At 44.9% G+C, this 288,358-nt stretch overlaps 1 protein-coding gene across 1 annotated transcript; it reads right to left on the bottom strand.

Annotated features, from left to right (window-relative positions):
* Positions 1-586: 586 nt before the first annotated feature.
* Positions 587-241,767, bottom strand: LOC138260378 (tetratricopeptide repeat protein 9A-like). The gene is made up of 3 exons (XM_069208801.1): positions 241,083-241,767; positions 72,159-72,341; positions 587-6,728 (listed from the first exon to the last, which is right to left on the bottom strand). The coding sequence occupies exons 1-3, from the start codon at positions 241,426-241,428 to the stop codon at positions 6,649-6,651; spliced, it is 609 nt and encodes a 202-aa protein (XP_069064902.1). The 5' UTR covers positions 241,429-241,767; the 3' UTR covers positions 587-6,648.
* Positions 241,768-288,358: the final 46,591 nt, after the last annotated feature.

Consider the following 288,358-nt stretch of genomic DNA (forward strand, 5'->3'; position numbering starts at 1 on the left):
TGAAAGATAATATTTTAAAAAGCACATTTTGTACCTGTTTTGTCACAGAAGAGTAATGAGCTATTTTTAGGGCACATGTGAAAAAATGTGCACGAACGTGCAATCTCTCAAAAGTGAATGAGTAAAGTGGGCCGACCCATTGCTTTGTGCAGCATGCCATGGTGACGGTAGCAAAATGTGAATTAAACTGAACAATGGATAAAGCCTGCCAACCAAAAGACCATGCATATAATATACTATGTACGAATTTTCACAAAACCAAAGACAGCTTAAGTACTCACAGACCAGACCTAAAAACAAAAAAAAACCTGGCCTATTGGATTTATCAATGCTTTGTAATTCACACTGTTCTCTTGGTCAGGGCAGTGTGTGTGCGCCCTGTGGTGGCCAAGTGCATTTTAAGGCTTGTCTAAATTATAGCTGTAAACTGTATTTTTACCTCAACAAATGTGTAGGAATATAAAAACAAAAAACAAAAAAAAACACACACACACACAGAAATAAGAGACACACCATTTGCCAAGTTTAAATTTGTGTCTTGCCGAGGAGTAGTCTTGTGAGATAAAAGTACACATCCGGAGTCAGCTCGTGGTGAGGTAACAAAATAATTTTATTCAGCTTGTAGCTGGTGCCATTTCACAATTCTGTTGAAAGCAAACCAGCCTAGCCCATCGCACTAAGCAGCATTTACAGAGGGTGCCTGCAGAAGCTTCTGCAAGGCAAGCGGGGGAACCCAGGAAAGCAGCCATCATGGGGAGCGGTACAGTCCAAAAACTTACAAAAAGTTTTAGTGAAACTCTAAAAGTGTCTTCGCACAGCACATAGGCCCCACACACAGCAAATGCCTGAGGGTGGAAAATGTCAACCCGAACATCGCATGACTTTAATGCACAACCAAAACTGAGCTGCAATAGTTTAACCCCTTGTGTGCCCTATGATCGTGCATACAGGCCAGGAAGCAAGAAGGGTCTATATCTTCACTGAACAGTGCCAAGCTGTAGATGTGTGCCGGCATGTAATTACCAAACATTGGCAAAGCTAAAAGGTCTCAGCGATACGAGTGCTATTGGCTTTGTTAATGTTGATGTCTTTTAGCCATGTAGCACAAGAGCACAGAATTTAAGCAGGTAAGCCGTGATTTATCCTCGTTTTATTGGTTTCAGTGGCGAGACTGTAAACGTTTCAAACTGAATCCTTTTCCTCGTGTGACGTTCTGAAATGAGAAGAGGGTCGAAGGAAACAGCGCCCGCAGATGATGCAAATGACTCAGTTATCCCCTTGGAAGTTTCAGTGCTTCGGCGTTGGGATGTGAGGGTGAAGACGGAGGATGGAGTGAGTGCGTAAAAACATGAGCACCTCGTGTGGAGTGTTGAAACACAAAGAAAAAAGAAGCACCAAAAACAGGAGCAGGGGATTGACACAAGTACCTGGTCCATGCTCTGGGGGAGAGCTAAACACCAGAGGCATGACGTATGCATGCCTTCGACAAACGGGGACAAAAGATATGAGAGTGTCAATGGAGCGAGCAAATGGTGAGCCAATGGGAAGGCTGAAGTCCACAGATTGAACACAACACGTCTCTTTGAGACAGCGCATGCATTGTCTAGCCTAGACGTGAAAATAACGCCCACCAGTAAAGGTTCAACAGCCACGCCAGCAACATAGAACGTAGACTAGACAGGCCATACAGCCCATGTTTGTAGAATGAGCTTACGACTTTCAATATGTGTGCTTCAGGCATGAATTCACAGGGCGCAATCTTTGAAATCCTAGTGCTTTGTGCTTAATTGATAGGCGTGCATTTTAATGTCTTGAGAAATGTAGAAGGAAAATGCATCTTCATGAGAAGCAGAAAAGTAGACTACTTTCAGGGCAGTGGCAGGGAGCAACTTGAGCTCAAACTGTGGGCAAAAAGACTGTGGGGGTTCTACCGAGGTATGATACCGTGGGGTCTGAGCCTGGCTATGAACACAGACAATAGCAAGCAGGTGGTGGGCATAGGATACCAGAAGGCACCTTACTTGATGGTTAAAAAATGAGTGTGTCTGTCTGTGGATGTGTGGTGCATGCGTGTGCATTGTCGGAGGTGTGCTGGAAGCGAGCACCTGACTGTGCTTGGTAGTGGATTCCTCACAGGTTGAGAAGAGAGTCTGATACTAATGTACTGGATTCAGGGCTACTTGCCCTTCAACATGCAGGTCGCTTTGTTGATCACTTCAGAACCTTGATGAAGTCTAGTGGTATTAAAGGTCTGAGGCAATTACCACACCTGGTGAAGGCTACTGAAAAACTGAGGGCTCCTTTTGAAATGCTAGAGACCTTTATGGGTCGACAAACCTCAGAGCTTTACAGTCAGTCTATTTCTTCTATCACAGGTTAATGGCAGTTTCAGAATTTCTTGTTCTCTGTAACAATATATGATTTGTTTTGTGCATCTGCTGCTACCGGTCAATCAGACTCTGGAAGTTTTGCTTCTTGCAGGTGATCGGCTCTAGGACACTGGCTAGTCAGTTTCTCATCTTTTCTGGGTCCCTGTCTGCTGGGGAAGGTGCACCATCCCCTTCTGTTTGTTCAAGACCCTGGTATCTACTAAGACAAGAAATTGGCATAAAACCCCCAAAGGTATTAGATGGATAAACTCCAAAATGTATACTTTAAACATACGCAGTAGTGTAGGTTACTACCTTTTGGATATTTACACTCATTCCTGTGTTACTCGGACATAAATTACGCATATTGTAATGTATAGCTCCATATGTATGTACTCATGTACATTACTGATGTGGAACTATTTTTCTAACTCTCTCTGCATACATAATTTGTACAATAGAACTGCTTGTGACAAATACTGTGTTGGTATCCTGCCTATGCTGCTGGCATCTTTGTACCCTGGACCAAAACTGTGTGCACTGTACAATGCAACGTTCTATGAACTTCCTAAGAACTTGCCTCTTTTATACACTGTCTGCAGGACATATGCCAGGGCCATTCTGTAGGTGCTCTGCTCAGATATGCATGACAAGCACATACTTGAATGCTTTGACACATAAATATAGTTACTGCTTTACTCATCTCAGGTCACACCATGGCGATTCCCATGGGGAGACCCACTTCGAATGTTAGCTACAATACGCATATCGTAGGCATGAGTTGTGTATGTGCTACACATAATTGTTACTTATGTTTGTACTTTACATCTTTGTGAATCGCATAAAGTACATGCTTAATGACTCTTTCTAGACACAAGTCTGCCTCAAGTCTTAATAAAGATTTCATGAATTACCTTCAGTATCTGAAATCTTTTTACACCTAGTGTTTCTTTGCATAAACAAACTACTTATTACCTACATTTAATTTCTACGCACCCACAGCAGGCTAATCTAATCAAAAGAGTTAATGACACTACGAAGCACTTCTTTGGGTCACCATCTTATGGTAGGACACGGTGTGCGTCTGAACTCTGCAGCAATGGTAAGAGTCGGGTCAGTATTTCATATTGTTCAACAATCCAAGTCAAGCCCACCGCAGTACGAAATAGCGCTCAAGAGTGGACAAATTCCAAATAGAGTGATAACTATGAGTGGAGTTTCGCCATCTGCAATTACCTAGAATTTTTACAAACTCTGGATCTGATAATTCTGGTCCCAGATGCACCGGATCTGCCTTCAGCGCTGCAGCGGGAGTGGCTGCTGGCAGCAAAAGAAACCCACTCCACCACGACACCCGCAGCAGCACAACGCTCCCCTGGGTAGGCTGAAGCCTATCCTAATACCCCATGCCTCAACCACACCCTCACCGACTGTACACACTTTTCGCCAGGTTTGAGCGAAGTCATTACCCATTCCTATGATTTCTTGGCTACGGCTAGACCAAATCCCACCACACCAAATTCAGTAATCTCGTTATGAATAGATTTGTAGCTCAGGCAAACCTTGTTAAGAGGTTCGGGCTTTTCTTTCAATCACCCCTACTCTTTTATTGACAATCAAAAAAGTTGTACACTCTACATCTGCAGTATTAATTGATGATATTATTGACTATGATGACATAGTATTTCATGAATAATAGGAACATGGGGGTCCGCAGAAATTTTTGCAGGGATGGGCACCTGCCGTGACCACCCACTACAGTCCGTGGCATTCCATACTGTTTTTGGTAGGGGCTGCAGCCATACGATTGTAGGCAGCGCAACACTACAGAGGCCGTAGTGTTACACTGCACTGTGAGCCTCAGCACTGTTAGGCTGTACCTAAATCCATGGGGGGGGGAGTGCTCCCCCATCCTCCTAACACCCAGCGGACACCCATGAATAAGAAAGACCGGATCTATTACAAAAAAGAAAATTACACTGCCTGAACTACCACCTAATACTGGAACTTTTCTACCATTATTTTACAACCTAATATGTTTTCCACGTGCAGAAATTCCACCAAACAATTTTGACAGCAGTTGGACCCTAAAATGTACATCTTGGTTAAGGCAGGTGTGATTTTAAAAGTCTACGCAATATAAGAAGCATATGCATTCCTTAAACCTTTATCTTAACGTCTCGCTACAAAATTACAAAAAACCTGCAAAGAAAAGTCATTAAAGTGACTGCAATCTTCCAAATTATTTTTCCCATTCACGGGGAAGAAGCTGTTCAGCAAATTAACATAAAAAGTGCTTTTAGATCGTCAGCAAAAGCTTTCATGGAACTGACATATGACCACTGCATATAAATGTTAGGATCCAATATCTAAAAATGTTTCTAACATTTTTAATATAAAAATCTAAATGGGGTTGTAGTCAAGCATATTTAGGATTGGTGTAGACAACTGACAATACAAAACAAATTCATTTTTTGTAGGCCTTTGGAGAACAACATTATTTGCCACTAGCTTTTCAGAATAGCTACCACTACTATAAATATCTCAAACTTTGTTATTTGGGCCATGCGTTCCTGTCTAAACCCAAAATGCACAAATATGACATAGTACAGAGATCTCTTCTTGAAATTGCAAGCCACCTTGTACTGAATAGAAGGTCCATAGGTGGAAAGGAGATGGAGGTCTCCTCTTCATGGAGTGCTAGAGAAAGTCTAGTCTCTCTTCTATTTCTTTCAACCTGAGGAGTGTCAGGAACAAAGCCACATTTCTTAACTAACAACAGGTTTGGCTATCTCATGCGCACAGGACTTTGAACTAAAGTGCACCTTGGTTTTCTAGTATTCACTTTTAAAAATGTTCCCTTGATATTTCCTTTGGGAATACCAGCTTTAAATTATTCTTAAACACATCATATATTGATACTTTCATTCAAGTAATGGTTTTAGGTAATGCGATCTAGGGAATAAGGGGGGTGCTAGAATAACAAGGTACTCTCTTCAATTCCTATTTAGAAAACAGTAATAATAAAAAAATATCTCTTTGAAAACAGACCTAGGACCTTGACTAATGTAGATATAATCCAAACATTGACAGTTCAACTTGTGTTCAAAATGGAAAAAGGCATCTTCTAACAAGTGATGTCAATAACATACAGAATCCACCACTTCTATACATTTGCAGTCCGTGCTGCTACTGTAAAGATCAAAAAATAACCTTAGGTGATTTAAATTGAAGATTTGCACTCTGTCAGTTACCATTTACCATTCGCAGTAGCTTTTTTGTCTGACTAAAAATTATAGGAAAAGAAGTGATCTTGTAACTATCTGAAACAAGCTTGCTATTTTAGGCAGAGGCCAGCAGTTCTCGTTTCACTTGGTTTAATCATTTGCGTTCTGCAGCACTCACAACTTCACATGCAATGCTTCTGTCTGACAGGCGTGTGATTAGATCTGGACTTTAGAGACAGCCCATTCTATTCTCAAGGATACACCTGTATTTGTTGCGTGAGGAAGGGTAATACGAATACGAGTGGCTGGTAGGGGGGGGGCATTGGATCAGATACTTTGTCAAACATCCAGAAAAAATCCAGAACAGGCACATGAATTGCACAAGACAAAAAAGCTTGGCAGTGTGCCAAACATTCCAGTAAAACTGAAGGTATAATTCAACAACTAAACATGTACAAAGAGTAAACTCCAAGACGCATACATATTCCCAGTTTATAGTTACTAACTTCCTTCTCCATCAATAAATAGCCAAACTTGCTCTTCCTAGACTTTTATTTTTATCTAAAAACTATAAACCCTCAGCTATAACGATTTCCAGTGAATACACTATATATATATATCTCACACAACATCTCAAATGAGCCTTTGAAGACATGGGGAAGTAGAATTCAAAATAAAAATTCTGCTAATAAGGCAGCTGTTACAGATGTGTCTGACACTTTGAGATCTCCTCTGTGTGCAGGGTACAAATGCACTTTGAAATCACTGGGAGCCTCTAAAGATCTCTTCTCCACACCACACTGGAGCAAGCAGTCAGCCAATTGCACCTTACGCCAGCATCACAGATACGCGGTCGCAACGCCTCCTTTCACGGGGTGGTGGAGTCCATCAGTGAGTTTGGTGCTCCTGTGCCAAAAATAAAAGGGCAGGGGTCTCTTTGTGCAGGCAAAGCAGCCAAACTGGATCTAAGATTGTCCTGAGACACCCTGGAAAGATCTACCCGATCCAAGCTTCCATACATGAAGATGCTGTCAGCGCAAATCTGTGATTCTTCAAGAAGCCTCCTTCTCCCTCTGGGCACACCTACTGAGCTTCATCTCCGCCAGCTGGATATATCGGATAACATTGGTATCTGCAGGACAACAAAAAGAGCAAATATTACTAACATTGGCACCGTGAGGAACTAATTCTCATTTAGAAATGTAAGTTTAACATAATTTTGGTTCAGTCAGCATAAGTAGGCCAATGTGAGACTAATCACAGTAGAATGCTTGTTTATTTGTTGTGCACAAGTTTTTCACGTGCATGTTTTTTTATTGTCTTTCAAATAAATCATTGACATTCAGTTGTAGCCATTGTGTCTGTCTTTGCATATTTTAATCCAACTTTTTCCTATTTCCCTTAGCTGGTTAGTTGTGTTTCGCAATATTAGAAGGTTACGTGTTAAATGTCCGTTGCTATGTCTACGTTTTAAACAACGCAGGAACAGCCCCTTGTTTAATCTTATTTTTGCATTAATAAAGGGTACGATTTCTTCTGTTGAACAAACCATTTAGTTGGCAGCCAATGAAAACAATGTGCAAGTAGGTTTTGTTTGGAAACTAGCAGAATGGTTCGTTTACAGGGCAAGTAACACATTAACGCTGCCGTTTATGTACTGTTGTGTCATGAAAGTTGTGTGCTGTCATTGTCCAGAACATATTTAAAAACTTGCTGTTTGTGGAGGAGTTAACCCTTTACTTCATTATGGGCTATATGTACGAAAGGATTTACCATTTCTTAACAGACCGAATTGCAATTTCTGTCTGTTAAGAAATGCTAAATTCTAAAAGGCCAAAAGGGAATTGCATGTGATTTCTGCCCAGTAGAAATCGCATTTTGCGATTCCCAAATAGGAAATCACAATTAGGGATTTCCTATTTGCGATTTCCTAAGCACATTTACAAAGCATTTCCTAAATGCTAAATGCCATTTAATAAATGTTATTAGGATCGACTCCAAGTGGTAACCATGTGCAAGTTTAAAAAATACATTCAAAATGCATTTTTTTTAAGTGCCGTCTAGGGTGCAAATGCCCCTAGGGCATTTCTGTCCTTTACATGTGCACCACTTATCTGGGGGCTGCATCAAGGGGTGTTGCAGGGCCCTAGGCACCCTTGAGTCTGCATTTCCTATTAGGAAATCGCAAAATTGCAAATTCAAAACCATTTGTACCTAGGGGCCTTTAGGTCCATAGGAACGAATGGTGTAGCATTTCTTAAATAGTGATTACTAGTATGTAGGAATCACTATTAGGGAATCTCATTTTTTGTACATTCCATTTTGAATTTCATAATTAACAATTTCCTAGGATTCGCTATATAGGAAATGCAAAATAGGAATTTCATAATCTGGCCTTTTGTGTGCTTTTAGATCATTTAGGCATTTTTCTGTATTGCTTATCAGATGCTGAGGGTTAGTTAGATATTTGTCCTTACACTTTATTTTTAAATTTTGCATTGCACATTTTAAAAGCGCTGCTTCCTATCTATGGAAAGCATTTTTGCTATGCCAGAGAGGGCTAAATGTGTGTGGTCTTGTCTTTTGGGACTTGATGTTATTAATATGAATATCTGACAAATACGCTGTGGTAACTTAATTTCTCAAAGGCACATTGGCATGGTTGCATTTATTAACACATTTGTTTTAGTTCCTAACTAAATTTTGGCTTTCTGTAATGATAAGATTGTTATTTGAATACATATATAAAACTGAGATTAGTTGTACTAGTTTTATCGAATGGTCTCAGTTGAATATTTGAGCTTTTCTAGAATTGAGTTAAAGTGTCAAAAACACTAAAGTTCTGACACTTGAAGAGACGCACCTCAGGATCATGTAGCAGTCTGAATTGTTTTTCAAGTGTCATTAATATAATTATTATAATAAATGTTTACATTAACATTGCAATTAGAATGTTAATACTATCATTATCAAACTGACGGTTAATAATTATGATAATAAGCTGTGATTAATACTGATACAAATATCAAACTGTATATCCAATGAAAGATGTCACAAATTAGGTTTACTTTGTATATCTGAGCTCAACGTTTATTAGAATAAAAAGATTGTTTTTCTATAATCACTATAACCGCAAAAGAAACTGCAGCTGTTTATTGCATTTTGTAGATTAATACAATGAAATAGATAACGCAAAAGACCCATGTATTTGCTGAAAATGGAAAACAACTAAATTACAGGTTTATAATGCAAAATATAATAGTATAAATATAGACACCATTTTCAAAGTCAAAGCACAGTGCAACCAAAAATGAAAAATACTGCCTTAAATAGATTTAATGAAATTAAGAGGAAAAAGAGAAAACGGAAAGAGAAAATAAGGGGGGTGGGGGGGACGGGGGGGTTTAAAAAGGAAAGGCCAGTGAAAAAATAAATAAAAAAGACAAAAAATGTCTAAATAAAATAAGACACAAGGAAACAAAACTAAAATAGAGAAATACAGCAGCAGCTTTTGCTTGATTTGATACACATAATTATTACAACACCATAATTAAATCAGGGAAGCACATTCAGAGGGATCCCCCTAACACTGTGGTTTAATTTCGTGATGCCAATTGCTATGTCTGTGTTACAACCCTTTTGGAACTTTTTATTCGATAACTGAACAAATTTATTTTGCCATTTTACATTGTATTTGCTATGCTCACTAGTTGATATAAGGCAATTAAAAAAATTATGAATTAAAACACTGAAAGAAATGTGCTGCTTGCCAAATTAAATCTGAAGATTACTTTTAAAATTAGGTATAACTTCATATTTTCTTACTTTACTTTTAATTCCTAGGTGCATGTATGTCCCTGTTTTGAATCATGCTTTTTAACAACTATAGCTTCAGATTACATTAAGACATGTTTAATAAAAATACAGAATTGAGCCTAGTTTCTTCCATAAACCTAGCCTAGCTGATCCTCGCCCACCTCCATGTTTTTGTCAGTTCAACACAGAGGTATCTTCTGTAGCATCACGCTATATCAAAAAGGAGACTATCATAAAGTAGTAACTCGCCATTGCTGAGCCCCTTATGTAGAGAAATCTATTTAACATTGCACCCACAATATTTAAAAACGCTTTTTACAAATACCAAATATTTGTAATGCCTACCAAGACCACTGTCACCAAAGCTAAATGTACCCCATAACACTAATCTTAAAACCAATATCCCATATAAACCTAAGCCAAACTTTAACCCTAATATTGAATGTTCCCAGAGCTTATGGGTATCCTCACCCACATCCTAATTTTCATCCTTGACACTATCAACAACAACGACTCATTACAGTAATAAATAACAATACACCCGCTTATCATGTTATCTACTGTGTGTCATTAACACCAAAAATAAAATAAATATTTTTTCCCCCAATATACAGTGCCCAGCTATTGGTTTCTTAACTATCACATGGTGTCCCATCTCTAGCAGTTGCCTAGGTAGCTGCTGTGTAATGATGGATACAACAGTACAAGAAGGTCCTAGGACTCCTCAACTGAGTGCCTGTGGAACAAGAGGGAGGAATGGCGAGGCCAAGAGGAAGACTAGGCAGCGGGTGGGATGATGGGGTATACATGTGGCTGACGCACAGACATGGGAAACTGTGGAGGGGAAAAACCTTGACTGGAAAGCAGCTTCAAGTAATTGCCAGTGGCTGAGGATGAATTCAAACAATGCAACCATCACTTTTTTTGCTTTCTCCTGGGAGCAATGGAAGATTGACAGTAAGGCCTAAGCATCACGAGGAAAAATAAAGGGTGTGAGAGAAACAGGGGGTTATGGTGGAGAAATTGAGATTTTGTTACGGAATATGACACAAGCAGCCCACATAGTGAGCCTCAACTAATAATAAAATCAGAACATGTTAAGCAGTGACATAACACTTTCAGGCTCCTCACAGGTAGCTGATGGGTGCTGGTCACCACAGCCTGCTCTGCTGAATTTTGCTCCTTGATCAAGTCACCAAAGAAATTCTCTATTGGTGTATGTATCTCTTCATCCTTCAAAGAGGAGGAGAGTCTGCAATTGTGACCCGACCATGTGTTGTGCCTCAAACCGTGCCTCTATCTTCAGGATGCTTACCACGTTGTTCTTGTCCTCATGGAGGACTTCAAAGGATTTGGTTTTAGCAAAGCTTTTCTCCATTTGTTTAGGCTTGTCACTCGTGGGGGCACTTCCTCCCCCTTGTTTCAAGGTCTCTCACTGGCAACATTTCTGCAGTTTTAACAATTAATCTCTTTCCCCTACCTTTTTTTATTTGATTGAAAACTGCTCAATATTGGTCAGTTTTCTAAATCTTTTCACTGATACATTTCTGGGTACTCGCGCTCCTCTGAGGGTTAGGGTTCTTAGTCTTTCTTACTACTTTGTCACTACCTGCTGACTGCCTGTAGTCCAGAAACCAGACTTTAGGGTCCCCCGGCTCATCTAGAGACTGAACTTTCATTCCCACATGAGGAGGGTTATACATAATTCTAAGAATAGGTAAAGGACAATATAAACAGAAATCAGTAACGAAAGCAGTTAGAGTAAAACCATGTCTGATACAAAAAGAAGAGAACGATATTAACAAAAAGGCACATTTGATACTTGAGTAGTTTATTCTGGTATATTTTAATTGATCGAATCTTAACCTTGTATGTCTAGTTATAGGTGGAAAAGAGGTGGAAATAGGCAGCATTTAAATTCTTTTTGCCTGGTATTATATTTGAACTTTTTTTGTTTCTTAAAAGCTGGTCTTTCTGTGGAAAGTCATGCCCACCCAGGATGGCCAGTTTGTGCGTGAGACAGTTTAGGTTGAGGTATGTACCCCTTTGTGTGCGATGCGCACCAGTTTGAAAAAGTTTCTTGCATCTTTTGGGAACCATATGAGTGTAATCAGAAGAGGAGAACTTTGATTATATTTCCTCTTCTCAGATGCAGCACGAAACTAAGCTTCGAGTAGGGCTAGATGCACTATATGTAATGTGGATGAGTGTGCACAAGCCTCTTGGAAGCCCTCCTGACCCTTATCTGGAACTGGAAGGTTGTGGTCTACAATAAACGGTTTAAGATGTTTCACCAGGTAGCTTTCTAGGAAGTGGATATTCAACACCGGACGAAAGTTATTCATTTCTTCCTTATCAGTGTCTTTTTTTTTAAGGTGCAGTGACATGGCCTATCTGAAAATAGTTAGAGACCTTTCCTTGAATGAGATGCACTGCCCCAGTTACACCAGTAAGGAGTCAAACAGATTGTGATGCATTCATTAGTGTTAATTTGCTCTAAGTAATAAGATGCAGCAGTTGTATTCAATATAAAACAACTTTATATTAAAGGCAAATTACAACCTTGCATTTCTTGCAGAATCCTATTCTCAGGCATCAGCTGCTTTACTCAAGGTACGTGGGTACCGGTCCTATTCCCTGTATGCCACGAGCAGCTTTAGAATAGGCAGGTTCTTAACACATGGACCCTCACACATTGAGGCCCTTATTACAACCCTTGCAATCTTAAAACCGCCTGGGTTACAGTGGTAGTGCCGCGGTTGGACCACCAGCACTGCCACTTTCCTCCACAGGACGGTGTGGCGGTTCTGGCGGTCCTAATCCGCCAAGGCAGTGCTACAGCTGTAGCACTGCCCTGGGGATTACGACTCCCTTCTCTGCCAGAGGTTTCATGGCAGTAGCTCCGCCATGAAGCGGCTGGCGAAGACTGGGTGCAGGGGACCCCAAGGGCACTTGGCATGGGCAGTGCAGAGGCCCCCCTGGCGAGCCCTGTTGCGATATTCACTATCTGCTTTGCAGACAGTGAACATCGCGACGGGTGCTTGTGCACCCTACGCACTGCAGCATTGCCGCCAGCTCGATTACGAGCCGAAGACAATGCTGCAGGCCATTTCATGCTGGACCAAACTCAGTTTCTGCCCACTGACCCACCGGGAAGCTCGTAATGTGGCCGTTGGGGAGGCGGCCGCACAGGTGGCAACCTACCCATCAGGACTTCGGCAGACAGGCTTTTCCATCCGAAGTCATAATCGACCCCTGTGTCTCAAAGCATTAAAAAACATGTCTGCACAATCAAGACTATAGCACTTGTTGCATGTGTTTCTCAAGGTTGCCCAGCCATGCTATAGATTTTTTTTTTTAAATAACTATGAATGTGCAAAATGTATTTTTACTTTTGGAATGGCTGCTGTTTAGGGAATGTGATTGTTAGCTAATTACTACTTTCCCACCGGCAGTACTAAGGGAAGGCAGACCTTCACCTCATGATCAATCTTCAGTAAAGGACTGCCTTAATGACTAGTTTAATCCAGTTGGGACCTAGCAGCACTGGAACCTCTCCTAGATATTGGTTTTTGTTCGCCTCACCAAGCGGTGGTGAAACCGGGATTCTTTTCTAGGAGTAGGTACCATGTCACAGATACATTCTCTCAATTCGCAGCCCAGGGGTGTGGTTCCTTTAGTACTTATAGGAATCATTCATCAAAGGAACACATATCTGCTAAAAGTTACTGCCAATTTTTCATTATCCTGATCATTTTTTTTAAAGATCCCAGAAATTGCCATGCGGTCTGCCACTATTCCTGAAATCTGTGTGGCAGCTACAGGAGTCTGTTGGTGCTGGCGGATTTGTGGTTATTACTGACCAAACAAATGTTTCAGCTTGTTTACCCAAAATTACATTATGTAGGAAATTACTGCCCGTGGTGGTTATACCAGGGTCCGATACTTTCGACATATTTTCTCGAAACCTTAACATGGAAGTCGTTTTCACATATTCCAGAAGCTTAATTAAGCAATGAAATCAAGATGGCCACCCGGGGGACTGCTTAAGGCATCTAAATATGTATGTTTTATAGGCCACCCGTAGAGCACAAGAATGCGCAAAGGAGGGTTGCACACTTTCATGTCATGTGGATTCTGTCATTTCAAGTATTTTTTGCAGAGAAGAACACAGATGGTCTGGCAAACCAGTGATAGTTTCAATGTATTACAGACCGCTACAGGACCAACGAAAGAACTCTCAGGTTATCATTCACTATATCATATGCCGCAATCAGACATATTGCCTTAAAGGGCCATCCTGCAAGTGATAACACAACACATCTTCAAAGCCCTGCACATGACATCAAACATGCTGGAATGCCTACTGATGCTGACTGTTAGAAATACAGGGCTAGGCTGAGCAAAGAGAACTGCTTTCCCTGTACAGTGGATGGTTCCTTTAAACCCACCTCAATGTTTCTTCGTAAGACAGGTGGATTGTGACCATCTGCACCAATTTGGCGTCCAACCTCGACAGTGCCATAATCTGGCTGACATATTGCAAACTGGCCTAGTAGGACAAAGTTATGTGAGCGGTCATTAAAGGTATCAAGTTCACCTGTTAAGATGATACAGTTTGATGCTTCAATATTTAGTTCCCTCAGAGGAATATCAGGAAAGGGTTTTGACACTGGTGCATGAATGTTAGAGCTGGAGGGGCATTCTGACATGATGTGTGAACCTTGTGTTTCTTGCAGAATCCATTTCTCAGACATCCACTGCTTTCTGCTGCTGCACTGCTCAACATACGTGGGTAAGAAACTATTGACCGTCCACCAACAAATCACCAGGTCGCACCTCCTCTCAATAAAATCTCTTCACATGGAATACCATATTCCAAGTAATAAACAGGGGCAACATATACAACACAAACCCCACATATCTTCCCCCTAAAATAAGAAAGGAAAAACAATACTAAAAACAAACGGAGACAAGAATAACGCCCTAATGCTATCAAGGTAGAACATGCTTTAACAATCAAAGAACATGAAGATTAATTTACAACATAATTTTCAAGATACTTTTAAACAGAAAGCTCCCTTTGGGGTTAATCATAACGTTCTTTCTCTGAAACACTACTTCCACTCCCACATACCATCCGTTGCTGCACAAAATCTGGTTGTTCAATTGGAACTGTCCCCAACCTCTTCTAGTTCTACACTCTCCCATCAGTTGTGCGCACATCATTAAATCATACTTTCACAGCTTGAATAGATGGAGTGAATTTTGACTCACCAAAGATCACACAACCAGGTTTCTTGACTCGCACCCAACATCTCTTACTAAATCTGGGTTACCCCCATTTTTGGCCTGTTTGTCAGTGTGTTTGACTGTGTCTACTGGGATCCTGCTAACCAGGACCCCAGTAGTTATGCTCTCTCCCTCTAAATTTGGTTGCTGGATACTATTAACACAGTATTCCACTCATAATTGGTATACTGGTCCCCCCTTATAAGTCCCTACTATATGGTACCTAGGTACCCAAGGGCAGTGGGGCTCCAGGGGATCCCTAGGGGCTGTAGCATTTCTTTTGCCACCCATAAGAAGCCCATGCAAAGGCTTCTACTGGACTGCCATTGCAGCCTGTGTGAAATGGTGCATGCCCCCTTTCACTGCCATGTACATTGCTCCAGGTCACTTATAACTCACCCTTATGCCAGGCCTTCTAGCCCTGAAGGCTGGGTGCAATGTACCTGTGTGTGAGGGCACCCCTGCACTAGCAGAGGTGCCCCCACGACCCTCAGGACCATTTTCCTGCACTTTGTGAATGCAGGGACGCCATTTTACGTGTGCACTGGACATAGGTCACCACCTATGTCCAGCTTCACAATGGTAACTCCGAATATGGCCATGTTTGGTATCAAACATGTTGGAATCATACCCCAAGGCTTTTGCAAGCATTGGTTGTATGAGTCAATGCACTCTGGGGCTCCTTAGAGGACCCCCGGTATTGCCATTACAGCCTTCTGAGGTTTTCCAGGCAGCCCCAGCTGTTGCCACCTCACAGACAGGTTTCTGCCCTCCTGTTGCTCAAGCAGCACGAGCCCAGGAAGGCAGAACAAAGCATTTCCTTTGGGAGAGGGGTGTTACACTCTCCCTCTGGAAATAGGTGTTACAGTCGTGGGAGGGGTAGCCTCCCAGAGCCTTTGGAAATGCTTTGAAGGGCACAGAAGGTGCCCTCCTTGAATAATCCAGTTTACACCAGTTTAGGGACCCTCAGTCCCCGCTCTGGCACGAAACTGGATAAAGGAAAGGGGAGTGACCACTCCCCTGACCATCACCACCCAAGGGGTGGTGCTCAGAGCTCCTCAAGAGTGTTCCTGGGTTTTGCCATCTTGGATTCCAAGTTGGCAGGGCACTCTGGAAGCATCTGAGTGGCCAGTGCCAGTAGGTGACGTCAGAGCCCTCACCTGATAGGTGCTCACCTGTGTAGCTGACCAATCCACCTTTCAGGGCTATTTAGGGTCTCCCTCTTGGGTGGTTCTTCGGTTTGCAAGACTCTAGCAGGAATCCTCTGCATCCTTTACTTCACCTTCTTACCAAAGAAACTGCATCTGGGCCCTCCAGGAACTCTACAAACTGCAGCAAAGAAGCAAAGACGACTTCTGCAACATTGTAACTTCAGCTCCTGCCAGCACCTGCAACTGTTTCCAGGTCGTGCATCCTCCGAGGACTGCCTGTCTTTAGCCTGCACAAGAAGAACAAAGGAATCTCTCTTGAAGTAAAGGAGTCACTACCCTGCATCAGCAGGCACCCCTCTGCAGCGATGACCAGTGGCTTGGGTCCCCTCTCCCGACAAAGTGTGTGGATGCAGCAGCACGGGTGGTGGAAATAAGGGGTTCCAATGGTCCTGACGTCCTACTGTCCAACTTTGGTGGAGGTAGGAGCTTGCCTCCACACGCAAGACAGTACTCCCGTGAACCGCGTGTTTTGAAGTTGCCAGGGCTTGTTGGCATCCTTCTACAGAGGTTTGTGCACCATGCAGCTCTGGCCCCCAGCACTCCTTCCTGCGACGCACAGCTTCCTGCATGGTTCTCCGGTGGCGTGGGACCCTTTGTTGGAGTGCTGCGTGGGCCTTCTTTTGCACCTTCCTTGTCCCCGTGCTGTGGGACTCCTGTGTGCGCTGCCTAGTCTTCTGAGGGCTCTTTGAGTGCTGAGAGCCCTCTCTGATTCCCCCTCCAGGGTAGAGTCCACCAGGTCCTACTCGTCCCGGGCAGCACCATTTTCCGCTAAGCACGACTTTGCATGTGCCAGGGCTGGTTAGCAGAATCCAGCAACGCAAACCAGACTGCAATCATCCATCCGGCGTGGGACATCATCTGCACCAACCAGGAACCCACATCTGTCTTCTTGGGTGCAGTACTGACTGTTGTTCTTCACAGTGGTTCTTCTTTGGCACCTTCATCCGAGTTAAGAGCGGTCCTGTTCTCCCTGGACTCTTCAGTGCTTCTTGGACTTGGTCCCCTTCTTCCACAGGTCTTCAGGTCCAGGAATCCATCATTGGTGTCTTGCAGTCTCTTCTGGTTCTTGCATAATCTTCTTTCTCGTGTTCTTGTGTGTTCTAGGAAAGTTATTGTGATTTAAATCCTGCTTTCCTGGGCTCTGGGGTGGGTTTGATTACTTACCTTTGGTGTTTTCTAATACTCCCAGCGCCCCACTACTCACTACACTTGCCTAGGTGGGAAACAGACTTTCGCATTCCACTTTCTTAGTATATGGTTTGTGTTCCCCCTAGGCCCATTTCTAACTATTGTGATTTTCACTATTTGCACTGTTTTCTAACTGTTCTTACAGCTATTTCTGCATACTAGTGTATATAATTTGTATATTACATACCTCCTAAGGGAGTGTAGGCTCTATGGTATTTTTGTCACCAAAATAAAGTACCTTTATTTTTGTAACACTGAGTATTTTCTTTCATGTGTGAGTACTGTGTGACTACAGTGGTATTGCATGAGCTTTGCATGTCTCCTAGTTAGGCCTTGGCTGCTCATCCACACTACCCCTAGAGAGCCTGGCTTCTAGACACTGACTACATTTAACTAATAAGGGATAACTTATAAGATGTAAGTACCTAAGGTACCCACTACAAACCAGGCCAGCCTCCTACAATCTGACTTCAACCTTACCACCATTCCTAGAAGTACCATCAACTTGTTTCGATTTAATACATCGCCTTAGATCCTCCACACCTTACAACAACTTGGGATCAATGATTGATAAAACAATCCAATCACCTTTCAACTTGATATTTGGCACACACCCCTCAACAAAACAAAAGGCCTACTGTATGTCATTAATCAGACTCTTTCAATCAAATCTGTGGATAAAAGGTAACTGTAAGCGCCCCGTAGGAGTCCGATTAAAACGCTCAACCAAACAATCACTCTTAGTATGATAAAGAGCATTTTTAATATGCATAATACATGCTTCCTGCAAACGTTTTCACATTTCTAATGACACCACTTATGTGCCATTGTCAGTTCCCAAATCACAAGGATAATCTTCTCTTCTAAACACTTCCTGCAGAAACTGTGCAGCAACTTTGGTACTCTCAGCATTCACAAATTTCATAGGTTTCACCCAATACCTTGAATGAGCCTGAAATATCTAATGCCAACTTGTACCATGGTACCACTGGCAGGCCAATAGGTTATTATAGGAGACTGACCTGTGCCTTATCAATGATCGTGGAGGCACTGCAATCTCTGATCCCATCCTCGTCGCCACTTTGAAAAGACGGCTCCAATAAATCCATGAGGGTGAAGCATCAGGCTCGTGTATTAAGATATTGTTGAACCCCATCAACACCTCACTGCCTCTGGCTCCTTCCCAACTGCCTCTCCATTGAAACTTCCCACACAGAATTCCACATTCCAAAATAAACACGGAAAACTTACCACATAAACCCAACACTTGATGTGAGGGAGGCAGGACTGCCTTTTATCTGCCTTGCACATTATTACACAGAATCTCTTTAAAGTTTGTCTAATACAGAATAGGAGATGAAAACAGTGCTAACCCTTTGTACGCAGGTGTCAACACGAGGTCCTCAACTTAAGACACATCGGTGCACGTGCCTCAGTCCAAATCTAATGAAAGACATTGTTGTTCCCGCGCGCCCTGCAAACATGCTATAAATGTAAAAATAGTTTTTTGCAGCAAGTTCTGGAACAGCACGGAGGGACAGAAGTAGAATAAGAGTGAACAAACCCTCTCATCAACAGTTTTTCTTTCATTGTGGAGAAGAATATTGGGTTTACACTCGTAAGGAAGCTAACCAGAGGAAGCACAGCTACACAAAGCAAACTGGAACTTTGAACATTCACCAGAACAAGAGCAAACATGCAGAAAAATATGTACATGGCTACAAGGCGTGCAAGGAGGAATGTGCTCAAGAAAACAAGGATATAAATAAATCAACTTGTCACACGTCTTTATTCTTCAATTTCTCAAAAGAAGCAAACCGAGTTAGTCAGTAGGGCACGTCCATGAAAAGTTGGCTCCAGATACATGCTGAAGGTGTTACTGCCTGATGTATAAGATTTCTTCATGTCAGAATGCAGCACGGAGATTTGATCAATATGCCCCAGGTTAACTGTTACTGTGCTGACCTTTAAAAGAATGGATATTTAAAACCCTCGCTGACGCTGGCTGAAAAGAATGGCGCTGGGGATAATCTAACAACAACTGATAAAGCCAATAGGTCACACCTATGGAGAGTTATTGGCTTTACCAATTTCTTTTTAGCCATGCTGTACAGCGGCGGGCTGCTGTGTAGCATGGCTGATAGATAGAAAAACATCGCTATGATGCGGCCAGCGATGACCTTGAGGGGCAACGATCCATTTTCTTAGAAAGGGAGTATTCTCTGCCTTCATAAAAAACATGTTTCATTATTTTATGTCCAAGTGAAGTTCACCGTTTCGGCCCCCGCATAAAGACAGCACCTAAAAGGCCATGCAGTGCATGGAGTGCAGTGGTGTTTGCATCTTCATAGCCTCTTAACACTAGGCATGGCTTAAGTGTTTTATTTCCTGGCATGACAGGTGGGAACAAGCAACGAAGAAGGAGGGGATGGGTGGTGAACAGGGCAAGCAACAACAGGGGAGGGACAGACCAGACAATCAACAACACAGGAGGTGGGTAGCGGAGGAGCCAAGCAAAAATGCGGGGGGAGGGAGGAAGGTGGTGCAAGTTAAAGGGGAAGAGGTACCTCTGAAAGTGGTGACCAGTGTAAGGACACTGAGCGAGGGAAGCAGTACTTGGGCCATGCTCCAGTGTAGGGACAAACACACAAAGGGGAAGTGCAGAGGCAAGGAAATGAGTGATGTTGAAGCCAAACCAATAGTTAGCAATAGGCAGGCTCTAAGCCCCCTACATAAATCAAATATCAAGTGACAGCACATGCGCTGTCTCAGAAGAGAACAAAAGTACAGGGTGTGTGGAGTGAGTGGGGGGCGGGATGGTATCAAGCTGTCAAAGAGGCAACAGTGCCTGCCAAACATACAGATGTGCATATAAAACCCACCTGTGCTCCCAAAACATTTGTGTCCTGTCTGCGGAGAAACAGCCTTTACCTTGCACCCTTTACCATGCAGGGCCTTTACCACGTATATACGTACCACACAGGTAGGTATTTATACTTTTACCACACAACTAAGTATGTTTTTAAATACCATACTTGGGTAGAGGTAAAGGAAGGTGATGGTGACTTGAGTGATCAGGGGTGGGGGTGACATGATTGGATAGTATGATATCCTTTCATTCTATTGTACGATATGGTATGGTATGTATGGTACCTTATGGGCTATCATTTTATAGTGGGGTACGGGCTGTTATTTGGTAAGTTATGGTATGGTATTTTATGGTATGACCTGTTATTGTATACTATGGCATAATATGGTATGGACTGTCATTGTTTTGTATTCTATGGTATGGCCTTTTGTGGTATACTATGGTATGGCCTTTTGCGGTATACTATGGTATGGCCTTGTATTGTATAGTATGGTATGGTATGTCAGGGCCTTTTATTGTGTAGTATATTATTGTTTGAGTATCATATGGAGTGTTATTGAGGCGAACAACCTATGAACTGCTAACAGCACACATAAACATGCATTTAGGAAAGCACCGATATCTCCAGTTGGTACAATTTTAAGACATGTAATTTATGTTGGCTTTCCCAAATTAGGAAGGAAGGAGGCATTATACGTAATGCAATCAAAACAAGGACAAGTCTTAAAAAATGCACTCTTAGTGAATGCTGCAAATGTAACATTATTAAACTGTAATAAATTATATTGTTGTGTTGTAATGCAGCTCAGAAAAGAGGAACAGAGGAAAGTTGCTTTCTGGAAAGTGAAGTTTTGAAAAATCTAAAAAGCAAACAACGTGCGAAGGAGCAGTGGGCTCAAGATGAAAAAGAAAAACACAAAGGGCATAAAAGCAGCTAAAAACAAGATACAGTGAAATGGGGGGTGTTATAAAAAGATGCAAACTAACAATACACACACACAAAAGTACAACAAACCAAGCACAAGTAGCAGGGAAGGGCACTAATCAAGAAATAAATCACTACTTGGTCTATGCTCCAGGGAAGAAAACATGGAATCAAAACTAAGCCGATATGTGCAAATATACGCTCACCAAGGAAAACACAGAAAATAACAGTGACAATGAAGCCAACCAATGGTAAATAATGGGCAGGCTAAAAGCCCCATTTTCGAGTTTTTTCCCCCAAAAACAAAAGATCGTCGCAAGCAGCAGCACATGTGCACGGTCTCAGTCGAGCCCTAAAAATTGAATCAACCTATAGCATCCATTTTAAAACATCCTTAGGATGAATATCCCATTGCGAACCTCGTCATCTTATCCCACTCCATCCTTTCCCATCCCATTTGACCCCACAATCCAAATCCAGATTATAGTCCAGTCCAGTGCTAACATCCGTCAAGACGGCGTTGAGATGCTGTTAAAGAAATGAAGAAAGTCTAGCTAATTACCTGCAACTGGATTACAAAAAGTCTTGGCTTGAAGGTTGAAAAAGTTAACGTTGCTATTTGTATGTAAGAGTTCAGGCATGCTATTACTCTGGACATTTTACAATGGGTACAAACAAAGAACCTGGTTTGTTGACTTTCTCCTTCAGCCAGGTGAACTGTTCAATGTGTACTATAATTCGCTTCAAGGTTTTTTGGGACTTGCCTAGCACAAAGTAGGAATTTGCCAGGGACTAGCATCAGATGCATTTTTGGGGATGCAGGTGAGTATCTCAGTAGCGTAGTTTTGTACCATCATGAAGATGTAATACATTTAGTGTTAATTCTTTACCATGCAATACAATAGTCGAGACCAGTGATACTCAAAGTGCAGCCCAAGCATGCGGCCCTCCTGACCTTTACATGCGACCCCCTGGTCAGCAGCAGCTCTGAGCTGCTGTTTACTGGACTCAGCGCTAACACTGAAAGGGTATTAAATGAGCAGGCGTGCCTTTATTTGAAGGTTAATTTAAGTTAAAAACAGGACGTATCTACGTTGACCTCCATCACCTAACTTTATGGGCACCTTCATTTGTGGGGACATCTTGCAGCAAAAGTGTAAAACTATAAAAAGGTGCCTTCAAAATTCAAAAAGTGTATTTTATTAACATGCAGAACCGTTTCACCTTAGTATATTAGATTATATCAGTGCATTGAGAAGTATTTTTTTTTATAAAGTGATAGTTTCCAAACATGCGTTCAGAAACATTGATTCTTCTACCCCACCCTGACAACAATGCCAATAGTGAACCAAGAGGCAAATCAGTTGTGTTGTGCAATCTTTGGGTTGCCCGTGTTGCTAATATACATGAACATTATAATTTATTAAATCAAAGCCAGGTGAAGGGTTGGTACAGTGCACATACCACATTTATGCATCCTGAGGTCTTCTTTTAACGTGCAAAAAAAAACTGCACAGTTTCCCAGGGATTCTTATATTATAGACTTGAATAATCAACTGTCCATGAACTTGTACGTATCAGCTCTTGTGTGCTTAATACCTTAATGACAGTCAATCCCAACAAAGTGTGTAGGAAGGCTGTCACGGACCATGGTGCAAGCAAGGAAGATGGGCTCCCATGTCTGCTGTTTAGATACTAATGTATAGCTATTATTAGGGGTGGAGTGGTTTTTTAAAGCTTCCGGGCCCTGGTGTCGCTGCACCTCCTGCACTAATGGTAACTACATCCTTGATGCCACAGAGGTACCGCGAAGGCAGCCCCCCAAGGTACAACACAAAGTAACTAAAGGTAGCTTCATAAGCAGGGATGCTGTCCACCTCTTTCAGTACCTATGACTATTTGAGCAGCAGCCCCCCCCCAGAGCAGCCCCCAGCTACTTCATGAAATAAAATACCAAGGCCAGAAGAGGGCAGCACACAACAGATTGAAGAGTGCAAAGTCCTCTGGGATTCTCTATTTTCATTCGTCTAACACATGGGTTCTGAATTGCCGTATGATGGCTAAAGTGAAGGGATCGTCTCTCCAGACATGTATTTGGTTGCTGGGCGATTGTTAATGGGTTGGATGGGATGTCTCGTACTGTGCGAAAACAGCAAGAAAGAAAATACTGCATTTTTATGGCGGAAGACTGACCAACTTTTTAATAAAATGTCTTTTTTATATTGATGTTTGTGGCAGGCTTTTGCGATAATACGTTACCTACAAATCAGGCCACCCTGTAAGACAAACATGAGATGCACTAACTCTTCAGAGTGTGTATGTGGAAAGCGTGGGGCCTAAAAACTGATATTACGGAACGATAAAGAAGCCTAACAAGGGGTGCCAGATCTCTAATATTGTAGCAAGTGGATTGACATTAGCACTAGTAACAAAAATAACAGAAATGCAACAGAAATGCAGCAGAGAAGACTCTTCCACTAAGTGCAGGTGATTTTATACTGCAAGTCTATCTAGCCACACACAGAACAGATTTGGAAAGGAAGCAAAGTTAGATCAATTTGCTAGGCTTTTGACTAACAAATTTGTTTGATCCCTTCTCATCAATTAAAGAAGGCTATAAGAAGATGGAAGGAGGTGGGAGGGGAAGAAAAGGAGACTGGTCGAGAGAAGGTGCAGCAGCCCCATTATTCAACTGCAGGTGCAGCAGCCTTCCGAGGTCTGGGGAAAAGCAGTGCTTAATTTGCACTTGTTTCCGGTGCAGAGCACCAGCACTTATTTTTTAGGGCCGGCACTTCGTTTTCTGCCACAAGCCTTTACTACGAGCAAAAGACACATATGGGAGAGACAGAGGAAGAGAAAAACGAAAAAGCGTCACAAAGGGAGAAAGCAGAAAGCTGCAAGAGTGAGTTGAAGGGGCAGGGAGTGGCTGAAAATGGATTAAAGAGGCCCAGGACGGCTTCAGGATTAATGCCTCAGTATTCAGTGTTCGCACATTTGATTGTAGCAGCCGCACGTTTAAGAGGAGGGCTTTGGGCACCGGCACGTTTTTATTTACAAACTAAGCACTGAACATGCATTGTTTTCCCGGTTAGGATAATGTTTCCCCTTAATTTCGATAGATTTTGTTTATGCTCCTATATTTCCTTAGATTCAGATAGTGTTTTTTTGGCATGCCCCCTTCATTTGCATACCAGCTTATATCTTCTAGTTTTGTGTGTAGGTTCCAAAACTGCAGTTGTCTCTCACTTTGGCATCCTATAGCTCACAAATGTATCTTCTCGCCTCTGTACTTTTTGATTTTTTTATTTTAAATAAAAAGGTCAGAAATACACAGTCAAGCTATAGGAGTACCAAGAGATCAAATGGCAAATCTTCATGGAGTTACTTGGCAGATACATTAAACAATGTAGCCCTGGGCTTTAGTCCTTGCTCTACCTTTCCCAAGGTTTCTGTTTGACCCACTCATCTCTCAGTGGTTGTCTTGTGGCCATCATAGACACCCAATGTATGGAATTGCAGCTAAGTAGGCATCACCGTTGGCATTATGTAGTGAGGGATTCCCCAGATAGCTGCAAGTATCAAGTTGTCTTTTGGGCTGCATGGAACCTTCTATGGTAGGAAACCCCCCTCCACGGAAAGCTATACATGCCCAAATTTATTTTGTGTATGATCAGTGCTGAACTTGAGCTGGTGGTTGCCGGTGGGGCCCGCTGGCACTTATTTCTGGCGACCCGCACTTATTTTTCCTCATTAGACAATGACCAAGGGTATAAGAATGAAAAATATAAGAGGGGGACGAAACAGTGAGAAAAAAGACGGCAAAAGAGTGACAAAGGGAGAAGGCAGGGACGAAAAAGAATGTGCAGGAGAGAGTTTGAGTGGCAGGGAGTGTCAGACGAGAGATTAAAGTTGCACGGGGGGGATCACCTTCCCCAACTACCCGAATGGGGAGGTTCACAACAAGATAATGTTACTATGCAAAGTGCTTTGAATAACACATTTGGTATACAGTTATTGTTACCATATGTAAATGGTACCAACGCAATCAAGCTCAAAGTGATTGCTTGTTTTCACCAGGAAACACATTCTTATTGCAGCGTTCCACAAATATGTATGTAACAAAACAGAAAAACAAGCATTTGCAATTCAATGGGTCTCGCGTTTGCTCGAGTGAGAGCTATTAGTGTTGTAAATTCCAAACTGGACTTTTCTTGCCACATAAATTGAAAATGGAAAGTAAAGCAGTTGCTATAAGGCAATTCAAAGCCCCACGACTGCAATGTGCACGAGCGCGAAGGAGAGACACAAAAGGAAAAAGAAGTTCAAAGGAAAATGAAGCTTGCTTGCAGTCAAATGTATCGGCAAACATGCAATTATCCATGTAACAGGATCGATGGCCAAGGCAGTAACAAAACTGCCCCTAGGAGGGACAAATATAAAGCATTTACCAATGATAACAAAGTATTTTTTTAAAGGCAAGCCCATAAACGTGTTATAGTGATGGGGGTGCGGGGGAGGGGATTAAAAGTCACAGAAATATTACAACACGTCAGAGCACTTGCGCGCTGACCATGCTGGAATTTAACTATTCCTAAAAAAAAACTAGTGAACCTAGAAGGAGAGACATTGCTTTGGCGTTGTGAGAGTTCGGACATAGTTCACATCAAGACTGATGCAGACATACTGGCTTACAAAAGATGTGACCGTCTCACACACACTCCTACAGACGGACACATATCACAATTGTGGAGAAAGGTGGGGTCCTACTGAATTACACATCTAAGGTAGGCGAATAAAAATGTTCAATGTGAGACTAAAGCAAGGGTAAGCTCAGAGTGCAATGGAGAACAAAGTGAGACATGGTGGTTCACTACCACCTCCAGATGTCATCTTACAACATGCTTCTGCCGGGTACCTCTGTGTAATTTGGTTCACTCTCAGATGTTGAACCCTTCTATAACTGGGCTGCGTGGTTTGTATGCAGCTTTGCTGAAATTATATCCTTCCTCTCTTAACAGCATATATCTCATCTCTCTGGCTGCACTGTCAAGCGGAATATGTCTGATGGCTTCTGGAGAAGTGTGATCTGCCCACAAAATCTCTTGATTTTGGCTATCTGGTCACTAACCGTAATCAATGGAAAGTCCTGCTGCTGCAGTGGAACTCACAGTGAGCAGTAGGGATGCCCGCATGCGTCCCAGATATTGCTGGACATGCGTTTGCATGTGGTTTACATGTTAGTTTTCCTTCATCTCTGGAATGCTGGAAGCAGACAATATAGTGAGATGCATCCTTGCAGCCACATCTCCAGACCATCTTTAAACTGAGTATCATCTGTTTGATTATTAGTTTGTGCTGTCCTAAACATGCACAGTACTCCAACTACTCTGTTTGCAAATCTGGCTGTTTACTTGTAGTAACTATTTGCCCAAGAAAGACACTACATCAACGGGAAGGTGCAAGGTATGTAGATGAAGCATGCAGTGCAGGCAACAAAAGGAACAAAAACAGTGTTCGGTGTCCATTGATACTATAAAGCCTTGGTAAATGGCTCATTCTGGAAGCATCTCAGTGCACCCACGGAAGCCACCGCTTGCTGTGCAAGTGTCCACGATGTTGCAGAACGGGTCCGATTTGGAAATCTCTAATTAATCTAAAAAGCAACAAGGTCCAAGCACAGCTCAACAAGCGGTACACACTGAAGTGAGTGATAGTAAAATAATATTGCCTACAGCACAATGAGTGAACTTGATGATTTAGTTGCAAAACATTGAAACAATTCACACCGATTCAGGATTTGGAAGGGACGACAGCAAACAAGTCCATTCCAAATACCGACTAGTTATGGAGTCACAATTTCATTTTTTGAGTTGGTAAAAGTTTACTGATTTGAGATTAACACATTATAACATGCATTTTTTCGGTCACAAACACGGATCTGAGTGTTCGTGACCCTAAAATTATTTGCACATCTGGCCCAAAATTCCATGTTTCTAACACAACAGGAATAGCAGTAACATACATAAAAGGGAATATTAGACATATTTAGAAAATGGTTAGGGCCAGCTCCACATCACTGTGATGTGTACTTTCTACTTGTTTCACAGGATTGGCTCCTATTTTATTAGCGGCTGCGATTGCACTAATCATAATGGTGATGCTGAAGAAATACATTTAACTTCAGTACATCGAAGAAGGTGCTCCAGGTGTGGATATGTTGACAGAAGAAATGGGTTCATGTCCAAGCCTCATAGACAAGCGTATTGAGGAAGGCGTTTAGAATAACGGGGCAGGGAGGTACAATGAAATATGTTTGGAACCTTCCTAGCAATCGCTCTGACTTTTGTAATGACTGCTGAGATTTTCATAAACATTATCATAGTTTGTAGATGAATAATGCAAAATAATTATCCACATAAAGTAAAGTGCCATCCACTGTATACGTCTACTGTTTCCAGGAATCAGAGTGAGGCTCTGTAGCCACTATACACCCTGCAAATAAGAGATCCTCCGACAGGGTTGTCTGACTCCTAACATTCCCTATCGAAAAGAACATAATTCAGACAATCAATCAATCAAGGAATTTGTAAAGCACGCTACTCACCTGTGAGGGTCTCAAGGTGCTGGGGGATGGGGGGATGCAATGTGGCGCTGCTACTGCTCGAACAGCCAAGTCTTGAGACGTCTCCTGAAGGTAAGGAGGCCCTTGGTCTGATCAAGGTGGGTGGGAAGAGTGTTCCACGTCTTGGCGACGAGATGCAAGAATGATCTCCCGCCGGTTGTAGTTCTGTGGATGCGTGGGACGGTGCGAGGTCGGTGGAGCGGAGCTGTCGAGTCGTGGTGTAGAAGGAGCGTCATCTGTTGAGGTATTCTGGCCCAGTGTTGTGCAGTGCCTTGGGAGCATGGGTGAGGAGTTTGAAGGTGATTCTCTTGTTGATGGGGAGCCAGTGCAGGTCTCTCCTTCTGCAAACAGAAGAGTGACAGGCACTTGCCAATCCCCCTTCTCTCCAAAGAGGGTGAGATATGTAACTTTCCTCTGGGGCTTTGGCGATCTATCGGGTGTGGTTCCCTACAACGTGGGGAACACAATAAATATTCAGTAAGCACCTCTGTACTGTGAGACTACTGTGAAGTGACAAGTGAGATAATGTACGAGTGTTTTGCATTTCCGTATCTAGACCTTAAAACTGGCCCTTGATGGCAATTTTAGCTTTTAGTAACTGGAATTGCTCTCTGGTTGAGTGTTGCTATTTACAAACATATTAATTTGGTTTCTATAATGTTTTACAAAGGTATTTTTTAGTTTTGCACGCATCCCACAATATGGTGGAATTTTCCTTGGTGATTGATAGACTGTTTGTTGTGCTGGATCTTAGGCAAACGCCTGACGCGGTGTAACATTATACACTGTTCATGTTTCAAAGCAAAGTCAGTAATTATGTAATTGCAGTCTTGAACCAGTCCACTGAATTTTTTAACACAACCTGCATTGGCAAATTTCAGTGACCAATTAGATCCACTGAAGTACAATTTCTTTCGGTGAGGAAAAATGAAGAGAATTGGCTATTGGGACCTGGCACTACGTAAACTCACCTTAACTTCTGCCATGCAGCCATGCAAATATAACCCCACGTACGGCGCAAGAAGTTGGAAGAGGTGTTCAGAACAATATGCGGAGATGTGTGGGTGGAAAAAGACCAGGAATTTCACATACTTATATTTTGTTATCTAGAAGGTGGAGGAAGAGGAGAAATAGTTTCATAAACTCAATGAGGAGGACTATTAAAGACAACTATCCCCATATTTATTGATTTACTTGATAAAGTGCCTCGAGGCCCTAGGCAGAGGGTGGTAGAGCAACAGTTCCACTAGAAAGTGAAGTGAGGTTTGTGGGCAGGGAGAAATAACAGATTAACAACATTTATGAAAGCCTCACAAAGAGCCAGAAGACTTATTTTCTGCCCTTCATGAAAGAGCCAATGGGAATTATTTGTTTCAGAGCGTCACCATAGTTTGGTTGCATTGTAATGTTGCATTTTTATAGCCCTCACTCCCTGTGTGGAGGGGCTGGAGTGCTTATGCAAATGGATCGTGGGCTACAGTGTGTGTGTGTGTGTGTGGTTTGAAGAGCGCTGTCTTTGTTGTAGAGCTTTCAACTGCGTTTTCTCACGTTTCCATGTAAATGACATATTGACATGCAGTGACGTAAAATAAAATGGCGGGCCTCCCTGCACAGTGTGAAGAGGGGCCCTTTAGGCTTCCATATCTCACAGATATTCATTGGCACTGGGCGGAATGGAGTCCGTCTGAAGGGTTTGAGGGCCCCTGAAGGGTTAGGCCTTCAGGACCCGTGTTATGCCCCCGTCAATATGCAGTTTCAAACCTCATCCCCCGCTGTGGGAAGCCCCGGTGAATCGCTCTTTATGTGCCAGTTAGAAAGCTCTTTCTGCTTGTGCACTCTTTTGGAAAGAAGTGCCAACAAACTGTGTTCACTCGTTTGCCAGTTTTTAAATCAGGAGAGGGAAGAAAAAAATACACTGTGGTGTACAACTTAGTATTTATTGTAGTGTTGTCCACTGCATACAAAGGTCCCTCATGCTAATGGGTTGTTACTGAGAGCTCCTCGTGACTCCGCTTCTTCTTGTGAGTTTGAAAGTTTTCACAGCTCAGCTTCTAAGAGACCATGTTATTGTGCACAGAGTAATGGTGTGCTCTCTGCAGAAACATTTTGAGTCTGTCTTGGCCAACAGCAGAGAAGGAGAGGAAATAATAAATGAATTGATTAATTAAGAAAAAATTATATATATTAGAAGCATCCTGGAACAATGACGGTGATGGAAGTAAAGACAGAATTTACAGTTCGCAAAACAAGGAGGACTTCAGCGGTAAGGTATTCCAGAGAACCAGGGAAAGAAGATAGAAAGATGTCCACCAGATCTAGCTTTACACACTTTAGGGAGGTACAGTAAATTATGGTTTGCGTGGACGGAGTGCCCTAGTAGGGAGATATGTTTTTCAGCAGGCCGTTCTGATAAAATGCTCTGTGCCTGACCAAAAATGCTTTGAATGTAATTCTAGAACTAACCAGCAACCAATGAAGTTGCTTTAGGCCTAGCCTGGTAGAGTGTCTCTCAGGAATGCTCATTACAAGCTCTTCCGCAGCATTCTGGACCCGCTGAAGCAGAGCGAGCAGGCCCTGGGAGACTCCAAGGTGGAGAACATTGACATAATCTAATCTGGAAGCAATCCGTGTGTGGACGATCCCCTTCCGGGTGGCCGGTGGAAGGCATTAAATTCTTTTTCAATGATTTTAGAAGCCCAAAGCAAGTGGCTGTCATGGCCTGAACTTGGGGTTTAAAAGATAAAGCCGTATCCATCTACACCCCCAGATTCCCAGCAACAGTTGGAGGGGTGAGTGCTTGCCCCAGCTCAGAAGGCCAAAGTCCTATATCATCGTTAGGCGAAAGGGGTGCCAAATATTAGAATTTCAGATTTATCAGAATTAAGTTGTCTTAAACCTAATAAAAGTGGGCGATGAAGGTGTAGGAGGAACAAAGGCAGGCAACTCGTCCAAGAAATAAAGTTTCAGGGGTGAGTTTTTTCTCATGCTCAATGGCAAATGTTGTACGGCTTAAAAAGAGGATTATAAAAAATATAAGGTGTGTAAGATGTAGGCATGAAAATGTCATGAACAATGGAAGGTTTATCTGCGATGACAGCGAATACTGTGTTTTTGTACAGGAAGGCTGCGGCGAGTATGAATATGTTTTATCCTATTATGAGACTGGATAAGCAGTCTGCTGATAAAGTTCATGGTGGACTTTGGATGGACCACTGCTGCCATACTCTGAGGTAGGTACAAAGAGCTTTGATGTGGCCAAGTTCTTATCTCACCTGATCCAGATTGTATAAAGTACAAAGGACAGTGGTGTTAAACACGTTGAGATTCTAAGTTATTTTCTAATGATTCTGTATTTCAAAGACCACTCCTCCCCTGCTAATGTTTAAGTCACCCGATATGGCTGGTAATGAAAGCTGGAGATGGCAACGTTCAAAGTAACAGATATTCTCTTCTGTAACAGATCGGGATGTATGTGAGATTTTGTGGATGTATGAAGAGTCTTCTCCCCCAAGTTGGCTCAAGAGATGTAACAATGAATACAGGTCCAGCAATGGGCTGGTTACAGTACACTCTGCTTGAGGAAAGATATTTTTTCAGAATTTGAAATGGAATGTTTGAAGAGGAGGACACCAAACCCACCGAATCCCTACTCTGGCCTTCTCCCATCATGTTTGTTGAAAAACACAATGATGAATTCCGTCTGTGCACAAACTAATAGCTACTTTGGTTGCTGTCTCAAATTTTTGCCACCAGTCTGCGCTCCTTGAGGAATCTCGAGCATTAGCAGCTTTATATTTGTTTATTGCAGTCTGCTTTATTGGAACAATGGTCCTTTTAAACAACATACAATATACACAGTTCATCACACAGAGTTCAGCTGCTAATCTTATGATAAAACTCTTACATAATTTCACACAGCTGACAGCACAACACACAAGATGAGTATGGGTGACGTCACAATCACCTCTAAACCCTTCTTATTTAGGGGTCAACCAAGACTGAGTGCAGCTGTACCTGGCTTGTTACCTCATGAAATGGGAAGGTTACAAGCGAGTGTGAAAGACTATCAGGTGGCTCTTAAGTGCATGAGCAGAAGTTAAAACCACTGATTATTTCTTTTCAGAAGGTTTGACAGCATTTAGTGGTCAAACCACGTCTCAATTTCAAACTGGAGCCTCTGAAGGGAAGGATCAGTGACACATTTTAGAAGACCTAACACACCCAGCGTTGTCTCTTCTGCACGGCAGAGACGGTAGACAAAATATGTTTTGGTCATTCCTCTTTTACATATTGTGCATCTTCTCAACTAGCAAACCACAGACAGTTTTTATAGTGGTCAGATCAATTTCAAGAAATATGCTCATACATTCGGTGTCGCTAGGTTATTAATTTAAGCATGTCATAAGCCGAGGACAAGGGACTGTTCAAGACCTTGCACCTACAAGGCACTGCCATTGACTCATCGGACCCTGTGGTGAAACTCATCCACCCTGAGCTCTCTAGGTTCTTTGCCTTTATGGTACTGGACTCACTACTGTATTTTGCTTCTGGCCACTGGGAGGCTGCTCAACCCTTCCCAAGGCTTGTGTTCTGCCCCTTATCCAGGATAATAAATAGTTAATCCAATTGGCATATCTGACTATCAGGACCAGCCCCTCTGCTAAGATGGAGGAGCATCGCCCCACTGGATTGTGGGGAAAATGAAAATAAAATGATAATAACGCTACATTATTATGATTTTATTTTTCCTGGGAGAAGAGGCGGGGCTGGGCTGGAGGAAGGGGGCCGGAAGAGGGGTGGAGGAGGGTTATGTGCACCACAAAGTGCGCATGTCTGTTAGATCAGCCATGCTGGGCCGGCCAAACAGACATACGCCCTTTGCATGTTTTCTACCTGGTTGTATTGCATAGTCGAGTGGAGAACATGTCCAGGCTCCCACTCCCAGTCTGAGCAGCGAAGCAGGCCGTTCAGATCAATCATGACACTGGTGATAGCAGCATCGTGACTGTCTGGGAGCCTGTGCGCACCCTGGAAGAGGACGCGACAGAGGGGAGATGAACGCGTCTCCCCAACAGTAAGCTTTTTTTTTTTTTTAAACCTCTCCTCCCCGTCCTGGCCCGCTACCCCCGCTGAGTGGCAGCCGCCACTGCTGACCATGATATGGTCACACTAACATGGTGCATAAACATGTGCTATTGGCATTAGAATCAAATTTCACACGTGGGTGGTAGTGTGCACTTACACCACCCACATGTGTGGTCCCAAAACAAGGAAGCAGGGCAGCTTCTGCAGTCCCAAAAGATAGAAACATAAGTTGCAGTCAGCACATGTCAAAGATAACTCTGTTTAATACATTGAAAAGCCCAACGTTTAACGTTATCTTGGCAACAGCTAAATAATGCGTTTGCGTCCACCAGACCTTGCTGCATAATGTGTAAATGTGAGACATGCTAAATATGAACTTGGCATACTGCTGCAGCCTTTGGGTTCAAAAGTGCCACTTCCTGCATAAGGGGGAAGCAGCCTTTCCATTTTACCAAGCCCTGCATAAGATTTGAGGTCACTTACTCATATGTTAGACAAAAACTTTGGCAAGGGCTACAGAAACCATAAATATCTAGCAACAATCCAATTTATTGTGAACATGGCCATTTGATAAACCTGTCTCAAAAGAGATTTGTATAAATATTGTTCATCTCCGTCTGAAGCCTGTACAGTCCCTGGACTACAACTACCATGCTCGCCCCCACAGCGACAGTAATTAGATTTCACCAGCTTTGCTGAAAGTAGTGAATTGGCACCCAGGAAAGAAGAAAGAATCCTTGGAAGCGGATGACCTGCTGGCAGAACTCCACCAGGATGGCGAGGGAGGTTAACTACAGGAACATCCATCCCTTTGTATCTTGGAGTGGGAGTGGAGGGGAGAGCCTTTATGAGTTACAAAGGAAAGGCAGCAAACATAATAGTATGTTTATCCTAAAAAGGATTCTGGTATGAGTTTGCCTTTGAAGATGGCCTTCCACACACCCAAGATGGCTCCAGTCAAAGTGGGAGCTTTTTTTAAATTTGACTGGGACAGCCCCTGGTATGATAGGGAGAGCACAACATAGTTGCCCTGGATCCTGCTAGCTTGGAAAATCCAAGAATATGGTTTTGTGGGATTTCTTGCACTAAAAGCTCCCCCAGACTTCAGACCACAACTGGACTAAAGAAGAAAAACATTAAGAACATGCTAGTTATGTCCACCTGAAACAGGGCTGAGGTTTGGACTTGCTCTTCCTTCTTGACTTCAGACTCGCTGGGCTCATGTCATCCTAGGGCAAGCAGGGCACATCTGCAGTGCCAAGACTGATGTGTATATGTTGCTGAGTCCAAACCGAGGTGGCACAATGTGCAAAATAACGAGGAATTGAAATACAGCCTGAGTTATTATCAGTGGTTGAGATGAATTCAAGCATTCTAGTCATCACTTTTTTTGCACATTTTCAAAAGAATCATCAGCCCGGTGACCACAGAGATTGTGCTGGAGGCATAGCTGGAGTGATTGATTTAACCTGGGAAACTGCTGGTTGAGCGCTAGCAGTTTGGAAGCTTTAGGAGGCAAGGGAGGTGTATAGCCAGCATTTGAAGACAACAGGGACTTAGAAATGTTTGACCTGTGGATGAATGGACATGGTACCTAGACTGCCCAAGAAGGAACATTTAGCAGGATCTCGACCAGAAGATAGAGCCTTTAAAAGCCTGTTTAACTATGACTCAGCCTCATACATCTGCAGGATTTGAGCTTCAAGGAAGTCTAAAGCTATAACTCAAAAGTGGGAAAAGGAGGCAAGGGAATTCCCATGAGGAAGCAACTTTATAGGCATGGATGTCAAGATAGTTTCACTAAGAGGTTTTGCTTCCGAAACGCACGACTTACGGTGGACAAAAAAGTGTCTGCCTGCCTGAAGCCCTTGTCTGCCACAGTGTTCTGCATTACCCGAATAGAGGATTTTATTCTGAATCCCATGTGAAACACTAAGTCAGAAGGTAAATCTCTTAACTAAGGTAGACCATTGTGTTGTATTCAACCAATATTCAAATGCAGTCAACCTAAAAAGGCACCTAGGACATGGTCTAATACGCAGAAATCCTATCATCTGTGCTCTGTATTTTTATGGTGATTTTTGACATTGAAACTTCATCAATTCATACCTCAGACTCATTGTATCTGTTTTTGTTCTATTGGTCTTGTTTTACTCATAATATATGTCATCTTTTTACTAAATTAGTTTGGGAATTTTACTGGTTGGTTTCTCGACTTTATTGTTGTTTGTACCCAGTGCTTAATTTGTAATTAAAAAAGTGCCGGTGCCCAAAGCCCTCCTCTGAAACATGCAGCTGCTGCAATTAAATGTGTGAGCGCGGAACACTGAGGCAGCGAAAACCTAAAGCCATTTCGGGCCTCTTCAATCCACGTACAGCCACTCCCTGTCCCTTCAGCTCACTATTGCAGCTTTCTGCTTTCTCCCATTGTGTGCTTTTTCGTTTTTATCTTCCTCCGTCTTTCCCATATGAGGCTTTTGCTCGCAGTAAATGCTTGAGGCAGAAAAATAAGTGCAAACACTCAAAAATAAGTGCTGGTGCCCCGCACCAGGAACCACAAGCCCAAATTAAGCACTGCTTGTACCACTTAAATACTTGACTCATATTTCTCTAATAGAAAGCATGTTGCCCATGTTACCATGGGTAATCTCGGTGTTTCTCACTGAAACTTGTTGTACCCAACAAAGGATTGGATGCCTAACTTTATGGGAGTTTATATCCTGCCCTTCATTCAACTAATAATCTAGGATCTCCAAGGACCTCGTATCAACCTTAAAAGAAACTTTACTGTCAAGGTCAAAAGAGAACGCTTCCTTCATAATGGCGGTTCAAATGCAACAACACTTGAAACTTTCGTTCTGCTTGGTGTGGCATGTCAGTTTTGCTGAATGCCTTCTGGGCTCGAGTCATCTTCAAGTGGGGATGTAGCATTTCAAGACGACATGCTTTTTTATAACAGATGTTCAAGGACACAGTTAGCCAGTGTTTTAGATTCTGAAAACTAAAGATATGATGCGGTATAAAATAAACCGTGGTTTCTTGAGACAGAAGGTGGAATATTATGTGCAATGTCTCGGTTTAGGTTCTGACTCTTTGGCTTGAGCAAAAACCCAATACAATAAAAAAGTGTGAATTACATTTTAAACTTATACGCAATGTTGCCACGAACAACGAAGTATGGAATCATTTTATTAGAAAGGTGCGGATTTTGTATTTTCTGGCAAAAAGATAAAGGTGCTTGGAAATTTCGACAGTGGACACTATTCATGTGTCTGCTTTGCTGTCACGTGTAGGTGATGCCCATGTTGTACTACAGTGGATTCCCATGCCAACTCGGTGGCCTTCTGACCACCACTTGCCCTCGAAAGGAAAATAGATGTTTGCTTGTAAAAAGATTTTTATGGAGCCGACTACATATTGTTCATACAGTCCTTGCGCTACAGGTTTAATGTTGACCTTTAAGGCCAGAACAGAACCTTACTGTTTGGATGTCAATGTAAGATAGAAAACATTCCTGGAGGGCAGACTGCTTCTCATGAATACCTCTGAGGGAGTGGAGTGAAGAGTGCTTTGTGTCCTGGTTCTGTTTGGCATGTTATGGAGCCTGCTAATGAAAAGCAATTGATGGGAGCGTTGGATGAGGTTTCTGTGTTAGGAACGTTGATGTAGTTCAATGTCAAAAGATGGCTGAAGAAGCATAGTTTGCAACTGGACTTGCTACCGTCTGCAAAGCTGGGGGTGGACAGGTCTGATGATAAGTATGCTCCATTCCACACGCCTGCTGTACTATGTGCTCCACTGCTGGATATTACCCACAAAGGCCATGCAGGCATGACACCCGTAAGGGCTGTTTAAGCATAAAGATTGGTGGCCATAGATTCAGGTCGAGATGTTACAAACTGAATTACTTCTTCTAAATATAATCACTTGCAGGCTAGGGAAGTTCATTTAAATCATGTGGACCTTCCTAGTCACCAAGCAATTAAGTTGTGGTGGGTTTCTAAGGGCTGCTGGTTTCATTTCCATACGTACATTCAAAGCATGCATACATTCTGCATTATGCAGAAGCGGGCATAAGGCGCCATCAGTGTTTGACATGTAAAAATAAAAAGTGCAGGTACTCTGTATCAGAGTACCAGCTTGTTACTGAGAAGTGCCGGTACTCTCCAATTAAAAGTACTACGCTTTTCTTGAGAAGTGCTGGTACTCTCCCTCTCCAAATAAAAAAGTGCCGGCACACCGTACACGACAGTACCGGCCCATTTAAAGCACCCGGGCGTCATAATAAGCAAAAACTTCACATTATAAAACACTCTTAACTGGATGTGCAGACTGCAGTCCTCAATATTCATCAAGGCAGCGCCGAGATGCGCTGCGGAAGGACACACGAGATAGTGCGCACGCCCCTCCCGTGTCGCGTTGGTACCGGACGGCTTCACGATTTCCCAATGCTCGCAGGAGAAGTCGTCTCAAACCTGCCGGCTTCCGTTCTCAGATGTCCTTTCCATTACACTTTGAAAAAGCCGAATCAATTCACTTCCTTTCCTTTGAGTGACTTCAAGTAGTTTTCCCAAACCCTTGTGGGAAATATCTCATAATCCGCTGAATCTACAGTGCACCTGGAAGTAACCCCACCTTTCACTGACGAGCCCACTGAACACCCCATAAACCTGCCACCATCCGCCAAAGAGCACCCAGTTTACCGGATACTTCAATCTACCTTGTGATAAACATTCGGATCTAGGGATAGCCATGCTGAAAGCTTCCACTGCCTGAAAACAAGCAATGGGAAAAGGTTCAAATGTCATCTTATTATAGAGCTCCTACAGTTCTCTAAGTGGAGGACCACTGATGGGTCTAACCACCAGGGGAAGATCTCCGTCCATCCCAATCACGCAATTCCAACTACCAGAAGGAAGGCAACCACTCCTACAAATATTGCAGGGACACCAAAATATCTCAGCAGCCTTTGCGCCAACATGAACTCTCTTCCCTTCGATAAGGTAAACTCATCTGACACATTAGCATGCAAGCAGTGCACCACCAACATTTGTTTCTAATTTATTTTTTAAATTTTCCATGGAGCACATACAATAACAAGAACTGCAAGGCAGTACGACAAGAGCCGAGTGAGGTAACCAACAGCGAATGCCTAGCATCAGGCACATAAACAAGCGAAGTACCATTACTGCTCTAGTGTAGAAAGGGGGAGGGGCAGGAAGGGCCAAACGTGGAGGGGGAATAAGAGGAAGGGGAGGGCACTCAGACGCAAGCTCCTAGCAACAAATTAGCACAATAACAGGTTTCATGCACTGTCAGACAGGTCATCCGCGTGCATCACCCACAGCAGGTGAGTCAGAACTACTCAGCAGCTCCAGAGCACACGGAAGCCCCCGGGGAGTCGACAGTGATTGCACCCAGGTATAGCACTAACAGGGTCCAAATGTGCAATCGCACGGGGGTAATACAATCGATGTAGGAATTTAAAGTGAATGAGGCAAAGCCTATAGTTTGGGGAAAGGGCTCAAGATTGCGCGCAACAGTACTTCCAGTGCTCATTCGTGATGGAATGGCCCAAGTCGGCCTCCCATTCCAGCTGAGGCATTCACCTGCACTGCTCCTTGCATTGTGAGGTATAATGTTTTAATTAAGCAGCACCAGTGCTTAATTTGTAAATAAAAATGTGCCGGTGCCCAAAGCTCTCCTCTGCAACACGCGGCTGCTCCATCAATTAAATGTGCGAGCACAGAATACTGAGGCAGTGTAATCTTGAAGCCAGCTCGGACCTCTTTAGTCTATTTATAGCCACTCCCTGCCCCCTCAGCTTACTCTTGCAGCTTTCTGCTTTCTCCCATTGTGGCGCTTTTTTGTTTTTCTCTTCCTCCCTCTTTCCCATATGTGACTTTTGCTCGCAGCAAATGCTTGGGTCAGAAGAAAACGCACCGGCCCTCAAAAATAAGTGCTGGTGCTGAGCACTGGAAACAACAAGCACAAATTAAGCACTGAGCAGCGCGGGGAGGGAGTGGTCAAGAGCATCTTCAGAGCCTGAAGCGTTTCAGGGGAGTTCGGGAAAGAACTATGGTGTGAACTAATAGGTGCTTGCAATTGGCAATAGGTTAACTTAAGCAGGAGGGAGTCAGTGAGGCCCTGTAAAGACGGCTCAGGTTCTATGAAAGCACTGTCCGAGTATAGTGCTCCCATATTAGTCAATTGTAAGGCCTGGAGTCGAGGGCAGATGCCTGCATCTCTAGTGACAGGCAAGGAGGAGTAGTCAAGGAGAAAACTAGATGGTGCACACAGGTACTCAGCTGGGCCTTGCGCCGGAGCTCATTCCCATATCATACAAGCAACTGAATTAATTCATGCTCTCGGTGGGCAAGGGGGCAGGTAGAATGCCATGGTCAGAGGGCATGGAAGTATATGATCATATTCTGGGGCTGTGTGTGGCTGATATTGTATGGGGTGGACCCAGACATGTGCAAATTGGCTTGTATACAGCAATAACAAAGATATATGTCTATGGCCGCTAGACCTCCTTGTTCATCAGGAAGTGTGAGCAATTCCCATGTCTCTCGGGGCTGCTTACCAGCCCAAGCAAACAAAATCAGACAGTAGTACAGACAACTGTGGAATGAATGCAGCAGAGGAAGTAGCAAATTGACAAATAAGTAAAGGAACTTTGCAAGCACCACCATTTTGGCAAAGCTAATCTGCCAGTCAAAGAAAGCAGCAGCGTGCGCCACCTCACCAGATGGTCTTCGCACCATGTGATCGCTCGCCTGAAGTTCTCATGCCACAGTTCATCCAGGTCCCTACTCAGCCATATACCCAGGTATCGCACTGGTCCCCTGGCCCAACAGAGCGGAAATTCAGATGCATATTCAGTGGTAACGTTCGTCAATGGGAATAGATTGGATTTCGCCCAACTGATCATAATACAAGAAAGGCCAGCAAAGTGAATACATTCCTGAATCAGGACATCCAGGACATCCAGATTATCCTGTGGATCATTCACGTAGAGCGTAACATCGTCGGCATACATAGAGACCAGAACCACTCTAGGCGTGAAAGCCAAGCCTCTGCGCATGGTGCTGTCTTAACCAAGCCGCAATTGACTTATGGGTGACAGGGGGTAACCCTGTTGGGTCCCCCTCGTCACTGGGAATTGGGAGGAGACCGTGCCATTTAGGCGTAAACAGGCAGTCGGCTTCTTGTGTAGAAGACAAATCAAACAAAGAAATTTGTGGCTGAGGCCAAGGTGAGCCAGAAGATCAAAATGAGTGGGCAATTCCGGTGAATCGAACACCTTGGTGGCAGGTCGGTCAATTGTTTGAGCTACAGCGAAGTAAGTTTGCAGGTTATCGGCTGTGTACTGCCCAGCACAAATCCAGGTTAGTTCGGGCAGGCAATAATCAGCAAGAGCGGTAACAGTCGAGAGGCGATCAGTTCTGCTAATAGTTTATTACTGATATTTTATCATGGAGAGTGGGCAGTAGGATTCACATTTGTGGGGATCCTTGTCTGGTTTTAGGATAGTTACAATTAATGCCTCGTGTAGAGAGAGAGGGGGAGAACACTTGTGTCTAAGGACTCTACATATATTTCGAGTAAATGGGGAGCCAGAACTGAGGTGTACTCCTTGTAGAAGGAGCTTGTGAAGTCATCTAGTCCCGGTGCTTATCTCCCAGCAGCTCTTTGATAACTTGGACAATAACCACTACCGCTAAAGGTGCATCTAAAAATTGTCTATGACCATCCTCGAGCTATAACAGTTGGATTGAGTCAAAATAGGCCGTAAAGGCCTCTGAGGATGTGGATCGCATTGACGAGTAAAGTGTGGAAAAGAAGGAGGTCATCACTTGCTGAACTGCCTCTGAGCCCACATGCAAGACCGCTTGGTGGTCCTCAAGTTCTACCACATGGTCGCTGACGCAAGGATTGCGCAAGAGATTAGCTAGCTTCTTGCCTGCCATGTCATCCTCACTATATCTCCAGACATAGGATTTGTGCCCAAGATACAGATCTCTTGTTGCGCTGCTTCCTCAGACTGGCTGAGTTTGGACCTAATAGTCGCGAGTAGCCAAATCACAGTGGGCAAAGTATTTCCGCACACGTTGGTGAATCTCCAATTCGAGAGCAGACAGATCACTCCAAAGTGTCCACAAGATCCTCAATTGTTTTGCAATACAAACCCTCCTGCAATACAGACACCCCTTCGAGGGTGGAGGGGAATTGGACCCATGACTCGAAGAAATCAACTATGGCCTCTCTCACCTTCTCTTGAAAGACCTGATCTCTGAATGCTCCACTAGGTGAACGCTCTTTGTACACCATCTGGGAGGTACAGTTCCAAGAAAACTGGGGCATGATTGGAAAGCGTATGCAGGTAGTGGTCTACTCTATGGGTCCACGAGTCAACATCCATCATGGCCAACCAAAGATCGATTTGAGACCAGGTGTTGTGCGCTGTAGTTATGCAGGCGCCCTCTTTGTCAAACTTGTGCCTTGCACTCCAAAAAAATCTACTCGGTGATTATCCGTCATAAACTAACACAGTAGGGTGCGGCATCTGGATGTGGTGACCTGGTAGTGCTGTGGCCATCAATGTTGGGGTTGAGTATTATATTAAAATCCCCACCCCGAGGAGCATGCAGGGGCCTAATGTTCCTTTATGGATAATGATCGCCACCGCCAGAGCGCAGTTGGAGTAGAGAGCTGTGTGGCATTCATCAAACCAGCCAGCTCGCAGGAGCAACCGGGTGTCCTGGGTGAGTTGTAATTCTTGGAGCATACATATCTCTGCGCTGTGACGTTGCAGATACGCAACAACCTGTCGGGCCTTACGTGCATTATTTAAGCCCCTAATGTTCCATGTGAAGCAGATGAGTTTATGCATCTTGGGGTGAAATTTTGCACCCCCACCACCACCCATGCCAGACCCCCAAATGGGCCAACCTACATTAACCCACCAAAATAACACCCCAGAAAACATCCTGGCAAAAAGAAGCAGAGATAGTGACTTGGGAGCCATCCCTTGGGGACTAACCAAAGGCCCAACTTCTCCTGACCTAAAGGAGGAGGTCGAGTGGGCGAAGAACAGTTTGATGGGTCAGCATCCCCTCTGCAGGAAGAGAAGCAGTGAAGCGAGTGCAGTCAGCCACTGTCACTCAGTGGGCTGTGCTCTATGCCATGGTCTTCTCGCAAGCCACCTTTTCAGATGTCAGGATCATTTTAACAAACTTAGTGGCTATCTTAGGCTCTGAAATAATGGGTTTTGCCTCTCTGATAGATCTTCAGTTTGGCATGATATATATCAAGGAGTAGGAGGCATCAGTTTTCAGCAGGAAGCGCTTAACTGATAGAAAGGCATGTGGTGCAGCTTGGGCTGCAGGGGTGTAATCCGGATAAATGGTCGGTGTGTTATTCTGAAGCGTAAGCGTCCTGGGATCCTGTGCCAGCCTAAGGACTGTGTCGCGATCCCTATAATTCAATAGCCTAGCTATGATTGGCCGGGCCGGGTGCCTGATGGAGGCCGTGGTCCAAGTGTCCTCTGTGACCCCTCAACTACCAGAAGGGCAGACATAGCTTCAGCATATATTGTATATAACATGTCCCCTATGTAGTCTTCCATGCGACCCATGGAGGTGGATTCGGGGACTTCTATAAGTCGCAGATTATTTCTTCTAGCCCACGCTTCCAAATGCTCATTTTTATTGTGGATACCTCTAACACTTTTTTCATCTGCAACATCTTTTCACCTGCTGTGTGTTGTTCATCATCCAGGTCCAAAGTGTGACGTTCCACCTGGTCAATGCTGCCCCCATGTCCATCAACCTTTTCCTTGAGGCGATCCATTTTGTAGTTTGTTGGTCAATTTTGGAATCAATGGTGGTGAGACTATGCTTGAGGTCCAAAAACATGGATAGAACGGCTGACAACTGGGAGGAGGATTTATCCTCAGATGGGTCCAGGCAAGATTCCTCAGGAGGCCGCTCGAGCCCCCTGCCCGCCTGCAATTTTCAATGGTGAGATTAGGTTGCTTTGCATCAGCCTTTCCCATTACAACAGTCTTGCCGTATACAGATGTTCAGATGATAGGACCTCACCCCACAACAGCGGCAGGAGATTAGAAAGGAGAGGGCGCTGGGGCCAGTCCCACCTCACCTCCTGAGCAGACCAACCTCTCCACAATTCTGTAAGTCTGCTAAGGGCAAGGGTCTGTCAGGGTGGAGTAATCACTGCAGGGCCAATCATCAGGGGGAGAGATTAGGCAATCCGGTGTTGGAGCATTAATCAAGTGGGCCCTGCCGCACCCTGCGGCCATTGCAGAGGGCACGAACAGGCCAGCACAAGGGGACAGCAAGCGCCCAACAGTGGCGTAGGATTCTGAAGAAACAGATCACGTTTGAGGGTCCTCTCAGTTCAGGTAATGGAGGAGCTTAATGCAACAGAATTTGTATGGAGAAGGGGCCAGTGCTGAAGAGATCACAGGGCCACCTACCCCCGCAGCACTGGGTGGAAGAGCCAAGGTGGAGAAGCCAGTTCCGTGGGCCCACCAGGCCCCAGCCACCTCTGTGTAGTTAGACCCAATGTCAGAATGGGTGTGACATTAGGAGGCACAGGCAGACTCGCCTCATAACGGCAGAGGCGTGTCACCACCACCACGAGGCTGGGCACCTCGGCTCACCCACCCTCCTTCTGCGTCCCTCACAAGATCGGGACCACTAACAATACCAGGGGAGCATACATATTGGTGGGATGGCAGTCTCTGAGAGTCTCACAGTGGCAGCAGGACCCGCGACTGGAACCCACCGGGCCAGCTGCCAGCTCCCATGCATGGCTCAAAACAACTCTCTGCCTGGGAGCCCCACAGCAATCCTGGCCACGCCGCTCTCCTCCAGTGGGGGTCGCAGCATCCAGACTTCTTGGGGGCCATCTGCTCAGAACATCAGCGCTGGAGGAGCCAGGGACCTTCATCGAACCCAGCCAAAGACCAGCCAGACCAGGCTCTCTACAGTTCCCAAACGCTCCCACGAGGTACGCCTCACGCCAATGCCGTAAGAGTGGAGCTTGGGTGTATAGTGCCATCTCCAGCAATTAAGATGAAAAATATCGGCAATTCCCCAAAGCCAGTAGGGATAAAGAGGTTTGCCGGCTCAAGGCGGGCACCAATCCACTTGGTTAATAAGTATAAATGTAGAAGGATCGTTTTCGGCTGGCAGAGCCTCACAGAGTGGCAGCTATCTTTCTCTAGGGTGCCCCTTCCCAACACCAACTTAAAAGAACTAAGAACAAAAATCAAAAATATCTAAAAGACTAAAATAAAAAAAAACTCACAAATGGCACTCTGTAGAAATGTACTCAGAAAATCTATATGCTCCTTGCAATGCCACTTCGTACATCACTGAAATCCAGCCTCCTTTAGGAAGACTTGAAGTTAACACCTTCAAATTCTAAGCCTTGTTCCTCGCAAACCGGGTCAGGGAAGCACAAAGTAACACTTACGAAAATGTATGAAATATTGAAAACCTTAACATCCAAATCAAATAATTAACGCCCATGCTAATGACCGGTGTTCACAAGTAGCTTCGTTTTACTAAAAGATACTTGACATCAGAGAAGAAATATAGTCCAAACCCCCAATGCCTATGTATTTTCCTAAAGACTCCAAGCCGTCTCCACCCTGTGGATTCTGCAAATGTTCCCACATCAAACCATCAAATAACGCTTAAGAACTTCTATCCCCCAGCAAATGGAGCCAAAGCGCGGTTCAGGCTAAATGTCTAGTCCCACGGGAGCAGCAAGTTAAAACAGAAGCTGAAGTTGTATTCTAGGCCCTGCCACTTTTATTCCCTAGTATAGGTTATGAAAGGCTAAAATGCTACAAAAATGAAAGGTAGCAGGCAATTATGTAATACAATAACAAAAGTAAGAAAAGTGTGCTATCCTTTTTAAATGTGTTACAGTGAAACTGAATTTCAAATGCAGAACATTAAGCGAAAATATGATTACAGTGTGCAGGGAGCTGCAATGCACACACTTCCCACTGATCGCCTGTAACCTGAGCGAACGCCGTGAGAGCATTAGGACCTCTTTGATTTGCTAATCCATGTAATTGCATTCATTGGGATGCTGTTATCCTTCCAAAATAATTTCTTGGGGCATTCAACGGAAGCCTGTGGTAATAAGAAAGACAGTGTGTCGTGGCGTTCTTTAAGCTTAACTTTCTACTCGGGAGAACAGCCATGTCCATTTTTAGGTGTGTCAGGGCTTGGGGGGGGCCTGGGCTGCTGCCATTCTTTTCGTTTTTATATTTTTTAACGCTTCCCGTTTTATTTTTGAGTCCTGTACCTTTGAAAAATAATAATAATAATACATAATAACACTGCACACTTGCCAAGTCAAGAGCTGTTGGCTTTGCCAATGCTTTTTGATGCATGCAGTTAGCTGTATTCCATTATGTGTTACAAACATTCATTTGATTGCGAGGCCCCCTTTTGATACTAAACAATATTATGTTTGCAGAATAGCTTCCTATACACTGCCAGACTGACAACTCGTATTTTGCAAGTTGGCTTCATTGAGCACTGCACCCTGGGACTCAATTTCCTTGGATAAGTTTCCTGACTGCCAGGATATCTGACAGCCCCCTGGCGTTATTCAGCACAGGATGGGTGCAGTATGAAGCCTCGCTGGTATACGTTTTGATTGATAGATGGTAATGTTGCTTCATACATAATGGCATTGTTATACACACAGTGTACATAACACATTAACGTCACCCTACTTAATCATGGTAACATTTTCAGAGCAATGACGTAGGAGAACGTTTCTAAGCCCATGTTTAAAAGCTATCCTTATTAATAAATGCCATTTCATGCAGTGAGGCATTCAAATGTGCTAAACTGAAACACTTACAAATGTTAAAGAAATTAATATTTGAATTTTAATAAATGTTTTTCATATGTAGCATTTATTGTTTGTTTTATGTGCTAAATCTTTTCATGGCTTGGATTGCATTTCCCTTTTGGGGCGAGGCCAGAACCATGTTTCGGCTCTGGCCGGAGCACCTCTGGTCTTCAATGTGTCGTAGGCTGGACTGGGGCGCCAAGGAAGTTCTAGAAGGACTGTATTCAGTCCTTTGATGAGTCTGGCTTCAATGGTCCTAGAAGTGTGTCAGGGGTGCCTGCGAGAAGGGCATTGCTTTGAACCACCTGGAGGAAGATCCCTGCTCCTGAAGTCCACTTGCAGAAGGTAGGACTTGTTTAAGTAGAACGAGGACCATCTGTGCTGGGGTGTCTGGGCCTTCTGAGCTGTGTGCGCTCAAAAGCCTAGGTTGTTGTTGATACTTTAACAAGCATAGGTTGTTGTTGATGCTGAAACATGCATAGGTTGTTGTTGATGCTGAAACATGCATAGGTTGTTGTTGATACTGAAACAAGCATAGGTTGTTGTTGATGCTGAAAATGAGTGGCGTGGCATTGTCTGTGAGTTGCCCATCTCCCATCAGATCTATATTGTACGAAAAAGCATGAACTTCCAGCTGCTAATGCTAAGGAAAGTCCTCCCACTATGCAGATGAAACCGAGAGTAACCACCAGGGCTCTGATATCATACTGATGGCACTACTAAATATACTACAGTGGGATTCTAATCCCACGATCACAAGATCCAGAAGCTCAAATTATGCTTTAACTGGAGAAGAATGGCTAGCTAGCATGACTGAAGCCCAACGCCAACTACATTGGGTCCGGATGCAGATAAAGATGACTGTTAAAAATCTGAATAGCCTAAAAGGTACTATGGAGACGAAGCCTGACCTGTCTCCAGAAAAAGACCACACACTATCCTCTGAGGTGAAATTCAGGGTGCTAGGTGATAAACTTAAAATCTGTTGGCTTATAAAGGACAGCTCAAGACTGGCAGTGTAAGACATAGGGAGTACGAAAGGTATGTTACAGTACTCAGTATAAAATCAAGAAAATAACTCACTACAAAAAGTTGTCACTTTGCTCCTTGTTTTCTCCTAAGTTTTTTTGTGATGTCTCCTTGTTTTCCCTAACTTTGACTGCTTTCTCCTAGCTTTTCCACCTGTTTTTCTGTGCCTTCTCTTGCTTTTACCTCTATTTCAGTTCATTCTTCCTGACCCCCATTCTTTCTGTGCCTTCTCCTTGCTTTTCCCTAGTTTTCACTACTTTCTCCTTGTTTTCCCCCTATTTTATGTGTCTTCTCCTTGGCTTTTCACTATTTTTCATTGCATTCTCCTTGCTTTTTCCCCTGTTTTTGAGTGCCTTCTCCTTGCTTTTCCCTTGTTCTCAACTGCTTTCTCCTTGCTTTTCGCCCATTTTTTGTGCCTTCTCCTTGCTATTCCCTCACTCTCACTGCTTTCTCCTTGCTTTTCACCCATTTTTTGTGTACCTTCTCCTTGCTTTTCCTTCACTCCCACTGCTTTCTCCCGGCTTTTCCCCCCGATTTTTGTGTGCCTTCTCCTTGCTTTTCCCTCATTTTGTCTACTTTCTCCTTGCTTTTTCCCTCATTTCCACTCCCGCCTGCCACCCGTTATTTCCCACCTCCTGCCTAGCCCCGCCCACCACCTCCCAGCACCCCTCCCTCCTTCCAGGAATTATTTTAATGGAAGCCGCAGGACAATCCTATTGAGCAGGTCCCAAGCCCAGCTCTCCCCATCTGCTCCATCGCTCTTGCCCCTGCCTTCTCCTTGTTTTTCCCCATTTGAGTGTCTTCTCCTTGTTTTTCCCTTGTACTCACTGCTTTCTCCTTGCTTTTCCCTCTGTTGTTTCGGTGCCCTCGCTTGCTTTTCCCTCATTTTCACTACTTTCTCCTTGCTTTTTCCGACTTTTCTGTGTGCCTTTTTCTTGCTTTTCCCTTGTTCTCACTGCCTTCTCCTTGCTTTCCCCCCGATTTTTGTGTGCCTTCTCCTTGTTTTTCCCTTGTTTTCATCACTTTCTCCTTGCTTTTCCCTCTGTTGTTTCGGTGCCCTCTGCTTGCTTTTCCCTCATTTTCACTACTTTCTCCTTCCTTTTTCCGACTTTTTTGTGTGCCTTTTTCTTGCTTTTCCCTCATTTTTCACTGCTTTCTCTTTGCTTTTTCCCCTGTTTTTTGCGTGCCTTCTCCTTGTTTTTCCCTTGTTTTCATTGCTTTCTCCTTCCTTTTTTCCTCATTGACACTCCCGCCTGCCATCCATTATTTCCCACCTCCCGCCTAGCCCTGCCCACCATCCCCCAGCGCCCCTCCCTCCTTGCAGGACTTATGTTAATGGACGCCTCAGGGCGAGCCTATTGAGCAGGTCCCAAGCCCAGCACTCCCCATCAGCTGCACTGCTCTTGCCCCTGTCTTCTCCTTGCTTTTCCCCATTTTATGAGTATCTTCTCCTTGCCTTTCCCGCAGTCTTGCTGCTTTCTCTTTGCTTTTCCCTCTGTTTTTCTGTGCCCTCTGCTTGCTTTTCCCTCATTTTCACTACTTTCTCCTTGCTTTTTCTGGCATTTTTTGTGTGCCTCCTTCTTGCTTTTCCCTTGTTTTCACTCTTTTCTCCCTGCTTTTCCCCTTTTTTTGTGTGTACTCTTGTTACTTTTCCCTTGTTTTCACTGCTTTCTCCTTGCTTTTTCCCAATTTTTCTGTGCCTTCTTGCTTTTCCCTCATTTTCACTGAATTCTCTGGGACCTGCAAGCGCCTGGATACCCTGTTGGGTGATTAGCCGCGCTTTACAAATCCTGAATGATTATTGGTATTTTGCCAAACTCAAGAAATAATGATTATGATGGCTGAATGAGCATAGAAAGAGATAATGGGCCAGCCTGAGGTTAGAAAATGTGTTATATTAGTGGCGTTCTTATTTTATTGCTCTACTTCTTGATAATGATTGCGAGCAAGGAGGTATCTGTTTATCTGTCTAGCATTCCTACTTATTTATAGGTTTGCAGCACAAATTATATAAAAACCCATATTTCACAGGGAACGGTGAAACATGAAAAATTTTCACAGCTCCCACTGAAATATATTTTTCTTCCTCATATTAACAACTCGCAAACCATACTGCAGCACTGTCTGGGCTATTAACATTATGTGGTACGGAATACAAAATTATTCAGCATGGTTGTGTAATTTATGTTGCAAAAAAGTCAAATTATGCTCCACATTTACTGGCAGTATTCATTTGATCCATTTAAGGTAGGAAATCTGTTGGTGAAATTATACAAATTATGTGGTAAATACAGTAATCTCATAATTAGGTGGTAAATGTTGTAGCCACAGAGCTGCACGAATCCAATGACCCTCAATGTTGAAATACTATCAGTCGCAATTGTTAGCTGCTCTTTGAAGAAACCAGCTTCTTGAAGCCAGCCACCCCAAAATAAACAAGTAATATAAAAAATACATAGCCAGTAAAATGTGTAATTAGGTTCTACATTACCATTTCAGGGTTCTGGTGACATTTAAAATCACTCGGCCTTAGAACATATTAAATAGTTAACCAATTTATTCACGCCATATATGTGTGCTTTTATTGCACAAATGTATAAATCCCATATTTCTGTGAACTTTGAAATATGGGAAATATTTAATGGTTCCCTGTGAAATACGGACTTCACCATCTTAATTACAGCCCCCAAACTACTCTGCAGAACTTTAACATTTTGTGAGCTAATAGGATTATGTGGCACGGAGGTTCAAATTATGCTGTAACGTTTTTTTCATTATGTGGCAAAAAATACAAAGTATGTGTTCATCTTTTTTACCCAGACACAAAAACAATTGTGAAGTCTGCAAATTTCGAAAATTATTCAGAAAAATAAGTGGCAAATGCAGTAAATTCATAATTATGTCGTAAACGCTACGGAAGAATCACATAAATCGTCTGGCCCTCACCATTGCCCCATGTTTAATTAACCATTTATTCATGAAATGCAAATTAAATAATCTATTTGGAACGAGTGCCCATTGTTAACTGCAATGTGAAGAAAAACGCTTTTTCAAGGTAACTACCCTAAAATAAATATGTAATATAAAATAAATCCCTAACAGGTAACATGGTCCTGCTCCGCTTTTAGCCTTGCGGTTTATGAACCACTCAATGGCAATACTGGACCATGTTACACAATTACCTGTTGTGGAGGGAGGGAGAGCGAGAGAGAGAGGGAGAGCGAGAGAGAGGGAGAGGGGGAGAGGGAGAGCAAGAGAAAGAGAGAGAGAGAGAGGGAAAGAGAGAGAGAGAGAGAGACACGTGTGTGCGCGAGCGCCTTGTAGCGATCTATTTCAACTGCCCTTTGTCCTTTCATGTAGTCCTATTTTAGGATGAACTAAGTGCTGGCCACTTCGATACTCTCAGTAGTCGTCTCAGAGGTGAGGGCGAGCGGACTGTAGAGCTTCCTCTGCAGCACTTTTCTGTTAAGCCGTTGGAGGCAGCAAGCTGTTGGTCTGATCCGGACTTTGGTCAGTGAGGTGGATAAAGTCTGTATGGCAGGTCTAAGGTGTTGATCTACCCCACAGCCTGAAACCATGGGATTTACTTAAGCACTTTTATCCCAAATGAGGATGATATAAGAATATGGTGCCTCAGTAGCATGCCCTGCACTGATGACAGCACATTTCACATGACCCAAAAAGGTAGCCATGAAGATTTTAATACAGTCAGAAACCACAGAGCACATGTGACGCACTACAGTTGGCCCAGAGGTAAGACTGCACATCTCCACAGGTTAGGGTGACCAGCTTTTGAGGAGCCAAAACCGGGACAGGTCCGACATAAAAGAAAGACTGAGAATTTGCCCTCACTTTTATATCTGGCCAGTCCCGTTTTTTTGCGTAGCTTTGTGAATGTGTGCCTATACGTGTGTGCGTATATACACTTTGCACTTTGTACTTTACATGAAATAAGAAAATAAGAAAATAAATTACCTTTCGAGTTCATGGATGGTGCCTGCGTCATTCCTGCTTTGAGAGGCTGGTAAATATTGCCTCTCAGATGCTATGTAATGATTTATGTTTATATATATATATATATATATATATATATATATATATATATATATATACACACATACACACACACATAGATACAAACACACACATTTACAAGAGTACATATATAAAATTAGCTACGGCTTATTCTCCCACACTGCAGCTCCAACCCGCCCCCCAGTCTCCTCTCTCTGGGAGAAGACAGGGGACTGTGTTGCCTGACAGTAACAGATAAAGTACTTTAATTATTTCATACTTTGTAGGCATCTTTAACTTATGCTTCCCTGGATGATCTGACCTTTGTTACAAAAACCGGAACATTTATTTAAAATTAAGAGAAGCGTTGGGACACCGGGACAGTCCTCTAAAAACCGGGACTGTCCAGGGAAATCCTGGACGTCTGGTCAGCCTACCACAGGTGATCCTTGCAATACAGCCAGAAGCATGTCCGGAGCAGTCAGTGACCGTCCAATGGGAGAGGCAGCGCTCTGCGACCGTCCAGTGGGAGGGGCCACGCTCCCAGACACGCGCTGAGCTCCCGCCTCCTCCAGGGGCAGGTCCGCTGGGATTCATTTGCAAGGAGCTGATGAGCTTTACCGTTTGCTGTCCTTGGTAATGGGCTTGAGTGCTGACTTAAAGCCGTTTGTTCCTGTCGATGAAACCGTGTAAAGTGGATCCGAGCCACAAGGGAAATAGGCTGCGAAGGAAAAGTTATTACCCTATGTGAAATGTTAAAATCTTAGCATTTTCTTAGGGCAGCCACAAGTCTTATGGAAAGGTCCTTGTGGATAGTTCTACAGTTATCGCCATGTTTACCAGCTCGCCCTTGAGCACTAACAAAGGGGAGGTTATTAAAAATATTTTCTACCATGGAATAGTTGGTTTCTTAGTTTAAAAAAATGAGGTATTCCTAAATCCAACAGCAGGTGCATTACAAGTGCCTTGGTATTTTGAGCAATAGTACCGCCCAGTAAAATACCACCAGCACAGGTTGCTGTATTTCCCCAGGTGGCTCTTACCAACCGATTCCAATCTGTGGAGGCGGAAATAAGGCATAATACGATTACCGCATATTTCGTTGCATGTGTTTTTTAGCTTTTGAACCTCTTTTTCAGATTCGATTTTTTAACGGTTTTGCATAGAAAGTTTGCAAAGGGAAACAACTCAGGAGTGTGGTAGATCCCATTCAGGTGGAAAACTCATGTGTACGGAGGCCCTTGGGGCATGACATTAATTTTGGATAACCAGCTTTTCCCCATCCGATGCAATTGGTAGAAATTCATTAACAATGACAATAAGAATTATGTCACACCCTCTCCCTAAACTCATCTTTTCCCCCCCTCCCCCCCCCCCTCCTTTTGCCACCTCTCCCTCCAGCTGCGCCCCCACCTTCCCGGGAGATGCAAATGTTTCTAAGCTGTATCTACAGGTCATGAAGTGTTAATGAGGTTTAACTGCGGGGAAACTTAAACCCAGACACTTGAATTGTGCCTCAGTTGATGGTGTTTTGTCGGACATGTTCACAGCGGATATGGTTCCAATTAATCTACTGTCATGATAACAAGATGTATTTGATATTTGTTTGTGTTTACAAATCTTATAAAATCACAAACAAATTATGCCATCTACAAACTACAGAATGCAATAATACTTTAGAGCACAATACCTTGTCTGGTGTGTTTGTGCCGTTACAGAATTCTCGACAAACTCGTTACATCGACCATGGAAGGATGAAGAGCTGACTGGAATTGCTGGGATTCATAGCTGTGTCTTACAGGTCACAGAGAAATATTGGCAGCACGTGCTGATTAGTCAGTCAGGTATTCAGTATTATTCATCTCGTTTTCTTGTGCAAAGCATGGCAACATGTGCTAATGTGATAATATAACTCTCTTGTAACCAAGTGACAGATCACACTTGTTGCACTGGTGAAATAATGCACTATTTATGCTGCTAGTAAATAAAGAATGGAAGAAAAAGCATTTGCACCAGAGCAAGACATGGAAAAAAACAGTATTAACTCAAATTGGTCCATGTTTCAATAATAATTAACTGAGAAAGTGCCGTTTCTCCATATTTAGGTCTCGCCTACTACCATCTAGCTATCTGTCATGGACAGACCTTCTGTTTCTAATACTTTAAAATATACTTAAGAGTGGGATTTGGTTCAGCCCACTTCAAACCACTGGCGTTCTGTGTTCTTCCTCTTCCAACCATTAGCTCAAGACAGTCCTTCACATCTTAGATGAGCTTACAGGCCAATGGATTTCCCATCTTTACGTGTCCTTCCACTGCCCATGGAGTCATTGCATTTTAGTGCATGAGGGACTATTTTGTCTCCTGCCTCTCACTCAGAGATATCCTGCCACGGCTCTCTGTCCTCCTCACCCCCACTCCTTCTTTTCCATTTTCCCATTCTCATGCACTGTCCACTCATCCAGTGGTCTCCTATACTTTTTTTTCCCCACCCCTAGGTTATTGCTTTTTTTCAATTATTTGTTTACTTTGTTTGTGCGGGCCTGGCACCTGCTCAGTACTATCAGGTCACTTACTACAATGAATCTGTACTACATCCATGGCATACTTTATTCCTCAATTTACCTTTCACAACTATCCTTCAATCATTGTTTCAATTGGCACTAGGCATTGTATATTATAAATTTACTGTTCGAGAATGGTAGGCCATCCTGAAGTGTAAATTAATAATAAAGTATAACAAAAAGTGCATTCAAAAATGGCCTTCAGTGTGTCTGAACAGATGCACACGTGGCCATCTTGGAATGCTTTTCTAGGAGAAAACCCCAGTCCGAGATCGCCGCAGTGTGTGTGCATGCATACACCTGAGTGGTGACACGCTGATGGCCATTTTTTTTTTCATTATCATTTATTATTTATTTACTATTCAAAGATGGCTAATGACCACTTTCTGTCACAAAATAAACAATAAACAATGTCCAAGGTCAACGCAAACAAGCATTTACAAAGCCAATAGCTCTACACCTGGCTATAAACATCAAAACTAATTTGTCTTTGCTAATGCTTGTTTTTAAATTGTGAAAGATAGGACACAGCGTCAGAAAATAAATTAATCTCACTTTTACTGTGTATATAGAAACGTTATAGCAAATCAGTTGGATACTTTTTTATGTTTATGGTGTTCTAAAATGTATTTCTTTAAGTAGAGTGTATTTATGTATAGTGATGGCTCACCCAACTCATTTTCGTGATTTTTTTCATGTTGCAAAAGTCTTTATGAAACATCAATGGTAGCAGCATCTGCTTCCATCATTCTGTATTAGACAAGCAAAGAAAATAGTATAAAACAGTATTTCTTAACCCAGGTCCATGGACCCCAGGAGGTCCACGACACCTACTAATGGGGACCGCGACTACTTAGAAAACTGAATAATATTAACAGATTAAGAAAGTGTATATAAAGCAAGAAGCAAATGTAGAATTGAAAAATGTTAAATGTTTTGCAACTGTGAAATCATTTGAACTTAGAAGAATTAGAGGCTTCCCATTCAAATTAAAATTTGGATTTTTTTTTTTATATTTGTTTGTGAACTAAATAAAATATGTCATCATTTGTGTATTTGTTTGATGCATACTTGATTCTGTGTTTCTGTGCAGTGTTTTGCGGGTCAAATCATCAAAATTGCTTAGGCCGGGGTCCCAGATTCCAATAATGATTCGGGGGCGTGGGTCACCAGATTCCAATAATGATTAAGTGGGGCTTTACAGAAATCAAAAGGTTAAGAACCACTAGTGTAAAGTTACCCTTGTTTTTTGCACGGTGCTATGTTTCTGTAATATGATCCAGGCCAGAGAGGGGAGTCTTTGGTGGCACAGAATATGGTTGTTTCTATTTGCCATCTTTGTGAAGCCCGGACCAACCCAACTTTTGATAACTAGTATAGGTTCCAACAAAGGAAAATACTTCAACAACTAAAATGAAGAACATCCCAAAAAGAATTCTTTTTTATTAGGCTGAATACCTAACCTTTGGCTAAACATTCATGTGATAAGCAGAAGAGTTGTTTTTATGATCTGGCGTGACAGCTCAGCTGTCGCCAGACAATTATGTGAGCACCACTAGAGAGGGACTATGGGTCCACCCACGTGCAGGGAGCCAGTAGCTCATGTTTTGATTGGGCAGACATTGTGTGCTTCCACAAAAAAGTACTTGCCCTCAGCACAGCTGTGATCATTTTATTTATCCAGCTGCCTGAGCTTGAAATTTCAGGGTGGCACACATGACACTGTAATGCTGATAAAGGGTCTTAGATAACTAGATCATTTAAGATGTTTTACTGTGGCAGCAGCACAGAAGTAGGGAAAGGCAGTCATTAGCCTGCAAGGATGGCTTGAAAGTCTGTCACCTGCCCTGTTAGCAATCACCAATATTATTCTACTGTTCTGTGCTCCTACATGAATACAGATGCATTCTCGTGCTATTTTATTGTATTGCTTCACATTACCATACAACATTCCTTTAAAGCCAGACCTACTGGAATTGCCAATGCTTGTTTTCACCATTAAAGACAACTTAAAAAAGCAATACAAGCAGAGTAGGTGAAGCGCTTTGAAATGCTAGTTTCATGTCGCCGACATCAACCCCTTTACCTGGTGCAATTAAACCACTGACAAAAACAGCGTAACATGCGAACACTAACTTCTGAGGCATAGTTTGTCTGACTCGCCATTTAGCAAGTGGTGATTTTAAAGTATTTTGCTTGGTAATGACAAAAGTAGTTGGCAAAGGTTGAATATCTTAATTTTGGCAAACGCTGTACTTTGGAGTTTTTCCATTACTTCGGATAACATGATTCAAAAGCCGGCCTTTGGGGCACTTCTATCTAATAAGAACAACTTCATGTTTCAACATAAAAATATAGGGCCCGATTTAGATTTCGGCAGACAGGCTACTCTGTCGCAGCGGTGACGGATAACCCGTCCGCCGAAGTATAAATCCCATAGGAATTAATGGGATTTATATTTTGGAGATGAGATATCCTTCACCGTTGTGTCGGAGTAACCTGTTCGCCGAAATCTAAATCCCATAGGAATTAATGGGATTTATATTTCGCGGATGAGATATCCTTCACCGTTGTGTCGGAGTAACCTGTCCGCCGAAATATAAATCCCATAGGAATTGATGGGATTTATATTTCGGGGATGAGACATCCTTCACCGTTATGTCGGAGTAGCCTGTCCGCCGAAGTATAAATCCCATAGGAATTAATGGGATTTATATTTCGGTGACGAGATATCCTTCACCGTCGTGTCGGAGTAACCTGTTCGCCGAAATCTAAATCCCATAGGAATTGATGGGATTTATATTTTGCGGATGAGATATCCTTCACTGTTGTGTCGGAGTAACCTGTACGCCGAAGTATAAATCCCATAGGAATTGATGGGATTTAAATTTCGGGGATGAGATATCCTTCACTGTTGTGTCGGAGTAACCTGTCCGCCGAAGTATAAATCCCATAGGAATTAATGGGATTTATATTTTGGGGACGAGATATCCTTCACCGTTGTGACGGAGTAACCTGTTCGCCGAAATCTAAATCCCATAGGAATTAATGGGATTTATATTTTGGGGATGAGATATCCTTCACCGTTACGTCGGAGTAACCTGTTTGCCGAAATCTAAATCCCATAGGAATTGATGGGATTTATATTTCGGGGATGAGATATCCTTCACCGTTGTGTCGGAGTAACCTGTCCGCCGAAGTATAAATCCCATAGGAATTAATGGGATTTATATTTCGGGGACGAGATATCCTCCACCGTTATGTCGGAGTAACCTGTTCGCCGAAATCTAAATCCCATAGGAATTAATGGGATTTATATTTCGTGGATGAGATATCTTTCACCGTTGTGACTGAGTAACCTGTTCGCCGAAATCTAAATCGGGCCCTAGCCTTTAAGAAAGGTTCTAAATCAAAGAAAATAAAAAAATACTGTTTCTTACAAAAGCTTTAAATACATATATATTTTTGTATGTGCTTCCTTTGCTTTATAGGTCAGCCCATTGCATGTGGTCAAATAATCACACTTGTGCCCTTACCTGGTCACTAAGGCATCTAACAGGACTCTTTCCCACCAGTTACCTTAAAAACATATATTTCTACCATACAAGAGTGCACTTACAGTCACAGAGGATGCTATGATTTGGTAAGAGGATGAAGGGGGTGTCCAGGGAGCTCTGCCATTGGTGCAGCAGGTGCAGAGCCACCAGAGCCCAGATGGTCCCACTGAACCCTGATAATTTCTGTATTTTAGTGCCACAGCAGTCAAAGGAGCCGCTTTCCTTGCTTGCACCAAGGGCAATGGCAACCTTAATACGCTACTGGTACCACACACCGCCAACCAGTAATACTGCAATGAACATATTTTAAGATTTGTTTTTACAGCATGTTTTTTTCCAATTTTTTATATCTTTTGTTGCATGCACGCTAAGCAGCAAGGGGAAGCCGGAGGACGGGGAGTTGAAATGCTTGCTGAGTCACGTCCACTGGATTAAGACTTTACAACAGCCTGGATAAGAGTCATTAAAGCGGATAAACATCTCATTACGTAAGCGCAGTGATTACTTTGAGAGTTAGGCTATAAAAACGTGTTATCCTTTTTATTGTTACATTTTACATCTTCCTAACGGACTTCCATAATTATTAGGAGTGCCTAGGATGTTGGTGTTAACTTGTCTTACCAAGAAGTTTGTTTTAGAAACAGAGATGTTCTCATGGGGTTAAGGGAGAGATCTAATTCAGCCTCATTGCAAAAAACATCTTGCCTCAAAAGAGAGATACAGCGGCAGGAATTTCCGATGTACACGGTAAATGGTAAAAGGTCTTTTAGAAAGTGAGAAAGACTGCCTATATTATAATCTAAACTCTCAGCAGCGTTGCAGGGCTACTGTGCCTTTGAGTAGTGCCGGCGACTTGGCATAGACCTCAAGAATGGCGGGCACACTATCTGCACTCTTGTCCACCCTGTGCCCCCTCTGGATGTCTAAGACCTGCGGGGGCTCTGCTGGCCTGTGTCTCCACTAGGAAGGAAGTTTGTCTTGAAGGCAACTCATTTAACTTCTTACCACCTAAACTGTGGACCTCTTCCCCTCTACGTAAGAGAAGGCGAGACAGAGTCATCGTTTCGGAAACAAATTGAAGACTTGGTTGTTCAGGTACGCTTGTTGGTGCTATTTTGTTACTGATGTGGTGCTGTTGTGACTTCTGGAGCAAAACTTTCAGTGCTGGGTCATTTCGTTGAAGTAACCATGTACTCTACAAATCTCACTAATATTATTGTTTATATTTAGCAATTGACAAGATAAACACTGAAAAATATGAAATACGTGCCCCAATTTATCTGGCATATGGTATGTCAAACATCAAAGATCTAGATGAGGTGCAACATACAGTGGAAGATTTTCTTGGACATTAGAAGCAATTTTTAAATCACTGTCTTCATTTTATCTACAATGAATCCTAAAGCAGAAGGGTGATGATCTATTGTGCTATTACCAATCAAACGTCTGCGTTCTCTGCCCATGCTGATGATGATGATAGGCAGTAAACATCTCTTAATACCAAATGGGGTGAGAATCTCTCTGTGTGGCATGATACCAAGGAATCAGTCTCCTCTCAGGTACCTTTTAAAACTTTAGGCACAACTACTCTAGGTGTGTCAAGAAGTGGTATCACCAGTCTTGAATGCAGAGCAGGTAGCTCACCAGTAAGGTGGAAGTTGTTTTCTCCTTCACGAGCAGAAGTGGGAGGTAGGAAAAGTTACTAAATCTGGATCTCATATCAGCAAACCAGTAAGATAAGGCTATTGGTTTATGGGAGGCCCATTTTAAATAAAGTTATTCTTTCCAATCCCAGAGTGAATTTGACTAACGGTGACTACTACGATTGGTGGCATGGACCAGGACAGATCATCTCATCTGTTTGCTGACAACTGACTGTTTGGAGTACTCGTCTTTCTTCCCAGGAGTGTTTGCCCTGTAATGCATGATTGACTCCTTTACATTACAAAAATATAAAGAATCATCATACTTTAAAACCTATATTTGAAAGATGCACTGTAATCTGAAAGCAATCTTTTTTGTTTTGTTTTTCATTGCAGCATGATTTTATAACTTTTTAAAAAGGACTCAAAATATAAGCAAAGGCAATTGTCTTTGCCAATGCTCATTTACTTTTCTGGCTGGCCTCTTTGAGATGTATTGGTTAAGCTCGTTAATGATGCAGTCTGCTTCTGGCATCGTACGTGGGGTACTTGCTACAAATGGTCTTCTGAGGAAGGCAGCAGTAGCTAGTGCAGAGTCCAGGTGATACTGGAGGTTCTTGACCGTCTTGTTGAGGGAGGATTCCATGGCTCATGATGTTGTATTTAAGAAAGGAGGCACATGGGATGTTGTGTTCTGCAAAGGCTAAGCCTACATCTAGCAGTGTAAGGAGGCATGCCTTGCCTTTGTCAGCTCTTTCAAGAGCTGCCACTTAGATCAAGTCATTTCTGAGGTGGTGGGCTTGGATTTTGTAAAGATGTTTTTGTTTGTTTTAACAAAGATCTTATTAAGATAAGGAAGTTTGTGAATTAGCCTGTTGGTGCATGGCAGTCCTTTCCTTATTTTTTAGGTCTTGCCTACAGGAAGTGTTTAGCTGTATGTTGTTGAAGACATATTGTGTATGAAGCCAGTGCTTAGTCTAATGTGCTTGCTTCTTATTCAATGGCTTTCCTTCCTCTTTGTTTGTTTGTGTAACCCTTACAGCAAAGCCAATTTACCATCCTTTTGACTAGGTAACTTGTATACTTTCAGGGCTCACTTCAGGGATCTACCTTTTTCTTTGAGCACTCCATAGGATATCATTGGCTTTTCTTTCTCTACCCCAATGTAAACCTACCCCTCTGACATCACAGCCACCAAACTCTCAGTCTTGCTCCTGATCCATGCCAACTCATCCATTTTCAACAGTTGTGACTAAATAGAAGACTTTACCAGGTTACTGTTCTTATATCTACATCCTTCCATATGTTGCATGAAAGCTGAGCACTCTGAACACAAAGGCAACCTATGTGCACTGAGAGTGTGTGGAAAGAGGACTCTTGTTCCAGAAGCACATAACTCTGCTGTGGCTGATGCAGAGCATTTAACCCAATGCCAAGTCTTGTGGGAAGTAAATGACACTTCCTTAGACAGCTGCTACGCTCTGGTAAGTACTTGCATCTACGTGTCTGTGTTATTTTATGTTGGATGATATGCAACAGGCTTTTTAAATTCTATTCAGTGGTCAGCAAAAAATATGAAAAAAATAAACCATGGCGTCCACCTATAAAAATTGAAAATACTGAATTCAATATTTAGTTTTGAGATACCTTAAGATATGGGTTTGCTTTTCCCTCACTATTTTGAAATATTTTTCCTTTTACTTCCATTAACAATGTTTTACAAAAAAGCACTGGCGAAGCCAATAGCGTTGCACTGCATTACTGGCTCAGGAGCAGTTGTGAAGATTGAAAAATGTTCTGGGTTGATGGTTTCGGTGATCAGTGTGCCCGGGGCACAAGACTGGTTTGGTGGGGGACAGAGGTGTTGAGTGAGGGTGTACATTTCTCATGCAGAAATTAGGTTTAACTGTATTTATAAGACATACATACATCGTGTAACCAACAGCATCTGCTTGGGCCTGTGGCCAGCAACAGCTTAGAAACAAATTAAGCAGTTCCAATAATTCAAAATAAATAAATACCTCTACACAGTGCAAGTCGAACGTAATCCCAGTGGCTACTACAGCCCAGTAAGGGAGATGAAAGGATTAACCATCCATTCACTAATATTACTCATCTCCCATCTCATTCTCCCTGTAGTAGCTACCTCAGGGCCTGCATCGCCCAGGGTCATCTGCACCCGCCAACCCATACCCCTCTCAACACAACAGAGGCATTATGGAGACATCAAGACATGTCTCATTTCAAGTTCTTTACAAATGCTTGTGCTGGCTCAAAGTGAGGAAAGAAATGTCTTCCCCCTTATGTTCTACTGGTGTCTTTGGGGGGGTGGGGGGGGGGAACCGAAGCAAATTAGGTCCTTCATTTTCAAGCCCTGCTTAATGCTCTCTTGCCAGCGTGGAGAAGTGCAGGTCAGGGGAGAACAGCAACACCTGTTCTCCCAGCTTCACCACTTTACAGTGTATTGCTACCCTGACGTGTTGGTCCCTCCAGTATACCGCAGTAGCCACTAGCGGTGCAGCGGCCCGTAGGCCATAGATTCTGTTTCCTTGAACTTCGGTTAAGTTGTGAGGTCATCCTCACTATTGCAGTGGCCTCCCCCAACAGGTCAGCCCTCACTGCTCCCAGTTTAGTCTGCAGAGGAAACCCTGATGGGAGTTCGTAAACCAGAACCTCATGACTGATCTATGGCTTGCAAGCATGTTGACCACGCCCTCCAGTGATTCCTTATAGTGGTGTGCAGTTAGCACCCAGCTGGATAAACTTTCAATTTCCTATTTGCTACCTCGCACAATCGTGCCCACCTTCGGTATCTTCCCACCTAAGTCAGTGTGTAGGACTTAAATAGAGTGCATGAGCACCTATTCTTCCCCTTTATAGCACAGGAAGTTATTTCCGAACCTCCCGCTATATTCTGTGCCCCCCCTTTTGATTTGTATAGACAACCAGTGCCTCCCCAGCACGCTCTTCGTGGATTGTGCCACTTCCACAGCCTTGTCAATCTACGCTGGTACCAGCGTCTGCCACACGCTCCTCCCTGCTGGCAGAAGGGTCCTAGTTTCCATCCCTGTGATGCCTCCCCAGCCTATCCATGACTGTCACTCACTGCGATGGCCTAAGGAGACCGCCACCGTCAGTGGACTCCGATGTAATGCCTCACCACCGGCCCTAGGCTCAGGGACAGGGGAACCAAGAGGAGCCCTGCAAAAATACTCAAACCAGACCAACTCCCTTCCTCTTCCTGCGCTATCCATCCTGTCTCTCTCTTCTTCTCCCTCTCTGATCGCTTGCTCTTTATTTTCCCCTTCCCGCCCGCTCTTGAAGCCTCCCTGGCCTTTCAAAATCTGGGAAATATCCTAGAAACGTCCCTTTCTCTTCACTATCAAGGTAACAACTAGTTTAGTTGTTGTTCTGCTTTCCTGAGACTGCTAAAACCTAAAAATAATGCTGTGTTTCTTGGACTCCCATCTCCACTTTCCAGTGGCCAATGCATTGCTCTTGTTGAGACTCGATTACAGGAACTCCTCCCATGTAGTCTCATCAGCCGAGCCAATTCGATGTCTACTGTGGGTTCAGAATGATGCCGCCTGCATATCTCATGTTGCCCTAGACGAGAACGCATGTCACGGGTATTAGGGTCGCTCCATCGGTTGCCTGTAGCAAGAGTCATTTTTAAATCTATGATATTCCTACACGAATCGACCCTCCAGCAAAATCCTCAATTTTAGCCTCCGAATTCTCCTCGCATGCCCGACTTGGAATATACATTCCACAGATGTTTGCTTCCCATCTATTCCCAAAATGAGGGCAGCTCGTGGCAACAGAGCTTTATCTTTGCTTGGATCTGAAATTTCCCTGTATTTGTTTAGGAAATCATTGAATACCTGGCTTTTTAATGAGTAGTTTATTCTGTAGTTGTGGTCACAATAATATGTTGTGTTATTCCTGCAGCGCCAAGAAGCATAATTGTGCTTGCGCTTATACATTCAACAAAAGATATCAGAACAGGCAATGTTAGTGGGAACGTAGTGTCATTGTCACTAAGGTGCACAATCTGCATCGTTAAACCCTCACCGGTGATTTTGGTAACTCTGCCCTAGAAAATCTGACATCATGAACAATAAATGACAAAGCCAAAAGGTATGACTGTTTTCATAATTGAAGTACTTTTTGGTTGGCAATAGAGTGTGCGTGTGAAACACAGAATGTGTGTGTGTGTTTAAATGTGAGAATGGATCAATGGGTGAAGGGACTGGTGAGTGAGCGCACAAATGGATGGATGAAAAATTAGTGAGTGAATGGATTGGGAAGCGCATGTGAATTTGATCTGCACTGCACTTCCTGGGATCCCATTTTATAGGCGGATGTACAAGTAATCCCCTGACCCGTGGTACCAAGGTGCGCGCAGCGGGGCCCACCGTCAGCTCGGAGACGGAGGGTACCACAAACATCCTTACACCCTACGGAAGCAGCGGCAGGACTGGAACCTTACCATCTGGTTGCCACGATCCTCGCCTTTGCCACAGCCCTCTAAGGAATGCTGGGTGGCATACGGTGGTACCCTGGGGCTGGAGACTTCCTCTGTCAAGGTCAAACTGATGCTCAATTAAGCATTTGCAATGGTGGCGCTTTAAGTGCTCTAGGACAGGGCCGGCTTCAGCGCTCATGGCGCTGGAACCGACAATCTTTTTGACCTCCTGATCCACACTCCAGCAGTGCCCCCCATATCACCATAGCCACTCGCATGCATTTAATTTTTTATAGCGCTAGTCATACATCACTCACGCATGATTCACGTTCTTTCCAGTAAGCACGTTAACCTTCTGCGCTGCTTTCGCACGAGTCAAAACAGCCACGAGACAAAACACCGATCTCTCTCCCCAGCAGTAACATTAAGCACCAGAGCTATCTTGACATGTTTATTGGTGCCAGGAGACCGCTGGACGCGCAAGGGACTCTACAGTGGTGCTTTTAAACCCATAAGTTATTTTTAACAGCGCCTCCCTCGGGCCAGCTCCGGTGCTGCTGCACCGGTCACACCTGAGCTATCGGGGCAGTCTTGAAGGGCAGTGTAAGTTGGGTAACAAGGAGAAGCGTACACAGAATCGTGCCTGACTGGACGTGTTGAAGATTCCAGAGCGGCCTCCCTCCCTCCGATAACAAGCGCGTGCCAAGACTTGCAGCATAGCTCAAGGAAAATTATCTGCATTTCCCAGTGATCTGCTCCTCGCACTCCAGCACGCAGCAAAGCTGTCAGGCCGAGTTTTCTTAATCAGGCCTTTCCAGTTGAAACGCTCCAGCAAAGGAGAAATGTCTGCGCAGTCTGCAGAGTCAAAGAAGTGAGTGACTGTGGGGTAACAGAACCCCAAACTTCAAAGTGCAGACGAGTGTGCGAACTTCCCCTCCATACGCCTGGTGAAAGACACCAAAATGCCGGATGTGTGCATCTGCAGGTTTGTAACGTCTGATGACTTCCCACTTCGGAGTTACCTGGATTTGCACAGGTTTCCCTGGAGCAGTCGCGAGTTCCTGGATCTACTCCTGGAAAGCGAGTGATTTTCCAATCCCTCTGCAGAGCACAACTGGGCAGTGGAAAATTATATTGTATTTGTGCAACTGCACTGATTTTCTTTTCATTTTGTCCAATGGGAAATTACCTTCGGAAAGCCTGCTCTCTGCACGCCCAATTCTGGGCACATTCCGAGCTCCTTCCCACCCTTGACAGGAGTGAACCTCTAACTGTTGTCAGTCAGGGAATTGGCAGGAAAAGAGATTCTGAAAAGCCGCAAAGCCTTCATTTTGTAGGTGCCCCCAAACATTCCAGATCAACTCAACCCTGGAAGGCCCACGTCCCATCCCTGGAGTGGGATTAACTCAGGAACAATATTATATCAATAATTAGTAATATTGGAGAACAATCAGGTGCAAAAAAATGGGAACACAAGAAGGAGGTGGGCTACTAAGGCCACAAAAAGAAAACCAACTGTGTCTTGGCCCAACCCCTACCTAGGACGCCAGGCCCCTACTAATGAGGCTCAAACTCAAAACAGAAAGGGAAGAGGAAGAGCGACAGAGTAGCATGTTTCAAAGAAAAATATAAACTTTAAAAAAAGTTCACAGAAAATAACCAAAGAGAAGCAGTTGGCCATTTAACCTGAAGATAATCACCAAGAATAGAGACGCAAATTCGTCAGGGTCTGACCTCATCGCAGAGAGCACACTTGGATCCGTTCCCTTATCATATCCTCAACCTGCCCAACGGCACCAGAGCACCGGAGCTCTGATGAGCTATCATGTGATCCTTAGAGACCGCCACCTTCCCCTCAGACTAGAAAAACATCAAAATCAACCCGCTACTCAAGAAACCCACCGCCGACCCCAGGGAGCTGTTGAACTACAGACCCATTCCTTTGCTCTCTTTCCGAGCCAAGGTAACGGAGTAGGCCGTCAACAAGCAACTCAACGAATTCCTTGAGGCACTCTGTATCCTAGACCCATCCCAATCTGGATCCAGAAGCAACCACAGCACTGAAACTGCACTCTTAGCAGCCACTGACAACATATACATGGAGGCACGGCCGCACTCATCCTCCTCAACCTCTCCGCTGCATTTGACACCATCTCCCACTCTACCCTCTGTGACAGACTACACGATGCCAGCATCCAAAATAAAACACTGGATTGGGTAAGGTCCTTTTTCACCGGAAGAACACAGAGTGTCAGACTACTGCCGTTCACGTTAGAACCCAAAGACACATGCTGCGGAGTGCCCCAAGGATCTTCACTCAGCCAGACGCTTTTCAATATCTACATGGCCCCACTTGCCAAGATCACCAAACAACACAGGCTAAACAGTCTCCAATGCCGACGACATCCAGATGATCCTCTTTCTCTCAGAGGACTCTGCTAAGGGCCAAGAGAAATTTCCACAATGGGATGAGAGCAGTCGCTGCCTGGATGGAGGCCAGCTGCCTCAAACTCAACTCAGACAAGACAGAGATCCTCATAATCGGCTCCACCCTTTCTGGCCCACTGCTCTGGGAAACACCACCACCCCCATGGACCATGCACGCAACCTGGGCATCATCCTGGACTCCTCTCTATCCATGACCCGCCAAGTCAACGCCGTCTCTTTGTCACGCTTTCACACCCTCCGATGCCTGCAGAAGATTTTCAGGGGATTTCCTGACACGAGGAAGACAGTCACCCACTCACTTGTCACTAGCAAACTGGACTACAGTAATGCACTCTACGCTGGCATCACCAAGAAATTTCAATCAAGACTACAAAGAGTCCAGAATGCAGCAGCCAGATTCATCCTGGACATCCCCTGATACAGCAGCATCTCCTCCTACCTCCGAGAGCTACACAGGCTCCCAATCAAAAAGCGCATCACATACAAACTCCTGATCCATACCTACAAGGCTCTGCACAACATAGAATTGGCATACCTCAACCACCATCCCGATTTCTACGTACCCAACAGACAACTCCGTTCCTCCCAGCTCGCCCTTGCAGCTGTCCCCAAGTTCTGGAAAAGTTCAGCAGGAGGAAGATCCTTCTCCTACCTAGCAGCCCAAATATGGAACACGCTACCTCTAAAGCTCAGGCTGACTGCATCACTGAAATAGTTCAAGAAGTTCCTCAACACCTGGCTCTTCAACTGAGCAGCACGCCCACATCAGCGCCTTGAGACCCTGTAGGTGATTAGCTGTGCTCTACAAATCTACGATTGATCAATCAAACTTCTAATGGGGGAATTCAAGAAGCTGCAAACCACTGCCACAAATGTGGAGACTAAAGTGACCTGAATGGAAGGCATTCTGGTGGCTATTCCAAGGAAGCTAGAGACTGCTGAAACGATGCAGGAGGTTTTCACATCAAGTGCAGAAGACTGCTACATGGGACAGAAACATCTGCAGGAATTTAAAATGTGAGCCATCGAATCTTTTTTAGGTTTACCCTAGACAGCGCATGTGCTGTCTCTGTGAGACATGTTTACATACAGTGGGCTTACAGCCTGCCCAGCATAGCTTACCATTTGTTAGCTTCAGCATCACTTTAATTTGCTTGGTCTGCATTTGTCACGGCATCCAGGCATCAGGTCCTCTTTCTGTGTTTGGCCATACACTGGAGTACTTGTGTCCTTACGTGGCTCCCGCTTTAGGAGCTACTTTTTTCTTGTGTTCGAGCACTGTGTTTGTGTTTTCAATTCATCACCCATATCCCCATCCATGTTGCTTCTATTCCCTCCCACTCTTCCATGATGCTTCTTTTCCCTCCCACCCCACTATCCTGTACTCTACACCATTGCATTCAACTTTGCACCACTCTACTCTATGCCACTACACTCTACACCACTACACTCTACTCGGCACCACTCTACGTTATTGCACTGTATGCCACTCTGCTCTACAAATACTACACTCTATGTCACTCTACTTTTCTCGGCATCACTGCATTGTATGTCACTGCCCGTAACGTCACTCTACTCTACACCACTTGACTCTAAGCCACTCTACTCTGCACCACTCTACTTTATGCCACTGCACTCTTCTCTGCACCACTCTACTCTGTGCCACTGCACTCTACGACACTTAACTCTGCGCCACTCTATGACGCTGTAATCTACACCACTCTACTCAAAGCCGCTGCACTCTACATCACTGCATTGAATGTCCCACTACTCTATGCCACTTCCCTCCACTGCATTCTACGCCACTCCTCTGTATGCCACTCTAGCCCAATCCACCCCACACAGTGCCACTCTATTCTGCCACTCAACTTTATGCCACTCTAATCTACACCATTTCACTCTATGCTACTCTGTTTAATGCCAGTCCAAGCAACTCTATTCCACTCTATGCCACTCCACACCACTCTACACCATGCCACTGTAAGCCACTCTGCTCCACTGTATGAAACTCTATCAACACTCTAGTCCACTCTGCTCTACGCCACTTCACTCGAAGCCACACCATGCCACTACACACCACTCTACCCTACTGTACAAAATGACTAAAAGACATTGGCAATGCCAATGGCTCTCGCGCAGGCGAAACCAATTGCCTTTGCCAATGCTTTTTTCTTTACTTTTGTTTGTAGATGCACCATTAATTTGGCTTATAAAGTATTTTGCCAATGCTATGGACCTTGCAGACGATGGCAAATGCCCAAGACACTGTGGCGCTGTGGCTGGCTATTCTCACCTTGCATGGGACAGACCTCCAATATTCTCTTCTTGGGAGTCAATGTAAAAAGCTCTTTCGGAAATGTCCTCCTGCCCGCTTCAAGGACTGCTGGGTTATGTCAAACAAATTCATAATCATTCTAGCCGATTTACTGCCCTTCCTCTTCTTGTCGCTATACTTTGGGGGTGGGAGGGGGGTGGGTGGGAGATCCCACTTTGAAAGAGAAAGAATTGATTGAAGACTTGATCTACTGCAGCGAGACCATGGACAGATATGTAGCAACACTGCCACACACGTCTAGACCCAACGTTATTTGGTCCCCACTTCGCTCAAACTTACTAGCAAGGGATGTGCCTTACAGCCTGCCTCTGACCCAATGGACATGTTTGTCTTGTTTTACCTAGGGTAAAAGAATGATGCATTTCCTATCAAAGCATCGTGTAACTCCATGAAGTGTTATGTATGCTCTATGCTTCTCAGCACTGGATCATATGACAGGAACTATAAAATATGTTAATGAATAGGTTATGTCATTAACTTGAAAAACTACAAAAATGTGTGCTATTACATTGGAATGTACAACTTGAAGTGAAGGTTGAGACGATGGCAGGTGCTGCAAAAGCTTCAAATGTGCACATCCTAGGGTTTCCGCATTCCTGAACAATGAGATCCTAAAGGAGGCATGGTTGGCTTTCTTGAGGTCAGAAGTGCTTGGCGATGAGCATATTAATGCAGGGGTGTCACTGGCATGGCACAGTCTCCTGATACAGTGGTGCCATCAGGGCCATCCGACTGCCCATGAGAGGTCTCAGTGTGAGATCAGAATTAAGGATACTCCCTGGTGGGATCTGCAGTCCAGAAGTAATTGGTGTGGAGGGAGTGGATTGGTGAGGAAGGCCGCTGCGTCCTTCTACATAAACAGCCACAGCAATAACCTTAGCAGATAGCATGCCCTGGTGGCAGTGGGTCTCTTTGGTGGAACTGAGCTCTGCAGTTCTCAATGCATTGGTGTACCCCACTAGACGTATGATAGGACTGTCAAATAGGTGATAAGGGTGACCACGCCCTTCCTTTTAAATGAGAAGGAAGAAGACGATTCAGCCAAGTCCTTGTGTGCAGCTTGACATCTTTTCTGTTCTTCCTGTTGTTTGCAGTTTCCAGAGCATCACTGTGAGGGTGACATTTTGATATTCTTGTGGGGGGGTAACTGGGCCTATACTGTTGTTGTTTTGTAGGTGAGAGCGATAGCTTAATAAAAATGTTTTGGAAAGAAAGTGTACAAAATGGTACGATATGGGGGAAGGAGTGCAGCAGCACTGCCTCACAAAGACCAACACCTCCCTGACGAAGAGCCATTATATGGTAGTTATAGTTGAGTCAGCTGATCCATAGGAAAAGTGTTTTTGTGCCTCTATTAACTTTAGCCCCATTTGGAGACTCTCCACAAAACTTTCCAAAAAGGTGCTACTGTTTGACTAGTTTGCGCATGGCAAGTTTCAGGGTGATTGGTCTAGCGGGGATCAAGAAAAAAAGGAGGGTCCCAAAACGCAAAATGTTATGCATTTTCCATAGACTTCTTTAGACAATACTACATCAGAAACTGTTGAAAGGAATTATACCAAATTCGTCAAGAAGCTAGATCTTGATCCGCAGATAGTGTTTTTTTGTGATTTGGTGTAAATCTGTTAAGTAGTTTTTTAAATTAAGGTTGAAATATAATTGTATAGCTGGATGGTTGGGTCCGCAAGAGTCTCGAGAGACTATAGCAGGAGCGGCAGTTTAATAATAGAACGTTCTGAACGTTCCAGGGAGCTTTATTTCCCTTGGGCCATCTCGCTCCCTTGGGAGTCAAACTCCTGCAACAGCGAGTGCTCTGACTGGCTGCCAGCAACATGAAAAAAATGTTGCTGGCAGCCATTACAGGACTCAGGGACTTAGTACCCTGTGCAGAAGTTAGGAAAAAATAATAATATAAGGGAGCAGGCCCCTAGGCCCCATGGGGGGACCCAGAGGGACCCCACTACCCCCTCTCCCCCAGGCCCAAAAAGAAAAACAAAGCATAAAATGCTGCGATCCCGCACGACTCCAGAGGGATCAAAAGAAGAAAAAAAATAAAAATGGCAACTGGGCTACATTCACTATCATTATGACCCCTTCCTGAGCCTCCAGAGGCCACGGAGAGCCCATACCCAGGGCCGAAATTTGTTTATATGGGGAGGAGGCCACACAGCCACCATCCCCCAAGCCATTAGTGGCCCAGGGAATCCCATCCCTCAGGGCTGGCTCAGTAACTATGTCGCAGACAGGGAAACCTGTGTTTGCTCGCGCTTAGTTGGAGCATTTTTTAATTTCCCGCCAATAGGGAGCAAACACCAAGTCCTCTCCTATTGGGCGGGAGCTTTAAGAATGCTCATGCCCTCTGGGAGCAGACGTTTGCTCTTTTCCCCTGCCTGCAGTGATGCGGACAGGGAAACAGATCAAAATATTGTTCCCACCTGCAGGGAGCAGCTTTAGTAGTTGCGCCCTGCAGGCAGGAGCAATGCTGGCTACTGCTGCATTGGGGAGCCAGCTGGGGCTTCATGGTCCCTGGGGTTCCCCCTGCAGCCCCAATGAGAGTATTGTGGGTGTCCTGGGTGGGCATCAGGGCACCCACCTTTCACAGATGTGGGCCCAGGGGTGATGGGGTACCCTCCTCAACATTTTAAATAATCTTGGCCCTGAAGGTGGGCTTCTTGGGTCCTTTAGAGGCTCGGGAGCGGGTAGCGTGGCCCGCCTACCCTTTTAATATAGGTCCTGAGGGATAGGGTCCCCAGGGACTAAACAGACTTGAGGAGGGGGCTACGTGCCTCCCCCCATTTATTGAAGTCAGTGGCACTGGGCGATATGGCCTCAAGGGCTTGGGGAGGGGCCATTCGGCCAACCCCCTCCGTGCATGACCGAAGGCCCTGTGCAGTGTGGGGTGGACTATCTTTACAGGGTTTGGGGCTGAAGGCTACACGCAGTGGGTTAGTGGATTTATGTATGGTAATTAGATATTACTTAACGTGTGGTAATTAACTATTACTTTACAGTACAAAATCATCAGTGATATCATCAATGATGTCATTTGAGATGTGATTAGTAATGTCATTAATGGATGTCATAGAACATGTCATGGGTGAAGTCATATGTGAGGTCGTAAGCAGTGCATGACGAAGTTATAGTTATAACTGGTGAATTTCTGTGTTTTTTTTGTTCAAAACGTTAATGTTGTCACTGACAAATTCATCTAACTATAATGATATTTTAACCTTTGTTTTTTCAGTGAATGTGTGTGTGTGTGTGTGTGCATTCGCCATTTAACAGTGAAGATTGTTCAGACTGAAGAACACTTGCGAGAGCATCAACTCATGCTAAATTATGGTCCGGACTGAATGTACCTTGAATAAAGAAATAACAATTTCACCTTCCAGATTGACAATTAACATCCCCTGCACGTGCACCTTCCATTACATCATTACCTAAAACTAGAATGCAAGATTCACCTAAAAGGACATTCAAATGTCACACATTTTGATTGAGCCACATTTAAAGCATCCCTGGCTTATAATTTTAAATTAAAAAGTGAATCCTGTAAAAGTCTTTGATAAATTGTAAAGCCACAACTTTGGCATTTTTCCAAATCTTTGATTTTATGCTGTTTGTCTGTCAGAACATTTCAGAAAGACAATCGCTGGAAATGAGAGGGAGACTGGTGGATCGTGAAGGGATGGTCCCCAAAACAGAATGGCTGCAAGTATTGTATAAATGAGAATTGGTAAGGCCAACAGATCACTCTTTTTGACCTCATGGTTTGGCCAGTGTTTTCTGCTGTGCAACCTCAGCAAAAATCTTTATAAAACAAATGCATTTTGCATTTTCAAAAAAGTTAAGAAAAAAGATGTGATGATGCAAAGCCCGCATGAGGGCGTACGCATCCTGTTTTCTGGCTGTGTCATTTAGGTGATGATGTATGCAGCAAGCAAGAGTTACTGGTACCTTCAAAACGTGCAAACAAAAAGTATATTAAAGACCACAAAGGCTAGTGGAGCAACGAATAAGCAGGTAGGGGCCCAATGGGGACATTGGGTGGTGGGAGCAACAGATGAGCTTTGGGCCGTGGGATGGATTAAATGAAACCACAAATTAAATGATAAAAAATGGAGGAGGGGGGTCAAGAAGGGAACAACACAAAGCACAAGGGTGTGTTACGGGTTAGGGTACCAAAAAGGAAAAACAGCATATCAGGGATTCAGCAAGTGGGAGATGAGCTTGTGAGGCATACGGGGCAGAAACAGCAAACAATGGAGGAAGCTAGAAAACACATGCACTTCAATAGAGTTTTTTTTACAAAAGTAGTTCCTAAATGTGAGCAGAGAAAGCGTACAAACCAACTAATCAAAAGAAGGATAAAGAGGCTGTGCTGCAGGGAAGGGACAAGCATAAGAAGAGGAAGTCAAGCCATCAAATAAGAAGCAAGGAAATGAGAGTGACAATAAAGTTAACCAATGGTAAGCAATGGGTGAACTCTAAGCCCCTTTTATGTTGTTGGTATGATGTACAAGAGGCTTTTTCCATGTGGACCACACTATAATGTAGGTGAGACCTAGAAATTGATAAATTGGTCACCTGTTGGCTGTCTGCTTCTGGCTTCTTTTAGGTAGTACAGTGCGTTGTCGTAGTCGCCAAGATGATAGAATGCTACTCCAGATCGGTAAAGTGCCTTGAAGTTCTCTCCTTCTTTTTTGAGCACTTTAAGGCAGTACTCTTTCACACGCTCATAATTCACAAGTTCAGCTTGAAGAAGACATGCTATGAAAGAGATGAAAAGGGAAAGAACGTATGAGTACTTCTGCATACAGCCAGGATTAAATAACAAATGATTCGTTTATGAGGCTTTTTTCTTAAATTTACACTGAAGAAAAAAGTAAATTAGCTCCTAGCTCCTCATATTGTCTTCTTAAATGGTTCTTCTTTCGGATGAGCTAGACCAAATGTAATTGATGCAATCTTGTAAGGTAGAGAGTAATGGCTTTATTAAGATAGAAATGGATTGGAAGATACTCCTTTTGGATTGTAATGAACAATTTAATATTTTAATACTGTCATAATGAAATCAAAGAATTGTGTAAACTGAATGCTAGAAATTTGTAGTAAAAAAGGTGTCTATAGTATATTTATTGAAACCATGAATAAACACATTCTGTATGCATAATTTGTAAGCATAAGCTATATTGCCTAAAGTAGATGGGGAACAGAATGTATTTCACAATCCTTTGCAAGGCAGCAGATCTGTATAGCTCATTATCTATTCGATCTTTGAACATGCCATCTTTTTAGAAGTGCTCTACCAGATCATATTTAAGACATCTGCCTTCCAGTGGTAGAGACCTGAGCATTAACAGTCACTACGAAGCGGAATATAAAACCAAGGGAGTCTAGAGAAACAATCAAGAACTGTCACCGAAGAGAGAGGCCGATAAATGACACTGTCGAAGAAACCAAGCTGTGCACCTAATTCAACTTGCAGTTATTGACTTCTCATTCAACGTCATGAAAAATGTCATTTTTGGCACATGCATGCTAGTATCAATACCCACGCTCACTAACAACAATCTTGTCCTAGTTCACATCATCACGGTGGTGAAAGACAGAACTGAGAGGTAAAAGTAAACAATGGCTGGTTATGTGCATTATAATGAATATCAATAAACTCTAGAATCAAACAATTCTCTCATACAATCAGCAAACTGAACTTTCTGATGGCCCAATATATTGGGACGATGATTTGTTAATTTGGAAGGAGTTCGGTATCCTAAGCATCTCCCTCATTTATTTGAAAGGCTGTTCACTTTTATCCAGACCATACAACCCATGCTTCTGAGCTGGGGCACCTGATTTGAGGAGCTGGCTCCACCGTTTTTGGACCCATTTTTTTTTTATTAAGCTTGCTGTATGCTATTCTCTGAACATGCAACTCCCTACATCATTTAAGCACATTTTTTAAGCTTGTGCCCCGCTTTTCTGTGCCAACATCCATTCCTTCCAGCCAGAGACCCTTTTTAGGTTGAGTGCGTAAGCGCTCTGACGTGTTGTAACCTCTGTGGGCTTTAACCACGCCCACCGCACGCCCATCAATATCACTCGCTCAAGGGCTTGCCTTTCAAAAATCCTTTATTATCATTGGTAAATGCTTTAAGTTTGTCCCTCCTTGGGGTAGCTTTGTTACCGCCTTGGCGATTGACCCTGTTCCATGGATAATTGCACATTTGCTGATACGTTTGACTGCGAGCGAACTTCTTTTTCCTTTTGTATCTCTCCTTCATTCCCATGCTCATGGCGGCCCTGGCGCTTTGAATTGGTTCGCTTATGTCAACTGTTTAACTTTTCATTTTCAATTTATGTGGCAAGAAAAGTCCAGTTAGGAATTTACATCGCTAATAGCTCTAACCCGAGCAAACGCGAGACCCTTGCATTGCGAATGCTCGCTTTTAATTTCTAGCCTATCGTCCTGTTTTTTCGACTCTGCACTACTGGTCTTCTGAGCTAACACAGATTTTTCTGCACCTACTCCCATTTTCCTGAGCCTACACCAGTTAGCATATCCTTAGCAATTGTAGAACGTAATCTTAAACAGTGTGTCCTGGCTGCCATTTCACTCACTTTCATCTCCAAGAGCAGCCATTCTAAAATAAATTATTTCCGTTTCTGCCCTACTGCACATGTTCGCAAATGCTCTCGAGCGTCTGGCACGAAAAGAGAAGTAGGACTAAAACGACAGTGAAGTTGCTACAGAAACCAGGTCAATAATTTTGCAAAATGCACGTGCCCTGCCAAGACTAAAGCCATGCTATCTATTGTCTAGACAACTCATTTATTTCCCTTCAGTATGCACAACATGCAGGGGTAGTAATTATTGCTTTCTGGTGCTCCATAATTGCCTACTAAGCTGAACAACACATCACACAGAAACTGTTGGTTAATTCAAGATAATTAGGTTAAATTCATAAACATAAAGTGTTTGCTCGAAGAATTATTACGTGCTACTTGAGGGTGCGAGTATATACTATTTATATGTGCTTTCTCAAATCAGTGGCGAAACATAAACAAAAAAAACTATAAACAAACAAGGGTATAAATAACGCATGTTATATTCACTTCCATTACCTTGCCCCATGTCTTATGCAGTGAAGTCTACCTCGAGGCCACAACCACCCTACCTTGCAAAATTTTAATCCTGCCAACACCCAGAGGAGGATGTAAGTTGTCTGCTACTCACCAGGTGCCTCTGCAGTTTTGTGTCTCCTGTGACAGCGGACACACACTACTGATTCAGGTTTAGTAACCACCGGCCAGACGCCCAGTTCTCAGATTATTTATTTTTAAAGTTACCTCATACTTTTGCCAGGTGAGTGAGTGTCTGGGCTTCGTGAAGTCCTCCACCGTGTCCTAGAGGGGGGCGCATCCTTATTATTTTCACAGGCCTTTGACATCTAATGCCTGGCTCTCGTGACTGCACAGAGGAAGACTGGGTGTGTTTTACCACTGAAGCAGACTGTTAGTGGATAAGGTGCACCTCCTGCACTAACCAATGTTCCAAAGGGCAGGAGAAAAGAGAAACTGCAGACAAGCACTTAGTCCACAAACAGGGATGCTCATCTCGGGCACTATACACACGCAGACTTGCTTTAGATGACTATGCAGAAGATGCCTATGCGGCAGCTCTTCCTACACTTATGCAGCGGATTGTGCACACATGTTCAACCAGACACTGCCTATGCGGCAGCTCTTCCTACACTTAGGCAGTGGGTTGTGCAAAGATGCTCAACCAGACACTGCCTATGCGGCAGCTCTTACTACACTTAGGCAGAGGATTGTGCAAAGATGCTCAACCAGACACTGCCTATGCGGCAGCTCTTACTACACTTATGCAGTGGGTTGTGCACACATGCTCAACCAGACACTGCTTATGCGGCAGCTCTTCCTACACTTATGCAGTGGGTTGTGCACACATGCTCAACCAGACACTGCCTATGCGGCAACTCTTCCTACACTTATGCAGTGGATTGTGCAAAGATGCTCAACCAGACACTGCCTATGCTGCAACTCTTCCTACACTTATGCAGTGGATTGTGCAAAGATGCTCAACCAGACACTGCCTATACTGCAACTCTTTCTACACTTATGCAGTGGATTGTGCAAAGCTGCTCAACAAGACGCTGTCTATGAGGCAGCTCTTACTACACCTATGCAGTGGATTGTGCAAAGTTGCTTAACCAGACACTGCCTATGCTGCAACTCTCCCTACACTTATGCAGTGGATTGTGCAAAGATGCTCAACCAGACACTGCCTATGCTGCAACTCTTCCTACACTTATGCAGTGGATTGTGCAAAGATGCTCAACCAGACACTGCCTATACTGCAACTCTTCCTACACTTATGCAGCGGATTGTGCAAAGATGCTCAACCAGACACTGCCTCTGAGGCAGCTCTTCCTACACCTATGCAGTGGATTGTGCAAAGTTGTTCAACCAGACACTGCATATGTGGCAGCTCTTCCTACACGTATGCAGTGGATTGTGCAAAGATGCTCAACCAGACACTGCCTATGCTGCAACTCTTCCTACACTTATGCAGTTGGATCTTGAAAAGATTCTCGTCCGGACATCGCCTCTGCGGCACCTGCTCCTACACTTCTATAGGGGACAGCTCTTTCAGCGCACATAGGGTGATGTCAGGGGCGTAGGAGACAATACATTTCTGGGGGGGACAGGGACAGCCTTGGGGACTTTCAATCAACCCTATACAAATTGCTCGTTGTTTACGAACTGCAGGCTCCGATAAATATACACAATCATATATATTGGAAGTAAAATAGGGAGAAAGGAAGGCATGTTTACACAGTCTGAAAGTATCTTTTATTGTTATTTACATTCACAAAGTAATTAGCTAAAATGTGAAAATAACATGTTGATTAACCTTGCATCTTCATGCACCAAGCAAATAAAGGTAGGAGGGTAAAAAGGAAGAACATACCCTTTGCGCCCCACACCCACCATGCTCTTCGCCTCATGCCAATTGGAACCGCACTGGAGATATTAAAAGCGATTACGTACAAGAGTTGTAAACTGTGCTCGGAAACCATAGTTCTAATAACACTTCTACTCCTGTGTGTGATCTTGGGCAGCTCAGCTCCACATCAGTCATAACTAGAAGCATTTCAACTGAAGAAGCTCTTGCAGTTACAGGCTATATAAACATGGATTCTCTAATCTCTGTATAAACTGCAGTCACTAATTTCTCTAGAAACGGCTGTTTGTGATGCACCAAGTCACTGCGTGTAAAGAAAAGACATTCACTGATTATAAAGAAAAGACATCGGAAAATGACTATGATAGGGTTATTACAGTCGAGTTCTGACATTACAATGCCTTCTGCCAGAGCTAGCAGCCAAGGTAAAAGGCAGACCAGGTCCCAGAGCATAATTAATGCAGCTGTTTAAAGCAAAAAATGGAATGTTGCTTTTCTTTCTTCTGCTCTACTTTCATAGCTTTGAATGTCAGAAGCTATGCACTAAGGTTTTAAGTGGTTTGTGGGAAAGTTGGTGGTGTGACCATGTATTATATGGGGTAAAATACCCCCTGCGTACATAAGGATATTGCAAGTCACCTTGAAGTTCATACCTTATAAACAAGCATTGGCAAAGCCAATAGGTCTCGCCTATGCAAGTTCTATTGCCTTTGCCAATGTGTTTTAGCCATGCTGTACACTAGTGAGACTACTATTCAGCATGGCTCAAAGTTAATGGCATAAAGGAGAATGATGTGTCATTGACTGGTGTGGTGTAGTGTCATGGAGTAAGTAGGGTGTCCTAAAATGGAGCAGTAAACTAACTTTAAAGGAACAGGGGTCCCTTGAATAAAATGCAACACCACTCCCATAAACAATGATATTAAAGTAGTATGCAAATGGATTGTTTCATACATTTATTCAATCACAATATAAAAGATCAAATGTAGTGGGAAAACATCAACAGGGGAAATCGAGAAAGACTGGTATTCGGGCATTACACAAGTTATCTGGATGACCCAATGTCACCAATTACAAGAAAAATGTAAAAAGTAACCTATATAGTACAGTGGTTTAGAGGAGGCTGGCCTGGTTTGTAGTGGGTACCTATGGTACTTACACCTTATACCAGGTCCAGTTATCCCTTATTAGTGAAATGTAGGCAGTGTCTAGAAGCCAGGCTCTCTAGGGGTAGCTGTAGCCAAGGCTTATCTAGGAGACGTGCAAAGCTCATGCAATACCACTGTAGTCACACAGCACTCACACACATGAAAGAAAATACTCAGTGTTACAAAAATAAAGGTACTTTATTTTAGTGACACAAATGCCAAAAATACCATAGAGACTATACTCCCTTAGGAGGTAAGTAATACACCAATTATATACACTAGTATGCAGCAATAGCAATAAAAACAGAAAACAGTGCAATTAGTGAAAATCACAATGGTTAGAAATGGGCCTAGGGTAAACACAAACCATATACTAAGAAATTAGAATGCGAATGTCGGTTTCCCACCTAGACAAGTGTGGTGTGTAGAGGGGCGCTGGGAGTATTAGAAAACAACAAAGGTAAGTAATAGAACCCACCTCAGAGCCCAGGAACGCAGGAGTAAATGACAGTAACTTTCCTAGAACACACAAGAACACGAGAAAGAAGATAATGCAAGAACCAGAAGATACTTCAAGACACAAAGGGTGGATTCCTGGACCTAAAGACCAGTGGAAGAATGGGACTAGGTCCAAGAAGCACAGAAGAGTCCAGGGAGGACAGGAGCCCCTGCTAACCCGAATAAAGGTGCAAAAGAAGAACCACTGGTGAAGAACAACAGTCAGTACTGCACCCAAGAAGATGGATGCGGGTTCCTGGTTGGTGCAGATGATATCCCACACCGGATGGATGATTGCAGTCTGGTTGCGTGGCTGGATTCTGCCAACAAACCTTGGCACACGCAAAGCTCACAGTTAGCGGGAAATGGCAATGCCTGGGACCAGGAGGAACCTGGTGGACTCTACCCAGGAGGAGGAGTCGGATGGGGCTCTCAGCAACTCAGAGAGCCCACAGAAGACCAGCCAGTGCACACAGGAGTCCTCCAGCAGAGGGACAAAGGAGTTGCAAAAGGAGGCCCACGCAGCACAAAAACAAAGGATCCCACACCGCCAGAGAACCGCTCAGGAAGCTGTGCATTGCCGGAAGGAGTGCTGGGGGCCAGAATTACATTGTGCACAAAGAATTTCATAGAAGGATGCCAACAAGCCTTGGCAACTGAAAAACACGTGGTGAACAGGGTTACTGTCTTGCGTGGGAAGGCAAGCTCTTACCTCCACCAAAGTTGGACAGTAGGACGTCAGGACCATCGGGACCACTTCAGTCCACCACCCGTGATGTAGGATCCATGCAACTCAACAGGAGAGGGGACCCAAGCAGATGGTCGTCGTTGAAGAGAGGTGCCTGCTGAAGCAGGGGAGTGACTCCTTCACTCCAAGGGAGATTCCTTCATTCTTCTGGTGCAGGCTGAAGACAGGCTGTCCTCTGAGGATGCACGACCGGGAAACAGTTGCATATGCTGGCAAGAGCTGAAGATACAATGTTGCAGAAGTCGTCTTTGCTTCGTTGTTGCAGTTTGTGGAGTTCCTGGAGGGTCCAGATGCAGTTTCTTCGGTGAGAAGGTGAAGTAAAGGATGCAGAGGATTCCTGGTGAAGTCTTGCAATCCGAATCTGAAGAACCTCCCAAAGGAGAGACCCTAAATAGCCATGAAAGGGGGATTGGTCAGCTAAACAGGTAAGCACCTATCAGGGGACGGCTCAGACACCACCTGCTGGCACTGCCCACTCAGATGCTCCCAGAGTTTGCTGCCAACTTGGAATCTAAGATCGCAAAACACAGGGACCCTCTGGAGGAGCTATGAGCACCACACCTGGGGTGGTGATGGACAGGGGAGTGGTCACTCCCCTTTCCTTTGTCCAGTTTCGTGCCAGAGCAGGGACAGGGGGTACCTGAACCGGTGTAGACTGGATTATGCAAGGAGGGCACCAAATGTGCCCTTCAAAGCATTTCCAGTGGCCTGGGGAAGGAAGCTACCCCTCCCAAGCCTGTAACTCCTATTTCCAAAGGGAGAGGGTGTAACACCCCTCTCCCAAAGGAAATCCTTTGTTCTGCCTTCATGGGCTTGAGCTTCTCAAGCAACAGGAGGGCAGAAACCTGTCCGAGAGGTGGCAGCAGATGGGCCTGCCTGGAAAACCTCAGAAGGCTGGAATGGCAATACTGGGGGTCCTCTAAGGAGCCCCCAGAGTGCATAAAATCATACAACCAATGCTTGCAAAAGCCTTGGGTTATGATTCCAACATGTTTGATACTAAACATACCTGTGTTCCGAGTTACCATTATGTAGCTGGGAATAGGTAGTGACCTATTTCAAGTACATGTGTAAAATGGCATCCCGCACTCAGGAAGTCTGGGAAAATGGTCCTGGAGGTCGTGGGGGCACCTCTGCTAGTGCAGGGGTGCCCTCACACACAGTTACTCTGCACCCTGCCCTCAGGGCTGGAGGGCCTGCTATAGGGGTGACTTATAAGTGACCTGGTGCAGTGCAACTGGCAGTGAAAGGGTGCATGCACCTTTTCACGCAGGCTGCAATAGCAGTCCTGCAGAAGCCTTTGCATGGGCTCCCTATGGGTGGCAAAAGAAATGCTGCAGCCCATATGGATCTCCTGGAACCCCAATGCCCTGGGTACCTAAGTACCATATACTAGGGACTTATAAGGGGGCACCAATATGCCAATTTTGGGTGAAATACTGGGTTACCAGTATGCAAAAACCATAATTTAAGGGAGAGAGCATAACTACTGGGGTCCTGATTAGCAGGATCCCAGTAGACACACGCAAACACACTGGCAAACAGGCCAAATGTGGGGGTAACCAAGCTAGAAAGAGGCTACTTCCCTACAAGGTTAGCATCCACAACAATGATTTACAAGCTTTTATACACCGACTTTTTCATGAATGACTCAAATAGTGAATCAAGAAGTCATTAGCTCATAGTACCTATGCCAATGCCAACTTATGTACAATATCACAAATTCAAGTCAAGGTACTTTGGCCGACAATATTTTGATCCCCTAGACAAGTATCAGGATCCTCCTAAGCCTTCGTTAAGCTTGAGTTAAAAGGGTTACAGAGTGCTTGTAACCATAACGGCGAAGATAAATCGGACTCACGTCTCATATGAGTGAGAAGGCAATCAATGGAGATCTGAATCTCTAATCAAGCCCCAATGCCATAAAGTAGTATTAGAGTGGAGTAGTGTCACAGTGTAATAGAGTGTCATAGAGTGGAGTGGCAGAGTGTCGTAGAGTGGAAAGGCATAAAGAAGAGTGAACTGGAGTAGAGTGAAGTAAAGTAACATGAACTAGCATAGAGAAAGTTGGGTAGAGTGTTGTTGAGCACAGTACATTGTTGTATATTGGAGTGGCGTAGAGGGTTGTGCAGTGGCATTGAGCAGAGTATCGTAGATTGAAGTGGCATAGAGTGGTGTGGAGTGGCATACAGTGGAGTAAAGTGGAATGGAGTGGCATATAGCGAGTTGTGTAGGGAGTTACAGAGTGGAGAAAGTGTTAGAGTTTAATGGAATAGAGTGTCAGAGTCTAATATCATGGAGTGTAATGTCATAGTGAAGTGTCATAGAGTGGAGTTGGGTGGTCTAGAGTGAAGTGGCATAGAGTACAGTGGTGCAAACTAGATTGGTGTAGAGTGTAGTGGTATAGAGTGCATTGGTTTTGAGTAAAGTGGTGTAGAGTGCATTGGCGAATACTGCACTGGTTTAGCGTACAGTGCAGTAGCGTGGAGTGGTGAAGAGTAGAGGGGAGCACAGAATAGATTGCAGTGGTTCAGAGTACTGTGTCATAGAGTGATGCGGTGCATGGTAGAGTGGAGTGGTGCAAGGTAGAGTAGACTAGTGTAGAGTGCAGTGGTGGAGTGCAGTGATGCAGAGTAGAGTGGCATAGAGTGTAGTGGCATATAGTACGCTGGTGTAGAGTGCAGTAGAGTGGCATATAGTTGAGCGGTGCAGAGTAGAGTGCCGTGGTGCAGAGTAGAGAGGAGTATAGTTCAGTGGCAGGGTGCAGTGTTGCAGAGTAGAGTGTCATAAAGGGCAGTGGTGTAGAGTAGAGTGGCATAGAATGCATTGGTGTAGACTGCAGTGATGCAGAGTAGAGAAGAGTGGCTTAGAGTACAGAGGTGCAGAGTAGATTAGAGTTGCATAGAGTGCCGTGGCATAGAGTAGATTGCTGCAGAGTACAGTATAGTGGTGAAGAGTAGATTGTTGCAGAGTGGAGCATAGTGATGTAGAGTGCAGTAGCATAGAGCGGTGCAGAGCAGATTGGAGTGGTGCAGGGTACATTGGCGTGGTGCAAGATAGATTAGACTGGCATAGCATAGAGTAGAGTTGCGTAGATTGCAGTGGCATAGAGGAGATGATTTCAAAGTAGAGTGAAGTGCCCTACAGTGGAGTGGTCTAGAGTAGATTAAAGTGCAGTGGTGCAGAAAAGAGTGCAGTGGGACAGAGCACAGTGGCATTGAGTGCAGTGGTGCAGAGTAGAGTGGCGTGGAGTTCAGTGGCAGAAAGTGCAATGTTGCAGATTAGAGGGTCGCAAAGTACAGTGGTGTATTTTAGAGTGACATAGAGTGCAGTTGCATAGAGTGCTGTGGTGCAGAGTACAGTGGCATTGAAAGCAGTGGAATAGAGTGCTGTGGTGCAGAGTAGATTGGCAGTGGGATAGAGTGCATTGGTTTTGAGTAAAGTGGTGAATAGTGCACTGGCAGAGTGCAGGGGTGTAGTGTACAATGGTTAGAGTAGAATAGCATAGATTGAAGTGGCGTGGAGTGGAGTGGTACAGCATAGATTGCAGTGGCGTAGAGTGGCACAGAGTGGAGAAAAGTGGTGTAGGGTGCAGTGGCATAGGGTAGATTGTTTCAGAGTAGAGTGAAGAAAAGATAGAGAAAAGATAATATACTTCAATATGCTGAAGTATGTAACGATAACAACAACATAAATAATAACGCTAGGCATAACGGCCCAAAATGAAATATGGCTTCTCCCTGTTAGCCACGCTGTAATCAAGCCCTTCATTACCTAGAAAACAAAACATTAAACATAAATGTTAGAAAAATATACCCTTCTAATAGCTAAATTGTTGTGTAAAAATGTAAAATCTGGGCTCAGTCTCGTCTTCACTGTTTCACCAACTGGTGTGATCTTAGGCAAATACAAATATTGTGTTTCACAGAGTCTCCTTTCTAGCCTGCAGGCATCACGGTGAGTGGGACTCTGTTCTCTCTTTAGATCTTCCTCATTGTTTTGCAGCTCCTCTTGAAGGCATCCTGCAGTGCTCCTCTTCAAGGCAGCAGGTGACAGTAATCATCCAAAACTCTTTTCTCCTCCTGTGCCCTTTGTTCTTATGAGCACCCTTAGAACAGGACAAAAGGGCAGAGGGCGCAGGGGGCCTCCTGACTCACCTTCATTTGGTTACCATCAGCTTGGAGGATTTGTCTGTACAGGGCTATCGTAAGTAGCGCTTTTGTGCGCTAATGGCCCTCTGAATGACAGATGTGAGAGGGGAAATTATTGTGTCCCCTTGTCCCCCCCACCTTCGTCCCCTGTGTCCCCCACCCTCCAAAATCTGGGGGGGATACATCCCCCGCGTCCCCCACACTTCCTACGCCCATGGGTGATGTGCTACGTATGCGACTCTCGGCGTGCACGTCACAAGAACAATGCAGACATGTCTGACCTAGAGCAGCTTGAGCGGGCCTCTTCCCACGCACTGGTGCAGAACTTCATTTCCATTGCTGCAGCGCGGTCTTTCACGCGGGCAGCAGTTTGCATTTGTAAAGCAAAAATATAATGAGAAGGACCGAGGATTTCATGTTCTTACATCTTTTTTTTTAATTAACTCGTTTTCTCACTAATTAACTTTTTTCTTGAAAATTCCCCATGGAATACTTTAACACCCTACTCATTAGAGTATTCTTTGAAGTCAGACGCGGGGCTTAAACAAGATCTAGAAAGGTGCAGAGCTTGCATTTACAACATGGGAATAAGACTAGCACGTAACATATCAAAATAGCCTGCACATTGAATAATCAATCCGCTGCCTGTCCCTAAACTAGAATTGACCTCTCCAGGCCACCATACTGAGTTATTGCAGCACTTTGAAAGTAACAGTGTCTTCATTGCTCTCCCTGCTAATGTTCCCTATTCTTGTGTTGTTTATCCTACTACGTGGCAATTTATCTGCTTGATCTGATTGGTTTCTATGATATAATCATTATTAGTCATGTATATTCCATTAATACAAAATATAATCCAGAGAGAATGATCCACCCATGCAAGGCTGCGTGGATGCAACAGTAAATCATACAATACCTACCAACAAATATGGAAAGTGGAGCAGAAAAAGCTACTGCAAAGGTTCTCTTTTTGAGTCTGGCTTGAAAACTCAACTGTCAGATAAACGTGTTGTTACTAACTCTTTAAAATTAACAGAGTGGGCTTTGGCTCGACCCTCAGAAGTACTTTTCTCTCCTCTTTTGCTATACTTGATGTATTTTTCTGCCTTATATTGAGTGCTAGCGGGGCAATGAGCGAGGGACTATCTACAATCTCAAAAGTACACTGCAGCCTTCTGCGTTAAATGCTTTCTCATAAATACATTCTGTACAGAAAGCAACACATATACTTTATTTTTAATTGCCGCAGTTATTTTGTGATTTAATCAGGACTCAAAATGAAAGAGGATCCAATTATCTTGCCAATGCTTGTTTTTTTTTTGGTGTTCGTTGCTCGCGTACAGCCATTTTTTTAATTTATTTTTTACAAACCAGAACCCTGGCACTGACCTAAGGAAGTACATGGCCTTTGCGGTACCTAAGGAGGAGCTAGTGAAACTTCCTCTATAAAACACAGAACACAAACGCCTTTTGTGCTTGACTGGAGAAAGCGTGTATATTTAGTTTTTGCAAAAGGCCAGACTCTTATTTATATGTGTGTTCATTTAGCTATCTATAAAGGGCGATCCGACTGTGGTCCTGCTGTACACACAGCAAAACATCAATAAACAAGGAATAGTAAGAACCCGTAGTGAACAGAGAGACTATTTTGATACAATAGAGAAGCGAGAAAGAATCTCAGAGGAGGGAGGAAGGGGAGGGGACCTGCAATTACATTTCTCACCACCAGATGGCGATCTGCCGGGAGTCTGACGCGAGGGACCCAGTGCTTAATTTGTAAACAAAAACGTGCCGGCGTTGAAATCCCTCCTTTAAAAAACGCGGCTCCTGTAATTAAATGTGGGAACACAGAATACTGAGGCAGCATAATCCTGAAGCCGTCCCGGGCCTCTTCAATCTATGTAAAGCCACTCCCTGCCCCTTCAGCTCACTCTAGCAGCTTTCTGTTTTCTCCCTTTGTGACGCTTTTTCTATTTTTCCCTTCCTCCGTCTTTCCCATATGTGTCTTTTGCTCACAGCAAATGCTTGAGGCAGAAGATTAAGCCCCGGTGCTCAGCACCGGATACAACAAGCACAAATTAAGCACTGGAGGCACCGTTTAAACTAGAGTGTTTTCAACGCCTTTGTCTAAGCCATTGGAACAGTGTCATCTTAAAGATTTCTGGGTCAACCTCAAAGATACATTTTGGGACCCCCTTTCGGGATAACTTTGAATTCATTACCTGTTTTTGGCTCATTCAAGTCCCCACCACGCTATATGATACTGAATTAAATGTAAACCTTCAATGAGGCTACAGAAAAATAGCATCAAATCTCAGGTTGCCTGGTTTCTGCCAGCCAACTGGGATCAAAAGAAAGCCTGGACCAGCACTGATGAAGCCATTTCTTTTTTGGGTTTAGTGCTAGATTTGTCTATTCGCAACAACATTTTATGTGTAATTCAGCGTTTAACCAGCTTGTGACTCCCATTACAGGAAAACGTGAGTAGTTAGAATTTTCGTAGACTACTGCATAACAGTAAAATAATACATATGTACAGATTCAAGACTTACTTGCCAAATATTTATAATCCCAAATAGATCCCTCTTTCCTACAGGTGTTCTTGCTGAAGAGTGAACATTGAAGCACTGCTCGGAGCATTCTCCCCATCACACTGGTTACAATCGAACCTGCTTTCTCTTAATTTGTTTTCTCTTGTCCCTCTTTTTCCCTTCATGTGCGCACTCATCTGGCTGAAGTCATCTGTGGCTGGGCTGAATATCTGAACTGGGACAGATGATGTAAGAGGACAGAGAAATAAAGAGGAGAGTAGATTTTGGAGATGGGAAGTTGAGGGAGAAGGGGGTAGAGATTATGTAGAAAAATATGTGAGGTAAGGAGAGAAGTCAAGAGAAAGGCGACTTAGCCAGAGCCAAAGGTAAAGAGAGGTGGAAAGACGAAGATGTAGGAACAGAAACAGAGGTTGAGAAATAGGTATGGTAGATCTCGATAGAGATATGGACATGTGGAGAGCGCACAGGAGAACAGTACAGAAAGTAGTGGAGGGAAGAGAGAAATAATGCAGAAAAGGTGAATTAGAGATAAAGGCAGAGAGAGGCAAAGAGCCTTGAGGAAAAACAAATCAGTGCCCCAGAAAGAGCTGAGCTGGAAAGAAAGGATGAGGGTAAATAGAGTTGCAGAGATAGAGAGAAGTTAGGTGTGCTCCCACTTTGCCCATGCAAATGTCTCTGCCTGGGGTATGAAGAAACAGGGGTGCAGCTGTCAATAGTGCAGAAAGCGTACTAGCGCTAGGACCTAGGAGACTGGGAGGGCCCAATGCACCCCGGGTACAGAATGTTTTGCTACCAAGTCCAGGAAATCAGTGCCAAATGGCTTTGATTTCATTAGGAAACACGGAATACTTTGCATGGCACTGGGTGGAAAGCCTGATTTCTTCTGGGAGGCCGCTGCACCATCTTTGTTCTGGACAAGGTGACGCACCCGCCTGCTAAACACCAGGCCATGGTCTGTGTCCCCCTCGTGGTGCTAAGATTGCATCCACCCTCCACAGGAGCAACAGCTACTGTATTCCATTAGCTGGGCTATCTTCTGTGGCACGTCTTCTTACTAGCCCGGTCCTAGGGGATTCCCCATGGATTCTAGAGCATATCAATAGGGTCCTAATGCATGGTAATGTTTCGGTGTAGACGCACAAGTAAAGAGACCATGATTCACTCTTTGCATGACTTGGTGATTGGTGTTGACATTTTGTGTATGTATGGAAATAGAAGAACAGCTAAAAGTGCCTCCTCCCTGGTCCATGCTGTGCTGGTGTCTGGGCCAGACCAATGCATGCGGGTATGTCTTCTTCGCCACAACACTGCTCGTCTTTTGCTAAGGTTCTTGTGGTTGCTCGACTTGAAATGTAATTGCTTACTAAGAATAAAGGGGACAGGTTGACAAAAAGTTAAGGAGGGAAGGTAAATTCCATCTGATTTACACACATCCCTGCAGGGGTCTCTGGTGTGTAAAATACAGATCTGAGTTTGTATGGAGTGGTGTGTGCAATAGGGTGAAATGAGGCGAGCCTGGTCTGTGTTGCCCATTAGCCTGCTAACTGTTTTGTGCCTCACACTGAGATACAATAGTCTTGAGCCTGGGTAGGGTTTAAGCTTTGGCTAAGACAGGACTTGCACCGACTGGAGAGTATAACCTTTGGGAGCCATCGGGAGCATGAGATACCCTTGGAGTGCGAGACTCTTCATAATTGGACACTTTCAGTCCAGTGGGTTTAGATGAAATCTCCAACTTTACCACAATGCACAAGCTCTGCACATTAAATCGACTAGGACTAATGTTCCAGTTGAAACTGCACTCATTTGGCTCAAATGAGGTTGGTGAGGCTGCCCCCTGCCTTAACCAGGATGCTGCTCAAGCCTTCATCTGGCTACATAAGGTATACAAAAGTGATGGGTGGAATGCTTGAATTAATCTCAGCCACTGATAATTACATGGGGCTGCATCCCATTGTTATTTTGCACACCAGGTCACCTCAGTTTGGACCCAGCTGTCTGCAAATCAGTCTTGACCCTGCTCCAGTGGGAACAGTCCAGCCTGAACTGCCACCTGGATACATGGACCTACCCTATTGTTGTTAAAGTCTTTTAGGGCAAACGAGCATAGCGCTACCCTACCATTTGGACCATGAAGCCAAACACACACCAGAAGTACATTTTAGACAGCTCATCCCACATACAACAAATGTGCACAGCGGAGGAGGCTGCACATGAGAACAGAACTGATCAGATGGGATAGGTACTTGGATGTCACTGAGCTCGATAGGACTTTCCCAGTTAAAAAAAAAACCTAACACGCAGGACACTGTAGACAAAACATGGATCAAACATTCATCCGCGCTGAGATGTTCCTTGTACTTGGGACTCACCAACCCTACAACACTAACCATAATGATAAACAATCCCAACAAATGACAACCTACCTTAATCAGTACAATGCACAAGCAACCACCGCAGCTCCGAGGCACTGTGCTGTTGGACCTCAAGGACATCATAACTCTCCTTTTCGTAAAAGGACATACTACTTATTGACAGCACATAACACAAGAAATCCACATCCACCTAACACGCCACAGCAAGTCTAGTTAAAGGTCTACTGTGGACAACAGCAAGACCACATATTGTCATTTTTTTTTCACACATACCTGATGCCGGGCAGTGCACATACTAGTCCTCCCAGATGGGACATATCTAATTTGGTACAGACCGCTGGCGGCACACACTAAACAATCAAAGCTACAACACGCATACAATTAAAAGCAAAAAAAGCACCATGTTATCCACACTCACTACTGATGACACAACACAATCAGAAATCAGGCTCAGATCCATGATGTACAAGAAAAGAATAAAAAAAGAGTCCCTTCAACAGTGCTGCAAAGCCTGCCAATGGCAATATGGTGCTATATAAATATTTGTGACACTGTAAAGGGACGCTGGGTTTAGGAGAGCTTCGTGGATGAAAAAACAAAGCTTTGGAATGGGGCTCCAAGCGATCGCCAGTGGCTAAGATTAATTCAAGCATTAGCTCGATCACCTTGATGTTTGCTGCAGCATGTGACATTGTTTTCTCAGATACAGTCTTTTCAGTCACAGATTCCACACTGTGGCTCTTTGCACCTCATCACGTTAAGCTTTACAAATGTAGTACACGCATCACTTTTATAACCAATCACACAATGCTCAAGACAATTGTCTTCCAAAGAACTAGCAGTGATCTGGGAAGTCGACAATCACTGAGGGATTTAAACAGGATATTTACAAACTCCAATAGAGTGGTCTGTTACAAACCGGTCGCCTGCCAGAACATGTTCTTGACAGTTTTCCACTAGTTGAAGAAAACAAAGCAAGAAATACGATTTGTGGGCTGAGGGTTGAGAGTCAAAATAGACTACGCAGTGTGTGAAATGTTTTATGTGCCGTCTGCTCGCTTGAGTTCAACGAAGCCAATCACATTTGGGCATCTACTCCTGCGTATCTGCACAATATCCTGGAGAGAGACATGATGGAGTATAATGGTTGTAAATGTGAATAATGGAACCAATCACCATCTGGCACACCATCTCACCCATTTCTGCAGGTTCCTTAACCTGAAATATCTGTAGTATTTGAACCTGTGCTGGCAGGGACTACAGATCTATCTCTCTTGGTTGCCTCTGATCCCGGAGCAGAAGTAACCTCAATAGTCTCCTGCGAGGCAGTCTCTTTGTTCTGTCCAAGAAGGTGTTTTTCTTTTAGTGATCGACCACTAACTGCTCCTCAAAGATGTCTGCTTCATGGAAGGTTATGAAATTGTGTGCGAAGATTCAGTTATGTGATGGCTAACAAGCGCGCCTCATGCCTCGTGTAGTGAAAAGACCTAAAGTTACATCTCTTGAAGGTACACCTCATCCATCATCAAAAAAGATCCTTCGGCTTCAACTGTACCCCCGGGACAACCGCAGACGAGAATAGTCCATCACCGGTGTAGTCCCACTTGACGAACATGATCTAGAAGCGTCTCTGAGTCCCCATGGATATCAACGATACATTGCTTTCCAGATAGGTCTGCACTATGCAGATGTAAATACGTGCACACATACAACTGTGCCGTATCTGGAGCCAAGCAGCTGAAGCGCAGCTTTGACAGATGTTCATGGCTTCTGCCCACATCATCCAGTTATTGTTACTCCAAAGGCTGCTTTGATCGTTTTGATGTTTCAGCACAATCCCTGCCTTACGAGTGATGCAGTGTTGTGTGCATCTGCCATCTGGATCACTGAACACACTATGACTATGTTCTTTGGAGTAAACGGACATACACAGCGCCCAGCAGCTCCTTTATAGATTCTTTGTCGGCAAGCGCAAATCTCAAACATCTACAACCAAGCCATTATGAATGATTGAATTATAGGATTTAGTGGCAGCACAAACACGCATATTTTCAAGCTACTATATTAGCCAGATAGCCTTGCATACAGCCAGAGCCGCAGAGGTGTGCCTGTAGTTGACTATTGCCCTATCACAACACTTGTCAGTCTTCCCGCTACACACAACAGAACACATTGGACAAAAATCCCAACACACAGGCACCACACTGCCCAGATAGACCAGGTAGTCTATCATTGTGGTGTCCAATAGCACTGGCTAGTTGAACCCAACAATACCCAGTAAATAGCAAATTTCCAATTACACTTGAAATTCACGTTTACCCGGACACCCTCTTCTGCATGGCATAGAACCAAAGCCATACAGCGGGTAAGAGGCTGCCAACTCCACAGCATCTCTCATGCACCAACACCTGCTTTAGAACAATTCAGAGAAGGTTACTACAAACACATCACACCCACACCCACACAGCATCGTAGCTGCTGAACTAGCGGACAATGTGGGCTTGAAATCAATCCACATAGGGTGGGCTATAGACAGCCGACCAGCCCGGAGAACAAAAAACGTCAAAGTCTTTGGTCACACCTATCCGTGCGCATGACACACTGCAAACATGTACTGCAGGGTTTAACTCATTTTATTTTCACATTAATGATCCCGAACCGTCACAAAACTAGGCACTTTACACACATCAACTAACCATGCACAACCAACCAACAATGCACCCCCGACGGATGGAAATCACAGAGTCGAAGAAAAAGGACACCCAGATTAGGAAAGTGTCACGGTGACAAGTGCTGAGAACATAACAACTGAAAAAGCACCTCACAATAATTGAGAGACCAGGGAGACCTAATAGAAAGAAGGGAACTTCTCGCATCAACATATTGCAAAAAAATGCAGAAAAACAAATACAGGAGCAAAATATGAGCAGAAATAAAGGGTTCCACAACATCACAGGCCTCGGCAGACGGGGCGCTACAAAACAATGTTAAATTGCAGGTGTTCAGCTTTAAAGTGGAAAGGCACTAGATGGAGCTTGCCACAATTGTGGGTTAAATTATGGGCCTCTCTGGCCTTTGAAGACCCCGCCACCTGGCCACTGGTCAGGAAGGAATATGCCTTCCAAGATGAAAAGCAATAACAGCCTCACAGTGTGATCCACTTCGTTTGTCCTTTTTTGTTTTCAATGTATATTATCATCAAATACCTGCAGCTTTTAAACGCCCCGTAGCTCTTCTGTTCAAGCATGTAGAGCTCAGGGAAGAGCAGGATGAAGATGAAGATGAAGGGAAGAAGACGAAGGAAGAACAAGAAAAGTAAGTAATGGAAATAAACTCATTCGCACACACACATCAGTCTCTGAATTACGGACCACAGTGGTTCCCAACCTTTTGTAGACCCCTGCTTTATCATTAATGGAACCTGGGGACCCCCACTGAATCATTATTGAAATCTGGGGACCCCCAACTGAGTCATTACTCAAAGATGGGGTCCCAATCTGTTAAGATTATTTAATTTTCTAAGCAGTCACGGATCCCCTGAGAAGCCTTCGCGGACCCCCAGGGGTGCCTGGACCATAGGTTGAGAACCACTGACGTACCCCATTACCTCGATCCATCTAGTCATTTGAGCTTTTAAGTTTCACAAGTAAAGGGTCTCATATTAGCAGAGAGGTGCCCGTCTCCCTAGATTCACCCACTAGTAATTTTGTGGGTGTGTGGTTGGAATCAGCAGGGCAACCTGTCCCTTTAGAAATTTGCCCTTAATTTTGTCCATGTCTCTGGCGGTCATAAGTAGATACGGGGAATCCACACGATTTTTGGGTGAATGACGTCATCAGGAGGAAGGGGGTCATTGTGATACTCAGAGTGAGGCGTTTTATTTTTTACAGACAGCTCTCTAGCCACCCCTAATCAGAAGGCACCAGCTTTACTTGTGCAATGGTCCCGTCCCACACCACCTCCAACAAGTAGTTGAAACGAAGTTGAATAGGTATGTAGCTGAGGGGGTTCAGGTATCCTTTGTGCACATCATCGTAAGGCAGTGCTTGGTACTGCAGTACCTAAACCTTATTTTCCAAAGGTAATGGCTTCCTGCTCCTTCAGATCCATAGTTAGGCCTCGGAGAACTGCCCATTTGTGTCAGAGTTTTTCTGGAGTTACCTTTCCTATTGGCTAAAGAGGTGCGCATCGCCATAAAGAACCAAAGGTGCTCCATTGCTGGTGTCCTGGAGAGGCTCTGCTCACTTACATACTAACTTCTTCCAGAAGAGAAAGGATAGAGCTTCCCAGATGGAGGTATCTTCAGAACTCATCCTGTTGAAGGACAGAGGTGTGATGCATTTCTGCCATGGACATTGTGAGAAATTAGGTTGTTGTTTGACTGGGGTGTGAGCCCTGGTCAAGAAGCAGCCCCAATGATTGACAGGGTAAGGCAGGAGCAATCTCAAATTAACCTGTGGTTGACCCGCTGGTAGCTTGGCACAGAGCAGTCAGGCCTAACTTAGAGGCAATGTGTAAAGTACTTGTGCAACACTTCAAAGTCAAACAGTGAAAACACCACTCAAAAATGATCCCACACCAAGTTAGAAAAATAGAGTAAAATTTAATGAATAAAACAAGACCACAATGGCAAACCTTCCAATCAGTAGAACCGGAGTTATACATTTTTGAAGATTACATGGTAAAATAGCGCCTAAAAGCACAAAGCGCCAACAGCAGCTATGTAGTTGCCCTGGGCCATGTCAAAGTCAAAAGATCAGGCCGACCGCGATAGAGCGCAGGTCGGATACAGTCCCCAGATCTGCCCGCTGAAGTTTACCTTCTCAAGTTTGTCCCAAGAGTCCCGTTTGAATTGAAGAGGACTGCGAGGAGCAGGGAGAGCTTCAAGGGGGGCTGTTGCCAAAGCACCAGGAGCCGGTCGGCATCACAGGCGGGTGTTGCTTGATTCTCATTGGCGGCATCAGCAAGCAGTTGATGCTACACTCCGAAGAGTCGGTCTGATGGAGCTTTGACTTGATTTGCAGTGTAAGCAGCGAGGTCTCAGTGTGAATGTCCCCTGTGTGACCACAAAGAGCCAAAAAGCCTGATTTCAGCACCCATAAGCCACACCAAGGGTCCAGGACCTGAGAGGCAACTGTTGGGGGGTCAGAAGCTCACTGCAGCGGGGTCAGGGGCTCATACAGGATGTTGGGGAGTCCTTGAGGTCCCTGAGGCTCAGATCAGGAGGCCAGCAGACTAGCCTTTGGATTCACTCTGGGGAATAGGTTCAAGATGAAGTTGCAGGTCCAGCTCCCTTTCCCAAGGCAGAACAGCAGGACAGCACAGCAGGGCAGCAGTCCAATAGAGTGGCAGTCCTTTCAGCAGCACAGCAGACCTTCTTCCTGGCAGAGTATCCGCAGGTCTAGAAGTACACTGAAGAGTTGGTGTCTGAGGTCCAGTATTTATATACAGTTATGCCTCTGAAGTGGAGAGAAGCTTCTAGAAGCATGCCTTTGAAGTTCACAGATGCCCTGCCTTTCTGGCCCTGGATCCAGATTAACTATAAGGGGGTTTGCAACTCTTTGTGTGGAGACAGGACACAGCCTATTCAAATGTAAGTAGGGCTGGGCCTAGCTCCTTCCTCCCATCCTGCCAGTGATGACCCATCCAGTGACAACTAAGCTTCCCATTGTGTAAGACTGTTTAGGAGGAATACACAAAGACCAACTGTCACCCATGCCCAGTCGTGTGACCTAGAGACAGGCTGCAGGCACCAAATGGCTAATGCAAGGAAATGCCAACTTTCTAAATGTTGCATTTTCAGAAATGCAATTTAAAATCTGACCTCACCATAAGTTAGGATTTTAAATTATGATTCCAGAGACACCAAATATGAACAGATTACTGATTCTCATTTGTAAATTACATTTATAAAATGTAAAACTGTAACTCCAATGTTATACTATGGGAGGGGTAGGCCATGGAGTAGTGAGAAACAAATTTAAGACTTTCACTACCAGAGCATGTAAAAATTAGTACATATCCTACTTTTTAAATAAATGGCACCCTGTCCACTGGGCTGTCCAGGGTCTACCCTAGACGTGACTTATATGTATCAAAAAGGAAAGTTTGGGACTGGCAAAGGGTTTATTTTCCCAGGTCAAAATGGCAGTTTAAAACTGCACACACACAAGCTGCAATGGCTTGGCTGGGATATGTTTAAAGGGCTACTTAAGTGGGTGGCACAATCAGTGCTGCAGGCCCACTAATAGCATTTAATTTGCAGACCTTGGGCACAGTTAGTGCTACTTTATTAGATTCTTACAAGTAAATTAAATATGCCAATTGGATATAAGCCAATTCTACCATGTTTCAAGAAGAGAGCACATATCACTTTAGCAATAGTAAGCAGTGGTAAAGTGTGCAGAGTCCTAAGGCCAGCAAAAATTAAGTCATCAAAAACAGGTGGTCTGAAGCCAAGTGTTAGGGGTGAAGACAACATCAAGGATGCAAGGTCTAACGGACATGAACAATCCATCCTTGGGAGCTTGCAAATACTGAAAAGGAGATGCGGTCTAGCGGTAATGTTGTCAGCTGTGGAGCCAGACCTACTGGGTACCAATAGCTTTCTGTCCCATTAGATTCTGGGCAAGTGCATGCTATGTCTATGCGAAGATTGGAAGTGGCTAGAACACGACTAACTCCCAGTATGAACCACTATGCAAGATACCATTCTTGAGTCATTAGGGACCTCAGTGATCCCCACGGACATTGGGATGACTGTCATTTCGAGAATTTTGTGAACAGTTTTGAAAGATCATCTTGATGAGGAAAGAGAAGGGTCTTCCATAAACAGAATCATCTAAGTCACAGGCCAGCACATTAGTACGGATCCCTGGCAGCAGTGGGGTCTTCGGGACACAGGGGCAATGAGATCACATGGCAAAATCACACAGACCAGCTGGGTCCATCGTCTGAGATTGGTACTGGGAGGACCGAAGGGTCATCACAGGAATTGCATATAGTGGGCAGGATGAGGAACACAGCCAGGTAGAAAAAATAATCTGAACAGCAGATGATGACCTACACTACTGCTTGCCGACATTGAGCCTATCCTCATAACTAATCCCTTGTTGTAGACACCCCATCAGCAAGGCTCATAACCTACTCCTGGACTGCACCACACCTCTGAAAGGTCTGGTTTGCTCGCTATTTTAGCATTCCTTGCAATGGTCATGCATCTACAGCAAAGGTCATGGTGCTCCTGCGTGTAATACAACAATATCAGTTTGTTCTGCCAAACTTACATCTCACAGGAAACAGTTGTGAATTGGTAACAGCACAGATTATTGCTTTGTAAACTAAACCTGGCTTGTTTTTCCCTCAGAAAACGACTGTCACCCCCCCACTCCAGGGTAAGCAGTAAAGTGTTTACTGGAGCTACTGGGTTTGTGAAAACACTAGGAGCTTCTGGTGTAAAGCTTTGTCTAACTCCTTCATGGATTAGGGCTCTGACCTGGTGCATTCAGTCTCGAAAGCCTTCAGTTACCAACCAGAAGGCTACTGATCGTGAAGTTGAGCCCTCATGAATGCCCGAGATCAGGTTTGACGTCGTCTCCCACCCAATGTCCTAAAATGTCACAACTAGTACCCAGCTGGCACTCCTGCTGACATTCTAGAGCTAGCAAACTCCAGATAGGTCTGAAGTTCAAGCGACATTTTCACTCACCGTAGGAGACACATGCACTGCTGTAGTAGGTGCAGAACCCCCAAACTGCCACCATCTTCTGAGTCACAAGCCAGTACCCTAAATCCTCACAAGCACCCAGATGTGACGTGGCTTAACGAATGTCAGCCAACACTCTCTTCAGGCTGCAACTTTTCTGGTCTTCTTTTGACTCTGGTTTCTTAAACTGTTCTCCAAGTATTGAGTTCACACCATCTTGCTACTTATCAAGAGCTGTCGAGGGATATTCAAATTTTACAAAGGATAATGCCCCACAAGGGTCATCTTGTCTGATCATTCACTGTTTGAATGTACACTATCTGGCCTTGGATCCACCTCTACCCATTGTCTACCCATCGACTTCCAGTTAGCCCACTACATCCACCACCGCTGCTGCCAGGTGGCAGGGTTCATTCATTATCTTCTTACGAATGCACAATCCCCTTTCCTTTACCCAGCCCGCCTGTAGAAGTGTATGCTAAACTATTTCTAGAAGTAAGGAGGATAGAAGGTCCTCCATGTCCATCTGGATTCTCGTCTCGCCTATCGCCATAGTCTCGCAGTTTCTGGTTCTGCCTCTCCTCTTGCACTATCAGACCACTCCCAAAGTCCCACATCTTTTGAAATTTTGAAACAGATTCTCCCCACCCCTCCACCTGGATGAAGTTTCTGTAAAACTGTTTATTCAGCCTTTCGCTCATCTTCCTTTTTCTGCCCATAATATGTCACACCTTCTCTCTCAATGTTGGCATCCGATTCTTTTGTCCATTCTCATAGCTTTGCCATCGACCAACTATTTTATAGCTACTTACTTATGCCTTACTTCATCAAGTACTTACCGAATTACTAAAGCTTGCATAGTCTGTTCTGTGGTGTGTGTTAAGGCCCAAAGCCATGAGGGCAAAAAAGCGCAAAGACTCCTAAACTGTACACTTAGAAACAGCTGCAAAAGTACAGACCTGGGACCAGCTGAGAGATGAATACAAGTGTATTGAGGTCTTCATAGATAAATAAATAAAATTTGTTTACAAGATTTTCAAGCTGATAAACAGATGTGTAACATGTCACAAATGCAAAGTAGAAACACTCAAGGTTGCATGTTAGTTGGGTATTTCCCAGTTACCGAGGAGCAGATGGACTTAGAGGGGAGGGCGGTTACTTTACCTGTCTCATCAGGGGTCCCGGTAAAACAGTCTCACCCCTGTGTACTAGGAACAGCTTCGACCAACCACCAGTCTCTCCACAGCCTGTTATAAGGGGCAGCATCCAGCCCTGACTGTGTACGAAGGCCACAGTTTGGGTGTTTTTCTGACCAGCACAGCCTCCGATTGTGCAGTTTCAGCTTAAACACCAGGGGTCATATGTACGAACACACTTTCCCATAGACACAAAATGGATAAAACCCCTTGATACATCTGGCCCCAAGTACCTCTAGGGGACTCACATGTTGTTTAGCCCACCTCCTGCCCACTAGAAAAGCTGTACAGGGTGGGGAGAGCATGCGAGGCCTTTCTGTGCATAAAGTGCAATGTAGAGAACTTTCTGCGATAAGTATAGCTTCCCTTCACATATCACAAGCCCACCACTGCGCACGTATTGTCTTGTGTTGGGGAATAGTGTTACATGTGCTTCATAATTAAGCATTAAATACATTTAGATCAGAAATTAACCATTATTCTATTTATTCTGCTTTTGTATCTAGTTCTTCTCTACCAAGAAAATTGTACTCTGTACACACAAAAAATGAGTCGGATGAAATACAGTTCTTACAGAGAACAGGGAATTATCAGAAGGTTCTTCGGGCTATTTTCAGGTGCTACCAAATTCCTAAGCGGCCATACAACTTTGACATCTAAACACCGCACAAAACATTCAGAACTTTCACAGTGCTTTATTTGTACGAAAAGAAGTACCAGGGCCCTCCTCAGGAGGCCACTGCAACTTGCATCAGCCATTGCTCCTGAAAGCGCTGCCATTGACTGTACCAGCACAACTATTAAGCATCCCACTCTTAAAAGTGTGATAGTTCAGACTACTCCAGGTCACACAAAGCTGTGAAAATGGCTTGGGCACCAGGTATTTTTAATGTATATTGAATAACTACGCTGTGCTCATTTCAAAATTAGACAAACAGCGACCCCAAGTGATAGGCTGTCATAATAGCCGATGTTGACGAGTAAGTACAGGTGGCAAGCACCAGAAACTCCTAGCACAAATTAAGCACTAGTCTTTCACCTTCTCTAAAAGTGACTTAGCCATGCACATCAGATCTTCCACCCACATCAAAGGTGTCGTAGTCTTGCCCATCAGGCCTTTCACTCACAATAAATGTTGCTTAGCCCTGCAAACAAATCCTTTCACCTGCATTGAGGGTGGCTTAGCCTTGAACATAGGAATGGTGCTTTAACCTTGCACATCAGACCTTTCACCTACTCTAAAGGTGACTTAGCACAGACATCAACCCTGTTAAATATTCTAAAGGTGGGATAGCCCTACACTTCAAACATTTCACCTTCTCTAAAAGTGGTTAGCCCACACATCAGGCCTGTCACCCACACTAAAGGCTGTATTTGAGACCTTTAACCTACACTGAGGGTGGCTTAGACTTGAACACCAGATCTTTTATTGACTTCTAAGGTTTGCTTAGCACTGCACATAAACCCTTTACCCTGCACGAAGGGTGGCTCCACCTTGCACATCAAGCCTTTCACCTTCTCTAAAGGTGGCTTAGCCCTGCACATCAGGCCTTTCACCCGCTCTAAATGTAGTTTAGCCCTGCACATCAGGCCTTTCACCTGCTCTAAAGGTGGGTTAGACATGCAACTCAAACCTTCCATCTACACTAAACATGGCTTGAACCTCTATATAAGGCTTTTCACCTGCATTAAACATGATGTAAACCTGCATATCAGGTTCTTTCACTTACTAGAAGGGTGGTTTGGCTCTATACATCAGGCGCTCTAAATGTGGCTTAACCCAGCACATTAAGCTGCACAGAAGCCTGATGATAGTGCAGTGGTCTTCAAAAATGTTAATGACCCCCCCTACCCTGTGGTGGGGGGGAAAAAAAAATCGAGCACCTCTACAAATTTTTCCCAATTATTATATTATATTGGCAATGTTTAAATATACTTAGACTCATTTAAACATTGCCGTGAATTTATTTTACTGTTTTAAAAATGCAACAAATACATGATGCCAAACGTACTATTCTGGTCAGGCAGGGCTTACTGAGTGTGAAAGTAACCACAGTGTGCAGTGTGATGATGGGGCAAGGGCTTTGGAGAGTATTTGGAGGCCCTTCCCTTTTGACACATACTCCCAACTTGGATATAAATGACAAAGCGGATTGGTGATGGCCCATTACAGAGCAGTTTGGTGCTGAACATTTTTCCAGCTTAAAACAAAGCCCTGTTATCAGCATAATGCTTCTTTTGGGCAAACCCTGGCACCCCCCTTCCAAAGGATCAATGGAGCCCCCCCGGGGGTGGGGGGGCACCCTCTGGTTTGAAGACACCTGTATATAGTGTGTGTTGTGTGCTTCAAACTCCAGGAAAAGGAAATAGAAACTTGAGGAGCAGGATAAATGCTGCCCGCCACTGAAACATGCTTTATATTTCTGATACGTCGATTTATATAGCGCCTTGAGACCCTATGGGTGATTAGCTGCGCTCTATAAATCCTTGATTGATTGATTTATCCGCCATCTTCGGGGATCTGCAGGGCCTCGCCCGGAATGCTGCGTGACGAGCGCGCTCTCAAACCGAGCCCAAACGTGAGCAAAGTTCAGCTGTAATTATAATTATGGGGGGGGGGTCTGATTATACCAGGAGGCAAGTCCGTGGAAATCTTCAACTCGTGCGCATAAACAAGGAATCAAGGGGTATGATGCGAAGACATAATCAGGATATGATGGGATTTGTACATTCGGTACTTGTGCATCAAGATGGAGTGTGCAGGAGGAGAAATGCCGATTATAAAAAAAAAAACCTGTCTGAAATCAGGTTGCCATGCGAGTTTGTGAAAAAAGAGCAGAAAACAGATTTCTGCCTTCGGCTCACTCATATTACCCGGAAAATGTCTAAGTGAACAAACCTGAGTTGCTCATTTCATATTTTGACTCAGCCTCTATTTTGTACAGAAAGTAAACACTAACAAATAACAGCTAAGGCTCCCTGGCTTCCTTCTTCCCACAGAGAGGGTACAAATCACCGGATGCATCCCTAGGAACACTGCCAAGATCACAGGGCTGGAGGCAGCGCTGCGGTGCTCATCATGGAAAAAACAGCCAGCCCCGTGCCAGACATTCAGTGAATGTACTGCGCGCTAACAATGGCTGCACTGAGAGGGTGGCTCAAGGCAGAGCCCGTCAAGACGACCGTGGCACCCTGCTAGCAGAAGAGATTACAACCCACGTTTCCTCTCCTCGCTCTGATGGCTGAGATTTTGGCCTCGGTTGAATGAGAGAACCTGCATCCGGCGCGCATGCGCAGAGTGGATTTGTCTTCTTGAGACTGCAGAGCAGATACACTAACAGTATGAACACTCGAAAGGAACACTGGGAAACGACCACCCACCTGCTTCTCATCCATACGGGATGCAACTGACCCTACCCTAGCCCTACTGGCCTGTCAGACTCGTGCCTGCACCTTACTAACTCCTCTCCAGTCCAACTCTCCCAGAAACCTGTCTTCTACCCATCACCATGTGTCTCCTGTACCAGTGCTGCTGACATAAGCTGCAGGGTGTCCTCTATGTGATTGACTCACAGCCTATTTGCTTTTTAAAAGCACCGGCCTGTCTGCAATTCTCACGGAGAGGCCAGTCTTTCATTTAATTGTCTCCCAGGCTCTTTTCTGATCGTATGGTGTTTCGAGACTGGCACTAAATAGCAGATTTTAAAAATGCATTTTACCCTTTGTCTGGTAAAAACATACACTGTCCATTCCTAAAAAGGATTTCCCAATTCTGCAGACACCAAAACCAACTTCATGACACAAAGAAAAGAGGTCGCTCTTCTGAGGCCGGCCTCTCTTACGACTCTACCTGCGAAATGGCGGCGTGCCAGTCGTGCAATGACAAAGCTCCAAAATGGCTGATGCCTATGATAAAGGACAATTACAATCAATCGATCTATATCGGAGCTCAAAATATAAATGTCACCAGGATGCCTCGCTATATGAGTTGGCGAACCTTGTGGGAAAGATGGCAATGTCTCTTCCAAGACTGAACAAAAGGGCCCTATTCACAGAGGTATTTTTAGCCGTATACATACGTTTAAAGACAAAAATAACCCATTTACGGCTCACAGGATTTCACAAAAGGGTCCCTAGAAAGCATAAACGCAGTTGCTACTGCAATTTACTCCACAGGAATCCACAGTAGTAACTCCACCCAAGGAGTGGAAAGTGGGTGTTACTATGTGCAGTTTGCCTTGTTAGTTTGTGAACACCCGAAACGTGTCTGGGGATTCTCACATTTCGATAAGAAGGATTCCCAGCACGGAAATCGTCAAACATTACCCAGGCTACAGTAACTTCCCTTCCAGGATGGGAACAGGACCACATTACCCCCACATTTGGTGGGAATGTAAAGGAAGGGCTTTCTCCATGGGGAAAATATGTCTTCACAGACAGAGGACGAAACACAAAGAAAAAACATAGTGTCCTCCTTTCTCCCTGTGCTGAACTGTACACTATGTAGAACTACACGCAGTGGGAATAGAAGTCTCTGGGAGATGTGACATGACAGTCCCAGTAGTATGTCTTGGAAACCTGCACTAGGAGCAGCTTTCCGGGCCCAACATACTTTTGGTAATGTTTGTGAACTGGAAAGAAAAGTAAAGCACATTGAGACAGACAAGTGAATGCCCACGCTTTTACCTTTTTTTTTTTCTTCAAAAATGGGCCTAATATGTTGGTAAGTGACATGAACACCTGCCCTGAGTGCCCAACTTCACTGTTGTGTGGATCCCCAATGTTGTTTTTGTCACAGACGAACACTGCTCATGTGTGTGCACAATGACACAGGCCTGCCTCATGGACTGTGGTCTAGTTGGACCAGGATGGATGCCCAAAGCGCTACCCTCATAGTGGGACAAGTCTGCCACCTTCACCACAAGTTAAGCAGCACAAGCGTGCTGGTGGCTGCTTATTATGTAGTGGTCGGTAGGCATGAAAAGCAACTTTTACCCAATGGCACTGGAGTGAGGCCTGCAGTCTCACTGACCTCTTTGAAAGCTCTGCTGCTGTGTGCTTGACTCACCTTTGGCCTGCATCAGGGAGATGTGGAGTGCTGCACAGCACAGGAGTAGTGACTCTGCATTGATTATATGTGTGTCGGAGAAGGGTACCGTACAAGGATGGAGAAGGACTATGCAGTGCCTCTGTACTTAGTACATGTACCGGGTGTATGTACGCCTACGAGGAATACATTACATGAGAGAAGTAGTGTGATGCAGTGCATGTGTGAATAAGACATGCGCTGGGTGTATGTGTGTGCTTGTGTGAAGTATAATACATGAAGGGTGAAGAGTTGTGCAGTGTGCAAATAATGAGTGTGTGCGTTTGCAGTGCATGTGTTGAAATAACACCCTGGCTAATGATAGGAACGGTTCGGTGCTGATCAGTGCACACAGACTCTGTGTGCTGGATGCATGGGTGCATGTAACGATACAATGTATAGAGATATTCATGCTGAACAGTAAGTGTGCTGAGAGCGTACACTGAGTAAATGTGTCTGCAAGGGCACATTGTATGTAGGACCCTGTTCCATTATGGGAAGCCCTGGGCTGACTGGTGAAGACGCAGGCAGGAGAGGAACTCCCCGGATAGATTTGTGTATTGCTGCATTCCTGTGAGCTGGGTGGGAACACACACTGGATACTCCCTTCACATCTCAAAAGACTGCTCTTTGATTCAGTGATAGATCACAGGGAAGGGGCCAGGACGCCTCCCAGAAAGGGAAATGGGTCTGATAAGAGAATCATAAAGAGTAGCGCTGGGGATCTGGAATCAAACTTTTGATGCACATATCACTGTGGCTGACATTCAGGTGTGAACTCTGGCCATTCCCATGAATTATGTTATTAACAATCAGCTTCAGAGTCGTGCCTGCTTTGATAGACCTGTTTCAAAAAGGAAGATGAAAAGGAAAAATACCCACTTCAAAAGAAGCAGAACCCCAAAATAAAAAAACTTCAAAGACACAGACCCTAAATCTTAGCAAGACGGGGTCACCGTTGAACTGAGTCTGGGCCAGGTGCACAGGACCTGCGACTGCTGAGATCAGCAGCCCATATGCCAGAAGGACCCGCAGTAGTCAGGGACGTCACCTGAGAGTCTATGGCCTGATCGCGAGAAACCACAACTCCATATACCAGGAGGGGCTACCCGTATCCTTTGGCCTAGGGTTTGGGCCGTCACCCCTGACCCGAAGGAGAACTGCTGTGACCACGGGTCAAGCCTGCAGCCGTCATCTGCACCTGAGTTCACTGAGATGTCACAGCGGATGTCACAGAATACTCAGTGGGAAGCTGGAAGATCACATCAGCATGGATGTCACAGAATCCCTGGTTGGAAGCTGGAAGATCACATCAGCATGGATGTCACAGAATCCCTGGTTGGAAGCTGGAAGATCACATCAGCATGGATGTCATAGAATCCCTGTTTGGAAGCTGGAAGATCACATCAGCATTGGCCATTTCTGCAAGGGGGAAGAACAACTTATCTTTTGTGTCCACCAATCAGAAGCAGCTCCATTCACTGGAAACTGACCAGCAGTGCTGCTCGACAGAGAGATCCTGCGCCGCCGGGAGCTGCTGCGTCCATCGTGAGAGGCCAGACTCTGCTATACAGGATCTGGAGTGGGGAGCGACCGAGGAGAAGGCACTTGCTGTACTGGTGAACAGTGCCATACTGCCGGAGCGGGTAAGACTGAAACCAGGTCTTTTGGACCCCATGGGATTTGCTGCTAACGGTGCTGCGACATCACAGACACTTTTCTTCCTAAAAGGTCAGAAGAGAGAACTCTTGAGTATGGCCTAATAGTCTGCATTTCATGGTGTGGCCACCAGTGAATGGGAAATTACCCTGGACATGTTACAAGAAGAAGAAAGGGACAAGGATTTGCCTGACAACTATTACAGCCCTGACCTCAAGAGGATTGTGTCATTGCTTCTTAATGACGTATTCCTTTGCATGTGTAGAACTAGAAAAAATATATACTATTTTTTATAAAAGCAAGTATTTGGCTGGACATTTATTTGTTGTTCATATTGTTTGCGTTTTGAGTGATGAGTTGTGTTCACTGACATGTACCGACATCCCTTGAGGAAGCCTTGAAGCTCCACCACGGCTACCACTGACAGTCAAGTGCAGAAGGGGTACTTGGCCCAGTTGAGCGGGATCCACAGTAGGTCAGGCCTGGGACATCAGGAGTAAAAGGCCTCAATCTTCATGGTTTGGCCCAGTAAGCCCTACGTGCCCCGTGGCCCTCTGAAAAGGGTTCTGACAGCTTCATTAGGTAAGTTGGAAGCAGAGGTCCATTCCCTGCACCATACCCACTGTACACGACCACAGGGAGTGTACAGCCAGGGTTGGCTGTCTCTGGTGTGATTTGGCACTGCAGCCAACTCATACTGCACACAGTCACAGATTTTGTGCAGTGATGGGTGGGGCATGCCTTGAGTTACATGCCCAGCGAGGCTACCTATGGCCAACCCATGCTGTGCATGGCTGAAATCTGTGTGGAGATGAGGTTGGCCTCCTGCAGAAGGTTGTGTGCTGACTCACCTGTGCAGCTAGGGTTGGCTGCCCACAGAAGGTTGGGTGCTGGAATTGCCTGCATGCCAGGTCCAGTGGCCAGCTACCAAAGGCCATGCACAGTGGGGGATCACTGCTCGTGACTGGTTTGGGCACAGGGAACTGTTTTCTGTTGCAAGTGGAATATGATCAAACAAAACCCAAAAATGCAAAGGTTAAAGCGAAGTTATGGCTAGCCTTGGAAATTCACTTAAAAAAACCTCATTTAAAGTGCAGTTTAGGGCACTGAATAAAAACAGAAAGTTAGGTTTAGGACAACAATCTATAAGTATTACAATAGCCAAATAAATCCTAACGTGCACACCAAATGCAATGCTAATGACCACATCTGAGAGACTCCTGAGGTTCCACTGGACTGCTATTGTAGGGCTTGGTCGAGAGAGGAGGGGGTATCTATAGGTAGTATAGTTATTGAGATATGCATGAAGTTTATTTAGAGCTTATACTTCATTGAATATAGGTAAAGTAATAATTTGGAACCCCTTTCTTGGAATCCAATTTACCAAATTAATCAAAGCTCTGTAATGACAAGCTATTGCTAACTTTGGTAAATAGTTTTGAATGACTATAAATGCCTCCCTCTAGTCAGTTTTTCATCCTTATTGGACTCCCTGTCCTCATGGAAATATCTGTCTGTGGTGTAGCTGAAAGATACTGAAATGTCTATTTTGGAAAGAGCTGGCTTAGAGGCCAAGAGGTAAGATTTAAGTTTTAGGGAGCTGTGTACTGAAAGGATAGACGTGCACAACCTTGATTTTCTCACGAAAACCCTCTATCAAACTTTAGCAGCCAAAAGACAGGCCTTACAAAACGTCTGCTATGTTTTTACTGCTGGGAAAATGTGTTTGGACCACATAGGGATATCTTTAGAAGTACCTAGAACCCACGGTGGACCTCAGCAATCCATGCACAGTACTCCACCTTTCAGCACAAGACGGTAAAGAAAGAGACAAAGACTTCCATGCTTAGTGGAGGAGAACCCATGCTACTAAAGAAAAGAATGTGCAAGATCTCCCAACCCTCTGCCCGAAAACTGGCATCTAGTGACTTGCTCCAGAACTGTGGGAGACATTTCCGGAAATGCCTGAAGGGGTGGGGATTCAGGACAGTTTACAACAGGCAACACCTTTCCTAGAGAAGCACATGGGTCTTGGAGCGGAGGCAGCCCTAGCCTACAGGCCAGTTGAAGCGATCCAAGTTGACAGGGGCACTATTAGAAAGATTTGGGTGAGTGTTCCCTGCAACGTTTCCAAAAGATGAACAGGTTCACTCACAGAAGCTCAGAAGTAATACATTTATGAAATTATTTGGAAAGTAACATTGACCCTGAAATCCCAATTTTTAGGGAACTTTCAATTTTTCAAATAATCTGGAGGCTCTTTGTAGAGAAAATATACTTTGCGCATTGCACAACTTGGTGGTTCAGGGGTGTTTCATAAAGCTGTTTTCTGTCAAAATACAGCTTTGTTTGAGCACACGAACATCCATGTCCCTTTAGCAGTTTTCTTTCTTGCAAATGGTGCCGACTGTTGCCTCAAACCAAAGGTATCTCTTTTCGACCTGAATTGTTAGATGCTGCCTTTTGATTTCAGTCAAGAGCCATGAATACAGAAAAAGACACAACCCAGGGAAAGTCCATCACATATCCGATTACCCAGTACTGTTCATCAGAGACCCATTTTCTCGGATTATAGCGGTTTATTCAAGAGTTCTGTAGGTCACAGAGGGCCATCAGATGAGCAAATTCGAGATCCTGGGATACAACTTCTTTCGGCTTCCTGTTGGATGGCTTTTTTCCCCATGAAAATCACAAAGTCCAGCACTTTCTTTGGCCAGGATTCATGGAGAGGTAAGGAATACAGAAGTAATTGATTAATGAAGAGGGATTATCGCAGAGGTGGGATAATGCCACTAAAATGTAGGAGGGGCATTGCTACCAGGGTGTCAGTGGTGTTGGTGAATGTAGGAAACAGGTAATTGCCGAGGCACACTGGTAAAGGAAGGTGTGGATGTCCTAGGGCAGTGATTCCCAACCTGTGATCCAGGGACCCCTGGAGGGCCGCAAAGCATCCTCAGGTGGTCCGCGGCTGCTTACAAAATTAAATAATATTAACAAGGTAGGTCCCCAGCTTTCAATAATGACTCCATGGGGGTCCCCAGATTCCAATAATGACTCAGTGGGGAGGTCCCCAGATTCCAATAATGATTCAGTGGGGGTCCCCAGGTTCAAGTGATGATAAAGTGGGGGTCCACAGAAGTCAAAAGGTTGGGAACCACCGTCCTAGGGTACTAGGTGTAAGCAGGATGAATGTGATAGGGCACGGGCATGGGTAGTGGTATAAATAGAAGTACTGGTACAAGTATACATAGGAGATGTAGTAAAAAGGTTAAAAAAAGGGTATAGGCAAAAGAATTACAGTACAGACATTGCCTGAGGTCAAATTTACAGTGGGGCCGGTCATACCTGGACTCACTTCCAGTAGTGATGAAAACTTACTTTGAAACAGATCAGTCGGACTCAACTTTGTAGGCAAAAATACAAATAATTTTCTCAACACTGGCTGCAAAACCCCTTAAGGACATCCACGACAGCCATGGCAGTCCATGTTTACATTTCACACACCTACTTCACCCTGCATTTCTGTAAGTGTATTTGCTTTTTGCAGACTATGTGTTTCTGTAGAGTTTTTCATGCATCATATGACTCATCTATGACACATACAGTAAACTGAGATAATTGTGTTGTCCTGTCCGGAGACTCTCCATACACATTGGCCTTAAACTGGACTTTGTCTGCTCATCCTGCTCTATTGGGAAAGACGAGCAGGAATAATGAGGCCTAGCTTTCATTGCTAACACTGTAACCATAGTCTTGATTAATGGGACTTGACCCCACTTGTAGAAAGCTTGAAAAAGAGACAATAAGAAGCCTGTTTTCACAGGTTACCATCTTCAAAGTTAAGAAATGAGAGGATGAAAAGTATAATTCAAAATAAAAAGAAAACTTAGACATCAGGCCTAAACTTAGACTTCAGGTCTAAAGTTAGACTTCAGCTCTCAGCTTACCTTTGTGAATCAGGCCCAGTGTCTGGTAAGTACAAAGGGCCTTTCCCAGGAAGTGTTAGATGAGTGCTCAGGGAAATACAGCTCAACATATGTAAAATTACAAATACTTTATTATGTGTTTCCCATGCGTGTCTGCACATCTGATTTAGGCGCACATGAAAAGTGTACCACAATATCCATTTCAAAATCTTGTAGCCAGGTACCTCATCGACTTGAGAAATATTGTTGGCTCAGAGTAAAATGCTTACAACATTTATTTTTCACCAATGGAGTGGAAACAAGGGATACATATATATATTTATGTGTGACAGCCTAGATATAGTCTTAATCTTATCTGTCCTTATATAGTCTGAACTATAGTTGTGCCCTGGGGGCAGTAAATTAAAGCGAAATATGGAACAGCTGTTTAAAAGGAGCTCCATGTTTCATAATGAAAGCAGCAACCCGTCTGCGCTTAAAAGAGGGGAGCGAGATTACTTGCAGGCGACTGCAGTGCGGGACTGCACCTGCCTACAAGTGGATGTCTGGGGTGGGGGGGGGTCAGTGGGACCCCCTTTCCCCTCTAGAGGGCTGCCTTTTTGAGGTGCACTGAAAGTGCACCACCTTTTTGTGGTGCACTTTAAGTGACCACCTAAAGGCATGTTTGCCTCTGCACACTTGTCAATAATATGGCACAGGCGCAGAGGCAAAGTGATTCCCACACTTGTGCACACCTGCCTACAGAAGAGTCAGCTTCAGTGTCACGCTTGGTGGGCTAATCTCCGGTTTTAGTTCCGCTTTCATTTCATGTTTGTTTGGCTTTACCATTATGTTTTCTTTTTGCCAGGGCAGTTCCCCACACACTGAAAAAATATTAGGAGGGTTGAGAATGCCAGGCCTATTGGCTTTGTCAATACTTGTTTTTATCAGGTGGTAGGGAGGCTCAAATTAAGTTAATTATGCTCGCCCTCATACACCAGTAAATAGGTTCAACAGTGGGAAAAAGGCAAACAATATTTTAGTCAGTAGACATTATCATCCACGAGAGGGGGGCCTCACCCAGCCTTAGTCCAACCAATCAAACCATACGCAAAGATGGGAGAACCCCAAGATGAAGTTGACCCAATTACACAGGTTATGAGTTTTACCACCTGCGTCGGAGGCAAAATACAGGGCACAACTCACATACAGATTACTAGGAAAACTAAATAGTTGCAGCCACAACAGACTGTCATACCTTTCGGTAAGAGGCTAAACACGCATTTGCAATGCAATGGGAATCAATGGGTCTCGTGTTTGCTTAGGTTAGAGCTGTTACTGTTGTAAATTCCTAACTGGACTTTTCTTGCCACATAAATTGAAAATGAAAAGTAAAACAGTTGATATAAGCCAGCCGATTCAAAGCGCCATGACCGCCATGAGCATGAGCGCGAAGGAGAGATACAAAAGGAAATAGAAGTTTGCTCGCAGTCAAACGTATCGGCACACATACAATTACCATGTAACAGGGTCGTTGGCCAAGGTGATAGAAAAACTGCCCCAAGGGGGGGCAAACGTAAAGCATTTACCAATGATAAAGGAATTGATAAAGGCAAGCCCACAAACGAGTGATAGTGATGGGCGTGACTTGGGCGTGGTTAAAACCCACAGAGGTTACAACACATCAGAGAGCTTGTGCCCTCGACCTAAAAATGAATTCCACATTCTCCTGTTCATGCACACTTACCTTTACGTAGGCCATAGATTACGTGCACACACTTGCGTAAACAGTGACACACAGAGCAGACTTTAGCTTTGGTGGGATCAAGGGCGACAATCATTTTTGGTGACCCCCCACACCCTCATGATCTCCTTCTCCTCGGATTCCTTCACTACCACTGGGCAAAAGTGCCCCTCAACTTTATCTACCCAAACTAACCTTTTTAGCAACATTAGGGGTAGATAATAAAAGACTGGGGAAAAATAAACCTAACATCCTGACCTATTTGATGCAGTTTGCATACAGCTCTTTAATGACAGTTCGTAACAGTCACTCACATACTAGGGTTGTAACTTAGGAACTGTGGTAGCTAAAGGATCTCTGTGACTAAAGCAGCCATCCACTCAGCTATCCACACAAAATACAGATCTGTGATCTGCTCAGCACATGTTCTTTGCAGCAGCCATATTAACCCTCTGTGCTACTTTATGGCAGGTCAAAACTGCCACTAGACAAAAGATCTCTCAAGTAGGAACATTAACCAACATTAACCACAAGAGTTATTTTGACATTTTTATTGCTAACTTAATGCTGGGCACAAGAAACTCTGCAGCAATTTTTTTTTTATCGTAAGTTATTGTTAGGCATAGCCCTCCCGCGCCCCTCCAGGTCAGCGCCCCAGACACACACACACACACACACACACTTACCCACACTAAATGAAATTTGTCAGACACTGTCGAACTATTGTGACCAGGTAAAGGCGCAAATCACTTGTATTAATTTACACCTGCCTTGTCGATAGTTCCGCTGTATCTTCTGCCTAGAGCCCCCTGCTCTACTGTACAGGAAATAACAGGGCTCAGAAACATTCCACGAATGACGTAGGCCCAGTCTCGCGCGCTCCATTCTGACTGATGGCCGCATGAAACCAGATGACATTAAACACTGCTAATGAAAACGCTGCAGCCGGGGCCCCATCAGCAGAATCAAATCACGCCCAACACAATATGCCAGATTGCTCGTTTAGTGCACTCAACAGCACGAGCCAATCAAGGGATCTGAGGACGGAAGCCCGGAATACAGGATCCCTGACAGAAGAGTGAATATCCGTGCGTAACTTGGAGACAGATAAAGCGTGACACCAGCCCAATGTTTATTTAGACGCTACACATCAGCATCCACTATTTGGTATGTTAAGCCATTGGAGGCAAATCACGAGGCACATTCTGTGTATCATTTAGCTATCTATCACAATAACAATGTATATTTTCAGTCTATGGTGTCACTGCACCTGCTGCACCATTGGCAGCTACACCCCTGTTATTGACATTTAACTTAGTTATTGGCAGAAAGGGAAACTCGATGCTATAGAAACACACAGAGACTTTGTAAGCGACTACTTCATTTCAAAATATTTGATTTTGTCCTGCATGGAGGCGCTGAAATGGCATTTTATCAGCAGCCTTTCCACCTCTCAGAGCAATAATGTCAGTGTAAAGCATTTACAATGTCCGAGTCAGCAGACAATAACTCTAAACACAACACTTTAATAAAAGATGGTCCCCTTATTCTGCCCCCTCCCGCCCCCCAGCCATGTTTTAAACCCTGCCTTATGGAGCTCAGTTTCAGGTTTATTATCTGCTCACCCCATAGGGCATCTTGAAACATCTCTTCTCAGCAAGAAACAGCAACGCCGAATAGTACTGTGCATTATGTATGTACGTGTTCTACAGGGGGAGCTTTAAGATTCAAGATAACCCATCTGGGAAAAGTTGTAAAGTAGTTGGGATTTTTCAACTGGGGATATTAGAAGTAAAACCATTTGGGAAAAACTGTCACATCCTTAAAGCCACAATACAGTTATTAAAAGGTGAAAGGTAACCAGTTAAGTTTTGTCACTCTTGGGAAGTGCTTTGCATTTCATGTGCGGCTTTGATTACATTTTGATTAATTTAAGCCAGATATTTTTTTTTTACTGAACTCTCCAAAGTAGACAGCACATGGTGGACATTGTGGCAAATCTGCAGTTATGTGGAAAATACCTCAACAGTGATGCAGTGAGAACTGATATGCATAGCCGTTCTCTACTGCTAGCAACTTTTTGCAAGTTCCCCTGCCACTGTGCCTAAATTATGCATGGTTTAATATATGTGCCTAAAAGTATGGGATTTACATACAATTCCCTATTATACCCATGCTTCTACTCTATGTCTGTACTGTATGCATCATGTTACATTAGCTTTGCAGAGTTAGGAAAACCTTATATTCAGCTGACATGTATTATTGTACTTTTTCCTGTTGTGAAACCAGGTTTCCTATAGATAGGGCCTCTTTCTACAATTATCCAGAAAAACCTGACAGGGCTGGGAAGCTTTTTCTCCTTTCAGCACCACCTCCTGATCCAGCTGGGGTAAGTTAAATGCTCAGGTACATGTGGAGGGGGGAGGGGGCGTACGCCTGCACTGATACACTCCTGTAGAATTGAAATGTACATTTTACTGTATTTACATGGCCACCGGCTTCAACCACCCATGCCTTTGGGCACTTTCCTCACCTACTGCATACCAATGCACAGGTATATCCCACTGACACGATTATAGTGTATAACTAATGCATAGTATACATGCATATACTATAGCCTCTACAAGCCGTAATTCAGACTTACACACGGAAAAAAAGAAGTAAATTGTCTCCAAAGAGGTGAGGTAGACTAACGTTGACTTCTAAAGAGAACCCAGATGCTTTAATCAACATTTTTTCAAAGTAGAAAAACCTCAAGGCTCCAAAAGTGTGAAATGTTAATGGACTGTGGAAAACTATATTTCACCATAAACTTGAATATTTTCTGATGTGAGGAGTCATTTGGGTTTATGAAGCCACCGTGACACCTCCATGATTGTAAGACACCCAGTCAATGAGCAAAATGGGGGAGTCTACAAAAATGTTTGAGGGGCCACAATTATTAGTCATAGGCCAATATTTATATTTTTGTTTACTTATATTGTACTACTAAAGCCAGAAACAAACCGCACCTCTTGCTGCCTACAGAGAAAACAATATAGATGCGGAATGATAAACAGTAAGATGGTCAGAGATTTTGCGAGATAATCGGGGCAGATATTTACAAAGTTCAGAAGTAACTCAGATATAGAAACGTCCAGCTGATTGTTGTATCTGAGTGATGCTCGCCTAGGAGGCTGCTGAAACTGATCAGGGGCTATGAAAGGAGCTTTGCTTTAGAAACTGACTTGTTTATCCATGAAGGACCGTCTTAGGCCCTCAGAGCAGGAACTCTGTAATGTGTTGTTCAGTGGACATGACCGATGGCAGAATGGAGGGCTCAAGATTCGTCTTTCCTGAGTGAGGTAGCAGGGAAGGATGCAATTGAGCCCTGACACTGCCAGCAACAACGGCAAGGGTTAAGAGAAAGGGGCTCTGACATCACTACTCACTTATGATACGATATTACATGCGAGTCGGCCCTCTTTGTTTAGGTCGAGCGCGCAAGCGTTCTAGCCTGTTGTAATCTGTCTGTGGACTTTTAACCACGCCCACTGCAAGCCCATCACCATCAATTGTTTATGGGCTTGCCTTTCAAAAATCCTTTCTTATCACTGGTAAATACTTCACGTTTGTCCCTCCTTGGGGCACTTTTGTTACCACCTGTTACATGAATAATTGCACGATTGCTGATACATTTGAATGCGCGCAAACTTTTTTCCTTTTCGGTCTCTCCTTCGCACTCATGCTCGTGGCGGCCACGACGTTTTGACTTGGCTGGCGTATGTCAACTATTTACTTTTCAGTTTCAATTTATGTCGCAAGAAAAGTCCAGTTAGGAATTTACAGCACTAATATCTCTAACTCGAGCAAACGCGAGACCCACTGCTTTGCAAATGCTTGTTCTTTCTGTAGTCCCATGACTGAACAGCCAACATAAGAAAATAAAGGGGGGGAGGGTTCAATCAATCAATCATTGGCATTTATAAAGCGCGCTACTCACCCGAAAGGGTCTCAAGGCGCTGGGGGGGAGGGGGTTATTGCTCGAACAACCAGGTCTTGAGCTGCCTTCTGAAGGAGAGGTGGTCCTGTGTTGAGCGGAGATGGCTGGGGAGAGAGTTCCAGGTCTTCGCTGCGAGGTAAGAAAAAGATTTGCCTCTGGCGGTGGCTTTGCGGATGCGGGGGACGGCTGCCAGGGCTTGTCCGGTCGATCGCAGGGTGCGGGTGGGTACGTAGAAGGAGACGCAGTGGTTGATGAGTTTGGGTCCTTGGTTGTGAAGGGCTTTGTGTGCGTGGGTGAGGAGTCTGAACGTGATCCTCTTGCTGACTGGGAGCCAGTGAAGCTTTTTCAGGTGTCCGGAGATGTGGTGGTGGCTCGGGACGTCCAGGATGAGGCGTGCAGCGGCGTTCTGGATTCGTTGGAGTTTCTTCTGTAGTTTGATCGTGGTGCCGGCGTAGAGGGTGTTGCCGTAGTCCAGGCGGCTGGTGACGAGGGCGTGGGTGACGGTCTTCCTTGTGTCGGTGGGGATCCAGCGGAAGATCTTGCGGAGCATGCGAAGGGTGTTGAAGCATGCCGATGTGACCGCGTTGACTTGTCTGGTCATGGAGAGGGAGGAGTCCAGGATGAAGCCTAGGTTGCGGGCGTGGTCAGTGGGTGGGGGAGTGCTGCCTAGGGCGGGGGGCCACCAGGAGTCGTCCCATGCGGTGGGAGTAGGGCCTAGGATGAGGACTTCTGTCTTGTCGGTGTTGAGTTTAAGCCGGCTGTCCGTCATCCAGTCCGCTACTTCCTTCATTCCTTCGTGAAGTCTGGTTCTAGCAGGGTTTATACATTTATTACTGTCTCTTCTTTATTAAAAAGCATTAAAGGGAAACCAAGGAACTCTACCAAGTGGCTGAAACATGAATCACTTGTCTGATACTTAAATCCATTCAAATCCTGTTTTTTGCCTGTCATGCAGCCAATGTTATTTTTCTTATACATGCTTACGTTAGGACAACGTCTACACTTGCTGTTTCTGCAGTTACACAATTTGCAGTGTGAGTTATCTGACATCTGAATGGTTGTGCACCAGCATTAAAGTATCTAGTTTAAACCTTTATTATTTAGTGCTGCTGGCCTCCTTTATTTATGTTTCTCATTAACCAGGCCTGGAGCCCAAAAGGCTCATCTCTAAGCACAGATCTTTGGATTTCTGAGCTCTAGAAGAGCGTGGCTTTGTCTCAGCAGTTCACATAACAATAACAGTTTAATTGTCTTCCACTAATACCCTACTGTTATACTCCAACATTCGAACAAAAGTTGATACAATTAGCCAAACCAATAATACTAGTTTAATATGAACCAGCCACCAGCTCGGTCATTATTACAATATTTGACAGGCATGTTGCACAAAGAATTCCACAGCAGGAGCATTTTCCCACTAAGTTATTTTAGGGGCTTCAATCACTATGTAGCTATGTTTTTATCAAGGCTGAGCTTACATATGTGAATATCATAAGCACTAAGAGACCATGAGTGATAGTGCACTCATAAGTCTCTAATAACATAATTTAAAGTATGTTAAAAAAATAAAACACCATGTTGGGAAGCCTTAAGTCCAACAAAAGTTAAATGCAAAGTAGAAGGCGGCACGGCAAAAGATCAAAGAGAATTATAATTTCAGCAAACCAGGGCTGTTGGAAATGACCCTTTCGGCAAGGTTATCCCCAAACTTTTTGCTTTCCTCCTCCTATTTTTCTGACCTACGTTTTGTTGGCTTTAGAACGCTAGCATCGGTTAGCTATCTCCCCTAAAACATGGTGTGACTGGCTTACACATGTTTGGCATATTTAACTTACCTATAGGTCTCTTGTAAAGTGGTATACCATATGCCCAGGGCCTGTAAATTAAATGCTACTAGTGGGCCTGCAGCGCTGATTGCGCCACCCACAGAAATAGCCTTTCAACCCTGTGTCAGGCCTGCCACTGCAGGGCCTGTGTGCACAGTCTACAGTCACCTTGACTTGGCACTAAAAACTATTTGCCAGTGGCTAAACTTCCCTTTTATCACTCCTAAGGTAGGCCCTAGGTAGCCCTCTGGACAGGGTGCTGTGTAAGTAAAAGGTAGGACACGTACTCTTATGTTTTGCATGTTCTTGTAGTGACAAGCAGGCTATTTCGTTTTTCACTGCTGTGAGGGCTGCTCCTCTTATAGTTAAGCATTGCAGAATCCCCTTATATACTTTTAAGTGGTAATTCCTGATCAGAAAGGGGTAGCATTGCCATGTTTGGTATGTTTGAAATGGAAGCTAGAAATCCTGCTTATTTGTGTAGTTGGATTTTACATTACTATTTTAGAAAATCCAGTTTTAGAACATTGGCATTGCTCTGTGCTCATAACTCTAAGTGCTTTGCAACCTAACTCCAATCCATGTCTGGGGCTGGGTGACAGCTAATTTTGTGCATACTTTCCAGACAGCCACAACACAGGAAGGGCTGGGTGTGAGGGGATACATCTGCATTCATCTGCATAATGATAGTCTTCCTGAGCTGAGAAAGGGAGAGGTCGTTCAGACTCTGACCCTATGTTTCCAGAGCACTTTTGAAACAGGGACCGAATCTCTGTCAGAAGGACTGCTGCACTGCTCAAAGGATTCATTTAGACTGTTCTTCTGCTGTTGCCCTGTTGCCTGCCAATTGCTGGGTGGACTAAATAACTCACTAGATTGCTTTTCTGCTTGTTGCCCTGCTGCCTGCTGCTCCCTGACTCTGTTCTGCAAGAGGACTGCTGTTTAACCAGGAGGAACCACCATTGGACTTACTTGATTTGTTGTGCTGACCTGTTGCCTGCTGGGCTGTGAACAGGACCTACGCTTGGCCACAAGGACCCTGATGTCATGGTCTGCTGCCTGCCCTCTGCTTCGTGCTCTCCAGGGACGCTTGGATTGCTCCCCTCCCTCCACTTGTGGTGGGTTTTCAGGGTCTAACAAAGATTCCCTTGAAGTACCTCTGCATCGGCCGTGGGACTCTAGAGTCCAGCCACCCAAGTCTTTGGTTGTTCTATTTTTAAACAGCGTGTGTTGCACGCTTTTGGGTGAGAAACACATCATGTGCCCAAGCACATGTGAGCGCTGCTCATTGCCAGCACCAGTGCTTGTGTAGCACTCAGGGCTGTGTGTACGTGTGTGCCCCACACAAAGATTAGCATGTCAACAGCAGTGACCTGTGCTCAAACGCAGTGTGGTGCACCCGATCACCACCTACCCCCGTCAGAGTGTTGCTGGGCAACCAAGTCAACAACCCAGAGGGATCTCCTGCCTTGTCACATGATCAGAATCAAACCTCCAGTGCCACACCAGAGTTGCCGCCTCACCCCCAATAGTGTCCAAGGTGACACAGCGTGACTCACCGTCAAGCAGCCTTGACCCTTCCTCCCCCAGAGACAAGGAACTGTGAGTAGTGAGCCCTGTGCAGTTTCAGTGTCTGCCTGGTGTGTCTTCACAAGCAGTTGAGTCTTAACTGCGTGTGTTTTGCGTGCGTTTTGCTGTGGGTGTTGACCCTTGTAATTTCATGTCCTACTGGAACCCAGGGGAGCGACCCATGATTGCATGCTTTGACCATTGTGGATTCTCACTTCATACCAGTCAAATAAGACCACTACGAAGTTCCTAATCCCGAGCATTCATACCAGCACTGAGGCACTGGGTTGGCATGCTATATCCAGTATTTTAATTTTAACAGAACTGAAATGTGTGAGGAGTTTCACTACTCCAGGCAAAATTGCATTTTACTCTGTAGTGCTCCCCTTACACAGCACAAGGCAATGTTTGCCTTTTTCTGTAATTTGGCTGCACTACCCTTACCTCCCTTTATGGATGCTCTCACCTTGACCACCTGAGATGGTTTGTTGAGTTAAATGCTCGCTGCTGACATGTGATCTGCAGACTCCAAGTTTGAATCACAGCAAAGTGAATTCTGCCTTCCCTTCTTTGAACGTCAGGTAACTGCGTGCATAAAGCGTTGGTGCAGTCGAAGACATAACATAAAAATGTATTATTATTACGTCGCCAGGAGTCTTTAAGGAAACATCTATCTATATTTTATTTAGTGTGGCTGCACACAAAAGTAAGAGAGCAATACTAGTAAGAGTGTTGTCTGCATGAAAAAGTGCTTACTCTCAGAGACGAGGGCCCGCCCTCTAACAGCTGCAATGAAATGCAGACATTCTCTCCTCTGCCTAAGGTTCCTTCTCTACAGAATGTGTACTTTGCTGGTCAGGCCCAGGTTGGCCCACTTGGCCACGGGCAAACTCCCCCCATAATTAAATTCCAACTGAGGCCCAGGGCCATGAGATTGGATTTAATGAAGGAGTGTGGCCTGCCAGCAGCCCAGGGGTTGAGTGCTGCTGAGGAGGGCGTCAGCTGGAGCTGCAGAAGCTGCTGGCCCAACCAAGTGGCTCTCAATCAAAGGCTCCTTAAAGGACGTGGCTCCCTCTGCACTGCCGAGCAGCTCCTTATCCAGACCCCTGAGCTCCAAAGCATTGTGTGGGCAGGGTGGAGTCCGTGCAGAGTCCACATCTTGCAACACAACTGCAAGGACAGGCTCCAGTGGGAGGGGAGATGGTGGGGGTGAGGGTGGAAGACCAGCGCTTCTCATCCTCCCAAGCTCCTACCCAAGGGCCCAAGCCACACAGGGCCCAGGTATGGGTCATGCCGGGGGAATAAAGTGAGCGCAGCGACAAGCCTTGTACTGTACTTTAGTAATTGTATAGCGCTTCATAACCCTGCTCAGGGTCTGAGGCACTCTTCTGGGCATACTGATAAGCACCAGGTAACTAGCCGCACCCTGGCGTACTGAGCAGCATCATGATATGAAGTGCAGCTAGGTGTACTGAGCAGCACTATGTTAGTAGCTGCACCCTAGCAGATGGAGCACCAGCATTTACTAGCCACACCCTGGCATCCTGAGCAGCACCATGTTACTAACCGCACCCTGAACCATGCTACTAGTTGCAACCTGAGATACTGAGCATCATGTTACTAGCCACACCCTGAGCAGCACCATATTACTAGCCGCACCCTGGAATACTGAACAGCGCCATGTTATTAGCCACACCCTGAGCAGCAACATGTTACTATCTGCACTCTGGCGTAGTGAGCAGCACCATGTTACTAGCAGCATACTGAGCAGCACCATAGTACCAGCTGCACCCTGGCATACTGAGTAGCACCATGTTACTAGCCGCACCCTGGCATATTGAGCAGCACCATGTTACCAGTAGCACCCTGAGCAGCACCATGTTACTAGCCGCCCCCTGGTGTACTGAGCAGCACCATGTTACTAGTTGTGCTCTACACCATGCTACTAGTCACAACCTGGCATACTAAATATCATGTTTCTGGCCGCAACCTAAGCTTCACCAAGTATATATTTTATAAAATTCCACAACCCTGCTAAGCATCATGTTTCTAGCCGCACTCTTGCATATTGAGTATCGTTACTAGCTGCAACCTGAATAGTACCATGTTACTAGCCACATACTGAGCAGCGCCCCATTAGTAGCCGCACCCTGAGCAGCACCATATTCCTAGCCACACCCAGGCATACTGAGCAGCACCATGCTACTACCGTGCCCTGCACCATGCTACTAGTCGCAACCTGGCATACTGGGCATCATGTTACTAGCCGCACCCTGAGCAGCGCCATGTTACTAGCTGCACCCTGGCGTACTGAGGAGCGCCATATCACCCTGCTCAACCTTGCACACCGGATGACAAACGGATTCTGTTTTTCTGGACTCGCGGGCAGTTCAAACAGAGGGTGCTTTTGGAGGAGGGGCTGCCATGATCCAATCACGACCCAAGGCCGAAGTTGCAGCCTCCTGTATGGTGTGGCTGGTCTAGCACGTTGTCCAGGGCAGATTACCGTTTCCGGTTTGGCCTTGCTGACGGAAACTAACTGACTGTTCCCTCTGTCTGTGTGTCATTAATCTATTGACTTCATAAAAAAAAAAAAATACAGAATAAATACCCGCAAGTTAAATGATTCCTTGCAGCGAGTCTATCTCACAAACTCGAGAGAGTCTTATTTCAATCATGCGCCAGGAGTAACTTGACAAGGCTTCTCTTGCACAGCACATGTTTAATTAGTGCGTGAACAGGGATAGTAGCTGGAGCACAAGTGCAAACGCAGCACAAGACAAGGGGCACTGGGAGTTACTGTTTGTACAGCTTAATCCTCTCTTTACTGGGTTAAACTGAATGTCCGGGGTCAACGCACGACAGGGTGAGTGTATTGTTGAGCAATTACAGAGGCAGCAGGTTAGACAAACAGAACTGACGTTCACTGGAAAATCCCTGCCTCTTCCGATGATGCGCGCTGTGGTGATTGGCTGGCGCCCCGTACTCTTTCCAGTACTGCATTTTCATGGAGTCCGCATTTTTTTGCGTCAGGCACCCCACCGTCTTCACGTAAGGGTTTTACAACGTACTTCTAAAGCCCAGTGGTCGAAGTGCGCGAAAGAAAAAGTATGGGAACTGTGATGGTACGTGCAATGGGGTGGGGGATGGGTCAGTGAGCGCGGGGGTCAAAGGTGTGTCTAAAAAAACACAATATAACTTATTTTTATCGGTCTTTTTATTTTTATTTATTTTATTTAATGCGTTTTTATATAGCGCAGACTTTACCCGAAGGTGTCAGAGCGCTTCACAATAGGCAAAGTAAAGATACAAGAGGAGAAGAGTTACAAGTGAGCCTGTTACAAAAGCAAACGTTACATACGAAAGGAAAAAGTGACGTGTGCAGGTTACAAGAGCAAATAAAGTACGAGTAGAGGTAAAAAAAAAAAAAAAAAAAATTGCATTAAATGGTAGACACTCAAAACACTAAAACAATAGTTACGTTACATGAGGCAGTGGTGGCCGTTGTGCATGTATCAAAAGCAAACAAGATATAAGAGGTAGCAAATGATACGTTGTAAAAGGAAAGGTGCCGTGTGCATGATACAAAAGAGTACAAAATACAGGTAGAGGTATAAGACTGCACTAAATGGCAGACACTAAAAACACAAAAACACCCTGGGAAGGCACTTCTATAGGCATGGAGAACAGAATTTCCTATAATGGAAGGACTTCCTTCAGAAAACAGAGGGCTGAATTAAATTTGGAAGTGTCTTTGAAGGAGGAGAGCTTTGAGGTCAGTTTTGAAGGCCTGGGAAGAGGTGGTGGTCCGAAGCTGAGGCGGAAGTGAGTTCCAGATTCTCACCGCGTTGCCTGAAAAGGATTGGGCCATCGATCTTTCCTTCTTGAAAATGGGAGGTTCAAGCAATAACTTTTCTGCATTACGTGATGGTCTGGAGCCCCCAGAGAGTTTCAGTTTATTCACCAGGTAGCAAGGGGAGGAGGAATGCAAGGCTTTGTGGGTGATACATGCAGTTTTGTAGATAGATCTTGCCTCTATGGGAAGCCAACGGGGGTGGATAAAATGGGTGTAATGTGGTCACCTCTTTTGGCCCCATATATGAAACGAGCTGCTGAATGGAGAATAGACTTCAGGGGGGAAAGGTGGGATTTGGGAAGGCCAGTAAGAAGAGAGTTGCAGTAGTCCAATCTGGAGAGAACCAGCGATTGGACCAGGGTTTTAAGGTTGTGCTCCGGGAAGAAGCAACGAATTCCCCAAAGAAGGCGCAGTTGGTGTCGAGCAGAATTTTTCAATGGAGTCGATGTGGGAGAGTGGATTGAGTTTTTTGTCGAGTATGACACCAAGGGATTTTGCGCTCTCGACAATGATGGGCTTATTGTTCATTAGATTGATCTGATCCATCCATGATTGCACTGGGGGATGAGAAAGTGAGGAGGAGAGGAGGAGGAATTCTGTTTTGGAGGGATTCAGGATCAGTTGATGAGTTAACATCCAGTTTTTAATGGAGTCGAGAGTAGAGCTAAGGAAGGAGAGATCGTGATTGGAGGCCACCTTAAGGTAAATCTGAGTGTCATCCGCATATAGATGATAGTGGATCCCGGATTTACTCAGGAGATTTCCCAACGGTTCTAAATAGAGATTGAACAGTGTGGGTGCAAGTATGGAGCCTTGAGGAACACCTTGACTGACCGCTAAAGGAGCTGAAAGACTGTTCGCTATTTTGATCATTTGGGATCTATCAGAGAGGAAGGAGGCAAACCATTTGAGCACAGTGCCCTCCATGCCCATTCTCTGTTGAAGAGTGTTAAGGAGAGTGTTGTGATTGACAGTGTCAAAGGCTGCAGAAAGGTCAAGAAGAATTAGAAGACAAGACTCCCCTGAATCGAGTATCCGCAGCGCGTCATCAATCACTAGCAGCAGGGCTGTTTCAGTGCTGCAGTTTTGAATGAAGCCGGACTGGAAATTGTCAAGAAGATCATTTTCCTTGATATGGCGAGAGAGTTGTTTCGCTACACATTTTTCTGTAATTTTCGCAAGAAAGGGTAGGTTAGTGATGGGACGGTAGTTGTTGAGGTCGTTCGCATCAGCGGTGGGTTTTTTAAGAAGAGGGGTGACCTGCCCAGTTTTGAAGGAAACAGGAAGGGAGCCTTGACTGAGGGAGAGGTTGACCAAAGTGGTCCAATAGGAAAGAGAGTTAGTATAGAAGTCAATGGCAATGGCACTAGGGATGGGGTCAAGAGAATGGTTAGAGGGCTTTGTATCGAGGATGCATTTAAGGAGAGCATCGCCAGAGATGGGGTCAAAGTTTTGCCAAATGGTTAAGGATTTGCGCTCCTCTGTAGGGGTAGGATGAATGACCTGATCTACAAGTGATTTTACCTTTTCGTCAAAGAATACAGCGAATTTCGCTGCTTTCTTTGTGGAATCTTCCAATTTGGAGGTTGGGGAGAGCTGTTTGGGTTCTTGATGAGGTCGAAGAGTTTTTTGGGTCTATTTTTGGCTGAGTCAAGGAGGGATTTGTAGTGTGATGCTTTTCCAAGGAAGATGAGCTTGTGGTACTTGGATCTTGCTGAACGAAGCGTGGCCAAATTTTCAGTGGAGGGCGCTTGACTCCATTGTTTCTCAAGGGCTCTTAGGAACTTCCTTTCTTCATAGAGGGATTTGTTGAACCAAGGTGCTGAGGGAGTGGGCCTTTTCTTTTTGCTTTGGAGAGGAGCGACATTATTGATTTCGACTGCAAGGACTGTGAGGCATTGGGAGGTGAGTTTGTTAATATCTAGGTCCGGGTCTAGCCTTGGAAGTGATAGCAAAGCAGAATCACAGAGGGTACTGAGGTCAATATTTTTAGTGTCACGGAACCAGGAAGTAGCCCTCTTAGGCTGGCCAAGAGTTATAGAGTGTGATAGGTGAAGAGAGAATGGGATGAGGAGGTGGTCCGACCAGTCTACATGAATAGGGGTAGCGATAGTCAGCAAGCCTGCTTTAGAAATAACAAGGTCCAGGATTGAGCCTCTTTCACCTTCAGGTGACTACACAGAAAATAACGCACAGTCTAAGTCAGTGCTTGAAATGGAAAAATAGAAGTGCAGGTACTCTGTACAAGAGTACCTGCTTGTTTCTGAGAAGCGCCGGTACTTTCAAAGGTATTACGTTTTTCTTGAGAAGTGCAGGTACTCTCCCTCACAAAATAAAAAAAGTGGCGGTACTTAGTACCGGCCCATTTGAAGCACTGGTCTAAATGAAAAATAAATACAAGCTAGGCTAATTAGTGGGGAATGCAGTATCGTACATTATGAAACCTCTGTTGGTTAATGCACTGCAGAGGTCTGTGTCTGTAACCAGAGAGCCAGAGAATCCAATCCTGGTTGGTGCGGTGAAGAATAGTGATTTGTGTATGTTTAGTGCTATGAGGTCTGTATGAGACAGAAAGCACTATTAAAAAATACGTCATTATTTTAAACTTGCATTAAACACAATGCAAAATAGGATGCTACCAAATGGACAAAAAGGTTTAAGATATATAAAAAAAATCCCAAATATAGATTTTAGCAATACCTAGACCGCACATAGTGCAATATTGTTTAATAAATGTCCTTTAAAGTCACACACATCACAGCTCGGACGTTAACTCTCTTGCAATTTGTGTCATCAGGAAGATTCAAGTGATCCCATCAATTAAAGCCAGTACTGGCTTCCAAGCTCCCTTTACATTTGCAGATTAACTAGTTTCTCACATTTACATTTCTTTCAGGCAGCAGTCACCTGGGCAAGACAGCTTGTTTCTTGTTTAGCTGTCTGCATCTCTCTCAGTTTCCCAGCACAGGAGACACCCCATCTTACACTTCAGCTGAAGCATTTAAGCTATCGGAATCTACTGTCCCAGGTGGTTGTCTTTTCACATAAGGTAGAGGAACTGTTTTTCTTAAATTAAAAAAACAGAATGGACATGGTGTTGCCTTTAGGTCCCATCCACTTCGACCTCTGCTTATACTTTCTCCCCTATAGATTACTAGGCATTCGCTGATTAGCCCTTTTGTTGATACACACATACATAGTGCCCCCATTGCCCCTCTGGATAGAATGGTGTTGTGTAGTTGCCTAAATGCTTTAGTCCTAATTATAATAATAACACCGGGCCTAACTCCCGTACCTCCTCCATTAGACTGGTAGGCTCTGCGCCCAAAGACCAGATAAGCGCACCTCTCAGGTCACTCACACATGACACATTGCACCAGACTTCTTCCCATATAGGATCACAACCATCTGCCAACCACTGTGCCCTTCCACACAACGCAGCGTGCTACAGTGCCCACACCTAAGAGTATGAAGTGATAAACAAAAGCCAGTACCCAATGCAAGCCATTGCCCTAAATAACAACTCTCCCACAATCCTTGTTCTTTTTGTCTTTCTCTGGGTAGACACGGGTAGCTAGGTGGAACGGCCTCTTCCTCCATCCACACCGAGGTCATTAATGTAGAACTAGGAGGGACACAATCATAGACTATGTAAAGCAGTTCCATTTACATTTGTTGTAAATAACTCCATCTAATGTGGATTTCTTGAAAATCTGACATGGATCCATCCCTCCTGGACTTCCACTGGACACAGAAGATAATGGGATTTAGTTTTTGGAGGATGGGATATTCGTCACCGTTGTGACAGATTAACCCATCCACTGAGTTCTAAATCAAGCCCATAGTCTGCTATTACAGTCTGCATGTGGAAGAATTTCCTTTGGAGGTCTCAATTGCTTGGCTTAATGCGAGTTTGAATTTGTTTTCAGACCATCGTCTGACTTAGTTTGGCAATGGTCAGCCAGATTTAAGCAAAAAACATAGATCCAGAGATTAAATGGGCCAACCAGTGGAGAGAGACAAAACAAGCATTTGCAATGCATAGGTCTTGCATTTTCTTGGTTTAGAGCTACTGGCATTGTAAATCCAGAACTGGAATTTTCTTGTCACATAAATTGGTCAACCATCTCATAATTTAATCTTTTCCTGACATGTTTTGGTGGTCACTGGCGGCTACAGATATCAGAAATCAGAAGCCCTTGAGGAGAGACGAGAAGATGATTGCACTACCTCTTGTGTAAACATATGAACAGAAATTGGAAAATAAGGCTGGAAAAGTATTTTCTTTTTATTTTAACAGAATGAAAAGTCTTGCAACATTTTTGCCTCACATTTCAATGAGCAGAGCAGCCTAAGAAGATTTATGGCCCCAATAAAGGAAATAAGCAATCCCGGGTTGCAATATCATGAGTGCTGGCAGGGCGGGGCCCTAGAGAGAGAGACCTGAGATGCAATGTGAGGCTAAGCAAGTTTCACATCATTGCTTCTAAGTTTTGCTACATGCTACCAGAAAGGGCATATTGTGGCTTTCGTGAATAGTGAAATAAACGACTGGGTGTTTCTTTTGTAAAATAAGCTTATTTTAGGAGGCAGAGGTAAACGAGGACAGCACTGGAATAAAGCCAAAACAAAAGTCAGCGACATGGGAGGAGATGGGGGGAACGGAATGCTGCAATAAAACGTAGGCAGCTGCCAGCCTAAAACACCTACAGTGAAAAGGGAGCACCAAAGAAATAACAAAAATAGTCACTGCAACAGTTAAAGAAATCAACGTGGAATAGTACAGTAGTAGCAAGAATTTCCAAAGGACACTGCAACCAACAAATTAAATCTCTTCAAGCCACAAGAAGTATACTAAAAGTATACACGAGGTCGAACGCTTACACTGAACCTAAAAAATTCTCTTGTCCAAGTTTTGAATCTCCAACAATAAGCATTGTACAATGCTGCTTTGTTTGATGACGTCTGCTGAGGTTTTCAGAAGTACTTTGCCATAATTTACCAGATGGGCCCTTTAATTTGTGCTGGTGATTACCAACACTTTTTTTTTGTGAACTACACTTTGCTGTAACTCCTAACAAAAAAGAATGGCAAAGGTTGTATTTACAGATTTCTGTGGGTATTTTATAGAGTGCTTTCCTTGCCCTGGTGGGAACCTCATAACGTTAAGTTGGCACCGCACCAACACACTTTGACCATCATTTGAGATGCTATGTCCCTTTTAATAAATAACGTTATCACATGGTCCTGCGATCATGTAGTTGTGAGTTAACAGAGGCGTTCAGATATGACGTTATCAGGTTTTAAATAAGAAAAGCTGTAACATTATCTCTCATTAGTATACTCATACAAGCACAGAAAATACATTCCAATGACTTATAAAAAAAATAAAAACAAACATTCGTATTATGAAGGGTAACATGCGCCCCGACATCCTATTTGCCCCTTATTATTTCTGAAACATTTTTTTAATGACTGCTTACAATTACTCACCTAGAAGCAGATCCCATATGTGGCTGGCCCTCTCCTCCAGGCAAAACCCTGACATCTGCAGAGTTTGGTGGAGATGGAAAAAAGTCACATGTGCATCCCCTCAGGTGCGAGAGCAGATACTTGCACCATCTCTAATGCCCCACGGCATGGGTGCAGCCAAACACTGTTGGGTTAGGCAGAACAACTACTTCAACTCGTAGCCAACTGAAGACAGAATGGCAGGGGCAAACATAACTGGAGCATTGCATTTGCATCTCCATTGGCAAATCCTTCTCAAGGGTCCATTCATGCAAAACACAGCTGACATTCTAAATATCTTAGGAAAGCATGCAAAGGAAACTTAAACCCATTAAAGATCCATAATTCCCCAAAAAACGTAGGTTTTCTGATAAAAAGTTAAATATTTTATACAGTAGTGGCTGGTGTCAGGGAAAAGTGGTGGGGCGGGGGGGAGGTTAGCAATTACAACACAAGTAAAAAAAAAAAATAAAAAAAAAATAATTTACCAGCCACATCACCACTCTTCTGCTACTTTAGCTCTATTGCAGCACAAGACTCCCCTACGGACAATCTAGATGCTGCTGTCATGTTGCTGGCAGCATGAGAGAAGCACCAGGATTGGCCTAAGCGGGATAGATTTGCATTCCCACGGGGACTGGGAGCTTGTGTCTGCTGTCTCCAAGCCAGCAAAACAGCTCGGGTTGGAGACATCTCAGTGCGCATGTCGGTTTGGCTGTCTTAAGACGGCTGGCCAAACCCACATGCACGCTTGCAGCAATGCCCACCACTCCTCCTCCATGTCTGTCATCGCATTGACCCCACCCCCAAGACTCAGTCCGGTAAAGAAAAATAAAATTATAATAAACCTGTTTTATTATCATTATATTTTCAAGTTTTGCATCTGCTGGCGGGGTACTCGGGGCAATGCTCTGCCGCCATAATGGAGGCGCAGCCGCTCATTTACTGTGACAGAATGCCGCAGGTATGCTTGAGAGTGCATCCTCGCAGCTTCTAAAAATACAATACCGAATGCACTTCGCGCCAGACCCGTGATGGGCATCTGTCATCTAGAGGAATAAAAACAACCCTTACGGGTTCAATCAAACTTTCCCTTGATTTGATGGGGATCTACCATGACGAAAAAATGACAATGTCAGTAATCAGGTTATTGAATTCCATGCCCTGACTATACAAACGCATTTATTTCAACAGTGCAACAACTGTCCAACAAATGAAAAAAAATCTATGTAAATGTAAAATTAAATTAAATTTGGAAGAGGGAAAACTTTTTTTTTTTAAATGGAAGGCCCATACAAATCCTTGTAATCATTTAACAAATTCAGTAGTGGTAGCATTCCCGTTATATTTCCAGTATAAAGGAGCCGTGGTACAGGCCAAAAAGGGGAAACTTCAAGACGGGAGTACACAACCATACCTAAAGTGGTAACAAATATTTGAAATATTCGATATAAATCCATCAAGTTGTGCCAAAGTTTCAGACTGAAAAAGTGCCAATAGTATAGAACCTGCTTTGTCACCTTAACTGTGGAATGTTACTGTGTCGATAAATAAATCCATATATAATTTGTATCCATATAAGAGCAGGATTAGAATCGTGCATCGGCAAACCACCAGCTGAAGCAACTGCAAAAATAAAGTACAATCTGGGCAAACCTCCTCAAAACACCCTCATCACAGATGCCACCAATAGCACTCTTAATCAGTCACCCTCTTAAAACTGAACATGGGAAACGCGAGGACATCGGCAGAGAGGGTTTACACTTAGCTTTCAAGGCCTACAAACGTTAGTGCAACGCTTTGAAGCATCTCGGGGACCATCCAACACACATCTTCTTCAGGAACACCAGAAAAACTTTCATCTTCACACCATCACCCAAAAGATGCAGTCTGATGTGAAAGGCATGCTGTAGATTATTCTGTTCATAGTGCAAGGAATCACTTGAAACGAAAAGAAAGTGAAAATGCCCATTGGTGACTAATCAATGCTACTAGGTACCACTGGTATCAGGGCAGCTCAAACTCATTTTCTTTTACCCTAAAGGCTCGACAATGCGAAAATATGCGGATTGAAAATGGGCAGGCAAGTACTTGCGCCCCCATACAAATCGTGCCTGAGATCAGCTAACAATAGGGTGAATGCAGTGATCCTAAGAATAACCACAAAGAAACTGTACAAAGCACCCCTGGGGTACTAGTAGCCAGAAACCACAGCAGAATCCATTTTAAGAAGAGGCAGAATCTCACATCGAGTAAAACTGCACATCTGGCAGGTCACATGTCCCAACAAAGCTGGATGGACTGCACAGTGAGGACAGGTAGTGTTAGTGTTAACCTAGCCAGAAGGCCATGAATGGGAAACCCACCAGCTACACCTGTGCACACGCTATGACAGTCTATCTGAATATTATGGTTTAAATATCGTCATACTAAAAGTATTGTTGTCAGAATATCAACTACCACAATATTGTGAAGATAAGCATATATGGATCATTTAGGAATTACTGTTCTCAATTCTACATATATGTACCCTTTGACACATCTATGTACCCTTTGACAATCTTTGTGGCACACAGGGGTGGAGTTGAGAGTGGTATATCTATACCTTTACTGGTATTTTGATAGTCTAGTAGTCGATATTCTCACGACAATAATTTTGTAGGGCGATGTTGTTGTACTCGTTATTCTGACAACACAAACTTACTGACTCTCACTACGTGTTTTTTAATCCTTTGTGCACAAACAAACTATAGACAACTCAATCACGTTTGAAATGTTTTACTGGAGAAACAACGAGTTGAGTTTTCACCACTTATGACGAACTTCTCGCTCTAAGCAGGGGTTGGGAAGCTTGATGTTTTGAGTAACTTGCGTTTGAAAGTTTCTTTGAGAACACTGTTCAAAAACTGTCCGAAGCAGGTACCACAAAAGTCTTTTAAAATAGAAAACCACTGACCAATCTAAAACAAACTTCAAAAAGGGTTACCACATATCTATTCCTGGAGGTGGAGGCCCTGTCATTTTTTTTTACTTTTGTCAGAAAACGCCCAATGATTACCCATAACACACAAAGCGTGGGTAAGCCTTCCTTTCATGTTTCTTTTTGTAATATGGGCTAAGGCCCAAAACGCCAAAAAAACTCTGCAGTGCCCGATGACACTGCATGGAAGCTCATAAACAACACTCTACCCCAGGCACCGTGCCAAAATAAATAGCCTTGACGTAGAGGCTGATCAATGCACACTCATTAAGGCAAGCCACTGAGGAGCTGGCAACACCATAAGATGCTCTTTGCATCTCTTTGCTTTTAAGGCACCATTATAAATCTCTCTATCTAAATATACAGTTCTTTTTTTCCATAAAATATTTATAAATAGGTTTCCTAGATGTGCAATAATACTGGTTGGGGTACATGTATTTCTATGGCAGATAAGGACCACCAGGCGAATCTAGTTTCTGCATCTGCATTGCTACTTCACACCACTTTGTCTAGGCCCCACACTACACCCCATGAAAGTTTCATTTTGGAAGTTAACCCTATCTACACCTCAATCTAGGGTAGGGTTGTCCTAATAAGGAATTTACAATAAAAATATTTCTCTCTCTACACTGTGCACACTTTTATGTCGTATAATCTATGTTTTATTTTTAAATGCGATTGCCAGATATGCAAACAATTACAGAGTATTACCTCGTGCACCAAAAACTGTCAGGAAATTAATTAATAATGAAAAACTAAAATCAATATATTAAGCGGTCTTCGCCCATCATTTGGAAAATGCAATTAGCGCATTATCTTCCATTCTTGGAGCCAAAGCTCTGAGGGGTGTGGCGCACCTGCTAATTACTGTAACAAGTGATATATCAATTATGGGTGAAAAATGACTGCACAAATCTGTGTATATGATACATTTACCTGATATTTCCCCAGGAATATTTTTGCTTTCACAAGAGTACTCCTGATGACAATACCCAACAGGACAGACCGAGGTGTAGAAATTGCTTATGAAGGGAGCTCACATAGGCCTTTGCGCTAGTGTTAAAATAGGCGCAAACGGTTTTTGTGCAATTTCCAACAAAAGTACCACCAGGAAAAAGAGTATAAATTGAGGTCATTTCTATTTTGCACGAGCCAATACCTCCAAGTTGCAACTGACCCATAAAAACAGTGCACAGTCTATAATAATTGGCATAAAACTGTGCACCGATTAGTCCCTATTTATTTGTACTCATCTCTAAGTTGAGCAAAGGTAACAAGTTTCCAGGCATATATGTACTCTGCATCACAGTGGGTTTGCTCTTGCAACTTACTTGTGTGCAAAATATTTCATTTGTGTCAGTGAACTTATATTGTTGGTATAATACAAAAAAGATTTCACAAACAGGAAGGGACACTTTAGGGTCAGGGCCCGACGTTGCCTTTTTGATTGCTTCAAGCCTCATACCTACCATCTTGTTGAAGACGTGCTATGGTTGATGAGAGGTCTTGTCGGGGATATGATAGCTGTGAGGAGGAGTCTAATAGAGAATATGCCAGCTGTGCGAAAGGGTCATGCAAGGCATATTCCAGGCGTGGTGAGGTGGTCTTTTGGGGATATGCTAGGACTTACAGGGTCTTGAAATGGTCATCCCGGGGTGACTGGTGGTCTTGTGATGGATATTCCAGGTGTCGTGAGGGGTCTTTTGAAGGAAATATTGGGAGAGGTAGGGTCTTGAGGTGTTCATCCCGGGGTGACTGGTGGTCTTGTGAAGGATATTCCAGGTGTGATGAGGGGTCTTTTGGGGATATGCTAGGACTGACAGGGTCTTGAGATGGTCATCACGGGGTGACTCGTGGTCTTGTGAAGGATATTCTAGGTGTGATGAGGGTCTTTTGAAGGAAATGCTGGGAGAGGTAGGGTCTTGAGGTGGTCATCCAGGGGTGACTACGGTTTATGTGAATGTCATGTCAGATGTGAAGAGGGGATCTAACAGGAAATATTCCCGGTGCGAGGAGGGGTATTATGAAGGATATTCCAGGTGCAAGGCTGCTAATCTGGAGAACATACAAGATGTGACTAAGGGTATCATGGAGGAGAGGTTTGTGGAAATGTATCAGATGTGACAAGGGAGGGATACTATGGAGACACTGACAATTGTGAGGAGACGTTTATAGAGAATTTGCCAGGTGTGATAAGGGTTCTTCTCTAGGATGTGCCAGGACTGATGTTCTGGTCTAGGATCTGCCAGATACGAGGATGGTTTTCAGAAGGCTTACCAGTGATAATGAGAGGTCATATCAAGGATATGCATGGCGTATACAGCACTGTTATAGGGGTCACACTGGATCTAGTAAAAAATAAGATGAACTTTAAAGAGACAAAATGGAAGAAATTAAATGCAGGATATAGAAAAGGATCCTGTGGGGAATATTCCATTAGGACCTATCCAAATGAAGGAATTTCAGAGCGTGAGAAGATACTGTGAAGAACAAGCTAGGGTTGCAAAAGAATCCTCACAGAAGATGCCCCAAGTAAGAAAGGGTTCTGCAAAGGACAGGTTGAAGGTCATAGGGGATCCTATGGATGAAAGGCCCAGTGTTAGGAGGAAATCTAGTGAATGGGAGGACCATGTGAGGAAGAGTCTTTCGGACGCTGGTCCAGGCTTAAGAGAGATTCTTTGGTAAAAAATTCCGTGGCAAGAAGGGATTGAAAGCTGGAGATGGCACTGATTAGAAGAGGTCCTATGAAGGAAACTTAGAGGCTAAAACCGAATACATGGAGGACAAGTTCGAGGACCACATGGACAGAGACCTGGGATCAATAAGTGCCCTCCGCAGGCAGGCCTGGAATGAAATCGGACTTGTAGAGAGACACACCTGGAGTCGGGAAGGCAGCAGGCGAGGGGAAAGAGAGCTCAATGGGGGTAGGTCTGTGTAGAAGAGGCCCAGAGATGGGAGGAAACCTGTAGAAAAAAAGTGTATATCCAGGAGAGCCACACCCAGGAGACATAGTGGGTGTTCACCACATTCTCAATAACCTTCCTATCATTTTGACTACACTCTGGCAGAGTTTTTACGGTAATACTATTGCTAAAACCAACACATTGTGATTCTTTCAACAAGGCTTTAGGACACAGAATGCAATCTCAGTCTTTGCTACGATAAAAAGCATGAGATTGGGTTTAAAAAAAAAAAGTGTAAGATCACCTGCTCGCCGGTCTTACCTAGCGCCCCTGCAAGGTTTAATGTGGGATTGCAGTGTAGGTAAGTCTATCTAAGTGACATATCTCCGGAATTTGCAAGGTATGCAGAACTCTGCAGCAACAAGGACATAAACAAATTAAGGCATTCTCCTCCAGTAATCACTCTTTTGAAGGAGACGCCCTAGATGCCTTTTGAAGTTGGAACTCCTGGTAAAATCCTGTGTGTACTATGCAAAGCAATTTATTTGCAGACACCCTGCTACCTCGCTGATAAAGGCGTCTGAGGCGTAGAGATTATTCAAAGCGATTGATCCCAACCCGCTGTGCATGCCTAATGCCTTCAACGAGTGATGTGCTGGAACATACACATCTCTACAGTTTGCCATCATTCCACCCACAAGGTTTTGTTTGCTATTTTTTCATATTAGGGTTGAATTTTCCATACTTTCATGAAGGGCGGTGTGTACATCTTTCTCACAGAGATCTCATAAATATGCATTCCATGCATGGAAATAGAACTGTTTGGTGAGAGAGCTAGAGAGGGGGGAGAGCAGTAGAAACAGAGGTGGTAGCGGAGAGAGAAAGCATGAAGAGGGATGGGGAGAATGGAATGAGACAGGGAAAAATGGGAGAGAACTAAAACTAGGCAATGTGGGAAAAGAAGAGAAAGACGTAATAATAAGGGTGTAAAAAGGCACTCTGCCACATACGGAGGAGAGAATATTGAGAAAAAGAGAGCAAAAGACTAAGAAACTTGATGAAGGAAGAAAGAGAAAGGGAAGAAGAGAGTGAAAGGGAAAGCGATAGAGAGAAAGAGGGAAGAGCTTGTCACACAATCAGATATCCTGACATTCCTATGGATTAGAAAGAGTTGGACTGGAGCTGAGAAGATAGACGGGGCAGAGAGATGGGCCACCGAGAGAGAGAAAGTGAGACGAAGAGTGAACAATAACGAAATGGAATGAAAGAGGAAGAGAGAACTAGCAATGCAAAGAACATGGAGTGAGACAGAAAGGAGAACATCTTATACCCTGAAAATCCCTTGTAAATCTACTGCAGTAACTGTGAATCTGTATAGATTTAACATTTGTGAATCCATAATTCACTACAGAAAAGTGAGAGAGGAAAGGGTCAACCGGGGCTACTTGCAAGCTGGCCGGACCAGTATCTCCCTGAAGGCAGCTATCTATTTTTGAAAGATTTTCATAAATAGGTGACTGGAAGTGGAGCTGAGCAATGCAGAATTTAAGACCCAGATATATAGAGAGGAGTGGTGTATTGTGGGACAGAACACCACTCCACTGCAGTAATTCACACACACAAGATGCAGGTGAAAATCGAATTTATTGAAGAGTGGCAAAAATGAACCAACACGTTTCGGCTCTAACACAAAGAACCTTACTCACGGATGGCGCCATCAGTTAAACTGATGAGATCAAAAAGTAAGGACCACAAAAACGATTAAACACTGAAAGGTCACCCTTATTTTAGGGTGCAAACTATAATAGGACACTAATATTTACATAGAGAAAATAACACTGAAAAGTGGTACAGGAAATATGCCCAGTAGGGCTAAAGAAAAGAAAAATGAAGGGAGTCGTTTGTTTTCACGGTGAATCCAGAAGCCAATTAAGGCTCAAAACCTTTAACAGTATGAAAGTGACAACTACGTATGTAGTATTTACTGGTTGGAGTATGCATTGTTATTTAATTTAATTATGCTCTGTTTTAGATTTTGCCACTTATTGGGATAAATTGTGAGGCTATGCAAGTTATAGTTTGCATGTCTGTTGCGCGAAATGTGGAGTGTGATCCTAACCATAACCTGCAAATTCTGTATATTTTTTATTTTAATTCAAACCCCTCTCTCCATTTAATATCTGAAAGTGTATAACAAAAGCTAATCATAATTTAACTTCAACATTTGTTTTTTTTCCAGTTACATTTTAGGTAAGTTGATTATTTACCACATGCAACAACTCACTGTCAACTATGGACAGCCAGCTGCTGCGTTGCACAGCTTTTAGCTTTGCATGGGCAGGGTGGCCATAGGAACTGGGCTGTGGACAGGCCCTGCAGCTAACCCTCCACTTGTGGTCAAACTCTGCTACCATGGCCTTTGGCCATGCCTGGCATTGGTAGGCCTCAATGCTTGATTTTCAGCCAGACCTAGTGCTCAGTACTTCAGGGGATGCCACCACCCCCTGCACACATACTTCGGCCATGTGCAATGACATTTGGCTGCAGGTAGCCAGGCCCAAAATGTATCGTGTGGCCAACCCCAATTACACAAGGCCTTCTATTATGCAGCAGCAGAGATCGACTGTGTGGCCCCATCCCACCATGGCAGACAACTCCAGCTGTTCTCATCCAAACTTTGTGGCAGGGACTGGACAGTGACGATGCCCTGCCGCCAACCTGGTGCGTGTAGCCATCCCCAAGGACGGCCACTGGCCAAGCACAGGTGTGGTGCACTGAACACTTTTTTCAGGAGTCACAAATCCTGTGTCAGATTTGGGAATCCTGTGGCTCAGCTGTGTCCGTGGGAAGCAAATAGATCCCAGGATTAGTGAAACCCGGGAGAAAAAAAGTTACATTTTTTTTATTCTACGACAGGTCCTTTTGGGAGTCCCCGCATTGACCTTGATGTTAGTGTAGGTTTAGCCTACCCAACCCCGTATGCATTTTTTACATTTTTTCCCCCCAGAACGTGAACCGTTTTTGGCAATGGTGGCTGCAACCACAGTTTTTCTGTGGAGAGAGCCAATCAGGGCGCAGCAGATTCGCAAATCTGCACCAACATTTGAAAATCCACAAAACAGGATGGCAGAAAAAAACTCCATAGTCTAATACGATGTTTTTATTGTTTTTTTTTAACTAGACAAGTATATCCTCGGAAGATTTGCAGATGTATTATTTATTATAGGAGTGCATTAAATAATAGATACATTGTTAAAATTCTGAATAAGTTATAGTCTATAGAAAGGTTCTGCTTAGGTAACTGGAAAGTCCCTACTCCTTTGCTCAGGGGTACATTGACTCCTCCAATACAGCTAGGTTGCATAGGAATGCCCGTCAGAGAGTGTACTATTGCTAGAATCCTGATGGACCTATGATTGATAACTTGAGAAAGCTAGTTCAAGGACTGGCTTATGAGACCCAACATGTTCCATGCTCACTTAGGCAACAAAGGAACACTCGGGCCAGCCCCCTCACCACACACACACAGAATACCACCCATTACTGTCCGATGACCACCTTGCATAGAGACAGGTGACGAATACATCCCTCAGACCCAGTGCTTAATTTGTAAACAAAAACGTGCCGGCGCTCAAATCCCTCCTTTTAAAAACGCGGCTCCTGTAATTAAATGTGGGAACACGGAATACTGAGGCAGCGTAATCCTGAAGCCATCTCGGGCCTCTTCACTCTATGTAAAGCCACTCCCTGCCCCTTCAGCTCACCCTAGCAGCTTTCTGTTTTCTCCCTTTGTAACGCTTTTTCTATTTTTCTCTTCCTCCGTCTTTCCCATATGTGTCTTTTGCTCACAGCAAATGCTTGAGGCAGAAGAATAAGCCCCGGCCCGCAAAAATAAGTGCTGGTGCTCAGCACAGGATACAACGAGCACAAATTAAGCACTGCTCAGACCAGCCTACCAGGACGACCGTGGGGTGTTTGTATTCGTATGAAGAGTTCCATAAACCCGGCCTGTTTACCACCTCTTTATCAGACATTTGTGTGATGAATACTCGAGCTTGGCTCCAACCAAATCAGTATAAAGCCTTATTATCTTATTGCAAATATCAGAAGGTTTGCCCCTGCATTCACACTCTTGCAAATCAGGCCATCTGCAGCTCAGATGGCAGTAGCCAAATTCTGATTTGATAGCCCCAATCTATTATCATCATTAATAAGTATAATGGCCCCTTCGCATTTTATATTGAGCGTTATGACCAGTGCTTAATTTGATCCAGTGGTAGCCGGTAGGGGCCACTGGCACTCATGTTTGGGCACCGACACTTACTTTCTGTCTGAGACACTTATTGAGAGCAAAAGAGAACAGAATGACAGAATAAGAGAAGGATGGATAAACGTCACGTAGGGAGAGAGTTGGTACCTGCAAGAGCGAAAAAAGGAGTAGGGGGTGTCTGTTCGTGAATTAAAGAGGCACGCAGTGGATTTAAGACTACGCAGCCACGCCAACATTTAATTATGTCTATGGCTTTCACAAGAATGAAAAAGTGGGGCATCTCTAAAAAATGTGTGGCCTGCGTAATGAGGGGAGTGACTTAAACATGTAAACTAAATTTCTGCAATTTCCATAATGTGCCAGCCAACCGGTATTTGGGTGCCTCTCTGAGCTTTCCAATATTTTATCCAGATATAAAACACCACAACTGAGGCACACAAAAGAAGTCATGACTAATGGCTTTGTCCAAGGTTGTTATTTGATTATGATAAATAACAATGATTTTGTAGCAAATAATTAATATTTAAAATGTTTCAATTCTGAAATTGTGAGACAGTGACAAACATTACTGAGGCCTGTGGAAGGGGCAGTGGTGTTCAGTGTCTCAGTCGCCTTACGCTCACTGTGTTTGATATGTACACCATTTTTCTCTCCACATCTCATCCATCAGCTTATCTTACACCTCATTTCTTTCCTGTCCAGCACCCTCATTTCACTCCTCCTGAATGCACTTCCTTGAATCTCCTTCACTTCACCGCCCCCAAACATACACAAGACCGCACTCACCTGAAAAAAATGCATTTTCTTTTACTTTTGTCTTCCTGACAACTATGTACACCCTTCACAAACATTTGCAAAGAATGACAATTGCTCTGCAGAGAGGCCAAGAATTGGATGACCATGAATTCTGAACATCTCTTTGACCCACTGGCAGGAACAGTGAGAGACTCCACTGTCATCTGCCTCTTCCCCAGAGCACTCAATCATGTCATCAGTTATAAACACCTGGAGCCGACTCAGTCTAAAGTATGCACCATAGAGGAGTAATAATCTAAAAGAAAAAATACAGAAAGGCAACATCCTGGAAACAGGTAACACTCTTAGATGATGCAAGATTAAGTAAAACATGAAATAAAATAAACAGGAATTAAACTGCTGACATTACCTTATTTTTATGTTCATTATTCAATATTCTATCAGTCTTTTTGCCATTACAACTAAGGACATGAAAAGAGACCCTGATGGAGACCATTTCAATGTCCGTTTTTGATTACTGCGGATCTGAAACCCAGAGGAACCTGGACCACTTAAAGCCCTGAATACCCTTGCCGGGGGCTACTGAGCTCAGCTTTGGGCACCAGCATTCATTCTTTCACAAATTAAGCACTGGCTTCGATCTTTGCAAACTGGTTGCTTTCTTCGTAGTAGAGAACTGTATCATTTTCGCACAGAATCACAATTTTTGCATTTCTCAACGTCTCCAAATATATCAAAACCACAAGTTTTTGCTAAGGTAGTTCATCTGTGTGTGAGGAAACGTCCTTTGAGTAACCAGAAAGGTGGTAGACAGAGCTAACTGCAAGATATGATATGTGATTCTGCAAAATCATACATCACTTTCTGCACAGTCCTCTAAGTCAGTGGTTCCCAACCTGTGGTTCGGGGACCCCTGTGGTCCGCAAAGCCTCCTCAGGAGGTCCGGGACTGCATAGAAAATTAAATATGAACAGATTAGGTCCCCAGCTTTCAGTAGGGGGTCCCCGGATTCCAATAATGACTTAGTGGGGGTTCCAGTAATGATAAAGTGGTGGTCCACAGAAGTCAAAAGGTTGGGAACCACTGCTCTAAGTAGTACACCTGCTAATTCTCACACAACAGAGGAGATTGGACACTGCAGACGTTGTCTGTCACGATTTTCGTTAGCCAGACCAGCTCAGGGCTAGCTTCCAGTGCTTAGTTCCAGGTCATCTGAAGGACTTGTCAGTTCACAGGCACCGTGGAGCCCAGGAACATCAGAGGAGGCGCTCATGGGTCACAGCAGGTGCCCCTGGCCTCCTGTCTGCAATACCAAGAACATTAACATGAGGTCCCAAGCCACAGAGGCAGTTCTAGCTAACAAAGGGCACCAAAGGGCGCTCCGCAGATACAAGAGCAGACTTACACCGCTGTCTGGCTCTACAGTGCGAACAGGCCCTGCCAGTGCTCGAATAAAACTGTTCTGCCGTCCGTTACAGCCGAGTGTGGAGGTGGAGTGCGTGAGTCGGAAATAGCACCACGAAAATCACCGAAGACTCAGAAAAAACGAAACTCAACCCACAAGGGGCTCACTTGCCCCCGGGTAAGGGCTCTGAGGAGCTTGAAGTGCTAACGGCGCATGTCCCACCTGCACTGCTCAGGGAATTTGTTCAGCCCGCACTGCTTAGGCTCCCCTCCAAACTACACAGGTCCAGTGCTGAGGGTTCCTGTCCAGTCTATTGCAGGCTCCTATCCAGTCTGCAGTGCCCCAAGTTCCTGTCTACCCTGCTGTGCGTAGGGCTCTTATCCCATCGGCAGTGGAGCAAACTGCTGCTCAACCTGCTTTGATTAGGGCTCACATCCAGGATGCAGTGCTGAGGGTTCTTGTCCAGGGAGCAGTGCTGAGGGTCCTTGTCCAGCCCACTGCAGGCTCCTATCCAGGATGCAGTGCTGAGGGTTCATGTACAGTCCACTGCAGGCTCCTATCTAGGTTGCAGTGCTGAGGGTTCAAGTCCAGGATGAAGTGCTGAGGTTCATGTCCAGGATGCAGTGCTCAGGGTTCCTGTCCAGGATGCAGTGCTGAGGGTTCCTGTCCAGCCTATTGCAGGCTCCTGTCCAGGATGCAATGCCGAGGGTTCCTGTCCAGGATGCAGTGCTGAGGGTTCATGTACAGTCCACTGCAGGCTCCTATCTAGGTTGCAGTGCTGAGGGTTCCTGTCCAGGATGCAGTGCTGAGGGTTCCTGTCCAGCCTATTGCAGGCTCCTGTCCAGGATGCAATGCTGAGGGTTCCTGTCCAGGATGCAATGCTGAGGGTTCATGTACAGTCCACTGCAGGCTCCTATCTAGGTTGCAGTGCTGAGGGTTCATGTCCAGGATGCAGTGCTGAGGGTTCCTGTCCAGGATGCAGTGCTGAGGGTTCCTGTCCAGCCTATTGCAGGCTCCTGTCCAGGATGCAATGCTGAGGGTTCCTGTCCAGGATGCAGTGCTGAGGTTTCATGTCCAGCCTATTGCAGGCTCCTGCCAGGAGTCATCGCTCTGGGTGTGTATTTCCAGTCTATAACAGCCTCCTATCCAGGATGCAGTGTAGAGTGTTCCTGTCCGGCCTATTACAGGCTCCAGTCCAGGATATAGTGCTGAGGGTTCTTATTCTTCCTACTGCAGGCTCCTATCCAGGATGCAGTGCTGAGTGTTCCTATCCTTCCTACTGCAGGCTCCTGTCCAAGATGCAGTGCCCAGTGTTCCTGTGCACCCTACTGCAGGCTCCTATCCTTGATGCATTGCTGAGGGTTCCTGTCCACCCTACTGCAGGTTCCTGTCCATGATGCCATGCTCAGTGTTCCTGTGCACCCTACTGCAGGCTTCTATCCTTGATACAGTGCTGAGGGTTCCTGTCCACCCTACTGCAGGCTCCTGTCCAGGATGCAGTGATGAGGGTTCCTGTCCATCCTATTTCAGGCTCCTACCCAGGATGCAGTGCTGGGGTTCCATGTCCACCCTACTGCAGGCTTCTGTCCAGGGTACAGTGATGAAGGCTTCTGGTGGGTCACCAGGCTCCTATCCAGGATGCAATGTGAGGGTTCATGTTGAGTCCACTGCAGGCTCCTATCCAGGATGCCGTGCGGAGGGTTTCTGTCCAAGATGCAGTGCTGAGGGTTCATGTCCAGTCCACTGCAAGCTCCTATCCAGGATGGAGTGCTGAGGGATCATGTCCAGCCTACTGCAGGCTCCTATCCAGGATGCAGTGCTGAGGGTTTCTGTCCAAGATGCAGTGCTGAGGGTTCATGTCCAGTCCACTGCAGGCTCCTATCCAGGATGCAGTGCTGGGGGTTCATATCCAGCCTACTGCAGGCTCCTATCCAGGATGCAGTGCTGAGTGTTCCTATCCTTCCTACTGCAGGCTCCTGTCCAGGATGCAGGGCTCAGTGTTCCTGTGCACGCTACTGCAGGCTCCTATCCTTCATACAGTGGTGAGGGTTCCTGTCCACCATACTGTAGGCTCCTGTCTAGGATGCAGTGCTGAAGGGTTCCTGTCCATCCAAATTCAGGCTCCTTCACAGGATGCAGTGCTGGGGTTTCAGGTCCACCCTACTGCAGGCTTCGGTCCAGGATGCAGCGATGAAGGCTTCTGGCGGGTCACCAGGCTCCTATCCAGGATGCAGTGCTGAGGGTTCCTGGCCACCCTACTGCTGACTCCTATCCAGGATGCGGTGCCGAGGGCTCATGTCCAGTCCACTGCAGGCTCCTATCCAGGATGCAGTGCTTAGGGTTCCTTTCCACCCTACTGCAGGCTTCTGTCCAGGACACAGTAATGAAGGCTTCTGGCAGGTCACTAGGCCCCTATCCAGGATGCAGTGCTGAGGGTTCATGTCCAGTCCACTGCAGGCTCCTATACAGGATGCAGTGCTGATGGTTCCTGTGAAAGATTCTGAGGGTTCATGTCCAGCCCACTGCAGGCTCCCATCCAGGATGCAGTGCTGAGGGTTTCTGTCCAAGATGCAGTGCTGAGGGTTCATGTCCAGTCCACTGCAAGCTCCTATCCAGGATGCAGTGCTGGGGGATAATGTCCAGCCTACTGCAGGCTCCTATCCAGGATGCTGTGCTGAGGGTTTCTGTCCAAGATGAGGTGCTGAGGGTTCATGTCCAGTCCACTACAGGCTCCTATCCAGGATGCAGTGCTGGGGGTTCATGTCCAGCCTACTGCAGGCTCCTATGCAGGATGCAGTGCTGAGTGTTCCTATCCTTCCTACTGCAGGCTCCTGTCCAGGATGCAGGGCTCAGTGTTCCTGTGCATGCTATTGCAGGCTCCTATCCTTGATACAGTGGTGAGGGTTCCTGTCCACCCTACTGTAGGCTCCTGTCCAGGATGCAGTGCTGAAGGGGTCCTGTCCATCCAAATTCAGGCTCCTACACAGGAGGCAGTGCTGGGGTTTAATGTCCACCCACCTGCAGGCTTCGGTCCAGGATGCAGTGATGAAGGCTTCTGGCGGGTCACCAGGCTCCTATCCAGGATGCAGTGCTGATGGTTCCTGTCCACCCTACTGCAGACTCCTATCCAGGATGCGGTGCCGAGGGCTCATGTCCAGTCCACTGCAGGCTCCAATCCAGGATGCAGTGCTGAGGGTTCCTTTCCACCCTACTGCAGGCTTCTGTCCAGGACACAGTGATGAAGGCTTCAGGCAGGTCACTAGGCCCCTATCCAGGATGCAGTGCGGAGGGTTCATGTCCAGTCTATTGCAGGCTCCTATCCAGGATGCAGTGCTGAGGGTTCCTGTCCATCCTACTTCAGGCTCCTATCCAGAATGCAGTGTGAGGGTTCATGTCCAGTCTATTGCAGGCTCCTATCCAGGATGCAATGCGGAGGGTTCCTGTCCAGTCCACTCCAGGCTCCTATCCAGGATGCAGTGCTGAGGGCTCATGTCCAGACCACTGCAGGCTCCTATCATTGATGCAGTGCTGAGGGTTCCTGTCCACCGTACTGCAGGCTTCTGTCCAGGATACAGTGATGAAGGCTTCTGGCAGGTCACTAAGGGCCAGATGTAGCAAAGGGTTTTTCCCATTCTGTGTCAATGGGAAAATGTGTTCGTTCATATGGCCCTAAGCCCCTATCCAGGATGCAGTGCTGAGGGTTCATGTCCAGCCCACTGCAGGCTCCTATCCAGGATGCAGTGCTGAGGATTCCAGTCCACCCCACTGCAGGCTCCGGTCCAGGATACAGTGCTGAATGTTCCTGTCGCTTCACTGGGCCCCGTCCCTCTCCTGAGGAAACCTACTCAGGACAACTCCGACCCCGTCCACAGAAGACTATGTCCCTGAGACTTCCTGCCCAGCCCACTGAGCGTCGCGCCACCTTGACCACATCTGCTTTTATTTTAATCACATTGACGCTGACAAACCTACCCATTCCTGCAACCCGGTCAGCCTCTCAGAATCGGGCTCTACTGGATTTCTTCTTGAAGCATAAATTTAGAGGAACAATGCATAAACATAGCAAAAAGTGCACTTCAGCAAACTAGTCAACAAAATAGGTCAAAATAGAAAGCGTGAATGCATATATAAGCATCAAGAGGCGTCAGGTGCTCCATGGACTCCTCGCAGCTTCACTCAAAGAGGGTCTAAAAATACATAATACTGGAGAAACACTGGAAACAGTGCAGGTAGCAGCAGGCTGGAAATACCACAGTCAAGTGCCTTAGCTGCTGAAGCTCACGCACCCTACAAGAAGGGGAACTTTACTCTGAAACACCAACTGCTTCCCCCGCATAACTAGAGGGGAAATATGTTTTGCCCAACCAGGTGGTCACTTGAACACCTCAGTACAGACTTCCAGGTAAGGTGGGTGAGCCACTGAAAGCTCGAGCCAAGCTCGGGCCTGAAGCCCGGCTCTGCTCAGCTAGAGGGCCTGTTGTGACCTTGAGCACATCACGAGCCCTCCTTTCATGTGGCTTCTACCTGCCTCCTTCCCTCTGCCCAAAATGTGGATTTACAGCCAGAGCTACAGGCGTGAACCTGGGGAACCAGGTTCCAGTCTTGACGCCAGTTCAACATCCTGTGATTCTGGGCGAATCTCTTAGGGCCAGATGTACGAAGCATTTTTCAAGTTGCAAACAGGCAGATTTGCAGAATCGGGCCGTTTGCAACTTGAAAAATGCTTTTTGGGATGTACAAAGCCCAAACTGCGATTCGGTAACTTGTTACCGAATTGCAGTTTGGGTTTTGTGATTCAGTATTAGGAAGGGGCGTGTTAAGGGCGTCCCTTCCTAATACCAAATGATTCTTTTGTGACCACGAATGCGGTTGCAAAACAATCGCAGTTAGTACCAGTTTCAAACTGGTTCTAACCCATTCGCAAACGGGAAGGGGTTTTGAGGGGACCCCTTCCCCTTTGTGAATGGCAACGAAAATATTTATTCAGAGCAGGCAGTGCTCCTACGGACCACTGCCTGCTCTGAAAAAGTGAAAAGAAAACCTTTCATTTTTGATTTTGAAATGCATCTCGTTATTCCTTTAAGGAACACAGGCTGCATTTAAAAAAAAAAAAACAACAAAAAAACGACTTTATTTAAAAGCAGTCAGACATGGTGGTCTGCTGTCTCCAGCAGGCCACCATCCCTGTGATGGCGGCCATTCCCAATGGGGTCGCAAATTGCGACCTAACTCATGAGTATTCCTGAGGTAGGTCATTTGCGACCCCATTGGGTATCGCAAATAGTGTAAAGTACACTGTCGTACATCCGGTTTTGCGACTCGCAAATTGAGAGTCGCTAAGACCCGCAGTTTGCGAGTCGCAAAACCCGATTTTTGTACATGTGGCCCTTAATCTCACCATGTCTATAGGTAATGCATGGCCGGGTCGAGTTCACTAAAACTGCAGAAAAATTCACAAACAGGTAAAAACAAAGCCTTAACATAAAGAAAGACAAATAGATGCCTTCTTCCTAGCTGATGTGTACAAACTGACAAGGGAAACCAGAAAACCTGGATAAATAGCAGCTTCTCTGCTTAAATTGTGTGATCTTATGGAAATATTTTATATCACTAAAACTCTTTGTTTTCTTCAATATTGCCTATGAAAGCACGTTCCCATATGTGAGTTGATAATACCAATTGTTCAAAACCCTATTGTGCTTAATTTAATAGACTATAATGTTGCTCTAGAATACTGTGGGCCACATACAGGATTTACATGACTATTCTCTTACCTTTGGTGCACTAACGATTTAAGTCTAAAAACTATCAGTTTTAATAAGGACTTCTCAGTACAGTGCTATAATGTGAAATATAATCTTAAAGCTTCACATGTTAAAGAAATACAATTTTTGAAATATGAAGCAACTTAATCATATTTTGCGGTATATTTGTTGTGTGTTTTACATAGCACACATTTCCAGAGCTCGGCTAGCACACAGGCTCTGGGATCCCAACCAGACCCTTGGCTCCGGCTCTCCCTGAAAATTTGTTGACTTGCCAACCTCTACCCAAGAGGTCTCCAAATGTGCATTACCCGTGTCTGAGATATAATGCAATTTTGGCAATACGTCTGGGGATATGTACCTTAGTAATTAATCTATATGTTACACACTACAGAAGAGTTTGTGTAATGATGATACTGTAGGAGGCTGGCCGGTTTGTAGTGGTACCAAGGGGTACTTACACTCTGCACCAGGTCCAGTTATCCCTTATTAGTGTAGAAGAGGTGTCTAGCAGCTTAGGCTGATAGAAAATGGTAGCTTAGCAGAGCAGCTTAGGCTGAACTAGGAGACATGCAAAGCTCCCACTATACCACTGGTGTCATATGCACAATATCATAAGAAAACACAATAGACAGATATACTAAAAATAAAGGTACTTTATTTTTATGACAATATACCAAAAGTATCTCAGTGAGTACCCTCAGTATGAGGATAGCAAATATACACAAGATATATGTACACAATCCCAAAATTATGCAGTAATAGCAATAGAAAACAGTGCAAACAATGTATAGTCACAATAGATTGCAATGGGAGCACATAGGTATAGGGGCACACAAACCATATACTCTAGAAGTGGAATGTGAACCACGAATGGACCCCAAACCTATGTGAGCTTGTAGAGGGTCGCTGGGACTGTAAGAAAACAGTGAGGGTTAGCAAAATAGCCCACCCCAAGACCCTGAAAAGTGGGTGCAAAGTGCACCTAAGTTCCCCAGAGAGCACAGAAGTCGTGATAGGGGAATTCTGCAATAAAGACCAACACCAGCAATGCAACAATGATGGATTTCCAGACGAGAGTACCTGTGGAACAAGGGGACCAAGTCACGATCAAGTCGGGAGTGGGCAGATGCCCAGGAAATGCCAGCTGTGGGTGCAAAGAAGCTGCCACCGGATGGTAGAAGCTGTGGATTCTGCAAGAACGAAGAGGGCTAGAAACTTCCCCTTTGGGGGATGGATGTCCCACGTCGTGAAGAAGCTTGCAGAGGTGTTTTCGTGCAGAAAGACCGCAAACAAGCCTTGCTAGCTGCAAGGGTCGCGGTTAGGGTTTTTGGATGCTGCTGTGGCCCAGGAGGGACCAGGATGTCGGCAATTGCATGAGAAAACAGAGGGGGCGTCCAGCAAGACAAAGAGCCCACTCAGAAGCAAGCAGCACCCGCAGAAGTGCCGGAACAGGCACTACGAAGTGGGGTGAACCGGAGCTCACCCGAAGTCACAAAAGAAGGTCCCACGACGCCGGAGGACAACTCAGGAGGTCGTGCACTGCAGGTTAGAGTGCCGGGAACCCAGGCTTGGCTGTGCACAAAGGAAATCCTGGAAGAGTGCACAGGAGCCGGAGCAGCTGCAAATCACGCGGTACCCAGCAATGTAGTCTAGCGTGGGGAGGCAAGGACTTACCTCCACCAAACTTGGACTGAAGAGTCACTGGACTGTGGGAGTCACTTGGACAGAGTTGCTGAGTTCAAGGGACCTCGCTCGTCATGCTGAGAGGAGACCCAGAGGACCGGTGATGCAGTTCTTTGGTGCCTGTGGTTGCAGGGGGAAGATTCCGTCGACCCACGGGAGATTTCTTCTGAGCTTCTAGTGCAGAGAGGAGGCAGACTACCCCCACAGCATGCACCACCAGGAAAACAGTTGAGAAGGCGGCAGGATCAGCGTTACAAGGTCGCAGTAGTCGTCTTTGCTACTTTGTTGCAGTTTTGCAGGCTTCCAGCGCGGTCAGCAGTCGATTCCTTGGCAGAAGGTGAAGAGAGAGATGCAGAGGAACTTGGATGAGCTCTTGCATTCATTATCTAAAGAATTCCCCAAAGCAGAGACCCTAAATAGCCAGAAAAGGAGGTTTGGCTACTTAGGAGAGAGGATAGGCTAGCAACACCTGGAGGAGCCTATCAGAAGGAGTCTCTGACGTCACCTGCTGGCCCTGGCCACTCAGAACAGTCCAGTGTGCCAGCAGCACCTCTGTTTCCAAGATGGCAGAGGTCTGGAGCACACTGGAGGAGCTCTGGGCACCTCCCAGGGGAGGTGCAGGTCAGGGGAGTGGTCACTCCCCTTTCCTTTGTCCAGTTTCGCGCCAGAGCAGGGCTGGGGGATCCCTGAACCGGTGTAGACTGGCTTATGCAGAGATGGGCACCATCTGTGCCCATCAAAGCATTTCCAGAGGCTGGGGGAGGCTACTCCTCCCCAGCCCTGACACCTTTTTCCAAAGGGAGAGGGTGTAACACCCTCTCTCTGAGGAAGTCCTTTGTTCTGCCTTCCTGGGCCAAGCCTGGCTGGACCCCAAGAGGGCAGAAACCTGTCTGAGGGGTTGGCAGCAGCAGCTGCAGTGAAACCCCAGGAAAGGCAGTTTGGCAGTACCCGGGTCTGTGCTAGAGACCCGGGGTATCATGGGATTGTCTCCCCAATACCAGGAAGGCATTGGGGGGGCAATTCCATGATCTTAGACATGTTACATGGCCATGTTCGGAGTTACCATTGTGAAGCTATACATAGGTAGTGACCTATGTATAGTGCACACGTGTAATGGTGTCCCCGCACTCACAAAGTCCGGGGAATTTGCCCTGAACAATGTGGGGGCACCTTGGCTAGTGCCAGGGTGCCCACACACTAAGTAACTTAGCACCGAACCTTTACCAGGTAAAGGTTAGACATATAGGTGACTTATAAGTTACTTAAGTGCAGTGGTAAATGGCTGTGAAATAACGTGGACGTTATTTCACTCAGGCTGCAGTGGCAGGCCTGTGTAAGAATTGTCAGAGCTCCCTATGTGTGGCAAAAGAAATGCTGCAGCCCATAGGGATCTCCTGGAACCCCAATACCCTGGGTACCTCAGTACCATATACTAGGGAACTATAAGGCTGTTCCAGTATGCCAATGTAAATTGGTCAAATTGGTCACTAGCCTGTTAGTGACAATTTGGAAAGAAATGAGAGAGCATAACCACTGAGGTTCTGATTAGCAGAGCCTCAGTGAGACAGTTAGTCATAACACAGGTAACACATACAGGGCACACTTATGAGCACTGGGGCCCTGACTGGCAGGGTCCCAGTGACACATACAACTAAAACAACATATATACAGTGAAATATAGGGGTAACATGCCAGGCAAGATGGTACTTTCCTACACAACCCCCCCCAAACGAAGGACAATAAGACTAGCCATGACCTGATGAGTCTTCATTGTCTAAGTGGAAATATCTGGAGAGTCCATCTGCATTGGAGTGGGTACTCCCAGGTCTATGTTCCACTGTATAGTCCATTCCCTGTAGGGATATGGACCACCTCAACAATTTAGGATTTTCACCTTTCATTTGTTTTAGCCAAAGTAGAGGTTTGTGGTCTGTCTGAACAATGAAGTGAGTGCCAAACAGGTATGGCCTCAACTTCTTGGGTGCCCAGACCACAGCAAAGTCCTCCCTCTCTATGGCAGACCAACGCTTTTCTCTAGGGGTTAACCACCTGCTGATAAAAGCAACAGGTTGATCCTGGCCCTCAGAATTAAGTTGTGATAAGACTGCCCCTACCCCTAATTTAGATGCATCAGTTTGGACAATGAATTTTTTGGAGTAACCGGGGCTTTTCAGTACAGGTGCAGAGCACATGTCCTGTTTCAGCTCCTCAAAAGCTTTCTGACAGCTAGCTGTCCACAATACCTTTTTAGGCATTTTCTTAGATGTGAGGTCATTAAGAGGGGCTGCTATGGAGCCATAGTTCTTTATGAACCTCCTGTAATACCCAGTGAGGCCTAAAAAGGCTCTCACCTGGGTCTGGGTTGTAGAGGGAACCCAATCTATAATAGTTTGGATTTTCCCCTGAAGTGGTGCAATCTGTTCTCCACCTACCAGGTGTCCCAGATAAACCACTTTGCCCTGCCCTATCTGGCACTTTGAAGACTTGATAGTGAGGCCTGCCTTTTGCAGGGCCTCCAAAACATTCCACAGGTGGACCAGGTGATCATCCCAGGTGGAGCCAAAGACAGCTATATCATCTAGATATGCTGCACTAAAAGCCTCCAATCCTTGCAGGACTGTATTCACCAACCTCTGAAAAGTGGCGGGTGCATTTTTCAACCCAAAAGGCATTACTGTGAATTGGTAGTGCCCTCCAATGGTTGAAAATGCAGTTTTTGCTTTAGCATCCTCTGATAACTTGATCTGCCAATACCCTGCAGTCAAATCAAAGGTGCTTAGATACTTGGCAGATGCCAGTGTATCTATTAGCTCATCTGCCCTGGGTATAGGGTGAGCATCAGTTTTAGTTACCTGGTTGAGACCTCTATAATCTACACAAAACCGCATTTCCTTCTTTCCATCTTTGGAATGAGGTTTTGGTACAAGTACCACAGGAGAGGCCCATGGACTTTCAGAGTGCTCAACCACTCCCAGTTCAAGCATTTTCTGAACCTCTTGTTTTATGCAGTCTCTGACATGGTCAGGCTGCCTATAGATCTTACTTTTGACAGGCAAGCTGTCTCCAGTATCTATAGTGTGCTCACACCAAGAAGTGGTGCCTGGCACAGTAGAAAAGAGTTCAGAAAACTGACCCAGGAGATTTATGCAGTGGTCTTTCTGCTCAGCAGTAAGACAATCTGCCAGAACTACACCTTCCACTAGAGCATCTTGTTCTGTGGAAGAGAAGAGATCAGGGAGAGGGTCACTCTCTTCTTCCTGTCCTTCATCTGTTGCCATGAGCAGGGTGAGATCAGCCCTGTCATAGTAGGGTTTCAGGCGATTGACATGGAGCACCCTAAAGGGCAGTGCCTAAGTCAACCACGTAGGTGACTTCTCCCTTTTTCTCAACAACAATGTGGGGTCCACTCCATTTGTCTTGGAGTGCTCTTGGGGCCACAGGCTCCAAGGCCCACACTTTCTGCCCTGGTTGGTACTGAATCAGAACAGCCTTCTGGTCATGCCATTGCTTTTGGAGCTCTTGGCTGGCCTGAAGGTTTTTACTGGCCTTTTTCATATACTCAGCCATCCTAGATCTTAGGCCAAGTACATAGTCCACTATGTCTTGCTTAGGAGCTTTTAAAGGTTGTTCCTAACCCTCCTTAACAAGTGTTAGAGGACCTCTTACAGGGTGTCCAAATAGGAGTTCAAAGGGGCTGAAGCCCACTCCTTTTTGGGGTACCTCCCTGTAAGCAAAAAGGAGGCAGGGTAACAGGACATCCCATCTCCTGCGGAGTTTTTCAGGGAGTCCCATTATCATTCCATTGAGAGTTTTATTAAACCTCTCAACCAGTCCATTTGTTTGTGGATGATAGGGTGTGGTGAACTTGTATGTAACACCACATTCCTTCCACATGGCCTTTAAGTAAGCAGACATGAAATTGCTTCCCCTGTCTGATACCACCTCTTTTGGGAAGCCCACCCTGGAAAAGATTCCCAGGAGGGCCTTTGCCACTGCAGGAGCTGTAGTGGTCCTTAGAGGAATTGCTTCAGGATATCTGGTGGCATGGTCCACTACCACCAAAATAAACCTATTGCCTAAAGCAGTAGGAGGGTCAAGGGGGCCAACTATTTCAACCCCTACCCTTTCAAAGGGTACCCCAACCACAGGTAGTGGAATAAGGGGTGCCTTTGGAGTGCCACCTGTTTTGCCACTGGCTTGACAGGTTTCACAGGATTTACAAAATTCCTTTGTGTCCTCTGACATTCTAGGCCAATGAAACAAGGGGACAAGCCTGTCCCAAGTTTTCATTTGCCCTAAATGTCCAGCCAAGGGAATGTCGTGGGCTAGAGTTAGGAGGAACTCTCTGTATTGCTGAGGAATCACCAATCTCCTGGCAGCTCCAGGTTTTGGATCCCTTGCTTCAGTATACAAGAGGTTGTCCTCCCAGTAAACTCTGTGAGAGTCGCTGACATCCCCATTTGCTTGTTTGACAGCTTGCTGTCTTAGACCCTCTAGTGTGGGACAGGTATGCTGTGCCACACTCAGCTCCTCCCTGGCAGGCCCCCCTCCACCCAAAGGCTCAGCAGTGTCTGCTTCCAGCTCCTCTGGTGAAGGTTCTGCACAGAGTGGAAATTCTTCTTCCTCAGAAGTTGAATCCACTGTAGAGGGAGGGATAGTAGGTAGTGTTTTACCTTTACTAACCCTAGCTTTAGGGAGCACTTGGTCCATTCTTCCAGGATCCAAGTCACCCTGTCCTTTTTGCTTTTTGGCCTGAGCCCTTGTCAAAGCAAAAATATGCCCAGGAATGCCCAGCATTGCTGCATGAGCCTCCAACTCCACTTCTGACCAAGCTGATGTCTCTAATTCGTTCCCTAGTAGACAGTCTACAGGTAAATCTGAGGCAACCACAACTTTCTTTGGACCAGTAACCCCCCCCCCAGTTGAGATTTACAACAGCCATGGGGTGGCTAAGTGTGTTGTTATGAGCATCAGTCACTTGGTACTGGTGACCAAGTAGGTTTTGTTCAGGGTGGACCAGTTTCTCTATTACCATGGTAACACTGGCACCTGTGTCCCTGTAGGCCTGAATCTCACCACCATTTATTAGGGGAAGTTGCTTGTACTTATCCATATTAAGGGAACAAGCAACCAAGGTGGCCAAATCAATGGCACCTTCAGAGACTAGCACAGCCTCTGTGGTCTCCCTAACAAGACCAACCCCAACTAAATTACCAAAAGTGAGCCCAGCTACTCCCCTGGTTTGGCTATTAGTAGGTTTGCTCCCACCACCACTGCTATTACTAGGGGCACTAGGTGTAGCAGTAGGGGTTGTGGTAGTGGGAGGCTTGGTGCTTTTCTTTGGACAACTGGGATCAGTTGTCCAATGGCCTTTTATTTTACATAAATAGCACCATGGTTTATTTTCTTTATTTTGATTTGAAGAGGATTTCGGCCCACCACCCCCACCAGAGTGTTTTTGTGGGCCTGATGAAGACTCATTTTTAGATTTGTCCCCACCCTTGTCAGAAGACTTACCATCCTTCTTCTTGCCATCCTTGTCACCCCTGTATGAACTTTTCTGTTCACCCTTGTTCTGACCCATTTGTCTGCCTTCTTTCCCAATTCTTGGGGAGAGGTTGATCAGAGTCCACTAGGTACTGGTGCAACAAATCAGACACACCATTATTAAGAATATGCTCTCTCAGGATTAAGTTATACAGGCTTTCATAGTCAGAAACTTTACTGCCATGTAACCACCCCTTCAAGGCCTTCACTGAATGGTCAACAAAGTCTACCCAGTCTTGTGAAGACTCCTTTTTGGTTTCTCTGAACTTGATCCTGTACTGTTCAGTGGTTAAGCCATAACCATCTAGGAGTGCATTCTTAAGAACTGTAAAATTATTGGCATCACTTTCCTTCACAGTAAGGAGCCTATCCCTACCCTTTCCACTGAAAGATAGCCATAGGACAGCAGCCCACTGCCTTTGAGGGACCCCCTGTACAACACAGGCCCTCTCAAGTGCAGCAAACCACTTGTTAATGTCATCCCCCTCCTTATAAGGGGGATCTATCTTGTGCAGATTCCTAGAATCATGCTCTTTCACAGGATTACTATCTGCAAAACTGCTGCTGCCACCACGGGGTCCAAACCCCAACCTCTGTCTTTCTTTTTCTAAGTCAAATGCTTCCCTGTCTAGATCCAGCTGTTGCTTTTTAAACTTCAGCCTGGACTCTTCCACTCTCAATCTATTGAGTTCCCTTTCTAACATTCTGTCTTCAGGGAGGGTGGGTTGGGCATGCCTTGACACAGAAGAATGGTGTGAATGGACAGAGGGAGACCTGTCCCTAACAGATGGCACTCTAACATTCTGGCCTACAGAAGTAACACTCCTACTGTGATGAGAACTCACATTAGTACCAGCCATGCTAGGTGGCCTGCTAAGGGGCAGGTTGGGAAGGTTCCCTTCTAACACTTTTACTGGGGCTACCCCAGAATCAGAGTGTGAACCATCAGCTAATTTCTCACCAGATGTGCCAACTATGGTCTTATCCTGTTCAATGAGCATATTAACTAACAGTTCTCTTGAGGGATTCTTCCCTACCCCTAAACCTCTTTCAATGCAGAGACTCCTTGCTCCTTTCCAGCTAAGGTGATCATAAGCAACTCTGGTCAGATCAACAGTTTGACCTGTACCAGACATGATAGAAAAGGTTTAAGTGACAGAAAAAGAAAGAAAAAGTTTCAGTACTTTTTAAGGAACAGAAAAAAAAACTTTTAAAACTTTTAAAGAACTTTTTGAAAGTTTTAGAGGTACTTTTCAGCACTTAGCAAAAGAGTAAGAGAAGAAAAGCAAAACTTTTTGGTTAGGTGTACATACACTGAACTTGTTTTGTATATTTTTCTCTTATGAAAAGTACAAAATGACAAAGTGGTAAGTAGTTGCAAGTACTTATCCCACCGCTGCACGACCAATGTAGGAGGCTGGCCTGGTTTGTAGTGGTACCAAGGGGTACTTACACTCTGCACCAGGTCCAGTTATCCCTTATTAGTGTAGAAGAGGTGTCTAGCAGCTTAGGCTGATAGAAAATGGTAGCTTAGCAGAGCAGCTTAGGCTGAACTAGGAGACATGCAAAGCTCCCACTATACCACTGGTGTCATATGCACAATATCATAAGAAAACACAATACACAGATATACTAAAAATAAAGGTACTTTATTTTTATGACAATATGCCAAAAGTATCTCAGTGAGTACCCTCAGTATGAGGATAGCAAATATACACAAGATATATGTACACAATCCCAAAATTATGCAGTAATAGCAATAGAAAACAGTGCAAACAATGTATAGTCACAATAGATTGCAATGGGAGCACATAGGTATAGGGGCAACACAAACCATATACTCTAGAAGTGGAATGCGAACCACGAATGGACCCCAAACCTATGTGAGCTTGTAGAGGGTCGCTGGGACTGTAAGAAAACAGTGAGGGTTAGAAAAATAGCCCACCCCAAGACCCCGAAAAGTGGGTGCAAAGTGCACCTAAGTTCCCCAGAGAGCACAGAAGTCGTGATAGGGGAATTCTGCAATAAAGACCAACACCAGCAATGCAACAATGATGGATTTCCAGACGAGAGTACCTGTGGAACAAGGGGACCAAGTCCAAAAGTCACGATCAAGTCGGGAGTGGGCAGATGCCCAGGAAATGCCAGCTGTGGGTGCAAAGAAGCTGCCACCGGATGGTAGAAGCTGTGGATTCTGCAAGAACGAAGAGGGCTAGAAACTTCCTCTTTGGAGGATGGATGTCCCACGTCGTGAAGAAGCTTGCAGAGGTGTTTTCATGCAGAAAGACCGCAAAAAAGCCTTGCTAGCTGCAAGGGTCGTGGTTAGGGTTTTTAGATGCTGCTGTGGCCCAGGAGAGACCAGGATGTCGCCAATTGCGTGAGGAGACAGAGGGGGTGTCCAGCAAGACAAAGAGTCCACTCAGAAGCAAGCAGCACCCGCAGAAGTGCCGGAACAGGCACTACGAAGTGGGGTGAACCGGAGCTCACCCGAAGTCACAAAAGAAGGTTCCACGACGCCGGAGGACAACTCAGGAGGTCGTGCACTGCAGGTTAGAGTGCCGGGGACCCAGGCTTGGCTGTGCACAAAGGAAATCCTGGAAGAGTGCACAGGAGCCGGAGCAGCTGCAAATCACGCGGTACCCAGCAATGCAGTCTAGCGTGGGGAGGCAAGGACTTACCTCCACCAAACTTGGACTGAAGAGTCACTGGACTGTGGGAGTCACTTGGACAGAGTTGCTGAGTTCAAGGGACCTCGCTCGTCGTGCTGAGAGGAGACCCAGAGGACCGGTGATGCAGTTCTTTGGTGCCTGCGGTTGCAGGGGGAAGATTCCGTCGACCCACGGGAGATCTCTTCGGAGCTTCTAGTGCAGAGAGGAGGCAGACTACCCCACAGCATGCACCACCAGGAAAACAGTCGAGAAGGCGGCAGGATCAGCGTTACAAGGTCGCAGTAGTCGTCTTTGCTACTTTGTTGCAGTTTTGCAGGCTTCCAGCGCGGTCAGCAGTCGATTCCTTGGCAGAAGGTGAAGAGAGAGATGCAGAGGAACTCGGATGAGCTCTTGCAATCGTTATCTAAAGAATTCCCCAAAGCAGAGACCCTAAATAGCCAGAAAAGGAGGTTTGGCTACTTAGGAGAGAGGATAGGCTAGCAACACCTGCAGGAGCCTATCAGAAGGAGTCTCTGACGTCACCTGCTGGCCCTGGCCACTCAGAGCAGTCCAGTGTGCCAGCAGCACCTCTGTTTCCAAGATGGCAGAGGTCTGGAGCACACTGGAGGAGCTCTGGGCACCTCCCAGGGGAGGTGCAGGTCAGGGGAGTGGTCACTCCCCTTTCCTTTGTCCAGTTTCGCGCCAGAGCAGGGCTGGGGGATCCCTGAACCGGTGTAGACTGGCTTATGCAGAGATGAGCACCATCTGTGCCCATCAAAGCATTTCCAGAGGCTGGGGGAGGCTACTCCTCCCCAGCCCTGACACCCTTTTTCCAAAGGGAGAGGGTTTAACACCCTCTCTCTGAGGAAGTCCTTTGTTCTGCCTTACTGGGCCAAGCCTGGCTGGACCCCAGGAGGGCAGAAACCTGTTTGAGGGGTTGGCAGCAGCAGCAGCTGCAGTGAAACCCCAGGAAAGGCAGTTTGGCAGTACCCGGGTCTGTGCTAGAGACCCGGGGGATCATGGGATTGTCTCCCCAAAACCAGGATGGCATTGGGGGGGCAATTCCATGATCTTAGACATGTTACATGGCCATGTTCGGAGTTACTATTGTGAAGCTATACATAGGTAGTGACCTATGTATAGTGCACGCGTGTAATGGTGTCCCCGCACTCACAAAGTCTGGGGAATTTGCCCTGAACAATGTGGGGGCACCTTGGCTAGTGCCAGGGTGCCCACACACTAAGTAACTTAGCACCCAACCTTTACCAGGTAAAGGTTAGACATATAGGTGACTTATAAGTTACTTAAGTGCAGTGGTAAATGGCTGTGAAATAACGTGGACGTTATTTCACTCAGGCTGCAGTGGCAGGCCTGTGTAAGAATTGTCAGAGCTCCCTATGGGTGGCAAAAGAAATGCTGCAGCCCATAGGGATCTCCTGGAACCCCAATACCCTGGGTACCCCAGTACCATATACTAGGGAATTATAAGGCTGTTCCAGTATGCCAATGTAAATTGGTAAAATTGGTCACTGGCCTGTTAGTGACAATTTGGAAAGAAATGAGAGAGCATAACCACTGAGGTTCTGATTAGCAAAGCCTCAGTGAGACAGTTAGTCATAACACAGGTAACACATACAGGGCACACTTATGAGCACTGGGGCCCTGACTGGCAGGGTCCCAGTGACACATACAACTAAAACAACATATATACAGTGAAATATGGGGGTAACATGCCAGGCAAGATGGTACTTTCCTACAGATACTAGATCAAATGTAATGGGATGCCACTTCCTGTGATGCCATTCGGTTCAAAGGACACAAAATATCACTGCCCCACCCATGGTATTTTGGGTAAATGAGCTTCTCTGGAAGAAAACATCTGCAGCCGGAAACAAATCAGTGGCAATGCCAATAGGCTAGTGTGTATGTATGTATGAACAAACGCTGTTGCATGCAAAAATGTAGTTTTTCATATTAAAGCCTGCCTTATCGGCTTGCCGACTTCTAGGAATCAAACTGGAAGAAATGATTCCTTTCCTATATGAATACTGGAGGAGACAAAAGAACTGAATGTGATAAACATTGTAATGACTGAATTTATTTTTCTGATGTAAAATAGTCTTTCATGCATTCCAGTTCAAGCACATCCTGAAAGGCGGAATGATACATCAAATACCCAATAGAATGAGGCGACAGTGTGTTAAGCGAAAGTCTACGCTGTGTATATGTTAACGAGTTAGTAACAAAACGTCTTGCGCACAGCTGCGCCTCGTAGCAAGGACTTTGTTCTGAACAAGTGGACAGCTTGAGGGACGGAATACATAATGAACAGTTATTATAAATAGAGCTACATCTTATCTTGCAATAAAAACAGCACTTCACACTTTAAATATTCAGTATTCTGAAATATTAAATTGTGCATCTGTGATATCAAATTAATGTTAATTTGCAAGGCAGTCAGGGCAGCAAGTTTTATTTCAGATAGAGTTTACTGCTTGGAATCATTGCATTTAAAATTTTCAAAATTGTATGCAAGTGAAAAATAAACTACAGTCGTATTTTGAACACCTGCTAGAGAAAATACTGCGGACAGACTAGCTTAGTTTCAGAAGTTCAGTCTACAACTAAGACGTTTAATGGGCCGACGGATGGTTTGGGAAGGGAGTTATGTATACTCTAACAATGGGGAGCAAGGCACATGTGCTGTATATTTGCCCTTTGTATTGGCAGCGCGAAGATCTGTGAGGCCTTTCTTCTGTAGTAACAATGTATCTTGACTCTTATAGCTGCTCCACCACTTGTAATAAGTGGACACAGGGTTCATTAATTTGAATGTATTGTGTTAGTGATATTTCTAGATCCCTAGTCACGACCAATACAAAAATTAATAAAGACCTCAAGAATAAGGAGGCATTTCCTCATGATGCCAACATCATACTGAGGGGGTGATTTCAACCTTTCTGTTGATGAGAGGCACACAAGACAAAACCTTAATTACGCGCAGAGAAAATGTAATCCAGATGACAGAGTTTACATTCGTTTGCACCCACATGAAAGCTCTTCATGAACAAAGTACACCTTGACTGAGGGACAACACCGCATCCAGGAGAGGAAGCCAAGAAGGAACCAATGTTCATTTCAGATCACGCTAGCGTCTCCATGACATTTAACTTGTGAGGTATAAAAAAACACAACCAGGTCTGATTTACTATTGAATGACACCGACTCTTTAGTCACCCAAAATTAGTTTAACCAACTATTGGCCAAAAACAATGGATCAAGCTCACCATCCCAAATGTGATGAGATTCATTTAAGGCTAAGCTGAGGGATCCGCAAATAGTGTGATGGCAAAGAAAAACCAATAAATGAATGATACTATGAGGACACTGGAGAACAAAATCAGGGGGTTCAAACAAAAACAGGTCTAATTCATAGGTGTTCAAGATGTGAGGGCAGAACAAAGTGGCACAAAGGATGTCAAACACAGGGTTCTTCTTCCGTTGCCTGCCACGCTATAGAAATGTTATTATCATGGAACAGTAGGCATAACTAGCTTTTTGTCTGACCTTTCCAAGAAGGCAGCCTCTCCGGAGTTTGTACACTGAAGTACCCGACCAAAGATGGAGTGAGCCTCTTTTCTTGTGATGCCCTTTCCTTCTAACAAAATATATAAGGAGAGGGATTCTTTTTTACTTCATTTTTCTCCTAGACCTTACACTGGGATCTTATTCAACCCTAATTTAGGATGGGTATATTTAGTATTACCAATAATCAAGAATTCAAAATATTGCCAAGGAGGTTTTTTCTGCCCTTTGTGTTTTTCCTCTTAACTGGGATCATGTTGAGGAGACACTGGATGCCTTCCATAGGGATATTAAGCGCAGTCTGGCACGGTGACTATGGGGAAGAATCACCATTTCCTCAGACAATGAAGAAAGAAACTTGCAATTCCTTCATTGCAATCAGTCTTTAACAGAAACAAAAGACTAAAACTAAACGCATTTCCATGGCAATGGGAGAACAGGCTAGAGAAATGAATAATATTATTCACAACCACAGGTGAACCCGATGTCCTTCAACATATTAATATGTCAATGTCCTTCAATATGTTCAGTTTTACAAATTAAGTACCGATCGGCTATCTACACGTTCTGTAACTTACAGTAACTAAGGCTGCCATCACCAAAATAGGTCGGCTGCAATCATCCCCTTAAAAATCTACTGAAAAACTGGCACTTGCCGTCATATGTTTTCAAATGTCTACATCCTTCTCCGCTTGCAGATTCCCTCACAGAATGTACAACTATAAATGAAACTGGAAGACCTAGCAGGCCTAAAATCTACTCCACCGATCAATCAAAAGGATTGACCACAAACTGGCTAGCCACAATTCAGTCAAAAATTACACCAGCCATAGCACAAAGGTTATTTACACAACTTACAGAGTATTGGACTACTATGCCTTCAAGACAGCCCTCAACCTCTACTACAGACAGTTGAGAGAATCAATGAAAAAGGCCTTAGCCTCATGCATCGAGTCAAGCTCCAGTAACAGAAAAGACCTCTTCAGCATTGTCAAAGAATTCTCCAACCAGTCAGATGCATTAAACCACATTATTACCCCACCACAGGAACTTGGCAACAACCTTGTAATCTTCCATGTCAAGATCACCAACATCTACAGAAACTTCAAACCCAGCCCAAGTCACCGACTACTTCAAGCAACACAACGGCCCCGCTACCATCACAGAAATCCGACTAACCGAATGGAGCCAGTTCACCCCACAGTACACCGCCTCCATCATGAACTCGGTCCACCCAGGGACCCAAAGTGACCCATGCACTCATTACATCTTAAACACAGGCAAAGACAGAATCATCCACATACTCACCACCTTGTTCAACACCTCACATCCACCTTTCCCGAGGACTGGAAACACACAGAAGTCAATGCCCTACTAAAGAAATCAATCTGCAGACCCCAGCGAACTCAATAACTACAGACCAATCTCCCTGCTCCCAATTGTGGCCAAAGTATTAGAGAAACCCATCAACCAACAACACTCCTCACATCTGGAACGGAACCTCCTGTTCGACTCCTCCGAATCTGGATTGTGCAGAAAGCACAGCACACACCGAGACAGTCCTCAACACAGGCTACTGATGACATCTGAGACTTACTCAGCTGAAAAGAGACTGTGACTCTGATCCTCCAAGACCTCTCAAAAACCTTCAATATGGTTTCCCACAACACACTCATCACAAGGCTGCACAACATAGGCATCCAAGGAACCTCTCTCAGGTGCATCACCTCTTTTCTCACAAGAAGAATGCAAAAATGGCTGTCTTCCCTCCCTTTCACCTACGAGTCCAAGGAAATCATCTGTGGAGTACCCCAAGGATCCTCACTGAGCCCCACCCTCTTCAACACTTATATGACACCTCTGTCCAGCATTGTCAAAACCCAAGGACTCAACATCATATCTTACAACAATGACACACAACTCATCCTCTCCCTCTCTGAAGACACCACCAAGACCAACTCCCACAACAAACATTGCCAACTGGATGAAGGATAACTGCCTGAAGCTCAACACAGACAGGACAGAAGTACTGATCTTCAGAAACAAAAGTTCCCCATGAGACGCATCCTGGTGGCCCTCAGAACTCAGACCTACTCCTACCCCCCACTGCCCATGCTAGGTACCTGGGCATCATTATGGACAACAAGCTAACCATTGCGACTCAGGTCAACTCTGTCTCCTTCTTCATTCTCTGCATGCTTTGTAAGATATTCAAAGGCTACCCCAAAACTCAAGATCGATCATCACACAGGCCTTCATCTCCACCTGACTGGACTATGGCAATGCGCTCTTCGCAGGGATCGCAGCTCACCTTCAACGACCACAGACCATGCAGAATGCTACAGTAAGACTTGTCCTGTATCTCCTTTGTTGAACCCACATCACTCTCTACCTCAGGGAACTTTACTAGCTCCATGTACAGAAAAGATGCCAGAACAAGCTCCTGACCCACACATACAAGGTCCTACACAACTATGGACCTGCCTACTTGAACCATAACCTGAACTTCTATCAGTGCTGTTCCTCTGGTTCGGAGTATACCATACTCCAATGATGAACCCTTGTCCAATATTATGAAGTTCAGATATCCAGAAAGTGGAATGTCTTTGCAACTATGCAGTTCTTAATTGTCCCTTTTAATGGCATAAACATTGTTTACAATCATGGATGACTATTACATTGACATTATTTTACCGCACTTTTTTAACAGCATTTAAGTTACATTGTTGTTAGAAATGGGGACATTGGTTGGCAGTCAGGTTACCCCCCTGTCCAAGCAAGGACCCTCACTCTATTCAGGGTAAGTCACACACAATCCAAATTATCCTGAGCCCACCCTCTGGTAGCTTGGCACTGAGCAGTCAGGCTTCACTTAGAGGCAATGTTTAAAGTATTTGTGCAATAAATCATGCAATAACACAGTATAACACCACAAAAATACACCACACAGTGTTTAGTAAAATATCTCATGTGTATCTGGTTAAATGCAGGTCAAAACGATTAAGATTCAATAAGTACATTGTAGGAAGTTGGCTCTGTATGTGCTATTTCAAAGTAAGGAATAGCATGCACAGAGTCCAAGGGTTCCCCTTAGAGGTAAAATAGTGGTAAAAATAGATAATACTAATGCTCTATTTTGTGGTAGTGTGGTCGAGCAGTAGGCTTATCCAAGGAGTAGTGTTAAGCATTTGTTGTACATACACATAGACAATAAATGAGGTACACACACTCAGAGACAAATCCAGCCAATAGGTTTTGTATAGAAAAATATCTTTTCTTAGTTTATTTTAAGAACCACAGGTTCAAATTCTACATGTAATATCTCATTCGAAAGGTATTGCAGGTAAGTACTTTAGGAACTTCAAATCATCAAAATTGCATGTATACTTTTCAAGTTATTCACAAATAGCTGTTTTAAAAGTGGACACAGTGCAATTTTCACAGTTCCTAGGGGAGGTAAGTATTTGTTAGGTTAACCAGGTAAGTAAGACACTTACAGGGCTTAGTTCTTGGTCCAAGGTAGCCCACCGTTGGGGGTTCAGAGCAACCCCAAAGTCACCACACCAGCAGCTCAGGGCCGGTCAGGTGCAGAGTTCAAAGTGGTGCCCAAAACACATAGGCTAGAATGGAGAGAAGGGGGTGCCCCGGTTCCGGTCTGCTTGCAGGTAAGTACCCGCGTCTTCGGAGGGCAGACCAGGGGGGTTTTGTAGGGCACCGGGGGGGACACAAGCCCACACAGGAATTTCACCCTCAGCAGCGCGGGGGCGGCCGGGTGCAGTGTAGAAACAAGCGTCGGGTTTGTAATGGAAGTCAATGGGAGATCTAGGGATCTCTTCAGCGCTGCAGGCAGGCAAGGGGGGGGTTCCTCGGGGAAACCTCCACTTGGTCAAGGGAGAGGGACTCCTGGGGGTCACTCCTCCAGTGAAAGTCCGGTCCTTCAGGTCCTGGGGGCTGCGGGTGCAGGGTCTCTCCCAGGTGTCGGGACTTAGGATTCAAAGAGTCGCGGTCAGGGGAAGCCTCGGGATTCCCTCTGCAGGCGGCGCTGTGGGGGCTCAGGGGGGACAGGTTTTGGTACTCACAGTATCAGAGTAGTCCTGGGGTCCCTCCTGAGGTGTTGGATCGCCACCAGCCGAGTCGGGGTCGCCGGGTGCAGTGTTGCAAGTCTCACGCTTCTTGCGGGGAGCTTGCAGGGTTCTTTAAAGCTGCTGGAAACAAAGTTGCAGCTTTTCTTGGAGCAGGTCCGCTGTCCTCGGGAGTTTCTTGTCTTTTCGAAGCAGGGGCAGTCCTCAGAGGATGTCGAGGTCGCTGGTCCCTTTGGAAGGCGTCGCTGGAGCAGGATCTTTGGAAGGCAGGAGACAGGCCGGTGAGTTTCTGGAGCCAAGGCAGTTGTCGTCTTCTGGTCTTCCTCTGCAGGGGTTTTCAGCTAGGCAGTCCTTCTTCTTGTAGTTGCAGGAATCTAATTTTCTAGGGTTCAGGGTAGCCCTTAAATACTAATTTTAAGGGCGTGTTTAGGTCTGGGGGGTTAGTAGCCAATGGCTACTAGCCCTGAGGGTGGGTACACCCTCTTTGTGCCTCCTCCCAAGGGGAGGGGGTCACAATCCTAACCCTATTGGGGGAATCCTCCATCTGCAAGATGGAGGATTTCTAAAAGTTAGAGTCACTTCAGCTCAGGACACCTTAGGGGCTGTCCTGACTGGCCAGTGACTCCTCCTTGTTGCTTTCTTTGTTCCCTCCAGCCTTGCCGCCAAAAGTGGGGGCCGTGGCCGGAGGGGGCGGGCAACTCCACTAAGCTGGAGTGCCCTGCTGGGCTGTGACAAAGGGGTGAGCCTTTGAGGCTCACCGCCAGGTGTCACAGCTCCTGCCTGGGGGAGGTGTTAGCATCTCCACCCAGTGCAGGCTTTGTTACTGGCCTCAGAGTGACAAAGGCACTCTCCCCATGGGGCCAGCAACATGTCTCTGGTGTGGCAGGCTGCTGGAACTAGTCAGCCTACACAGACAGTCGGTTAAGTTTCAGGGGGCACCTCTAAGGTGCCCTCTGTGGTGTATTTTACAATAAAATGTACACTGGCATCAGTGTGCATTTATTGTGCTGAGAAGTTTAATACCAAACTTCCCAGTTTTCAGTGTAGCCATTATGGTGCTGTGGAGTTCGTGTTTGACAGACTCCCAGACCATATACGCTTATGGCTACCCTGCACTTACAATGTCTAAGGTTTTGTTTAGACACTGTAGGGGTACCATGCTCATGCACTGGTACCCTCACCTATGGTATAGTGCACCCTGCCTTAGGGCTGTAAGGCCTGCTAGAGGGGTGTCTTACCTATACTGCATAGGCAGTGAGAGGCTGGCATGGCACCCTGAGGGGAGTGCAATGTCGACTTACTCGTTTTGTCCTCACTAGCACACACAAGCTGGTAAGCAGTGTGTCTGTGCTGAGTGAGAGGTCTCCAGGGTGGCATAAGACATGCTGCAGCCCTTAGAGACCTTCCTTGGCATCAGGGCCCTTGGTACTAGAAGTACCAGTTACAAGGGATTTATCTGGATGCCAGGGTCTGCCAATTGTGGATACAAAAGTACAGGTTAGGGAAAGAACACTGGTGCTGGGGCCTGGTTAGCAGGCCTCAGCACACTTTCAATTGTAAACATAGCATCAGCAAAGGCAAAAAGTCAGGGGGCAACCATGCCAAGGAGGCATTTCCTTACACAACCCCCCCCCAAACGAAAGAGGATGAGACTAACCTTTCCCAAGAGAGTCTTCATTTTCTAAGTGGAAGAACCTGGAAAGGCCATCTGCATTGGCATGGGCAGTCCCAGGTCTGTGTTCCACTATAAAGTCCATTCCCTGTAGGGAGATGGACCACCTCAACAGTTTAGGATTTTCACCTTTCATTTGCATCAGCCATTTGAGAGGTCTGTGGTCAGTTTGAACTAGGAAGTGAGTCCCAAAGAGGTATGGTCTCAGCTTCTTCAGGGACCAAACCACAGCAAAGGCCTCCCTCTCAATGGCACTCCAACGCTGCTCCCTGGGGAGTAACCTCCTGCTAATGAAAGCAACAGGCTGGTCAAGGCCATCATCATTTGTTTGGGACAAAACTGCTCCTATCCCATGTTCAGAGGCATCAGTCTGCACAAGGAACTGCTTAGAATAATCTGGAGCTTTTAGAACTGGTGCTGAGCACATTGCTTGTTTCAGGATGTCAAAGGCCTGTTGGCATTCCACAGTCCAGTTCACTTTCTTGGGCATTTTCTTGGAGGTGAGTTCAGTGAGGGCTGTCACAATGGATCCATATCCCTTCACAAACCTCCTGTAATACCCAGTCAAGCCAAGGAATGCCCTGACTTGAGTCTGGGTTTTTGGAGCTACCCAGTCCAGAATAGTCTGGATCTTGGGTTGGAGTGGCTGAACTTGGCCTCCACCTACAAGGTGGCCCAAGTAAACCACAGTTCCCTGCCCTATCTGGCATTTGGATGCCTTGATAGAGAGGCCTGCAGATTGCAGAGCCTTCAAAACCTTCTTCAGGTGGACCAGGTGATCCTGCCAGGTGGAGCTAAAGACAGCAATATCATCAAGATAAGCTGTGCTAAAGGACTCCAAGCCAGCAAGGACTTGATTCACCAACCTTTGGAAGGTGGCAGGGGCATTCTTTAAACCAAAGGGCATAACAGTAAACTGATAATGCCCATCAGGTGTGGAGAATGCTGTTTTCTCTTTTGCTCCAGGTGCCATTTTTATTTGCCAGTACCCTGCTGTCAAGTCAAAGGTACTTAAGAATTTGGCAGCACCTAATTTGTCTATGAGCTCATCAGCTCTTGGAATTGGATGAGCATCTGTCTTGGTGACAGAATTGAGCCCTCTGTAGTCCACACAAAACCTCATCTCTTTCTTTCCATCTTTGGTGTGAGGTTTGGGGACTAAGACCACTGGGCTAGCCCAGGGGCTGTCAGAGCGCTCAATTACTCCCAATTCCAGCATCTTGTGGACTTCCACCTTGATGCTTTCCTTAACATGGTCAGACTGTCTAAAGATTTTGTTTTTGACAGGCATGCTGTCTCCTGTGTCCACATCATGGGTACACAGGTGTGTCTGACCAGGGGTTAAGGAGAAGAGTTCAGGAAACTGTTGTAGGACTCTCCTACAATCAGCTTGCTGTTGGCCAGAGAGGGTGTCTGAGTAGATCACTCCATCTACTGTGCCATCTTTTGGGTCTGATGACAGAAGATCAGGGAGAGGTTCACTCTCTGCCTCCTGATCCTCATCTGTTACCATCAACAGATTCACATCAGCCCTGTCATGGAAGAGCTTAAGGCGGTTCACATGGATCACCCTCTTGGGGCTCCTGCTTGTGCCCAGGTCCACCAGGTAGGTGACCTGACTCTTCCTTTCTAGCACTGGGTAAGGGCCACTCCATTTGTCCTGGAGTGCCCTGGGAGCCACAGGCTCCAGAACCCAGACTTTCTGCCCTGGTTGGAACTCAACCAGTGCAGCCTTTTGGTCATACCAAAACTTCTGGAGTTGTTGGCTGGCCTCAAGGTTTTTGGTTGCCTTTTCCATGTACTCTGCCATTCTAGAGCGAAGGCCAAGTACATAGTCCACTATGTCCTGTTTAGGCTCATGGAGAGGTCTCTCCCAGCCTTCTTTAACAAGGGCAAGTGGTCCCCTTACAGGATGACCAAACAGAAGTTCAAAGGGTGAGAATCCTACTCCCTTCTGTGGCACCTCTCTGTAAGCGAAAAGCAGACATGGCAAGAGGACATCCCATCTCCTTTTGAGTTTTTCTGGGAGCCCCATGATCATGCCTTTTAATGTCTTGTTGAATCTCTCAACCAAGCCATTAGTTTGTGGATGGTATGGTGTAGTGAATTTATAAGTCACTCCACACTCATTCCACATGTGCTTTAGGTATGCTGACATGAAGTTGGTACCTCTGTCAGACACCACCTCCTTAGGGAAACCCACTCTGGTAAAGATACCAATGAGGGCCTTGGCTACTGCAGGGGCAGTAGTCGACCTAAGGGGAATAGCTTCAGGATACCTGGTAGCATGATCCACTACTACCAGGATATACATATTTCCTGAGGCTGTGGGAGGTTCTAGTGGACCAACTATGTCCACACCCACTCTTTCAAAGGGAACCCCCACCACTGGAAGTGGAATGAGGGGGGCCTTTGGATGTCCACCTGTCTTACCACTGGCTTGACAGGTGGGGCAGGAGAGGCAAAACTCCTTAACCATGTTGGACATATTGGGCCAGTAGAAGTGGTTGACTAACCTCTCCCACGTCTTGGTTTGTCCCAAATGTCCAGCAAGGGGAATGTCATGGGCCAATGTTAGGATGAACTTCCTGAACAGCTGAGGCACTACCACTCTCCTAGTGGCACCAGGTTTGGGGTCTCTGGCCTCAGTGTACAGGAGTCCATCTTCCCAATAGACCCTATGTGTTCCATTTTTCTTGCCTTTGGACTCTTCAGCAGCTTGCTGCCTAAGGCCTTCAAGAGAGGGACAGGTTTCTTGTCCCTTACACAGCTCCTCCCTTGAGGGTCCCCCTGGGCCCAAGAGCTCAACCTGGTAAGGTTCAAGCTCCAAAGGCTCAGTTCCCTCAGAGGGCAGAACTTCTTCCTGAGAAGAGAGGTTCCCTTTCTTTTGCTGTGTTGCAGTTGGTTTCCCAACTGACTTTCCTGTTCTCTTGGTAGGCTGGGCCATTCTTCCAGACTCCAGCTCTACTTGTTCACCCTGTGCCTTGCATTGTGCTCTTGTTTTCACACACACCAGTTCAGGGATACCCAGCATTGCTGCATGGGTTTTTAGTTCTACCTCAGCCCATGCTGAGGACTCCAGGTCATTTCCAAGCAGACAGTCCACTGGGATATTTGAGGAGACCACCACCTGTTTCAGGCCATTGACCCCTCCCCATTCTAAAGTAACCATTGCCATGGGATGTACTTTTCTCTGATTGTCAGCGTTGGTGACTGTGTAAGTTTTTCCAGTCAGGTATTGGCCAGGGGAAACCAGTTTCTCTGTCACCATGGTGACACTGGCACCTGTATCCCTCAGGCCCTCTATTCTAGTCCCATTAATTAAGAGTTGCTGTCTGTATTTTTGCATGTTAGGCGGCCAGACAGCTAGTGTGGCTAAATCCACCCCACCCTCAGAAACTAGAGTAGCTTCAGTGTGGACCCTGATTTGCTCTGGGCACACTGTTGATCCCACTTGGAGACTAGCCATACCAGTGTTACCTGGATGGGAGTTTGGAGTGGAACCTTTCTTGGGACAGGCCTTGTCTCCAGTTTGGTGTCCATGCTGTTTACAGCTATGACACCAGGCCTTTTTGGGATCAAAGTTTTTACCCTTGTACCCATTGTTTTGTGAAGAGGCTCTGGGCCCACCCTCCTGTGCAGGTTTTTGGGGGCCTGTAGAAGACTCTTTACTATTTTTAGTTTTGGTTGTCTCATCACCCTTCCCCTGGGGAGTCTTTGTGACCCCTTTCTTTTGGTCACCCCCTGTTGAAGTCTTGGACACCCTTGTCTTGACCCAATGGTCCGCCTTCTTTCCCAATTCTTGGGGAGAAATTGGTCCTAGGTCTACCAGATGCTGATGCAGTTTATCATTGAAACAATTACTTAACAGGTGTTCTTTCACAAATAAATTGTACAGCCCATCATAATTACTTACACCACTGCCTTGAATCCAACCATCTAGTGTTTTCACTGAGTAGTCAACAAAGTCAACCCAGGTCTGGCTCGAGGATTTTTGAGCCCCCCTGAACCTAATCCTGTACTCCTCAGTGGAGAATCCAAAGCCCTCAATCAGGGTACCCTTCATGAGGTCATAAGATTCTGCATCTTTTCCAGAGAGTGTGAGGAGTCTATCCCTACACTTCCCAGTGAACATTTCCCAAAGGAGAGCACCCCAGTGAGATCTGTTCACTTTTCTGGTTACACAAGCCCTCTCAAAAGCTGTGAACCATTTGGTGATGTCATCACCATCTTCATATTTTGTCACAATCCCTTTGGGGATTTTTAACATGTCAGGAGAATCTCTGACCCTATTTATATTGCTGCCACCATTGATGGGTCCTAGGCCCATCTCTTGTCTTTCCCTTTCTATGGCTAGGAGCTGTCTCTCTAAAGCCAATCTTTTGGCCATCCTGGCTAACAGGAGGTCATCTTCACTGAGGGCATCCTCAGTGATTTCAGAAATGTGGGACCCTCCTGTGAGGGACTCACTATTTCTGACTAACACAGTTGGAGACAGGACTTGAGGGGTCCTGTTCTCCCTATTTAGGACTGGAGGAGGGACATTGGCCTCCAAGTCACTAATTTCTTCCTCTGTGAGGTCATCATCAGAGGGGTTGGCTTTTTCAAACTCTGCCAACAGCTCCTGGAGCTGAATTTTGGTAGGTCTGGAGCCAATGGTTATTTTTTTGATATTACAGAGAGACCTTAGCTCCCTCATCTTAAGATGGAGGTAAGGTGTGGTGTCGAGTTCCACCACATTCATCTCTGTATCAGACATTATTTTGCTAAGAGTTGGAAGACTTTTTAAAGAATCTAAAACTGTTTCTAGAATCTAATTTCAAACTTTTAACAAACTTTTAAACTCTAAAAGACAATGCTAAACAGGGACTTAACACACAAGGCCCTAGCAGGACTTTTAAGAATTTAGAAAAATTTCAAATTGCAAAAATGAATTTCTAATGACAATTTTGGAATTTGTCGTGTGATCAGGTATTGGCTGAGTAGTCCAGCAAATGCAAAGTCTTGTACCCCACCGCTGATCCACCAATGTAGGAAGTTGGCTCTGTATGTGCTATTTCAAAGTAAGGAATAGCATGCACAGAGTCCAAGGGTTCCCCTTAGAGGTAAAATAGTGGTAAAAATAGATAATACTAATGCTCTATTTTGTGGTAGTGTGGTCGAGCAGTAGGCTTATCCAAGGAGTAGTGTTAAGCATTTGTTGTACATACACATAGACAATAAATGAGGTACACACACTCAGAGACAAATCCAGCCAATAGGTTTTGTATAGAAAAATATCTTTTCTTAGTTTATTTTAAGAACCACAGGTTCAAATTCTACATGTAATATCTCATTCGAAAGGTATTGCAGGTAAGTACTTTAGGAACTTCAAATCATCAAAATTGCATGTATACTTTTCAAGTTATTCACAAATAGCTGTTTTAAAAGTGGACACAGTGCAATTTTCACAGTTCCTAGGGGAGGTAAGTATTTGTTAGGTTAACCAGGTAAGTAAGACACTTACAGGGCTTAGTTCTTGGTCCAAGGTAGCCCACCGTTGGGGGTTCAGAGCAACCCCAAAGTCACCACACCAGCAGCTCAGGGCCGGTCAGGTGCAGAGTTCAAAGTGGTGCCCAAAACACATAGGCTAGAATGGAGAGAAGGGGGTGCCCCGGTTCCGGTCTGCTTGCAGGTAAGTACCCGCGTCTTCGGAGGGCAGACCAGGGGGGTTTTGTAGGGCACCGGGGGGGACACAAGCCCACACAGGAATTTCACCCTCAGCAGCGCGGGGGCGGCCGGGTGCAGTGTAGAAACAAGCGTCGGGTTTGTAATGGAAGTCAATGGGAGATCTAGGGATCTCTTCAGCGCTGCAGGCAGGCAAGGGGGGGGTTCCTCGGGGAAACCTCCACTTGGTCAAGGGAGAGGGACTCCTGGGGGTCACTCCTCCAGTGAAAGTCCGGTCCTTCAGGTCCTGGGGGCTGCGGGTGCAGGGTCTCTCCCAGGTGTCGGGACTTAGGATTCAAAGAGTCGCGGTCAGGGGAAGCCTCGGGATTCCCTCTGCAGGCGGCGCTGTTGGGGCTCAGGGGGGACAGGTTTTGGTACTCACAGTATCAGAGTAGTCCTGGGGTCCCTCCTGAGGTGTTGGATCGCCACCAGCCGAGTCGGGGTCGCCGGGTGCAGTGTTGCAAGTCTCACGCTTCTTGCGGGGAGCTTGCAGGGTTCTTTAAAGCTGCTGGAAACAAAGTTGCAGCTTTTCTTGGAGCAGGTCCGCTGTCCTCGGGAGTTTCTTGTCTTTTCGAAGCAGGGGCAGTCCTCAGAGGATGTCGAGGTCGCTGGTCCCTTTGGAAGGCGTCGCTGGAGCAGGATCTTTGGAAGGCAGGAGACAGGCCGGTGAGTTTCTGGAGCCAAGGCAGTTGTCGTCTTCTGGTCTTCCTCTGCAGGGGTTTTCAGCTAGGCAGTCCTTCTTCTTGTAGTTGCAGGAATCTAATTTTCTAGGGTTCAGGGTAGCCCTTAAATACTAATTTTAAGGGCGTGTTTAGGTCTGGGGGGTTAGTAGCCAATGGCTACTAGCCCTGAGGGTGGGTACACCCTCTTTGTGCCTCCTCCCAAGGGGAGGGGGTCACAATCCTAACCCTATTGGGGGAATCCTCCATCTGCAAGATGGAGGATTTCTAAAAGTTAGAGTCACTTCAGCTCAGGACACCTTAGGGGCTGTCCTGACTGGCCAGTGACTCCTCCTTGTTGCTTTCTTTGTTCCCTCCAGCCTTGCCGCCAAAAGTGGGGGCCGTGGCCGGAGGGGGCGGGCAACTCCACTAAGCTGGAGTGCCCTGCTGGGCTGTGACAAAGGGGTGAGCCTTTGAGGCTCACCGCCAGGTGTCACAGCTCCTGCCTGGGGGAGGTGTTAGCATCTCCACCCAGTGCAGGCTTTGTTACTGGCCTCAGAGTGACAAAGGCACTCTCCCCATGGGGCCAGCAACATGTCTCTGGTGTGGCAGGCTGCTGGAACTAGTCAGCCTACACAGACAGTCGGTTAAGTTTCAGGGGGCACCTCTAAGGTGCCCTCTGTGGTGTATTTTACAATAAAATGTACACTGGCATCAGTGTGCATTTATTGTGCTGAGAAGTTTGATACCAAACTTCCCAGTTTTCAGTGTAGCCATTATGGTGCTGTGGAGTTCGTGTTTGACAGACTCCCAGACCATATACTCTTATGGCTACCCTGCACTTACAATGTCTAAGGTTTTGTTTAGACACTGTAGGGGTACCATGCTCATGCACTGGTACCCTCACCTATGGTATAGTGCACCCTGCCTTAGGGCTGTAAGGCCTGCTAGAGGGGTGTCTTACCTATACTGCATAGGCAGTGAGAGGCTGGCATGGCACCCTGAGGGGAGTGCCATGTCGACTTACTCGTTTTGTCCTCACTAGCACACACAAGCTGGTAAGCAGTGTGTCTGTGCTGAGTGAGAGGTCTCCAGGGTGGCATAAGACATGCTGCAGCCCTTAGAGACCTTCCTTGGCATCAGGGCCCTTGGTACTAGAAGTACCAGTTACAAGGGATTTATCTGGATGCCAGGGTCTGCCAATTGTGGATACAAAAGTACAGGTTAGGGAAAGAACACTGGTGCTGGGGCCTGGTTAGCAGGCCTCAGCACACTTTCAATTGTAAACATAGCATCAGCAAAGGCAAAAAGTCAGGGGGCAACCATGCCAAGGAGGCATTTCCTTACACAACCCCCCCCCAAACGAAAGAGGATGAGACTAACCTTTCCCAAGAGAGTCTTCATTTTCTAAGTGGAAGAACCTGGAAAGGCCATCTGCATTGGCATGGGCAGTCCCAGGTCTGTGTTCCACTATAAAGTCCATTCCCTGTAGGGAGATGGACCACCTCAACAGTTTAGGATTTTCACCTTTCATTTGCATCAGCCATTTGAGAGGTCTGTGGTCAGTTTGAACTAGGAAGTGAGTCCCAAAGAGGTATGGTCTCAGCTTCTTCAGGGACCAAACCACAGCAAAGGCCTCCCTCTCAATGGCACTCCAACGCTGCTCCCTGGGGAGTAACCTCCTGCTAATGAAAGCAACAGGCTGGTCAAGGCCATCATCATTTGTTTGGGACAAAACTGCCCCTATCCCATGTTCAGAGGCATCAGTCTGCACAAGGAACTGCTTAGAATAATCTGGAGCTTTTAGAACTGGTGCTGAGCACATTGCTTGTTTCAGGATGTCAAAGGCCTGTTGGCATTCCACAGTCCAGTTCACTTTCTTGGGCATTTTCTTGGAGGTGAGTTCAGTGAGGGCTGTCACAATGGATCCATATCCCTTCACAAACCTCCTGTAATACCCAGTCAAGCCAAGGAATGCCCTGACTTGAGTCTGGGTTTTTGGAGCTACCCAGTCCAGAATAGTCTGGATCTTGGGTTGGAGTGGCTGAACTTGGCCTCCACCTACAAGGTGGCCCAAGTAAACCACAGTTCCCTGCCCTATCTGGCATTTGGATGCCTTGATAGAGAGGCCTGCAGATTGCAGAGCCTTCAAAACCTTCTTCAGGTGGACCAGGTGATCCTGCCAGGTGGAGCTAAAGACAGCAATATCATCAAGATAAGCTGTGCTAAAGGACTCCAAGCCAGCAAGGACTTGATTCACCAACCTTTGGAAGGTGGCAGGGGCATTCTTTAAACCAAAGGGCATAACAGTAAACTGATAATGCCCATCAGGTGTGGAGAATGCTGTTTTCTCTTTTGCTCCAGGTGCCATTTTTATTTGCCAGTACCCTGCTGTCAAGTCAAAGGTACTTAAGAATTTGGCAGCACCTAATTTGTCTATGAGCTCATCAGCTCTTGGAATTGGATGAGCATCTGTCTTGGTGACAGAATTGAGCCCTCTGTAGTCCACACAAAACCTCATCTCTTTCTTTCCATCTTTGGTGTGAGGTTTGGGGACTAAGACCACTGGGCTAGCCCAGGGGCTGTCAGAGCGCTCAATTACTCCCAATTCCAGCATCTTGTGGACTTCCACCTTGATGCTTTCCTTAACATGGTCAGACTGTCTAAAGATTTTGTTTTTGACAGGCATGCTGTCTCCTGTGTCCACATCATGGGTACACAGGTGTGTCTGACCAGGGGTTAAGGAGAAGAGTTCAGGAAACTGTTGTAGGACTCTCCTACAATCAGCTTGCTGTTGGCCAGAGAGGGTGTCTGAGTAGATCACTCCATCTACTGTGCCATCTTTTGGGTCTGATGACAGAAGATCAGGGAGAGGTTCACTCTCTGCCTCCTGATCCTCATCTGTTACCATCAACAGATTCACATCAGCCCTGTCATGGAAGAGCTTAAGGCGGTTCACATGGATCACCCTCTTGGGGCTCCTGCTTGTGCCCAGGTCCACCAGGTAGGTGACCTGACTCTTCCTTTCTAGCACTGGGTAAGGGCCACTCCATTTGTCCTGGAGTGCCCTGGGAGCCACAGGCTCCAGAACCCAGACTTTCTGCCCTGGTTGGAACTCAACCAGTGCAGCCTTTTGGTCATACCAAAACTTCTGGAGTTGTTGGCTGGCCTCAAGGTTTTTGGTTGCCTTTTCCATGTACTCTGCCATTCTAGAGCGAAGGCCAAGTACATAGTCCACTATGTCCTGTTTAGGCTCATGGAGAGGTCTCTCCCAGCCTTCTTTAACAAGGGCAAGTGGTCCCCTTACAGGATGACCAAACAGAAGTTCAAAGGGTGAGAATCCTACTCCCTTCTGTGGCACCTCTCTGTAAGCGAAAAGCAGACATGGCAAGAGGACATCCCATCTCCTTTTGAGTTTTTCTGGGAGCCCCATGATCATGCCTTTTAATGTCTTGTTGAATCTCTCAACCAAGCCATTAGTTTGTGGATGGTATGGTGTAGTGAATTTATAAGTCACTCCACACTCATTCCACATGTGCTTTAGGTATGCTGACATGAAGTTGGTACCTCTGTCAGACACCACCTCCTTAGGGAAACCCACTCTGGTAAAGATACCAATGAGGGCCTTGGCTACTGCAGGGGCAGTAGTCGACCTAAGGGGAATAGCTTCAGGATACCTGGTAGCATGATCCACTACTACCAGGATATACATATTTCCTGAGGCTGTGGGAGGTTCTAGTGGACCAACTATGTCCACACCCACTCTTTCAAAGGGAACCCCCACCACTGGAAGTGGAATGAGGGGGGCCTTTGGATGTCCACCTGTCTTACCACTGGCTTGACAGGTGGGGCAGGAGAGGCAAAACTCCTTAACCATGTTGGACATATTGGGCCAGTAGAAGTGGTTGACTAACCTCTCCCACGTCTTGGTTTGTCCCAAATGTCCAGCAAGGGGAATGTCATGGGCCAATGTTAGGATGAACTTCCTGAACAGCTGAGGCACTACCACTCTCCTAGTGGCACCAGGTTTGGGGTCTCTGGCCTCAGTGTACAGGAGTCCATCTTCCCAATAGACCCTATGTGTTCCATTTTTCTTGCCTTTGGACTCTTCAGCAGCTTGCTGCCTAAGGCCTTCAAGAGAGGGACAGGTTTCTTGTCCCTTACACAGCTCCTCCCTTGAGGGTCCCCCTGGGCCCAAGAGCTCAACCTGGTAAGGTTCAAGCTCCAAAGGCTCAGTTCCCTCAGAGGGCAGAACTTCTTCCTGAGAAGAGAGGTTCCCTTTCTTTTGCTGTGTTGCAGTTGGTTTCCCAACTGACTTTCCTGTTCTCTTGGTAGGCTGGGCCATTCTTCCAGACTCCAGCTCTACTTGTTCACCCTGTGCCTTGCATTGTGCTCTTGTTTTCACACACACCAGTTCAGGGATACCCAGCATTGCTGCATGGGTTTTTAGTTCTACCTCAGCCCATGCTGAGGACTCCAGGTCATTTCCAAGCAGACAGTCCACTGGGATATTTGAGGAGACCACCACCTGTTTCAGGCCATTGACCCCTCCCCATTCTAAAGTAACCATTGCCATGGGATGTACTTTTCTCTGATTGTCAGCGTTGGTGACTGTGTAAGTTTTTCCAGTCAGGTATTGGCCAGGGGAAACCAGTTTCTCTGTCACCATGGTGACACTGGCACCTGTATCCCTCAGGCCCTCTATTCTAGTCCCATTAATTAAGAGTTGCTGTCTGTATTTTTGCATGTTAGGCGGCCAGACAGCTAGTGTGGCTAAATCCACCCCACCCTCAGAAACTAGAGTAGCTTCAGTGTGGACCCTGATTTGCTCTGGGCACACTGTTGATCCCACTTGGAGACTAGCCATACCAGTGTTACCTGGATGGGAGTTTGGAGTGGAACCTTTCTTGGGACAGGCCTTGTCTCCAGTTTGGTGTCCATGCTGTTTACAGCTATGACACCAGGCCTTTTTGGGATCAAAGTTTTTACCCTTGTACCCATTGTTTTGTGAAGAGGCTCTGGGCCCACCCTCCTGTGCAGGTTTTTGGGGGCCTGTAGAAGACTCTTTACTATTTTTAGTTTTGGTTGTCTCATCACCCTTCCCCTGGGGAGTCTTTGTGACCCCTTTCTTTTGGTCACCCCCTGTTGAAGTCTTGGACACCCTTGTCTTGACCCAATGGTCCGCCTTCTTTCCCAATTCTTGGGGAGAAATTGGTCCTAGGTCTACCAGATGCTGATGCAGTTTATCATTGAAACAATTACTTAACAGGTGTTCTTTCACAAATAAATTGTACAGCCCATCATAATTACTTACACCACTGCCTTGAATCCAACCATCTAGTGTTTTCACTGAGTAGTCAACAAAGTCAACCCAGGTCTGGCTCGAGGATTTTTGAGCCCCCCTGAACCTAATCCTGTACTCCTCAGTGGAGAATCCAAAGCCCTCAATCAGGGTACCCTTCATGAGGTCATAAGATTCTGCATCTTTTCCAGAGAGTGTGAGGAGTCTATCCCTACACTTCCCAGTGAACATTTCCCAAAGGAGAGCACCCCAGTGAGATCTGTTCACTTTTCTGGTTACACAAGCCCTCTCAAAAGCTGTGAACCATTTGGTGATGTCATCACCATCTTCATATTTTGTCACAATCCCTTTGGGGATTTTTAACATGTCAGGAGAATCTCTGACCCTATTTATATTGCTGCCACCATTGATGGGTCCTAGGCCCATCTCTTGTCTTTCCCTTTCTATGGCTAGGAGCTGTCTCTCTAAAGCCAATCTTTTGGCCATCCTGGCTAACAGGAGGTCATCTTCACTGAGGGCATCCTCAGTGATTTCAGAAATGTGGGACCCTCCTGTGAGGGACTCACTATTTCTGACTAACACAGTTGGAGACAGGACTTGAGGGGTCCTGTTCTCCCTATTTAGGACTGGAGGAGGGACATTGGCCTCCAAGTCACTAATTTCTTCCTCTGTGAGGTCATCATCAGAGGGGTTGGCTTTTTCAAACTCTGCCAACAGCTCCTGGAGCTGAATTTTGGTAGGTCTGGAGCCAATGGTTATTTTTTTGATATTACAGAGAGACCTTAGCTCCCTCATCTTAAGATGGAGGTAAGGTGTGGTGTCGAGTTCCACCACATTCATCTCTGTATCAGACATTATTTTGCTAAGAGTTGGAAGACTTTTTAAAGAATCTAAAACTGTTTCTAGAATCTAATTTCAAACTTTTAACAAACTTTTAAACTCTAAAAGACAATGCTAAACAGGGACTTAACACACAAGGCCCTAGCAGGACTTTTAAGAATTTAGAAAAATTTCAAATTGCAAAAATGAATTTCTAATGACAATTTTGGAATTTGTCGTGTGATCAGGTATTGGCTGAGTAGTCCAGCAAATGCAAAGTCTTGTACCCCACCGCTGATCCACCAATGTAGGAAGTTGGCTCTGTATGTGCTATTTCAAAGTAAGGAATAGCATGCACAGAGTCCAAGGGTTCCCCTTAGAGGTAAAATAGTGGTAAAAATAGATAATACTAATGCTCTATTTTGTGGTAGTGTGGTCGAGCAGTAGGCTTATCCAAGGAGTAGTGTTAAGCATTTGTTGTACATACACATAGACAATAAATGAGGTACACACACTCAGAGACAAATCCAGCCAATAGGTTTTGTATAGAAAAATATCTTTTCTTAGTTTATTTTAAGAACCACAGGTTCAAATTCTACATGTAATATCTCATTCGAAAGGTATTGCAGGTAAGTACTTTAGGAACTTCAAATCATCAAAATTGCATGTATACTTTTCAAGTTATTCACAAATAGCTGTTTTAAAAGTGGACACAGTGCAATTTTCACAGTTCCTAGGGGAGGTAAGTATTTGTTAGGTTAACCAGGTAAGTAAGACACTTACAGGGCTTAGTTCTTGGTCCAAGGTAGCCCACCGTTGGGGGTTCAGAGCAACCCCAAAGTCACCACACCAGCAGCTCAGGGCCGGTCAGGTGCAGAGTTCAAAGTGGTGCCCAAAACACATAGGCTAGAATGGAGAGAAGGGGGTGCCCCGGTTCCGGTCTGCTTGCAGGTAAGTACCCGCGTCTTCGGAGGGCAGACCAGGGGGGTTTTGTAGGGCACCGGGGGGGACACAAGCCCACACAGGAATTTCACCCTCAGCAGCGCGGGGGCGGCCGGGTGCAGTGTAGAAACAAGCGTCGGGTTTGTAATGGAAGTCAATGGGAGATCTAGGGATCTCTTCAGCGCTGCAGGCAGGCAAGGGGGGGGTTCCTCGGGGAAACCTCCACTTGGTCAAGGGAGAGGGACTCCTGGGGGTCACTCCTCCAGTGAAAGTCCGGTCCTTCAGGTCCTGGGGGCTGCGGGTGCAGGGTCTCTCCCAGGTGTCGGGACTTAGGATTCAAAGAGTCGCAGTCAGGGGAAGCCTCGGGATTCCCTCTGCAGGCGGCGCTGTGGGGGCTCAGGGGGGACAGGTTTTGGTACTCACAGTATCAGAGTAGTCCTGGGGTCCCTCCTGAGGTGTTGGATCGCCACCAGCCGAGTCGGGGTCGCCGGGTGCAGTGTTGCAAGTCTCACGCTTCTTGCGGGGAGCTTGCAGGGTTCTTTAAAGCTGCTGGAAACAAAGTTGCAGCTTTTCTTGGAGCAGGTCCGCTGTCCTCGGGAGTTTCTTGTCTTTTCGAAGCAGGGGCAGTCCTCAGAGGATGTCGAGGTCGCTGGTCCCTTTGGAAGGCGTCGCTGGAGCAGGATCTTTGGAAGGCAGGAGACAGGCCGGTGAGTTTCTGGAGCCAAGGCAGTTGTCGTCTTCTGGTCTTCCTCTGCAGGGGTTTTCAGCTAGGCAGTCCTTCTTCTTGTAGTTGCAGGAATCTAATTTTCTAGGGTTCAGGGTAGCCCTTAAATACTAATTTTAAGGGCGTGTTTAGGTCTGGGGGGTTAGTAGCCAATGGCTACTAGCCCTGAGGGTGGGTACACCCTCTTTGTGCCTCCTCCCAAGTGGAGGGGGTCACAATCCTAACCCTATTGGGGGAATCCTCCATCTGCAAGATGGAGGATTTCTAAAAGTTAGAGTCACTTCAGCTCAGGACACCTTAGGGGCTGTCCTGACTGGCCAGTGACTCCTCCTTGTTGCTTTCTTTGTTCCCTCCAGCCTTGCCGCCAAAAGTGGGGGCCGTGGCCGGAGGGGGCGGGCAACTCCACTAAGCTGGAGTGCCCTGCTGGGCTGTGACAAAGGGGTGAGCCTTTGAGGCTCACCGCCAGGTGTCACAGCTCCTGCCTGGGGGAGGTGTTAGCATCTCCACCCAGTGCAGGCTTTGTTACTGGCCTCAGAGTGACAAAGGCACTCTCCCCATGGGGCCAGCAACATGTCTCTGGTGTGGCAGGCTGCTGGAACTAGTCAGCCTACACAGACAGTCGGTTAAGTTTCAGGGGGCACCTCTAAGGTGCCCTCTGTGGTGTATTTTACAATAAAATGTACACTGGCATCAGTGTGCATTTATTGTGCTGAGAAGTTTGATACCAAACTTCCCAGTTTTCAGTGTAGCCATTATGGTGCTGTGGAGTTCGTGTTTGACAGACTCCCAGACCATATACTCTTATGGCTACCCTGCACTTACAATGTCTAAGGTTTTGTTTAGACACTGTAGGGGTACCATGCTCATGCACTGGTACCCTCACCTATGGTATAGTGCACCCTGCCTTAGGGCTGTAAGGCCTGCTAGAGGGGTGTCTTACCTATACTGCATAGGCAGTGAGAGGCTGGCATGGCACCCTGAGGGGAGTGCAATGTCGACTTACTCGTTTTGTCCTCACTAGCACACACAAGCTGGTAAGCAGTGTGTCTGTGCTGAGTGAGAGGTCTCCAGGGTGGCATAAGACATGCTGCAGCCCTTAGAGACCTTCCTTGGCATCAGGGCCCTTGGTACTAGAAGTACCAGTTACAAGGGATTTATCTGGATGCCAGGGTCTGCCAATTGTGGATACAAAAGTACAGGTTAGGGAAAGAACACTGGTGCTGGGGCCTGGTTAGCAGGCCTCAGCACACTTTCAATTGTAAACATAACATCAGCAAAGGCAAAAAGTCAGGGGGCAACCATGCCAAGGAGGCATTTCCTTACACAACCCCCCCCCAAACGAAAGAGGATGAGACTAACCTTTCCCAAGAGAGTCTTCATTTTCTAAGTGGAAGAACCTGGAAAGGCCATCTGCATTGGCATGGGCAGTCCCAGGTCTGTGTTCCACTATAAAGTCCATTCCCTGTAGGGAGATGGACCACCTCAACAGTTTAGGATTTTGACCTTTCATTTGCATCAGCCATTTGAGAGGTCTGTGGTCAGTTTGAACTAGGAAGTGAGTCCCAAAGAGGTATGGTCTCAGCTTCTTCAGGGACCAAACCACAGCAAAGGCCTCCCTCTCAATGGCACTCCAACGCTGCTCCCTGGGGAGTAACCTCCTGCTAATGAAAGCAACAGGCTGGTCAAGGCCATCATCATTTGTTTGGGACAAAACTGCCCCTATCCCATGTTCAGAGGCATCAGTCTGCACAAGGAACTGCTTAGAATAATCTGGAGCTTTAAGAACTGGTGCTGAGCACATTGCTTGTTTCAGGATGTCAAAGGCCTGTTGGCATTCCACAGTCCAGTTCACTTTCTTGGGCATTTTCTTGGAGGTGAGTTCAGTGAGGGCTGTCACAATGGATCCATATCCCTTCACAAACCTCCTGTAATACCCAGTCAAGCCAAGGAATGCCCTGACTTGAGTCTGGGTTTTTGGAGCTACCCAGTCCAGAATAGTCTGGATCTTGGGTTGGAGTGGCTGAACTTGGCCTCCACCTACAAGGTGGCCCAAGTAAACCACAGTTCCCTGCCCTATCTGGCATTTGGATGCCTTGATAGAGAGGCCTGCAGATTGCAGAGCCTTCAAAACCTTCTTCAGGTGGACCAGGTGATCCTGCCAGGTGGAGCTAAAGACAGCAATATCATCAAGATAAGCTGTGCTAAAGGACTCCAAGCCAGCAAGGACTTGATTCACCAACCTTTGGAAGGTGGCAGGGGCATTCTTTAAACCAAAGGGCATAACAGTAAACTGATAATGCCCATCAGGTGTGGAGAATGCTGTTTTCTCTTTTGCTCCAGGTGCCATTTTTATTTGCCAGTACCCTGCTGTCAAGTCAAAGGTACTTAAGAATTTGGCAGCACCTAATTTGTCTATGAGCTCATCAGCTCTTGGAATTGGATGAGCATCTGTCTTGGTGACAGAATTGAGCCCTCTGTAGTCCACACAAAACCTCATCTCTTTCTTTCCATCTTTGGTGTGAGGTTTGGGGACTAAGACCACTGGGCTAGCCCAGGGGCTGTCAGAGCGCTCAATTACTCCCAATTCCAGCATCTTGTGGACTTCCACCTTGATGCTTTCCTTAACATGGTCAGACTGTCTAAAGATTTTGTTTTTGACAGGCATGCTGTCTCCTGTGTCCACATCATGGGTACACAGGTGTGTCTGACCAGGGGTTAAGGAGAAGAGTTCAGGAAACTGTTGTAGGACTCTCCTACAATCAGCTTGCTGTTGGCCAGAGAGGGTGTCTGAGTAGATCACTCCATCTACTGTGCCATCTTTTGGGTCTGATGACAGAAGATCAGGGAGAGGTTCACTCTCTGCCTCCTGATCCTCATCTGTTACCATCAACAGATTCACATCAGCCCTGTCATGGAAGAGCTTAAGGCGGTTCACATGGATCACCCTCTTGGGGCTCCTGCTTGTGCCCAGGTCCACCAGGTAGGTGACCTGACTCTTCCTTTCTAGCACTGGGTAAGGGCCACTCCATTTGTCCTGGAGTGCCCTGGGAGCCACAGGCTCCAGAACCCAGACTTTCTGCCCTGGTTGGAACTCAACCAGTGCAGCCTTTTGGTCATACCAAAACTTCTGGAGTTGTTGGCTGGCCTCAAGGTTTTTGGTTGCCTTTTCCATGTACTCTGCCATTCTAGAGCGAAGGCCAAGTACATAGTCCACTATGTCCTGTTTAGGCTCATGGAGAGGTCTCTCCCAGCCTTCTTTAACAAGGGCAAGTGGTCCCCTTACAGGATGACCAAACAGAAGTTCAAAGGGTGAGAATCCTACTCCCTTCTGTGGCACCTCTCTGTAAGCGAAAAGCAGACATGGCAAGAGGACATCCCATCTCCTTTTGAGTTTTTCTGGGAGCCCCATGATCATGCCTTTTAATGTCTTGTTGAATCTCTCAACCAAGCCATTAGTTTGTGGATGGTATGGTGTAGTGAATTTATAAGTCACTCCACACTCATTCCACATGTGCTTTAGGTATGCTGACATGAAGTTGGTACCTCTGTCAGACACCACCTCCTTAGGGAAACCCACTCTGGTAAAGATACCAATGAGGGCCTTGGCTACTGCAGGGGCAGTAGTCGACCTAAGGGGAATAGCTTCAGGATACCTGGTAGCATGATCCACTACTACCAGGATATACATATTTCCTGAGGCTGTGGGAGGTTCTAGTGGACCAACTATGTCCACACCCACTCTTTCAAAGGGAACCCCCACCACTGGAAGTGGAATGAGGGGGGCCTTTGGATGTCCACCTGTCTTACCACTGGCTTGACAGGTGGGGCAGGAGAGGCAAAACTCCTTAACCATGTTGGACATATTGGGCCAGTAGAAGTGGTTGACTAACCTCTCCCACGTCTTGGTTTGTCCCAAATGTCCAGCAAGGGGAATGTCATGGGCCAATGTTAGGATGAACTTCCTGAACAGCTGAGGCACTACCACTCTCCTAGTGGCACCAGGTTTGGGGTCTCTGGCCTCAGTGTACAGGAGTCCATCTTCCCAATAGACCCTATGTGTTCCATTTTTCTTGCCTTTGGACTCTTCAGCAGCTTGCTGCCTAAGGCCTTCAAGAGAGGGACAGGTTTCTTGTCCCTTACACAGCTCCTCCCTTGAGGGTCCCCCTGGGCCCAAGAGCTCAACCTGGTAAGGTTCAAGCTCCAAAGGCTCAGTTCCCTCAGAGGGCAGAACTTCTTCCTGAGAAGAGAGGTTCCCTTTCTTTTGCTGTGTTGCAGTTGGTTTCCCAACTGACTTTCCTGTTCTCTTGGTAGGCTGGGCCATTCTTCCAGACTCCAGCTCTACTTGTTCACCCTGTGCCTTGCATTGTGCTCTTGTTTTCACACACACCAGTTCAGGGATACCCAGCATTGCTGCATGGGTTTTTAGTTCTACCTCAGCCCATGCTGAGGACTCCAGGTCATTTCCAAGCAGACAGTCCACTGGGATATTTGAGGAGACCACCACCTGTTTCAGGCCATTGACCCCTCCCCATTCTAAAGTAACCATTGCCATGGGATGTACTTTTCTCTGATTGTCAGCGTTGGTGACTGTGTCAGTTTTTCCAGTCAGGTATTGGCCAGGGGAAACCAGTTTCTCTGTCACCATGGTGACACTGGCACCTGTATCCCTCAGGCCCTCTATTCTAGTCCCATTAATTAAGAGTTGCTGTCTGTATTTTTGCATGTTAGGCGGCCAGACAGCTAGTGTGGCTAAATCCACCCCACCCTCAGAAACTAGAGTAGCTTCAGTGTGGACCCTGATTTGCTCTGGGCACACTGTTGATCCCACTTGGAGACTAGCCATACCAGTGTTACCTGGATGGGAGTTTGGAGTGGAACCTTTCTTGGGACAGGCCTTGTCTCCAGTTTGGTGTCCATGCTGTTTACAGCTATGACACCAGGCCTTTTTGGGATCAAAGTTTTTACCCTTGTACCCATTGTTTTGTGAAGAGGCTCTGGGCCCACCCTCCTGTGCAGGTTTTTGGGGGCCTGTAGAAGACTCTTTACTATTTTTAGTTTTGGTTGTCTCATCACCCTTCCCCTGGGGAGTCTTTGTGACCCCTTTCTTTTGGTCACCCCCTGTTGAAGTCTTGGACACCCTTGTCTTGACCCAATGGTCCGCCTTCTTTCCCAATTCTTGGGGAGAAATTGGTCCTAGGTCTACCAGATGCTGATGCAGTTTATCATTGAAACAATTACTTAACAGGTGTTCTTTCACAAATAAATTGTACAGCCCATCATAATTACTTACACCACTGCCTTGAATCCAACCATCTAGTGTTTTCACTGAGTAGTCAACAAAGTCAACCCAGGTCTGGCTCGAGGATTTTTGAGCCCCCCTGAACCTAATCCTGTACTCCTCAGTGGAGAATCCAAAGCCCTCAATCAGGGTACCCTTCATGAGGTCATAAGATTCTGCATCTTTTCCAGAGAGTGTGAGGAGTCTATCCCTACACTTCCCAGTGAACATTTCCCAAAGGAGAGCACCCCAGTGAGATCTGTTCACTTTTCTGGTTACACAAGCCCTCTCAAAAGCTGTGAACCATTTGGTGATGTCATCACCATCTTCATATTTTGTCACAATCCCTTTGGGGATTTTTAACATGTCAGGAGAATCTCTGACCCTATTTATATTGCTGCCACCATTGATGGGTCCTAGGCCCATCTCTTGTCTTTCCCTTTCTATGGCTAGGAGCTGTCTCTCTAAAGCCAATCTTTTGGCCATCCTGGCTAACAGGAGGTCATCTTCACTGAGGGCATCCTCAGTGATTTCAGAAATGTGGGACCCTCCTGTGAGGGACTCACTATTTCTGACTAACACAGTTGGAGACAGGACTTGAGGGGTCCTGTTCTCCCTATTTAGGACTGGAGGAGGGACATTGGCCTCCAAGTCACTAATTTCTTCCTCTGTGAGGTCATCATCAGAGGGGTTGGCTTTTTCAAACTCTGCCAACAGCTCCTGGAGCTGAATTTTGGTAGGTCTGGAGCCAATGGTTATTTTTTTGATATTACAGAGAGACCTTAGCTCCCTCATCTTAAGATGGAGGTAAGGTGTGGTGTCGAGTTCCACCACATTCATCTCTGTATCAGACATTATTTTGCTAAGAGTTGGAAGACTTTTTAAAGAATCTAAAACTGTTTCTAGAATCTAATTTCAAACTTTTAACAAACTTTTAAACTCTAAAAGACAATGCTAAACAGGGACTTAACACACAAGGCCCTAGCAGGACTTTTAAGAATTTAGAAAAATTTCAAATTGCAAAAATGAATTTCTAATGACAATTTTGGAATTTGTCGTGTGATCAGGTATTGGCTGAGTAGTCCAGCAAATGCAAAGTCTTGTACCCCACCGCTGATCCACCAATGTAGGAAGTTGGCTCTGTATGTGCTATTTCAAAGTAAGGAATAGCATGCACAGAGTCCAAGGGTTCCCCTTAGAGGTAAAATAGTGGTAAAAATAGATAATACTAATGCTCTATTTTGTGGTAGTGTGGTCGAGCAGTAGGCTTATCCAAGGAGTAGTGTTAAGCATTTGTTGTACATACACATAGACAATAAATGAGGTACACACACTCAGAGACAAATCCAGCCAATAGGTTTTGTATAGAAAAATATATTTTCTTAGTTTATTTTAAGAACCACAGGTTCAAATTCTACATGTAATATCTCATTCGAAAGGTATTGCAGGTAAGTACTTTAGGAACTTCAAATCATCAAAATTGCATGTATACTTTTCAAGTTATTCACAAATAGCTGTTTTAAAAGTGGACACAGTGCAATTTTCACAGTTCCTAGGGGAGGTAAGTATTTGTTAGGTTAACCAGGTAAGTAAGACACTTACAGGGCTTAGTTCTTGGTCCAAGGTAGCCCACCGTTGGGGGTTCAGAGCAACCCCAAAGTCACCACACCAGCAGCTCAGGGCCGGTCAGGTGCAGAGTTCAAAGTGGTGCCCAAAACACATAGGCTAGAATGGAGAGAAGGGGGTGCCCCGGTTCCGGTCTGCTTGCAGGTAAGTACCCGCGTCTTCGGAGGGCAGACCAGGGGGGTTTTGTAGGGCACCGGGGGGGACACAAGCCCACACAGGAATTTCACCCTCAGCAGCGCGGGGGCGGCCGGGTGCAGTGTAGAAACAAGCGTCGGGTTTGTAATGGAAGTCAATGGGAGATCTAGGGATCTCTTCAGCGCTGCAGGCAGGCAAGGGGGGGGTTCCTCGGGGAAACCTCCACTTGGTCAAGGGAGAGGGACTCCTGGGGGTCACTCCTCCAGTGAAAGTCCGGTCCTTCAGGTCCTGGGGGCTGCGGGTGCAGGGTCTCTCCCAGGTGTCGGGACTTAGGATTCAAAGAGTCGCGGTCAGGGGAAGCCTCGGGATTCCCTCTGCAGGCGGCGCTGTGGGGGCTCAGGGGGGACAGGTTTTGGTACTCACAGTATCAGAGTAGTCCTGGGGTCCCTCCTGAGGTGTTGGATCGCCACCAGCCGAGTCGGGGTCGCCGGGTGCAGTGTTGCAAGTCTCACGCTTCTTGCGGGGAGCTTGCAGGGTTCTTTAAAGCTGCTGGAAACAAAGTTGCAGCTTTTCTTGGAGCAGGTCCGCTGTCCTCGGGAGTTTCTTGTCTTTTCGAAGCAGGGGCAGTCCTCAGAGGATGTCGAGGTCGCTGGTCCCTTTGGAAGGCGTCGCTGGAGCAGGATCTTTGGAAGGCAGGAGACAGGCCGGTGAGTTTCTGGAGCCAAGGCAGTTGTCGTCTTCTGGTCTTCCTCTGCAGGGGTTTTCAGCTAGGCAGTCCTTCTTCTTGTAGTTGCAGGAATCTAATTTTCTAGGGTTCAGGGTAGCCCTTAAATACTAATTTTAAGGGCGTGTTTAGGTCTGGGGGGTTAGTAGCCAATGGCTACTAGCCCTGAGGGTGGGTACACCCTCTTTGTGCCTCCTCCCAAGTGGAGGGGGTCACAATCCTAACCCTATTGGGGGAATCCTCCATCTGCAAGATGGAGGATTTCTAAAAGTTAGAGTCACTTCAGCTCAGGACACCTTAGGGGCTGTCCTGACTGGCCAGTGACTCCTCCTTGTTGCTTTCTTTGTTCCCTCCAGCCTTGCCGCCAAAAGTGGGGGCCGTGGCCGGAGGGGGCGGGCAACTCCACTAAGCTGGAGTGCCCTGCTGGGCTGTGACAAAGGGGTGAGCCTTTGAGGCTCACCGCCAGGTGTCACAGCTCCTGCCTGGGGGAGGTGTTAGCATCTCCACCCAGTGCAGGCTTTGTTACTGGCCTCAGAGTGACAAAGGCACTCTCCCCATGGGGCCAGCAACATGTCTCTGGTGTGGCAGGCTGCTGGAACTAGTCAGCCTACACAGACAGTCGGTTAAGTTTCAGGGGGCACCTCTAAGGTGCCCTCTGTGGTGTATTTTACAATAAAATGTACACTGGCATCAGTGTGCATTTATTGTGCTGAGAAGTTTGATACCAAACTTCCCAGTTTTCAGTGTAGCCATTATGGTGCTGTGGAGTTCGTGTTTGACAGACTCCCAGACCATATACTCTTATGGCTACCCTGCACTTACAATGTCTAAGGTTTTGTTTAGACACTGTAGGGGTACCATGCTCATGCACTGGTACCCTCACCTATGGTATAGTGCACCCTGCCTTAGGGCTGCAAGGCCTGCTAGAGGGGTGTCTTACCTATACTGCATAGGCAGTGAGAGGCTGGCATGGCACCCTGAGGGGAGTGCCATGTCGACTTACTCGTTTTGTCCTCACTAGCACACACAAGCTGGTAAGCAGTGTGTCTGTGCTGAGTGAGAGGTCTCCAGGGTGGCATAAGACATGCTGCAGCCCTTAGAGACCTTCCTTGGCATCAGGGCCCTTGGTACTAGAAGTACCAGTTACAAGGGATTTATCTGGATGCCAGGGTCTGCCAATTGTGGATACAAAAGTACAGGTTAGGGAAAGAACACTGGTGCTGGGGCCTGGTTAGCAGGCCTCAGCACACTTTCAATTGTAAACATAGCATCAGCAAAGGCAAAAAGTCAGGGGGCAACCATGCCAAGGAGGCATTTCCTTACATACATGTTGAAATATCACTTAGAAAATGATATAAAGAGTTTTTAGTTCTTAAAAAGCAACAAAATGTCTCTTGCAAGCACAATGTACCTGGTTTGCATTCAAATTCTCCACAAGAGACTGCAGAGGAGGAGTTGTGTGGAAAACAGGGAGGTGTGCGTCAATTTTTCCGGCACACACAGACGATGTGTTGTTGAGTTTTCACGCAGGGCAGGCTGTGTGTCGATTTCCTGCACATAGACTGGGAAGAAGGTTGTGGAGTTTTCGGACGCCCCGGGGACGATGCGTTGAAATCCTGGGCGGGCAGGACGAAGTCACAGGGGCTGCGTCGATCCGGTGGGCGATGCATGGAAATTTGTGCCACATTGCAGGCGCTGCATAGATTCTTCTTGCAGGAAGTCAGGCTGCGTCGTTCTGGTTCGGCTTTGCGTTGATCCAGTGGGCTGTGCGCCGAATTTCCGGTTGCAACACTGGGGCTGCGTCGATCTTCTCTTCAGGAAGTTGGGCTGCGTCGTTCCTTGCAGGCTGTGCATCGATGTTCGCAGCACAGGGAGTTATTTTGCATAAATGAAGTCTTTTTGGTCCTGAGACTTCATTGAACACGAGGCAAGATCTATCTAAGCCTTTGGAGAGCACTTCTCAGCAGAGACCGAGGACAGCAAGGCAGCAGGGCAACAGCAGGGCAGCAGTCCTTTGCAGAAAAGCAGTCAGGTGAGTCCTTTGGGCAGCCAGGCAGTTCCTCTTGGCAGGTTGCAGGTTCTGGTTCAGGGTTTCTTCTCCAGTGGTATCTTGTCCAGAAGTGTCTGAGTTGGTAGGGTCAGAGACCCTGCTTAAATATCCAAATGTGCCTTTGAAGTGGGGGAGACTTCAAAGAGTAGCTTAGAAGTACACAAGGTCCCAAATCCCAATAGGGGGTGTGGCAGTCCTTTGTGTGAGGGCAGGCTACTATCCTTTGCCATGTAAGTGTCAGGCCCTCCACCCTCCCACCCCAGGAAGACCCATTCAATATGCAGATGTATGCAAGTGTGACTGAGCATCCTGTGTTTGGGGTTTGTCTGAGTGGAATGCACAAGGGAGCTGTGAACTAACCCAGCCAGACGTGGATTGTAAGGCACAGAAGAATTTAAGTGCAGAGAAATTCTCACTTTCTAAAAGTGGCATTTCTAAAATAGTAGTATTAAATACAACTTCACCGGTCAGCACGATTTTGTGTTACCTTTCTGGCCATACTAAATAGGACCTTGTTACTTCTTCCAGATCAGAATCTACCCCTCAAACAGTATATGAGGGTAGCCCTAATGTTAGCCTATGAAGGGAGCAGGCCTCACAGCAGTGAAAAAACGAATTTGGGAGTTTAACACTACCAGGACATATAAACTGCACAGGTACATGTCCTGCCTTTTGTCTACATAGCACCCTGCCCTATGGGATATCCAGGGCCTACCTTACAGGTGACATATGTAGAAAAAGGGGAGTTTAAGGCTTGGCAAGTACTTTTAAATGTCAAGTCGAAGGGGCAGTGAAACTGCACACCGGCCTTGCAATGGCAGGCCTGAGGCATGGTTAAGAGGCTACTTATGTGGGTGGCACAATCAGTGCTGCAGGCCCACTAGTACCATTTAATCTACATGTCCTGGGCACATATAGTGCACTTTACTGGGGTCTTATAAGTAGATTAAGCCAATTGGGTATCAACCAATGTCAACATGTTTTAAGGGTGACAGCATATGCACTTTAGCAGTGGTTAGCAGTGGCAAAGTGTGAGTCCTAAACCCACAAAAACAGTGTCCAAAAAGTGGAGGGAGGAAGGCAAAAAGTTAGGGGTGACCACCCTAAGGCTGCCAGGTCAACCAATTGTGTTTTCCCACATTTTTGTCTTTTTTTTTCATCCAGTATATATTTTCTCATTTGTGTTACAAAATATATGCATTTAGAAGTTACAAAAAGATTTAGGAAAGAATTCAATGAACCCACTGGCTTTTTTCAGCCATATTTATTAGCATAATTAGAGCCTGCATGCTTCAGGCACTGAGGGAGGCTGAGGTGTGCTGAAAAGGGCCAAGAGCACAATGCATCTTAAAGGTGAATAAGATCTGGGAATAGGATGTTCCTTAGATGCGCGAGGCAATTTCCGGTTGGGCATACCCTTTTTGCATATTGCAAAAGGTACATGCAGGATTTGCTCTGAAAGTTGAACTCGAGGTGCATTGTAAGGTACTCCTGAGGTGATCAGTGTATCCAATATGTGGCCCAAAGTGTGAAAATAATCGGTGGATGTGTGGCAGCAGCAAGGAGGCGGAGTTAATGACTGGTATCCTGTGGTACACCACGACACAAGGATTATAAAAACAGCAACAACAGAAAATAAATACTGCTGGTCCCTCTACCCCCCACAAAAATCTTGGAAATTCTACAGGGTGTTCCCACTTACTTTATTGATTTAAAAGGACTGTATTTTACAGTATCTTCTGTATTTTGTCACTGTCACTGAACACAAATCTGGGGGAAACAAATATTTTTCTATTTCTGTCATAAACGTACCAGGAACGCCAATAGAACCCTCAACCTTGGGATTCAGAGGGTTTGTGCCTGTTTAGTCTGACTGTAACCAGATTATAAAAGCTAGAAAAACGATTTGGGGACTGAAATATGTAACTGTGAGAAAGCCCATGACCGAGTATAGATCGTTTTTACATCATGCGGTCTATGCACTGCGTACATTTACAATCTGAGAACAAGGATAAAATCAATTAGCCTACAATTACAGGATTTTAGTCATGTGACAAAAATAAGATTGAAACCCCGGTCTGCAGGTTAAAAAAAAAAAAACACTGTCTCCTGACCACATGCAGCAGACCCTATCATTGGCTATATAAAGACTCAGTAAGGAACCACACGTGTTGTACCCACAGTAGCCTGGAAAGACCCCAACAGGGAGAGGAGCGGAGAGCAGCACTGCAAGAATCAACGCATGTCTCCAACCCTCTTGAAAAGAACACCTTACTGGCCGCCAACTGTTGGTGTTTAATAACTCAGGTGTCAAGCTTTTCTTCTACAGAGATGCTCTCAACACAATGTATCACCTCTAACATGTATCAAAGGCTTCCATTACTAGTGTTCTGCCCTCAAGGTGCCCTCCATCCCCGCAGTGCCCTCGGCTCTCTTATTATCAGGTGCCCTCAACGCTCTAAACCCCGCCAGGTGCAATCCCCCTTCCATGCACGGGGGCTCATCCTGTGGCCATTCTTCCTTCCACCGATTTAACCAGAAACTCCACGTTGAGTGCCTGAGCATCCCAAGGACTCTGTGCAAATAATCCCTACGCATATTATCCAGCGAAGCGCACCACTGTTCCAACTGCACAAAATTCAACACAGTTGGATGAAAGATATCACAGCAGCTTTCAAAGCCCCAGCAGATGTCAACCAAGCACCATGCTAGAATGCTCATAGTTGGTGATTAATAGAGAACATTTGTACTCTATATACAGGATGCTCCCTTTAAGATCAGATGTTAGTGCCAGATCCTCTATGGCCTTCCATCTCTGGTTTTCTATTCTTGCTGCAGACGATGTTGCTGCTTCCTGTTACATCTGCACCACTCTATGTGGCAACCTCTTTGTTTCATCCTCCACTGCTAGTACTGGAACCTTCATTTGGCCTGTTTTTTGTTGGAAGAAGTGAGGAGTCAATACAATTCTTTCGAGAGGACCTAAACTGCTTTTGTCCGTTTCGCCTCTACCCCCACTGTATACCCTGCTGGTCTATAGCCTCTGCTTTTTTAGACCGGTTGCATTGTAAACACGCACTGGTCAACACCAACAGGTATGATTTTGGCAGCCACACGTTTAGGATTTGTCAATGCTTGTTTAGTTTTGGCATGATTTTTCCACAATCGATTGCTGGGGAAGCTGTTAGGCCCTTGTCAAGTTAACAAAAACATTGGCTAAAAGCTACATTGTTTGGTGTGAAAAACACACATAAATATAGCAACCCCTGACACTGGGAGTGGAGGGGGTAGTTTGCTGTGTATATATCCCTTGTGAAATGGCAGAGTGCTGTCACTCACAAGTCACGTTAGCCAACTCCTGAAGTTGGGCGACTTATTGCCACATGCGGTATGCTGTAGTGGGGAAAAGAAAAAAGTGAATGATACAACAACAAACCAATGGATGAAGAAGGCTGACTGAACGGCCTAGTAAGTAAGAATATTCTACATTAAATTTGAGTAAAACTAAATGTTTTTATTTCGGTCTGTAATGACATTGTCTAACACATGCGTGAGTGCACAGACTAATGAAGATGGCCTACTGTGAGACTGATGTAGAAGGAGGACACCGCTCCAAACTTATTGAGGACCACTGACCCCAGCCCTGTGGTCTGCAAATAAAGGCGTTCTACTGAAGCAGGGGCAATAACAAACCCCAGACAGAGAGAAGGATCCCGTATGTGGTCTGACGCCCAGCGCACGGCTTCCACTGCCGCGACATGTTTCCAGCCACTAACAGCCTCTGGTGCTTCCCAATCTGCCAGGCTTGGAGTGCCCCGGCTACAGGCCTGCCACCACCCAGGAAACAAAGCTGTCCATTGAGGCGTGGACCAGACACAAAATAGGGGCCTCAGCGGAAGGGCCAGGCAAATGCAGACATCTTAGGATGGACTTGGCCCACAACACAGAAGTGAACACTTTCACTACAGTAACAATAAAAGTAGTTTATTTCGTTATGCAGTAGGACTAGTGTTATGGGCCTCCCTTACACCCATTGTACTCCCCGACTACAGGAAAAGGTACCTTCCAATATTCTGCAGAACTTATTCATAAGAAGAAAAAAAAGACAGAAAATAAGTACTCATTGACCAATGAAACCTATGAAAGTCGTACTTATCTTGCTAAAGATGGGCTACAAGAGGTATTATGAGTTATATGGAGGGCTCTTTTCTCACCCGTCAGCGTGCTCCTCCAAAACAAGCAACCTAGCTGCGGAATCCCAACAAATACACTGCTCTTCTAGGTCTGCGTGATGCGGTGAAGTGCATTCAGGAGACAGTGAAAAGGAGGTGCTGAAGAGGAAAGAGATGAGGTGTAAGATATGAAAACCTTTTTTCTCTCCACATCTCACCTACGTTATGTTATGAAAATGTATAGAGCACATGGCTACCCGAAGGCCTCCCAGTGCTATACACAAATCTTCAAAAACACTGCCTTAGGGACAAAGATTAGAACAACCGTGTTTGAAGTAGCTGACAGAAGTATAATTTGTGGCTAGTTTGTCGTAGGGCCAAAGGTAGAGAATTCCACAAATTGGCGCTAAGATAAGACATAGATCTTCCACCCATTTGGCCTTTTTTTTTTTAGAGGATTACCGTTAAGGCTGCCAATGATGACCTAAGATGTCTGACAGGCTTGTAGAAATAGGCCAGGGTTCACATATTTACTTCGAGTGAGCATGAGGGGAGTGATTAAGGCATTCTGAGGACCACTCCTCCTTCCACAGGACTCTGTAATGTTCAATTTAAAGTCTCAACACATTTCAGAATGCAAGCAATGTTAATATTAATTATTTAAAACAAAATCATTGTTGTTACTCATCTTCTATATCTAACAACTACTGACAAAGCTAATAGTCTGGGCTGTTTTTAGGTGTATGTCAATTGCTGTGTTACATATCGGGATGCAATAACAGAATGCTCAGAGAGGTACCAAAATACTGGTTGTGTGGCACACTATGGGAATCACTTAAATTTGTTTTTCATGTTTAAATCACACCCTAAATTACATGAGCGACGTCAATTTTAGAGACCTCCCCATACCCCAACACACACACTTTTTACATCCCAATTAAAGCCCTGCTAGAGCATAGCTGATCACACTGACACCCCAGGCTACGAGTCCCCAGACCCCCCACACTGGAGTATAGTTGGGATGATCCTCGCCTTGGGGCATGGTTGTGTGTTCAGATTAACGGGCACCGCTGGGATCTGCTGAGTTACCACTCAATGCCAGCGGGGCTCTGATGTGCCATTAACAATGGCACAGGGTGTGGTGCATGTAAGGCTGTTCTACAACCTTAGTAGTCCAACCCAAGTGGGGTGCCATTGGGTTTGCGCCAGTGGATGGCGGCCTTACTCCCTGTCAGTGGTACACGAGCTTTCCAGGCCTTGTCCTTTCTGATACACATCACTGCTCTCAGGAGCGTGGTGTGACTGGGTCAATCATCGCTAGGGATGGAAGGGCAGAAGAGCTGGTCCTCTTTGCCAAGAGTCCCAGTTTGCTGCTGAGAGGTGCCAGTGTTCTCCTATTAAAAGCACTGGAGCAGTGTTAATCCCTCCCAAATTAAAGAAGTGCAGGTACTGAGTACCAGATAGTACTTGCTCATTTAAAGCACTGGGTTCAAAGGCAGGAACTCAAAACTATTACTCCCGTAGCTGCTGGATTATCAATACACAGACACTGACAATCAATTCCGTTTGGAAACAAAGTGATATGATTATGAAATAGGTTTCTTATAAAAAAGAAGAAGATGTGGTCTGTCCATTAACACTTCACCTCTGCTGATGGGACTCCGGCCACCTCTCCCCGCCCCCTAGGCACTGGGGTAACAAAACCTGAGGGGGGGCATGTAAAGTACCTTGAGGGGGCTCCCCTCCACCCTGGACCCAGTCAGGGGCCTGCCGTCCGTGCACAGTGTACTGTGGTGAGGGGGGACCCTGGAGCTCGCCCTTCCCATCAAGGGCTGCGGGGGCCTTTGTTACGCCACTGCCCCCAAGTCTAAAGTCCGCATTGGATCGTCTCTCCTGACCTGAGTTTGCAAAGGTTCCGCCTGCCCTTCCTGCTGACAAGCTGTTCGCTGTTCCAGGAACCGGTTCTAAGTGCTGTCTGTCAGCCTGGGCAGCAGTGTGCTTTAGCAGCCCAGCAGCATTCAGCAGACATTAAACAGAGACGGGATGTAATTGCACGCAAGAAAAGTCGACTGCAGCAAAACAAGTCGCTGCACAGAAAACCACTGCAGCTGCAAGAAAAAATAGATAATAAAAAACCCATTCAGTCTGTATGCAATTGCAATCAAAGGCTGTCGTTTGCAAGATAATTACTGTACAGGCGCTTGTTTTCCAGTTCAATGCAAGGCGCCGTAAACCTCTCAGAAGCAACCTCAAATCCTACACCCACAGACAGCGACGCGCACCTTGCATTTTCACGCAGCCTCTATTTTCGGAAATTATTCAACGTGTTAAGTTTTTCCGCTGCTCTAACGATTGACTGTTGGATCTACTGACCCCCAAGCCCATTCACACTGGTCATGGTCACCGGTGGAATTTCCAGAGGACAACTTACAAATGGTTTCCGCTGGATCTGGTTGCAAGATATGAGCTTTTGGATGATGAACTGTTCATGTGCAGTTGGAAAACACGTGGAATGACACTGGGTAAACCAAACACCAACTGAAACCAAAAGGCGCGCTAGACAAGCATCACCAGTTCTAGGATGTGCCTGGAAGCAACACAGTGGGCTGTGTAGCACTTCAGTAAATGTTCAGAAACTCAATCCAGCATTCCAGTACAAGCCAGGCTGGCCTTTCTTAGGAACGTGTCTTACAATAACAGCTAACGAGGGTACATCCCCGGTGACGCTCCGCCCCCACACCCTGTGAACCCGGAATGACTAGCTATGGTATCCGTTACTGCCAATGTGATAGTTTCTAAGTCAGTAACATTCATATAACATGAAGGGGAAATAATGGTTGTTTTAGGGAAGCCACCGTCACACTCCACCCACTCTTTCTTGCACCATGTTTAATAAACAAGCATTGGCTTTTCCTGTGTGTTTTGCAGTGCTAGTCTGTTCTGTTCTATTGTGCATCCAGCATGAAAAATAAAGTACACCTGATGCTTCACCACGAAAAAAGTCTAAAGCGTTGATTTCTTTTTTTACTGCACCCAGCTAGCAAAAATGTTGGCCCATAACACTGGAATCTGAAGTTGGCCTCAAGTTTACACTGGGTGTGGAAGGAAGAAACTCTTCAACCTAAGACAGTCAAGAGGTTCTCATCAAGAGTTGTTTTAGGCTGCCGAGCGGCACTGAGCTGCTGCTGGCATCCACAGAAGGACGCAGCTCCAGTTCAGGGACTCCCTCAGCTCTTCTGAGCATCCTGGGGAAGGAGGGGGCATAGAAGAGAGTCACCAAGATGTCCGCAGCCGCCTTCTACAGCAGCAAAGCCCCAAACTGCAGCACCAGCCCCAAACAGCAGTCACTTTCCTCAGTATCTCCATCTACTCACAGCGGTGGTCCCTGCACGCGGACATCATCTGCATACGAGGGAGCTGCTCTGGCAAAACGAGCATTGGCAATGCCTATCCTGTCGCTTGTGTGTTTACATTGCCAATGCTTGTTTTGTCTGGGTTTCAAAACTTTACTCTAGGGATTGCGGTTCAGCATGCTCTTGGACCACAAACTTCACAAGCAGTTAGGCCAGGAGAGATATCTCTAACAGAAAAGATACAGAAGATATTTAATTGGTAGGCTATGGAGTTAGAAAAAAATGACCCTGTCCTCTGTTGCAGGAATATTTTGATTTTATTTTGTTATGCCCACTATGGAAACAGAGACCACAAAGATTTTTTCAGATCTAAATTGGATTTTCAGCACCTAAGCACAAAAAGATACCGTATTTAAATGTAGACTATTTTGTCTGATCAGCATTGGATTATGGCTGTATTACACCAGCATTTCTGACATCACACCCTTGTTTTACTAAGGCAAACAACAGTTCACTTATTTATGTTTCTGAAGAGTTCACCAGCTATTTTTTGAAATCTTATCCACCAGTAAACAACAAAGTGTTACTACACCATTTATATTTTCCTTAGATATATATTCCTTACATACATTTTCTTTCTTATTTTTCACTTTTTTTTTTCTCCTACGTTGTAGGAGGCTGGCCCTCTATGTAGTGTGCATAGGGAGAAGGTCTCTGGAGCTGGTCTTTTGGCCACTGCGAGGACCACTTGGAAAAGGTCGGCACAGTGAATTTTAAAGATAAATCCTGGGGGTCCCTTTGGAGTGTCAAGGTTGCAAGGGGTGGGGGACCCTTAGCACACAGCTGGTTCTTCAATGCAAGCCACAAGGCGTCCGGGTGCAGAGCGAGTTAGTGATCTAAGAGCTGTGCACAGAGGAGCCCTCTGCAGCAGGGGGTAGATTGGTTCATGGGTCGTTTTCAGGACAACCGGGGGAGGTCCGGGTTGTTTCTGAAGTCCCTCAACCGGGGTTTCCTCCTGGTCCTTTTACAGTCCAGGGTAGACTGTTTTTTGGAATGTCTGTCAGTCGAATCTGAGTTCTTGATCTAGGGAGGCCCACTAAATACTGTATTTGGTGGGCATTTTAGGGGGAACCTGGAAGTGGCCAATGGGCCATCTACCTAAGGGTGGCTACACCCACTAAGTGACCACTTCCGGTGGGCAGAGGTAATTTCCCTACAGCTGATTGGTTATTTTCCTTCCATCCAAGATGGAGGAAAATGAAATGGAGAGGTCACCTCGCATGCAACACCTTGGGGGTGGTGCATGCTAGGTGGGGCGACTCCTCCTGTCCTTTGTTAATTTTTTCCCACCGTTGCTCCAGCCAAAAGTGTGGGTTTGCAACCGGGCACCCATCTGCTGCTAGCAGCAAGCTGGAGGTCCAGTTTCAAGGGTGGTGAGTCCTCTGAAACTCGCTGGCAGGATGGTGCACATTCCTGGGGGCGGGGGGTAGTTGGCATCTCCACCCAGGAAGGGCTTTGTTCTGAATCCCAGAGGGCAGAGGCCCTCACCCCAGGGATGCAGACTTGTGTCTGGAGGTGGCAGGCTGGATGTGACCGGCCAGGAATCATGCCAGGGTAATTGGCTTTTGCAGGGGGCACCTCTAAGGTGACCCTCTGGGTACATTTTATAATAAATCCAACACTGGTACCAGTTTGGATTTATCATTCTGAGTTGTTTGATATCAAACAACCCAAGGTTCAGAGTGGCCATTATGTAACTGTGAAACCCGTACTGACCAGTGTCCAGCACATACATTAAACTGGCTGCTCTGTTCACTCACTATGTCCTAGGTTTGGCAAGGACACAATGGGGGCATATTGCGCTTCATCTATGTCCCCCATATAGTGTACCCTTCCTTAGGGCTGGAAGGCCAGCCAGAGGTATGACCTACCTATATTGCATGCAGTGTGTAGTGGACAGAGCACACAGGCAGTGTGCAAAGTTGAGTTTCCTTTTAGGATTGCACCAGGACGCACATTCTGCAGTGGCAGTGCTGGGTGTATCTGGATGCATGGCACTTGAGGGTGGCACAATCTGTGCTGTTGCCCTCAGGAGCCTACCCTAACTATCCCTTGCGCTGGGTACCTAAGTAACATTTACTAGGGACTTATAGTGGCAGCTAAAGGTGTTGCCAATTGTGCCAATGCATCACAACAGTTTTGAGAAAGAGATTTGGCCCAGGTAACCTGGTTGGTGGGAGCCCTGGGCACTAACAACTTCTAGGCTACATCATTTACCTGGCAAAAAGTGGGGGCTAACCATGACAAAAAGAGGCCTTTTCTCACATACGTCAAATTCAGTTTTTAAACTATATTATTCTCAAATTAACCTTCAATGTTTTCACTTGCTTTTAAGATGTCAGGATCCGTGAATGGTTTTTGAAGTTCAGTTTCTTTAACATAAATTGGTTGCACCTGGGAGTAGCCTACGCATTGATGGGCTTCACATGCTAAGGAGTTTTCACAGTACAGTGTTACATATAAATAGATTTTGAAATTTACAGCACAGTTTCCTTCCTCATGTCCCTAAAAACGAGAACTGGGAAGGATTGGCGCTATCTCAAGGTAAATTCAGGAAATGCCTCAGAACAGAATCTAGGTGCTAAACATTCAGATTAAAAATTCCCAAAGGGATTTCCATCAAACATCGTGAAGGTGTAGGGGAAGAGGTTTCTCCATAGAGAAATTTATTTTACCAGTATAAAAAAAATTGCGGTTGCAAGCAGGTGCTGCCTTTCCTTTGATGCAAAAGTTGTACTACGCATGCACCTCCAAATTGCAAAAAATAAAATTTACAGAAATGTCACATGACCTGCTCAGAGGGCATGAGTTGAGGGTAGACACGGGTAGACAGTATCTACCTGCTTTTTTTCACAGGGTGGACGTCGTCTACCCAACCATGAGTTTGGGCCCCACAGAAATACGCTAAACTTCTCCCAGTGTGATTTTCAGACACCAGGACACATTCAGAAGCTCCTGCACGTTGTCTGCTTTCGTTCTGGCAAGTGGGGGGCTTATCAGATGCCAGCTGGAACCATAAAAAAGGCCTAAGTTAAGGGGACATTAGGTCTCCTTTTGTTGGAGTATCCTGGCTTGGCACTATCAGGAGCATCACACCTAAACGCAATGGGGGAGGGGCATTGAGGGGAGTAGAAAGGCACACACCTTATCTCTTCATAAGTACCTGAGAAAGGCATGCTTTTGACTTTGTTCAGTCCCTGTATATAAGACATAAGCATACACTGTAAGAATGTCAGATGTGTTGGTCTGTACCGGTATTTCTACAAATAGCAATTTAAATACCACTATTTTGTTTATTTCTTTTATAGTGCTACTCATCCCAATACAGGGCGGTCGGATTGCTTACATCACACGTACATATTAAACATTGAAAATGAATCATATGTGTGCCGATCAATGTACATGATGTGTTACGTAAGACTGTGAGGGTTACAAGGTGCAGGAGTCCTTTATAGCTCACTGTGACTTACAATTTATGAACTGCAAGTAACAAAGGGATCTTTGTGTTAAAAGCGGTAACCCACTTACCTGTATACATAAAATAAAAATCAGATATCTGCATGTTATATAATGTGCATTGCAGGAGACGTAGTAACCCGCTATACTACTTTGATTCAAAACTGAGACTAGACAAAAAACACAGATCTCTCCAGCAAATATGTTCTCCTCCAGAGTTATCTTACTATTTTTATTATTTCCTGAGATTTAGTTGGGACAAAAGGATCTCTGCAGCAGGTACCTTAATCTCATAAGATATTTTAAAGTGCTGACTTTGCATCCAATTAAGGAGAACAGATTTGCTGCCATGTTTCTCGTTGTCAGTTTCATTTTTGCAGAGTTTTAAACAATAAATGTAAAGTTAAAGCCCTGATTTGCGTTGGGATTGCGCCACTTTATTTGGCACAACCCAGACGCAAGACTGCATTGTTCAATATTGTAATGCATTCAAATGTACTCATGATAGATCTGCTACACATACGTGAGGTCTTTAGATCTGATGTCAGTACTTGTGATGTAAGTTCCAGAGAGGCCATTGGTTGTGATGGCACTCCCTATGATTCCACGCACAATGTCATGCACCATGATGTCACGTGCATACCGCCTAGCTTGGTTAGTCCCCCCACTTCTGTTTTTAGGACTTGTGCCCAGCTTGTTCAGGAGTATGTCCACAGCCTTCTACAGAACCAGCTTTCCAGATACACTTGTGGGAAGATTTATGAATTCCAAGACAAGGTAAAATTACACCGGAGTAGGAGGTAACTCTCAAAAAGTATATTGATTTATTTATTTTCAGGCCCTCAAGATTTTAATCTTTCACTAAAAAATAAATATATATGTATCCTGTCCGGGGAGTTTCCAGAGCTGACATGCCCAACTTATCTGAGGGTTTTGAATTTGAACTGACTCTAGGGGATTGCACCTGCAAGGAGATGTATATATAGGATTAGATCTATATGGTATAAGAGCCTGAGATTGTTTGATCACCGTATTGTTAGCCAGAAGTGGGGAAACGTAGTTGTTTTAAACCTTTACCATTTTTTTTTTTTTACTGTTTTGCATGAAGTAAGCTGTAATGAGCCTTTTGGCAATATTGAGAAATATTGTATATGCGATGTTCTATAATTGAAACTAATAAACAGATTTGATCCATAAAAAATAAATATAGACGTGGTGTTCTATAAAGGATTAGTTTTGTCTCAGTGAGCATAATCTCAGGGGTTGTCTACCAGCCAGCTGCAGCTAGCCCAACCCATAAGGCAACATGGATCACTGCTTTGCCGGTGACCCCATCACAACAACGAGATTTTGCTTTTAGGAGGCAAGGATTGCATCTGCTCATCAATCCTAATGACTCACAAAATCACCTGAGATGTTGTAAGATCTGAATGGTAAGATGTCCTTTGCCACTGTTTTTGAAAAATGACTTCAACTGTTTTGACAAATTCATCCAGGCCTTCCTTAAAAAAAAAAAAGAAAAAAAAAGGTACCAAATATTTTTTCTATGACACCTCCACGCTATCTTTCATTAAATTTGGAGAATACTATACTCTATATCGAGAAGGATGAAGGAACACCACTTCTACAAACCATATACACCAAACTTACCGGAGTGCCTGAAAGTGGCAAAAAGAATGCAATAGAATTAAATGGGAGGCCTCTACGGTAAGTACGAGGTGGAGGTCAGTCAAGCGAGGGGTGGCTCCTCTTTACAATGTTTCACTCTGGCCGGGGTGGGTGGGAGGATAGCCTTTAAAAGGGGGCAGGACACAGTGGATAGGCAGAAAATGTCACTGCGCCCAGCCCATCAAAAATCCCCCCATTGCGCATTGTATGTGTTGCTGCGAGTGCAGAGTTAAAACTGTAAATGTCAAGGATAAAAAAAACAGCGACTTGCTGTGTAGGAAACTGCATCAGAAATTATGCTCTCAAAAATAGCTTATGTTTTCTGCAGGGTTCATTGTCCTCAAAAGTTCTCTATTTGAAGGCGAAAACTCATCATAAAAATCCCCTGTGGTGATGCCTGAATACATCCAGCCGATGACTCACTAGGCTCTCGTTATGCGTGCTTGTTGGTTCACAGCCTGACGCAAATTATGGCCACTTAGTTTTGTGGCTTTTCAATGACTGACCTTCTAAGTTTTTCCTTTATTTTTACTCATTTGACATTGCATTTTCACAGCTGTATATTAAATACTGCCAGCACTCTTTTGAAATTGTTCAGGCACCTTTGAGTTGTTTGATCAGACATTTTGCGTACTCTTTACAGTCGCACAAATGGACAGAGCTTTTTTGGCACTGCCCTAGATACTGCTTTACCTGTCACACCAGCCTCATGTAATAAAAAAATGAGTAAACAAAATGTACCTACTTAGAGGGGCTTGGGTCAGCCCTTTTCATCTACTGGTCTGTTCAACTGTCACTCAGATTTTGCATCAGCCAATCGCAGCGCAAAGTATGAGGCTACCGGTTAGTCCACTTCCACAATTGTCTCTTGCACTGTGAGTGACAGTGTTATCCCTGACTACAAGAGCATGTCTGCCTAAAAAGAGTTGCACTTTTAGTACCAGGGCTGGTGGGCCAATACTTCACATCACCAATGTTTTCTTCGTTCCATTCTTTTTGCTTTTATAGTTTTTCCAGTTATTATTTGTGTTTAAACTTGGTTTTCAGGTTTTTGCAATTCAAAGGCAATAAAATATTTTTTCGCTGAGAACAATGAGATTTCCCTTTGATGTATATACAAACTAAAACGTTTGTCTCTTTTCTAAGTGCACCTGCCTTTCAGGAAGCACCAGCACCGTTCTAATAAAATTTCATGAAGTTGTTACTTATTAATCTTTACATTTTTAATGTAAAAGAAAATGAGAATATTTGGCTTTCCATTCTGCTTGTTTTCCTAATATCTCCCATACATTTGAAATATAATTTTAATGGCGAGTTGGGACACGTTTTTGCACAAAAGGCTTACAAAATCTATTCAATCATTAATTTCTAAGAACAAAATAATTTGAGCATAAATTGTACATCATTAGCTGCCGAAACAACATAACATCACCCTAAATATCCCCCGAGTTCTGTTTTTCTGGAAAAATGTGAAAAAAGACTGACAGTTATACAAGCACTGGCAAAGTAAATAGATCTGGGTTTAATGTGGAAACACATCATGAAGAAACATTATTAGCACATTAAAGCCAGACAAATGCAAGAAACAAAAAGCGGACTATGCTTAAGGGTCCCTTGAGCTCATAACATTCCTGTTTTTATTTCAGTGTGAAATCAAGGCGGATGGAAAGGGAGCCTTCATTATACACTTTCTTCACTTTGTAACATATAGAGAAGCAAAGGACTACAAAATAAGGCTCCCTTGCGTATTGGATCTCATTTCATATAGAAAAGACAGGACTGTAAAAAGGCATGGGAGCCTTCATTTGAGATTTGAGACTGGCTCCATTCTCTGTGGCACTGATGACAAGCCACAGGAAGGGAGGGTGGTAGGAAGGAGGAATAATATAAAGGGGAAAGAGGGATGGATGCAAGGAGATGTATGTGAGGGCAATCTAAAATAAAGAAGAGTAATACATTGAGAAAGAAAGAGGTGGAAGAGGGGGGAGCAGCACTTGAGGAAAAGATAGGTGATGCTAGCTTACCTTTTTGACATATCAGGGAAGGATGGCTCCAAGGTGGCACTGAGAACACATTGGGAAGGGGGACTCCAAAATGGTGCTGAGGACAAATCGGGAAGGATGACCAGGGCCGGACTGGGAACTCAAAGCAGCCCAGGCAAATTTTATGACCCCCATAGGGTGCATAGCGAGTGAGCCTAACCACTACAATGGAGCCTGGGTTCTCCCCCTCAAGAAAAGTTGGGGAAAAATGTGCATTCTACAAAACATTTTCATTATCTATTCAATTATATTAGTTTTTAAAGCATAGTAAATGATGACCTTAGAGTGCACCAGGATACGGCAAACTTTATTGGGGCTCTACAATGATTCACTCACCAACATACTCTAACAATGCCTCTCATCTCTCCATAGCCCCTCTCTCACATGTATTTCATTTATTTGATAGCGCCTCTCTTACTAGCGTAGGGTGTTGGATCACTTTACATTACAGACACATACAGAGACAATGAATCATATGTGTGTGAATCAGTGTATAGGAAATAGTAAATAAGACAAAGGAGACTACAAGATGTAGGATTCACTTGTCATCCATACTGGTAGGCCACGTTTTAAGAGGGCAAGGTCTGGGGAAGCATAAACTCAGGATTCAGAATGCAACACAGTGGTTAGGGTTGAATTTATTTATAACACTTTATTGCTACCCAAACAAAACTCTTTTTTACAAAATTAGGATGATCAAAGACTGAGAAAAACATAACTTTCTAACCTGTACCGTGCGGTTTGCTTGCAGCTCTTTGATGGCAATTCATAGCTCACTGTGCTGGATTATGACTTTATGAACTGTACAGTAACAAAAGGAGCTCCATGATAAAAGCAGCATCACTGAGCAACATAAAATACTGCTCTGTGATCTGCACAGTACACATTCTTTGCAGCTGGCATATCAACCCTCTGCACTACCTTAGATGAGTTAAAACTGCCACTTGACAGAACTACCCTCTCCCTCCAGCAGGTACATTAAGCACCAGAGTTATCTTGGCACCTTTATTGTTGCCTGGAAACTGTTGGATATACAAGGAACTCTGCAGTACTTTTAAAAGTGCTGCACTGCTACAAAACTGCTCCCCTCACCCCCAGTAACAGAAGCGGCCCCCACCCTTCCAGCCTCCCGGGGAAATGCCTGGTTCTCTAAATGGCCTGTCTTATTTGACAGCTGTGATGTCAAAAACCAGACCTAAAAAAAAAAGTCACACTTTAAATTACCCGGCTGATGTAAAACAAAATACAAAAATCAGAACCGTCCTGAAATTAAATTTAATGATTTAAAAACGCTGAAAATTCAATTGATAGTGTTTTTTTCAACCAGAAAAATAGTAACAGCAGCAACAATTGCCCAGCAAAGATTTCGCTCTTTTATCACAGGAGAAAGGCAAGGCGGGGGGGGGGAATAAAGATGAAAGGTTGGGAGTTGGTATGGGTGCACTCATTTGGAACAAAGCTGGCCTCAAACACAGCGCTCTTGCTTGCCGAAGATGCAAAGAAGTAGCTGTGTGATGGACACAAAAAACCGCAAAGAGTGGGCGCATATCAGAGACTGGAGTAACGAGGGTAGGTAAGATAATAATAGTTCATTGTTTGATTAATTAAAGTCTTACAATAACATCATTTGATAAAAATAGTTAAGGATCAGATTTACCGGCTCCAAACCTGCACTGTCTAAAGTGCATTCCTAAATTTTCTTTAAAGTGCTTATTTAATATAAAAACACATATCGTTAAATAAAAAAATCCCAAAACACAGTGCTCCCTAAGTGCATAATAACGTAGGGCAGTGCAATTATTGGTAGTCCTAACCATGTTTCAGGCCGAATTATCCTCCAGTTTTGCCATTATTTTCACCACTAACTCTAACGACTTCGCAAAATGACAACTCACTAAGGTGTCCGAGGACTCAGGACATGCTCTCACGGCTTGCGTATATGATCAAATTCCACGCAAATTAAAAAAGTATTTTTAGCAGCTCCTTTCTTTCTTTTAAAGCGGTCAGATGCATGTCCCCCATTTCACACAGTCAGTAACGAATCCACATTTTACCTGAACTTCTTGGACATTCCTTGTGTTTGGAATATTTTTGTATTACCGGATCGAACCATCACCCTTCCAGGCGGGGGTTTACCTTACAAAGGCCCCCCTCACTACTTTGCCAACATTCCATTTGTGCTGCACTTGCCTTGTTCCGAGAACTAGACTCCCTGTTGGGAACCTTGATGTGGGGTGCGGGAGGGTGAAGAGTGGCGATGGCCTCATTAAAGCTGCCAACAGAGGCGGCATGGGCGCCCCGGACTTAAAAAACTACCGCCACGCTGCTCAACTTAAATGTGTTGCATGCTGGCTGGCAGAACAAATGAGGCAGGCTATACACCTGGGCAACTCTGGGAGGGAGCATCCAAGCTCTGCTGAACACACTCAAAACCACAGAGAAATCTCCCATTGTTGGTCAAAACAGTAATTGAGCTCTAGAGAAGGTGTGTCGCCTATTTCAGTGGTTTCCAACCTTTTGACTTCTGTGGACCCCCACTTTATCAATACTGGGACCCGGGGACCCCCTACTGAAAGCTGGGGACCTAATCTGTTAATATTTAATTTTCTATGCAGTCACGGACTCCCCGAGAAGGCTTCGCAGACCGCCAGGGTCCCCAGACCACAGGTTAGGAACCACTGGCCTATATGGATCAAGCATTCCCTTCTGCACCAGTGATCCCTCTGAAAGGTCTCTCAGCTACAAAGGGATATTTCACATGCCGAGATCTGCAGCACTAGGACATGGTGTGGCTAGACACATGAGGACATCCATTTCAAAACAGCACTCTAGTTGGTTTCCAGATACTTGTTGAGGAATGGGACATTCCTGGCAGTCAGCTTTTACTATAGGGCAGGATAGTACATGCTCTTAGGCAGCTGAAGAATGTAAATACGGCTTACCCTCTGGTGCATGACACTGCACACAATAGCCAGCGGCCACAGAATGGTTAACTGGCTTTACAAGTCCTTTGGGGAGCATTTAAGGATCACACATCAGCCTCTCAGAGAGAAATTGAAAAATATCGTGGGCCATGTATTTATCGTCAAACAAGGGGAATAAGTGCTTGAATACCCTAAAATGGTGTCTAGAGTTGACAGATTCAGATATATCCAGTTTAATATACTACACAGGGCAAATATTACCACACACACACACACACAATAGGGCCTATTTTCCCCACAGAGCCCAGCAACCTCTCCTAGATGTAGGCATAAAATTGTCAATTTCCAGCATATGAAGTCTTGCAATCTCATTGGTCTACAGTGATAGATGAAATGGGCCGGACCACAGGAAGAACAGGTATGGGGAGCACATGGAGCTGTATCCTCGGGATACATACATGGCCTAAGAAGGATAAAGAAACTACGAAATTTGTAGGCCTTGCACTTTTGCTGGCCAGGAGGGCCATCACAATGAGATGAAAGGCACTTAGGCCTCCCAGGTTGGAAACCTAAAGTAGAGAGGTATTTCGCCCTGCGGAGGTTGAGGGCAGAGGACTTAGGAGAGGAGGCCATGGTGCAAAAATCCCATTGCAGGACAATGGGATGAGACAACTTACTCCTTCAAAGAGAGCAGAGACAACGACATTAGACCCTCTTGAGTTTAGCACCAACAATACACTGACACAATACTAAAACGTCAGAAGTACAGACGGGCGTTGCTCGTGCACACCCAACAGATACTTGTGAAAGGCAGGGGAGACAAGCATGACACATTCCCGAATGAATAAAACCATTGACCATCGGCAGAGCAAAGGATCCCACATACGCTGCTCCATAACCAATACACGCCCATCCTTACACATGTGACTTAATAAACCTCTTTCCAGGGGCAAACTAGAACTGGAGGGATTTGAAAAGTTCAACTCTTCTATGTATGTTTTCAAGCTTTGGCGAACACTATAAAACGAGAAAGGCTGCCTATGAGAAGGCTGCTAAACACTAGTAACTAAGGTGGTCATTACGAGTCTAATGGTCTCTTGATCGCCAAACTCTCGGTGGCGTTTGGTCCACTGCCAATGCGGCGGTGCGAGCGCTACATTATGACCACAGCGGTCGTGCCTCAGTGAGACCACCAGCCCCGCCAGAATTAGTTGTCCCGGCAGTCATGGCGATCCCAATGTGCCAGGTCAGTGCTGCAAGCAGCACTGCCCTGGGAATTACGACTTCGTTCTCCATCAGCGATTTCTTGGTGGTAACACCGCCATGAAGAAGCTGGCAGAGAACAGGTGCAAGGGACCCCTGCACTGCCCTAGCACTCAGCCGGAGACAATGTTGTAGGGTGTTTCCCGCTAGCCCATTGTACGGCAACTCAGGTTTCCGCCTGCCGACCTAGAAGGAAATTCGTAATGGGCCCGGTGGGCAGGTAGCCACTACGGCTGCAACCTCTCCGTCGGAAGTTCGGAGGACGGGCAAAACTGTCCACGCAACTCGTAATTAGGCCCAAAGTGTATAGCATAACTGTGTATTATACAAATACGGGCAACTGTGTATATGCCCATGTAATACTGATCAACAGACTTAAGATGAAAATTTAGAAATATCCAAAATGGCAATACAAATATATTAAGAAAAAGGCTTCCCTCATTCACATACGTCGGAGAACAGAATATGTGGCCATTTTTATTTGGCACTTTTAACCTGGAGACCCGTGAGAGGGGCTTATGTCCTTATAGCCACCTATCTTTGGGATGCAAAATATTTTTAAACACGTTTTTTTTAACCCACCTAAAGATTGGGTAAATAAACCCTAAAACGGTCAGGTTCTAAGTTGTTAAGGAAGGTTAAACAAAATGAAATGTATATAAAATTCTCATAACGGAACATATTTATAGTCTATGGTTCTCCTGAACATAAGGCAAGGATCCAGCCCCTCTGGATCAGTGTTGGACATCAACTGTTTAGTTCTTTTTTTTCCATTTTTAAACACGAATCCAAATACTATCCTTATAGAATTCTCTGGTCATTGTCTGCTCTTGGTTTTGGAATGACGCGAAGTAATGAAATCAATCACTGTAATGAGAAACTGATGAATTTCTTAAAATGTCCTCCCTGAAGTTTGGACTATGCGCCTGGTGCAACAAACAGCTTAGAACCATTCTCTTTTAATAGTATAAATGCGCAGACTGTAATATGCTATTTACCACCAGTGTTAAGTGGGGAGGGGCCATGAATCGAGATAGTCAAAAGTTTAGATTGGTTCATTATGCCCCTCCCTTCCCTCAACTATGCTAAGAAATAGCATATTATACCCTAAACATTCGCATAATGCTTTAGGCCACAGATTTTTTTTTTTCATGTGCGTTTATTTAAAAAAAAAAAAAAAGTATTTAACCAAAGCCAGGATTCAAGGGGGCAGTGTGTACAATAATAAGTTTCTCTAAATAAGGTGTTATTGGCCACATATACTTTCAGTGCCACGGGACACATACCAAATACATGCATGTAATTAGAGTCCGCAATCCCTCTATAAAAGCCTGTCTCCAAAGTCCTTTTTACAGGTGACTTGTGCCAAACTCGTCACCTCTGATATATCTTGTCACCTGTCAAAGGCTGACAGTCATTATGCTCCCATTAGAGCCAGCAGCAGCCAGAATGAAAGGCAGGCCATTGAACGTAAAGCAGCAGTTTAAACAGAGTAACAAAACTGGATTTTCATTCTTATGCTATGCAGTTTTACACAAACACTGATAAGAAAAAGCAAATAAATATTAATGGCACTATATTTGTATTTTGCACAGTAAAGGTCATTTCAGGAAAAACAGAATACAGAAGGACTTTTTAAATCGGACTTATATTAAACAGATTCTAATATCATTTTCAAATAAATCACCAGCTGCTTTTTGATGTACTTGATTTCACACTAGATTCCACTTACATTTTTCATGTCTGCAACCATACTACAAGAGCAAGACATGAAGGATTGAAGTGCTCTGTGGGAAGTGTGATTATGTATTATAAGGAATAAAATACCACTTCCGTAAATTATAAGGATATTGCAAGTTTTTTCCTTGATACGGTCACAGAAATACTTGGTGATGTGCAATATCCTTATATTGTATGGCAAGAGGTACTTTATACCCAGAGTGTGTGTGTATATATGTAGATGAGAGTTCTAGAAAGATTAGAATCTGAAGGTGTAAAACTTGATGAAGAGGGAAAATCCTGTTTAAAATTAAAATCAAAAACGATTCCACCATATTGTGGAGATTTGTTGGATCAGTTTGCGGAAGTAATAACAAAAGAATTGAAAAGGTTAAGAAATAAAGAAATGGAGAACACCAAAAAGATGTTAACAAGTTACAATAAAACATTAGATAAATTATCTAAGAATTCACAAGTTGTAATTAGAAGTTCTGATAAGGGAGGTAATATTGTGATATGGCCCATTAAAGATTATATGGAGGAAGCTTACAAACAAATGAATGATGAAACCTATTACAAGTGGGTAGATGTGAGATATGTTGATGATATTTAAAGAGAGTTTGATGCAAATTTGACCTTGTGGAAAGAGCAAGGGTTAATCACCAATGAGGAAAATAATATTTTGAAAGTTGATTATCCTAAACTTCCAGTATTCTACCCGATTCCTAAGATACATAAAAATGAGAGGAAACCTCCAGGAAGACCTATTGTAGCAATACGTGATAGCCTTTTTTAATTTGTATCACAGTATATTTAAGTATTTTTACATCCATTAGAAGAAGGCCTATCTTCATATTTGAAAGATACCACAGAGTTTTTACAACATGTTTTTGATATGAGTGGGGATACTAACATGATTCTTATGATTTTGGATGCTACAGCTTTATATACATGTATTCCGCAGGAATATGGAATAAAAGCTGTAGAATATTTTCTGAGAGCAAGACCTATAGGACTTTATAAACATAGCAAAGTGTTGATTTCAATGATAAATTGGTGTATGAAGCACAATATATTCTTTTTCAATAAATGAAATCTTTGAACAAAAGTGCGGAACAGCGATGGGAACTTGCTTTGCCCCAAGCTACGCAAATCTGTATTAGGGCTGATGGGAAGATCAGGTGCTCAATAGTCTGCAATTAGATGCATGGAATGAGAATATTATTATTTGGGTGAGATATATAGACAATATTTTTGTCATATGCAAAGGTGAAGAAGAAAGTGCAAAAGATTTTGGTAATGCCATTAATGAGAATCATCTAAATTTGAAATTTACACCTAATATACCTACTCAAGAAATAGAATTTCTAGATGTTAAAATCAAGATAGAAAATGGCAAAAGGGAAACCTCAGTATACAGAAAAACCCCTGCAGGAAACAGCATATTGCATGCCAGTAGTTTTCACCCGCAACCATTGAAGAAGAGCCAAAAGAATCTGCAGTACTATAAGTAACTTTCAGTGCAAGAGGACATAATAATGGGATTAAGAATGAGGGGTTACTCCAAATTAACATTGGAAAGTGCTAAAAAGAAAGTAGAATCACGTACCAGAGACTCCCTTTTATTTAGTACACAGGATAATAGAAAGAAAAAAGGATAAGACGATTTCAGGATCATACAGATTTATAACCACGTACAATAGGGTGCATATGCAAGTTACGAGAATATTACAAAAGCACTGGCATATATTGAAAAGCGACCCTGTTATAGGAACTCTCATACCCACCAAACACCAGATAACATACAGAAAAAGTATATCCATGAGAGATGCACTGGTTAAGAGTGACATTAGGATACAGCAAGTGCAGAATACTTGGTTAAAACCACAGGATGGGTTTTATAAATGTTCTAAATGTAAAGCATGTGCAAATGGTGAGAACATCAAGTCAGTCATGGTAGGACGTAAGATAATGCATAAGATCAAGTGACATTACACTTGTAAAAGCGATTTTGTAATATATATTCTGAGATGTAGTTGTCCAAAGTTATATGTAGGGAGTACCAAATTGCAAGTACATAAAGGGATTCTACAACATTTAAGAGCAATTCAATACATGGATGAAACTTACCCAATTGCTCGACATATACATGAAAGACATAATGGAAAGGTGGATGAAATAAAATATAGTGTGACTGATGGAATCAATAAAGATATAAGAGGTGGCAACAGAGAGAAAAAAAATAAGAATTTGAGTCAAGATACATATTGAAGTTAGACACTAAGGAACCTATAGGTTTAAATAGCAGTGAAGAACTGTATATACGTTTATAAACATACAGCTAGAGTGAAAATAAGTAATAATAGTGTAGTGATTGGCAGTATATCATCAACGCTCATGTTAACATCTGTTACTACATTACAATGTCAATAAATTAGTAAACATAGCGATTAGTCACATATGGATACAAATTGTGAAAAATGAGTAACTTCAGCGAAGAAAATGAGATGTTATGTAAATAATATGGATATTTAAATTGAGTCTATAACTCAACCGATAGCGGTTATGATCGAACCAATATTAAAATTCTATCCATGTCATTATGTGCTATTCGGGATGAATTTGTTTAACAAATGAAACGTTCAATGCAGCAATTTAAATCGTGCATGTACTGTGGAAGTAATTGGGAAGATTGGGAAGTAACAATGTTAAACTAAGCTAATTTGGAATTCAGAAGAATTGTTTGTTACGATGTATGCCTAAAACAGATCATGTGACATAAATAGTGGTTCTAATATGGCGACCGCCAGGTTGACAAAGGCAGTAATGCCGAAACGCGTTCCTTTGCATGTCGAATAAATGGATGTTTAACTCCTTTTCATTTGTGGAGTGGCATATCCTTGTGTATTTACGAAGGAAAGTGGACAGATTTAGACGCGGTGGCGGGCGTCCAGCAACGGCACAACCGGCTGTCAGGTGCGGATCAGTTACACTGCAAACTAGTGATTACACATTATATATATATATATATATATATATATATATAGTGAGTGTCTCTGTCTGTGTATATACACACCCACACACACACACACATACTATATATGTGTGGGTATATACGTAAGTAGAGACCTAAGATTTTAACTTGCGTTAAAATACCCTTGGAAATTCGCTGAAAAAGCACTACCATTTTAAAACTGGAAAAAACAGTTATACATGACCGAGTATAACCTTCCCCGCCATAGGTTTCAGACATCCTCAATGATGTAATATGTGAGGTCATATGCAGTGCATCATAGCAGTGCAATTTATATTTTGGCCATGCATGGCATGGGGTTGCCTAAGCCCTCACAGGTTGCCAACTCCCCCACAAGCCCCTACCCTACGTTATTTTTGTTTTCCGTTACATGGGATTCCCACTGGACCATGATAACCCTTCAAATACTTTTTTCCATTTGTGCCCTAAGAGGGTGAGGGACCTCATCACAAGGGCTACGGGGCGCCCTTATACCTTTTTTCATTTTATTTTTTAGGACTTTGGGACAGATTCCCAAAGGCCAGTAATGGCAGCCACACTATTTTTCTTCATGTTGTGGTTGCCAATAACATTTCTCAGTCCCACGAGCTCGACCTATCAGAAAGCATTTGTTGACGTATTTTCTCACTAGAGTCTCACTGTAACAGGTATCTATAAATATATTTTAAAAGTTTCCCCAAAACGGCTGAACAGATTTACACTACATCACAAAAAGCATGCTTTCATTATAAATATCTAGTATTCTGCCAAATCTGGTATAATTCTGTTCAACTGCCTTTTCTGGATTGTGGTCTTAGTGTTCCTATAGATATTGTATCGGATAAAAATTGTTTTGGGACCCCCCTCCCTTTTTCTTTACCCCTATTTGAGGAATCACCCCAGCACTTTTCAGGAAAGAGCACAAATGGATGAACTTTATCTAGAAAGTTTTGTGAAGATTTATCAAACAATGAAAAAGTTCTTAGCAAAACAAAAAACCCTTCTAATGGGAGCTCTGATTTATGTGTAACTAAAATGTCAACAGCATTTCTTCTTTCTTTGACCTCAATAAAAAAATTGGTTATGTAAAGCTCTAAGAGATAGTTCCTCCCGTTATGTAAGCTACAGATGAAAAAACACATGTACTATCTGTTAGAAATGGGATCTCTAGTTGACCGTGGTTTGCACCCTGTCCAAGTAAGGACCCTCACTCTAGTCAGGGTAAAGGGAGTCACACAGCTAAGATAACCCCTGCTCACCGCCTTGGTAGCTTGGCAGGAGCAGTCAAGCTTATCTCAGAGGCAATGTGTAAAGTATTTGTACACACACACACAGTAACACAATGAAAACAACACAAACGTACTTTACAATTTTAGAAAAATAGCCAATATTTATCTGAGCAAAACAAGACCAAAACGACAAAAATACAACATACACAAGATATCAATTTGTAAAGGTTTAGATCAGCCTAAATCCTTAGCAATCATTGGTTGTATCTGCTTAACACACAGTACCAGGGATGCATCAAAAACTGAGACAATGAGGGCCCCTGAGGAGGCGAGGTGCCAAAAAGCAAAGCAATGCATTGGTCCCTTACTGCGCAAGGGAGGTGATGCGACTATTCTTTTCTTCACAGGAGAGGCGATGCGTTGGTTCCTTACTGACAGCGGACGTGATGCGTCGATTCTTCCTAGCAGGAAAGGCGATGCGTTGATTACCGGGCCGATGTGTGAAAAATCCAGACGTGCTGTGTTGATGGAGCTGCTGGGAAACAGGTGCTGTGTCAGTTCTGCAGCAGCGAGGCAGGCGCTGCGTTGATTCTTCAGCATTAATTTTTCTGCTGCAGTGCATCAATGCGTGGATTTTCTTCTTTAGGTCACTTGCTTACACTCCCAAGGGCCCAGGGACTGGAGTTGGCACCATTTGGAAAGTCAGGACTCCCAGCAGAAGAGCCTAGGCCCTGGCAGATAAAGTATTTGATGTTCCTGAGACTTCTTAACAGGAGGCAAGCTCAGATCAAGCCCTTGGAGAACCTTGGCAAGCAGGATATAGAAAGCAAAGTGCAGTCCATTCACTCCCAGGACAGAAGCAGCAAGCAGCACAACAAAGCAACAGGAAGAGGGGCAGTCCCTCCTACAGCATCAAGCTCTTCTTCCTGGTAGAATGTCCTCAGACCAGAAGTGTTCTAACTCTGTGGTGTCAGAGGTCAAGTACTTATACCCATTTCTGTCTTTGAAGTAGGCAAACATCACAGAAAAGTCTTTGTAGTGCACAAGACCCTGCCTTTCCTGCCCTGGCCCCATATACACTCCAGGGGGTTGGAGACTGCTTTGTGTAAGGACAGGCACAGCCCTATTCAGGTACAAGTGTCAGCTCCTCCCGCCACTCTAGCTCAGTATGACACATCAGGATATGCAGAGCACACCTCAGCGAATTCACAAACAGCCTGACTGTCATCCTGGCCAAGACTTTGTACTCCACACCCAGGCAGAGGCACAGACTAGTTAAGCAAGAAAATTCCCACTTTCTAAAAGTGCCATTTTCAAACTTACAATTTAAAAATCAACTTCACCAAAAGATGTATTTTTAAATTGTGAGTTCAGAGACCCCTAACTCCATATCTCTATCTGCTTCCAGTGGGAAATTACACTTAAAAGATATTTTAAGGCAATCCCCATGTTTCCCTATGGAAAAGATAGTCCTTGCAAGAGTGAAAACCGAATTTAGCAGTATTTCACTATCAGGACGTGTAAAACACACCAGTATGTGTCCTACCTTTTAAATACACTCCACCCTGCCTATGAAGCTGACTTGGGCATCCCTTAGGGGTGACTTACATGTGGTAAAAGGGAAGGTTTGGGCCAGGTCTACATGGCAGTTTAAAACTGCACACACTGACACTGCAGTGGCAGGTCTGAGCCATGTTTACAGGGCTACTCATGTGAGTGGCACAATCAGTGCTGCAGGCCCGCTGGCAGCATTTGATTTACAGGCTCTGGGCACACATGGTGGACAATACGAGGGACTTACTATTAAATCAAATATGTGAATCAGGGATAAACCAATCACCAGTTCTATTTAGACAGAGAGCACTTGCACTTTAGCACTGGTCAGTAGTGGTAATGTGTCCAGAGTCCTAAAGTCATCAAAAATAAAATGCAGAAAACTACCGAAAATAGGAGGCCAGAGACAAAAAAATTGGGGATAATGCTGCAAAAAGGGACATTTTTCAACAATATCCATTTCTTATGCTTAAGGCACTGATGCGCTTCTGTGAAATGATGTGCTATTTGCTAAAATGTGAATCCCGGATTCACTAAAAGATTGTGACTAACTCTAAGGGCCCTTGGCAGTGTTGAATGGTGGATCATCCCTGGTCTCTTCATAAATATCTATCTGGCGGTCAGCCCAAAAATACCAAGTACAGCAGGGATTGAGCAACTAGCAGTAAAGGCAATAACTCTGAATGGAATTCTGACATCAAGAATTCAAAGTGTTTCCAGGCCCTGAATGAGGGAGTTTGTAAACTATGGATTTAATCATTCTAGGCAGGGAGAGAGATCACCCTATTCCAAGTAGCAGGGTAAGGGTGGCAAGCAGCAGCACACCTGGTCCCCAACAGAACCCTGCAGAGTACCCATCCTTGAATGAAAGATGGGCACTATCTAGGAAACACAAAAGACATAGTAATATTGAAAATAAATATATGGACAATGCACAACATTTTCCGTCACGTGATATTTCCAGGGTAGAACACATCCCGTAGGCTACACGTTTCTACGTCTGCAAAAGGGATCTTTAAACATTTCCTCATGAATGAGAGACCAGATGGCTACTCAGTCTGAAACTCTGTTATTAATTGCTTCAAAGCATCTGGCAGGACCCTGCGGTCTCTTCTGACGAGCTAATCCTTCATATGTACTTGGAAATGCTCTGAATGACATTTCCTAATTACGAACGTCAGTTTCACCATCTGATTCTCTGATTTCTCTATGTCGTGAAGACTGCTTGCATTCATGCTGTGTCTTCAATGTACTGTAAGTGAAATCCCAGAAGCTTCGCAGCTCCCAGGTGTAGACTGGCAAGTGAAGAGAATGTGTGCCTGGGCATAATAGGAGACCAGCAAAATCACAAACTGACCGCAGTAGAAAGGGGTTACCATTACACATTGTCCAAATTATGTAAAAGGGTGGAAGCTGCTAACCAGTGATGAATAGGGGTACCACAATTGTCCATTGCAAACATCTTAGCTGTGGTGTCCCGTCAAGATCCGAGGCAAAGATTCACTTTCCCATATTCAACATCCACAGATTGCAATGATCACAAGTGCTGTGTTCATTCCAGGGAAAGAAAGGCTGGTGATGCACTAGGAACCTTGATGCCACCTAGTGAAGGGTTGCGTACCTCTGGAGGACGCACTATGCAAAGACGTATCCGCACAGAATCAGAAACTCTATTTATCATGAGCTCTCAAGATATTTGGAAATTTTGGCGGCCATCTTGAAGATATCAAATTAAAATGTTCATGAGATCCAGGGGTTCCTTTCTAGGCAATTAAGATTCTTTATTGCAGCAGTCACCGCCTTGTTACCAAACATTTGTGAAAACCCTGGAGATTGTTTTTCCTTTGAAAATGTGAATGTATGTTGAAGGTGGAAATTAAATTGTCACATATCTGTACTATATGTCAATATATTATAAAAAATGTATCTGTCCAAATGCTTTACTACTAAAATATTGGAGGACAAATATAAATGTTAAAAAAAGAAAAGAAAGTTTAAATAAAAATAATAAATACATTTTTTTTAAAAGCTAAATTTACACCTGAATTTGATGATACTTGTTCATGCATGTACATGTGGAACTATATCTAGTACAAATTCAGATCACATGATTAATTTCCATATGGTTATCATGTTAAAGTCTCCATGTATGTATACATTTTATGGGTGGGTATGTATCTACATTGTGATATATTATCCTCCTCCTGCAGAGAAAAAAACCCAAAACTTATCTCCCAAAACCACCACTCTATGACTCATCATATTCCGCTTTCAAAATATCCCCTAACTCCAGTCTCAGACTCATACCAAACCCCTATCACTACTATGAACGCCCAATTAATCCTTTCTGAACTCTTCCCTCCTCTATCCTATTCATCCAACAAACAGACTCACATGTCTACAATTCCCACCACTCCCAATAACAATGTATATTTTCCTCTACTAATCCACCACTAATTCACCTTTGGGTTCCAGAGTAGCATGCTAACCGTTGAAAAGCGTTTCAACCTCTTGTATGGGGTAACACTGCATGATGCATATGTATTTATCTAAGGCAGTGGTGTATGTTTAGGAAAGTGATTCATTAGTGTGAGTACAAACTATATAATTCTAAATAATGTTTTTATAGTAAAGTTTAAGAATCATCCTGAATGTATATCAGAACTAGACAGCATGTACTCACGAAACATGCTGTATCCACATGTGCCAGTGAAGCGAGTGAGGGTTAATGTCAAGAGAAACCATACCAAGCTCATAGATATTGTCTATGTTTCAGTTGAGGAATGTAGATTTCCAGCAACAGGCAAGAGTCAATGAGGTTTATAAATGTTTCGGATGTATGTCACTTGTTGCAGTGAGCATGATGCGAGGAGAATACCCCCAAAAGAAGATATTGAAGAGGTAAATCCTGATTTTAACAGATTTTCTGCGACCCAAGCAGACAGCACCGCCCAGCAGTGTAAGGAGTCAGAGTGGCACTGTCCAGGGTCACTGCTTTTCACTTATCCCATTCCCAGGTTTACTGCTCCCCGTCATGTCGTGAATGGTCGGCTGTTGATCCGGAGAAGTGCAGAAGAGTTCAGTGCACCCGTCAGACCTGGAGTTCCGGCTAGTGGATTCTGACACGGTCACTGGCAGAAAAAACAAAATTCGAGCTTAATTTAAAAATTAAAATTAAAAAAATGCAAGGACCCAAAGTTTTTCTTAGATGCCAGATCCCTTCCACCCCAGTGCTACCTAATGCTAGATCCAACCTCATCTTTTTCTTCCATGACCTGTCTCTTTCTCTCACTCTTGCAGTTTAATTTTCTTTGCTGCTTTATCCCTTTCTACATGTTTTACTATCTTTCTCTTCTTCCTTCTTTCTAACTTTTTGTCTTTCTCTCTCTTGCTGTTAGCCAAAGTCAGATGAGGAAAATGAATTCTCAGTCCCACAAAGGAATGACTGTCTCCACAACGTGGCACAAATTCAGCAATGAAAATTTCCTATCACTGCCAGGTAATAAGGCCATTATTTTCCCAAGGGCCGTCTCTGTCGGTTTCAAAAACAATTAGTACAGACAGGAAGAAATAAAAATCACATTGCACATAAAAGCATTTTTCTTTTAAGCATTATGGGGCTTATTATGAGTTTGGTGGTCCCAATGTAGGACCACCAAACTTGTAGGGAGGACGTCCTAGCTGTCCCCTACCCTATTACAAGATTTCTGCCGGTCTGACTGGCGGAAACCTTGGAATAGAGCTTTCCCACTGGCCTGACCTGCAGGAACAGTGCTACCAGATAGCACGCTGCTCCTTTAAGGGAGCACAGTGCTATCTCACAGCACGGAGGGGGCCATCCAGTACCCTCGGAATGCACACGTTCTGCGGGCTAGCGGAGAACAAGGTTGTAATAAGCAGGGCTGCGCTGAATTCAGCGTCTTCCTAGCTGATTGCAACCAAGACCACCGTCACCCCCATCGGGATCTAGAATCCTGGTGGAGACAGCGGTGTGGTCTGACCAACAAACTTGCAATTTGGGGGTTGGACCGCCAGCCTCGTAATGAGGCCATATATCTATTTTTAGTAACTGGTGGAGCAAAAACAATTACAGATTGACATAAATTACGATCTCTCAGGAAAAAGAAAACACTACCATAAGGCAGGAAACCTGTACAACTGATAGTAAGGTCCTTGTCACTAAGCCATGACTTGTCTGCTTCTCCACGTTTCATATATTGATCATTTTCGGACGGCCGTGCTCCCACTGCATTAAGGAAAGGTTAATGAAACCCTCATGTAGGCCCGGTTCTAGCGGGGGGGCAGGTGGGCCAGGCCCACCCAAACATGACCTTTGGCCCACACAGCCACGGCAGAACAGACCATGGAGAAGGCACCTGTTAAGTGCTCCCTCCATATCAATATCAAAATGTTGTAATGTTGTTTTCACTGTCTTTAAAAGTGCACTCCGAGCGTGTCTTTTGGGGGTAGAAGTGGGCGAGCCAACAGGTTAACAGAGAGAGCTGAGCCAGAGCTAGGGGTCTGGCTTGGCTCTTAGAGTCCATGCACGAGCCAAGCCCTGAAAATGATTACTATGTAAAACATACAAAATCATCACATACAATATGGTAAAGTCTCTTCAAAATTCAAAAACGTTTATTTCATTAACACATAGAAGCTTTGCTGTTAATATGTCACAATACAGAGCTGCACCAAGAAGTACTTATGAAAAATGATAGTTTTTAAAATGAGCTTATAGTCATTCCTGCCCCATCCTCACACTGGTGCCAGTGCCATTAGTGAACCAACAGGCAAGACAGTTGTCACCTGGATTCTGTATGTGGCCCAGATTATTACAGAGCAACCTTAGTCTACTAAATCACACAAAATATGTTTTTGTATAGTTGCTTTTTGATTCATGTATTAGGGCATGCTTTCACGCACAAATATGAAGATATGAAGAAAAACAAGTTTCGGTGAAATAAAATATTTGCCCAAGATCACACAGTTTAAGTGGGGAAGCTGGTCTTTATCCAGGTTTTATGTTTTCACTTTGTACAAATGAACCACTAAATGGCTATCCATTTGTCTCATCTTTTTATGTTAATGCCTTGTTTTTACCTCTCTGTGCAGTTTTTATATTGTGCAAGTTCGACCTGGAAGTAATGAAGTGTTTTCCCTGAACACCAGTTACATTACACAAGGTCACATTCATTTCTTTTAGGCACTGGGGTTTGCCCAGAATCACAAGATGATGTGCCAATGCTGAGACTTGAACCTAGATTGTTCAGTTCCAGAGTTGGAAGCCCTTGCTGTAATGCCACATCCTGGGTAGATTGGGGGTAACAGGCAGAAGGTTCATGAAAGCTTGGCTCATTATGGGCTCGAACTTCAAACAGGACCTCAAGGTGAGCCTGTGCCAGGCTTCAGGCTCAAGCCCAGATCAAGCTTTCAGTGTGTCCCCTATCTTGGGAGAGTGGGCACATAGGTTTACCGGCCAATGATTCAACAGGTACATTGACACCAGGGCCCAGGGCAGTGAACGGCTTTCTACACCTCAGTTATGGTCCCTGTGGGGGTTCTGAGAGGGCTTAAGCATTTTAGCTTGTGTAAGATGCACCCAGTAACATACTATAGGATGGGGCATGCATTATGCTATCCAGATAGCAGTAGTGCATGCCTCGTTGGATGTGCAGCCTCCAGGGCAGGGAAATCATTAATTTCCCCCAAAAATTAATGTGGAATTACAATGTCTAATATTGTAAGGGCTTGATACACAAAGATAAACTTACACTTCTGTATAAGTTGATTATTTATTTTGGTATTCCCAACTACAAGTTTATTTTTACTAACAGTAATATTATAACTCAGGAGATGCCAGAGTTGGGTGTAGAGCCCCGCAAATGAATATAAGAGATAGGACAGGCCTAACTTTTTATGTGCAGAGAGGACAGGCCTAACTTTTTATGTGCAGAGTCTCTGCCACGAGTGCAGAGTATCCCCGGTGTAAAATGGCTGTTCATAAAATTAAATATAGTTTATGAATACCAAAAGAGCTAGTACACTTTTTTAAACAAAAGTTTAAGTTTACCTTTGTGACTCACGTGCTAAGAGTATCTGTCTGTTTTGTACCAGATACTGAGGTGAAGTAAATACCTGTGTTATCTCAATGAAGATATTGTGTTGGGCTGAATTTGTTCTCATCACCATGGCAGAGTAGAAATGTGAGCATTTCATATTCTGATAGATTGCTACAGTACATTGCACATTCCCAGGTCAGTGCTGCTGGATTTATGCAATTTTATGGCTTTGGTGTTTACTACAAAATTATGGATTTGCCACATTATCTGCTGCATAATCTGCAGATTTAAAAAAAAAAAAAACGTTTCTAGCTCACAGGAATCAAAAGTTACAAAAAATTGTGAAATACATGCGCAGTTGATGACCCTTTGCAAAGGATGACTGTTCACCTTTCAGTTACTTATTGCTGTACTTCCATGTTAAACTTGTACTAATGAGGGGCAATCTAGGGGCAGACGGTGTTAACAAGTGAAGCACAATGACAAAATAATGAAGTAATACTATCACAAAATGTCACCGCATTACACCACATAATTTGCCTTTTCTTGCTGCATAATTTAGTCAACTCTATCACAAAATGTGGTCCTCCTCTACGGCATAAATTCAATGGCCCTGGTGACACTCTCTATCTAACCACATCTACTTGCAATGGAGCCTATCATAATTCAGTTAAATAAAGGGATACCATGAGTTATGCAATATGGGATAATATAAACACAGTGGCATTAATGCTAATTATCTAAACTTACCTCAGAACTAAATAACCCAGGCCAAGAACCTTCAGATCATCCTCGACTGCAAATTCGAGACCACAGCCCAAGTCAATGCCATCATTGCCTCATATTTCAACATACTGAAGTTGCTGAGGAAGATTTTCAAATGGCCCCCAGTCAACACATGGAAAATCATCACTCACACTCTTGCCACCAAAAACCTAGTCTACAAGAACACCCTCTACGCTTGGATAAACAAGAGTCTCATCAGGAGGATGCAGAACATGCAGAATTAGGCAGCCAGATTTACTCCCAACCTCCCATGGCACTCACACATCTCACCTCACCTTTCAAGACACTTTGGCCCAGCATACCTCACAAATACCATCTACTTTTACAAAGCTTCCAAACACCTCAGCTCGGAAAGACTCCTATTTGCATATATCCCACATATACCGAAAACCAGACCTGGCGGTTCAGCATTCTCCTACATTGCACTTAAAGCATGAAATGACATGTTGGTTACCCATCCGAGCCTCCTCCTCAATTCTTGAATTGCACAAGAAATTGAAGCCCAGGCTTTTTGAGTAACCACATTAGGCCCTTGGCTTGGCTAATCTCACATCTACTCAGCACTAGAATGCCCTGATGGGTGAGGGTGCGCTTTACAAACCAACATAAAATTACATGACCCGAGTCAATCAAATGCACTTTATGGAGCATTCAGTTCAGACTGGTACAAAACCCAATCATGCTCACGTATTCTGTTAGTCTGGGTGGTTACTTCCGTTTCCCATGTTGTGTGCCTGTTTGCCTCTGCCCCCACATCCATAATATGTACGGGCTAAAAGGCAAAATGATTCCCTTGTTTGCGTGGGTTCATGACCCATCAAATGAGGGAACGTCCTCTGAATAGAGCACTGCCCATACATGCGTTAGTATCGCAGAAGGAGCTGCACAAGCATCTGTGGCCCCGTCTGTAACTGGGGCAGTCTGTGTAATACTGCCCAAGAATGTTACCTGTTTGACTTCAATTACTGGTTTTCCACTTGTCAGGCATGAAAACTGCTCTTTGTTGTCAACAATAGTGCTTTCTTTTTTTCCAAGTGTGTTGCTGTTTTCTTTTTACACGTTTTATCAATGAAAGTAAACTAAAATAAATGATGTAAAAAAACAGTTACAAAGTTCACAGAAGGCAAAGAAATAGGGGATGGGAAAATTGCAAGGAGTAAGTATCCAGTCTGCAAAATGTCCAGGCTTAATTATGGTAGCGTGGATCTCATTAACCTTTAAATACTATTACAATCTGCTTGGAACCCAGGTGCTTGTGTGGAGGCAGGGCCTGCTGGAAATTATAAGGGCTGGGGCTACTGAGTATAGACATCAGCTCTTACTCTCAAATAACTCTCTAGGTGGACTCCATGCCTGTTTGGAAGAAGATATGATGTAAATCTTAGCCTTGTAGGCTACCTATAGAATTGACAAAACTTGGACTCACATTGGCCCATCCGAACGCACCCTTGGCCCATCCAGATGAAAATTCCTGGAATCGGTCCTACCCGCATTAAAAGAAGGATTGAAAGAGTCAATAGGCCTGGCCATTTTTTTTATTCAAAGAGTTCAATGCTTCTTTATTGGTTTGCAAGTTTGGGGGAGTGGGTGGATACGAGTATGAGCTACTGAATGGATGCATGGTTAATGAGTGAACTCACAGATGAGGAAATGGGTAGGTGACTGAGTGGGTAGATGAATGAGTACACAGATGGATGTTGGATTATTATGTTATGTTATAGAGTCTTGTAGGCTGCATGGCTACTCGGAGGCCTCGCAGCGCTAATTAGACATCAAGACCAGAGTCTTAGGGTTATGCTCTGAATAACCAGGTTTTTAGTGCTCGCCGAAAAGTAAGTTCATGACTGGTAAGGCGAAGATCAAGAGGGAGAGACTTCCACAGCTTGGCTCCAAGATAGGCCAAAGACCTTTCACCCCAATTTGATTTTTTTTACTCTGGGGATGGACCTAAGCTGTCTAGCGGGTTTATGGAAAGAGGCCAGGGTCCTTAAAAAGGTAGGACCCCTATTGTATAGTGACCTGTGGACACAGCACAAGGTTTTAAACGTTATGCACTGTTCCACCAGAAGCCAATGGAGAGAGGAGATAGCCGATTTGGCTGAGTCATGTTTCGGTATGTCTAGAAGGAGACGGGCAGATGCATTCTGCACCACCTGCAGGTATTTTATCACATATTTAGGGGAACCAAGATACAAAGCATTGCCATAGTCCAGCCGAGAAATATTAAGAGCCCGAATAATAAGTCTCTTTCCAATGAAAGGCAGAATTTTGAAGACCTTCCTCACGAGCCAAAATAGACCAAAGCAAGTGGAGTAAGTCGAGGGTCAAGCCAGACTTTCAAGCTCTTAATATATTCCTTAGGAAAGGGTAGATCCTCCAGGGAATCTAGGATAGAGTAGTTAGGACCTCGAGGTGGGAGAGTGGATGGATGAAGTGGCGAGGGCAGATTGTAAGGTCATAGTACGGTGTAGTGTCATTGTGGGGTTGGCCAAGGGCAGTGTGGGAAAGACATGGGGCACAGTTTACGCGAGAGGCACTGTGTGGGTTTAGGGGATGAGTACGGAGGTAGATGCATTGTGAAGCATGTGAAGTGCACACAGTGTAGGGGCAATGCGTGTGCAGCAAGGTGCACAGGACCTGAGCGAACTGTGTTCACCAGGCTCCATAGGGGGAGTGGGGCTTCTGTGCTGCTTTCTCCCGTCCCACAGAAGCGCCTAGGAGAGGCCCATTTCCAGGGAAGAGTAGCAGGATACTTGCACAAAGGTCATATTTCTTCATATTTAAAACATACATGAACCGCTGCTGTGTTTACTCGTATAAAAATGTCTAGGGTTTGTGTGGGGTGTGTTCTTGACAGGCGTTTGTGCTTGTTTCTGTTTCCCAGTCTAGTAACAGTGCTTAGGAAGGCTCTTCGTGACTCCTTTAAGGGCATCCCTGCCTTCGACAGGCACTGCTGTTCAAGGCTCATCTCTGCGATGCTCAGTCAATGTGAGGTTCCACCCTCTTCAGGTGGCATGTCGTCAAACCATGCAACATCTTTAGCAAGGGGAGGCCAAACGCCCCATATTTTGAGTCAACAGCCTTGCTTCGGTAGGCCACAGGATCCTACCCCTTCAGCATGCCAGTGCAAAGCTAGCACTTTTCGGCACACACCTCCTCTGTACAGGGAGGGACACGCAGACAACCTAGAGTGGGGCACAGTGCACCGATGTAACGCAGGGACCATGGGCAGCAGAACTAAAGATGGGTTACCTGCATCACCCAAAATGTCCAAGAGAGTGATGCCCTGAGCTCCAGAGATGTGTGGTGGGGTGCTTACTCACACCACTGGTCCTCTGAGGCCACTGGGTGCCTCCACCGCTGAGCACAGTGATCGATACGGTGCCAGTCACTCAAGGCAGGGATGCCCTCTTCGGGCCGTGAGGTGGATTCCTTCGGGGTTACAGGCTGTGAAACAAAACTAAGGCCCATACTTATTGGTAATTGGCATAGGGCAGTGCAGTAACTCTTCTTGCTGCCCTGCCCCACACCAATGAGAAAGGGTAGGCATGCACCATTTTTAGGAAATATGGTGCATTCCTGTCCTTTACCCCTGCACCTGCGCACAATTGGCGGCCTAGTGCCAATGCATGGTGCAAGGGAGTCTGTGTTGCATACCGAATTAGGCTTTTTCCTCTTTCCATGTGTGCTGCAGAACGCAGTACACACGGAAAGAGGAAAAATGAGGAGAAATAAAAATATTTCTCCTCTTTAAACCACCCCTGGGGAGGCATAAGGTTTTGGTGCAACCCCAGGTTTAAGTCATTAAGTAAATCTGGGGCAGAGTCAAAATCCATGTGTGTTGCATTGGAAAACCCACCGCAAATCCCATGGGTTGCACCCCTGGCACAGAGTAAGGCAACAGAGCGAAAAAAGTAAGTAAGGCAAAATGGCTTTGTGTGACCTCATAGATATGGCTGAGAGACTTGCGCCGCATGGAGTCTGCTTAGAAGTGAGTGCTCTGGTGAGTAAATCAGTCCCCCTGGCAAAGATCTGGAGAAGACCCAAAGAGGCCACAGCTTTTTAAAGGTTTCTTCTCTGGTCCCCTGCTTGGGAAGGCCCCTCATTGGTGGGGAGAGCAACCAGGTGCAGGTCAGCCCATGTGATGGACAGGTCTACCCTGATGCCTTGGAGGATGTTATCCTGGGTGAAACGTATCCCCTATCCCGCTGACTGCACTGGAGTGGCCTAGACCCAAGTGTAGCCTCTGGCCTGGGTGGTAACAGTGCACGATGGAATCCCGAAGAGAACAATAAGTGGACAAGTATGCAAGGGTCATTCTGTAGACCCAGTATCCGAACAGTGGGAAAATCATGTCATCTCCTCAGACCCCACCCTGGGAGAGTCTTTGCTCTAACAGCTGTCATATGCCTACAAGAATAGCCTATACAGTCCTGGTAAACCATTCCATAGGCATTATTCTAACTACTGGGCAGTATATGATTTTCTTTATTTAACTCACAGGCACCAACAGTACCCACCCCCGAAGCTGTTCTTTATAAGCCCAGAGAAAATGCAGGAACTCACTAAGGTAGCTGCTGAGACCAGGGCCGGGAGAGCCTCACCAACACAGCGCGAGAGAACGCTTAGGACCAGAGAGGTGGACCCAGGCTCCATTATCAACTCACAACTGTACCTGGTGACACCCTACGAGGACCCCAATGCGCCGGACTTTAGAGTAACTATGTGTATGATTTCTACCTCTCCTCTCTTCCTGCCCACAGAGTCAAGGTGAGACTAATCGAGCTAACGGTTAATCAGCATCCCTAATAATATATATTCCAATTCACAAGATATCAGCATCCCTAATAATATATATTCCAATTCACAAGATATCAGCATCCCCAATAATATAGATTCCAATTCACAAGATATCAGCATCCCTAATAATATATATTCCAATTCACAAGATATCAGCATCCCTAATAATATATATTCCAATTAACAAGATATCAGCATCCCTAATAATATATATTCCATATTCCAATTCACAAGATATCAGCATCCCTAATAATATATATTCCATATTCTAATTCACAAGATATCAGCATCCCTAATATATATTCCATATTCCAATTCACAACATATCAGCATCCCTAATAATATATATTCCAATACACAAGATATTAGTTGTGTTCTTCACCGGAAGGGTTTATGTGGACATTCCGCACCACTTCCAGCATCGCTTAGCTGGACACAGAAGCAGGCCCTGCTCAGAGGACCTGCATCACTCAGGACACAAGGCAGAACTGGCTACATCAGAAAGGATGGATCTCTGAGTTAAGGTTAAAGGAAAGTGACAACCAGAAGAAACAAAGAGGCTAGGCCAGGTGTAAATATGAATGTAAAGGGGAGGCGTAAGAGGCCACCGGTAGCAGTCTGGTAACGCTCCATTACATTGATACATAGTAAGGAGGAAGAAAACAGGCTACACAACAGCAGCAGCAGCATCTCTCTCTTCACCAAGCACCATACAAACCAACTGCAAGGTAATAAATATTTGCAAAAGGAAGCACAAAAGCAGTAGGTAAAAAACTAACTAAAAAGAGGATATTATGAACATTGATGTGTTTTTGATTAACCAAAATCTTGGAAAAAACATACTAACTGACCAGCAGAAATAACTGCATTTCATCCCAAGGTCTTTTTAGGTCAAGCCTACCAGAGCCTGGTTTAGAAATACATATAGTAAGCTTACCAAAAACATACAGGGGTTTGGAGCCCGCCTGATGCTTACCATTGATAGGCCATCCTGTCACTCTAATTTACTTGCTTCTTACTGGTCAACCTTGTGTTTGTCCCACCCATGGAGCATAGCCTCTTTATCATCTCTTGATTGTCTGGCTTCTATGCACCCCCTGCTTGCTTTCCACGCAATACTTTTTCTTTATAGGTTAAGTACTTCACATGAGAGCATGCATTTTCCTACCGCCTCCCTCCTGTACTTCTCTTCCCCTGCACTTTGTGTTGCTCACTGTCACCCGTGTGCTTCTCCCTTCCTCCCACCGTGTTGGGTTTTTTCTCGCATCCTACCCAACTACTTTTTCGCCTGCCTACTCCATGTTGCTCTTTTGCTCGTTGCTTCTCCTCCCACTTCCGCGCTCTGTGTTGCTTCCATCCCCATGCCCTCTGTGTTGCTCCCACCCACCCGTGGTTAAAAAAAGCTCTTTTGCGTTCACATCAGCATGTAAAAAAAAAGTAGCTGCTTCATTTTGCATGGTGTGAGCACCTACACAATGGTGTGGCTTGCTACATGATAGGGTTTTTTCCCCTTTATTTAACTATGCTGCACACCATTGGAGATTCTGTGGAGCATGGCTAAAACACTGACAAAGCCTACAGGTCTCAAAGGCAAGACCTACTAGCTTTGGCAGTGCTTGTTTTTCCAGTTGCTAAAACTTTAAATCTATTTCCAATACTGAAGGTGCGAAAATAAAAAAACAGCCTTGTAGGGATACTATAATTACGGATGCATATCGTATGTATTACACCCTCATTCCACAAGTAGCAGCTTTGAAGCAACCTGGAGGGCAGAGGACAAGTGATACTTTTCCAATTAGCACTGCAGCTTTCACAGGATTTACTCCAGGTTGTGCTTTTGTTTGGAAAGCACCGCCCTAATCTCAATCTGAGCTGCTTTGGTGTAAAGCACATCCGGTTCCATCGTTCTTAAGGAGCCCAGTAGGTTTCTTGGTTCTTAAGGAGGTCCACTGCGCCCCGAGGAGAACGGGTTTTGTATTTTTTTCTCCCTCTGCTTCTATTTCAATATCCAGATAAAAGGTTGAGGGAGTGCTGTACTTCCATATTGTAGAAGTTGGGAGTAAAATTATTTTGTAGAGAGGTATGAAGTTATTTTAATTTCAAAACCCACTATTCTGCTATAGCTCAAAGTCTGCATTTTACTGATTTGCAAACAAAATTACAGATGCAAATGAATGTGTATCCTTTCCACTCTAGTTTAAAAAATGCCAAAATACTTAATATGTCTAATTTTGGGCATCCATCCTGAATTTGAATCATGATTGCCAGGCAAGTATTGTACAGATTGACTGTATGTCGATTACATAAAGGGACCACATTTCCTTAAGTAACTACATATATGCAGATGTAATTGTATTACAATCCTAATATTTTCAGATAGTCTATTCAGAAGTCTACTTTTGTATTGTTCGTAGTTGTTTTTAGTGCCAACATCTGATTTGTAACCAAACGAAAGGGTACTTTTATTGGTTACGTACATGCAGAAATATACCAGTTTCCATTTACTTGGGGAAGATTAAAAAAAAAAAAAAAATACGGGTAAATACGATTAAAAGTACCCAGAAATAAAACTGGAGATGCAGGTGAAAATCCTAAAAAAATACAAATACCATAAAATCTGTAGCCGTGATTGTAAGGCGAGTGAAATAATGGCATATTCCTTTGCCATTGCCCAAGCAGGAGCTCTCGTGTCCCTTGTTAGGTTTGACCTATATACAGGCCCGCTAACATACACACATAAAACAGGCATTTTTGTACAATTCATACTCACTTTGTATCCATTACTTCATGGAACAAAAAATGGCGTGTAAGCGGCTCACCTGGAGCATCTGTGTACACCAATATTCTAGGACACATCGAAAACACGAGAAGTTGCTTCCAGCATTTCTTTTTGCATTATCATTTGCTGGTTTAACAGAATAAACTCGTCCCTTCGTGGTGAGTGAGTGGCCTCTTAATTCCAAACTGCCGAGTGTTTGGCCCCATTGAAATTGTAGGTTTTGTACTTTACACAGACATTTTAGCTGCTGAAAAAAATGAACTTTCCATATGAAAGTCTGGTGAAAAATGAAGGAAGAACCAGACCCGGAATTACTGATTTTCCCATTGAGGTCTTTTTTTTTTTTTCGTGGACCCGGCTGCTTAATTTGAGCCATTTGCTGCTTGTGGGGCCCAGTGACACATATTTTTTTTAGAACTGGCACTTATTTTTTCTTCCGCACCCAGGGCAAGAGAGAGAAAAAAAAAACACAAAAGGGGGAAAGAGGGAGGTAAAAAACAAGAAAAACAGCAACAAAGAGAGAAAGCAGGAATGAAAAAGAACCTTAAAGATTGAAAAAAAAGGAGCATGAGGTGGTTTCAAGGGGCATGAGGTGGAATCAAGTCTACATAGCCTTGGCATTTTGGCACCACCGAGGTTCGATAGCGCAAACCGTAGACGTCCGCGCAAACACCGGCACTTCTCCTTTTACAAATTAAGCACCGGCGGGCTCTCATGGTATTATCTGTAACTGGCCGGGTATTCTTTATACGAGGAGTTATTAGAATTCTCAGTATCACTAACGTCGTGGGGAGAGGAAACCATGGACCTAAAAAGAGCAATTTAGTGAGGATCAAATAAGTGAGGATGTGTCAAAGTGGCTTAGTGACACTAAAATTCGTAAGAAGGACAAATACACACAAAAGTGGGAGGGGCAAAAAGTAAATAAGGACCAGACATGCAAATGATGTCCTGCAGCCACAACGCGGAACAGTCTGATGCGTGGGTACTCATTCAGGAAAACAAATACCGAATTTTCTCCAGTCTTTCTGGAAGTAAAAGATCACATTTCTCATCCCTACTGAAAGAAATTATGGAATTTACCTGGGAATATGTGAGAAAAATAACACTTGCAACTGCTTCAGTGCAGCAATCTGCAAATGGCGCAGCAGGTTTGTGCGTCCTGTGTAACAGTCTCACAGCACAAACCGGTCAATGCCGAAACGGGCAGGAGACTGGTGCGTCACATACCGGACAGTGCAGAAACGGGCAGGAGACTGGTGCGTCACATACCGGACAACGCCGAAACGGGCAGGAGACTGGTGCGTCACATACCGGACAACGCAGAAATGGGCAGGAGATTGGTGCTTCACATACCGGACAACGCAGAAATGGGCAGGAGATTGGTGCTTCACATACCGGACAGTGCAGAAATGGGCAGGAGGCTGGTGCTTCATATACCGGACAGTGCAGAAATGGGCAGGAGACTGGTGCGTCACATACCGGATAGTGCAGAAATGGGCAGGAGACTGGTGCTTCACATACCGGACAATGCCAAAACGGGCAGGAGACTGGTGCGTCACACACCGGTCAATGCCGAAACGGGCAGGAGACTGGTGCGTCACATACTGGACAATGCAGAAATGGGCAGGAGACTGGTGCGTCACATACCGGACAGTGCAGAAATGGACAGGAGACTGGTGCGTCACATACCGGACAATGCAGAAACGGGCAGGAGACTGGTGCGTCACATACCGGACAGTGCAGAAATGGACAGGAGACTGGTGCGTCACATACCAAACAACGCAGAAATGGGCAGGAGACTGGTGCGTCACATACCGGACAGTGCAGAAATGGGCAGGAGACTGGTGCTTCACATACCGGACAATGCAGAAATGGGCAGGTCACAGGTGCATGGGCAGGACACGGGCAATGCCGAAATGGGCAGGACACCGGTGCTTCACATACAGGACAATACCAAAATAAACAGGACATGTGGTTGTACAGTATACGTGTGCTTCACATACAGGACATGCAGAAATGGGCAGGACAGGGGCAATGCCGAAATGGGCCGTACAAGAGTGTATGGGCAGGACACTGGTGCTTCACATACCGGACAATGCCAAAATGTGAAGGACACTAGTGAGGGAAACGGACAATGCCAAAATGGGCAGGACACCAGTGCACGCGCAGGAGACTGGTGCTTCACATGCCGGACAATGCCAAAATGTGCAGGACACTAGTGAGGGAGATGGACAATGCCAAAATGCAGAAATGGGCAGGGCTTGTGGTTGTACAGAATACTGGTGCTTCACATATCGGACAATGCTTGAATGGCAAGGACACTGGTGCATGGGTAGGACACTGGTGCTTAACATACAGGACAAGGCCAAAATGGGCAGGACATTGGTGCTTCACATACCAGGCAATGTCGAAATGGGGAGTTGACTGCTGCCTGGCAGCAGCATTGTGATTCACATACAGGACAGTGCCAAAATAGGCAGGATACCGATGCATGGGCAGGACCCTGGTGCTTCATATACAGGACAAAGCCGAAATGGGCATGTCAGTGGCACTATACACACACAAGTAATTGTGGACACACAGGACAGTTGTGTTTGACACACAGGACAATTGAAAAATGGACTTGACAAATGTGCTTTATGTATGTACATAAGGTTTTGGAACTAGGCATCATAACAGGGCTGCAAATGCAGTGCAACGTGGACAAGTGCCCAGCAAGTCTGCTTTGAACATGAGGCAAGTTATCCATGTTGCTATGTAAACTGCCATATTGTTCAAAATGTTCTTGGGGAACCCATCCAAAATAAGGCAGGGAGGACTGGGTTTGTTTGCTAGTTTTGCTCGCTTGATGGAATATTGGGGGGTTGGAATTATTAGGTCTGCCTCCATAGTGTGGTTATTTTCAATACTATTGTTACCTATTCTTTAACATAACAATAAAGAGCAATTTGGTTCTGCCCAAATGAGTAGTTCTCTCTCACATAATGCAATTGGTGTAACAATCTGATTCCACTATAGTGCTTGCACTGCAATGCATGAGGGGCTATTTTATATATTAAAAGTACGTGTTGGAAATGGCCCTTCCTGCACGGTTATCCCCAGACATTTTGCCTTTATCTCCAGTTTTGTTGCTGTACCTTTTTGTTGGCCTTAGGACTCTGAGCACTTTACCACTGCTGATCAGTGCTAAAATGCATATGCTTCTCCCGTAAAACATGGTGACAATGGTGTATCCACAATTAGCATATTTAATTTACCTTTATGTCCCTTGTAGAGTGGTATCCATATACATAGTTAGGTAAATTAAATGTTACTAGAGGGCCTGCATCACTGATTGTGTCACCTATATAAGTAGCCAGTAAACATCTTAGGCCTGCCACTACAGGGCCTTTGTGTGCAGTCTAACTGCCACCCTGACATGGCACTTAAAACGTCTCTCCAAGCCCATAACACCCCTTTTCTTACATATTTCACCCCTTAGGTAGGCTCTAGGTAGCACATAGAGCAGGGTGCCATGTAAGCAAAAGGCAGGATATATACTTTTAAGTTCTCATGTCCTGGTAATGAAACACTCGTCAAAGCAGCTTTTCATTACAGTGAGGCCTGCCTCTCTCATAGGCCAGCATTGGGAATTCCTTATAATACCTTTAAGCTGTAATTCCTGATCTGAGAGGAGTAGCTGAATCATGTTTAGTATAATTGGAACGGTAATACAAATCCTTTTTACTGGTAAAGTTGGATTTATTGTTTAGAAATGCAACTTTTAGAAAGTAAGCATTTCTCTGCACTCACTGCCTGTGTGCCCACAGCCAATCTCCAACATGTCTGGCTTGGGCTAGGTAACAGCTACACTTGTGCATTCCCTTCAGACACCCCACCCACAACACAGGACACTCAACTGCATCCTGATGGGTCTTCCTGGAGGAGAAGGGTAATAAGGGCTCACACTTACACCTCAAAGGGTAGTGTCTACAGTCCACACAGAGGGGCTGAATACCTCCCACTGAAAATCTGGAGCTGAGTCTGACCTAAAAGAGGGACCTGTGCATGTCATAGGAACTCTTTGTAGTCACCCCCCTACCTCAAATGCACTATCTAGTATCAGTACTGGGTCCCTGACTCCCTAAAATCAGTATACTTCTAGACTCAAGAAAATGCTGCTGAAGTAAAGACTGCTTTGTGCCAGGATTGCCACTCTGCCAGGATGGAATGCTCTAAAGTACTGCTGCACTGCTTTGCTGTGCCACCCTGCTGCCTCCTGATCTCTGTCTGGCAGCCCAAGACTCATCCTCCAAACCCAGGGGGACTCCGAGTGGTTCTACTTTCCTTTGCCACTGTAGGATAGTACCATCTTGCCTGGCATGTCACCCCCATATTTCACTGTATGTATGTTGTTTTAGTCCTTGTGTCACTGGGACCCTGCCAGGCAGGGCCCCAGTGCTCATAGTATGTGCCCTGTATGTGTTCCCTGTGTGATGCCTAACTGTATCACAGAGGCTCTGCTAACCAGAACCTCAGTGGTTATGCTCTCTCTGCTTTCCAAATTTGTCACTGCAGGCAAGTGACTAAATTTACCAATTCACATTGGCATACTGGTACACCCATATAATTCCCTTGTATATGGTACTGAGGTACCCAGGGTATTGGGGTTCCAGGAGATCCCTATGGGCTGCAGCATTTCTTTTGCCAACCATAGGGAGCTCTAACAATTCTTACACAGGCCTGCCACTGCAGCCTGAGTGAAATAACGTCCACTTTATTTCACAGCCACTGCACTTAAGTAACTTATAAGTCACCTATATGTCTAACCTTTTCCTGGTAAAGGTTGGGTGCTAAGTTACTTAGTGTGTGGGCACCCTGGCACTAGCCAAGGTGCCCCCACATCGTTCAGGGCAAATTCCCCGGACTTTGTGAGTGCGGGGACACCATTACACGCGTGCACTGTACATGGGTCACTACCTATGTACAGCGTCACAATGGTAACTCCGAACATGGCCATGTAACATGTCTAAGATCATGGAATTGTCACCCCAATACCATTCTGCCATTGGGGAGACAATTCCATGATCCCCCGAGTCTCTAGCACAGACCCGGGTACTGCCAAACTACCTTTCCAGGGTCTCCACTGCAGCTGCTGCTCCTGCCAACCCCTCAGACAGGTTTCTGCCCTCCTGGGGTCCAGGCAGCCCTGGCCCAGGAAGGCAGAACAAAGGATTTCCTCTGAGAGAGGGTGTTACACCCTCTCCCTTTGGAAATAGGTGTGAAGGGCTGGGGAGGAGTAGCCTCCCCCAGCCTCTGGAAATGCTTTGATGGGCACAGATGGTGCCCATCTCTGCATAAGCCAGTCTACACCGGTTCAGGGATCCCCCAGCCCTGCTCTGGCACGAAACTGGACAAAGGAAAGGGGAGTGACCACTCCCCTGACCAGTACCTTCCAGGGGAGGTGCCCAGAGCTCCTCCAGTGTGTCCCAGACCTCTGCCATCTTGGAAACAGAGGTGTTGGGGGTATACTGGACTGCTCTGAGTGGCCAGTGCCAGCAGGTGACATCAGAGGCTCTTTCTGATAGGCTCTTACCTCTCTTGGTAGCCAATCCTCCTAACTTGGTAGCCAAACCTCCTTTTCTGGCTATTTAGGATCTCTGCTTTGGGGAATTCTTCCGATAACGAATGCAAGAGGTCACCAGAGTTCCTCTGTATCTCCCTCTTCACCTTCTACCAAGGATCGACCGCTGACCGCTCCAGGACGCCTGCAAAACCGCAACAAAGTAGCAAGACGACTACCAGCAACATTGTTGCGCCTAATCCTGCCAGCTTTCTCGACTGTTTCCAGGAGGTGCATGCTCTGGGGCTAGCCTGCCTTCACCCTGCACAAGAAGCTCCGGAGGAATCGCCTGTGGGGCGACGGAATCTTCCCCCTGCTAACGCAGGCACCAAAAGACTGCATCACTGGTCCTCTGGGTCCACTCTCATCCTGACGAGCGTGGTCCCTGGAACACAGCAACTCTGTCCAAGTGACTCCCACAGTCCAGTGACTCTTCAGTCCAAGTTTGGTGGAGGTAAGTCTTTGCCTCCCCACGCTAGACTGCAAAGCTGTGTACCGCGTGATTTGCAGCTGCTCCGGCTCCTGTGCACTCTTCCAGGATTTCCTTCGTGCACAGCTTAGCCTGGGTCCCCAGCACTCCGTCCTGCAGTGCACAACCCTCTGAGTTGGCCTCCGACATCGTTGGACCCCCTTTTGTAGCTTCGCGTCGACTCCAGTTCACTATTTTTCTAAGTGCCTGTTGGGGTACTTCTGCAGGTGCTGCCTGCTTCTGTGAGGGCTCTCTGAGTTGCTGAGCACCCCCTCTGTCTCCTCCTCCAAAAGGTGACATGGTCCTTCCTGGTCCTCAGCAGGACCCAAAAACCTCTACTGCGACCCTTGCAGCTAGCAAGGCTTGTTTGCGGTATTTCTGCATGAAACACCTCTGCAAGCTTCATCGCGACGTGGGACATCTGTCTTCCAAAGGAGAAGTTCCTAGTCCTCTTCTTTCTTGCAGAACTCCAAGCTTCTTCCAACCAGAGGCAGCTTCCTTACACCTTCATCCGGGGTTTCCTGGGCTCCTGCCCCCCCGGACACTGTCGCGACTATTGGACTTGGTCCCCTTGCCTTGCAGGTCCTCAGGTCCGGAAATCCGCTGTCAGTGCACTGCTGGTGTTTGTTGTTCTTGCAGAATCCCCCTATCACAACTATTGTGCTATTTTGGGGTAGTAGGTGCACTTTACTCCTACTTTTCAGGGTCTTGGGGTGGGGTATCTTGGACACCCTGACTGTTTTCTTACAGTCCCAGCGACCCTCTACAAGCTCCCATAGGTATGGGGTCCAATCGTGATTCGCATTCCACTTTTGGAGTATATGGTTTGTGTTGTCCCTATACCTATGCTTGCCTATTGCAACCTATTGTAATTCTACACTGTTTGCATTACTTTTCTGACTCTTACGTACCTAATTTTGGTTTGTGCACATATAACTTGTGTATATTACTTACCTTCTTACTGAGGGTACTCACTGAGATACTTGTGGCATATTGTCATAAAAATAAAGTACCTTTATTTTTAGTAACTCTGTGTATTGTGTTTTCTTATGATATTGTGCATATGATATAAGTGGTACAGTAGGAGCTTTGCATGTCTCCTAGTTCAGCCTAAGCTGGACCTGGCACAAGGTGTAAGTACCTTTGGTACCCACTACAAGCCAGGCCAGCCTCCTACAGCCACACACCTTCAATTTCAACTTGAGCAGATTTTGCCAAACTTCGAGGCTTGCATCCGTCAACGGCCTGGATCAGCCCTGGAGCAGCCCTGCTTTCCCTTGGCGCCTGCTTTCAACCCGAGCGGCTTTTGTCAAATTTTGCTGCTCGCTACTTTTAAACTCAACCCAAGCTGCTTCAACAAGCTTTGTCGCTTACATCTGGGAACTGTCAGGAGCGGCCCTGCTTTCCTTCGCCGCTCTCAGCTAACCCAAAGCAGCTTTGCCTAGCTGCACACCGCTCCCTGGGAGGAGGGTAACCAGGACAGAACCGGAGTCCATCAGGACACTGTATACCCGTGCCGAGGAGTTCCCAGCACCACTCCATTTATCTATTACATTTGCTCACTGACTTTGCTATTTTTGAGTCTACAAAGCCAATACTTTGCTATTTGTGAATTGGATCTGTATTGTGGTGAACTTAAAAGTAACCAGATAAACTAGCTTTATTTTTCTACATCAATGTAAAATCTTTTTCTGTGTTGTATTTCAGGAGGTTATTGTGTGTGCGTGTTGCATGAGTACTTTACCCATTGCCTTCTAGGTTAGGCCTGCCTGCTCTGTGCCAAGCTACTAGAGGGTGGACACAGGCTAATTTATGACATGTTATTGACTTACCCTGATTGGGAATGTGGTCCCTACTTTGACAGGGTGCATACCGCTGCCAACTAGAGACCCCAATTTCTAACAATAAGCAATCATTATACATTAAATTGTTCATCTTATAAATGCATTATATACAGAACACAATCTTTCTTTCTTAATTTTTCGTTTTTAAATTCAGCAGGTTTTATTTTTATAATGTTTTGGTCGGGACTCGTACACATTCTCTTTCCCCTCCTCTGTCTTTCCTGCTGACTTTCAATGTATCTGTATTTCCCAGGTTTATTCAGTCCCATTGTTTCATCCACCTGTCTCTTACCCAGTGTTCTTCCTCCTCTTTTTTGATGTAATTGAAAATTGCCGACACAAATACATCTGTCATTAACGAGCTAAAACAGGCAAATAAAGTCATACACAAATGCTATGTCTATTTGTTTATAAAGGCCAGAGCTACTAGCTTTGCCAATGCTTTTGTGGGGGGATTACTTTGGTTCATTATACTGTGCCAATTTATAAAACCTCTTGAAAGGATCAGTGGTCGACCTACTCCGTTTCTGTATATGACCTTTATTTATATGAACAATTTACAGCGTGCTTAAATTACAAATGCCCCTCAAGCAATTGTATCTGGATTTGAAAAATTAGTAAATGACACATAGGAGTAAGTGAACTTTACAGATGAAGTACGTTTTTTTAAATGCATTCAAATGTTTGACGCTGGTACCCTCTATGGGGAGGTATACAGCTGGGGTTTGTGGCGACAGAACATTAATTTGCACTCATGGTGATGGGAAGCACTTTACCTAGCACTTGCAAACATATGGTTTCTTTAAACACAACATTTTTAACAAGCATTTTGAATGTAATGGGTCCCGCATTTGCTCGAGTTAGAGTTATTGGTGTTGAGTTATTGGCGCTGTAAATTCCTAAATGGAATTTTCTTTCCACAAATTGAAAATGAAGTGTAAAACATTAGTTGACATTAGCGAGCTGATTCAAAGCGCCATGGCCAGCATGAGCGCAAAGGAGAGACACAAAAGGAAAAAGAAGTTCACTCACAGTTAAACATATCAACAAACGGGCAACTATCCGTGTAACAGAGTCAGTCTGCAAGGCGGTAACAAAACCTCCCCAAGGCGGGACAAATGTAAAGAATTCACCAATGATAGGAAGTGATTTTTGAAAGGCAAGCCCACGAACGAGTGAAAGTGCTGGGCGTGGTTATAAGCCCACAATTCTTACAACAGGTCAAAGTACTTGCGCACTCGACCTAAAAAGTGCATCATTGTTACCAGAAGTTGCTGATCATGCCTTTTTAGTTAAGGGCAAGAAGATGCAGAGAAGTATAGGATTTTTGCCATGTGGCTCATTATTCTCAATAATCATCACCGTCTTCAGCGCAAGCCCACAGCTTCTCTAATCAGTGACTTTCCTTCTACAAATGATACTCTTTCTGCTGCGGTAATCCAGTCCGCACGATTACTTTACACAAGGACCGGAAGCCCCAGAATGCACTGCAGTGGCAGAGGAAAGTATAGGACTGGGAATGGTCACCCTTGTGAAATGGAGAAGTCAATTACTATGGAAAAGGTGCGCCTCTGGCCTGTAGTCACGTGTTAGGAGCTTCATCAATGTTTTGTGTGTGTGTTTGCGTGCAGAAATGAAGAGCAAACAAGAGCTCAAGGTAGGGAATGGGGTGTGCTCATTGCGCGTGAGTTTGTGCGTGTGCTCGTGAAGAGGGCGGGCGTAGTGATGAGATTTGCGGGCTTCATGTGTGGGTGTATAAAGGTTGTGTGTATATATCAGTGCTGGAAAGTAAAGGGATCCCACCGGATCACAGTTTCGGAAGCTACTCCTGGTCCAGATCATGGATCATTCCAACCTGGGACCACTCGGGACCATGCTGAATTTGTCCTGGTGTCATTTCTCGACACAATTCACCAGTGCCTGCATGTTGTCTACATTCCATTTGGAGCAAGAACGTGCAGGCGCGGAGGGGCCTTTCTGATTTTAGATTCCAGCTGGGCCCAAAATAAAGGTCTGATTTAAAGGGTCATCAGCCCTCCTTTTATTAACCTTTCATCCTGCCTGGGAGCTATGGGAGCCTTACACCTGAATGCCAAAGCAATGGGAGGGAACAAAGCCACACAGCTGGTCACCACTTACAAGAGAAACTTCTGGTGGCAGGTTTCTAACTTTGTTTAACTACCTATGTAAGAGATGTGCTTGCATTGCAAGTGCAAGATTTATCTGCCTATATGGGTAATTACACAAATAATTTAAATGGCACCTATTTTTTTATTTAATTGTTTTTATAGCACTCCTCATCCCTGTATAGGGTCTCACACGGGCACAGTAAATTAAACAGATATGTAAATCAATGTACAGGAAATGTTACATACGAGAAAGTGTTTTAATGTGTAAGAATCACATCATTCATACATTATATGTTAAGAACGAATAGTTTGGATAAACAGTCAGGATATAAAACTTAACGCTGTGACTGTGGTTGTCTGTAGTAACAAGACTTTATTACTTCCCAATGGAACCCTGATTTGTAGTCTTAGAATAACAACAGGGTGAGAAAAAAAAAAAAAAAAAGACCCCCAGTACTCACAATCTGCATGCAGCTCCTTGACGCAGATAAACACATCACTGTGCTACGTTGGAAGACGAGCAACTTTTGAACTGTCTGGTAACATGATTTCAGTGTCAAAAACAGTAGCCCACTTGCCACCCTAAATAAAATCTCCATCTGTGGCCGGCATTTTATGCCATGTGCAGGCAGATTAACCCTTCCTGCTACTTTAGGGGTCAAAACGTTGTGTGGACCAATCACAGCACTGGCCCAGACCTGTGTTAACAACTAGAGTTAGCTTACCACTATTATAATGGCTGCCTACTTGCTGGACACATAACGATCTTTGTGCCAAGCAGGTGTCTCAACTCTGTGAAGATATTTTAAAATGCAGCGTCTATAAGTAATCTAGAGCAGATCTAATGCCACAAGTCCTTGTTGACAATTTCTTTGTAGCAGATTTTTGTTTAAAAAACATAAATAAATAAATAAATGCATAAGTCGACTATTGGATGGCTATTCAGGCTTCGCCCCTCATGACTCCAATCCCTTTCCTCTGCCACACCTTGCCCCTCAATGTATGGGTTCCTGGAGTATTTTGTTTCTAATTCCAGCTTTGTGGATGCGAATGCTGAAGGGGGCGCTTTGCCTGGGAGCCCTGACGTGCGTGTAATGTGTGTTTGCGCGTGTGCTGGCGGCGGCAGTAGTGAAGGCGGATGCGGACAGCGGCACAACAAAGGCGGACGAGGTAATCAACGTGAGGCCGGTAAACAGGATTTAAGGTGGGCCGAGGCGGACGGGCGGGTGCTGCTGAGTCAAGGCGCATCCGGGTCTTCCTGTCTGGAGAGGGAGTGACAGAGAGAAGACAGACAGACCGCTCCTCCGCGCCGCATCAGGACCCGAGAGGCAGCCCCGAGACCAGACAGCAGGCCGCCACCTCTTTGTCAAACCCCCCCTCCAGTGGGGTAACAAACTTGAAGTGGCCCCCCTGCGGACTACCTGGAGGGGTGGGCCTCCCCCTGGACCTAGTCAGTCAAAGGCCTGCACTGTGCTGAGGTCCCCCCTGGAGCTCTTGCCTCCCCCCAAAGCACCGCGGGGCTGCGGGGGCTTTTGTTAGGCCACTAACATCATCAGACCTGTCCCCGGCACCAAACCTTGTTAACCCCTTAGGGCCCAGTTGTATTGTTCTATGAAGGAAACACACGAGCATGTTCACAATACTGCGTGGGTCCATTGGTTACCCGTTTGGCTGTGATATAGACTACCTTGCTTCACACATTAATGCAGTAAATGTCAGGTAAGACAGATGAGTAGGTTGGACTCCTGCTGCGGAGAATCAGAGTGTGACCTGCAGTGTACGGCTTGACAGTCTCGAACTTTAATGATTCCGGGACCTCCATACACCAGGACTGCCCTGCCACCTGCGAGAACTTCAGCGCCGCGTTAGCAGAGAGTAAGGAGGCGCTGTGACGCCCATCCAGTGATACAACATATAGAATTCACTCCTGAATAACATAAAGCATTGCCAATCGACACATCTGAGCCTCAACTTTTTTTTTTTTATACTAAGTGTGCACAGGTTGTACTAGGACTGAGCGCCTACATATCACAGAGAAGGAGGGGGACACAAAACAAATATTTCTTTCAGAATGGCCAGCGGTGCGTGTGCATCACTTTGTGCTGTAGTGGCAGCAAAATCATTTAATCGCTTTCCACCACAATCAAGAAACAAACATTCAATGCCACTTTATTCCAACATGTACCTACTTTCAAAATCGTTTGCTATATCAAAGTATTAGTGCCGTGTTCCGCTGTACGCGGGGACCTCAAATGAAACCGGTTTATCTTTCTGCGGTGAAATAAACGGAACACACTAAAGCTCTCTTACTGTGACTCAAACGTGCGTGAACCCCGACACGCTGGAAGCAACGCGCTTGCAAGGCGGACCTGCACGCAGCGCTAGGGACGGCGGCCTCGAACTGGCAGCCATGGCTGATCAATCTAATGAACTCAAAATTACAACCGGAGAAAAAGAAAAAAACGTAAAAGACAGACGCAGACTGCCCTATGGGGAACTGGGGAACGTATTCATCACACAGCTGCCGCTTAAAGGCCAGCGGGGTTGGGGCGGCTTCACTCTACAGGCTGGGTGCTTGTACTTCCATGAAGTCAGATACATGGCGCGGAGGGCTGGGGCAGAGTCAATCTCATTAAAAAGCAGAGCGACTATGCCCGCAGCGCTTCGAGGCGCCAAGGGCACCAGCAGCCGCGTACGAAGCCACTGGCTCTGCCCCAGCTGGACCGGCCTTTGCAGTGCACCAGCTCCTCAGGGGGCGCCCCATTTCCCCACGGCCAGTCCGTGTCTTTCAGTCTGCACAAAGGGTAGGGGAGGGCTGCTGACCTGCCAGGCTGTTGTAACAGTCCACCTCGATGCTCTCCACCATGTGCCTCTGCTCGGCGGTCAGGGCCCCCGAGGGGTCCTCCCCGGGCGGCGACAGCAGCAGCCCCAGCCCCTTCAGCTCCAGCAGGGTCCGATGGTATTTGCCGATGGCCTCTCGGAACTTCTTCTCCTTGTAGCACTCTGCCCCCTGGCCCTTGAACTCCAGGGCCCTCTGGATGAGTTCGGAGGGGCCCCTGCCGCCCTCCGGGGCCGGCACCTTGGTGGTGGCCCCTCTGCCGGGACAGGCTCTGCCCAGGTGGTGCCCATCTCCGGCTGTGTCCAGGGCAGCCTCCTCCATCCGCTCCATGCTCCTCTGCCAGTCAGATGCCACTGAGGGAAGCTGCTCTGCCCATGTCCTCGCCTGGCCCCTGTCCTCGTCGTGGTCCCTGTCTCCTGGCACCCCTCCTCTCTCTTGACACCCACTGAGTGGGCACCGCTTCCTCCTCTCGGGCGCTGCCAGGACGCGCCCCGGCTCCCGTCTCTGTTGTGGTTGGGAATCCGGGAGGAGCCTCCCTCCCTCTCCAGCCCAGCCGAGGTGCCGGGTGAAAGAAGCGGAATAAAAGACAACACCGTCTGCAGAGGCATAAAAACCACACACACAGACACAACGAACCCACCTTCCTGCAATTTAATGTCAAGCACAAGTGCTCTTAAAGGGGCGGTGCACAGACGTCCCTTCCCTCAGCCCTCCTCTCTGTTCTTTAACCCTTTCTGACCCCTCGCTGCTTTCCAGGGAACTGCACCTGAAATGCGAAATGCGCCCGCAACTACGCGGTGCCTGCAGGAAGCAGAGTGGTCCTGCAGTTTGCAGGTCTTTTTTTAACTTTTGATGTATCTCGAAGGTATTGGAACGTTTTACATACACACCGGTTACACAAGGTCATATTAATTTGACTTCCCTTGGCTACTTTTTATCTCAGATGCGCAATTCATAAAGCACACTTGCTTAATCTGTTTTTTTGTGAGGGCATTTTAACGTATCCCACACTTAATGGCTACCTTGTAGCTTTTTGTTATCCGGCTATTTAGTTATGTGTGAGCTCATGTGCCCGCTGCGGACAAGTTTCGGTTGGGCAACATGTTGCACAGCTTCCTATCCGGTAAGGCCAACCGAGTGTTTCATGCTTCTGGGGTCCATACGAGTCACTCTACTTTGGCACTATCAGGGGCGTAACCCGGGCCCCTGCGGCACAGGACATCGCTCGCCCATTCACTGGGGCACCATCCAGCTGAAAGTCAGAGGCGTGGTCACCCCCCCAACGCCCCCACCCCACTTTAAGCAGCTGCAGCGGAGATGGCGTTCTTTATGGGCCTCTCCTGTCTACAACTCGACAGACAAAGGCTCATAATTAAAAGTGAAAGGGTGGGAGAGTGAGTAGTGGATGGATTAAAGAATTTGGAATGGTGGATGGAAGGGTGAATGGATGGATGGGTAGCTTCATGGATGAATGAGTGAAAGGATGTAAGGACGGATGAGTGAAAGGGTGGATGAATGATGATAGGATAGATTCATGGATGCGTGAAAGTGTGGATGGATGAAGGATGGATGGATGAATGAATGAGTGAAAGGATGAAAGATAGGGTAAATGGATATACGGACGATGAAGTGAAAGGCTTGGTGGATGGGCGGGTTGAAAAGGTGGTTGAATGGATGAATGAAAGGTTGTATGGATGGATGAGTAAAAGGTTAGATGTAAGGATGATTGAGTGGTAGAATGGATGGATGAGTGAAATGGAGTGTAGAGGGATGGCTGGATGAAAGAATGGATAGATGAGTGAAAGGGTGAATGGGTGGACCGATGAGTGAAAGGGCGAATGAATGGATAAGTGAGGGAAATATTGAATGTATGAGTGAAATGGTAGATTGATGTTAGATGGGTGTGTGAGTAAAATGGTGGATGAGTGAGCAAAAGGGTGATAGGTAGATGCATGGGCGAAAGAATGAAAAGATGGATGAGCAAAAAGGGAGGAATGGTGGATGGATGGATGAGTGAAAGGACACTTGGATAGATAGGGGTGCGAAAGGATGGACAAGAAAATGAAAAGATGGATGGGAGAAAAGATGGATGATTGAAAGGATGAATGGATGAATGAAAGGTTGTATGGATGGATGAGTAAAAGGATAGATGTAAGGATGATTGAGTGATAGAATGGATGGATGAGTGAAATGGAGTGTAGAGGGATGGCTGGATGAAACAATGGATGGAAGAGTGAAAGGGTGAATGGATGGACAGATGAGTGAAAGGGCGAACGAATGGATAAGTGAGGGAAATATTGAATGGATGAGTGAAATGGTAGATGGATGTTAGATGGGCGTGTGAGTAAAATGGTGGATGAGTGAGTGAAAGGGTGATAGCTAGATGCATGGGCGAAAGAATGAAAGGATGGATGAGCAAAAAGGGATGAATGGTGGATGGATGAGTGAAAGGACACTTGGATAGATAGATGTGCGAAAGGATGGACAAGTGAATGAAAAGATGGATGGGAGAAAGGATGGATGATTGAAAGGATGAATGGATGAATGAAAGGTTGTATGGATGGATCAGTAAAAGGATAGATATAAGGATGATTGAGTGATAAAATGGATGGATGAGTGAAATGGAGTGTATAGGGATGGCTGGATGAAAGAATGGATGGATGAGTGAAAGGGTGAATGGATGGATAAGTGAGGGAAATATTGAATGGATGAGTGAAATGGTAGATGGATGTTAGATAGATGGGTGTGTGAGTAAAATGGTGGATGAGTGAGTGAAAGTGTGGATAGCTAGATGCATGGGTGAAAGAATGAAAGGATGGATGAGCAAAAAGGGAGGAATGGTGAATGGATGAGTGAAAGGACACTTGGATAGATAGATGTGCAAAAGGATGGACGAGTGAATGAAAAGGATGGATGATTGAAAGGATGTATGGATGAATGGATGATGATTAAGTGAAAGGATTTAAGACAGGTGAAAGGATGGATGATATCTTTGATAGATCGGTTTGAAGAAGGTTGAATAGGTTTGGATATGGATAGTCGGTCGGATGGATGAAATGGTGACAGATTGAATGTTGGATGAAAGACTGAATAGATGACAATATACAGGGGAAATGGTGGTCATTAGCAGGTGGATTGAAGAATGACAGGATGCATGGATAGATTTTTGGATGGAAGAGGCAAGGAACCTCTTCTGAGGAGGGTCCCAATGACTTACTTTACTTGCTTGGTGCCATAAGAGCTTTGGTTCAAAGTGGGGAGTATTTTAATTTTCTGGCTACTCCCTTGCTGAAAGTCAATGAATGTCAATGAGAGAGGGGTAATTTGATGGTCCTTCATCACATTATGGACCTGGATGGCCACCATTATTTTGCATTACGGCACTAGCAGCGCCTCTAATCAGCAATCTGAGTCCCACAGTGGTGCTATAGAGATTGTCCATTCCATGGTTATCATTGTGTCATAACCATCTTTTCACTAATTTCAATTATATAATGTCACAATTACCAATATCAATCTACGTTTGAAAGTGTTACCCTACATACTAAGACAACAATACGATAACAAAAGAAAAATGTTTAACATAACAAAAAACTTTAGTTTTCTAAAGATTCAAGGATTCAGTTTTAGGGTTGTCAAAGCTAAATCCAGGTTCATGCTTTGACTTTGGATGTTTGATAACGATGCACAAATTAAAAACACCCAGAGGCGAACTTTGCAAGCAGAATACAAAGAAGCCACACACACCAAGTAGGCTGAGCCACACTACACACACCCTGATGGGGCTCTCACGTTTCACAGTTCCCTGTGTGAGTAGCTTATTTAGTCAAAATATTTCTTTGAATTGTGGGACTTGTAGTTCTGGATTTATATCTCCAGAAGGCAACAAAACTCCAGAACTGTTTTTTTTCAAGCAAAGAACTGGGAAACTTAAGAGCTCTGATACGAAGATACATATTTTGCTGCTGTGGGGTGATAATGCCTCTGGGTACTGTTCATTACACCCTCATGGGTGCTCCTTGTCTCAGCCTAAACACAGTGAGGGCGCCCGCCCCCAGACAGACACTCTACACGCTAGTCCTACTTCCATGTCATAGAAGGTTAAAGCCTCCTCCCGCCATACATCATTCCTGTAAGTGACAAGACAAAAATAGAGGTGTAAAATCACGAGGGAGGGAGGGCCAATGACTGGGACGAGGAGGCTCCTAATCGGGGTAATGAAGTTTATTGGTAAGTGACATATTCAACAGCCTGGCCTTTTGTTATCATGCTTTCAAAAGTTTTTGTAAAACATACAGCTGTTGTTGTACCATTTTCATCGTTTTCAGGAATCACTGCTCTTTGAGGTGGATGAATCTTTGGATCCAGTAAGTGGTGGAGCAGAACCATCAACAGAATTTCAATACAACCCCAAACAATTTAAACACCATGACCAATGTGGCCACGGAAGGAAAAGTCCAATTAGAATCAAGTTAAAGAGTTTATTACAAACACAATTTCAAAGTCTTGTAGACAGTGCGCAAAACCAAATTGAAAAAGTGCATAATCACAAAGGCGTCAAAATAGATTTAGATAAACTAACATCAGTAAAACTGAGCATTCAAGAAGGATAATACATATCATCAAAAAGTATATCTGAGTTACAGAGATGATACATTGATCAGATTTAATAATCACCAGTCAGTTCTAATTACCAGAGTAAAATCATCTTTAGCTGGGCACAGGTAAACACTGCAACTAACAAAATCAGGGAAATACATGTGTCGGGGGAAACATGTGGGAAAAATACAAAAAGCATAAAAAGGATAAAAATAATTTGGAAAAAGATAATCCTGGGCTCCAGGTCACTAAACTAGGCATAAGATAGAACACGGAAAGGGTCAACGTATCAGAAGCTCAGTCAAGAGTCTTCTGAAGGGGAAATAAAAGGATTTCTAAATCTAAAAATGCATTTCAAGGACAAATGGCAGAGAGGGAGATACCTCTTCAAGCGTACAGTATTCAGGGAATCTTCATCAGCAAAGCATCAGGATCAGCAAGCATCAGGACATGATCTGGGAACTCCAAGGATCTGTTAGGGACTGCTCAGGACTGCTCCAATGTTCAAATGTCCATCAGGATTTTAGAATTAACAAATCTTTCTGATTCGGCAAAGATAACAGTTAATGTCACGTTGAAGGGGCATCATCCCAATAGTAGTCAATCACCAGACTCCAAATTGTAACAGTCCAATTCCTTCCTGGTCTGTCATGGGAACATCTTCCATCTCTGTGACTCCAAGCAAGTTTCAAACAATTGTATACAACACCAGTTTGTGTTCACAATGTTCTTCTATTAAAGACACTATGCTACAGTCTCTCTATAGTTTTGAGTCTATTACAACTAGCTAAGTTTCTCATGAGAACATAACCTACAAAAAGTTCACATTAGGAAATGAATTAATATTTTTTACCCCATCACAAATTGCAAGCTTCAACATGCCTCACTCATGCTAACACAAGGAAATTACAATAATGCATTTACTGAATACGTTGCAGTAGAACACATATAAGATGCAAATTTATAAATTCAGCATTAATAATATTTCATTAATGTTAATAATACATTTAATTTCAAACAGAAAGGTTTGTTACTGCATTTCATTAGGTACAACATATATTTGCATTTTTCTCACTTTTTGCACATATTTTAAAAACATTAATCACTAAAAATTCAATATCTTTTCTATATGTGCTGTTAGTCTAAAGTCTAAATTACATTATAACATCAATTTTATCCCTCTAACATGTGATTAAATCTGAATTCCACCTAAGTCGAACTCTGAAATACAACCAAGTACACATTTAAAATGCGTGTCAGTGCAGATTTCTACGTTTAGTCATTAAAACTGTGATTAACATAAAGCATAAACTGTCACTTTCCGATGAACTCTTGTGGTACAAGGGGGCTCTACTAAAGGTTAGACTACATCAGTCCCCCTTTGATGGCAACTATGCCATCACAAATGACTCTCATTTTAATATTCAATGAGACAGCCCAAAAATTCAGAGGTTAATTTCAGGTAAGGTCTTCTGAAATCCTCTAACTGATCAGCATTACTGTAATACAGAATTCCCCTAATCTCCATTTCTATCACTTCCCTTCTCTATCTGTTCTAAGCTCTTTTCTCTTTCAGTATCTTATACACCTTGTAAAATCCAACTGCAACTAGGGCTGATAAGATCACGATCAATAGAGATCTCAGCATGGTTCCCACGATACCTTTTCCCAGATCTACAAATCATCTACCAGTGGCTGTAAAATGATTTTCTATAGCTTCCCATGCAACTGTTACTGTCAGCTCATTCAGGTTTATTTTAAAGTCAGTCATGCTTGAAATGTACTTTCTTATCTCCTTATTATTGTCTGGAATGTAAGTGCAACATTGTTGCACAGACAGCATTTTGCAAACTCTGCTTTCCTTCACGAGTAATCCGTCTAAAGAAAGACGATGCTGCAAAACCATTGATCTCATTGCTACCATTTGTGTGTCGATTAATAATACGGCACCTGCGGTGTCTATAAATAACTTATATAATATTGTTGATAACTTTCTTATCTTGATTTCATTCAAGATCACATCTACTGATGGAATAATGGCACCAAAAATATCTCCTGTGATTTCTGAAGCACTTGTTCCTCTTTTTGACTCTGGAATTTGATTTTGTCACTCCAAACTGTATCATTAAAAGGTTCCACATAATAAATCTTTGGAAAAACTACTCCCAGGTAACATGTACCATACCAGCCTTTTGGCAATTTGTATTAGGCATTTTTACTACATATGACATAAACTCCTGGTATGGTGGGGCCTTGACCATCCAGCATAAAAGTCCAAATATTTTTAAACAAAAATACATGCCTACACTCACTACTACCCACAAAATGTGTATCAGTCTTTGATCGTGGCCGGTATATACATAGCTGCCCTACAAGCTGCCAATCAATAGGCAGGGATCCTTGATTTCCAGCCACTGAAAGTGTTACATCTCTCTCCCAGTTCTGCAAAACTGCTCCTTTTTCTATTTTGACTTTCATTGCTCTCCTTCTTTTTTCAACTAGTCCAATGAATGTCTTTTACACATGACTAAGAATGCAAGTTAAATTATTCTTGTGTGCATATACTGTTCTAAATGTAAATGTAGGTTCAAAGAAACCTCCCACATAATCAATGTTCTTCACCTTTGCAGTGTGTCATGACGGAGACAATTGAAAACATTAAATCATAATATGAATCGAAGTACTGGTAATACTCCTGCTGATAAACCTATGTAAATAACAGACTACAGGAAATTCCATAGCTAAGGGGTAAACTATGATATGTAAGTCCTTCACCAACTGATGAAGGCAACTGTGTGCACACATAACAATCTCTAACTTCCATTGTCTCAACATACTCATACTACAACTTACAGTACCTAGTTGCTGATAAATCACATTGAGAACTATCAGTGTGTAAATACTTCTCATCTGTGTGAAATGAATTTTACAATTGGATTTACTAAATTTGATACAAGTGTGGGTGCAGTCTGATCTGGATCATTTGCTATGGGCAAACTCAAACCTATGAAGATGACTGTCACTACTGCTAAACCTATACATATTTATTTACACTTACTACTTCTATTCTGATTCTAGCCTATGAGTTCTCTAATTCCAGACCAAAAAAATCCATATTCAAATCAGAAATCAAAATCAAAGCATCATTTGTTTATCACTGTCTCTTTTCAGTCTTTCTTTTTTTGTGAGCAAAGCAATAAAAATAGTCTCTTTCAACAATGAAATTATTCACAAAGTTCCTTAATCCTCTAGAAAGTTAATCGAGTTTCCCTACTTGCAAATGTTCAAACGCATCTACTAAACGTTCAAATGTCTCTAATAAAGGCACAGTTCACAATCACTGATAATCACTTCCAAAATGTAATGTCACTCTCCATAGAATGGCAATGAGATTTTAAAGTTCAGTTCCAAAGCAATTTCAATCTCAAGAATATTGAGCTGGATTCAAATTCTTAGAACAAAAGGTAACAAATTACTGTTCCCAGTCATCAGCAGAATAGTATGTTCATTCAAGTGCTGAGTACGTTCTACGTGGCACTCTTTCTTTTTGAACTTCTGGTTACTTGACTATCAGCATCAATATTTGTCTGATTCTGAGGAATTTGCATTCCTGCACTCTGTCCTGTTATGACAGTGCTCTAAGTCTGTCCTGTTTCACTCAGAGTAACAATTGATATGGTCAACATTGGTGTAAACACAGGCATAGGCTGATTCTGATTAAAATTCTGCACAGGCATAGTCACACTAAGTGTCAGCACTGGCTGATTTACATTGGGATCTGAGACAATTTAATTCACAACTGGACTTGAATTAGGCTGAACTGTGCTAACAGTTGAAACTGGTGGATAAACCATGGGCACTTGTATCTCTGGATTTACAGGTGTAACTGGAACATTCTGATTCAGGGTCTATGCAAATGCAACAGTTGTCACATTCAAAACTATGTTCTGTAATGCTTCACCTCTTGTTCCTGTCTCAACTGAATGACACAGTGGTGGACGATTAATCAATAACTGATTTATAAACTCGTCATCTGAATCACTGTCATAAGTTACTGTCTTTTTACTCTCAGCTTCTGCTGTCTGTCCTGCTCTTTCTGCCTGTTTCTTTCGAGTCTTAGGTTTTGTACTTTCGTCACTTTGCTCTACAATAGCTATAAACATTCCAACTCCATCTAATATATAAGCTCTCCACATCTTTTGTTCTGCAACCGATCTATCTTCAGAAAGTGTCTTAATTGCTTTCTGCATTCTATTCTCATACTTAGATGACATTCTTTCATGGGCAACACATTTCCAAATACAGAGGGCTTCAAATTGTGCAGGTTTTGGAGGCGATCTCATTTAATACATTATTCACCTAAAATTGTATACAATTCTCAAATTAAATGTTCTGTATCAGGGAAAAGCTAATGCACCTTCTTTTTAAGTAATGTTGCAGCACTGTTCAAACCAAAGACATGCATAAAAACCCTTATACGACAACATAATAAAACCTTGAGTTCCTTCGGGGAGTGGTGTTTCTATACCTTCTCTAACTGAAATAAATACATATCCCCTTTGAAAAATGTAATCTTCAGTAAGATTCAAATAATTTCACAAATTCAGATTGAATCAGAAAGTAACTTCATTCCCACAATCCTTTACTCTCACCGTTCTCAACCAATAGCAATGTAGCTCTGTCCACCAATACCAGTGTGGGACACATTAAGCAACCTATACCAGTGTGGCACAATATGACGTCATACTCACTTCATTCAACAGCTGCAATCGCTTCACAATTCTCTCTCGCACAATCGCTCACTCACACTAATGCAAAATATTGCGAGCAAAAACCAACAACCTGTGTGCACACTATGGGTAGGAACTCAAACACTTCAAAGCTGTGCGGGCTTATACTTCTCCAACTGTACCTTTCACAATCACACAAAGAGTGAAACTTGACCAGCAATTCTCACCCCAGTTGATACAGATTCTTCATTGGCCCTTAGGATTCACTAAATACAAACCAACAACTCACTCTCATTCAAGGAAAACTATTGGCACTGTCAACAACATCTCACGACAAGCACCTCACTGCAGACAATAAATTCATCAAATAAGTGTCTTCTACATTTATGTGTTATCCCAAGATTTTAGACTACCGTGGACCCATCAACAACAACAAACACAGACATTTTTGAGCAAAAAGTGCCACGATCACTTTGAGTATGACGATTCCACAAAACACTTCACAATATCACACCTTACCACAATCTTCAACAAAAGCAGTGCAGGCGCAAACTCTAGTTATACTCACCCTCCCGTCACTTGTAGACACAACGCTAACATTTTCATCAATCTTCAAAACGAACCATGGGACAAGATTTGGGGTGGGCAATCTTTAGACTGGGCAATCGCATGGGCTCAATCCTATCTCCCTAACACTAACCAAAAATGATTCCCCCCCCCCCTTATGGGACAAAACCTTAACTCTGCTGCCAGAACTGTTGTAGCATTTTCATCCTTTGCAGGAATCAATGCTCTTCAAGGTGGCTGAATCTTTGGACCCAGTAAGTGGTGTGGTTGAACTATCAAAAGAATTTCAATACAACCCCAAACAATTTAAACACCATGACCAATGTGGCCTTGGAAGGAAAATTTGAATTAGAATAAAGTTAAAGAATTAATTACAAACACAAGTTCGAAGCCATGTAGACAATGCGCAAAACCAAATTGTAAAGGTCCATAACCAGCAAAGGTTGCTGAAGGTGTTGAAATAGATTTAGACGAAATAACATTAGTAAATGTTAGCATTCAAGAAGAATTATACATATCTCCAAAAACAATATCTGAGGTACAGACATGATACATTGCTCAGAATTATTAATCATCAGTCAATTAATATTAGCAGAGTATCAACCCTATAACTAACCAAATCAGGTAAATGCATGTGTGGGGAGAAACACATGCAGGCAAAACACAAAAAGCATAAAACGGGGAAAAATAATTTGTCAAAAGATTATCTCAGACAGCAGATCACTAAGTAAGCTAGGCAAAAGATAAGAAAAAAGGGAAAGCGTCAGCATATCAAAAGCTTGGTCAAGAGTCTTCTGAAGGGCAAAATAAAAGGATTTCTAGGTCTAACAATGCATTTTAAGGGTCAAATGGCAGAGAGGGAGACACCTCTCTATGTTACAGCATTAAGGGAATCTTCATCAGCAAAGCATCAGGATCAGCAAGCATAAGAATAGCACCTGGGGACTGCAAGAATCTGTCAGGGACTGCTCAGGATTGCTTCAGTCTTCAAATGTCCATCAGTATTTTAGAATTCACAAAGCTTTCTAATTCTTCAAAGATGTCAGTTCATGTCATGTTGAAGGGGCATCATCCAATAGTAGTCGATCACCAGACTCCAGATAATAACAGTCCAATTCTTTCCAAGGTCTGTCATGGGAACATCTTCCGTCTGTGTGATTCCACTCAAGTTTGAAACAACTGTGTACAATGCCAGTCTATGTTTACGATATTCTTTCTTCAAGGACACTATGCTACATTCTCTCTCTACTTAAACAATACAGTCTGTTACCAACTAGCTAAGTTTCTCATGAGAATATAATCTATGAAAAAGTTCATATTAGAAAATGAATCAGCATTTTAGCACAGTCCCAAATTACAAGCTTTAACAGGCCTCACTCATGCTAACACAAGGAAATTATAATAATGCATTTAATTAATATATTACAGTAGAACATACAATAAACAAACGTATAAATTCAGCACTAATAATAATATTTCATTAATATGAGTAATACATTTTATTTCCAAAGGAAAGCCTTGTTACTGCATTTTATTAGGTACAACAAAGAATTACATTTTTCTCACTTTTGCACATATTTTAAAAACATTAATCACTAAAAATGCAATATTGTGTCTATATGCACTTAGCCTAGATTCTAAATTACATTATAACATCAATTTTATCTCTCTAACATGTGATTCAATTCAAATTCCACCTAAGCTGAACTCTGAAATACAAGCAAGTGCATGTTTAAAATGCGTGTTAGTGCAGCTTTCTATATTTAGGGCTTGATTATGACTTCGGCAGAGGGGATTACTCCGTACCAAATGTGACGGATATCCCACCCACCGAATTACGAGTCCATTATATCCTATGGAACTCGTAATACGGCGGGCGCGGTATCCGTCACATTCTGGAAAGAGTAATCCCCTCCGCCGAAGTCGTAATCAGGCCCTCTGTCATTAAAACTATGATTAACATAAAACGTAAACTGTCACATTCTGATGACCTTTTGTGACACAAGGGGGCTCTACTAAAGCTTAACTACGTCAGTCCCCATTTGATGGCAACTATGCCATCACAAATGACTCTCATTTTAATATTCAATGAGACAGCCCAAAACTTCAGATGTTAATTTCAGGCAAGATCTTCTGAAATCCTCTAACTGCTCAGCATTAGTGTAATGCAGGCTTCTCCTAATCTTCATTTTTATCTCTTCCCTTCTCTGTATATCCTTAGCTCTTTTCTCTTTCAGTATCTTATATAATTTGTAAAATCCAACTGCAACTACGGCTGATAAGATCACAATCAATAGGGATTTCAGTATGGTTCCCACAATACCTCTTCCCAGATTACCAAACCATCTACAAATGGCTGTAAAATTATTTCCTATAGCTTCCCATGCACATGTTACTGTCAGTTCTTTCAGGTCTATTTTAAAGTCAGTCATGCTTGAAATATACTTTCTTATCTCCTTACTATTGTCATGGATGTAAGTGCAACATTGTTGCGCAGATAGCATTTTAAAAACTCCACCTTCCGTCACGAGTAATATGAATAAAGAAAGACGATTTTACAAAACCATTGATATCATAACTACCATTTCTGTGTCCATTAATGGTGTGGCACCAGGGGTGTCTGTAAATAACTTATTTACTATTGCTGAACACTTACCTATCTTGATGTCATTCAAAACCACACCTACTGATGGAATAATGGCACCACAAATATCTCCTGTGATTTCTGAAGCACTTGTTCCTCTTTTGTCTCTGGAGTTTGATTTCTCACTCCAAACAGTTTCATTAAAATGTTCCACGTGATAAATCTTTGGAAGAATTACTCTCAGGTAACATGTACTGTACCACCCTTTAGGCAATTTGTAATAGGCATTTTTTACCACATATGAAATAAACACCTGGTATGGCGGGGTCTTGCCCAACCAGCATAAAAGTCCAAACACTTTTAAAGAAAAATACATGCCTACACTCACTAGTACCTCCAAAATGTGTATCAGTCTTTGATTGTGACCTATATATACATAGCTTCCCTACATGTTGCCAATCAATAGGCAGGGATCCTTGATTTCCAGCCACTAAATGTGCTACATATCTCTCCGAGTTCTGCAACACTGCTCCTTTTTCTATTTTGGCTTTAATTGCCTTCCTTCTCTTCTCAACCCATCCAGTGAATTTCTTTCACACAGGACTAAGAATGCAAGTTAAATTATTCTTGAGTGCACATGCTGTTCCAAATGTCAATGTAGGTTCAAACAAACCTCCCACATGATAAATGTTCTTCGCCTTTGCAGTGCTACATAAATGTCTCATGATGGGGACACTTGAAAACATTAAATCATAATATGAATAGAAGTACTGGTAATACTCCTGCTGAGAAAACAATGTTAATAACAGACTACAGAAAATTCCATAGGTTAGGGGTAAACTATGATACGTAAGTCCTTCACTAACTGATGAAGGCATCTGTGTACATACATAACAATCTCTAACTTCCAATGTCTCAACATACTCATACTACAACTTACAGTACCTATTTGCTGATAAATCACATTGAGAACTATCATTGTGTAAATACTTTTTATCTGTGTGAAATGAATTTACAAGGGGCTTTACTAAATTTGAAACACGTGTGGGTGCAGTCTGATCTGGATCATTTGCTATGGGCAAACTCAAACCTATAAACAATAATGTAATCATGATGACTGTCACTACTGCTAAACCTATACATATGTATACTGCAGTGACCTCCTGGTCAGTGTCTGCTGCCCCCCCCCCCAGCTCCTCTGGCTGCTGCTGCCTCTGCCTTTTGCTGGGATGAACCGAGAATCTCCTGACTCTCAGTTCGAGGCCCTCCTGCACCCACAGGCTCATCCCTGCGCCTCATCCCTGGTGGTCTAGGGGCCATCACATGTATCTCCTTCTCTCTGTCTCTCTTTCACTCTTGCTTTTTCTGCCTATTTCTATTTTTTCTCTCATTTTCCTTTATTCATTTTTCCTTTCTCCCCTCCTTCCTCTGCACCCCTCCCGTGAAGCACATTTGCTGCCCTCCCAGCTTACTGCTACCCCCCCCTTCTTAATGGCGCCGCAGGGCACCAAAGGTGAGCCAAATGTAAGCTTGTCTGTGCCCGTCTGTGCCTGGACTGCGCCCAGTGCCAGGAACCCTGGATCTCCATCAAACCACCCCCTGGTCTGCCTCCGTTATGACTCTGAGACCCTCCTCTGCCTCAACACTGGACATCTCAGCAACTGCTGCACCATCTCCCCCAAGGACACACACAGACCTTTCACCTGCAGGCACTGCAACTTCAGCGCTAGCCTCAACAAACCGAAGGTACTCTACGCACACAAAGTTACCAACAACCTCCACAACCCCATCGACTGCCTGCTCCTCAACATCCACTCCCTCCACAAACACGCCACCAAACTCTCAGACTTGATCGACACCGTCCGACCGGAAATTGCCTTCCTTACCGAGACCTGGACCAACCACACCTCGGGTCCAGACATCTCCATCGCCATTCCCGACAGTTACAGCATCCTAAGGAGGGACCGGCCATCCCTCCTGGGTGGAGGACTCACCATCGTACACAAGTCCTCACTATTTGTCAAGGCCGTCTCAGAAGAACACTGCACCACCATGGAACACTTTCACTTCCTGATCCACTCCAACCACAAGTCCTCCATCCGCGGCACCCTAGTGTACAGGCCCCCCCCCAGCTTTCATAGACGATGTCGTAGACATCGCTATGCTCCAGGCCCTGGCATCAGTCGACTACCTCCTCCTCGACGACCTGAATTTCCACCTCGAGGACCTCACTGACCCAAACGCCAACACTCTTCTCAACAACCTCGTCACCTTCGGCCTCTGACAGCTGGTCTCCGCACCTACACACATCGCAGGACACACACTGGACCCCATCTTCACCTCAAGCAACTGGATCAACGTCGAGACCATCTCCAGCCCAGATTGGACCGACCACAGCTGCATACACTTCACAATCACCGCACCCAGCAGCCGCACCTGTACTTCCAGGACCCCCCACAGGAAATGGAACGAAATCACCAACGAGCAACTCACCTCATCGCTCGCCAAATCCTTCCCTCCTCCCTCCGATGACGCCAACACAGCAGCGCGCAATGTCAATGCATGGATCATAGAATGCACTTTAGCTCCTCTCGGTCTGACATCAGCCAAATTCGTACCCAAGAAAGCCAGCTGGTTCACCACTGAACTCAAAGAATCAAAGCATACCCGCAGACGTTTAGACAAAAAATGGAGGAACAACCAAACCAGTGAAGACCTTGCCTCATTCAGAACTGCAACTGCCGCCCACCAATGACAAATCCAGAACGCTAGGAAAGGCGCGCTCTGGGAGTGCATCAACTCCTCTGCACACAACTCTTAAGAACTCTTCTCAGTCATCAACGAGTTCACAGATCCCCCCTCCGAATCCACCAGCATCCCCTGTCACACGAGCTCTGCAACAAACTTGCCTCCTTTTTCCTCCACAAGATCCAGGATATCTACAACAGCTTCCTCCCGGAAAATCCTGACACCGGAACCTGTGACTGACGCACCCCCCCAGAAACCACCCAGACCATCCACAGCTGGGCCACACTCACCACAGAGGAAACAGTCAACTTCATGAACAGCACCCCCTCTGGATCCCCATCGGACCCCTGCCACACATCATATACATCAGAGCAAGCGCATCAATCGCCCTCGAACTCCAGAACACAATCAACTGCTCCATCAACAAGGACATCTTCCCCGGGGGCTGAAAACATGCCGCAATACGCCATCTCTTGAAGAAACCTTCAGCCAACTCATCAGAACGGAAGAATTTCCAGCCCATCTCGCTCCTACCCTACTCCAAAATACTGGAGAAAGCAATCAGCGCACAACTACGGAATTTCATCGAGGCCAACAACTCCCTGGAAAGCTCCCAGTCCGGCTTCCGCAGCAACCACAGCACGGAGACAGCCCTCCTGGCAGCCACTGATGACAACAGATTACTCCTAGACCACGGCCACACCGCAGCACTCATACTCCTTGACCTCTCAGCAGCATTCAACACGGTCTCCCATAGCACTCTGCGCACCAGAGTCCACGACATAGGAATCTGCAGAAGAGCCCTAGAATGGATCCACTCCTTCCTTTCCGGGAGGACGCAGAGGGTCAGACTCCAGTCCTACACTTCCAGACCCACAGGAGTCAACTGCAGAGTCCCCCAAGGATCCTCACTGAGTCCCACATTGTTCAACGTATACATGGCCCCTCTCGCTGCCATCGTCATAAGCCATATTATAAACATTGTGTCATATGCCGATGACACACAACTCATCATTTCCCTCACTGAAGACCTGGACACAGCCAAAGGAACTTCCACTGAGGAATGGAAGCCGTCGCCACCTGGATGAGAGAAAGCTGCCTCAAGCTCAACTTCAACAAGACTGAGCTCATCATCTTCAGAAACCCCACCTCAGCTTGGGACGACTCCTGGTGGCCCACATCCCTCAGCGCCCCTCCTGCACCGACTGAGCACGCCCGCAACTTAGGAATCATCCTTGACTCCTCCATATCCTTGACCCACCAGGTAAACTCTGTTGCCTCCTCCTGTTGGCACACACTCTGCAAACTTCGGAAGATCTTCAGATGGATCCCAGCAGACTGTCGCAGGACAGTCACCCACACCTTAGTCACAAGCAAGCTTGACTACGGCAACGCCCTCTATGCCGGCACCTCAACTAGGAACATCAAAAAACTACAACTCACTCAGAACGCTGTCGCCAGACTCATTTAGGACCTCCCTCGCCGAGAACACATCTCCCAGTGCCTGAGGACCCTCCACTGGCAACCGGTCGAAAAGCGATTCACCTTCAAGCTTCTCACCCACACGTACAAGGCCATAAACAATGCAGGAACAGCCTACCTGAACCACCCCCACCAGATCCCTCCAATCCGCCCAGATGGCCCTGGCCACCATCCCTCGCATCTGCAAAACCACCGCCAGAGGACAATCCTTCACCCTACACTGCAGCGAAGAGCTGCAACAACCTCCCCTTCACCTCAGACAAAGCCCGTCGCTCACCATCTTCAGGAAGAACCTCAAGATGTGACTCTTCAGATGAGGACCCTTCCCTCCCCCCCAGCACCTTGAGACCCTCACGGGTGAGTAGCCACGATTTACAAATACTAATTGATTGATTGATGTATTTACACTTACTACTTCTATTGTGATTTGACTCCATGAGTTCTCTTATTCCAGACCATAAAAATGTGAATCAAAAATCAAAATCAAAGCAGTCTCTTTTCAGTCTCCTTTTTTTGTGAGCAAAGTAATAAAAAATAATCTCTTTCAACAATGCACTTATTCACAAAGTTCCTTGATCTTCTAGAAAGTTTATCAAGAGTTTACCTACTTGCAAATGTTCAAAAGCTTCTACTAAAGGTTCAAATGTCTCTAATAAAGGCACATTTCGCAATCACTGATAATCACTTCCAAAATGTAATGTCTCTCTTCATCGACTGGCAATGAGATTTTAAAGTTCAGTTTGAAAGCAATTTCATTCTCAAGTATTGAGCGGGATTTGAATCCTTAGCACAAAAGGTAACAAACTCCTGTTCCCAGTCATCAGCAGAATAATATGTCCATTCAGGTGCTGAGTACTTTTTTACTTGCCACTCATAATCTTTTTGCCCTTGTGTTTACTTAACTCTCAGCATCACTTCTACTTTGACTCAACTCTTCAGTTTCTTCAGCAATAGTTGATGGCATTGTACAGCAGGCACAGTTCTCTCTTTAGGCCAATTGTCTACGGGTACAACTCTTTTATCTAGCACGACTGATTCTGCATCAGCATCCGAGCTTGCATGAGTCAACTGATTCTGCCTCGACCTTTCTGTACCATTCACTGTTGTCACTGTTGTTGACTCACTCAGAACCCCATCAGGTACAGTCTGTATGTAATCACTTATCCAGCCCCAACAGCCTGGCTAACCTGATCCCTCGCACTCACTTTAACCGACCCTCCAGGAACAGCTGCTATTTTGTCAAGGGGACCTGGAACTTAGCGAGCGTGGCTAGCATGTACCAAATTTGGGACACCACGTGAGTATGAGCAACTCCAGCACTCTGCACTGGAACATTCACATTATTATATGGAAATTCCCGTTGCAAATGACCCAAATATTCACATGCATGACACGGATTAGGCTTCTTCAAAGACTGCACATCAAGATCTCCTCCACTCTGATCTAGCTGAACACCACGTTCTCTGCCTCTAGACTGGACAGACTTCATCACCTGCTGCGGTACTCCTTGCATCTCACTAGTGTTCACCATTCGCTGCAGATTCTGATTTGCTTTCTGTGCAGCTTTCAATTGCAAAACCATGACTTTTTCTTTCAGCTTCTTCTGTTTTAACTCTATCTTATCACTACAATGCTTTGCATAACGTAGAATCTCAACAATTGGTTTATTCTGCCAACAATTAAGGTGCTGCTGAATCATCATGGTTATGTCTGGCCTCAATCTCTGTACAAATCTGAACACAAAAATGACCCATATCCTTAGCTTCCACAGTCTCAATACCACTGTGTTGTTTGAAAGCTTGCAATAATCTCCATTAACAATCATGGATTGATTCTTTCGTCTCCAAGGCTGTTCTGTCAATTTTCTGCCAATCAGTATCTTTAGGGGACACTTTAGTTTTCAGGAACTGAATCACCTTGTAATACTTTTTCATTACCTCTTCAGATGGTGCATCTGTTACTGGATCTCTCGGAGGTTCATCTTCAGGCCAATCAACATGCACCTTATATGCGATCCACAAATCAGTTGGAACCACAATGTCAAACAATGTATTCAAATCTTCCCACAAGCATTTTGAAAGTTTGACAATCTCTCTGTCTGCTCGTACCACTCCACAAGCTTTTCTCTCAATCTCAGGTAATCATTGGAGAATGACAATATATCACTCCTACCCCAAGGTACGTGAACATACCCTCCACCTGTTATTTCTCTCATAGGCATCATTTTTTCATTGCTCTCAGCTTGATTTGCTCCCGCCAGAGGCACTTTGGCTTTGCTTTCTTCTGATCTAATTTCTTGGCCCATCTGCCTTCCCACTTATCTACTGCTGCCCATGTCTCTGTGTATGTGATCAATTCCTTAATGTGCAATTTTATTCCAGATGATCTCATGTTAGCTATGTCTCTTGAACTGAACTCTAATCTGTAACTTCTCTACACAGTTTTTGATTTCTCCAAATCCACTTCATATTTCTTGGTTAATTTAGCTAATCTCTCATAAGCATGTCCTGCATTGTCTTCTGTGTAAGTTTCCAATTGAGCTATGTCCAACATTACCAGAATCAATTAAGTAAATTCTAATTTCAATCTGGGCACATTCACTAATTTGTCTCTCTCTGGTGTCTCTTCTGTTCTAGCATTGCCATTTGTTAATCCTATTGCACTTTCTGGATTCCAACTATTTAACCAATCTGTCAATTGCTGTGCTGTAAAACATTGTAAACCAATATTTCTCTGGGATACATCTTGTGGGGTACTGCAGTGTACATTTGGAATCTGATCTGGTCTGAGCACGGAAAACGGTGGGGTTCCCTGAGGAAACCTCACATCAAGAACTGGTCCTGCCCGATTTAACATATGGTTAGGTTCTTCAATTTGTGTAGGGGTCAAAGGTGGAACAAGAGAAGCTGTTCTCTCCATCTCCAAAATTGTTTGAATATACTGATCTCCACATCCCAATTGGCGATACCCCAGCAGATTTAACTGGTGTTTCAGGAACACTCTGGATTTTAACTGACGAGCATTACTTCTAGTACTACCTGAAGCATATAAGGGAACAACTGGACCTATCATCACAGGAAGTGTTAGTGCATCGGGACCCTTAAGATTTGTCTGTTTCTGAGGAATTAGCATTCTTCCTCTCTTTCCTGTTAAGACAGTACTGTAAGTCTGTCCTGTTTGAGTCAAAGTATCATTTGACTTTCTCTACACTGGTGTAAACATAGGCAAAGGCAGATTCTTATTAAAAGTCTGCACAGGCGTAGTCACACTAGGTGTCAGCACTGTCTGATTCACACTAGGATCTGGGACAATTTCATTCAAACTGGACTTGAAATGGGCTGAACTGTATTAACAGTTGAAACTGATGTATAAACCATGGGCACTTGTGTCTCTGGATTTATGGGTGTAACTGGAACAATCTGATTTGGGGTCTGTGCAACTGGAGCGGTTGGCCATTCGGAACCACATTCTGTACTGCTTTACCTCTCGTTCCTGTCTCAACTGAATGATATGGTAGTGGATCATCAATAACTGATTTATAAACTCTTCATCTGAATCACTGTCATACCCTACTGTCTTTTTACTCTTAGCTTCTGCTGTCAGCTCTGCTTTCTCTGCCTGTTTCTTTCGAGTCTTAGGTTTTGTGCTCCCATTACCTTCCTCTGAAATAACTGGAAATATTCCTACTACATCTAGTATATTTGCTCTCCACATCTTCTGTTCTGCATCCCATCTAGCTTCTGAAAGTGTGTTAATTGCCTTTTTCATTCTATTCTCATATTTAGCTGACATTCCTTCACGGGCATTAAGCTCCCAAATACTGAGGGCTTCAAATTGTGCAGGTATTGGAGGCGGTCTCATGTCCTACATCATTTGCCTCAAATTGTCTAAATGTTCTGTATCGGGGAAAAGCTAATGTACCTTCTTTCTCAGTAATTTTGCACCATTGTTCAAGCCAAAGACATGAATGAAAACCCTTAGCGGACAACACAATATAAACTGCAGTTCCTTTGAGTGGTGTTTCTATAACTTATCTAACTGGAATAAATACATCTATCCTAATGCACTCTTTAATGCTTTGAAGAATTTCATTTTCAGCCAAATTCAAATAATTTCACCACTTGAAATTGAATCAGAAAGTTATTTAAATCCCACAATCCTTTACTCTCACCATTCTCAACCAATAGCAACATGGGACTATATATCAATACAAACGTGGCTTCACACTAACCGACCTATAACAGAGCAGAACAATATGACCTCACCATCACTTCATTCAACAGCTGCAATTGCTTCACACTTGTCTCTCACACAATCACTTGCTCACATCTAATGCAAAATATTATGAAAGAAAAACAACAACCTGTCTGCACACTATGGGTAGGAACTCAAACACTTCAAAGCTGTACAGACTTATACTTCTCCGACTGTATCTTTCCCAATCACACAATGGGTGAAACTTGACCAGCAGTTCTCACCCCGGTTGGTAGAGATCCTCCATAGCCCCCTAGGACTCACTAAATACAAACCAACAACTCACACTCATTCAAGGAAAACCTTTGGCACCAGAAACAACGTCCAATGACAAGTACCTCACTGCAGACAATAAATTAACCAACCAAGTGTCTTCTGCACTTGTGAGTTATTCTGGAATCTTACGCCACGACAGACCTGTCAACAACAACCATGGACATTTTTGAGCAGAAAGTGCCACAATCATTTCAAGTATGATGACTCTACAAAACACTTCACAACATCACTGTAAAGAAATGGCTCCCTGTTGCAGTTACCCCCCACTTTTTGCCTGATACTGATGCTGACTTGACTGAGAAGTGTGCTGGGACCCTGCTAACCAGGCCCCAGCACCAGTGTTCTTTCACCTAAAATGTACCATTGTTTCCACAATTGGCACACCCTGGCATCCAGATAAGTCCCTTGTAACTGGTACCTCTGGTACCAAGGGCCCTGATGCCAGGGAAGGTCTCTAAGGGCTGTAGCATGTATTATGCCACCCTAGAGACCCCTCACTCAGCACAGACACACTGCTTACAAGCCTGTGTGTGCTGGTGAGAACAAAATGAGTAAGTCGACATGGCACTCCCCTCAGGGTGCCATGCCAGCCTCTCGCCTGCCTATGCAGTATAGGTAAGACACCCCTCTAGCAGGCCTTACAGCCCTAAGGCAGGGTGCACTATACCATAGGTGAGGGTACCAGTGCATGAGCACTGTGCCCCTACAGTGTCTAAGCAAAACCTTAGACATTGTAAGTGCAGGGTAGCCATAAGAGTATATGGTCTGGGAGTCTGTTTTACACGAACTCCACAGCACCATAATGGCTACACTGAAAACTGGGAAGTTTGGTATCAAACTTCTCAGCACAATAAATGCACACTGATGCCAGTGTACATTTTATTGTAAAATACACCACAGAGGGCACCTTAGAGGTGCCCCCTGAAACTTAACCGACTATCTGTGTAGGCTGACTAGTTTTAGCAGCCTGCCACAAACCGAGACATGTTGCTGGCCCCATGGGGAGAGTGCCTTTGTCACTCTGAGGCCAGTAACAAAGCCTGCACTGGGTGGAGATGCTAACACCTCCCCCAGGCAGGAATTGTCACACCTGGCGGTGAGCCTCAAAGGCTCACCTCCTTTGTGCCAACCCAGCAGGACACTCCAGCTAGTGGAGTTGCCCGCCCCCTCCGGCCAGGCCCCACTTTTGGCGGCAAGGCCGGAGAAAATAATGAGAAAAACAAGGAGGAGTCACTGGCCAGTCAGGACAGCCCCTAAGGTGTCCTGAGCTGAGGTGACTCTGACTTTTAGAAATCCTCCATCTTGCAGATGGAGGATTCCCCCAATAGGGTTAGGATTGTGACCCCCTCCCCTTGGGAAGAGGCACAAAGAGGGTGTACCCACCCTCAGGGCTAGTAGCCATTGGCTACTAACCCCCCAGACCTAAACACGCCCTTAAATTTAGTATTTAAGGGCTACCCTGAACCCTAGAAAATTAGTTTCCTGCAACTACAAGAAGAAGGACTGCCTAGCTGAAAACCCCTGCAGAGGAAGACCAGAAGACGACAACTGCCTTGGCTCCAGAAACTCACCGGCCTGTCTCCTGCCTTCCAAAGATCCTGCTCCAGCGACGCCTTCCAAAGGGACCAGCGACCTCGACATCCTCTGAGGACTGCCCCTGCTTCGAAAAGACAAGAAACTCCCGAGGACAGCGGACCTGCTCCAAGAAAGGCTGCAACTTTGTTTCCAGCAGCCTTGAAAGAACCCTGCAAGCTCCCCGCAAGAAGCGTGAGACTTGCAACACTGTACCCGGCGACCCCGACTCGGCTGGTGGAGATCCAACACCTCAGGAGGGACCCCAGGACTACTCTGATACTGTGAGTACCAAAACCTGTCCCCCCTGAGCCCCCACCGCGCCGCCTGCAGAGGGAATCCCGAGGCTTCCCCTGACCGCGACTCTTTGAATCCAAAGTCCCGACGCCTGGGAGAGACCCTGCACCCGCAGCCCCCAGGACCTGAAGGACCGGACTTCCACTGGAGAAGTGACCCCCAGGAGTCCCTCTCCCTTGCCCAAGTGGAGGTTTCCCCGAGGAATCCCCCCCTTGCCTGCCTGCAGCGCTGAAGAGATCCCGAGATCTCTCATAGACTAACATTGCGAACCCGACGCCTGTTTCTACACTGCACCCGGCCGCCCCCGCGCTGCTGAGGGTGAAATTTCTGTGTGGGCTTGTGTCCCCCCCGGTGCCCTACAAAACCCCCCCTGGTCTGCCCTCCGAAGACGTGGGTACTTACCTGCAAGCAGACCGGAACCGGGGCACCCCCTTCTCTCCATTCTAGCCTATGTGTTTTGGGCACCACTTTGAACTCTGCACCTGACCGGCCCTGAGCTGCTGGTGTGGTAACTTTGGGGTTGCTCTGAACCCCCAACGGTGGGCTACCTTGGACCAAGAACTAAGCCCTGTAAGTGTCTTACTTACCTGGTTAACCTAACAAATACTTACCTCCCCTAGGAACTGTGAAAATTGCACTAAGTGCCCACTTTTAAAACAGCTATTTGTGAATAACTTGAAAAGTATACATGCAATTTTGATGATTTGAAGTTCCTAAAGTACTTACCTGCAATACCTTTCGAATGAGATATTACATGTAGAATTTGAACCGGTGGTTCTTAAAATAAACTAAGAAAAGATATTTTTCTATATAAAAACCTATTGGCTGGATTTGTCTCTGAGTGTGTGTACCTCATTTATTGTCTATGTGTATGTACAACAAATGCTTAACACTACTCCTTGGATAAGCCTACTGCTCGACCACCCTACCACAAAATAGAGCATTAGTATTATCTATTTTTACCACTATTTTACCTCTAAGGGGAACCCTTGGACTCTGTGCATGCTATTCCTTACTTTGAAATAGCACATACAGAGCCAACTTCCTACATTGGTGGATCAGCGGTGGGGTACAAGACTTTGCATTTGCTGGACTACTCAGCCAATACCTGATCACACGACAAATTCCAAAATTGTCATTAGAAATTCATTTTTGCAATTTGAAATTTTTCTAAATTCTTAAAAGTCCTGCTAGGGCCTTGTGTGTTAAGTCCCTGTTTAGCATTGTCTTTTAGAGTTTAAAAGTTTGTTAAAAGTTTGAAATTAGATTCTAGAAACAGTTTTAGATTCTTTAAAAAGTCTTCCAACTCTTAGCAAAATAATGTCTGATACAGAGATGAATGTGGTGGAACTCGACACCACACCTTACCTCCATCTTAAGATGAGGGAGCTAAGGTCTCTCTGTAATATAAAGAAAATAACCATTGGCTCCAGACCTACCAAAATTCAGCTCCAGGAGCTGTTGGCAGAGTTTGAAAAAGCCAACCCCTCTGAGGATGACTTCACAGAGGAAGAAATTAGTGACTTGGAGGGCAATTCCCCCCTTCCAGTCCTAAATAGGGAGACCAGGGCCTCTCAAGCCCTGTCTCCAAAAATGATAGTCAGAAATGTTGCTTCCCTCACAGGAGGGTCCAGCATTTCTGAAATCACTGAGGATGCTCTCAGTGAAGATGACCCCCTGTTAGCCAGGATGGTCAAAAGATTGGCTTTGGAAAAGCAGCTCCTAGCCATAGAAAGGGAAAGAAAAGAGATGGGCCTAGGTCCCATCGATGGTGGCAGCAACTTAAATAGGGTCAGAGATTCTCCTGGCATCCTAAAAATCCCCAAAGGGATTGTAACAAAATATGAAGATGGTGATGACATCACCAAATGGTTCACAGCTTTTGAGAGGGCTTGTGTAACCAGAAAAATAAACAGATCTCACTGGGGTGCTCTCCTTTGGGAAATGTTCACTGGAAAGTGTAGGGATAGACTCCTCACACTCTCTGGAAAAGATGCAGAATCTTATGACCTCATGAAGGGTACCCTGATTGAGGGCTTTGGATTCTCCACTGAGGAGTATAGAATTAGATTCAGGGGGGCTCAAAAATCCTCGAGCCAGACCTGGGTTGATTTTGTAGACTACTCAGTAAAAACACTAGATGGTTGGTTAACTGGAAATGAAGTGTGTGACTATGTTGGGCTTTATAATTTGTTTATGACAGAACACATTTTAAGTAACTGCTTCAATGAAAAGTTGCATCAGTATCTGGTAGACCTAGGTCCAATTTCTCCCCAAGAATTGGGAAAGAAGGCAGACCACTGGGTCAAGACTAGGGTAACCAAAACTTCCACTGGGGGTGACCAAAAGAAAGGGGTTACAAAAACTCCCCAGGAGAAAGTGGGTGACACTAGAAACAAAGAAAAAGAGTCCTCTGTAGGCCCCCAAAAACCAGAACAGGTGGGTGGGCCCCAAGACACAACCCAAAACAAAGGTGGGTACCAGGGTAAGAACTGGGATGCCACTAAGGCATGGTGCCACAACTGTAAACAGTCTGGGCACCACACCAAGGACACTTCTTGTCCCAAAAACAAACCCCAGAACAAAATTCCAGGGGTAACCAGTGTAGCCATGGGAGATGACTCCTCAGATGAGGAGGTCTTCATAGCTTTCAACTGGAAAATGGGCCCAACAGGTGAGTTGGAGATTCCAGAGGGAAGTAGACACTTCCACCACCTACAGGTGAATGGAATCCCAGCCACTGCCCTGAGAGACACTTGTGCCAGTCACACTATTGTGCATGACAGGCTGGTGCTCTCAAACCAGTACATCCCAGGTGAGATGGCCAGAGTAAGAGTTAGCCCAGACAGGGTCACTAATAGGCCGGTGGCTCTTGTGCCCATAGAAGTGGGTGGAACTTTTAGCTGGAGAAGGGTGGTAGTCAGTACAGACCTCCCCCTTGATTGTCTCCTTGGAAATGACTACCCAGAGGTTAGTCAGAGCCTAAGAGAAGAACTGGTCCATGGCCAGTCCTCTCCCAAGGATTCTGGAGTGCCTGCCTCTGCAGTAAATGCAAGTAGGCCCCAGAGGAAAAAGAAAAGGAAACAGAGTAGGAAAGGTGGACAACCTTTAGCCAAGGTTCCAGCAAGCCAAGGAGATTCTGCTCCAGTAGGGGAGAACTCCAAAAATGGCTCTGATAAAGTCCAACCTGACCCACAAGAAGTCCTGGCTAGTCAGGCAACTGTTAAGCCTGAGTGGGTGGCTCCTCAGCTAACAGAAGAAAGAGTGGAAGAAGGGTGTTTACTACAAGATGTGGTAACCCCCCACTCTAATACAGCAGACAGGCACCCTGAACCCAAAGAAGCCTGTAACTTAGCCCCTTCCCTTGTAGGTGAAGAGCTAAAGGTGTGGTTCTGGGCACTGACAGCTGTCAGTGGCCTCTGCTGGGTGTTAGCCTTTATGGCTGCACTATCCTTGGCATGGTGGTCTGACCCCATGCCAACTAACAAGTTAGGCCCCCTGACCCTGTTGGTCATGGTGGGGTTACTCCAGCTCTAGGTAACCTCTTTGGGTAAGCTAGGGGTGACCCTGGCTAAGATAAGATTAGCAGAGGTGGATACCTCTGACCTCAAAATAGAAAGAATGGGTGAAGACATAAAAAGCACAGACAAGAGGCAGTTCAGACTAGGTCCTATCACTGTGGAAGTGGGTCAGTTCTCCAGAGGGAATGACCTGAACAGGAGGATGTAAGGCAGAGTAGGCCCTGCAACAAACCAGCCATTTCCTCTACTCTTCCTCGCCTGACAGACTAGGAAGACTCTTCCAGCGTTGGCTGAGTCTCCTGGCCTGTGGGCTGGGGGGGGGCTTGTGTAAAGAAATGGCTCTCTGTTGCAGTTACCCCCCACTTTTTGCCTGATACTGATGCTGACTTGACTGAGAAGTGTGCTGGGACCCTGCTAACCAGGCCCCAGCACCAGTGTTCTTTCACCTAAAATGTACCATTGTTTCCACAATTGGCACACCCTGGCATCCAGATAAGTCCCTTGTAACTGGTACCTCTGGTACCAAGGGCCCTGATGCCAGGGAAGGTCTCTAAGGGCTGTAGCATGTATTATGCCACCCTAGAGACCCCTCACTCAGCACAGACACACTGCTTACAAGCCTGTGTGTGCTGGTGAGAACAAAATGAGTAAGTCGACATGGCACTCCCCTCAGGGTGCCATGCCAGCCTCTCACTGCCTATGCAGTATAGGTAAGACACCCCTCTAGCAGGCCTTACAGCCCTAAGGCAGGGTGCACTATACCATAGGTGAGGGTACCAGTGCATGAGCACTGTGCCCCTACAGTGTCTAAGCAAAACCTTAGACATTGTAAGTGCAGGGTAGCCATAAGAGTATATGGTCTGGGAGTCTGTTTTACACGAACTCCACAGCACCATAATGGCTACACTGAAAACTGGGAAGTTTGGTATCAAACTTCTCAGCACAATAAATGCACACTGATGCCAGTGTACATTTTATTGTAAAATACACCACAGAGGGCACCTTAGAGGTGCCCCCTGAAACTTAACCGACTATCTGTGTAGGCTGACTAGTTTTAGCAGCCTGCCACAAACCGAGACATGTTGCTGGCCCCATGGGGAGAGTGCCTTTGTCACTCTGAGGCCAGTAACAAAGCCTGCACTGGGTGGAGATGCTAACACCTCCCCCAGGCAGGAATTGTCACACCTGGCGGTGAGCCTCAAAGGCTCACCTCCTTTGTGCCAACCCAGCAGGACACTCCAGCTAGTGGAGTTGCCCGCCCCCTCCGGCCAGGCCCCACTTTTGGCGGCAAGGCCGGAGAAAATAATGAGAAAAACAAGGAGGAGTCACTGGCCAGTCAGGACAGCCCCTAAGGTGTCCTGAGCTGAGGTGACTCTGACTTTTAGAAATCCTCCATCTTGCAGATGGAGGATTCCCCCAATAGGGTTAGGATTGTGACCCCCTCCCCTTGGGAAGAGGCACAAAGAGGGTGTACCCACCCTCAGGGCTAGTAGCCATTGGCTACTAACCCCCCAGACCTAAACACGCCCTTAAATTTAGTATTTAAGGGCTACCCTGAACCCTAGAAAATTAGATTCCTGCAACTACAAGAAGAAGGACTGCCTAGCTGAAAACCCCTGCAGAGGAAGACCAGAAGACGACAACTGCCTTGGCTCCAGAAACTCACCGGCCTGTCTTCTGCCTTCCAAAGATCCTGCTCCAGCGACGCCTTCCAAAGGGACCAGCGACCTCGACATCCTCTGAGGACTGCCCCTGCTTCGAAAAGACAAGAAACTCCCGAGGACAGCGGACCTGCTCCAAGAAAGGCTGCAACTTTGTTTCCAGCAGCCTTGAAAGAACCCTGCAAGCTCCCCGCAAGAAGCGTGAGACTTGCAACACTGTACCCGGCGACCCCGACTCGGCTGGTGGAGATCCAACACCTCAGGAGGGACCCCAGGACTACTCTGATACTGTGAGTACCAAAACCTGTCCCCCCTGAGCCCCCACTGCGCCGCCTGCAGAGGGAATCCCGAGGCTTCCCCTGACCGCGACTCTTTGAATCCAAAGTCCCGACGCCTGGGAGAGACCCTGCACCCGCAGCCCCCAGGACCTGAAGGACCGGACTTCCACTGGAGAAGTGACCCCCAGGAGTCCCTCTCCCTTGCCCAAGTGGAGGTTTCCCCGAGGAATCCCCCCCTTGCCTGCCTGCAGCGCTGAAGAGATCCCGAGATCTCTCATAGACTAACATTGCGAACCCGACGCCTGTTTCTACACTGCACCCGGCCGCCCCCGCGCTGCTGAGGGTGAAATTTCTGTGTGGGCTTGTGTCCCCCCCGGTGCCCTACAAAACCCCCCCTGGTCTGCCCTCCGAAGACGTGGGTACTTACCTGCAAGCAGACCGGAACCGGGGCACCCCCTTCTCTCCATTCTAGCCTATGTGTTTTGGGCACCACTTTGAACTCTGCACCTGACCGGCCCTGAGCTGCTGGTGTGGTAACTTTGGGGTTGCTCTGAACCCCCAACGGTGGGCTACCTTGGACCAAGAACTAAGCCCTGTAAGTGTCTTACTTACCTGGTTAACCTAACAAATACTTACCTCCCCTAGGAACTGTGAAAATTGCACTAAGTGCCCACTTTTAAAACAGCTATTTGTGAATAACTTGAAAAGTATACATGCAATTTTGATGATTTGAAGTTCCTAAAGTACTTACCTGCAATACCTTTCGAATGAGATATTACATGTAGAATTTGAACCGGTGGTTCTTAAAATAAACTAAGAAAAGATATTTTTCTATATAAAAACCTATTGGCTGGATTTGTCTCTGAGTGTGTGTACCTCATTTATTGTCTATGTGTATGTACAACAAATGCTTAACACTACTCCTTGGATAAGCCTACTGCTCGACCACACTACCACAAAATAGAGCATTAGTATTATCTATTTTTACCACTATTTTACCTCTAAGGGGAACCCTTGGACTCTGTGCATGCTATTCCTTACTTTGAAATAGCACATACAGAGCCAACTTCCTACAATCACAGTTTATCGCAATTTTCAACAACAGCATTGCAAACCCAAACTCTACTTATACTCACGTTCTTGTCACTTGTGGACACAATGCTGGAACTTTCATCAATCTTCACAACGAACCATGGGACAAGATTTGGGGTGGGCAGTCTTTAGACTGGGCAATCAAATGGGCTCAATCCTATCTCCCTAACACTAAACATAAACGGTTTCCCCTCCTTATGGAACAAAGCTATAACTCTGCTTCCAGAACTGTTGTAGCATTTTCATCCTTTGCAGGAATCAATGCTCTTCGAGGTGGATGAATCTTTGGACCCAGTGAGTGGTGTAGTAGAACCATCAACAGAATTTCAATACAACCCGAAACAATTTAAACACTGTGACCAAAGTGAACATGGAAGGAAAACTCCAGTTAGAAAACAGTTAAAGGATTTATTACAAACACAAGTTCAAAGTCATGTAGACAATTCACAAAACCAAATTATAAAGGTAAATAATCACCAAAGGTTGCCAAAGTCATTGAAACAGATTTAGACAAAATAACATTAGTAAATGTTAGTATTCATGAAGAATAATACATATCAATATGAATATCTGAGTTACAGAGAGGATACTTTGCTCAGAGTTAATAATCATCAGTCAATTCAAATTAGCAATAATCTTTAGTTGGGGACAGGGAGTGTTATCGTTTTGAAAATAGCTGCTCTCCCCGGAGGCGGAGCAGCAACTTGCCATCTGGCGATATCTCCCTGCATTTACGTTAACAGCTTTTCCAGGTTTTTTTCCAAGGAAGCTGTCCAGTTTTGCTGTTAATTGGATGTACAGGTATTTAAAGCCATCAGGACTCCACCCTAAAAGGAGTGGGGACCTCTTCCTCTGGAACCCAGTCGCAGAGCAGGTCCTTATTTACCCCAGTTCACTTTGTATCCAGAGTATTCTCCAGAATAAAAATAATAATATAACAAAAAAAAAACACAAAAAAAACGTACCTTCATGGACAACGCTGGCTGCCTCACGTTCCTCTTTTCTTCTGGTGTCCCAGCATTCACTGGGACACCAGCACAGGCTCCCCAGCAATCCTGGTGCTGATCTCATGCTAAATCTAGCATGAGAGCAACACCAGGACTGGTCTGAGCGGCTTGACCTGACGCTCAGACACTGCATGGGAGCCTGTGCAATTTCACCAACCCTGCTGTGTACACAGCTGGGTTGGAGGAACCTAAGTGTGCATGTGTGTTTGGGCAGCCAAATACTCATGTGCATTTAAAGTGCACAGACTACACTCCTGCTCCCCCTCCTGTTGTCCAGCCCTGCCCCACTCCTCCCTGCACTTGCTACTGGCTGAGCCAGCAGCTGTAAAATAAAATTATAATTAAATATTGTTTTATTTTACAGCTCCTGGCTCTTAGCCAGGGGGCGATGCTCCTTCGCTGCCCCAGGATGAGAAACATACAGTAGGACATGGTCCACAAAGAAGGATATCCTCTGGACCTCCCCATCCCCAAGTCCAATGAGTTGTTCACTTGCTTTGACTTGCTTTGAGTAGGCATGCCAAGGGCTCTAAGAAAAGTAAACTTCATAAAGGATGGATCCCTGAATCCGACCCCAAGGGTATATTTATAAGTGTTTTCACACATTTGGGCAGTTCTAAATATTAAATTAGATCCATTGACCTCTGACTGTTCTGGTGAAGCAGTAGTGTAGCAAGAGTGCCATGGGCCTGGATGCAAGCAAAGGAAATGGTCCCTCTGACTTCTGATGGGGTAGTAAATAGGGGTATTAAATACAGCAATCATCAGGGCCACTGCACCTGCTTCACCAATGGAAGCTATGCCCTGTGGTGGAGAGGATGCATGCTGCTGCCATAATGTTTTGGCAAACAGAAGTCCTTAGATGGGCCTCTGCAGGAACAACTTCTCTGCATTCATCCCCCATAAAGGGAATAGATCACAAAACACTGGTAGGCTGGGATGTGTCAGTAGAAAAATTCTCCTCCCAAATTGATGACCTCTAGCCAGGGGCGGCACCTCCATGTGGGCTTAGGAGCGTCACCCCCCCCCCCCCATGCGCCAGCAGCGGCAGCCGCAACCCTTTTCCCAAAAAACAATCATAAACCATGTTTATGATCGTTTGTTTGGGAAAAGGGGCGTGGCCACGGGGGTGACGAACACAGCACTCCCCCTCTGAGCGCATGTGTGTTTGGCTGGCCGTCTAGGGCTGGCCAAACACATATGAGCATAGGGCTCTCTCCAGCCCAGGAACACAGTTGCTGGGCTGGAGAGAGTCTGCACAGGCTCCCAGTCTGCCTCCGTGCACCCTGGCGGGGCACCCCCTGCCAATCCTGATGCTGCTTTGAGCAGCATCAGGATTGGATGCAAGGCAGGCTGGGAGCCTGTGCCTGCGTGCAGCGAGATGGGAGGAGGCAGAGGAGCGGTGCAGTGCGGGAACGCAGGTGTTTTTTGTATCTTTTGTATCTAGACCTAAAAAGCACTTTTCTTCTTTTTGGGCTTGCTAGAGATAGCCTTATCAGTTGTATCTCCTTTCTCAACAGAAGGTCTTCGCATTGGCACCCTCTCTTTTGCCATTTTTTCTTTTGGGTTTGCTTCATTTGGCCAGTGCTTATGTGCAATTCCTATTTTGAATAAAGGAGACTACAGAAATGAAGGAGACATAGGAGTCCATCTCCAGGATCGCAACTGATGAGAGAGCTGCCATGGGCATGCTCTGTAGAGAAGCAATTAATAGAGTAACATTACTGCCAGTGTTCAAATGCCAAAGTGATGGATCGAATGCTTTAATTAATCCCAGCCTCTGGTAATTACTCTGAGCTGCATCCCAGACCATAATTATTTTGCACACCATGCCACCTCAGTTTGAGCCAGCCTTATGCAAATCAGCCTTGATCCGGTTACAGGGGAGCAGTGCACTTGAACTGCCTGACCAGGTCATCCTTGAACCAGAACACAAACAACCCAAGACTGGTTTCACCCTTTTTAGGGTTCATTAGTTTGGTATAGTTTTGTTCTGGTGGCAGTGTGCACAGGACCCATATCTAGACATACTCATCCCACTTGGGTCATCATACTGAAACATAAAACAGTGATGTATGGAATGATAATTACTTAGAGCCACATCCCAGTCCATCATTATTTTGCAAACCCTGCCAGCTCAGATTAGACCCAGTGATATGCAAATCAGGCATAAATAGCTGACCCTGCTGGTGGGAGTAATATCAGTTCCCGCAGCATGCAGGGAGCCAGTTGGGGCTGCAGGGGCCCTGAGACTCCCTCCGCTGGCCCCAACATTGTAGAAGATGGGTGCCCTGAGTCTGCACCAGGGCACCCACATTTAAATAGTGTTTTGGGCCCTGGGGGATGGAGTACTCAGAGCTGAAAACGTCTCAAGCAGAGAGGCCTCACTTCCCCCTTCCCTTTCAATGAAGCAGCAGCCATGAGGATTGGGATCCCCAGGGCCTTTTAAAGGCTCAGGGGGTGTGTGTTCCCCCTCTCCTTTAAAAAAGAAAATAATAAACAGTCATGAGGATTGGGGTCTACAAGGCCTAATAAGGATCGGGAAGGGGGGCCCCATGGCCCCCTCCCCTTTAAAATAGGTAGTGCTCTGGGGGATGGGATCCACAGGGCATAATAAGGCTTTGGGAGGGGCCACACAGCCCCTCTCCTTTTTTATCATATTTGGCCTCATGGAATCGGCAGGCAAGTTAACACATCTAACAGCCAATGGCTAACAGTGAAATATTTTGCCTCACCCAAAATGCAAATGACACTTTCTTCAAACAGTGATGCAATGGGGCTGACCTAAACAAAGCAAAGGCTCAAGGTCTGAACCAAAGCCCCTCTCAGTGCATGTTTTTGATGTTGTAAATGAGACCTCAGGCAGACACCAATCATTTTATGTATCTAGACCTAAAAAGCACTTTTCTTCTTTTTGGGCTTGCTAGAGATAGCCTTATCAGTTGTATCTCCTTTCTCAACAGAAGGTCTTATCATTGGCACCCTCTCTTTGCCATTTTTTCTTTTGGGTTTGCTTCATTTGGCCAGTGCTTATATGCAATTCCTATTTTGAATAAAGGAGACTACAGAAATGAAGGAGACATAGGAGTCCATCACCAGGATCGCAACTGATGAGAGAGCTGCCATGGGCATGCTCTGTAGAGAAGCAATTAATAGATTAACATTACTGCCAGTGTTCAAATGCCAAAGTGATGGATCGAATGCTTTAATTAATCCCAGCCTCTGGTAATTACTCTGAGCTGCATCCCAGACCATAATTATTTTGCACACCATGCCACCTCAGTTTGACCCAGCCTTATGCAAATCATCCTTGATCCTGTTACAGGGGAGCAGTGCACTTGAACTGCCTGACCAGGTCATCCTTGAACCAGAACACAAACAACCCAAGACTGGTTTCACCCTTTTTAGGGTTCATTAGTTTGGTATAGTTTTGTTCTGGTGGCAGTGTGCACAGGACCCATATCTAGACATACTCATCCCACTTGGGGCATCATACTGAAACATAAAACAGTGATGTATGGAATGATAATTACTTAGAGCCACATACCAGTCCATCATTATTTTGCAAACCCTACCAGCTCAGATTAGACCCAGTGATATGCAAATCAGTCATGAGCCTGCTCCATTACACACAGTTTAGCCCAAACTGTCAGGCCAGGTCTAAACAGGAACACAAGCAACCTAAGACCAGTGTGACCCTAATTACGGTGCATCAGTTGGGTATAACTTGGTTCTAGTGGAGGAGTGGGTATACTTCACTGCGACATCAAGTGAGACGGATATATCCAGACATGGGTCACGTGCACACTGTGCGACTGGAACCCTACATCGAGTCTGTGCTACTTTATCATCTAGAGTGTGGCAATATCAGTAATACCTCCACCAGAATGAGGAATCGAGGCATATGTCATTTATTCTGTCAAAGGTCCCAACTATTCTTGTATAACTTTGTCTTTAAATGTACCTGAAGAGAAATGGTGCTTCAAAACCACAATATTTGTATTCAACACTGTAATAGCAAAATTAAAAAGATGTGCTATATTCGCATTTTGAATGAAATATGCAATAAAATATTATTAAAAATGTTCATGTCAATGTGTACTTTGGACTAGCCTAAAATGTTGATGGGTCTCTATCAGCAGAGACCACAGTCATGTTTATGTTCATGATAAATACAAGATACATACTTTATTGATTTCTAAATGTAGTTTCAAAGACAGTAGACCTCTCATTTTATGTCGAGAATGACTTGACAAAGGCTACAGTCCTAACCATACTGATTATGACAAGCTCTTTGTGTTGCAATCGGCTCGTATTGGAGTATTGTGGATTTTTGGAATTAGAGCGTGTTGATGAGCCAATTGTCACCCAGCACCACACAGGCAAAAGGAATAGACTAGATGTATCGGGTTAGTCGATCCTGTGATATTTCTTTGGGGCACTTGGTATACACCATGAAATTCTGTAAAAGCTCTTTGAGAGGGATTTTGAATTTGATTCTCCTTGAAATCTACATATTTGTAGTTTTGTGCATAGTACTTAGTTACGTGTTCCTTCCGGTACTTTTTTTTTTTTTAAAGAAGCACTGGTTGGACATTTATTATTTATTTTGTGCATTGCAGAGTGTTGACTTTCTAACCCACATCACCTGCCTGAGTCAGCCTTTACCTACTTTGACTCATTACTCAGAGATTCAAGTGCTAATAGGGCCAGTTGCTCTTAAGTTTGAGGGTCTTGGATGCAGAGGACCCGGGACACAAAAGATAAAAGACCTCCACTGACACAATTGGGGCCCAGTAGCTACCAAGTGCCCGGGGACATTCCATACATAATTTCTCAAATACATTAAAAAGGGGTATTGCATTGTCAACTGTCTGATAAGTACGATGAGAAGGTATTGTACGTTGTGAACTACTTGCCAAACGCCATAAGAAATAACTTTATATTGAGACTTTATTACAAATATATCAGAAAGAGGTTTTAGATTACAAACATGAACAAATGCAAAGAGAAGGGAGCTTTCAACTCTGATAAATAAGAAGGAGTTTTACCATGTGAAATTTCTAACAACTTCAATAAGAAGGATATTAACACTGAAATCTGACAAGCACAATAGGAAGGGGTTTCCTTTTAAACTCTCTGAAAACACAACAGTGACATGTATTGCATTGGGAATCCCACAATTGCAGCAAAATGTGTTTTTTTTCACAGTGAGCTCTGACAAATACAATAGGAAACAGATTAACACTAGAGATTTCCTGTTCATGTTAACGTTAGACTCTTCCCTGAAATGATTTATGGGTTCCTATAGGCATGGTGATACTGATTTATTTTCATGTCAAAGCCAAAAGGCTTGTGTGGTTTGCATTCCCTTATTTCTACTTTTCACCTCCTCACAGCCTAAATTTATTTGTGTGTTTGTTATCATTTCTATATATTTTATAATCTATAATGTTGTTTGCCATTTCATGTGTATGTATTCACAGGATAACAATGTTTTTGTCATAAGTTGAAGGTGTAACAATAGTTCATATGTGTTACAAATTGGGTCTCTATTTGGCATAGGTGTGCACCCTGTCCAAGTAGGGTCTCCAATCCTAGTCAGGGTAAGTCGTATATCTACCCTAAATTAACCTGTGCTCACCCTCTGGTAGCTTGGTGCAGAGAAGGCATGCTTAACTTGAGGGCAATGTGTAAAGTATTTGTGCAACAAGCTCACAGTAAATCACCGAGACACCACAAAAAGACTCCACACAGTTGTACCAAAAATATATGTTATTTATATAATTCAACTGAGACCAAAACAAAATAAAATCCAATTAGCAGATCACGAGATGTATACTGGTACAGATATCAAAGCAGTACGTTTATGACGGAATCAAGCAGCGCGCAAAAATCGGCAGGGCTCATTATAGAGTCCTTACGGTAATTCTCCGGAGTTTTATGAGCAGTATGTGACTTCTGACTGCGAGGAGAGCAGTAAAACAATATCAGGACTACTTTGGTCCGGTTTTTAGTCCCAAGCAGTGTAGAATGACACCCAGTTGTGAGGGGCGCAGAGAAATCCTTCAGACCACCTGAGTCCCACTAAGAGCACAATAGCAAGCACATATGGCTGGGTATCGCGGAGGCCTACTACCACCAAACACCACTCACCCTCGCGCAAGCCTAAATTAAAACCTTAGATGCACTTCACTTTGGAATTAGGGGTCATAAACCCCCGGCCATATTTTTTATTGACAAAATACTGTTAATCATGATTAAAATTATACGCAGTAACCACAATCATATTCACAAAGCATTTACGGAGTTCAAGGGATGCCTAGCCTTAACAGAGTGCACGAATACATCCACATTCCTGTCACTGACTAAAACAGTTCGTTCCTGCATACCCGATGTTGGTGGCTGTGAATGAGATCATGACTGGTTTCCTATTACCCCATACCCTGCCCCACCTTACGCTACGAATCCCAGGGGTAGGATCTCCATCAGGGTGCTCTCAGACCTTCCAAACTGGATTGCTGTGGAGGGGGCCGAGCTGCCCGCTAGGATACCTACCTCGGGCGCCCCTGCCACCCCCAGACTCCACCCCCTTCAAGGGCCAGTGCTCGCTTCAGACCTTCTGCATGTGCGCGGGTGGTTAGCCCTAGGGGCCAGATGCCAACGACCGGTCGCAAACCCGCGCCCCTGTATGTCGTCCACACTTCCCAGCCAGCACCCCTTGGAGGGTCCAATTAGCTTGTCACCCAATTTTGTAATAAAAAAAGGTACCCATCTATATTCCCAGTCATGATCTCACCCCTCCCACCATTGTACTTTAAAATATGACAAACTAACAAACTATAACTGTCCAATTCACCACAAATCAAGTCACCTGATAAAACATATCATTAGCATGTAGACCACATTAAACATTCAGAGAATTAGAATTTAACTGTAATAAAAAGAACTAATTCAGTAGAGACTGACGCCCAACAATGGTCCAGTCGGCGAGCACGAGAAAGACGTGCTCGCCGACCGCAGCCGCCTTATAAGGCCAGCCCCGTGACGTAATTGCTGTGTGCAACCCCATAAGCACAAACAGTGCCTCCGGGGCCGTGGCCCCCTTTTCAGCCAATTCGCTGTATTTTTGTTGTGGGGTGCGGGCCGGGGAGCTTGCCGCTCCCCGACGCCCACCCCCACGTCCCTCGGCCCGTGCCACCGCCATAAGCGGGACCCCCCTGATTGGGGTGGCCCCGTGCAGTTGCTGTGGGGAGTACGACCTGACCCCCTTTGAAGGGAGAACACTTAGGGATATCCCCTGGCCACTGCGTGGGGCACCGCTCTGGTCCAGCACTCCAGTGCTGGGCAGCAGCAGGGTGAGGGATGCCATAAAACCTTCTGGGACCGCTCTGGTCTGCAAACAGAGGCCCTGGAGAGCTGCGAGGCAGGGAACGCTCATAGTTCCTTTTTAGTGGTGAGGGTGACAAGACGGCTCACGGCGTCGCCATGCTGGCTGGGCACTGTCGGTGGTGTTCCCTAGCCCCGGGACACGGTGTTGTTCCCCAACGGGAAAGCAGAGTCCGGTCTGTCGAGATCAGGTGCACGAGGGCCACGCTGAAGGGGGATGTCGTGGTTCAGCATTGAAAGAGAAGTGCCGTGGCCAGGGAGGCTCTTGGTGCTTAGTGCCGACCCATGGAGTCGCAATTGCTGATAATGGGGCATTTAAACAGTGTGAAGAGGCCCCAGGGAATAACTCCCCACGCTCATGGTTTGGCAGCACCTGCTCTCACCCAGCATGTTCTCACGAGACGGAATGCTGATGGAGTTTAATGGGATGGGGGAGGCTGCCACCAAGCCGCTTACAAGGTCTTTGCTGTCCCAACAAGCAGGTGATGAGCAGGGGCAAGATAGCAAGTTCTTGGAGTCACCGTGGAAGGAATGTTAGGTTTTCTTTTCCAGGGCAGAGGTCAGCAGGCAGCAGGGCAGCAGTTCCAGGAACAGTCAGTCATAGCAGAGAGGTAATCCTCCTAGCGCAGCTGCATTTACTCCAGCGGTGTTTCTTGTAGGTTAAGTAGTGTTCTGATTTTAGTGTGTCAATAATCTAGTACTTATATTAGAAAGTGCCTTTCATGTTGTGGGTGACTACAAAGAGTCCCTGTGAAGTGCACAGGTCCCTCCTTTCAAGTCAGTCTCAAATCTAGACTATCAGTGGGAGGTAATCAGCCCCTTTGTGTGGACTCTGGTCACTACCTTGTGAGATATAAGTGTGTGAACTTCCCAACAGCCTCCCCAGGAAGACCCATCACTATGCAGATGAATGCAGAGGTGGCTGAGTATCCTGTATTGTTGAAGTCTGAAGGGAATGCACAAGTGTAGCTGTCATCTAGCCCAAGCCAGACGTGTATTGGAGATAGGCCGTGGGCACACAGGGCAGTGAGTGCAGAGAAATGCCTACTTTCTAAAAGTGGCATTTCTAACAAAGTAATAATAAATACAACTTTACTAGTAAAGAGGATTTATTACTGCCATTCCAATGGTATGAAACATGATGCAGCTACTCCTCTCAGATCAGGAATTACAGCTGAAGGATATTATAAGGAATGAAAAACAACTGTGAGAGCTTTTCATTACCAGGACATGAAGACCCTATAGGCTACCTAGGGCCTACTGTAGGGATGACACATGTAAGAAAAGAGGACTTTAAGGCTTGACAAGAGGTTTTAAATGTCAAGTCGGTGGCAGTGAAACTGCACATACAGGCTCTGCAATGGCAGGTCTGAGACATGTTTTCAGGGCTACTTAAGTGGGTGGCGCAATCAGTGCACAGGCCCACTAGTAGCATTCAATTTACAGGCCCTGGGTATATGGAATACCACTTTACAAGGGACTTACATGTAAATTAAATAAGCCAATAATGGATTCACCAATGTTACTATGTTTTAGGGGAGAAAAACATGCACTTTAGCACTGGTAAGCAGTGATAAAGTGCTCAGAGTCCAAAGGCCAAGAGGAAAATACAGCAACAACACAGGAGGTAAATACAAAAAGTCTGGTGTAAGACTTGGGTGGGGGCTAACGATGCCAAGTCTAACTATATGTGATATATGTCTACAATATGTGATATATTCACTGGGAAAACAGCCTGTGAAAAGCAAGGTCACACCAGTGCTATGCTATCAGACTCTTTGCAGAACATCAAATAGTGGTCTTGCCTGTGGGCACATTAAGCAGGTATGCATGTGCCCTATTGATAAAGATCCCATGTTTTTGTCAAGAGTTGGTGCTAATGTACATATTAGTGAGGATTAAGAAGTAAGAGAGTTAAGTGAACAAATGTCATCTCACTTAGCATCAAAGTTTTTCATCAATCTTGTCGTCAATTTTCCTCATTTACATGTATTGCCCTCATTTTACTCACCATACGTCTTATAACTGCAATTACAATTTATCATATATATTGCACTAAAACAAAGCAATAACATTTAAATAAAGCCTTTTAAAATTATACCGTGTGTGCATTCTTCAGAGAAAGGTGCTCCAGTAACTTACACTTAAAATGGATTCCTGACTGCCTCTGGCAGGACTGGATCATTACCCAATGTGCATTATTTTGAGTTAAGTTATGGGAGATGGGTGAGTCACAGCCTGTCTGTTTCATGTGCCCAAACTGCTAAGCTGGCTCAGATCTGTGTTTGCCTCAGATCCAAGGAGGATTCTCTCTGCCGCATATACAAGGGACTTGTGAAAATGTTCATGTCGTCCAGGTCATGGGCTGATGTCTGGGTACCCTCAGGGGCCCCACACAGGTCCTTTCCAGTTATTAGTAATGCAGGGACATCAAATGAAAGTTTTTTTTTCCTCAATTCAGATAAGAACATTCTATAATACTGAAGGGGATGTAAAGCACTGGACTAGAAAAAGGAATTTCCCTTCGACTGGCTCACAGTTCTGGACTGATGATGAATTTAGGTAGCAAGAAACATAAATAGACTTTAGACATTACTAATGGTTCCTTTCGCCAACATACAAGACCTCGATCACTGTATCTAACTACCTTTTAATTTGGTGTATGCTCACTATGATTGTATAAAACTCACACAGAGGTGTATGAATAGCCTAGGGTTTCTTGCTGCTAGAGTATTGTACAGTCTACAAGATAATCCTGATGTGTTTCTGCACATTGATGACAAATACATTACTGTCAATCACTTGAATTAACATCTTGATAGGGTGGACAGGAGAGTGACCATTTTAGCTGTTATTCAGATAATGGCATGGACAGTGCCACACACGTGTTTGTTGATGCTAAGTCTGCTGTGGAATGCCCTCTGCTATACTCACATCCTTTCTGTCAGAATCAAATAGAATCAGCAAACGAGCCAGAGGCAAACTTAAACAAGCCTTGACAGCTCTAGGGTACTGGATGCAGGATTGTTGTAGTACCATAACCTATATCAGGCTCAGCAAGTACTCCATAATCTGCCTAGTGGTGTACTAGATGGTGGCATGTCGTAGGAAGTGCTGTTCTTCCTGAAAGTTTATCACCATCTCCTGTAAAACAAAGTTTGCAAGTGCATTTTTCTCTGTAGAATTAAAAGAGAGCATTGTGGTGTCAATATCACTGCATATTTATTGTCTGATTGTGTTCATTGGGAAAGAGTGCCATGTCAAATTTTTTATCCTACAGAATTATTACAAATACTATATGCTTTGCGACTTTTTCAGGTTGAGATTGTCACAGCATTCTTATGCAGGTTCATGGAACATTCAAGCTGCTTCCTGCAGCCTTGGCATGGCTTAAATCCTGTTTTTTGTGGGAATATCGTTGCCTAGCGTGATGAGAAAGTTTCCAGGATTCGCTGAAAGACTGACAAAGGTGGGAGCAGACCTCAAAATCTGCATTGTAGGGTGCAAAAAAAAGGGAACTGATGTCAGCATGCACAGTTGGTGCTTATAAGTGCCCCTCTCTGTCACTTCCCGAGTAATACAGTATCACTATGGAGCCACACGGCATACCAGTTCACGGGAACAATGCTGGAGGAACTTTCAGATACAGTCTGATGCCTGGGAATAGCATAGAGGTGGGGAATCTGCAATTAAAGGTTTCCATCAGAAAAGTAGAATGTGAGAAAGAAGAAGTGAAAGAAAGGAAAGAAGTAAAGAAAGAAGTAAAGAGGGTAGGTAGCAAGGGAGAAAAAAATTAAACGTAAAAAAGAAGGAAGGAAGCAGAAAGAGAGGGATAGAAAGTGTGAAAAAGAAAGAAAAAGGCAAAGAAAGACAAATAATGAAAAGAGAGATGGAAGAAAAAGGGAAACTAAGAAAAAGAAAGAAAGGGAGAGCAAAAAAGTTTAAGTAAAACAGAATAGCAGATTAGTAGAAAATAACAAAAGAGAGAGAACAAGAACAATACAAATAGTGAAAAGGAAAGAAAGTCAAGTGCAACTCTTCTTCAAATATTTTACTGCCATTGACTTTAAGGAAATAAGGGCCAGATGTAGCAAAGGTTTTTACCCATTCTGTGTCTATGGGAAAAAGTGTTCATACATATGGCTCTAAGGGGGTCATTATGACCCTGGCGGAAGGTGGAGAACCGGCGGTAAGACCGCCAACAGGTTGGCAGTCTTACTTTGTGGAATTATGACCATGGCGGTTACCGCCATGGTCATCCGCCGGTTCTCCGTTCCGCCCGCCAGGGCGGAGACGACAGCTGGGCTGGAGACCTGGGTCTCCAGCCTGGCGGCCGTCACTAGACCACCGGCGGTATTTTGACCCGGCTTACCGCCGTGGATTTCCAGCGGTTTGAACCGCCATGAAATCCATGGGGGTAAGCACTATCAGTGCCAGGGAATTCATTCCCTCCCCTGCCCCCCCACCCCCCATGCCACCCTCCAAAGGTGGCAGGACCCCCTCCCCACCCCGACCCCCAACATCACAGCACTCACTCACACACGACATGCACGCAGGCACCACCTACACACTTACACGCACACACACCGACATACATGCCTACATCCACACACACAGTCAGACACGCACACCCACATTCAAACATACACGCACACATCCATACAGACATACCCACAGACATGCACGCACTCATTCCCATACACACAACACCCCCGCAAGCATACACGCACTCACACACCCCCTCTACATACACACACCCCCATGCATGCACACAACACACAACACCCCCCCAGCCCCCTCCCCTCACGGACGATCGACTTACCTGGTCCGACGATCCTCCGGGAGGGGACGGGAGCCATGGGGGCAGCTCCGCCGACACCACACCACCAACAGAACACCGCCACGGCGAATCACAGGATGTGATTCGCTGGGCGGTGTTCTGTTGGCGTGGCGGTGGAGGTGGAGCAACCTCCACTTCCCCGCCTCCTGCCAGTATGGCTTTTGGCGGCTATCCGTCCGTAAAAGGACGGAGAGCTGCCAACGGTCATAATAGGCCGAGCGGCAAACCACCACCACTGGCGGTCTTCCGCACGGCGGTCCCTCGGCGGTCTTTAAAAGAGAGCGCCGAGGTCAAAATGACCCCCTAAATCTCTAACTGAGACATAATCATGAATGCTATATTTTTTGCAGGATGAATGTTTTTAAACTGTGTGCTCTGATGTCAGGGTTAATTGTTTATTTAAGGCATTGTAATCAGCAACATGTTTAATTTAAGAAGAGAGCATTGGCTGCATATTGCTTCTGGGGTCACCTTTCCTTGGCTCACAGCTGTATATATCCTTAAATTGGAGTGACCGGCAGCGAGTTCCTGGTAGTTTGAGATTAACTTGTTGGAGACTTCTGGTGCTATACCTGCTGTCAAAGGACGTTTAGATGTTGCTCCACAAAAAACATGTCTACTTCCGCATCCCATACTAGCAGCTACCAGGCACTCAATTATACCCCTTTTATTATACCCTAGTGAAAGGAAAGTGAAATTTCTGAAACAACAACATTATTTGCAATTATGTTAACAAACTATGGAATGGACTTGGCCATTATAGAAATTTGCAAAGTTGCTAGAGTTTTAGAGGAAGAAGCCAATTCTACCGCAAGTGCTCTTGAAACTATCTTTATCCAATTGGTTGCTCAGAGAACTGCTGCCGACTTGACTTTGGTTGCTATGGGTATCACTTGTTCTGTGGTTGGGGGTAAGCTATTTATTTCATTCTTTTTAATGCTCTAGAAATCCACAAGCAGGTTATCAGTATATAAAATAGTTTCAAACACCTGCATACTATTGATGATGGATTGGACGGTGGGGCCTCTGGTCTGGATTACAAAGTGAATAAGAAGACTGGGACTTGAAGATAAGGTTTTCTTTCTCCTCGTTTATGTATTTGTCCAAATCTGCTTTGCCTCAAGAATGAATTTTACTAGTGGTGAGGGAACCTCCCCCTACTTTCTCACTGACCTTTCTTAAAGATGAATTTGATGAAGGCGAGAGAAGAGGTAAAGGGCAGGAAGAGTTACTACTTCCAAAGTCCTGAACCTCATCAGATGTATTCTTTGAGCTGTCACTGAAGAGCTCCTACCAGGCCCAAAAGTGACCACAGTAATTGTCTTTGGACGCTTCTTACTTATCCAGGTCTGGGATGCAATAACTAGTTAATATTTGAGTGCATTGTATTGAGTGTTTTAGAGATAACGATTGGAATACTCTGTTGAGGACGCTTGTCTCATGTAGTACATTTCAGTCACTGAGACAATGTTGATTGCAAGCACCAAGATTTAATAGGGATTAGAAGGAGAGCTAAAGGGAAAATTAAGGCCCACTCCGTAGTTGGTGTCTCTCACAGAGTTTGAGGACTGAGTTTCAAAAAGAAAGAGAAGAGGCAATCATGAAGGGCAGGGTTTTTGCACTTTCCTAAATTGTTTATAGTTCGTGAGCCAGAACCATCTACTGCTTTACAGTTTCTCCACGAAAAACCTATGCAGATAAGTGGTACAAAAGGGCCTTTGACAGAAGAACGAGTCAGCCTCTTTGCCAATCTGCTTTGTTTATAGTGTGGTCAAGTTATTTCTATAAAATATGTCCCAAAGTGCTTTCATTCTTTAAGGATAATGGAACCATACATAGGTGCAAATAGAGAACATATCGCAAATTACAAAGACGACCACAGATAGTGGATGATACATGTTTGGACTTAGGTACTGTCACTGAAAAAATATATACAATAAATATGTATAAATGATTGTGCATAAATTATTGTGCAATGGAAGATTTTGGTTTAATAGCATCTCCAATGTTTCCAGTAAATGTTGGTCTCACTTGATTCCAGAAACAATCACTCCATAAAATGGGCAGCTGGTTTCATGTTGCTCAGTTCCCATGTTTTTCATTCTGGTTGTTGTTCATTTGAAAACTAATGGCCTCTAATGGAAGAACAAGTAGTAAAACCTAAACCAACATTGGCAAAATTTCAAATTTATCCAAAGTACCTGAACTACAGCATGAGTTTGCTGAGGCCCTTATTAAACCTACAGTGTCTGTCTTGCCACTTCATAGAGACTGGGACTATTCTATAACTCTGGAATCATAACCTGTAGTAATACATTTGGCCTAATACATTCTTTCGAAACCAGCGACAGAGAACCTTTAAGAAAATACCTTGACTAAACTTTCAAAATGGTTTGATTGCACCTTCAACATCTCTTGCGGGTGCTTCCATGTTCTTTGTGCCTCAGAGGACTTTAGACCTACGCCCAATGCTTGACTCTTGCAAGTAGTCAGCATCTGCACTTATTTGTTGACACCAAGGCTCTTCAGTTCATCCCAAAGGTCTGTTGCAACCATCAACAAACTACTGCTGCTTCTGCACTGCAGTCATGCATTGTTGCATCCAGTGAGACTCAAGTTGAGGTACGTTATTGTTTACTTTGATGGCTTGGTTGTAGGATGCTGGCCTGGTCTGTAGTGGGTACCACAGGAACTTACACCTTATACCAGTTATCTCTTATTAGTAAAATGTAGTCAGTGTCTAGAAGCCAGGCTATCTAGAGGTAGTTGTAGGCAGAGCAGCCAAGGCTGAACTAGGAGACACGCAAAGCTCTTGCAATATGACTGTAGACACACAGTACTTATACACATGAAAGACAATACTCAGTGTTACAAACATAAAGGTACTTTATTTTAGTCACACAATGCCAAAATTGCTCTGTAGGCTATACTCCCTTAGGAGGTAAGTAAATCACACAATATATACACCAGTAACCAGAAATAGGTAAGTACACAGTAGGAAAATAGTGCAAATAGTGAAAAACACCTCAAGTTGCAATGGGCCTAGGGGGGCCATAAACCATATACTAAAATAGTGGAATGCAAAAGTCAGTTTCCCACCAAGGCAAGTGTAGTGTGTAGAGGGGCGCTGGGAGTGTAAGAAAATACCAAAGGTAAGTAAAATACCCCACCTGAGAGCCCAGGAAAGCAGGAGTAACACACAGCAAGTTTCCTAAATCACACTAGAAGTTGTGATAGAAGATAATGCAAGAACCAGAAGAGACTGCAAGACACCAATGGTGGATTCCTGCACCTGAAGACCTGTTGAAGAAGGGGACCAAGTTCAAGAAGCACTGAAGGATCCAGGGAGAACAGAAGCCCCTGCTAACCTGGATGAGGGTGCAAAAATGGAACCACCAGTGAGAAGTCAAAGTTAGTATTGCACCAAAGAAGATGGATGCGGGTTCCTGGTTGGTGAAGAAGATGTCCCATGCCGGATGGATGAATGCAGTCTGGTTTGCGTCGCTGGATTCCACCAACAAGCCTTGGCACCTGCAAAGCTCAAGGTTAGCAGAAAATTGAGTTACCCGAGACCAGGAGGGACCTGGTGGCCTCTACCCAGGAGGGGGAGATATAGGGGGCTCTCAGCAACTCAGAGAGTCCTCAGAAGACCAGGCAGTGTGCACAGTAGTCCCACAGCAAGGGGACAAAGGAGGTGCAAATGGAGGCCCATGCAGCACGACACAAAGGATTGCCACGACACCAGAGAACCACTCCGGAAGCTGTGCATTGCAGGATGGAGTGCTAGGGGCCTACGCTATGCTGTGCACGAAGATCTTCAAGGAAGTTCGCACACAAGTCTTAGCAACTGCAAGTCATGCGGTGCATGGGTGTACTGTCTTGCTTGGGAAGGAAAGCTCTTACCTCCACCAAAGTTGGACAGCAGGACAGTGGGACTGCTGAAGTCACTTTAGTCCACCACCTGTGTTGCTGGATCCACGCCTGTCATCTGGAGAGGCGGACAAAGCCACCGGTCGTCGCTGCATAGAGGTGCCTGCTGAAGCAGGGAAGTGACTCCGTCACTCCATGGGAGATTCCTTTGGTTCTTCTGGTGCGGGCTGAAGACAGGCAGTCTTCGGAGGATGTATGACCTGGGAGCTGTTGCAGTTGCTGGCAGGACCTGAAGTTACAAGGTTACAGAAGTCGTCTTTGCTTCTTCGTTGCAGTTTTGTAGAGTTCCTGGAGCAGTCAGCGATTTATCCGTCAGTGGAAGAGGAAGTAAAGGTTGCAGAGGATTCCTGCTGGAGTCTTGCAATCCAAATCTGAAGAAATGCCCAGAGGAGAGACTCTAAATAGCCCTGAGTGGGGGGGTGTCACCTAACCA

This window comes from Pleurodeles waltl, chromosome 9 (assembly GCF_031143425.1).
Source record: "Pleurodeles waltl isolate 20211129_DDA chromosome 9, aPleWal1.hap1.20221129, whole genome shotgun sequence".
Taxonomy (NCBI): domain Eukaryota; kingdom Metazoa; phylum Chordata; class Amphibia; order Caudata; family Salamandridae; genus Pleurodeles; species Pleurodeles waltl.

Excerpts from the sequence above, each read along its gene's own strand:
- LOC138260378 (XM_069208801.1), bottom strand. The coding sequence starts at position 241,428 with ATGGAGCGGATGGAGGAGGCTGCCCTGGACACAGCCGGAGATGGGCAC. Across the intron at positions 72,342-241,082 it reads CTGTTACAACAGCCTGGCAG|CATGTCTTCTTCAAGCTGAA; the intron begins GTCAGCAGCCCT and ends TCTCTTTCATAG. Across the intron at positions 6,729-72,158 it reads CAGAAGCAGACAGCCAACAG|ATACCAATGTTATCCGATAT; the intron begins GTGACCAATTTA and ends GTTGTCCTGCAG.